Here is a 276,176-nt window from a genome sequence, read left to right on the forward strand (position 1 = left end):
CGGTTTAAAAATATTTTGGGTATTTGGTGCAACTTAGTTTATAAATAGGGGTATTCTGTGAATTATAAACACGACTTAACGGAGGCTTAACGGAAGGTCGGTTTAGGGGTATTTGGTGCAAACTTGGGAAAAAATAGGGGTATATTATGTGATTCAAAAGACGCGAGGGTATTTGGTGCGTTTTTGCAAACCTCAGGGGCATTTCATGAAAAAACCGTTTAATATATTCTCCAAATGGTAATTTAGGAAACCGTTTTATTTTTAAATATACGTTATATTCCAGCAGGAAACCGTTTTATTTCTTTAGTAATAGATTAGTAATTTAAGGAAACAAAGATATTAATAGATTATTGCTGAAATATATTAAAACAATCTTTGGAAAATATATTAAAACGAATTTAAGAACGAAAAAAAGAGAAAAAATCGCATCAGGAATTGACACGTGTCATTCCTGGTGTCTTTTTTAGTACTCCCTCCGTCTCTTTTTGTTTTTTACGTTTTCCTTTTTGGGTGTCTCAAAATGTTCTTTACATTTCCTTTTATATTATCACATAAATGATTTGATATTCTATCAAAATTTGTGTTCAACTATTATATTAACCAATTAAATTAATTGGGTCATTTAATCCCTCACACTTTTCCATAGGGACATTAATTTTTTCTCATTTTTCCAATATCAGAATTTTGATAAGAGTGAAAACATTATAAATAAACGTAATTTTTCTCGTTTACATGAAAACTTAGAATAATCTCAATGCACATTAATTGGTCGTTAAAACGCGTGCAAATTACCAAACGTAAAAAACAAAAAGAGACGGAGGGAGTATATAGTACTCCCTCCATTCCTTTTTGTTCTTCCCATTTCCTTTTTTAGCATTTCTTTTTGTTCTTCCCCTACTGAATCTTTACTATTTTTGGCCATAGTTTTTTTTACCAATTTACCCTAAGATTCCCCACTATTTACCAAAAAATCCTAAGATTCTACACTTTTTCTACCATCTTTTTCCCCACCACCCTTATTTAATTATTTTCCCATTTCCCATAACCCCACCCACTACCTGTCTCTTTCAATTCTCTCTCATTCACTTCACCCCCCTCTCCCACCTCTCTGATTTCTCTCTCTCTCTCTCTCTCTTCATTTTCTCTCTCCTTCATTTTCTCTCTCCCTCCCTCTATTCATTTCTTGCTCTGTTTCTCTCCTCTACGTTTTTCACTCTCTCTCCTCCAAAACATCTTTCCGTTCTTCATATTTGGATGTGAGGTCGCCGCCACCACCACAACCAAACCTCCGCCGCCGACACCACTCTCCGTTAAAGTCGTAAAATACGGAAACATGGCTTTAGATGGTGAAATTCGACTATAAAAACTCTAGATCTAGAGTTTTCATGGTCGAATTTGACCTCTAAATCCTTAAATTCGTGAGTGATAGTAAGGATCAAGTGGGTATTAATTTTTTTTGTATTTTTTTGTCGAATTTTCTGGGTGGTTTTTGTCGAGTTTTAGGTTGATTTTCGTCGAATTTTTCGGTTGATTTTCGATGATTTTTTGGCAGATTTTTTGGGTTGTGTTTGGTCGATTTTTGGGTTAAATTTGGTCGAATTTGGTGGTTGATTTTGGGTTGAATTTGGGTTGAAATTGTTCGCATTTCTGTGTTGAATTTGGGTTGAATTTGCTCGATATTTGGTTGCATTTATTCGATTTTCTGGGTTGAAATAGTTCGAATTGGGTTGAATTTGTTGTTCGATTTTCTCGGTTTAATTTGGGTTGAACTTGTTCGTATTTCTGGGTTTAATTTGGGTTAATTTTTGTTGAATTCTGGGTTGATGTTGCTCGATTTTTTATTCGATTTTGGTTGAAATCTGGGTTAATTTGTCGATTTTGTCGATTTCTGGGTTGATAAATCGATTTTCTTGGTTGATTGCTGTCGATGTAGATAGTTTGTCGATTTTGGTTGAATATTCTGGGTACAATTTGTTCGTCGATTTTGGTTGAATATTTTGGATACAATTTGTTCGTCGATTTTGGTTGAATATTCTGGGTATTCTGGCCTTCTGGGTTTAATTTCTTACAAATTCTGGGTTTAATTTCCATTTATCTTATTTCTTTAATATTTTCTCTCTCTTCACTTTATTTTAAATATATAATTTCTTACACCCAATCATTATTCTTACACCCAATCATTACTCATATACAAATACAAACCAAGATTCAGTTTTCTTAAACCACACCCAACATTCTTTAGGGGAAGAACAAAAGGGAATGGAGGGAGTAATAGATAGATATTCAATTTTCATCCTACAAATATGCGTATTACATATTATATATCCTTAACAGGTTAATTTAACCAAAATTTAGAGTAAAATATTTTTCCAATGTTAATATACCAATTTGACTGAAAATTACCAAAAAAATCATTTTGACAAATCATTATCACATGATATAGTATGTTATTCCCATAATTTAAAAACTAATACACACACAGTTATTTAAAAAGGATAGAAATTTAAAAGTAACTAAAGTTGAAATATTCTTTTAATGAAATGATTTTTGGGTGGGAAATTTTGCACTAGAAAGTGGCATGTGTCATATATTCCTGGTATATGTATTAGGTTTCTGTTTGGTAAAACTAGTGATATCTGGTAGCAGGTAGCAATTGATTAGCAATTAGCTGTTAGAGTAACGTTTAACTGTGACTAGTAGCGAGGAACAATTAACTGTTAAAGCATCGTGTAACTAAAAGTAGCAGATTGATATTGTAAAATACAATAAAAAAAACTGTATATATTGTTTAAAATTTACTGTAAATTTATAAAAGCTAACTTTGAATGTTACTAATTTTAACGGTCGACAAAAATTACCCAATCATTAACTGTTAAGATCTGACCCATGAAACACCTCCTACAGTTTTGTTAAGTGGACTCTCTCTCGATGACGGGTGCGACCCACACCCGTATTTAACATAATATCAGAGCCGGGCCCACAGCTGAGACCTTACGGTACTGTATTCTGGCCAACGGATCCATGTGAGGGGGAGTGATAAAGACACTCTGACCCATGAAATATCACATGTGACCCATATTGAAAAGGTATTTCACATGTTAAGATCTGACCCATGAAACATCACGTGTGAGAGTCTCACGTGATAAAAGAGGAGAAAGTTAATCACTTAATAAGGCCAAATTAAAGGACGACTCCCCTTATTGCCATATGGTTTAAGGTGGAACCTCCTACGTTTTTGTTAGTGGACTCTCTCTCGATGATGGGTGGGGCCCATACCCGTATTTAACATGGTATCAGTTCCAAGCCCATAGCTGGGACCTTACAAGAGAGAGTCCCAGCTGTGGGTCTGGCTCTGATACCGTGTTAAATACGGGTCTGGGCTACACCGGTCACCGAGAGAGAGTCCACTTAAAAAAAACGTAGGAGGTTCCACCTTAAAAACATATGGCAATAAGGGGAGTAGTCTCTTGACCTTATTAAGTGATTAGCTCTCTCCTTATTTATCATGTGGGACTCAGACACGTGATGTTTCATGGGCCAGATCTTAACATTAATCGCTACATAAACCGCTACCTTGTCAAACACTTACAAATTACACAAGTAACATTTTAATTATATCAAAAAGCTAGCGCCAAACACGCCCTCAGTAAGTAAAAAGTAATAGACATGTTGCGTTTTATACTTTAAGATCATGCGTTATAACAAAAATAACTTAAAAATCCGACACATAACCAAACACAAAAATCATCCACGTCTTTTAACCCAATGAAAGCTCTCTTTCACCTCCCATTCTAAAACACCCAACTCCCAGCTTTTGCCTTCTCTTTAGTACGGAGTACTTCTTTTTGTGGTGTGTATAACGTTGTCAATCATTATTCCATACAAATATCATGTGAATTTTCACCAACCATTCCATTTTTAGTCTAGTTGTAATTCACATTTCAGACAAATTTTCATTTAGAATCCAATTTCACTTTTAATTTGTTTGGATTAATGAAGTGCAAGTTGTTTCCAACTAAAATTTTTATCGTACTACATTTATATTATTGTGAAGTCATTTTCCATTGTAATCGAGATGAAACTATTAATTAAGGTTAGTTTGGCCTTATTATTATTAGCTTACCATAATGTTGATAACCTAAAACTATATATACGTACCTCTAGTCATACGTCAACAATAAGTTACACATACACAACATACCTCGTTTCTTTCTCTACACCTAATAAAGCTTAATACTACGTACGCACATTGTGTCGGTTCTGTGCCCTAGACCATATAAATATATACTTACTTCGTATATGATTAAGCTGCCGTACTATGTTTTCCATTCGCTTAATATAACACGACGCACATTCTAGTGCCAGATAATTTATCTTGCCAACTCACTATTAAATTAGAAAGTACATTTTTATTTCATTATCCGGAGTTGTCGCCAACCACTAAAATTATTGATTGGCCATATTATAGATCTATACCATTTACGGGACTCCTTCAAAAATCAAAACATATTACTAAAGGGATATTATCTTATGGTCCAAAAAATTTCTTTAGGTTGAGCTTCGCTAACTCTTGCAGAACTACTTGGAAAATACTACCGCCGTTTCTAAATGATGTGTAAATTTCATTTCAGTCTATTTTTAAAATATTTTAACAAGTACGTACGTAGTAGTAACATTTACTCGAGTCATTAGATGAAAATGTTTGTCATGTATTTGCTCAAGTAACCTTTGTCCTCTAAGTGGCAATTTACGTCCAAATTTTTGGTGCCATTGCAAAATATAAACGTAGTAGAAAACAAAAACAGGAAGAGCCAATTGAGAAGATCCTATTGCAAAGTGGGTAGATACAGTGTTTAATCAAGTACCATAAAAGCTTCCAAATTTTGCCAGCCAATCTAAAAATAACCATGGACCACTATTAATTAAGTTCAAATTCAAGTTAATAAAAATCTACTTATGCGGCTTTGTTATACAAGTACCGACTACTCCGTATTAGACCTGGTTATTGGGCGGGGCGGGTCAGGGTCAATGCGGGTCAAAAGATGGTCGGGTATTAAAAGGGTCATTTTTAGCGGGTCGATAATGGGCGGGTCAAAAGCGGATCGCGGGTCAATAGAGGGTCATTAGTGGGCGGGTTAATAAACGAGCAATGAAAAATGAAAAACAAAAGAGCCATGTGCAAGTACAAGTAAATACGAAGCTATACACTAATTTTTTATATCATTACTATTTTAATTTTCAAAATAATTGTAGTATAAGTTTGACCCTATAATGACCCTGTCCAATAAAGGCCCTGTCCAATAAGAGCCCTGCCCAATAAAAGACCTATTAACTTGACCCTAACCCTATATCCATTGGACTACCCTGTCCAATAACCATGTCTACTCCGTATGTGTTACTACTGCATTTCAAAATGATTTTTATACTTTACTCCGTATGTTTCAGTTTCATGATGTTTTGTAGTCTGTACATCATACTTTATATTATTTTCAGGTTTTTCATGAAATGTCCTCGAGGTTTCTGTCTCCTCATCCTTCTTCTCTCTCTTCTAAAACCCTCTCAAAATCCCACTTTTCTCTTATTCCTTCCCCCAATACCAACTTCAGAACCACCTCCATCAAATCATCTTCTTCTTCCAGCCTCAACCTCATATTTCTCCCCGAAAAACCAACATGCAGATTCCGACAACTTTGTCGAATTTTCAGATGACAAGCCTCCTGAGGAGTGCAGCGTTGTCGTAATTTATGGCAACGCGAAAGCCTCCCATCTATGTTATCTCGCGTTGCACGCTCTCCTACACCGCGGGCAAGATCATTTCAATCAAACTCCCTGCTATGCAATTTGTATTTAGGGAAATTTGGAGGATCGGTTTCTGGGATTTTTCAATCAAATCAAATTCTGGGGAAATGTAAAAGAAATTTCAACCTTAATTCCTCTTAGGTTATGAACAATCTAATGTCATGCGGAATAAACCATAAATGCCAGAATCCAAATTAAATGCACATAATCATTTAGCATAATTTAGTGAACACACTTTGTGATGCGTGTCTTCCATTGCTGCTCCCGAACCGAACAAGAACAAGTTAGAACGCCAAACGTCGTCTCTCTGTAAAAAGTCCACATTGCGTTCGGATCCGCCTTAGATCGTACCAACTAGGATATAAAATAAGGTTTATGATTTCGAGATGTCATATTTAAGTGATAGGCAAAGTGTATTGAATTGTGTGTTTTAATTCATAACCATAGGCCATGTATTTATAGGAAATAGGAAAAACGCTAGGAGCCGAAACCCTACAACGATTTAGGAAAGTTTTGAGAATATACAAAAAACCAAAACCATAAAACACTAGGGCTGGTCGTCTGATTGCAAGGCAAGCAAACCGACCAGCCTTGATGCACAAGCAAGGCTTCGAAGCCTGCTTTGTGCGCTGGCCCAAACAGTGCTGGGCTTGGCGTGTTGCCTTGCGCGCTGGGCCATGTGGCTTGGCATGCATTGCTATGTGCTAGGCCTTGTTACATGGCGTATTGCTACGCACTTGCGGGTTGGCTCGTCGAGCGATGGGTTGGCCCATGCGCTGGCCTGTCGCTCGTCGAGCTTCCGATTTGTTTTTCCGATTCCGGAATTTATTTCCTATTCGAACAATATTTACGTTTCCGATAATATTTTCGATTCCGACAATATTTCCGATTTCGACAATATTTGTGATTCCGGTAATATTTTCGCTTCTGGTTATATTTCCGATTCCGGCAATATTTCTATTTCCGATAAATTTTCCAATATGAACCATATTTCCGTTTTCGGCAATATCTTCGACTTTCATAGTATTTATATTTCCGTTATGTACCATATTTCCGTTTCCGGTAATATCTTCATTTCCGGCAAATATTCTTTCTTTGCCTTTTGACAGTTTGTTTAGCTCCCACTTAGACCAACATCCGTCATTTCCGAATGTCCATAATTAGAGTATTTACTGGATATAATATTCACCTAAATACTTGATCCGACTATTTGTGTGACCCTAAGGGTTAAGTCAAAAGTAAGTTATGATATTAATAACATTAATTAATTCCACTTGAATTGAAGCGGCCTCTAGCTAGAAATTCAGATAACTTGATCTCAGTGAATAATTAGCTTGCTTAATTAATACTGAACCGCATTTATTAGACTTAGCATTAAATACAAACTTGGATCAAGGGCATTATTTCCTTCAATTCCAGTTCATTTGATTAAGGTATGACGTTAATATTTTTTAATAGTAATAATTTGCAGAGAAAAGTCGACGATAATGATGATGCGCAAGCCCATAGGTTATTGCTACATTTCAATAAATGAGTTCGAATACCGGATCTAGCAAGAACATCCATGTCCAAGAAATGTGATGGAGGCTATTGCTACTCTTCTCACTCTTCTACACTTAGATCTAGGATCTTAATTAACAAATTTTCTTGCTTTGGTGTTTCAATTTTGGAGTTCTTGGCTTTGGTATTCTTAATTTCTGGGTTTATTGTGGTGGTTGGGCGTCGAAGTGAAAAAGGGATTAGGGACAACATTAGGCTCAGGCGAGGTGGGTGAGTTGGGAATTGGGGAGACCGCGAGTTAGGTGAGGTCGGTTTGGGCAACACCGGAGAAGTCTAGGCGAGGTAAGTGAGAAGGGGTCTGGGGTGATGTCGGGCTCAAGGATGTTTAGGTGGGTGCATGTTGTGGTGGTTATCTGAGGTTTAGGTTTAATTAGGATTATTTTAGGGTTGGTTAGGATTAAATAGGGTTTAATTATGTCAATTAGGGGGTTAATTAAGTTAATTAACGGTTAATCTCTAACGGCGTTAGACTTCTATTAGTTAACAGTTGTCCGACACTCTGACATATATATGCATCTACAACTAAACCACTACGGAGTAATAGTTACTCGTTGTGGCTATAACGCATGTGATTGTTTTACGTAGCTACATACATATGTAATCTGTAACATTTTACATTATCGATGATTGTGTTTGTCGCTTTTAAAATCCCATATTTCAGCATTGCTCATCATGTTATGGGGGTTCATAGCATGTTTTTCAAGTCACTTTTAGTGACGCATGCCGCTTGTGAGCAAATCACATGTTATTTTGCAACCGGCTCGTGTCATTACTACTTTTCTACTTCTTTCCTTGGATTTCAAGTGTTTCAGGTTTTTAAGGAAACCTTCAGGTTATTGTCGCAATATTTCAGTCTTCTACAAGGAAATCAACAAGAATGGCTTTGGCATGCTACTTGTAGTGTGACGATGTGAACAAAGTCAAGTCAACAACCGGGGGCCAACGGAGAAGAACTTGCTATCTATTTAGTGCTAAGGAGTTTACTTTTAGTATGTTATGTAAGCTCGTTGTTGTAATTTGCAAACCTTGTTGACATTATATTGCTCAATAATAAGGCTAAGCGTATACGATAAAGCCTATCTAAATGAAGGTATCATAGTACTTGATACACAGTTGAAATTACAGATATCAACATGACTATTAATTTTGGAACTTGTTAGTGCGCGACAAATAATATTAAAAAAATAACAACTGGAGGTGTTGTACAAAGGTAAGATTAGTGAAGTGGTCCAAAATAGAATTAAATCTGAAAGATGGTGATGTACGGTAAGAGCCTAAGAGAGGAGTGATAGCGTATCCAATTAAGTTTATCAGATCAAATTAAGAGGAGTAGCTTTCATAATAGTACTAACTATTGACGTATTAAGCTTTGTCAAGTAGTCGGATCATCAAATTGATGTATGTCGTTCTTTATTAAGTTGGTGGAGCTCTTCAATTTCTCTTTCCGTAACTCTTTTTTGGTTTCATTAATTACACTATCATTCATGCATCAACCATTTGGATCTATTTGTGAGCCACTATTCTAGTATTCTACTACACACTATAGTCTTCATTTTATATATGTGGGAGTTTTTTTCCCACATTTAAGAAATATATTTCGTTGAATGTTTTAAAATAAATCTATGTGCTACATGTATTGAATATGAGTCCGAATCCTCTAGAGTTTTAATAAAACTCTACAAGATAGAGTTGTATCTAAAGGGAATTTTGAAAAGATAATATATGAACCATTGATTTTTCATTCAATGGTTGATATGCTCAAATTCTACCTTGTAGAGTTATTTTAGAAATCTAGAGGATCCAAAACCATTGAATATGATATGTGCTTAAATTATTGGGCCAATTGTGGCATCGGGCATAGTATGCTAGACTGCTAGTATTAGGTTGATAATATGGCTATAATATTATTAATCAAGACTAACACTTAACACTTTACACGCTTTAATTAAAGATATAATTAACGCAAATATTATAATAAATTATTATTTTAATAGGATATTATCAAAAGACATGTTCATGAGAATGGTTGAGTTTGTTGTATTCCATTCATATGACTAGGGATCCTGGGGGTAGATTAACTTTGAATCCCATCAGCAATATAGTGAGGCTAATATTATTCTAACTGCATACATTTGGTTTTGGACAATATCGTTAGATAACAATGTTAGAAAGTAAGTGTGAGTATTGTCATATTGTGTCCACATCGGATGATGAAGCAAAAAACTTCTAATTTTGAGTACAACCTAAGTGTGCTACTCCTCCTATTGCCAATTGGTTTTAGGATGGAAACTCACTTGAGCCATGTTCATGGGCTTCTGTTTTCTCCTTGACTCTCCATTCCTTATAACAAATTGGTATCAGAGTTGGGCTTTCGATCAGATGGGCTATTGCACCATCTATTAAGCACCGTTGTCTGTGGGCTTGTCTCGGTTATGGTCCGTCTTTTGATGTCTCCTAAGTGGCTATGGTCTGAGTGCTTTAGCTAGTTCCGTTAAAGAAGCAAAAAGCTTCTAATCTATGACCTAAGTGGGCTACTCCTTCTATTAAAATGCATTTTTTCTGATATAACGTATAGTTTAAGGCAATTTATTCTTTAAAGATTTTGGATTTTATTGCCAAAATATATAAGTTAAATACATTAAGTAGTACAATCGCCACAGTACATAATTCATGTACTAAAAGGTTGGTACCAATGTACCATATTGTTATGCTATTATAAACTTGCCTACCTAACAGGCTAACAGGTTAGTTAACCGTGTGTATGAACACTTTAAATCCAAACCAGGCCAACAAGATGCATGCACCGCTTCAGCCTGCAGGTAATACCATCCTTAACTTGTTGTATATTAATTCCAGATCAGTCTGTGTTGTTATTAGAGATTAATTATTTGGGTTATAATGTTGTTAGCAGTACTTAATTACAATCTTGGCACATCCTCTCCAATTCTTACAGATGCATTAGCTCTCCGCAACAGTCTTTTGTTAACTATTGAGCATAATATTCGTCATGTTTTCGATAAAAGGGATAACTTGTCGGTTATTAATATTTTGAAGGGTAAAATACAATGTCCCTAAAAGATTCAACTGCTCATGGATGATGTTAAGCGTCTGCTTACTCATCATTTTGAAGAAGTTACATCTCGGCATGTATATCTATGCGGCAGATATTATAACCATAGGTCACCAAATTCAGTCTTATTGGTCAAGCTATTTACCTTTCCTAGATCGTAAATTTTCTTATTTTATTTCTTTAGATGAGTTATGATACAATCTTGAGAGAAAACTATCATAACTTTCGTGTATTTTTCTTTCTTAAAAAATAATTCTTTAATTTGTACATTTATTTTAATACCTAAAGTCTTATATTCGATCAACCACACCATCAACTTGATGGTGTGACATCTTCACACTTGTAATTAAGCTCGGCACGTTTAAAGTCCATTAACGGAGGTTAATGACAGTTTTTTTTAGGGCAATTACTTTTATAGGTATATATGTCAGTTACTTTTATAGTTTTATGCCAAGTACTTTTATAGTCTTAGTCAATATATTTCTATAGTTTTATATTTTCAGGGAAGATAGTTTTATAGTTTAAGGAAATATACTTTTATAGATGTAAGGGAGATATTTTTATAGTTTTTTGATCAAGTACTTCTATACATGAAACATCTAACGTGAAATTCAATAAATTGCAATAAAACAAGAAAAGTAATAATGAATACAATGTATAAGTAGCACCAGTATAGAAAGTCAAAGTAACATTAGTCAATAACCTTCTCCGTAATAGTTGCGTGCAAAAGAGTTACGCGCGCATCATACCCATCGAGTTGATGTTGTGGCCGATCAAACAGGAGACTGCGCTAATTTTAGTACTCTCAATAATTCAATTTACGAAGTATTTGGCTAACAAAATAGAAGGGAATGAAAGGGGAAATTAAGAAAGGGTTGTGACTCTTGTGAGGGAAAAGCGAGTTTCGTTTGTTTCCCTTTATTTCCCCCAATCTTTTATACTTCCTCCGTCTTTTAATACTCGCAACGTTTGTTAGTTTCACGCATGCCAATACACAACTTTGATCATTTATATCTTAAATTCTCTTTATGCAAAAATCATAAAAAGTTGATATTTTGAAAATACACATTGAGACGAATTTAACCAGATCCCACATGACTATGTTTTATCTTATATAAAAAACACTAAGAATAGTCAAAGTAGATTATATGAATAGTGGCAAAAGTCCAAACGTTGCGAGTATTAAAAAACGGAGGAAGTACAAACAAAGGAGTTTGCTTCCCACTATTTCTTTTCCCTCCCTTTCTCTTTATTTTTGCTTATCCAAACATATACAATGTTGTTAATTTTATTAGGATTTTCAATGTTATAACGTTGTAAATATTATATAATTATGATATTCATTACAACCGTACACTTACAAGCGTTACAAACTTACAACTGTTGTCATACTCGTGTAGTCGTGTTTACGGTGGAGTATTGTAACTTGTTAATTAAAGTCATTGATCGAACCTTCTTATGTCCAACCAATAGTGTACTAATCCTATCCCAGTCCTACCTTTTTTTTGTTTTTTTTTTATTTATACAGCTCCAGTGTTAATTTGTTATAAGTAAGTTTTAATCTAGGCTTTATTTGTCAAATTGTTCGGGGAAATAAAGTCGATCAATAATGGTGAAATCCTGTACGGGATAGTGTTCACGTTGGCAATTAGCACTTTAAAAGTTTAACGGGGAGCTATTTATACTAGTTCTAGGGAGTGTGCAAATATCGGTCCGGACCGGAGACAGTCGGTTATGTCTCCAGGCCGAGAAATATCATTTTCCGATCATCGGTCCGGTCCGGTTCAAAACGCTTTAAAATCGGATTTTGAACCGGAACACTACAAGAATTTGTACCTTTAATGACAATCTAATTACGACGGGTCAAAATCCCGTCGCAAAAAGGCTTTTGCGACGGAGCTAACAACCAACCAAAGACGGGAACTACCGTCGCAAATGTCTCGTCGCAAATGTCTAACGACGGGATTTCACATTAACGACGGCCCCCTTTTATGACGGGTTTGCGACAGGAAATCCCGTCATTAATCAACGATTATTGGCCTTTAGCGACGGGATTTCCCGTCGTTAATGGTACAATTTCTTGTAGTGGAACTATTTTTCCTTTAAAAAATTACTATAATATAAACTATTTAAAAAGTTAATTTTCTACTTTAATATGTTGTAAATATTATTATATTGTGACTTCTAAAAAAGCCCTTAAACAATTGATTTTTTTACATGTATATATTTTCTTTTTTACCATATTTTGTAGACAAAGTAAAAAACAATTAGAAATAAGTCTACAACTGGTCCAAACCGGGGTTTAGACCGATTTTTCAGTCGGCTCCCCGCGTCTTGAATTATCAAAATTCTGGTCTTTGATCTAGTCCGGGTTGGTCCATTACGGGTTTGGACTGATAAATACCCCTACGTAGTACAACGTACAACCTTCCTTTTAGCTATGAATCTTCGCCTCCTTCAAATTGTGATAAAATATTATTGAGGGGAGAAAATATAATGTTGTGTGTTAGTCATTCATCGCGGGCATACGCCTCTATTTATTATACAAACTAGATCTCCTATTTTTCATAGGTTTCCTAATTCATATAAACTTCTATTTTTATATCACTTAGCTTAGTTATAAGCTAACTCTATACGATATTCTATCATCTACGATTTAGATCGACTTGATATTTAATTTTCGAATAGTAACACCTCCTTAAAATGGACATGACGCCACAAATCTATAGCTTAGTTATACTACTTCAAATATATACATCTATTATTAATATCGTTCAATTTAACATTATTTTGTAGGACTACCCTAGAATGTATTAGAATATCTTAATCTGTTGGATCGAAATAGCTCAAACACGGACTACTACTCTCCCCGTTTCTTTTTGTTCTTTATGTTTGGTTTTTTATACGTTTATTAACGACTATTTAATGTACATTAAGATTCCTCTATTTTTTTTAATTTAAACAAGGAAGATTACGTTTATTTATAATGTTTTCACTTTGATCAAAATTCTGATATTGGAAAAATGAAAAAAATTTAATGTCTAAATGGAAAAGTGTGAAAGATTAAATGACCCAATGAATTTAATTGGTTAAAATGATCATTGGGCATAAATTTTGATAGAATATTGAACTATTTATGTGGATAATATAAAAAGAAATGTAAAGAACATTTTAAAACACACAAAAAGAAAAATGCAAGGAACAAAAAGAAACGGATGGAGTAGATTATTGATTAGCACATACATTATTCAATTCGGACCTAAAGACATATGAATTTCGATTGGCAGTATTTAGCACGGCATATATATCACAAATTCTTAAATGGACTTGGTCCACACTAAATTTATTGTGGACCATGTCTTAAAATAAAGTCAACAATTTGTTCCTAATTTATTTTGGATTTTATTAGGATTATTTATGGGAGAAAATATCAAAATAGTGTCGTCGATACATGTTGTGCTTAAATAATGTGATTTTAAGTCACAATTCGCTTTTAAAACATAGGGTTACTGTGTTCCAAAAAATGGTTACTATTCTTAGGATTTTGGTGTTTAATTGATTATAGTTACTATATGAACAATAAAGGTCACTATAATGATAAAAAGGGAGCTACAGACAACTATTGATTTAGGTCCACACTAATATTATTGTGGACCAAATCCACGTAAGAATAATCCCATATATATTGCCATTTACACTAATATAAACCTAGTCCACGCTAACTTAGCGTGGACCATGGCAACAGAGTAATTTGTATAGGCAACATGTGTAACTGTCACGTGACAGTTATTTTGTGATTTTAAATAGTAACTATATGCATATTACAGTAACTATGTGTTTTAAAGAGTTACTATGTGTTTTAAAGAGTTACTATGTATTTTGTAGAGTTTCAATGCGATTTGTTTTATATACGTTTTAAACTTTTTTATTTTTCAAATTTTCATATCTACATTCTGTTCATTTCTCTTTCTTCATTTTCTATCTCTTCATTTTCTCTCTATGCTTTTCAAAATTTAGCCCAAATTTCTAGGTTTTGTTCGATTTTCTTCGTAATTATCTTATAATTTTTATAATTAGATCTATTAGATGAGGAAAAATTGGAGGAAGTAGTAAAACAAGAAGGAGGTTCGTCGTTGCCGAAACCGAATCGAAGAATTTGTGCTCGTCTACAAAGCAAGAATTTTTAGAAATCACATCTTGGTTTGTTGTTTTTTAAAGAATTTTAAATCTATTTTTAATTAAAATTGAAAATATTTGTTGTTCTGGAGAAATTAATGTTTGTGTTTTACCGAAATATCGTTTTCACATCGCGAATTCGATAAGTGACTTCACGATTTCAAATAGTAACTATATCAGTAATACAGTAACTATATGGTTTAAAAAGGTACTATGCAATTTTAATGGTTACTATATGTGTACAATAGTTACTATATTATTTTAATGGTTACTATATGCGTACAATAGTTACTATATGTGTACAATAATTATTATTTTGTCGAGTGATTTGAAATGTTTGTTGTTTTGTTGAAATTAGGGATAGTGTTTCACATAGTTAGTATATAAATGATATAGTTACCTTTAATTTATGTTGCGAAATAGTATTTTTAATAGTCACTAGAATGTTCGTTGTGTTTATGTTAGTAGTAGTTTTTAGAGTAACTATATTTTTTAAAAAGTTACTATAACTTAAAAACAGTAACTATGTGTTTAAAATAGTTACTATATTTTTTAGAAAGTTATTATAAGTTTAAAACAGTAACTATGTGTTTAAGATAGTTATTATGTTATGAACAGTTTATAGTGACTTTTTGATAAATAACAGTTACTATACGATTACATTATGTACTATGTTATTTAGAGTATGTTTTTGTCCGCTTCTTAGATAGTGACTACTCCCTCCGTCCCAAAATTATCTTCCTGTTTGACCAATTTCACGGTTTTTAAGAAAAATATTTGGAGTGGATAAGTCTAATGATTGGATTGTATTTGTGTTGGAATAAACAAAATGGTCCCCTCCTCTTTTGCACATGGATCCTAATCAAAATAGTTTAACCAATAAGAATACAATAATATTTATTCTCAACCAATCAAAATGCTCAGATTTAAAGCACACATATTCAACACAAATAGGGGAATGGGGTCATTTTTTCCATCAAATGGTCCCCTCCTCTTTTTCTGATTTTTGTGTTATTAAATTAGTTTTCCTTATTTTTTTTTTAATTTTAGTGGTCCCAAACAAGGGTAAAGTGAAAAGTTAGTACATCTATAATTAGAAACAGGAAGATAATTTTGGGATGCTCGTTTAGGAAAGCAGGAAGATAATTTTGGGACGGAGGGAGTATATGATTATAATGGTTACTATATGTGTACGATAATTATTATATTATAATAATAGTCACTATATATTTTATATAGTTACTATATGGTTTATATAGTTACTATATATTGAAATATGTACTATGCTTATCTTATCATGATTTGTTACCATATGTTTATTTTCTTCAATAGTTACTATATTATTTATATAGTTACTATATGTTTGAAATAGATACTATGTTTATTTTATCATGATTTGTTACCATATGTTTATTTTCTTCAATAGTTACTATATTATTTATACAGTTACTATATGTTTGAAATAGGTACTATGTTAATTTATTATGTTATGTGCATGTGTTTATTCTATATTTTTAGTGATAAGATGTAGTTACTATATTGTGGATCGAGTTACTATATTATTATCACACCAACTATGACCATCAATAATATTTATATGTACTATATCTTGTATTATTGTAACTATATGTTTGGTATAGTTTTTTATGTATATTATAACGTTATTTTTATGTTCTCCCTCTTTGTTGTCCTCTATGTTATTAGTAATAAGAGTTACTATGTTATGATCAATTGATCACAATAACTATATGATCATAACAATAAGTATATCTGCAATCCTGCTCGTGTATGACTATCATTAATATTAAGAGATACTATATCATGTATAATAGTAACTATATGTTTTTAATAGTTACTATGTTATCATTATGTTTTTTTTATGTTCTTTATTTGTACTCTATGTTATTAGTAATAAAAGTGACTATATTATTATGACAGTAACTATATGACTATAACAATAACCTAATAACTATATCTGCAATTCTGCGAGTATCTTACCATCGTTAATTCTAAGAGTTACTATATGATGCATAATAGAAATTATATGGTTACGTAGTTACTATGTTATTTTTTCGATCATATTTAAATGTTAAATCATTAACTTAGTTTAAATATTATTGATTCAGAAATACAAAGATGGTGCACACAGAATTGAAGTCATGCAAAGAATAAGTTTTGCAAGGAAAACAAAAGCAAGAGAAGAAGAAAATCCTGACAACAATTGGAACCAAGGACGTGGTAGAGGAAGAAGATGACGTGATGGTGGAAAAAAGAGACGTGGACGTGTCGATTAGTATTTTTTAGTTCAAAAAATATTTGAGTTTAACCTGGTTTATTTAATAGATGTAAATAATTAGAATGTCGTAGCTAAAACAACTAACCAAGTAGTTAATGTTTTCTTTATTACTGTTCAAGAGTTGTAATTACTGTTACTTTTGATATAGTTACTCTTTTTTATTTCAGTAATTATGTGATATACAATAGTAACTATATAATAGCCAAAGTTACTATATGACCTCTAAAACATCTATATATCATATTGTTTATTTTATAATATAGTAATTGTTCTACAGCTAAAGTTACTTTTCTATATGATATAGTTACTCTTTGGATAGAATAATTATTCTTATCGAAATGACTATATTATTATTATTTTCATAGTTTGAAGATATAGTTACGTACTTTACAGAACCTATAGTTTCTATAATTTATTCTTTTTGTCTGCAAGAATGAATATATAATTATTCTTATTTTTATAGTAATTGTTTTACAGTTAAAATTACTTTTCTACATGATATAGTTACTCTTTGGATAGAATAATTATTCTTATCGAAATGACTAATATTATTATTATTATTATTATTTTATAGTTATTTTACAGAACCTATAGTTTCTATAATATACTCTTTTTGTCTGCAAGAATGAATATATAATTATTCTTATTTTTATAGTAATCGTTTTACAGTTAAAATTACATTTCTATATGATATAGTTACTCTCTAGATAGAATAATTATTCTTATCGAAATGACAATAAATATTATTATTTTTTCATAGTTACTATTATGAAGATATAGTTATTTTACAGAACCTATAGTTTCTATAATATAAGACGCCGATTACCCGATTCACGTTAATTTACAAAAACACCCTGGTCCACGCTAATTATAGCGTGAACCAGGTCCATGCAAGTGGGATTGATATATTGCACACTAAAAAGAGCGTATTGAAGCATCTTAATTAAAATGGATCGGAATAACTCAAACCCGAACGACGAAGTTATGAAGTTATTATTATTGAAGTAGAAACGGGTGACCCGGTAGACAAATGAATGAATGGAGTAAGCGATATGGATGGTCAAAACGTCCAAAAGGAAAGATTTGGCCGGCCAATCGCGGTCAGACCCGAGTTGTCATTCATTAGATAGCAGTAGCAGTAGCACACAACATTATTATAGTTTGGGGCGTTGGCGTAATAACCCGGCCCACCGTATTAAATCCGTTTAAAACTAGCGAAATTCCGGTCAAATTTTGTAGCTAGCTATCTCACTTTTCTGGCATTAAAGGATCGCCATTCCTCCCTCATTTGTCATTTCCAGTTCGCAGCTTATACCAACAATCACATTCATTGCTACTCACTGCGGAGTACTCCGTCTATTTCAATCAATGACCAACTCTGCTAACTAAGTGACTATTCATGTTCGTTATGGGTCATTTTATAAAAAAAAAATTGGAAATTAAATTATTGAAGATTGTGGAAAACGTGACATTTAACTGTGTTCCGGGTATGGAACTGGGAGGACGTTCCGAAGCACCTTGGTCCTGTCAAGCAGAGCAAACGTGAGCTAACCTCGGGGGTTTAACCGAGGAAACCCCTCCGATGCCTAAGTCAGCAAATAGATAAGAAGTCTTTAGAGAGGAAATATAGAGAGAAGGTGGAGCAAGTACCGCGTGTAAGAATGTGTCCCATCATGAGTGATGTGGGTGCTATTTATAGGCGTACTATTCTGTACTTTGGCCTATTTGGATGCCGCCACGTGTATGACGGCGATGTACTTTATTCTTTGTCGTTGTCGTTTAGCCTGCGGATCCTTTCTTGGACTGATGCAACTTTATCTGACTCTGCTCTATGTCCTACATGTGATCTGGGGAGGTTTGATCTGCCTGGGTTGCGTATGCTTGGCTTGGGGCTTAGAGTCTTTCTTTGACTTGGGTGTGTCCTGGGTGTCAGAGTTTGCTCTGTCATTTAATGTTATGTCCTCTCTGGATATTACCCCGTACAACTAGTCCCTTAAGAGTAGAGCTGACCTTTTAAGTCAGGTCTGCTCTTCTGTCCTTGATCTGGCCTCTTTGGGGCTGCAATGCTTGTTTTGTTGGCTTTTTGCTTTTGTCCTGGTTGTGTATTTTCTTGCTACCAGTCCCTCAAGAGTAGATCTAATTTTTCGAATTAGGTCTTTTTTTTTTTTTTTTTTTTTTTTTTTCCGCGCATCATCAGTCCACTTAGCCCGAACACCCAATTCCTCAAGATTCAAGAATCGACGACCTGGAAATTAAAAAAAAAAAAACGCAAGGAAGAGAAAAACAACTCGCACAAAGAGAAAATAAAACACGAAGTGAGAAAGTTGTTAGGTTATGATACATATGACATTTACATAGATCATGCGGAAACAACCATTAACCCAGGAAACATATTATTTACACATAATCATATAGCATAATTAGATGCATACTCTTTGTTGCGTGCCTTCCCTAGCTGCGCCCGAACCGAACAAGAACAAGTCTTTTAGGACTCCAAGTGTCGTCCCTCCGTAGAAAGTCCACAGCACGTCCGGATCCGCCTTAAGATTGACCAACTAGAATCGCCCTTAAGGTACTCAGAAAATTCGGCACTTTTGGGGCAAGATGGGTGTTTGAATTTTCTCTCAAAAACTCACTTTTGAATACTTTGAAACTTATGTATAAATTATGACCCCTAGGCCTTTATTTATAGAGTTATGGAAAAGGAATCGTAATCCTAGTAGGATGCGAATTAATTGGAATTAGAATTCTACATGAATTCTACTCAATCAATTTATCCAATAGGAATAGACATTTAATCATACACTGACTCTTGCAGATTCAGGAATCTCGCATGAGCTCAAACTCACACACACACGGCAGCCACAAGGGCTGCCCACGCATGCGAGCAGCAGCCCACGCAGCGCGGCCCACGCATGCGTGGCCTTGTGCGCGCTGGGCTGTGGCGTGCGTGCTTGCTGGGCGATGGCCTGGCTTCGTGCTGGGCCTTCGTCCGGCAGGCCTCGTCCGATGCTAATTCGTACGATACGCTTCCGATTAAAATTCCATTTCCGGAATCTATTTCCGATACGAACAATATTCAATATTTCCGATTCCGGAATTAATTTCCGTTTCGAACAAATATTTAATATTTCCGTTTCCGGAATTATTTTCCGATTCCGGTAATATTTCCGATTCTGACAATATTTCCGTTTCCGGCAATATTTCCGATTCTGGTAATATTTCCATTTCCAACAATATTTTCCGATACGTACCATGTTTCCGTTTCCGGCAACATCTACGACTTGGATAATATTCATATTTCCGATACGATCCATATTTCCGTTTCCGGCAATATCATCGTTTCCGGAGTATTCATTTCTTGCCTGTGACGATCTTAGCTCCCACTGAAACCAAGATCCGTCGGTTCCGAATATTCATAGATGGAGTATCTAATGCCATTAAATACTTGATCCGTTTACGTACTATTTGTGTGACCCTACGGGTTCAGTCAAGAGTAAGCTGTGGATTAATATCATTAATTCCACTTGAACTGAAGCGGCCTCTAGCTAGGCATTCAGCTCACTTGATCTCACTGAATTATTAACTTGTTAATTAATACTGAACCGCATTTATTAGACTTAACATAGAATGCATACTTGGACCAAGGGCATTATTTCCTTCAGTCTCCCACTTGTCCTTAGGGACAAGTGTGCATTTCCTAATTCCTTTGTCGCTCGATGCTTGCTCCTGAACATAAGGTAAGAGTTGTCATCCTTATTATGTCCAGAGGCGTTCCTCGGTTTCAGAGTTCAACTGATCAAATAAACAGATAATCATAGCCTATGATTCATCCGAGCACGGCCATGCATTTCACAGTTTCTAGCTCTCCGAGTGGCCTTGTACAACTTTTAAGCATCTCATCCCGATTTATGGGAGGACAATCCCAATCTTGCGATCTTGAGATTAGACTTCGTTTGATAGGTGATTACCTGAGCGTTGCCTTTATACCCTCCTTTTACGGTGCGACGGTTGGTCAACGTCAAAGCAACCAGTTCTCAAACAAGTAATCTCAAATCACTCAGGTATTGAGGATTTAGTGTCTAATAATTTAATGAAATTTACTTATGACAGACTTTCATCTCTTACAGTAAAGTTTCATAGGTCTTGTCCGATACTAGTCTTCCCAAAGTAAGTATCTATGCAAATGATTATGACATTGCCATGTCCACATAGTTCAAGAAACAGAACTACTAGTCATCTTGCATTCTAATCGTCTAACGTTTTCTATGCGTCCAATTTTATAGAAAACTCCGATTAGGGACCATTTTCAACCTTTGACATTCAAGTTCACTTGATAGACATTTCTTAGTCACAGGACTGGTCCTGACAGTCTATCTTGAATATATCGTCAAATTGAAGGGACTCATCATTTAATACTAAACCAAGATTAAATGGAATATGAAAATTCATTTCATATATGATAAATGTTCAACCCCAATGTTTTACAACCATGGGCCTCAAACCCATCTTCTAAAACAATTCATGGAATTCAAAGCTATGCTTGATTTCCAGTGCTACAACGTGAGTGTTGCTTCTCACTTGTTGCATAGGTTTAGTTATCATGCTTTGCCAATCTTAATATCCTTTTCATCGAATGTTCTTCGAGATATGATGATAAGATCTTTTCGAGTTTGTTTATTATGTGATCTAGTCTTTCTTACTTCGATGGTGGTTTTACTCATTTTGCAATGAAGAACCATCAAGTTAGCAGACGTTTTTCTTGCTTCAAGAGTGGTTCCACGCATTTTTCAATGAAGAACCATCAAGCCAGCAGATAGGTGATCTACCCAAGTTCAGTGAAGAACTTTAAACAACCCTGTTTTATTGCTTCTTAGGCAATAATTACTTTTACTTCAACTGTATAGGTTGCTAGTGATGCTTTGTTTGGATTTACCTATCCAAGCAGTTCATAGATATGTGGAAGACTCTCCAACTATATCTTAGAACATAGAAATTAATATTTTAATTTCCCACGCAACAACTCATGGTCTCCAATCCATGTTGCCATTTCAAAACACGATGCTCTATAGCTCGTCCTTATCAATGGTTAACTCCAAAGGGTCTTGCTTGATCCTTTGCCAGTGTTTATGCGTGTAGCATCAATATTTAGCATATCTTTATTTCCTTGAATCAAGAACTATTCCTATGTACCTTTTCAGGTACCATAAGTATTCTTGATCTCAATCTAGTTGATCTTCACTTAGATCAATAGAGATTGGTATATGTTCGTCATGCCTAAAGTCATACGATACGTTTTTGGCGATCCTCATATTATATCATACATGATAAATTCTTTTGCAGAATAATTCCCAATTGAATTCTATTCATGTAACTTTAGCTTATCTCATTTCAGTAGATACTAAATTCAGCTAAATTCTTTGACATATAATATAGGTTAAGAATCTCATTTAGACTCTTTGATGTTTAACTTAGTAAATGCTTATACATAGTTCAAACATCCTTTACTTAGATTTATTCACATGGGTCGAATATCTCCAATGGAGACTTTCGTGTTTGATCTAGTAAATGCCATTACTTAATCCAAAACAATATCATAAGATCTTTGTAAATAGATCTTAATACCCAGTATGTACTAAGTTTCGCCATGGTCCATCATTGATGAATAATTTCAAATCTAAGACATTAGCATTTGAATGTTATATTACAATAGAGAGATATGTGTGTGATACACATAGGACCAATTAAGTTTTAAGTACTCCCACTAAACTTCTTATATATCTATAAGAATTATGTACATTTTATGAAACTAAAATACTTATTAGCTTCATTAAAATATAATTCCAATCCCCAATTGCTTGCTTAAATCTGTACTTAGATTTTATAAGCTAGCTTTCTCTTTCAAGCATTTATTTGGATCCACAAATCCTATGACATACCATGTACATAGTTTCTTCCAACATTTGACTGAGGAAGATGTTTTGTCATCCAATTGCCATATGTACCAATATGCAATCATTGCTTGAATTATAGACTTAAGCATTATGATTTTGCATGAGGTTTCAACACAATCCACATCGTGAATTTGCTTGTAACCTTTAGCAACTAATCTAGCTTTGTGTGTGAACACAATTTCATGTTTGATGGTTTTTATCCTTAAAACAAACTTGCAACCAATAGGTGTGAACCTATTCTTGCAAATCAACAAAATTTCAATTTTGTCATCAAAACATTGAGTATGTTTTATGGCCTCTAACCATTTAAAACATTTGAGTCTATATGTGGCCTCTAACCATTTTAGGGAATCTGGGTTTCGTCATAGCTTTCTTACAAGTCACAAACTTATTAATCTATATGATAATAGTTTGACTGCAAGTTGTAGGTTTCTTCACTATTTAATAGAAGAATCTCATAGTTTCATTGACCTGATCTCTATGTTTCTTCACTATCTAATAGAAGAATCTCATAGTTTCAGTGACTTGAATTCTATGCCTACTTGGGTATAGAACATCAAACAATAGAATATCAATAGCCACTTGAAAGTCCTTTGAATATTCTGTTCTCCTTGAAGCACTTGTAAAGTCTTCTAAGAGATGTCTATTCTTTAAAGCCACTTCTAAAGTCCTTAAAGAATAAGTTCGGATTTTCTGAAGCGCTTCGAAAAGCCTCCGGAATGTCCGTTTATGTTTGTTGTTCGCCTCGAAAACTTTCGAGGTCTATTTTCTCCCACTTGTCATTTTGGAAACGAATCTCCAAAAGGACATTATTTCGAGCAAACAAACATTATGTTCTCAAAAATTCGTGGTAGAAACAATACCCTTGTGTCTCATTTGAATAAATCACAATGAAACATATATCTATGCTTGGGCCTTAGTTTGTTGAATAACAAACACTAAGCTCCCACTGAGTTTAGGAACTCTTTAGATATATTATGAAAAGATATTCTGAAATTACTTTTCAATAGCTTTGACGAGTTTGGTTTAGTTTGGTGGTAGTTGAGCATTTTGTTTTAGAAATTATAGGAAAAGTCTTTATGATTCATCATTGATCGAATCAAGTACTAATTGACTTCGATCATTCCAACGTAGATATGCCATATCTTATGGACCTAGATTGTGAACACACAATCATTGATGATCATATTTGGTCTCAAGTAATCATCAACATGATCTAGCCTAGATCTTTATGATTTCTTGCCAAGTGGATTTTATACTTCTGAATCTTTGAACTAGCCAAACAGATTCAACTTATATCACATTTGAGTAAATAAACCTATATTCACTCAAATCCATGTGAAATAATAAAGTCATAAAACCTTTTCTTAGCTTTGAACTCTATCGTCTAGGCGTTCTAACAATAGTTCATATTCTTTGTTACTTTCAACAAGTAAGACTAGCTTGTCTTAAGTTGATCTAGAAATCAACCAACTTTCAAAAGTCCATCAAAATAGAGCTTATGAATGTTAACTTGTTGATATGGTCTAAGAAACAATGCCAAAGATTAGTGGAACTCAAATCAAGGGTTTGATTTGAACCTAGTAAAGTTCTTTAAAGAGTTGTTTGTTTTAATCAAGCATATTGACTCAACCAGTAATTGACCATTTCATTCAAACAAACAAGCATTGTTCTTGTTCTTCTGAATGTGAGTCTTTCTGTGTTTGAAGCAGAAATTTAGGTATGCTGATTATGGAACAAAATAGCCATTAAGTTCCAGCCTTTGAAAGGACTTAAAACAAACTAGATGACCCTACAACTAATGTAGCATTGCCATGCTTCATTTCCCACTTGTAGGTCATTAGTGTATCCTAGCTTCCATTATTTGAGTTATTACCGAAGCAAGAACCTCAAGCGGTATATGATACCAAGGAAGTTTGATTGCTAGGTCACTTCTCTTTAAACATAAATTTATAGGTAGAAACGGAATCGTAAATTCCTTTCATTTGTTCCTCGTTTTCCTATTTCTTGTACCCTTTCTTATAGTCTTAAGAATTGAATTCTTTAGTGTTGACTTTTATACTTGTTAGACATGTCCAATGTCACCCCAACAAGGTTCTTAACATTTAATTTATGTTGAATATTAAGTTTCAACTAGATGATCTTACCAGAAGCTTCTAAAGTTCTCTAAGCATCGATCTATTCGAATGTCTAGGGACTAGACTCATTCGAGAATTAAATGGACAAAGATATTAGGTTGTTAACCATTGGTAAAGCTGAGCGTTTAAGCTCAATGCTTTATGATCTCAAAACTACAGTGTATTTTGAATTCACAAGCACCAATTGGTTTGCCATTCGAATTTGATATTCGAAAACAACCATAAAAGTCGATATAAGAAACGTACATTTTAAATTGCTCACTTTCTCTCTTTTCCGTGAATCGTTCTTGGATTCACTACCAATCGAGGAAATTTACTGTTACCTTTCTAAAAGGATTTATTGCAGTGCAAGATATTTAATTATAAACAATAATTAAAACATACATTGAAGCATGCAAAGTCTAAACATTTATCATGAATAATAACTTGAAATTAAAGCAACCATGCAATTCAAACAAGTTATTAGCATTTTATTCGATTTTATTGTTCCGGCAGGTGTGAATAAAATGATTCCAAGACCCTAAAACCATTGAAGAATTAAGCACAGTTTGTCGACTCAATTCTAGAACATCTTAGGTAAGCAAAAGCCTTTTGCTAATAGTCTAGAAACTATTCTTGGTTGATAGGTACGTCTAAGAACTTATTAGGTAAACCTATCGAATTTGCCACGACATAAAAGGACTCCTTACTTATATCGTTGAGTTTCACCAAAACTAACATGTACTCACAATTATTTGTGTACCTTGCCCCTTTAGGACCAATAAGTAACACCTCGCTGAGCGAAAACTATTACTAGATTGATGTAAAGGATATCCAAGCAAGTGTATATTTTGGCATGGCACCTTTTAACTCAATTTTTAAGTTTGGAACTTAAGGCTCTTACTATGTTGGTTAGATTTTAAGTGAACTAAAATCCTTAATCATGCAACATAATCAAGCTTTTGATCTCATGCATTTTAAGACATATTTAAAACAATAAATAACTTAAAACATGCATAAGATATTTGTGATCTAGTATGGCCCGACTTCATCTTGAAGCTTTGACTTCAAAGTCCGTCTTGAAAATCTCCGTGGGAGGCACCATTTTCTTCAAATAGGATAAGCTATAATTAATTACAACTATTTGATGGTACGCAGACCATATTTGAATTGAAAAATAACTTTGGTACTTTAGACCAATTACATTCAAATTAATGGTACGCAGACCATATTTTCTATCCTATTTGGGCCATACTAGTCACTTCATAACCTGCAAAACAGTACATATACAATATATACCATTCACCCATTCATTATCATGAATGGCCCACATAGCTGGTTAGTAAAACACATTATGCATCACGTAAACATTTGCAGCAATTAATCAAGGGCACCAATAATCTACCAATTATTCAGTCCTTATTAATTCTAATCGAGTTGTTTTAACCTTAAGGATTTGTAGACCTAATCAAGAGTTTATGACTAAAAGCACTCCCACTCAAACCAATAAATTCATATGCTTTACTAATTTTAAACATAAAATTGTATTTCTAGTCTAACCGGAAACATACAAATTTAATTAAAATTTAAAGCTCATATAAATTTATAATTGAATCCAAAAATTTAATTTTAATTTCAGTCACATTTAAATTAATTTATGATTTTAATTTTAGTAAAATAATTAGAATAAATGCCATTTATTATAATTATAATATTCAAAATTAAAATCCAAGAAATTAATTCAAATTATTAATTTTAAAATCAATTAAAAATTACGTGAACTGAAATTTTCAAATTAAACATTCAAAACGATCTAATCGTAACGCAAACACCTACGCGTTGCACGCCCATGGGCTGTACGCACACAGCCATTGCTGGCCATGTGCGCGCAGCCCATGCGCTCGTTGCATAGCTGCTGCTGTCCCATACGCAAGCCTCCGCACAGCGCCCACCGCACGCGAGCTATCGCTCGCAGCGCGCGCGCGTTACCGCGCTCGCTGGTGCGCGAGATCGCTCGCTGGTGCGCGCGAGCCATCGCTCGCTGGGGCGCTGCATCGCTCGCTGGCGCGCGAGATCGCGCGCTGGCGCGCGAGATCGCTCGCTGGTGCGCGCGAGCCATCGCTCGCTGGGGCGCTGCATCGCTCGCTGGCGCGCGAGATCGCGCGCTGGCGCGCGAGATCGCTCGCTGGTGCGCGCGAGTGATGCTGGGCGCAGCGCTCGTGGCACGCGAGCTTGCGCTCGCTGCGCACGAGGCTGCGCGCTGTTGTGCGAGGCAGCGCGCGCTGTGGCGCAGCTCGCTTGCTGCCCACACGCGACTGCCTTGGCTCGCCCCTCGCCCATGCCCATACGTTCATTGCTCGTGGCACACGACACAAGGCAGGGCTGCTGCCTTGTGCTCGTGCACTACGGCCTTGCTCATTGCATTCGTGCCGCACGGGCGACGAGCTCCCTTGCTCGTCGTCGCATGCCCGCATTATACAACACCCCTTAAGGGTAACACGAAGCGTCCATTGCTTCGTGCGTGCAAGTTATTTGAACGAATCGCATAAAAATTTAAAATTTATATTTAAAATTAATGACAAATTAATAAGTATTATTAATTTCATAATTTTAGGGCGAAAAAATCGAAAATTTATTATCCAATTGATTTCCGATTGATATGGATTCAAGGCTAGGTCATAAAAATTTAAAATTTATCGTAAATTTACAATTTTTATGGTGGTTTTTAATCATAGGTTTCTAATTAAATTACAATTAATTATGAAAATCAAATTAATTCTAAATTATTCTAATTTTCAACAAATTAATCATAATTACAAATTAGATTGCATAATTAACAAGACTAGGCATTCAAACTTGTTAAACATATGCAGTAGGTCAATCAAAAATTCAAGATTTATCAACAAGAATCGCAAATATTTAATTTAACATCTTAAATTTACGAAATTTTGCATTCGAAAAACTAAAACCTTCGAAAAGTCATAGTTAGGCTTCGAATTTGAGAATTCTGGGTTCGGCAGAAAAATACTATTTTTGTCAAAATTTTAGAATGCCTTTTACATGCGGAATTGACACAAAAATCACTCAATTCGGATGAGTAATGAAGAAACTGCCGAAAAACTGCGTACGTATAATTAAATAAACGCAATTTGCAACTAATTAACAATTACGAAAATTAATCACCCCTTTTAATTCTTGCAAATTTGTAATATTTAACCATGTTCATGCAATTTAGATTATGAAAATAATAAGGGGCTCGTGATACCACTGTTAGGTTATGATACATATGACATTTACATAGATCATGCGGAAACAACCATTAACCCAGGAAACATATTATTTACACATAATCATATAGCATAATTAGATGCATACTCTTTGTTGCGTGCCTTCCCTAGCTGCGCCCGAACCGAACAAGAACAAGTCTTTTAGGACTCCAAGTGTCGTCCCTCCGTAGAAAGTCCACAGCACGTCCGGATCCGCCTTAAGATTGACCAACTAGAATCGCCCTTAAGGTACTCAGAAAATTCGGCACTTTTGGGGCAAGATGGGTGTTTGAATTTTCTCTCAAAAACTCACTTTTGAATACTTTGAAACTTATGTATAAATTATGACCCCTAGGCCTTTATTTATAGAGTTATGGAAAAGGAATCGTAATCCTAGTAGGATGCGAATTAATTGGAATTAGAATTCTACATGAATTCTACTCAATCAATTTATCCAATAGGAATAGACATTTAATCATACACTGACTCTTGCAGATTCAGGAATCTCGCATGAGCTCAAACTCACACACACACGGCAGCCACAAGGGCTGCCCACGCATGCGAGCAGCAGCCCACGCAGCGCGGCCCACGCATGCGTGGCCTTGTGCGCGCTGGGCTGTGGCGTGCGTGCTTGCTGGGCGATGGCCTGGCTTCGTGCTGGGCCTTCGTCCGGCAGGCCTCGTCCGATGCTAATTCGTACGATACGCTTCCGATTAAAATTCCATTTCCGGAATCTATTTCCGATACGAACAATATTCAATATTTCCGATTCCGGAATTAATTTCCGTTTCGAACAAATATTTAATATTTCCGTTTCCGGAATTATTTTCCGATTCCGGTAATATTTCCGATTCTGACAATATTTCCGTTTCCGGCAATATTTCCGATTCTGGTAATATTTCCATTTCCAACAATATTTTCCGATACGTACCATGTTTCCGTTTCCGGCAACATCTACGACTTGGATAATATTCATATTTCTGATACGATCCATATTTCCGTTTCCGGCAATATCATCGTTTCCGGAGTATTCATTTCTTGCCTATGACGATCTTAGCTCCCACTGAAACCAAGATCCGTCGGTTCCGAATATTCATAGATGGAGTATCTAATGCCATTAAATACTTGATCCGTTTACGTACTATTTGTGTGACCCTACGGGTTCAGTCAAGAGTAAGCTGTGGATTAATATCATTAATTCCACTTGAACTGAAGCGGCCTCTAGCTAGGCATTCAGCTCACTTGATCTCACTGAATTATTAACTTGTTAATTAATACTGAACCGCATTTATTAGACTTAACATAGAATGCATACTTGGACCAAGGGCATTATTTCCTTCAAAAGTAACACAGAACTAACCTTGAGGGTGAGTAGAACAAAGAAACATAGCGGACAACACGTCATTCCGCAGAACATAACTCGAATGCGGAAGCCAAACACGAGGCAACCGCCCAACCTCTTTACCAGCAGCATTAAACTTTGGCTCAGATGAAAAATGCTCAAAAGCCCTCTCCTCCAGGACAGCACCATCTACAATCTCAACTCCCTCTAGCCGAGTCCGAGGTCGAACAAAACCCCGAGCAACAGGAAAGTCAGCAGGGACAGCGAGCCAGTAAAACCTATCCTTCTACTCCTTTTGACCGGTAGGCATCCCATGGCAGGTCAATCTTCCACGATTGCAATAGATGGAAAACCAACCAATCTTGTTCCCAGTACCACTGTTGCGCAGATGATGGACTCGCTTACAGAGAGAAAGGGTCTCAGGGAACTCCAAAAACCGACAGACCCAAATATAGCTGATCAAAGTACGAACAGCGAAGGGGTGGAGCTGAGCTAAGCAAACATTAAACGCACGAAGAATCTTCACCAAGGTAGGACCCAGAGGAAAGCGCAAACCAAAGTCCAGACTATAGGCATAAACGCCTATGCACCCCTCTGGTGGATGAGTGATCCGAGCATCGTCGTCTGGCACGATAAGTCGATAACCATCAGGCAGACCATAAAACTCTTTACCAACAACAGCGTGATTCTCTTTTCGCGCATCATCAGTCCACTTAGCATTCAGCTTCGCGTGTAAGGGACCAAAAGCAGAGGCCTCAGAAAGGAAGGGCGTCGAATCCCCAGGAACGACATTCTCTTCCACGTAGTTCGGAAAAGGCCTCATCTCATTTACCTCGGCCAAAATATCTTCCCCACCAGCTTGCCCACCCACAGAAATAGTGACATGGTTGGCCATCATAGAACGAAAAATAGATTCCCGGCGTCTGTAAACACGTAAAGACAGTTCAGACTCATTAGCTCCAGCAAGCTGCTCAAAATCATCTAACCAGGCATGTTCAGACAGAGGCTGAACATCAAGCCCTGGGGGGACATTGGACGGCGGATTTATCCTAACTATTCGCGACAGATAGTCATGGCGCATCTCCCTAAGAGTTTGACGTAAAGATGGGGACAGGTCGGCTGTAGAGTCAAGACACCCAGAATCACCCGCATCTGGGGGGGCGGCTCCTCCCCAGAGGATTCATCGTCAGAGGACAAAGGAATCACAGCAGGCACAGAGCGAGACAAAACATCATGCATTGATTTGGTTCTGTGCTCAGCAGAAGCTCGAGTCTCCTCATCAGAAGATAAAGAGACAGAGGAGGGAGAAGAGGTAACATAGGAAGCAGAGGAAACGCTTTTAGCGTCTGAGCTACTAAGGTTTTGGCTATCAGATGCATCAGACATTATGAACTGAAAGTCACAGGACAAGGGAAAAGGGCACAAAGGTAAATAACAAAAAAAAAAGAAAAGGAAAAGCTACTCAACAATGGCGGAAGTTCAAAAACGACTCAACAATGGCGAAAAATACCAGAAATTGAAACCCAAAAACCTCCAGAAACACTAAAATCAAGCAAACAAAAAACAAAAGTCGCACAAAAGAATCGGAAAAACAACAAAAGATAGAAACTTACCGGAAAAGGAAGATAGGGTTAGAATCAAAAGGAACACAGCAACGGAAACCTCCCTTCGCGAAATGGCAAACGAAAACACGAGGGGAAAATGACCACCACAAGCAACGAAAACACTAGCAATTGACCGGAAAAGTGACGACAAACAAAAAAATGAGCAAAAGATCGAATTTTGAGAAGACTTTTGCAAATAGCAAGCAACGGAGAATGAGAGCACTCGAGTATTTTTCTCAGAAACACCAAGGAGAGAGAAAGTAAGAAATGAAGATGAAGAAGGAAGGAAGTTACCTTTTCTTTTTAAAAGCCAAAGAAGAACGGCTAGGATGCGAGCAACGATACAGTTGCACAAGCAGGATGAAGGACACGTGTAGACCTCAGTTCAACTAAACTTAAGCATGATGAAGGACGGTCCAGATTGAGCGACGATTCCAATTGACTCTTCAGATGGGCAACGCGTGGCACAAGGAAAAGCCGGTTAAAATCCCCAAAGATTTCTTACCATTCACCCCAAAGAAAGCCCGCCCCAAAAAAAAAAAAAAAAAGACCTAATTCGAAAAATTAGATCTACTCTTGAGGGACTGGTAGCAAGAAAATACACAACCAGGACAAAAGCAAAAAGCCAACAAAACAAGCATTGCAGCCCCAAAGAGGCCAGATCAAGGACAGAAGAGCAGACCTGACTTAAAAGGTCAGCTCTACTCTTGAGGGACTAGTTGTACGGGGTCATATCCAGATCAAGGACAAAAGAGCAGACCTGACTTAAAAGGTCAGCTCTACTCTTAAGGGACTAGTTGTACGGGGTCATATCCAGAGAGGACAGAACATTAATGACAGAGCAAACTCTGACACCCAGGACACACCCAAGTCAAAGAAAGACTCTAAGCCCCAAGCCAAGCATATGCAACCCAGGCAGATCAAACCTCCCCAGATCACATGTAGGACATAGAGCAGAGTCAGATAAAGTTGCATCAGTCCAAGAAAGGACCCGCAGGCTAAACGACAACGACAAAGAATAAAGTACATCGCCGTCATACACGTGGCGGCATCCAAATAGGCCAAAGTACAGAATAGTACGCCTATAAATAGCACCTACATCACTCATGATGGGACACATTCTTACACGCGGTACTTGCTCCACCTTCTCTCTATATTTCCTCTCTAAAGACTTCTTATCTATTTGCTGACTTAGGCATCGGAGGGGGTTTCCTCGGTTAAACCCCCGAGGTTAGCTCACGTTTGCTCTGCTTGACAGGACCAAGGTGCTTCGGAATGTCCTCCCAGTTCCATACCCGGAACAAACTGTTTTATACTGTATTATTAATAATATAGGTGTTTTATTGCTCTCGTGAAATATATATATTTATACCCTGTTTTAAAATATTGCCCCATACTCCCTCCATCCCTTAATACTCGACCCGGTTTGACCGGCACAGAGTTTAAGAGACTTGAATTAACTTTATTAATTTAATAGATAGTGGGGTATTATTTTAATGTAGTTAGTGGGAAATGTGTAAAGGGGTAGGGTATGGGTTGAATTTTTTATTATTTTTTGTATGGAGTAGGGGGTAGGTGGGTTAATAAGGGCGGAGTGAGAAATAATATAATATTGTTAAGTATTTCCATTTTTAGAAACAGGTCAAGTATTAAGGGACGGCCCGATAAGGAAAACAGGTCAAGTATTAAGGGACGGAGGGAGTATATTATAATTGGGTAACATTGAGTTTCAACAGTACAAACAATTATCCATTTGTACCTTTATCTTTACATGTTAGTAATAATCGTGGTCAAAATTAGCAAATGAATAGTGCAAAAGTCAATATGATGCACTATTAAAAAAAAGATGGAGTAATTGGTAAAATCATCTGATGATAGTTTAAGTTTGCATAGTAATTTTGGGAAAATAAGCAAAGGCAAGTGAGAAAAGATGCTCGTATCCATTCTATGTTTCACGGTGACTGTTTCAAGGGAGTGGAATAGTGGATATAATAAAATGGTGTTGATGTTAAGTTGCACTGACTGGTCTAGCAAAAGTCATACTTCTATGGTTTAAGACTAAAACTTCCTCACTTAGGAAAAGAATCCAACAAAATGAAGTATTAATTCAATAATTAGGAAAAGTATTTAAAAATACTACTGTATGTTTGAAAGGGAATCGTTGTGTAATATAACGATGTAACTTAATTTTATTGGACGATGTAACTTTATGTTGCTAATGAGCCATTGTAGAAAATGGATAGAACAATCAGTCATTTCTTGTCGACCCAAACCAAATTAGCTCAACTTTAGATCTTCTATTTTCAATTACTTGTCGCCAAATTCTTAATGACACCACGTATACAGTAAATGTTTTAAGAGGCTACAAGTTATCCATGATGCTTTAAAGCTACACCGATGTGATGTAAAATTTATTTGTTTTTTAGTTATTTTTTTCTTTTTAATAAAAAGGACAAATTGTTTTTTTACTATCTAAATTTAAAACACTTTCAAGTGATTGGCAAAGTCACAATTCTCTCTCTTAATTTAGAGTCACACGTGCGGATTGGTGTGATAATGAATTGTACGTTGAAAAGTATGTTATAAATATTTCAACCTAGGTTCATATTTATAGTGCATGGAATATTTTAGAATTTCCATAACCCAATTGTATTAGGATTAGGATAGTAGAATAAGGATGGGATTAGGAAACTATTAGAAATCAAACACTTTAGAGTCCTAATCCTAACAAAAGCCAGCTAATTGTGGCCTAAGTAACTTGTACAAGTCTTAGCGCACAAGCAACCGTACTGGGCTGCAAGCCTTGGAGTTGCCCATGCGCGGGCATGCGCTGGCGCTTGCTGCCTTGGCGCTGAGTTGTTGCCTTGGCAGAGGCCCATGTACGCTGGCCTATCATTGGAGCTGGGATGGCTTGCGCTGGCCCATACGCTGGTGCCTTAGCTGGCACGCACGTTCTCCATGGGCCGAGTTGCATGCGGCCCTTGCCCCATGTTTCCGGCTCATGGATCAAGCTTTGTGTTTCCGATTCGATTTCCGACTCCGGAAATATTTCTGATTCCAAAAATATTTTCGATTCGTACAAAAAATTGTCCCGACAATATTTTCGATTCTGACAATATTTCCATTTTCGGCAATATTTCCGATTATGACAATATTTCCGTTTTCAGCAATATTTCTGATTGCGAAAATATTTTTCATTCCGATAATATTTCCATTTCGAACAATATTCCTGTTTCCGGTAATATTTCCGATTATGGTAATATTTTCATTTCCGATAATATTTTCAATAGGAACCATATTTTCGCTTCCGGCAATATCTTTGTTTCAGGCAAATATTCTCTACTTTGCTTTTTGGTGGTTTGTTTAGCTCCCCTGAAACCAACATCCATCATTTCTGATTATCCATTTTGAGTATTTACTGAATATTATATTCACCTAAATACTTGATCCGTTCACGCACTATTTGTGTGACCCTACGAGTTCAGTCAATAGTAAGTTGTGAATTAATATTATTAATTCAATTTGAATTGAAGCGACAAATAGCTAGGCATTGAGATCACTTGATCTCACTGAATAATTAATTTGTTTAATTAATATTGAATCGCATTTATTAGATTTTGCATTAAATGCATTGAATGCAAACTTGGACCTAGTGCATTATTTCCCTCATTTTTAACATGCAATAACATATGATTATTTTTGTTGCTTCTGCTTGCTCTTGTTGTTCTCTGACTGTAGTTGTGGTATCTGATGGCTATAGGAACTGCTGTTGCAGTCTGATTTGCAGACTTCAGTCGTGTGTAGTCTGGTTGCTCTGTGTAACTGTTGTATTTTTCTGCTTCTGCGCTCTCTGTTGTTCCCGGGCTTGTGTTGTTGTGCTCTTTGAAGGTTGCAACCTGGTTATATTCAGTTGCCGCTTCGTTCATGCTTGCTGCTAGTTGCAGACTTGCGGGCTGTTAAATCTTCTACTTCTGTGTTTTGCTGGTTCCAGATTGAGATCTGTTACTGCTTCTGGTTTTTTCTGGGTTAGGTTGATGTTGTCTGTTCTGTTGTGTGTAGGATGGGTATGTGCAAGTTCTACTTCTGGGTGCAGACGGGATTCTCTTGTTGCTTCTACTTCTGTGTTTGACTGTAGGCTGCTTCTGCTTCTTTTTGCAGTCTGGTTGCAGACCTCCTGCGTGCAGTTAAGGGTGCATGTTCGTTTCTGATGATATGCTTCTTTGGTGGATGCAAGCTGTTTTTACGAAACTATTGCATTTGTATGCAGGCTGGGTACTGTGTTTTGTGTGTGTGTGCGCGAGCGCGCGGGTGCATGTGTGTTAGTTAGGGTTGCGAGTTGTGCCCCCTTAACTAGTGTGTGTTGTTTCTGAGTTTGGTTTTTGCTAGTATTTTTTTACCTTTTGGTAATAAAGTTATCTATTTTAACAAAAAAAAATAAAAAATAAAAAACATATGATTGAAAAAATGTAGTAGAAAAGTCGTTTATTTTGTAAAAATTGTTATACAGACCAGAGTAGTAAATGACATATGAACATCATTTTCATCTATCTCTTTAGTTTCTACAAAAAAATATAATAGAAAAATAAAGAACTTAATTAGTTATCACGACTTAATAAATAATTTGAAAATATTAAGCAATAAAAGGATAGGCTGAAAACTTTAAAATGAAATGATAGATTGAGATCCACCAAGTGTGTGATAATGGTAAGATCGTAACTATAAAAGAAAGCAATATTGTATTTGTATAATTAGTAGCTATTCAACTACAACCAATAATAATTCTCTAACATGGTCATACATTAGAGATCACACAAAGGGTGAACGAAACATATACGGCGTATTGTGTTTTTGAGTGATTTAGTTTATATGGTAAACAAATATAATGCTACTTATTTTTGGCTTCTTGAGAGGTGATTAAAGCGAATTATGAGTTAATTGATGTTATCCCCAACTTTAACTTAATCTTAAAGTATAATTGCAATAATAATATGGTTGAATTTATTTAATCTATTCTAATATTTAATAGCAGGGAGGTTGGAGAGCCATGTGGCCCCCTCCTAAAATTTCAGAACTTTATTATATTTTTTTATAAAAAAAAACTAAATAACAAAGACATAAACGATAAACGACAAATCAGAAGAAGTCATTCTCTCCTCCAACCTTCAACCTTCCCCTTCAACCTTCACATCTGAAACAACAAAAAAACCAAATTGCATCGATTCATCCCATCAATTATCTCCAAGCTTGAATCCTATATCAAATTATTAGTTTAATTTCAAAAAGAAAACCCAAGAAGCCTCATCTTTTGGTTGTGTATGGGTGGGTTTTGCTGTTGAATTTTCCAATAAGAATCAGGTAACTTCCTTCCTCTTCTTTATGAAATTAATCGTGTTTTTAATAATGTTTTTGTCAAATTTTGTTTTAGTGATGAAAAGGTTGTTCTGGATCTCAATGACATAGAAATATCTAAAAACAAATGTTAAATCTCTGCCTACTTGGTCCTTCCGTCGGTGACACCGCGGCGGCGGCGGTCTTAGATGATGTTGGGGTTCAAAAGAATTAGTATAATTTCTGGGTGTGATTGATTTTCTGATTATTGGTTTAATTGATTTGTTGCCATTTAATTTTTAGCATGAAAAAAATTGATTGAAGGTGAAGAAAAATGGTGACGTTTCACTGTTTCAATATGGAAAATATTTGTCTCTAAATAACTGAAAAGGTTAACTACTAATCCAAATGTTCTAATAGAAATTGCGATTTATGCACAGTTTTTCATTTCAATTTTCCTATAATCTTTAGTATACCTTTCCCCCTTCCTTAATTGAATTTCAAGTCCCCCCTTCCCCAGAGGTTTGGAAAAAAAACTCTCCCGGGAACTTGAGGAAAATAGTTAAGTTTAAGATAATTTTAATGAGAACAGATTTGGGATTCGATCAATAGGACTTGTGAAATTTATGTTGTTCAAGAGGGTTTTACAGAATTTTATGGTCTAATGTCATGAGGAATTTTCTAATGTTTTGTATTTTGATTAACTTTTCAGATATACAAATCATTTTCCATGCTCAATTTGCAATTTTGGGTACATTTTTCTCTACGATTTGCATTATTATTTGTTCGATTACAAGAGAACATAGTAAACTTGGCCATATTTTAATGGGGAAAGACATAGGGTTTGGACCAGACTTGTGACATTTTGGTTGCTTTAGATTTTTAGAAATTTTTTTATAGAAATTTTTTGTCTAATTTTCAGGGGAACTTTTAATCCTTTGTTTTAACTTTTTCAGGGTAGAAGTTGTAGATAAATTGCTTAGTGCATTTGCTTTATAAGGGACAATGACGTATCACATATCTTGGCAAAATAACAAGGACTACGTATGTAATTTTAATTATCAAAATTAAGCTTTGTACCATGTTTTGTATAATTCAGAGATGTTGTTATGCTTCTTCATGTTTTCATACCTCATACCTCATACATTATACATTATTTTATTATAGTTTGGTTTGTTTGGAGAGAATCGTGATAATCATGTTTGGTGTTCTAGAATGGTTTCATAGGCTATGGTTTAAAGAATCCAGAGGAGTGTACAGGGAAGTTTAAGCATTCAGATTAGTTTTTTGTTGTTGTTTGATGGAGGAGTTTGTTCACTCTTCTATTATTTAATAACAGGGAAGTTCAAGAGAATTTGTTGTTGTTTGATGGAGGAATTTTTGATCGAAAGATATGTGTGTTGTAGGTTTTTTTTATATGCGAGACTCGAGTAACTTTAAATTGGTTATTTTGATGGGTTAGGATAGATTGAATCTCTATTTATTCATATTTTTTTCAATTTCTAATGGTTAATTTTCAGATTGGAAATTTGGAGTTTCAGAAAGATATCAAGCCTTGAAGGTAGGATTGTCTCAATCGGGTTGTTAATTTTGCTGCTATTATTCTTACCTTTTATTTTATTGAATTCTTGAAGCTTTTAGGGATTATCGTATTCACATTGTATTGGTCCTGATTTGATATTTTTTTATTCTTCTTCGTCTTTAAAAGAGATTCATGATTGAAATCTTAAATTAAACCCTAGCTAGCTATAGGTTAGGTTAAGAGTTCTCATTAGCCGGATTAGTATGGATAATGTCTTTACTTAGTCTAAATGTGAGGGAAGTTGTTCTTTTGGTTGAATTAGCTTATGAACGTTCTAGGCGTTTTCCAAAACATGGTTGATCCACAATTAGGAACATACTTGGGGATGTATGAAAGATAAGCCCCTTCAACAAACTGAAGGAAGTGGGAGACTATATTCCTATTATTCAGATTGTTGAATACCAAAAGCCAAAACAGTGAGACACGTTTATACTTTCAAGTTTCGAGGAACCTTCACTATATGAGTTTGATGTCATAGGAGTCATCTTAACAACATTTTGAACCGGTATAGGTTTTCACCTTTGACCTATGAATTGTTCTGTTTATATTTAGTCTGTCGGATACTATAAATTGATTAATTATAATGAGTGATTTGTTGTTGTCTATTGAGCTTATTTTCTTATCAGTCAAAATACTTAAATCATAAGATTTTTAATTTTTGTCTGAGTGTATCTCAATATGGTGAATGAGATGTTGGCGTTTGTCAACTCAACCATATTAACAACTGGTTTATCAACTCCAAGCACAAGCAATAAAAGGTCATGCCATGATCTGATTAATTTCTGCAAAATGATAAAATCATATGACACTGCTCATCAGTGTATTGTTTACGCTCATAAAGTTTTTTAATCAGTTTTTCTTCTCTGTATGCAGATTTCTATTTCTCAAGTTCATTTATTTCACATTTCAGTTTGTAATGGTCTCTATGTGTGTTTTCTCTTGTGGTTGAAGTGAAACTTGAGTCTGTTAGTATATTTGTTGGTTGGCTCCATGCTATGTGTTCCTCTTATCCTTTTATTTTTAAAACTTAGCTATTGTTTTTAGCTTGTGGTCTATCCTGCTTGCATAAGCATGCTATTTCTGTGTTTGTAAAGGTTTTGTTATTTTCCATTCACACTTTTTCTGTTCTGTTTAGAAATTTGAATACTTTATTCTTTAGACTTCTTGATACATTTGGTCCAATGATACTTGTGATGAATACATATGATGGTAGTTTAGTCTCATATGCAAAAGGTTAGCAGCTTGGTCAAGGTTGGACTTAATACCTACTGTTTTACAAACTTTGCAAAGTTGGCACATCAAAATTGTTTATTTGAGTTTTAACACTCTGAGTGGTTTAGGAAATCTACTTCTGAAGTACAAGACATGTAAAGGAACTAGTGAAGAAGTCCTTAATGATTATGTTACTATATTAATAGTTTTTAACTATAAAAAATATATAATTGGTAACTAATACAAATATCTTTTTGGTACAGGAAACTACCAGTTGGGATCTTCAAGTGGAACAAAAATTTACAGGAACTTGAATATTGCAGAAGTCGGGTATTTTAAAAAGGCGTAAGAAAATATTAATACATACAAAGTGCTGCAAATTTGTTAAACCATATCATCATCATTATCATTAAAATTAAAATTATTTTTTAATTACAATGTAGGGGAACTTATTCCTGAAGTTACACAATTTCAAATACCACAGTCAGAAAGCAAAAATGGAGATAATGAGCAAAAATAGCAAAAGCATAAAAGAACTCCAACAAATTTATTTGGAACAAGAAGATAACCAGGTAATTTTGAATTTATTAATTTTTAAAATCTCATTCCATGTCAGATATAAGTTGTCACTCAAAGGGAAATTATTTGATATTTTAATATTGCACATGACTCTAAAACACTTTATGTAACCCAGAAATAAGATATGTAATAGTTAAAATTTTGCACAAATTAAACTATATTCGTTCCACAGGATATACAAATAACACACACTTGCAAGGCACAAATCGAAATGCTTCGTGAGAGATTTTGGATGGAAATATGAATCATGTCGAGTTTGCAAGACAAAGCTTGATGTATGAAATGGAAAACTAATACCACTTTTTTGCAGATTAAAGGAAAAAGAATAAGAGTCATCAACGACATGGCAAAGGAATAGGCTCGTGGGTGTGGATGCAGGACATCAACACCACAAGGATAAAATATTTTTGTTTCTTATATATTAGGTGTTGTAAACACATTGGACGTATTACTTTTTAGATTGTAACTAATCTGTTTGATTTTATCTATTAGTTTGGGATAACTTCAAAACAATGTAATTCTAAAAATTTATTTATGTATTGTACAAAGGATTTAGCTTCCATGTAACTATTAGACATAATAAAGACTCCTGTAACTTATGCAAATTATTATTCAATCAAATGAAAAATTTCAAAACAAACCACTCACTTTTTATGAGTTATATTTTTATAATTTTCATCTCCCGCCTTCAAATACACCAACTTTTTTGTGATAAATTTAGTGTCACCTTTAGCAATTCAAATGCACTATTTAATATTTTTGGTTGTTCAAACTATAAAATAATAAGGAGTTCCGTGCATCGCACGAGCTTGAAACTAGTTTATTTTCAAAATGGCAATTATGATATAATTATTCTTAATTTAATTTAAGGCAAAATTTGTTATTAATTCAATTGTGAGCGAGGGTAAAATAGACTATTCTATAGGGGGACACAAAAATGCAATTACTAAATTGAGCTAAGGAGTTCCCTTATAGCATAGAGATGTGGGACAAAATATTTTCTTTGATTTTATGGTATAAATAAATCGAGATTTTTACGAGCTTTTCGAGTCGAGTATCGAGTTGCTCATCGACTCGACTCGTTAAATTTCTAAGTCGATCAAGAGCTCGAGTCAAGCTTAATCGAGTCGATTTTATCTGAACTTTAACCGATTCGGGTTCGAGTAGCTCGCTAGTTCTGTAAGCTCATACGAACCTCTTGCCTCTATTTTAAGAGTCAGATTAGCCAACGTAAGTGATCCAAAAATAGTAACGAATATTTAATTATTTATTCGAGGAATCCTTTCCGATACCTAATGAATGATGTTAACTTTAACTTTTACCTTTTATTTTTCAAGTAATTTCAACTTTTACGTCCAAACACCACATATTCATCTAATCATGCAAATTCTAATCTTAAACTACCCTTAATTAATAACAACCAATCATTAAGCAATAAGCATGGATAACTCTAGATATCAAAGAAAGTTGATGATAAAGTCTATAACTATTACTAAAAGAAATACCGCTGACATTATCTTTTCCTCCAAACTATACACATGTCACTCTCTCCTCCAATATTTTCCCGCCCAAACTGCCTACATCCCTCACTTCTCTTTTGCGTCATTTCTATTCTTCGTTTACGCTTTCCAATATTTTTTTAAAATCACGCTGGCCAGTTACCAATTTATGGCTGTGACCATTGCTATTTCCTAGGATTTTTAGATCTACTGTTTCAATTTCCCTTGCTTTAAAAGTTTTTTATGGAAAAACCATGGAAGAAAACCGAGAAGTTACTGATTCAATTTACTCCAATACTTGTAATTTTTTTGCTCAAATTCTTATTAGTTTTTCCTGTTTCTCGAACAAATTGCTATGATTGATTATGTATTTTTGATTTTCGGGTAGCTTAAACTTCGGATTGTTGCAGCTCTTGAACAACTCCAATGGCAGCTTTGGGTAATTAGAACTCCAAGTTTATTTCTCGAATGTGGGTAATCACGTTCTACCACTATGGAAACTGTACTGTTTTGAATCTATTTGAATTCTGATTTATGTTTTATCAACTTTTTTTTCATTTGAAATCTTTTTTGTTTTTGAGAGTGAATTGGAGGATGGGATAAAAGTTCTTTCTATTTTGACATGGGTAAGTTTTTTAATTGGTAATCTTAAATTATAAGCAATTTTAATTTTAATTTTTGTAATATTCCTTCGATCTGAATTTTTTTGATTGAGAACATTGTAGGTGAAGATGAATAGCAGAAGATTCTGGCAAAGATATGAGGACGACGTTCTGAATAGGAATAACGACGAGGGCGGCTAAGTCAGCGGTAGCAAGGTGTGTCCATGTCGTCTGTAACGGTGTTTCCGGAATAAATTTGAGTTTTGATTGGATTTATCAATATACTCAGTAGTTTGCAGTAATTGGAGGAATTTTGATTGGATTTATCAATATAGTTTGAAGTGGGTTTGGACGGAATACATATTTAATATTTTGTTTTGAAGATGTATGAAACTTGAGATTATTATACACTTATGTCGTTCCATTTAATTATTTAATACATCTATGCTTAATGAAGATAGGCTGGAGTATTTGTTTTCTATACTTCTCCAGATTTATGGTTGTCGTCTTCTGATGTATGGAGATTTTCTTGACTTCCTTCTCTTGGGTAATTCTTCTATGTCTCATTTGTCTCCCCTCCATAATTTTAATTTGTTGGATTTCAGAGTCCTTTTATCTCCTTCAATGGTTTAAGTACCCCTTTTTGTTTGTAATTTTCCTATGGTAGTCAGATATTCTAGATTAGATCCCAACCACCATAAAATGCACTGGAGCTATATTCTACTCCCTTTGATATATTTGTTTACTCTTCTTTGGAGAATATTGGCCTATATGTATATCAAAATTTTGATCCCATTGTGTTTCCTATTTTTTCTAAGGTAAGCATTTGAAGAACATCATACTAATAGTCTGATGTCTACGGGTAAACAAGTTCTTGCTTAGTAATGAGAAGATTTTTGAGTACTCTACTATATTTATTGATACTTTGACGAATAACCTAACTTATTGTGTGGAGCAAAACTAGGGAAGGAATATGTTTTTATAGTGCTATTGGACATTTGGACATATGCACGGGGTTGAGGTCCTTATTCAATTCAAGTCCATAATTGTGAGATTTTATCAAAGCTGGGTTGATGTTTTAACTGGTAGTAAGTTTGGCTTCAAGTTGTATAAAATAGCAAATCTAATGGGATTGCCCCACTTTTGTAAATAATTGTAAAGTGTATTATGCATTGTCAATTTGTTGCAATATAATTTTCTTCTTCATTTAAAGAATCGAATAATTACGAATATCTTTAAAAACTTAAAAATCGTGCATTGCACGGGCACTAACCTAGTTCATACTATAATCATTTCCTTAAGTAGACCCCCACCTTTCCCCATACAACCTTAACTATTCACAGCATAAGAAAGAGAGTTTTAGAACAGGACCAGTCAAAACCATACCCTATTTTTTTCCTTCTTTTGCATGATTTTTTTAAAAAATATTTATTAATTTATTATTTGAGCAATAAAATTAACCAAGAATAACGATGGTATTGTTTTTTTCCTCGTTCTCAGACTTTATATATACCTGATACCTTTCCTTTACTCAGAACCTCAAACTGAAAAACACTCACTTTTCTCTCTCCTCCATTTTTCAGAGAATCCAATTCAAAATCTTGTGCAATAATTTTCTTAAAGACTTCTATCTTCATTATCATTAATAACCCCAACAACAGCTTTTCTTCAATGGCAGCTTTTCAGCAATACCCTGCTTCATTTTTGGCTGACTCTGTTTTTCTGTCCAACTTTTCCGCCATTAAAACGCCTGGCGTTTTAGATGAATTTATTCCCAATTTGAACCAATTTTACTCTGCCTCTGAAAATTCCCAGATGTTTTATTATAAAGAGATCAATTCCTCCATTGACAACGAACTTTCTTCTGTAACTGAAAAACAGAGGACAGAGAGCTTATCAATGGCGGACAAGTCTGATAGTGATGAACAAGTGACTCAAAATTCAGTCCCTGTTGATAAAAAGAGGAAGTCTCGAAAAGGTTCTTCCCCAAATTCTGCTAATTCTAAGGTATTCCATTGGTTACATGAAGTTTTTATCTTATGTAAGTAAGGTGTTTGATAATATTTCTCAATGAGCTTTATGATTTTTTTTAGGAGGTTAAACAAGTGAAGTGTAAAAAACAGAAGGAAGATAAAGCAGCAATGAAAGTTGAAAAGAAAGACAGCAATTCAAACGAAGAACCTCCAAAGGGTTACATTCATGTTAGAGCAAGGAGGGGTCAAGCCACTGATAGTCACAGCCTTGCTGAAAGGGTATAATAGTCATTTACCTTCATTTTTAGTATTATGGCCAGTTCTCAGTTTTTTGTTTATCTCAAATTAAAAAGATTTTAACGTTATTTGCCCAAAAAAGATAAAAAAGAAAGTTACCGTTACCTTTTTATAGTTTTATATGATTAGTAATGAACTTTAAACTAAAAAAACTTACAACGATAATGAACAAGTCCTTAAATTAGCTTGCGAACAAATTAATTAACATGTTACGTTTGGTGGTGGGACAGGTGAGAAGAGAGAAAATTGGTGAGAGAATGAAGATGTTACAAGCTCTTGTTCCAGGTTGTGACAAGGTAGGCTTAATTAATATCATTTGTGCCATACTCTTGTTATTTTTATAATCTATTTGTGTAAGTTGTTTAATTGACATGTTCGTACGTCATTATGTCTTGGTTGATACATAGGTCACTGGGAAGGCCCTCATGTTGGATGAGATTATCAATTATGTCCAGTCCTTGCAAAATCAAGTTGAGGTATTTATATTTAATTTCCCTCTAATTATTTTTTATGTTAATCAATTAGCCAAGTTGATGATAATCATTACGGAGTATAATATAATGATTTCATTAAGATAACTATTTGTACATGCATACACACTATTAAACCTTGACTTCCAAGTTCCAAAACAAAACAAGTAATAGTATATGTCAAACACTAATGATTCTCAAATGATTATATTTTTCGGAAACGACTATTATAACAGATTAACCATAACGAGTTTCGTCAAGTTAGAAATTTCCTGCCGTTACACTGTTGGCCCTGTTCGGCAAAAGTAGCAGGTAGCGGGTAGCAGTTGAGTAGCGTGTAGCAGTTGGCGTAGCGGGTGGCGGTTAATAGTAGCGGGTAACGGTTAGCGATCAAAGTAGCTGGTAACTGATATGAGTGTTCGGTAAAAATAGCAGTTGATATTATAAAATAAAATAAAAGCTGAAATATTATTTAAAACTTTAATATAGAATTGTCAAACGCTACCCGCTACCTCAAAAGCTAACAAACTAACAATGATTATCTTTAAAATAAAATCATTGTGAATTTTTCTACATTAGTGGTCACTTTCAGTCACATATTCAAGTTGTATCGGGTCGGACTCTCTCGTTACCCTTCGCATTTTTGACAAATTGTGTACAAAAATTGTTAGAAAATGCAATCATTAAAACTTGTACCGTACAATTAAGTATAATTCATTGATTGAAACTGGAGAAGGTATGCTAGTTTTAGACCATCTAATAATTTGTGCAAAAAAGTTGGAAGTACAAATTATGATTTCAACGAATATTGTTTAAGTATCTTTCTTGGTGTTTGTATATAATAGCTGCATATAGTATATATCACTGTTCTTTCTTTCAATTAATTACTGTGGATTTTCCTTGGGAAATGTACCCGTAAATTACCAATGAGGACGTACTACTGTACTAGTACCCTGTGTTGACCTAGTGGTTAAGATTTAAAAACTGTATACGATAAATCACATTTTCGAATGTTTTTTCCCATAGTTTGTAATTTATATAGCGTTTGTGACTTGCACCTGAAACAAATGTAACCATAATTTAATCTTTGTTTCACTGTTTTTTCTCCAGTTTTTGTCACTAAAGCTTGCTTCTTTGGACCCCATGGCATATAATTTTGGATTAATAGATGATCCAATGATGTATGGAACTCAGGTACTGTAAACTTATTTACTATGAAATGTAAATGTAACATTTATTTTCTTCTTCTTATTGTGATAATTTTGAAATGTCATGAAAATTTAGGCTGTAAACAATGGGATGGCATTACAAGTGCCAATGATGCAACAAGCCACCAGCAACGGCATCGATCCATCTCAAGCATTTGCAACCACAAATCCAATGAGCTGCTCGGCCACGGCCACGAGCTCGGCTACGACGACACCCACCTTTCCTAGATCTATGGCTGATAGATCAGCCAGTTTAGTTCAACAAGAAGAGAAGCCAAGTTTGCTTCCTTTACAGGTACTGTTAAAAAATAACATTATTTTAACTACTTTGAAAACGATTTGCTCAAATCTTGAAACTAACATTTTACTATTTACAGTAAGAGACTAAGAGCCCAGGACCAAATTAATCATTTGGAACTTTTAGGAGGGACCATTTTAAATTTTAACTTACTATTGGAAAATTTTGACACATTTTAAATTAGTACCCAAGTGTTTCTTTAAGTTCGGCCCACTTGCGAAGTCTCTCGTAATAGGGATCCTCTTCATTTCCTAAAATAAAAAAGAAAATTGATGTTCCATTTCTTAGATCAATGGTTGTAAATGCAATAATGGGGTTAAAAAGCTTGTTTATGGATTTTTTTTTTACTAGTTTAGCTGTCATCATCTTAAGATACGGTATTTGCTATTCACTATACTCCGTACATTTCAAGTCTCTCAGGTTCATGCCATAAATCTAGGATATTTTACCAAACTGACTAATTTTAAAATTTTATTTACCAAAATGACTACTTTTGAATTCTATTTCCCAAACTAGCTACTCCGTACTATTTATTTACCAAAATGACTATTTTGACTTTGAGACAATAAAAAAACCATTAAACTGGTTTGTTTTTTTATTTTTATTTTTAATTAATATATATGTAGTAAACCGTTTTTTTTAGTGCGGTTTTCTAAGTGCGGTTTTATAAAATTTTTTTAACTTTTGACTAAAAAGAAATTAAGAAACATTAAAACCTTTAAACTTAAATTTAAGAACTTCGTAAACTTAAATATGAAAACTCCATAACTAACCATTGTCCCTAATATTCGTCCCAAGCAACCTGTATTCCCAGTAGAACTCGATACTCAAGAAAAAATAAATGACATAAATAGAGTAATGAACGAAAGAATGTACAAATTCAAATATTATCAAGTATGATCAAGTAGACAATTGAGGATTTGAGGCTATTTAAAACCCAAATCGGTTTTTATTTTTATTTTTAAATACTCAAACCAAACTGCTTCACTATTAAAAAAAAAAACTCAAACCGGTTCACTAGCTACTTAAAAAAAAAAAAAAAAAAAAAAATCAAACCGGTTCACTATTTTAAAAAAATATATCAAACCGGTTCACTATTAAAAAAAAATTCAAACCGGTTCACTATATTAAAAAAGCTCAAACCAGTTCAGTATAAAAAAAAAACTTAGACCGGTTCATTGGTTTTTCTTTAAAAACAAAATTAAAAGATAGCTAGTTAAAATCAAAATAATAACTAGTTTGGGAAATAAAATTTAAAATGGAGTATAGTAAATCGGGTTAAAACTAAATGGAGTATAGTAAATCGGGTTAAAACTAAAAGGGTCTTTTGCTCAATGTGTATTTGGTAGTTTGGGTAGTAGGCAGTTTAAACAGTAGCCAAGTAGGCCAAATTTTTGTTTTTGTTTTAGAAGGACCACAAATGTCTAACATAATATAGGTAGTAGGCCAAAATAATTTTGGAATTGTTTGATTTAATAATATTGAATAAATTTACATATCATTTTCAGGATGTTGGAAGTTTATATTGGGGAGGAGTAAATGAGCAGCAGCAACAACAAAGCATTATCAATCAACTTGGATTCCTTCCAGTAGAATATCATAATTCTTACTAGAAAGTAGAAACCTCTTTTACTATCTAGAACCAATGTAAGTTAATTACTATCATAAATTACATGCATGCATGCATGCATTTACCTTTCTAGAGACTAGAAAGTTATCACTTATATAGCCAGTACGTTAGAAAAAACCAGTGACGAGTCAAGAAGTTTTTTGATGATTGATTTCGGAACATGTATAGTCAAGTGTGGAGTAAAGGGTGGTCGAAAGGGGTTTTGATGCCGTGATTAATATTTTTCTGATTTCGCCATGGGACACTATGGTCTCTCGTTTCTTTTTAAGATTATATTATTTGATTCCGTCCCCTAATACTTGCACCGTTTTCCTTTCTGGACCGTCCCAGTACTTGCACCGCTTCTATAAATAGAACTTTTTACCAATATTATATTATTTTTCACACTTACATACTAACCCACCTACACCATTACTCCCTACAAAAAATCATTTAAAAATTCACATCCCCCACTCAGCACTCTCCACTTTTCACACATTTCCTATTAACTATATTAAAAAAAAAATACGCCACTATCAACTAACTCTCATTAAATTAATAAGTCAATTTAAGTGTCTTAAACTTCGCACCGGTCAAACCGGTGCGAGTATTATGGGACGGAGGAAGTAAAGTAATGTGATCAAGTTATGTTCCCATGCTAGGACTCATTATAATTGAGCACTAATAAGGGGTAGGGGTAGGGGTAGGGGTAGGTTAAGGGGGAGAGGGCATGTCTTCCTTGTTTGGAGTTAAGGCTAGCATCAAGCAATCAAGCCATGTTAGGGGCCCAAGCTTGCTCCTCCTAATACCAAACCTCCAACCAAAATATAAAAAATATATTTTATGGACATGTATGTTATCATGAAAATTTCCATTTGTTGCTTTCTTATTTTGTCATATTAATATTACCGTGTATCAAGTTGCAAAATATTTTATTTTGGGAATAAAACAATATAATATAAAAATATACCGAACTTATGATCAAATTTAAACACATTGTTGCCAAAATGTTTTGGAGACATGTTGGACAACGGACATGTATGGTCACAAAGAGACTTTGAGTCACTAGAAATTAAATGACTACTTAAGATTTTTGTTATATCACAAATTTGAAAAACTTAATATAGGAGCGTGTTGTATTTAGAGGTTTGAAAAAGAGGGGTTTGAGAAAAAGATTGGCCATTTTACATACTAATTGTCTATGGGCTGATAACTATTTGTCAAACACTTTTACACAAATTCGAGAACAAATGACTACTTATTTCCGACAGATCACAAATTTGAATCTTCCGTCATCCAATTGTAATTTGTATTGATCTTATGACTCATTCGCACTAAAAAGAAATTCTGATGTGAGTGGATATATAACACGTACAACATCCAGGTGCATTACGGACACCCTCGAAAAACTGATCGATCACTCAAACATAAAGCAAGTTGCATTATTAATGAATCTTTTTCGCCCTCTACTTTATATTGATCACATCCTCCTTTATTGTGATTCCAGTTAAGAAGAAGGAGATGCCAAGAATGCAAGCTAGCTACGGGAATTGAAGAGACATAATGTTCAGAAAACACAAAGAAGAATTCTGTTTCCTTTGTGTCAGCTCAGATAGAATTGAAGAAGAAGAAGATGAAATTCTTGTGCTCCAAATTAATTGGCTATGATTCTTGGTTTACAAAAACATTATTTAGGAAAATGTAAAAAGATTATTGTTGAAAAAATAGAGAGAACATAAAATAAAGGACAGACCATATCCAACCAAATAAGGACCCACCCATATCTTTTGGAGATCCTTGTTTATGTTCCAATTTAACTATCAAAATTCTGTCACCAAAAATAGTTTTAGAAACTTGTTTCACTTAGAACCTAACTACGATTGGACAAAATTTTAATTTTATTTTGTCTATTGTATTCAATGTACCTAGTTTCCCTTCAAAAAATAAAATGTACCTAGTTATTTGTTCTATATATTATGGATTACTTATCCAAATTACAACGACTTACTTTTTTAAATTGATTTCATCTCTTCTTTTTACTTTTAACCTTCATTCTACTTTTTTTAAAATAAATTGAGATATATAAGTTATGTCCAATATACTAAAACATAAAATCGATAACTTTTATAGACTAACTTCAAAATAAATTTTATACATATACGGCCATACATGTAATCCCACGTAATTATTTCTAACATGAGAACTATTCTTAAGATATTTCTTTAATTTAACCAGAAGTTCAACATATAGATATTATTGAGATTAGTATTATACTCTGTATTTTATTTGCTTAGAATCTATACAAATTTTAAAGAAGAACAACACAAAGAAACAAAGGAGTATAAGATCCTACAAACATTATGACCATACTTAAAAAATTTGGACTAGTGGCGTGTTTTTGAATTGTGGAATTGTAGGATCGAGATTAAAATACAGATTTTAACAACATGTAAAACGAGTTTCCTTTATGCGAATCCTTAGATTCAATCTTTGTAGCATCATCTGCATTAGCTAGTGGTCAGATTCAACTAGATTCGATTTGGTAGCTGCAAAATTTACTGGCTAATGGCAGAAGTTGTGTAGAAAATAGATAGTACACACTATCACATGTTATTCATGTGACCAGTGTACTTGTTGTTCCGTGGCAATGTTTCATTGACCTTATTGGTTGATGTGATGTCCTCTTTTAGTTGGTTGTTTACCTAGGTTAGAATATTTATAGGGATTGTAATGAGAAAATAAATATATGCTCGATTGGTGTACGCAGCCAACAAGAGAGTTGGTACACAAAATCAGTGTATTAACAAAACAAAAGGAATGAAATGAAAGCAACAAGTTTGCTGTAAAAGCTTTCTAAAACTTCTATTTTTACATGGTATCAGAGCAAAAAACACTCAATAATTACTAACAAAACCAATATTTTCTTAAAAGGTTAGATCTTTATGCAATCAAAATGCCAGATTCTAGTGAATCTGATGCAAACCAAAGTGGGAATGCATATGCAGACCCTTACTACTTGGCAAACTCTAACCATAGTAGCTCAAATCAGCAGCTTGGAATCATCATTTTCAATGGGAAAAACTATCTAAACTGGACGAGGAGCATCATAATGGCACTAGGTTCAAGGAACAAGCTTGGGTACATAGATGGAAAGACTAAGAGGCCAAATCTATACCTAGTATTTTAAAAAAAAACATACCCATTACAATGACACGTGTACCATCTCCTTGCTTTCTTTTCCACACCCATTACAATGACACGTGTACCATCTCCTTGCTTTCTTTTCCAAAAGAAAAAAAAAATCCTGGTCCTGGGCTTCTGGGAGCACCGGTTGAATACTCCTTCCCCATTTCCATTCCCATTCTGTTGCACTTCATATTCCTTTTCATTAATAATCACTCAATTCCACTTCATCCTCCTCATCAATAATCCTTCAAATTTACGATTCTTGAATATCAAAAGTCTTTCATTTCACCGTCAATTAGAATTGGAGAATCTAGATTGTGCATTAAACTAAAAGAAGCCTCACATTAACCACCAATTGAACCACGAACTAGAATCAAACTCCAATTTCCCCCTTCAAATCGATCCCAACATCTTCTTCCTATCTTTAATAGCCTCCATTAATAAATTAATTTCCAGTCCCAACTCTATTTAACACTCTTAAGGAGGACAAGATCTAGATGTTCAATTGAGTGTGAATTTATCATGCTATTATTTGTTTTGTTCTGCATAGTTTTCTCTGTTTTACGAAAAAATTGTCGTGATTAATTGAATTTGTATTTTTATAATTTTCAGGTACTTTTAAAGTTACGATTAATGCAGTTCTTGGAGAAACTTCAATAGTTCAATGGCGGCAGATTCGTCCAGTTCATTAACTCCTGTTCAAATCAGCACAGTTTGTTTCAAGATTTAAATTTTCTCTATGTTTCTGTATTTCTTTCCTTAATGTGGATTTGCTCATCTTAATTTTCCTAGGACTTTTGAGCTTCCTCAATTTGGTTTTGAAAACGCAAGTGTTTATTCAATTTGTTTTTTTGTTTTTTTTTGTGGGGTTTCTTTAATTAGTTGTCATAATAATGGTGTTGGTTAATATTGTCTGGGGAACTTTTATGAACAAGGGTCTTGGTTTCTTGGATGGATGTTCCACTTCTGTTTTAGAAGTATTGACCAAGCTATGTCTCATTATAGTTAAAATATAGATTCGGCTGAATTTGTTAGTAGAAATGCATATATTATTTGGCAGCCATCGTATGTTTGGAGTAGCTAAGGACTCTATTATAGTGGAGAAGAGCCAATAGGATAATGGAGATGGAACACATTTGCCATTTTGCCTCTTAGTGTCAACATCAGTATGGCAAATTCGTAGTTAATGTATTTCTTTTCAATTTGGTTAGTGTGTTTTTTATAATCTAACTTGTGCAATTCAGAGACTCTGCGTATAGGCTCCAATTTGCATTTGTAAAGTAATTTAATTTCAATTCTTAATATCTCAGCTTATTAATTGTGTTTGAGGTTGGCGAGAAAATGTTTAAATTATCATTGAATTACTTTCAGTTTCAGGGATATGATTTATTATAGAACTATCAAGACCCTCCTTCTAGCATGTTTTGTTGGCTGCCTTAGGACCCGAAGACTTGAACACAGCTTAGTAACTTTTTCAAGGTATTTGATGAGTACTTGCATCAACTAATCAACTATGCATGTGTTTAGTTAGTGTGTTATATACTATTGTATTTCATGTTCTTCTAAGCTAATAGGTGTTAATTCATTCATCCTTACAGTATCTTAAGGGGGCCTTTGGTTGGGGGTCTTCATCAAAGGGAAAGGGAATCAACTAGTATGATTCCCTTTGTTGTTGTTTGTTAAGCATGTTTTGTCATTCCCTTTACCCTTTTTTCTGATTCACTTACCCCATAAATCCTCTACATTGAAACCCCACCCCCCCCAGGTATTTCGATTCCCATTCCTTCCTCACCACCCAAAATCGTTGACCACCATTGACCAACATTATAACACAACCACCACCATCTGAACCACCTTTACCGGCGACCCATCCACCTTACCCCACCCACTCACCTTCTCCCTCGCCGCACCGCCGCCTCTCCATCCACCTCGCACCCACCTGATACCACCATGAAACCACCACGCAACCACCCCTCACCACGACGAAACCTCCACACAACCACCCCTCACCACCACGCAACCACCACCGTCATCGAAACTGCAACCCGACCACCAACCGCCACACATTGTCCACCCAAAAAAACTCCACCCACCGTCCAAAATACCCGAAAACCATGAAATATTACCTTTTTATCTTAATCATGGCTTCAATGGTCAAATTCGACCATGAAAACTCCAGATCCGGAGTTTTTATGGTCGAATTTTACCATTAAAACCTCAAATTAGTAGAGAGAAATGAAGGTGAAGGCGGTGGCGCGATGGTGAAGAAGGGGAGGCAACGCGATGGTGAAGAAGAGGAAGGCGGCGTGAAGGGGAAGGAGGCGGCGCTGCGACTCTGCGAGGGTGATGATGGGAAGGCGGCGGCGCTGCAAGGGTGATGATGGGAAGGCGGCGGCGCTGCATGGGTGAAGAAGGCAGCGAGAGAAGAAGAAGCCGGCGCTGCAAGGGTGAAGAACGCGGCGAAGAAAGCGGCGACGGCCTCATGGGGTGGAGCAGAAAGAAAGAGATGTAATAAGGAGTATAGAATGAAAATAACCCAAACAACTTTTTAAATCAAAGGGATTCATTCCCATTCTCTTTCTTTCCCTTTCTTGATTCCATTCCCTTTACCCCGTGTGAACCAAATGCCCCCTAAGTATGTTGGTAGCTTAGAATAAGTTTTTCCTTTAAGATATGCATGCAATCTAAAGCAAATGTGAGGGTACAACTTAAATCATTCATAATTAAATTTTATAATTTGTGTGTTCTTTCAGTCACTAAAAGTTGCTCCATGTCAAAGTTAGTTAACCGAGGATAGCAAGGAACTTGAATTAGATTTAATTAGTTTATATCGATTTTTTTTTTGCTGTACTGATAGATTAGTTTATATTGTGAGATTGTATGACAATTATAATGATTTTGAACAAATTTCAATTATCAACATAGTATATGATTTTGTACGAAGTATATGATTTTGAAAGCACCAAAATTTGTACGAAGTATATGATTTTGAAAACAACATAGTACTTATGAAGTAAAATGACCAAAATCATTAGTTAATGCATTGTGGACATTTAGTTATTTTCTTTTGAGCCGTAACTCTTGGATATTAAGAGTTTTTCTAACATTTCCTCGAGCTATTGTTGATGCTCGAGTAGGTTCCTTCCATTCCATTTCGGAGAAGAGCTTTGTGTGAATATCTCGGTTAGTGGGTCATTTTTACTTATAGTAGCGATGACAGGTGACATCTTTTTTGTTGTTCTATGCAACTCCACCTCTCTGACCCTATTCCAGAAAATAACCAAGAGCCTCTAGAGGATCATGGAGTTATACTAGAGGGGGAAGAGCTCCTACCCTCAACAACAAAATTAAAAATTATTGTTCTATAAAGATTTGCCCATAAGATGAGATAAGAATGTAACTATTTAAGATTTGTGTATAAGTTATTTTTTGTCTATAATAGGTTATCAATGGGGTGGTATTCTACTTTTCACATGAACTTTTACTTTATATAGCGTTGCATGAGTAAAAAATAGTGTTATTGCTTTTAGGAAAATTGTATTTAGGATTTCAGCAGTTAACTTCTTTTGAACTTCCTGTATTAAGAGGATGCGCTTAAATTTGTAATGTTCTGGTTGGTGTCATATGTTGATTAATAGTTATGTCTAACTTCGTCATCTTTTTTTAACTGTATAATGTGTCTTAAAGACCGGTAGGAAATTATTTTGTCTTAAGTAGATTGGATATTGGTTTGAACTTTAGATTGAAATAATTAAACGCTAAACTGATAAAGTTGATTAATGATTTAAATTACGATTTCAAACTTAAAAGGTCTCTATAAAAAAAAAGAGTTATTTACCAAAAACTGGAACTTTTATATAGGACTTTTTAATTATTATTACCATATTGATTGATTAACTATAAAAGTTCAATTAATTTATATGGACTGCATAACTAAGAGTAGAATTATTTTGCATCAAATAATTATTTTACAATCGTGCATCGCACGGGCAATAAACTAGTTCCTTTCAATATAATTGTACCTGGGGAATGAATTCGTTGAACACTTGGAATCACAAGACTCTTTTCTTCTTTACAGATTATTCTTTTTGATTGGACATTTTTGGTGTTTATATAGATTGTTTGGGCTCCCAATTGACTCTCAATTGGGCCACTAAGTCCAAAGCCCAATGGCTCTAAACAACAACATCGAACCTACCAGTGGCTATTCAGCCATCCATTAAGGCCCAAGGCCCAATAGCAATAAATGACCTATGGGCATTTATTATGCAAACACTATAAATAGGCCGCCAAGGCTCACACCTCAAGGTACGTCCAATTTACCGCCTTAAGACTACTCTTCTAGAGAACTTCTCTCTAGAATCCGAGCATCGTTCTTACTTAGGCATCGGAGGGGCTTTCCTCGGAAACACCCCCGAGGCTAGTGACTTTGCTCTTGTGCAGGTGAATTCGGACTCCACTCATTCAAACAAGCAAGATCTTCAACACATACAAAAGGGCCTTCATTCGAAGCCCATTGTTTCCATCTTTACAACACCGGAACAATTTGGCGCCGTCTGTGGGGAAGAACACTTCAAAGCCTTTGAAAGACATCAATCACCTCTTTCCGCGAAAATGGTGAATGATGTTGTTAACAACAATGACGACGATATGATGGTGCGGTCAGATTCAGAATCTGACCAAGAGGGGCACCCTCAATCGATGGCGAGGTCACAGCCAAGCAGAGCTACGACCGCCACAAATGCAGGACCTCCGATTCCAACTAGGGAAGAGCTCACTGCGGCCATGACCATCATGCAAAACTTCCTCTTCAATGAGAAGCAGCAAGGACTGGCAAATGACCGCAGAGAAGAGAGGAGGACCAGGCGAAGGCTGAACGAGCCACCCAGTGCGGAAGTGTCCAGACCCGAACGAGAACTCCTTCCCTTGACAGGTACACACTTGACGTCGAGGTGGATGGAAAGCACGTGGGACACCCAAAAAAGGGCACAACAGCAACCAGATTGGTTTGCGAGACCATCGCCTACTCCAACAGCTCTCCAAAGCGAATCGACTACTCGTAACACTCGGGTCCGAAGCTCGGTGCTCAGCAGGTTGAGGCCCTCGGTCCACTCAAGGTTAAGACCCTCGATCCATACGAGACTCGGGGTGGGCGAGCCAAGCAGATCTGGCGAACGACCCGAGGTCAGTAGCCGAGAGAGAAGAAGAGACAGGAGGCATGATCGAACCCCTAGCCCCCATCGTACGCCCGAACGTTCTAATCACGGAACCTCGGCAAACGAAGGCATCAGGGCTAGACTCGGGAAAAGAATCATGACCCCCACGTCATCCCCTTTCTCGGACGAGCTGATCATGGAAGAAATACCGAAGGTAAGACTGCCAGCGCACCTGACCTACAGCGGAATCACAGATCCGAGGGATCATGTCATCTCCTACGAGCAACAAATGTTCTTGAGTCCCTACTCCGAAGCATGTTGGTGTAAATATTTCCCAACCACGCTAACCGGAGTGGCGGGAGAGTGGTTTAGATCGCTGCCGAAGGGATCGATCAAGAGCTGGAAAAAGCTGAAAAAGAGATTCTGCACACAGTTCGTGAGCAACAATCGCCCCGAGCGAACCACAGCAGAACGGACCTCAATCCAACAAGAAAGAGACGAAAGTCTGAGAGAATTCATGGCCAGATTCATGAAGGAATCAACAAACATACCAAACTTGCAGCCAGACGTGGCCATCTTCGCCTTGAAGCACGCGCTCCAGGAAGGGAAGTTCCGTGACGAACTCTCAATGAAGAACCCCTCCAGAATAGCTGACGTGCTCCAAATGGCTGATGCGTTCATCAGAACCGAAGAGTTCAACAAGGCCGCTGCAAGATTGAAAGGATCGTCGGATCCGAGAGACACAAAGAATACCCAGAGCAAGCCCGAGGGCAGCTCAAGGAAGGGGAAAGAGAAAGTAGGAGCTAGAGAGATGAGCCCGAAGAAAGACGGGAGAAGAGGTGAACTTCAACCCAAGTACACCAACTACACTCCACTAGCTCTGCCCCGAAAAGAGATATTTAGCCTCAACAGAAATGACGAAAAGTGGAAACTACCTGGGAAGCTCAAGTCCAACCCAGCTCGGAGAAACAAGAACAAATGGTGCGAGTTTCATGATGACTTCGGTCACCACACCGAAGAATGCAACTCGCTGAAAGACAACATTGAGGACCTCGTTCGCCGAGGTTACCTGAAACAGTACTTGTTAGACCGAAGGGAGGAAAAAGAAAAAGCCGCAAGCGGCAAACAACACGAGCAACCCCAGAAAAGGATCTACGAAGCAACAGGGCACAAGAAGAATGACATCCTAGTGGTGTTCGGGGGACAGAAGTCTGGCCAGGCCAGCAAAAAACACCTAAGAGCCCTCTCCCATCGGGTCAACTTCAGCGCGGTGGGAGACAACCAGCCACACCCCCCGAACATGACCTTCACTGCTGATGATTGCTTCGGAGTCCAGTACAAACATGACGATCCTCTGGTCATTTCCATGGACCTCAATAACCACAACGTACATCGAGTGTTAGTCGACGGAGGAAGTGCCGTCAATATCATCTTCAGAAACTGCTTCGAGCAGCTGATCCTCGAAGAGCCAGAGGAAGCACTGACGAAAGTCAGTTATCCTCTGATCGGATTCAACGGATCCGCAGCTATCCCTCGAGGAAAGATCACCCTGCCAGTCACAGTGGGTGAAGGCCAGGCAGCAAAAACCCTTCGGGACGAATTTTTGGTGATGGACTGCGACTCCGTATACAACGTAATCATGGGGAGAACCATGATTCACAAGATGCAAGCAGTCCCCTCCACATACCACCAGCTGATGATATACGTCTCGGATGCAGGATTCGCCGAACGAATCAGAGGTGATCAAGAAGTGGCGAGAAGAACCTGCCACACTGCTGTCCGAAAGCCCAAACTAGGGGACGGCCCCGAAGAAGAAAAGGGAGCTACGGGAGAGGAAAGCGAGGCAAAAAGGAGAAGAGCAAGCACGAGCAGCTTGTCTCCCGCAGAAGTTGATGCCCGCCCCGAAACCCTATCTCCCGAACCAGATCAAGAAATGGAGGATATCTACCTCGAAGAGGATCCAGACAGGAGCGTCCGAATAGGCAAGGGCCTAAGCTCGGGGCTCCGAATCGATTTGATCCGATTACTCAGGGATCATAAAGACATCTTTGCATGGTCAGCAGCAGATATGCCAGGGATAAATCCGAAGCTGATTTGTCACAAGCTGGACGTCAACGCTGAAGCTCGGCCAGTCAAGCAAAAAAAGAGGAACTACTCCTCGGAGAAAAACAAAGCCATCGCCGAGGAGGTGAAAAAGTTGCAGGAGGCCGGATTCATTGAACCATGCATGTATCCGAAATGGCTGGCCAACGTGGTGATGGTCAAAAAAGCGAACGGCTCCTGGCGAATGTGCGTGGATTTCACAGACCTGAACCGAGCCTGCCCCAAAGACTGCTATCCCCTGCCAAGGATAGATCAATTGGTTGACTCCACCAGCGGCCATACACTGCTCAGCTTCATGGATGCCTTTTCAGGCTACCACCAAGTATTCATGCACCCCGATGACAGAGCAAAGACAGCGTTCATCACAAGCGCAGGAGTGTTCAACTACAAAATGATGCCTTTCGGCTTGAAAAATGCCGGAGCCACCTACCAGAGGCTAGTTGATCACGTCTTCGCCGACCAGAAAGGGAGGAATGTGGAGGTCTATGTGGATGACTCCATCGTAAAAAGCATCAAGGAGGAAGACCACGTCAAAGACTTGGCAGAGACCTTCGGAAATCTGAGGAAATACAGCATGAAGCTGAACCCAAAAAAATGCGTCTTCGGGGTGAAGTCAGGGAAATTCCTCGGATTCATGGTGAGCGAAAGAGGAATTGATGCGAACCCGGACAAAGTCCAAGCGGCATTGGATTTACCCGAGCCGAAGACCAAGAGAGATGTGCAGAGGCTAACCGGCAGGTTAGCCGCACTAACAAGGTTCATATCAAAAGCCTCGGACAAGGGAGCCCCCTTCTTCAAAGCACTGAAACCAAAGAACCTCCCCGGAGGAGAAGCAGAACCAGTCAAGAAAAAGGGGGTCCCGAGGAAAGTGGATCCCGAACTGATATGGGAACAGGAGCAAAAAGAAGCTTTTCAGCAACTCAGAGCCCACCTAGCTCAACTGCCGACACTGGCCAGACCAAAGGAGGGGGAAACCCTGTACCTATATGTCGCAGTTAGCCCTGGAACCGTCAGCGCAGTGCTTCTTCGGGAAGAAGAAAAGAAGCAACAGCCAATCTACTTCACCAGCCGAACACTTACAGGGGCCGAAACCCGGTACCCACTCATCGAGAAAGTCGCATATGCAGTAGTGGTAGCTGCACGAAAACTGAGGCCATACTTTGACTCCCACCAGATCACAGTGCTAACTGACCAACCGCTCGAAAAAGTACTCGACAAAATAGAGAGGTCAGGAAGATTGGCTGCCTGGGCCTTCGAACTATCAGAGTTCGGCATCAAATATCAGCCGAGGACAGCAATCAAAGCACAAGCATTGGCAGACTTCTTGGCCGAGTGCTCATACCAGGAAATGCTGAATGATACGAAAAGCACTTGGGAGGTCTTCACTGACGGATCTTCCACAATAAACGGCTCAGGAGCAGGAGTTGTACTAATCCCCCCGACGGGGAAAAGCATAGAGTATGCATTGAAGTTCGGCTTCAAAGCAACTAACAACGAGGCCGAATATGAGGCCGCAATCGCAGGGATAGAGCTTTGTTTATCCCTGGAGGCCGAGCATGTTTGCCTCAAAACTGATTCCCAGCTTGTAGCCAACCAGATCCGAGGGGAGTATGAGGCCAAATGGCCCAGCATGACAGCTTACTTAGCAAAAATCAAGTCCTTAACGTCAAAGTTAAGATCCTTTGAAGTCATTCTCATTCCCCGAGGACAAAACACGCAAGCAGATGCACTGTCAAAACTCGCAAGCTCAACACTCATCGACCTAAACAGGTCGGTCCACGTGGAAGTTCACCAAGAGAGAAGCATTGACTTGCTACCCACCACAGTATGCAGCTTACGTACCGAACCCAGCTGGATGGACGCAGTAGTTGCATACAAAGAAAGGGGAGAACTTCCCGAGGATAAGCTGCAGGCAAGAAAACTGAAAAGATTTAACAAGTGGTTCATCATCAGCGCCGAAGGAGAGCTCATGAGGAAATCATTCTCCGCTCCGCTGCTAAAATGTGTGGGTCCAACAGACGCTGACTACATCCTAAGGGAAATCCACCTCGGGATATGCGGAAACCACATCGGAGGCAGGACATTGGCACATAAAGCCCTTCGGGCTGGGTACTGGTGGCCCACTATGGTTTCCGAGGCAAAGCAGATGGCAAGGAAATGCGAGAAATGCCAAAAGTTCGCACCAGCCATCCATCAACCAGCTCAAACCCTACAATCAACACTGTATCCATTACCATTCGCACAGTGGGGGTTAGACATCATTGGTCCCTTCCCCTCAGCGACGAACCAGAAGAAGTGGTTGATTGTAGGAGTCGACTATTTTAGCAAATGGATCGAAGCCGAAGCTGTCTCCTCCATCACCGAACCTCAGGTCCGCAAGTTCATATGGCAGAACATCATCACAAGGTTCGGCATACCAAGACTGATGGTCTTCGACCACGGGAAACAGTTCGACAACACCCCGTTGCAAAAGTGGTGCAAACAGTTCGGCATACACCTAGCGTACTCGGCAGTCTGTCACCCACAAAGCAACGGGCAAGCCGAAGCTGCTAACAAACTCATCCTCAATGCACTCAAGAAAAGAGTCGAGGATGACAAAAACAAATGGTTAGAAGAGCTACCCGGAACGCTATGGTCCCTTCGGACCACTGAGAAAGAAGCTACCGGGCAAACACCGTTCCACCTTGTATACGGATCCGAAGCTGTAATTCCTGTGGAAATTGGAACAGAAAGCCTGAGGATCCAGGCATACAACAGGTATGATGGGCTCCAAGGAGAAAGCAACAACCAACTTCTATCCGAAGCTCTCGATCTACTGGACGAAGCTCGAAACGATGCAAGGACACTCAACGCAGCCTATTTGCAGAGGGTCAACAAGCATTACAACCGAAGAGTCAACGCCAGACCCCTAAAAGTCGGTGATCTAGTACTCAGAAACGCCGCCTCGGTTCAGAAAGGACGGATCCATGGCAAACTCTCAGCCACTTGGGAAGGACCATACATCATCCATTCCGAAAAAAGGCCAGGCACGTTTATGCTGAAACAGTTAGATGGAACAATTTTGAAGAACCATTGGAATACCGATGTTCTCAAGAAATATTTTGTATGATCTCTGTCTGTAAACCAAGTAAGTTGTTTAATGAGAAAAGGAAAGCCATTGGCACCATGAGTTTCATTAAACTTATCTCTATATTTATTGTCCCTTTATATATACATGCAGCCTCGGATCTGATCAATCCGAGACTAAAAACAGGATTGACTTTGCCCATTCCTTGATAAAATGCAAGAAATGACCAAATCATACACTTCAGGGAATCGTCCAGAATCCTCGGATTCGCGGTACCCTAATAAAATTTGTTCGCAACAAACAGTCGCTCGAATCAAGTTATAAAACTCCGGCTCAGATCCACGGATCGCCGAAGGCATAACTAAGAGGCAGACTAGCGATCTCTTGCCCAGGTTTCCGAACCACAAGAGATCGGAAGAACAATCCAAACCTCTGAGCAGATCGACGGATTTGAAGAGTCTGGAAACTAAAGAGTCTCTTAGCAGATCTACGGATTTGAAGAACTCGCAAAACTAAAGAGTCTCTTAGCAGATCTACGGATTTGAAGAACTCACAAAATCAAAGAGTCTCTTAGCAGATCTACGGATTTGAAGAACTCGCAAAAGTTAAAAAGTCTCTTAACAGATCTACGGATTTAAAGAGCTCGCAAGATCAAAAGGGTTTTAGCAAGTCTACAGAAAGAGTAGCTCGAGAAATCTACGGATTTAAAGACCTAAAATTGCGAAAGAACAAGTTGAAAAGAAGCAGCCAAGTAACAAACATTCATTTTTTATTCAATATTTGGGGGGAGTACAAATACATTGAAAACCTCAAAAATTGAAAACAAAATGAAACAGTTAAAATCGGCAGCCATCAACAGACAATACCGGCCTACCGAAGTACTAAAGAAAACAAAAAGAAATGAGTACAACGCAGCGCCGAGGCAAAAGGGGGAAAGGCAAGCACATGTTCGGAAGTCCTCAACTGGAACCGACCGACTCTGAAGAAGACGACTGCCCGAATCCCTAACTCTTGGGAGTCTCAGGAGCATCCCCCAGAGGAGCATCCTTTGAAGAACCCCCAGCAGTAGTATCACCTTCGGAAGCCGCCTTCTGGGCCCGAGCCTCTGCAAGAGCAGCTTGGCGTTCAGCTTCAGCTTCGTCTCGATCGGCCTGGCACTCCACCAAGTGATCCTGGGCCCTCATCCAGAGCGGAACCTTCTCATTCCAAGGGAAATGAGGCATATGCTTCGCGAACATCCGCCGAGCACCCAGGATGCCATTCCAGTATTGCTCCCTACACTGATCAGCAGTGTAGAGGTCAACTCTCTCTTGCTCCAACTTCCGAATGGCAGCATCCTTCTCTCGGATCTTCAGCTGGAGAACGGGCACCTTGTCAGCTTGATTCTGAACAATCTCCCGGTGCTTGATAAACTGCTGAAGCCTCGCCTCCGCTTCTTGGCTCTGCTTAATGGCCGCCTCAAATTTAGACGTCATCTCCTTGAGAAGACTGTCTTTTTCTTCAAGTTCGCTCGCAAACTTGGCAGCCATTTCTCTCCTCTCCCTGTCGAAGGAAGCTATCTTTTCAGCATCCTCTTCAACCTGGAAAGTGAGCTTCCCAACTTCGGCCTCGATCTGTTCCGCCGCTTCCCTAGCCTCACGACTGTACTGAAGGTACAGTTGCTTGATCTCCACCATCTCGGCCATGAGCTGCCCAGCCTTCTGGTCCAAGACAGGGATATCACGAGCATAAGCCTCCTGATACCTCCTCAGTTGCCTCTCCTCAACCGAGCTACACTCGGAAGCAAACGAGGACCAGAAAACAGCCTGGGAAAGAAGAAAAGACGAGAAAAGATGAGGAAAGAAGAAAACAACAAACCAAAAACGGAACTCAAAACAAAATTTCCAACACTTACCTCATTCAGATAATATTGGGCCATCATAGCTGGGTTCCTCTCCTCAGCTCCAGGAACCCTCCACTGCGGGTTGGCCCGAAGAAGATTCTCCCGTGCAGCTTCGGGACCCACCAAAGATCCCACGTGAGCCATGGGGTTCTCCCCCAAAACCGGAGCTCTAGCATAGCGAGCCATCGTCTCCCTTACCTCCTCGGGGATCCGTTTCAGCGGAACATCCGAGCAAGGGTCAGCGTGGATCAGTCTATCCAGGGCCGAGGTCGAAGTAGAGCCCAAGGTCGAGTGGCGCCTCTTCCTCGTCAGACCCTGCTCGGGTTGCTCCTCCTCAGCAGAAGGGACCTCCTTCTCAGCTTCGGGAACCTCTATGTGAGCTTCGGTGAGATCCACCATCTCCTTATCTGGACTTTTCTCCCTTTCGAGAGAAACGTCAGCAGATTCTTCCTTCTGCTCGGCCACAATAGGGACATCCGAGCCAGGAACAAGGTCGGCTTCAATTGCCACCATCACCTTGGTTATATCCTGGATCTCGATCCCTAAAGCAGCAGACGGCTTCAGCGGAGAGGGGATAGTATCTTCCTCAGCCAACGGTTGGTCCACGGGAGGCGGTTCCGCAACCACCACACTCTTCAACTTCTGCCCTGGCAAGGGCATGAAGTGAAGGAGATTTTTGGGAGGAGGCATGACTTCCGAAACCGCTTCCTACAGGGCAAACGCTCAAAGGTCAGTTTCAGAAAAAGAGAGAACGGACCACAAAAAGCTCTAAGTCAGAACAAATACCTTCTCCGAAGACTGAGAAGCTTTCGCCTTCTTCGGATGCGCAGAAGGCCTCAAAAGAGTGCTGCCCTTCCTTTTGCGCTGATCCTAAACAGAGGAAACCAAGGGTCAATAAATGTAAAAGAAGACAAAGGAAGGAATAAAGAAAAATCGCGAAGTACCCGGTTCCTAGATAAAGAGATATTTATCCGAGCCGGAGATGAAACCGAAGGAACGGCACGCGGCACAGCGTCAGTCCCAGGACCCTAAAAAGATGGTCCAGGACCAAGACGTTAGCCGACGGCCAACCAGAAAGAAAGACAAACAAAAGACTTCGAGATATAGAAACACTCACCGGATCCGAGGTTGTCCTCAAATCAGGGAGCACGACTTTCACTGGAACAGCTTCGGGAGAAGAGGCAGAATCCCACGGATCAGCTCGAACTTCAGATATCCGAGCGACACCTGACGGAGACAGCACGTAATCCTTCAAGCGAGGATTACGAGGATTCTCCTTCCCGAACTTGTAATCAGGGGCCGAGTCGTGAATGGTCTTCAGATCCAAAGAAATACCCAAGACCACAGTGTTAGGTTATGATTCATATGACAGTTCATAAATCATGCGGAAAAACCATAAAGCCAGGAAACATATTATTTACACATAATCATTTAGCATAGTTTAGATGCATACTCTTTGTTGCGTGCCTTCCCTAGCTGCGCCCGAACCGAACAAGAACAAGTCTTTAGGACTCCAAGTGTCGTCCCTCCGTAGATAGTCCACAGCACGTCCGGATCCGCCTTAAGATTGACCAACTAGAATCGCCCTTAAGGTTCTAATATTTTCGGTTAGGTAGGCAAGAATATTGGCTGATTTTTCTGCTTAAAAATCTTAGTTTTGAATACTTAAAACTTGTGTATAAATAATGACCCCTAGGCCTTTATTTATAGAGTTATGGAAAAGGAATCGTAATCCTAGTAGGATACGAATTAATTGAAATTAGAATCCTACATGAATTCTATTTAATTAATTTATCCAATTAGGAATAGGAATTTAATCATACACTAACTCTTGTAGATTTAGGAATCACGCATGAGCACAAACTCACACACACACGGCAGCCACAAGGGCTGCCCATGCGCGTGCGAGCAGCAGCCCACGCAGCGCGGCCCACGCATCCGTGGCCTTGGCGCGCGCTGGGCCTGCCTTGCGGTAGGCCTGGGCGCTGCCTTGGCTGGGCTTGTGGCGCGCGTGCTTGCTGGGCGATGGCCCGGCTTCGTGCTGGGCCTTCGTCCGGCAGGCCTCATCCGATGCTAATTCGTACGATACGCTTCCGATTAAAATTCCAGTTCCGGAATTTATTTCCGATACGAACAATATTTAATATTTCCGATTCCGGAATTAATTTCCGTTTCGAACAAATATTTAATATTTCCGTTTCCGGAATTATTTTCCGATTCCGGTAATATTTCCGATTCTGACAATATTTCCGTTTCCGGCAATATTTCCGATTCTGGTAATATTTCCATTTCCAATAATATTTTCCGATACGTACCATGTTTCCGTTTCCGGCAACATCTACGACTTGGATAATATTCATATTTCCGATACGATCCATATTTCCGTTTCCGGCAATATCATCGTTTCCGGAGTATTCATTTCTTGCCTGTGACGATCTTAGCTCCCACTGAAACCAAGATCCGTCGGTTCCGAATATTCATAGATGGAGTATTTAATGCCATTAAATACTTGATCCGTTTACGTACTATTTGTGTGACCCTACGGGTTCAGTCAAGAGTAAGCTGTGGATTAATATCATTAATTCCACTTGAACTGAAGCGGCCTCTAGCTAGGCATTCAGCTCACTTGATCTCACTGAATTATTAACTTGTTAATTAATACTGAACCGCATTTATTAGACTTAACATAGAATGCATACTTGGACCAAGGGCATTATTTCCTTCAGTCTCCCACTTGTCCTTAGGGACAAGTGTGCATTTCCTAATTCCTTTGTCGCTCGATGCTTGCTCCTGAACATAAGGTAAGAGTTGTCATCCTTATTATGTCCAGAGGCGTTCCTCGGTTTCAGAGTTCAACTGATCAAATAAACAGATAATCATAGCCTATGATTCATCCGAGCACGGCCATGCATTTCACAGTTTCTAGCTCTCCGAGTGGCCTTGTACAACTTTTAAGCATCTCATCCCGATTTATGGGAGGACAATCCCAATCTTGCGATCTTGAGATTAGACTTCGTTTGATAGGTGATTACCTGAGCGTTGCCTTTATAGCCTCCTTTTACGGTGCGACGGTTGGTCAACGTCAAAGCAACCAGTTCTCAAACAAGTAATCTCAAATCACTCAGGTATTGAGGATTTAGTGTCTAATAATTTAATGAAATTTACTTATGACAAACTTTCATCTCTTACAGTAAAGTTTCATAGGTCTTGTCCGATACTAGTCTTCCCAAAGTAAGTATCTATGCAAATGATTATGACATTGCCATGTCCACATAGTTCAAGAAACAGAACTACTAGTCATCTTGCATTCTAATCGTCTAACGTTTTCTATGCGTCCAATTTTATAGAAAACTCCGATTAGGGACCATTTTCAACCTTTGACATTCAAGTTCACTTGATAGACATTTCTTAGTCACAGGACTGGTCCTGACAGTCTATCTTGAATATATCGTCAAGTTGAAGGGACTCATCATTTAATAAACCACAAATTAAATGGAAAAATGAATTCCTTTCATTTATTGTGAATGATTAACCAATAATGTTTTACAAAGATTTAAACTCTAAAACTTTAAAACATTAAACAGAGACATCAAAGCCATTCTCCAATATGCTTGATTCCCATAGCTGCAGTGTGCGAGTTGTGCTTCGCTTGCGGCAGAGGTTTAGTTAATGGATCTGATATGTTGTCATCAGTTCCAATTTTGCTTATCTCGACTTCTTTTCTTTCAACGAACTCTCGTAGAAGGTGAAATCTACGAAGTACATGCTTGACTCTCTGGTGGTGTCTAGGCTCTTTTGCCTGTGCAATAGCTCCGTTATTATCACAATACAGGGCTATTGGTCCTTTAATGGAGGGGACTACACCTAGTTCTCCTATGAACTTCCTTAGCCATATAGCTTCCTTTGCTGCTTCATGTGCAGCAATGTACTCCGCTTCAGTTGTAGAATCCGCAATGGTGCTTTGCTTAGCACTTTTCCAGCTTACTGCTCCTCCGTTGAGGCAGAAGACAAACCCAGACTGTGATCTGAAATCATCTTTGTCGGTTTGGAAACTTGCGTCCGTATAGCCTTTAACAATTAATTCATCATGTCCACCATAGACCAGGAAGTCATCTTTGTGCCTTTTCAGGTACTTCAGAATATTCTTGGCAGCAGTCCAATGCGCCTCTCCTGGGTCTGACTGGTATCTGCTCGTAGCACTGAGTGCGTACGCAACATCCGGGCGTGTACATATCATAGCATACATTATTGAACCAATCAATGATGCATATGGAATCCCATTCATTCGTCTACGCTCATCAAGTGTTTTTGGGCACTGAGTCTTGCTTAGAGTCATTCCATGAGACATGGGTAGGTAGCCTCGCTTGGAGTCCGCCATCTTGAACCTATCAAGCACCTTATTGATATAAGTGCTTTGACTAAGTCCAATCATCTTTTTAGATCTATCTCTGTAAATCTTGATGCCCAATATGTACTGTGCTTCTCCTAGATCCTTCATCGAAAAACATTTCCCAAGCCAAATCTTGACAGAGTTCAACATAGGAATGTCATTTCCGATAAGCAATATGTCGTCGACATATAATACTAGGAAAGCAATTTTGCTCCCACTGACCTTCTTGTATACACAAGATTCGTCCGCGTTCTTGATGAAACCAAAGTCACTGACTGCTTCATCAAAACGTATATTCCAGCTCCTGGATGCCTGCTTCAATCCGTAGATTGACTTCTTTAGCTTGCATACCTTTTTAGCATTCTTTGGATCCTCAAAACCTTCAGGCTGTGTCATAAACACAGTTTCTGTTAAAACGCCGTTTAAGAAAGCAGTTTTGACATCCATCTGCCATATTTCGTAATCGTAATATGCAGCGATTGCTAACATTATTCGAATAGACTTTAGCATTGCAACTGGTGAAAAGGTTTCATCGTAATCCACACCGTGGACTTGCCTGTAACCTTTTGCAACCAATCTAGCTTTGAAAACTTCAAGTTTCCCATCCTTGTCCTTTTTCAGTTTGAAAACCCATTTGCTTCCAATGGCTTGGTAGCCATCTGGCAAATCGACCAAATCCCATACTTGGTTTTCAGACATGGAGTATAATTCAGATTGCATGGCTTCTTGCCATTGCTTGGAGCTAGGGCTCGTCATAGCTTGCTTGTAAGTCGCAGGTTCATCACTTTCAAGTAATAGAACGTCATAGCTCTCGTTCGTTAAAATACCTAAGTACCTTTCCGGTTGAGATCTATATCTTTGCGATCTACGCGGGGTAACATTTCTAGATTGACCATGATTCTCACCAGATTCTTCTAAAGATCTCTGAGTTTCATCCTGAATGTCATCTTGAGCATTCTCTAGAGTTTGTTGTTCGACTCGAATTTCTTCGAGGTCTACTTTTCTCCCACTTGTCATTTTGGAAATGTGATCCTTCTCCAAAAAGACACCATCTCGAGCAACAAACACTTTGTTCTCAGATGTATTGTAGAAGTAATACCCCTTTGTTTCCTTTGGATAGCCCACAAGGATACATTTGTCAGATTTTGGATGAAGTTTGTCTGAAATTAATCGTTTGACGTATACTTCACATCCCCAAATCTTAAGAAAAGACACATTTGGAGGCTTTCCAAACCATAATTCGTATGGAGTCTTTTCGACAGCTTTAGACGGAGCTCTATTTATAGTGAGTGCAGCTGTATTTAGTGCATGTCCCCAAAATTCTAATGGAAGTTCGGCCTGACCCATCATTGACCTGACCATGTCTAGCAAGGTTCTGTTCCTCCGTTCTGACACACCGTTCCATTGTGGTGTTCCAGGAGGAGTCAATTCTGATAGAATTCCACATTCTTTCAGATGGTCATCAAATTCATAGCTCAGATATTCACCGCCTCTATCAGACCGCAGTGCCTTGATCTTCTTGCCTAATTGATTCTCTACTTCACTCTGAAATTCCTTGAATTTGTCAAAGGATTCAGACTTATGCTTCATTAGGTAGACATAACCATACCTACTGAAGTCATCAGTGAAAGTGATAAAGTAGCTGAAACCACCTCTAGCATTTGTACTCATTGGTCCACATACATCTGTATGGATTAAACCCAATAGTTCATTTGCTCTTTCTCCAACTTTAGAGAAAGGTTGCTTTGTCATTTTGCCAAGTAAACATGATTCGCATTTACCATAATCCTCTAAGTCAAATGGTTCTAGAATTCCTTCCCTTTGAAGTCTTTCTAAGCGTTTCAAGTTTATATGGCCTAATCGACAATGCCACAGATAGGTGAGATCTGAATCATCCTTTTTGGCCTTTTTGGTATTTATGTTATATACTTGTTTGTCGTGATCTAATAAATAAAGTCCATTGACTAATCTAGCAGATCCATAAAACATCTCTTTAAAATAAAACGAACAACTATTGTCTTTTATTAAAAAGGAAAATCCCTTAGCATCTAAGCAAGAAACTGAAATGATGTTTTTAGTAAGACTTGGAACATGGAAACATTCTTCCAGTTCCAAAACTAGCCCGGAGGGCAACGACAAATAGTAAGTTCCTACAGCTAATGCAGCAATCCGTGCTCCATTTCCCACTCGTAGGTCGACTTCACCCTTGCTTAACTTTCTACTTCTTCTTAGTCCCTGTGGATTGGAACATAAGTGTGAGCCACAACCTGTATCTAATACCCAAGAAGTTGAATTAGCAAGTATACAGTCTATAACGAAAATACCTGAAGATGGAACGACTGTTCCGTTCTTCTGATCTTCCTTTAGCTTCAAGCAATCTCTCTTCCAATGCCCCTTCTTCTTGCAGTAGAAGCATTCGGATTCAGAAGTGGGTTGACTGACCTTCCTCTTTGCAGATTTGGCGCCAGTTTGCTTAGTTGGGCTGGCCTTGTTGCCACCTTTCTTAGCATTCCTCTTCTTTCCAGATTTCTTGAACTTGCCCCCACGCACCATAAGCACATCCTGCTTATCACTTTTGAGCGTCTTTTCAGCGGTTTTCAGCATACCGTGAAGCTCAGTGAGCGTTTTGTCCAGACTATTCATACTGTAGTTCAGTTTGAACTGATCATACCCGCTATGAAGAGAATGGAGGATGGTGTCTATAGCCATTTCCTGAGAAAATTGCTGATCCAGCCGACTCATATTCTCAATGAGTCCAATCATTTTGAGAACATGTGGACTTACGGGCTCGCCTTTCTTAAGCTTGGTCTCAAGAATTTGCCTATGAGTCTCGAATCTTTCGACTCGAGCCAGATCTTGGAACATGTTCTTCAACTCACTGATGATTGTGAAAGCATCTGAGTTGATGAACGTTTTCTGCAGATCCGCACTCATGGTGGCGAGCATTAGACATTTCACATCCTTGTTGGCATCAATCCAACGATTGAGGGCTGCCTGAGTGACCCCGTCGCCTGGAGCTTCGGGCATCGCCTCATCTAGGACATACTCCTTTTCTTCCTGCATAAGAACTATTTGCAAGTTCCTTTGCCAGTCAAGGAAGTTTTTCCCGTTCAACTTCTCCTTTTCGAGAATTGATCGAATGTTGAATGAATTGTTGTTTGCCATATTAAAAACTACAATTGAAAAGAATAAACAAATAAATAACCATTCACAGTTTCTCTTAATAAACTTAAATTCTAGCATACATGCATAATTCAATGTTTATTAAGCATTTTATTCAAATTATGTGTTCCGGCAGGTGTGAATAAAATGATTCCAAGATCCTAAAATCATTGAAGAACTAAGCACAGTTTGTCGACTTAATCCTAGAACATCTTAGGTAAGCAAAAGCCTTTTGCTAATAGTCTAGAAACTATTCTTGGTTGATAGGTACGTCTAAGAACTTATTAGGTAAACCTATCGAATTTGCCACGACATAAAAGGACTCCTTACTTATATCGTTGAGTTTCACCAAAACTAACATGTACTCACAATTATTTGTGTACCTTGCCCCTTTAGGACCAATAAGTAACACCTCGCTGAGCGAAAACTATTACTAGATTGATGTAAAGGATATCCAAGCAAGTGTATATTTTGGCATGGCACCTTTTAACTCAATTTTTAAGTTTGGAACTTAAGGCTCTTACTATGTTGGTTAGATTTTAAGTGAACTAAAATCCTTAATCATGCAACATAATCAAGCTTTTGATCTCATGCATTTTAAGACATATTTAAAACAATAAATAACTTAAAACATGCATAAGATATTTGTGATCTAGTATGGCCCGACTTCATCTTTAAGCTTTGACTTCAAAGTCCGTCTTGAAAATCTCCGTGGGAGGCACCATTTTCTTCAAATAGGATAAGCTATAACTAATTACAACTATTTGATGGTACGCAGACCATATTTGAATTGAAAAATAACTTTGGTACTTTAGACCAATTACATTCAAATTAATGGTACGCAGACCATATTTTCTATCCTATTTGGGCCATACTAGTCACTTCATAACCTGCAAAACAGTACATATACAATATATACCATTCACCCATTCATTATCATGAATGGCCCACATAGCTGGTTAGTAAAACACATTATGCATCACGTAAACATTTGCAGCAATTAATCAAGGGCACCAATAATCTACCAATTATTCAGTCCTTATTAATTCTAATCAAGTTGTTTTAACCTTAAGGATTTGTAGACCTAATCAAGAGTTTATGACTAAAAAGCGCTCCCACTTAAACCAATAAATTCATATGCTTTACCAATTTTAAACATAAAAATGTATTTCTAGTCCAACCGGAAACATACAAATTTAATTAAAATTTAAAGCTCATATCAATTTTATAATTGAATCCAAAAATTTAATTTAATTTCAGTCGTATTTAAATTAATTCATGATTTTAATTTTAGTAAAATAATTAGAATAAATAACATTTATTATAATTATAATATTCAAAATTAAAATCCAAGAAAATAATTCAAATTATTAATTTTAAAATTAATTAAAATTACGTGAACTGAAATTTTCAAATTAAACATTCAAAACGATCTAATCGTAACGCAAACACCCTACGCGTTGCACGCCCATGGGCCGTACGCACACAGCCTCCGCTCGCATAGCTGCTGCTTCCCTATCGCAAGCCTCCGCACGCATTGGTGCTCGCTGCGCGCGCCAGCGCTCATCGCACGCGAGCTATCGCTCGCAGTGCGCGCGCGCGACATCGCTCGTTGGGCGCGCGAGCCATCGCTCGCTGGGCGCGCGACATCGCTCGCTGGGCGCGCGACATCGCTCGCTGTGCGCGCGAGCCATCGCTCGCTGGGGCGCGACATCGCTCGCTGGGCGGGCGACATCACGCGCTGTGCGCGCGAGTAATGCTGGGCGCAGCGCTCGTGGCACGCGAGCTTGCGCTCGCTGCGCGCGAGGCTGCGCGCTCTTGTGCGAGGCAGCGCGCGTTGTGGCGCAGCTCGCTTGCTGCCCACACGCGACTGCCTTGGCTCGCCCTTCGCCCATGCCCATTCGTTCATTGCTCGTGGCACACGACACAAGGCAGGGCTGCTGCCTTGTGCTCGTGCACTACGCCCTTGCTCATTGCATTCGTGCCGCACGGGCGACGAGCTCCCTTGCTCGTCGTCGCATGCCCGCATTATACAACACCCCTTAAGGGTAACACGAAGCGTCCATTGCTTCGTGCGTGCAAGTTATATGAACGAATCGCATAAAATTTAAAATTTATATTTAAAATTAATGACAAATTAATAAATAATATTAATTTCATAATTTTAGGGCGAAAAATCGAAAATTTATTATCCAATTGATTTCCGATTGTTATGGATTCAAGTTTAGGTCATAAAAAATTTAAAATTTATCGTAAATTTACAATTTTTATGGTGGTTTTTAATCATAGGTTTCTAATTAAATTACAATTAATTATGAAAATCAAATTAATTCTAAATTATTCTAATTTTCAACAAATTAATCATAATTACAAATTAGATTGCATAATTAACAAGACTAGGCATTCAAACTTGTTAAACATATGCAGTAGGTCAATCAAAAATTCAAGATTTATCAACAAGAATCGCAAATATTTAATTTAACATCTTAAATTTACGAAATTTTGCATTCGAAAAACTAAAACCTTCGAAAAGTCATAGTTAGGCTTCTAATTTTAGAATGCCTTTTACATGCGGAATTGACACAAAAATCACTCGATTTGGATGAGTAACGAAGAAACTGCCGAAAAACTGCGTACGTATAATTAAATAAACGCAATTTGCAATTAATTAACAATTACGAAAATTAATCACCCCTTTTAATTCTTGCAAATTTGTAATATTTAACCATGTTCATGCAATTTAGATTATGAAAATAATAAGGGGCTCGTGATACCACTGTTAGGTTATGATTCATATGACAGTTCATAAATCATGCGGAAAAACCATAAAGCCAGGAAACATATTATTTACACATAATCATTTAGCATAGTTTAGATGCATACTCTTTGTTGCGTGCCTTCCCTAGCTGCGCCCGAACCGAACAAGAACAAGTCTTTAGGACTCCAAGTGTCGTCCCTCCGTAGATAGTCCACAGCACGTCCGGATCCGCCTTAAGATTGACCAACTAGAATCGCCCTTAAGGTTCTAATATTTTCGGTTAGGTAGGCAAGAATATTGGCTGATTTTTCTGCTTAAAAATCTTAGTTTTGAATACTTAAAACTTGTGTATAAATAATGACCCCTAGGCCTTTATTTATAGAGTTATGGAAAAGGAATCGTAATCCTAGTAGGATACGAATTAATTGAAATTAGAATCCTACATGAATTCTATTTAATTAATTTATCCAATTAGGAATAGGAATTTAATCATACACTAACTCTTGTAGATTTAGGAATCACGCATGAGCACAAACTCACACACACACGGCAGCCACAAGGGCTGCCCATGCGCGTGCGAGCAGCAGCCCACGCAGCGCGGCCCACGCATCCGTGGCCTTGGCGCGCGCTGGGCCTGCCTTGCGGTAGGCCTGGGCGCTGCCTTGGCTGGGCTTGTGGCGCGCGTGCTTGCTGGGCGATGGCCCGGCTTCGTGCTGGGCCTTCGTCCGGCAGGCCTCGTTCGATGCTAATTCGTACGATACGCTTCCGATTAAAATTCCAGTTCCGGAATTTATTTCCGATACGAACAATATTTAATATTTCCGATTCCGGAATTAATTTCCGTTTCGAACAAATATTTAATATTTCCGTTTCCGGAATTATTTTCCGATTCCGGTAATATTTCCGATTCTGACAATATTTCCGTTTCCGGCAATATTTCCGATTCTGGTAATATTTCCATTTCCAATAATATTTTCCGATACGTACCATGTTTCCGTTTCCGGCAACATCTACGACTTGGATAATATTCATATTTCCGATACGATCCATATTTCCGTTTCCGGCAATATCATCGTTTCCGGAGTATTCATTTCTTGCCTGTGACGATCTTAGCTCCCACTGAAACCAAGATCCGTCGGTTCCGAATATTCATAGATGGAGTATTTAATGCCATTAAATACTTGATCCGTTTACGTACTATTTGTGTGACCCTACGGGTTCAGTCAAGAGTAAGCTGTGGATTAATATCATTAATTCCACTTGAACTGAAGCGGCCTCTAGCTAGGCATTCAGCTCACTTGATCTCACTGAATTATTAACTTGTTAATTAATACTGAACCGCATTTATTAGACTTAACATAGAATGCATACTTGGACCAAGGGCATTATTTCCTTCACACAGGATCAACGCAGCTAAAGCCGTACTCTGCAGAAACAAAGCACAAAACAAAGTCAATAAAATGAGACAAAAAGGAGGAGGACAAACTTACTAAAGCACGGTCCCAGCCGAAAGACACCTACCCCTGTCAAAAATCCTGCTGAGACCGGCAACAGCAAGAATGTCCTCCCGCAAGATATAGTTGAGGTTCGGGAGCCAGTTGGACGGCAGTTTGTAGTTGTCCTCCCGAGCCAAAAACCACTGGAGGAGATCCACGTAGTGGTGATGGTTCCGATCCGGAGCAGCCACGCTTCGCATATCAGGATCAGGAGTCACAAACCACTTCGGAGGGCGGTAAAAATGTGGATGCTTCGGATCTGTCGGCACACGAACGAACAACCACTCCGTCTTCCAATTATGATCAGAGCTGAGGTAAGGGTAGGCCGTAATGTAGTTCGGCTCCCCCTTCCTTCGGGATCTTTTGTTGATGATGGTCCACCAACCATACCCATCCCCCTTTGAAGCGTGGTTGAAAGACAGATCGTGCAGATCCCGAAACACGGCAACAGAACATGGAAAGTTAATAAAATCGCACACCCATCTAAATCCGATGATGTGCCTCATAGATTTGGGGGTAAGCTGGGCCAAACTGATGTTGTACGACACCAGGAGCTCGGAAACGAAGGGATCCAAAGGAAAGCGGAGACCGTTCTCCAAATGATGAGTATACACAGAGATGAACCCCCTCGGCGGATGAGTCACCCGAGGACGCTCCTGGTCGGGAAGCTCGCACCAGTACCCCAAGGCGTGCTGGATTCCGTATAACTCTTCGGCCCTCCGATGGTAATGCCCCAGCTTCGCCTCCACCAACCAGTCACCACTGACCGATTTTTCCAAGGGACCATCGATCTTAGTGGTCTCATGCAGAATCGGGGCATACTTGCCCTGCGGATCAGCTTCAGTCCAATGAACTGGAAACTCAGGGTAAGAGCGGCGCACACCCGAAGAGCCAGCTTTCTTACCAGAAGTTGCGCGTTCAGACACGCTAGACCCGCCAACAACATCATCTTTTGAAGCATCCCAACCAGTCGAACGCCTCTCCACTGGCCTCTCCGAAGGCCGACCCCTCGAAGTTTTCGGTAACCTTCCCGAAGGCACGTTCTCCCTCTCACTAGAGGAGCCAACGACGAACTTGCTCTTGCCCCTATTCTTTGCCATGGCCGCGAATTCTCGGTCTAGGGTTGAGATTGAGGGGGAGAAGGAAAAACGAAGAAAAAAGGAGAATTCAGAAACAAATTACCTTTTTCCGAAGCGGAATTCGCCGATAAAACGAACAACACAAGTTCCCAAAGTCTAAAGTTGGCCGAATTTCGTAGATCTGAAGAAACAAATTGCACTGCGATCGCCGGAATTTAGAGAGAGAATGGGTTTGAAAGAAGGAGTAAAAAGTTCGAAAAGAGCAATGCACCCCGTATTTATAGAAAAGAAAAGGGGCGCATCAACTTCCTCAACCCACGATCTCCACGACACAATACAACTCCCAACACTTGTCATCAATGCAAATCATCCCTTTTCAAAAAAAAGAGGGAACTTTCGGACTTCTGACAGCTGGAAACCCACCCATTTAATTCTAAATGGACCGGGTCTGGGGGGCATGTTGTTTGGGCTCCCAATTGACTCTCAATTGGGCCACTAAGTCCAAAGCCCAATGGCTCTAAACAACAACATCGAACCTACTAGTGGCTATTCAGCCATCCATTAAGGCCCAAGGCCCAATAGCAATAAATGACCTATGGGCATTTATTATGCAAACACTATAAATAGGCCGCCAAGGCTCACACCTCAAGGTACGTCCAATTTACCGCCTTAAGACTACTCTTCTAGAGAACTTCTCTCTAGAATCCGAGCATCGTTCTTACTTAGGCATCGGAGGGGCTTTCCTCGGAAACACCCCCGAGGCTAGTGACTTTGCTCTTGTGCAGGTGAATTCGGACTCCACTCATTCAAACAAGCAAGATCTTCAACACATACAAAAGGGCCTTCATTCGAAGCCCATTGTTTCCATCTTTACAACACCGGAACATAGATGATTCTTAAAGTGTTTCGTAACCGAGGCGAATCAATATTATACTCAATACGTCACACATTTATTTTCGTTATACCCTATGAATTTATTTAATTTTTACACAACTGGTTGACACAATATTAAAAGTCGGGTAAATTCTTATCTATTACTATATACTAAAAGAGACACCAGGAATGACACGTGTCACTTCCTGGTGAAAAAATTTCCCGTCAAAAACTCTTTCCTAAAAATATTTTTTTAAAATTTATTTTCTCTCCTTTTGTATAAAGGTTTATATATGGAAAAAAAATATAGGACTATGGAATATGCCATTATTAAAATTTTGGTTAAATTTTAGTCAAACTGTCATATTAATAATAGAAAATATTCTTACTCGATATTTTGGTGAAATTAACATATTAAATATATCAAATATTTTAGTCAGATCATCATATTAAACATATAAAATATATAATACGTAGTAAGTTAAAATATGATAAAATGAGTATATTCGAGATTATTAATTACACAATAGATTTAAGAGATAAATAATTCAATTAAATTTTTTCTAAAAAAGATGGTCAAATAATAATTTTTAAGGGGCCGTTTGGTTCGCAAGGGGTAAACGGAATGGAATCAAGAATGGGATAGAAGGGTAATGGAAATCATTCCCTTTGATATAAAATGTTGTTTGGGAGCTTTTTATTAATTTCATTCACCTTCTTTCTCACCATTTTTTCTGACCACCTCCACCTCCCCCTCCCCTCCGGCGCCGCCCCCTTCGTCTCCTTCTCTCCTCTTCGCCGTCGCGCCCTTCCCTCTCCTTCTCCCTCTGTCGCCCCCCCCCCCCCCCCTCCGTCTCCTTCTCTCCTCTTCGTTGCCCCTCCCTTTCCTTCTCTCTGTCGCTGCCGCCCCTCCCCCGCCCCCTCCGTCTCCTTCTCTCCTCTTCGCCGCCCTTCCCTCTCCTTCTCCCTCTATCGCCGCCGTCTCTCCCCCACCCCCTCCGTCTCCTTATCTCCTCTTCGTTTCCCTTCCCTCTCCTTCTCCATTTTCGCCGCCGCCCCTCTCCGCCCCCTCCGTCTCCTTCTCTCCTTTTCGCCGCCGCCCCCTCCGTCTCCATCTCTCCTTTTCGCCGGTGGTTGATCTGGTGGCTGGGTGAGGTGGGGGTTCAGGTGACCTAGGTTGGTCAAGGTTGGTCAAGTGGTGGTCAACGTTTTTGAGAGGTGTTGGGGGAATGGGAATGGAAAAGTCTAGGGGGGGTGGGGAATCAAGGTAGAAGGTTTTGGGGGTAACCCAAAAATGAAATTGGGTAAAGGGAATGGTGAAACATGCCAAACAAACGACAACAAAGGGAATGATATCAGTCCATTCCCTTTCCCTTTCCTGAATACCCCCAACCAAACGCCCCCTAAATTTATCCGTGCGTGCACGGGACCTAATCTAGTTAAATATATTTAAATGTGTGTCAACGTTATTTTACCTGCACACCCTAAGCTAATAGGGAGTACACAAAATTGTATTGGGGTGTTCAAAAATACCCGACCCGTATTACCCGACCCGTTGACCCGCCGACCTGGTACATTTAAAGCGGGTAATATGCAGATTTTTTTATAAATAAATGGGCCGGATACCCGACCCGATAAAAATTCCGGGTACCGAGTGGGGGCATGGGCCACCCTTTTCGTTAAACGGGTACCCGAATATACCCGTTAAAAAAAAATTAAAAAAATTGCGTTTGTTTAGGAGTTTTGGGTACAGCAATCAGCAAAGATCAAAAGTCTTGAGTCAAAACTCAAAAGCCCAAACAAATAAGGAAAATTTGGTAATATTAATCCAACCTTTGGCCGGTTTTCTTTTATTAATCCCACCTACGACATATTTTTTAATAATCCCACCTTTACTACCCAACGACTTTTATTGGGCTTAAGTGACCGATAACTGGTGAAAAAATCATCGAGATGGTGATGAATTGATGATGATGACTGAATACATCTAGAGAGAGTACTTCCACGTAGGGATATATTACCGCCGACAATAGGTTTATGACGTGTTGGGCCCAATAAAAGACGTTGGGTGGTAAAGGTGGGATTATTAAAAAATATGTCGTAGGTGGGCTTAATAAAAGAAAATCGGCAAAAGGTTGGATTAATATTACCAAATTTTCCAACAAATAAAATAAGGTTTCATTTCTTCCGTTCTTTCTTCTTCCTCTAAAGTCTCAACTCTCAACCTCCCAGTTTCCCACCCTCCTCCGCCGCACTCCTCACTCCCTCAGTCAGTCCTCCTCGGCGTCATCACTCACGGCTCTCCTTACTCCCTCAGTTAGTCTCCCGGTTTCCCACCCGACCCGGTAGATGCTTTTTTTTTTAATGGTGAACCGCAGAGGTGATCTTAGTTTGAACTATGCTATATTGCTATGAATTGAATTTTAGTTTTTAATTATTTTGGTTTACTATTTTAGTTGTTAAGTATTCTGAATTTTAGTTTTTAAGTACGGCAGCATTGTGAAACAATGACAAAATCTTAAATTATGCTACATAATTATTTACAAAAAGTATGAGAATTTTTTTTAATAAATAAACCGGGTACCTATGACTCGACCCGGAATAACCGGGTACCCGTTTACGGGTCATGGGCCGAAAATTTTACTACCCGGAAGTCCGGGTACTCGCATTTTCTGGTACCCGTTTAGCCGGGTACCCGGTAATGAACACCCCTAGGTGGATCTAACCTTGGATCTCATGTATAAAAGTAACAATCACTCTTTTCTTAAACTAGTTTAGGGCCCGTGCAATGCATGGTTACTAATAAAATAATTTATTATTTTAATAGTAACGTCATTGAATAAATGACTTGTGAAAATAAAAAATTATAAAAAGTATAAATTCAAAGTTGTGTAAAATTTTATTCAAATGAACTAAATTTGCACATTACATTATAAAGTTATAGTTGTGTACTTGTATGTAGATCGATCTAATAAAGTTAACCAAACCCGAATGACTGACCCAAGACTAATTTTATAAAGACTCAGAACATAACCGAGTCAGTCAAAGCAACATAGTTTAAATTAAGTACTTTGATAAATGGACTTTTAATATTAGTCTGCGTGCCATGTATTATTAGTTTAATTAACATTTATACTTACCATGTATTATATTATCAACATTGGACTAACATTAGAATTCCATTGATCAATATTATTTAAATTTGTTAGCAGATTAAAAAGTTATAATAATACATAAATAAAATCATTTCATAAAGGAAAAAATAATATTGATTCAGATTTCCTCCAATAATATATTATGAAGTAACATTTATGGTAAATGAATTATATTTTTATTTCATACTTGTTCTTAGTTTTCCTAAAAAAGGTAATGTATTTTTTAAAAAAGGAAAACAAAAATAAAAAACTTTTGGCGGGAAAATATTACACCATGAAGTGACATGTGTCATTCATGGTGTCTGTTTTAGTATTATGTAATGTAGTCAAATGACATACTTCCTTCATACATATCGCACCATTTTATTTTTTTACACCATTTACACTAAACATTTGGCCATCTTTTATGATTCATACATACAAAAAATTATAGTCATGTGTGATATTTTTAAATTCGCATCGTTATATATTTTCTAACTATCAATTTTTATAATTTTTTTCTTATATATGCATAATCCGAGATATTAAAAGTCAAAGTATGTGTCGGAAAAAGTAAAGTCAATCATGGTGCAATATTTAAGGAACGAATGAAGTATTATTTTAAACAAAAGTTAAACAAATCTACCTTATAGTTAAAAATACATTTTTTGTGAAAAACAAACGTAGAAGAAAAAGAAAAAAAAACTACAACACTTTTAAAGAAAAAATGTTGTTAGAATCTATATTTGGCTAGATTTTGTTCATTGAGCCGTTCCACCATTAAGGCTCTATTTGATTTGGTGTAAAATATTTTCAGTGTAAAATGATTTTCCATGGAAAATAATTTCAAGAGAAAACGCAATTTCAAACTAGTTTTCCTTTTTTTGGTTCCTTTAAAGAAAATGAAAAAAGATGGTGAAGGAGGAAATGTGGAAAAGTGATTTTCCTTCCTTTTAAATGGAAAAAGTTTTCCACCTTGGATTATACACCCGGGTGCACGTTACTCATTGTGCATCTTGATGAACATTCATTGAGAATCTAATGAACATGCAGAATGATTTCAATGTACATGTACAACTGAAATATTTGAAGTATATGTTCTATGGATTTGAACTATATATTCATTTGTTATATCTTCTTTGAGCATGAACAATATGTTCTCTATCTGTATTTGAACAATATGTTCATTTAAAAATATGGTGCACAACCTAAAGCATATTTTGGAGGGAGTTATGGAAAATTATTTTTTATCCTTTGCCAAACCAAACAACGTAAAAGGAATGAAAAGAAAAAATCGTTTTCCATAAAAACGTTTTACACCCTACCAAACAGAGCCTTATGGTGTTGTAATTTTTTCCCTACGTCAAAATTTCAATTACTAATTATCACATACTACGTACAGTTTTATTGATTTTGGCAAACATGGAGCACACAAAATTGTACTGGCACATGTAGAGCATAAAAAATTAAGTTCCGGCAACGAATTTGCCAAAATCAGTTCTCGGAAAAACAGGATGAATCCAAAGAATTAGGGTACAAGTAGAAAGGCCGGGCCAGAGAGTTCAGAAATTAAAATAACTGCGACGATGATGTTTCATGGTCGTCGACTAGTCATTTCATACTGCTGCAAGTGCAACTCAGCCTTGCATTTAATTTATTATTCTGACCCATTTTATTATTGATTTTAATACATTTTGATTGGAGGTTAAAAAGTGAGATTTGTCTGTTTCTCATTGAGATTTAATTGCGATTCTATGATAAATAATTAACCCAGAAAATGGAATACGCATATGTCAAGTTCCTCGCAGAAACGTACAACGAACAAGGTGATCTAGGCTTTTCTTCTACTTATTGCGTTGTTTTTTATTGATGGTTACGTCGATAGAATTGAACTAATAACGTGATAACTAATTTCGAAAAGGAGAAAAACAAGATATATAGTGTTAATTGATTGCTTAATTATAGAGTTAGAACAGTATAATTTCAATCGAATGATACTTTGTATGTATATATACTAAGTTAACTTGGTGAATAATTGTTAAGTACTTTGTAGGATTAGCTAATTACTTTTTTGTTCTTACTAAACTTGTTGAATTATTTTTGCGTGGACCAGGTCCACATTAATATTAGTGTGGATCCAAAATCAATAGTTTTCTCTAACATCATTTTTACACACATAGAGACCTTTATTGTTCATATAGTGACTATAATAAATTAAACACCAAAAACCATTTTTTGAATCATAGTAACCCTATATGTTTAATAGTGAATTGTGACTTAAAATCACATTAGTCAAGCACAACATGTATCAACGACACTAATTTGATATTTTATTTCATAATAATCCTAATAAACATGCCAAAATAAATTAGAAATAAAATGTTAACCTTTTTTTAAGGCATGATCCACAATAAATTTAGTGTGGACGACCAAGTCCATTTAAAAATTGGGGAAACTTGTTTAATTTTTGCACTCTGCTGTTTGTTGGGAAATGTTATGTAGTAAAGATTTCCAAATCTCATTGATGCGTGACTAATAAGCGTAGTACCTTAAATTAAGAGTTTTGTTGTACGCATAGACGCATAGTTTACGAATTCATAATAAAATTATGTGTCGATCAATCAATATTACCCGTATCAATATTAGTTTAGTTATAATAGTGTTTGATGTCTCTGCTGTAAGCTTCTTATAGTTAACTCTAGCTTAAGGAAAGTTACAAATATTGATATTTTTTTTCTAATTAAGCATGCTAGCTACTTGTACTCGAATGTTAACTTAATTACTACCTAAACCTAACAAGATCAATAAGAACTTGTCCAAACCAAAAACTATAATTAATTATTGCATGATCCTGAACCAATGTTTTCCCTTCAATTCGATCCCATAAAATATGCGGTTCATTACCGATTGTATAGATTTTGTAGGGTGTTTATGGCAACGTTCCGAAACCATACAATCACCTTTTCAATTACAATACACACATAATACCAATTGCTTGTTGGTTCAGTGGTGATTGGGGCTGAGCTTGGTAGGGAGAACCTGTGTTCGATCCCCCGCAACAACAATTGGGAGGGGACTGGAACCTAACCACCCAGAACTCGCCCCAAATCCGGATTAGCCCTAAGGATGAACCGGATGCTAATACCAAAAAAACAATACACACATAATGTTCGGACCCATTCAGCACAATACCCACAGAAGTTGAATATTACACCACATAATACATTCTGAGCTTAGCTATGAAGGAACCACGTATCAGTAGTTATGCCCTTAAGTTTACATATTCATTTAACCTTAATAAACTAAACCCAAATTCCTATTGAATCAGTCTTCTACCTTAAGCAATTAGATCCTGACTAGACCTGTTCAACGGGCTGGGGGCTCATTAGCAGCCCGGATCCAGCCCATTTTTAAAAGGGCTGAGCCCTTTACTTTTATAAAAGGGGCGGGCCTGGCCCGGCCCGTTTAATTTTATTCATTGAAATACATACAAACTCAAATTAAGCTCAGTCCATTACAGCCCGTTTAATATCCAGCCCGACAATATTGTGAGCCCGACCCGGCCCTAACCCGGCCCGTTGAACAGGTCTAATCCTGACCATGTATTAAAAGTCTTAGGGCTATGTTTGTTTCAACGAGAAACATTTTTTATGGAAAATAATATTCTAAGGAAATAATTTTCAAGGAAGTTAACAATTGTAAAACATATAGTTTTATGTTACATTGCTCGTTTTCTTATAAGAAATGTTGTACAGAAAAAGAAAAAAATAATAGAAGTAGAAAAGAGAGGATGGATAAGAGTAAGGAAACAGAAATGGTAGGGAGTACATTAGAGAGGAAAATATGACATTTTTTCTTTTCAAGAGAAAAATGTTTTTCATCCCATACCAAACAAACAAACAAACAAAGAATGCGAAAATTATTTTTCGGAAAAGTATTTTCTGCCAACATAAACGGGGCTTAAGCTAGGTTTGTAATGTGCGTAATTTATGGCACATCAAAATCCATGAACAGCGAGAAAACTAAGTAGGCCATTGATCTAACTCTTCATATAGCCTCAGGTTACTACACGACATAAATAACACTAATCAAGCTAACTTAGCCTGTTTCATATGATCTCACCATAAAATAAGAAAGTAGGTAGGTGTCAACATTATAATCATTCACCTCAAAAAAGACTAGATTAATGGTATATTAGCATGAAAAATATTAAATTTCAAAATATAGTAGTGGTACATAAAAATTAAGGGTGTTGGTGAGTACTCCTTATGTTTCTTTTTGTTTGTTATGTATTCATTTTAGGGTGTTTCACAATGTTTGTTACGTGAGAAAATCTTTCTTTTTATAAATAATTATACTATCATTTTTTGTGTCATCTTTTAATTTTAATTGGTCCAATTTTTTCAACTCATTAAATTTCTTTACAATTTCCCAAGTATGTTAAGTTAGCAATCTTTGTGCTTTTCCATCATTGGTTCATTTTGATAAATAAAACAATCTTATTGGTTGTTGTAATGATTAGTGGATTGAAATTTTACGTACTTGGGTTATATTTTCAATAAAAAAGAAAAAAAATCTTTATCATACGTTAATAAACGTGCAAAAGTCCAAACGTAACAAACAAAATGAAACGGAGGGAGTAGTATTTTTCTGGCTTATCTAACACGGAAGTAAGATTGAATTAATTCGTTACTTTGTATCATCACACTACAAATTAAATTATGTATTGTCAGAGACGGATTTCGAAACCAGATTTATAAACATTTGAAATTCAAGACAAATTACTAAAATTTTATTTCTAAATAAAAATTGAGACGAAATTGTATCAGGTTCAAAAAATCTCGTCTTAAAATTTTTGAGACGACCTCTATGAGGACGTCCTATTCAATATCAAATATGTCTCTAATTATTATTTTGAGACGGATTTTGATTAATTAGAGATGAAATTCCTCATCTCTATAATATAATGGTTTTGTCGTGTCAGTAGCAAATCTTTGCCAAAAACATATATGTGAGGGGTCAAAGTTTGCAACTTTGACCTCTTGCAATACAATTGCACTCGATCACATAATATTTCACAATTATATACTACCTCCGTTTCAGAAAGTTCTTTACAGTTACTATTTGCACGAACTCCAATGCAATATTTAACTACTAATATATCCAATTTCGTATGTGGAAAAATTATAAAAAGTTGATATTCTGAAAATACGTACATAACGAGACCAATCTGACAAGATCTTACATCACTACAAGAAATTGTACTATTAACGACGGGAAATCCCGTCGCGAAAGGCCAATAATCGTTGATTAACGACGGGATTTTCTGTCGCGAAACCGTCATAAAAGGGGGCCGTCGTTAATAGAAATCATGTCGTAAATTCGTCGTAAACCCGTCGTAAAAGACATTTGCGACGGTTATTCTCGTCATTGTTTGGTTGTTAGCCCCGTCGCAAAAGCCTTTTGCGACGGGATTTTTGACCCGTCGTAATTAGGTTGTCGTTAAAGATACAAATTCTTGTAGTGCATGTAACGTTTTGATATATATAATAGTGAGAATTTAAGGTCAAACTGTCAAAGTTTTTATATTTTGGACACGTATTCCAAAGCGTAAAGAACTTTCAGAAACGGAGGAAGTATATCTTATCTTGTACTCGGTACTTCATTACTTATATCAGCGATCGATCTCTAGGCAGATATAAGTTCTTGTCCGTCCAGAAAAAATACGATGAGTTAATGTTTGAAACTTAATTTAACTTATACTAGCTTGTTTGATGGATGATTTTGCAATAGTATATTAAAATTGTAGGCATGGTAACCATCTCTAATCTATAGCGTTCATTTTAATACATTTAATCTTGACCATTCATAAAGTTGACCAACAATCAAACTGAATTCTTAGAAGGATTTTCGTTTAAAACGTACAATACACTAATTGTTCCAAAAGGTTGATATGTTGGAAAACCGATAACATTAAGTATGAATTTGAATGAGATGTAGAAATATTGAGATAGGAAATTGAATGGGGAAGAAAGATGGTTCATCGCTCACGCCATTATTGTCTGCATTCGCTGCAATTTTTCAGCAATTTCATTGTTGTTTGTCGTCAACAATAATAAGCGAATTCAGACACCAGTTACAATTTACAAATGAATACAATGAATTATCTTTACATCATCAAGTACTTAGTTATTGTTGACACCATTTACAAATGAATACGATGAATTATCTTTACATCGTCAAGTAATTTGTTATGATAATCGATCGATCAGATTCGTTTAGAGTTTTCTAGGTTCTTGATTCTCATCCATATTCTCATCCATTATTTTAGGGTTTCAATAATTGGGAAGGAGATTAGATTCATACAAGTTTAAGGGTTATCATCAACTCGTCAATCAGAACAATTCGTGCGCATATTGCGAAGGGCTCTACTTGAAAAGATGCGAAAACATCGAAAATCACTGCTCGCGTTAAGCTAGAAGCGGTGGAGTACGAGATGTGCTTTAGGATGCAGAATAGTAGTTGTTTTGATTACAACAATTATGTATTTTCTTTGAATCTGTGGTATGCAGATCTATTTTATTATTGTAGATGCCGTATGGCTAATTATTAATGAAATTGTTCTTCCCCGTCAAAAAAAAATAAAAAAAAAAGATTCATTTTACTTTTGACGAGGGAAGGTTAGTTATTTTTTTAATTTTTTTAAACAGGAGTCAAATCTAAGAACGGTTGAGATTGCTTATTGGAAATTGACGGTTAAGATTAAAATACTTGTTATGGCACAATTTTATGGTAGCTATTGAAAAGTCTTCCTTGTTTAATACTACGCGCCTACAAGTGCACTATCATTATTTTTATGTATATACACAATACATTTTTTATAATCGAGAAAGAGGTAGTCGGGGTTGATTCACATCGACCCTGGTAGAAGATCCTCCATGGCTGATATAGTGATATGCAACTTTCATAAAAAAGTTAACAGAAAATACACAAGTCATTCTCCATATAATGGCTCTCTCAATTCTCAAACCCTACTACCCAAACAGTACTTAAAGCCTCGATAGTTCTTATAACTTTTTAATATTTCTTGGCATAATTTGTAGTAGTACAAATTATACGACCCATCAAAATCTGCATGGAAACTTATGGAGTAATGAGTAGTATTAAATTATTAAGTTATGCATGCATGACACGTTACGTCTTTTTCATTATCATTTATCTTTTTTAAACGTGGAGGTTCTTATGACCATATGCCAAAAAGAAAAGAACTTGGTACTAGCTAGTGTAATTATGTTTGTGCCAGATAAGAATTGCATTTTCTGTGGTATTTTTTCATCATCTAAAATTTCACTACTTTCTTGATCATTCTATGAATTATATGGCTCGTAAATGATCCTAGTAATTGATCGATAATGTAATACAAAGTATGATCGATAAGATTCATTTTTTACCATGAAATTAAATTGACAGGATTAACTTGGTCAATAAATTAAGACACGTAATGACATGAACTCGTCACTAAAAGTAATCGATGATTTATGAACTTGATCATTAAAACCTCTTCCGATTGTTATTTGAGTGTGTAGAACGATTCTACATATATAGTGAATGACTGGCTCTGATACCATGTCAAATGACCAATTCAATCAAAAACTTAAGCTGATAATTGAAGTCCAAAGATTAGTTTTATACTCTATCAGAGACCTAAGATATTTTTTGTTATCATATTCGGATTATGGACAAAAAACATTTAAACGTCTAAACACTTGAATGTCAAACTTAGTTTGACATATCATGTTGATATGACACATTATTAATTAGCCATGAAAGGAAATTATAAAAATAAATGAAAATAAATAGACGACATATTCGATCATCGTTATGACCTATCATTAAGAATACACATTATGGTCGTTCTATCATACATTTTGACGTATATATTTCGAAAAAACCTATTTAACTAAAAAAAACAAAAATGTTTGAAATGAAAAAATTGAGATGAGCGTAGTTTTGCTTCAGAAACACGCAAAATGATGAAATAAGTATAGACATATGTACGTATCATACATAGAGTTATATAGATAATACGGAGTATACTTTAGTAAATTGAAATAAATCAATACGAAGTAAATATTGTTAGATAATACAAAGTGGTTTTCACTTTGTATATGTGGGAGTATTCTCCCATATGGAAGAAATATGATATTTTGTATATCTTTAAGTATATACATGTGCGTGCCGCGTATGTTGGATATGATGTAGGTTAAGTTATTGGTCCAAGTGGAGCAGTGAGCTTGGTGTACTATGGTTTAATTAAGGATATAATTAATATTTTAATTAATTAATATTTTTAACAGGATATTACCGAAAGGCATTTATATAGTAACTGTCAAATTAGTTTCGTATTTATTTCAAGGTAGAAGTTAACACTTAATTATGTATTCCATATTTCTCACAATTAATTTTTTTCCAAAAGACATGTTCATGGGAATGGTTGAGTTTTGTTGTATTCCATTCATAATTAGGGAATTATGGAGGTAGATTAGCTTTGAATCCCATCAGCAATATAGTGGGGCCTAATATTACCCAAAAGACAGAGATTAACTCGTCCTAATCTAATTTATGTATTTAGTTTTCATAATTCAAAGTATAGTTTCTAACAAGTATTATTTTTGAAATTTAAGCTAAGAACATTCATAATTGCTATCTATCTAGCTAGCTAGCTAGTCTCTCTTAGCTTAATTAGTACCTTTACTCCTTCATAATTCAGATCCTGAAGTACGTACATGCATGGATGGTTTCCAATCAATCATGTCATGAACATATATGCATTATGCCTTCTTTTCTATTTTTGTGTACGTCTAGCTTGATAGCTTCTGATGGCTTACCTCGTTTGTCTAAGAATCGAAGTCTTGTTTGTTTTGTTAGAAATAGAAGGTAAGATACACAAAATAGAAGTATCCTAACTTATCTAAAGAAATAAAATAAGAAAATTTACTATCTAGATAAGAGTCAATTTCTTAACGAGTGTGAATTTGGTGACATGTGGATACAACATAATATGTTGTACGATAGGCTTTCCGATATACACGTGTTATAACGGATGCAAATAAAGATTAAATAACGTAATTAAAGAACGCAGAGATTTAACGTGGTTCACTGACAATGTGTTAGCTACGTCCACATGCAGAGGGGAGGAAAGTTTTATTGATCTTTGAGGATTACAGATTACAGAATACGCCTAGGTTATGACCTAAAGAGTTTATATAATACTCTCTAGACAGATGCGGAAAAGCCCAAAAAATAGGCCTAAAACAGATAACCCGTGTCCAAAATAACAGTATTCGCTAAAATAACGGTAAAATAACACCCCGAACCCCTAAACCAGGGGCGTCGCCCCTGGACCCCGACTCGCTGACCGAGCAGGAGATCCCCGTGCTGGGGCGTTGCAGTAAGGGGCTTGACCGATTCAAAGCATTATCTAACAACACGCTTAGATGTAACTTCTTCAAAGTGAGTCAGCAGATGCTTAACATCACCCACTAGCCGCTGAATCTTCCAGAGAGGTATCAAAGTCTTGTTATTATCTAATCACAATTCATGTACAAATTTACGCTAGAGGAGAGTGTTCATATATATATGAGCTTAGCATGGTTTCATAATCAAATTATCAATTCGTAATAGAAGGAGGGGTTATTTTCCTAACACACAAAAATACTCAAGGTTTTGAACTGGAATTCATTTTCTTGAGTACTTTATAAGAGATTATTGAATTAAACACGAACATATAAGACTTTGTTTTCTTTAACTTGAGAGAACTATACAATGAACATTGAACTATATTCAACAAAATATAAGTAGATGGGTGAGTCTAAGATCCAGCTCAAGGAAAGGTAGGGAGGAAAAATTACTAAAAAGAAAAGGAAGAAATTAATTGAGTAAAATGAAACATCTCAAAAAGATAATGAGGTAAGTAAAATGGGTCTGGTGAAATAATCAAATCTGTTAGGATTTGGGGAAAACTTGTATTTAGAATTTTGTATTATTAGATTGATCAAATAAGATTACAGCAATACATTATTTATAGTACACTGACATTCTAGAATGTACTATAGTTTGTTACAATCTCTAACTAACTATTAGTAAAGCTGTTATGCTGACATGATGCTTAGTCAGCATCAGTTAGTTAGGCATAAGGAGCAGCTGTGCTTTACAATATTAGCAGCAATACTACGTTGCATTATATGCATTACAAGTAGCAACACTAGGATAGCAGTAAAGCATAATCTAACATCCCCCTCAAGATGGGAGTGGATGAGATTCAGAAACTCCTATCTTGGAAAGCAAGAATTGAAGTTGTGATGAAGGCAAAGTTTTAGTAAAAACATCAGCAGGCTGTTGTTGTGTTGGTAGATAGGTGAGATGCAGCAGTCCTTCAAGAACTTTATCCCTTGTGAAATGACAATCTATCTCTATATGTTGTGTTCGTTCATGGAACACAGGATTTCTGGCAATGTGCAATGCTGACTGATTATCACAGTGTATAGATATAGGTTTTAAATTATGCACCCCCATGTCAGATAGAAGATTGACCACCTAGGTGACTTCAGAAGCAGCTGCTGCCATGGCCCTATACTCAGCTTCTGCAGAAGATCTTGAAACTGTACTTTGTTTCTTGGACTTCCATGAAATAGGAGATCCCCCTAGCAACAACACATAGCCTGTAATTGACCTTCTAGAATCAGGACATGCAACCCAATCTGAGTCTGAAAAAGCCTGTAAAGATATACTGTCTGATGCCCTTAATAGAATTCTTTGCCCTTCAGTATGTGCAATGTACCTGAGAGTGTGATGCAAAGCTGCAACATGTGGATGTCTAGGTGAATGTAAGAATTGACTCAGAGACTGTACAGTGTAGGAGAGATCTGGCCTTGTATGAGTCAAAAAATTGAGCTTTCCCACCAATGATCTGTATCTTTCAATATCAGTGTAAAGCTCCCCATCAGAAGCAGTAAGTTTGATGTTCAAGGGTAAAGGAGTAATCGCTTTCTTGGAGAGATCAAAGCCACAACCAGAAAGAAGTTCTCTGGTGAACTTCTTTTGACTTAGAATGACTCCATCAGCTGTATATTCAACTTCTACCCCTAAGAAATAACTTAATTGTCCCAAATTCTTGATGCTGAATTCTGTATGTAAGTGAGATTTCAGCTTCTCAATTTTGTGTTCATCAGTGCCAGTGAGTATCACAGATTCACATCATCCACATATACTGCAGCAATGTTGATGTGATGGTCTTCCTTGTGTATAAACAAGCTGTAGTCATACTTTGACTGAATAAAACCTTGATGTTCCAAAGCTGACCTTAATTTCTCATGCCACTGCCTTGATGCTTGCTTTAGACCATAGATAGACTTGAGTAATCTGCAAACCTTATTTGTAGGATTAGAAACACCCTCTGGAACTTGCATGTAAACTTCTTCCTTCAAATCCCCATGAAGAAAGGCATTGTTTACATCAAGATGATAAAGTGGCCAATGATTGCTAGCTGCCACTGCAATTAAACACCTAATAGTGCTCATTTTCACCACAGGGCTGAAAGTTTCCTCATAATCTATGCCATACTTTTGATTGTATCCCTTAGCTACCAACCTTGCTTTACATCTTTCCAAAGCACCACTGGATTTTAATTTCACTTTAAACACCCACTTGCAGCCTATAGCTTTCTTTCCCTTTGGTAGTTCAACTAGTTCCCATGTAAGATTCTGTTCAAGAGCTTGTAATTCCTTTTGCATAGCTTCTACCCAAATCTGGTGTTTAGCTGCTTCAACGTATGTCACTGGCTCTTGAATATCACAAGTTTGTGATAGGAAAGCTTGAAAATCAGTAGGAAAAGTGATGTATGATACCAAATTGCACCAGTGGTGGGGAACTGATTCATGTGATGCAGAATTACAGATGTAATCCTGTAAGTAAGAAGGTGGTTTGGTGGTTCTAGAAGATTGCCTTGAAAGAAGTGGTGGTGAAATATTTGTGGAGATAGGATTTGAATGATGTGAAGTATTTGTGTCAGTAAGGTTTGAGGTGTCAAATTGATCATTAGTGTGATCATCTTGACTGGGATGAGAGGATTCAGAATTAAGAATGGAAGAATGGGATAAAGAAGGTGAGTTGAATGAAGAATCGTCAGGAGAGGAGATTGGTGAAGAAGGAAAAGAAGGGAAAATATTTTCTGGTGTGGAAAAATCTGGTGTATCAAAAGTTGGTGGGGAAACAAATGCTGGCAGGAATATGACATTTGTGTAATTTGAAGTAGGAACTTTGTGTTTATTGTAAAGATGATAGGGAAAATGTTTTTCATGAAACTGTATGTCTCTAGAAACAAACAACTTATTTGTATCAATATCAAGAACTCTGTAACCCTTTTGAGAACCAGAATATCCCATAAACACACATGGAGAAGCTCTACTGTCTAGTTTTGTTCTGACAACTTTAGTAGTAGATACATAACACAGGCACCCAAAGGTCCTAAGGTGAGAAATATTGGGATCAGTGCCAAACAATCTTAAGTAAGGTGTATCAAGGTTGATGGATTTCAATGGCATTCTATTTATCAAATATGCAGCACATAGAACACACTCTCCCCAAAATCTCTCAGGAACCCTTGACTGAATGTAAAGAGCTCTTGCTATTTCTAACAAGTGTTTGTGTTTTCTCTCAACAACTCCATTTTGTTGAGGTGTGTGACTACAACTGGTTTGGATTAGAATTCCAAGTTTGAGATAAAATTGCTTTAGATCACCCTCACACAGTTCCTTTGCATTATCTGATCTAACATTCTTAACTGATGTTCCAAATTGAGTGTTTACCATAGTCAAAAAATTGGTCATGACAGAAACAACCTCTTTTTTATTTCTCAACATATGAATCCAAGTAAAACGACTAAAATCATCCACTATGGTTAAGAACTGATTACAACCAGTAGGGGTATTTACATAGTGGGGTCCCCAAACATCAATATGTATCAACTCAAATGGAACTCTAGTCTTGATGCTACTGTGAGGAAAACTTAACCTAGTCTGTTTAGCCATAGGACACACTTGACATATGGTGTCTTTCATACAAGAACTAATCTCACAACTGGTGTTTAGATGTTTTAGTTGACTAAAAGGTAGGTGTCCCATCCTCAGATGCCACAATTTTGCATTGTCTATGACTGAAGTGCAAGCTGCATTACAAATATGTGACTGAACAGGAACTGCTTCTCTCAATTGTTGTTCTCCCACATTGTACAAACCAGAACTAACATCGCCAAGAGGAATCAACCTCCCTTGCTGACAACAAACAAAGCATTTGTCATGAGTAAAATGCATTCACTAGTAGAAAAAACCCTTGTTGCAGCCCCCTTGTTGCAGCGTACATGTATTAATACGCTTCAACAACCTGTAGGTCAACGCGGGTCAAACGTTGTTGCAGCGTACGAATTAATTGCCCCCTGCAAAAGAGTTTTTTGCAGCGTACAGAGTAAAAGCCCCCTGCAATAGCCCTTTTATTTTGCAGCGTACATGTAAAAGCCCCCTGCAATAACATGTACTCCGTAATTTTTTTCGCTGCAAAGTTAATGAAGACAAACATTTCTTCTCAAACCTCAGGACCAAATTCGAGCACTCAGTACTCCCTCTTCTTCCCTTAGCTTTCCCTGCGTGAAGCCATTTTCATCGCCCGTCGCCGATGGTACTTACAGAGTGAAGCCATTTTCATCTTCACTCTGAACGAAATGCAAATCCTCCCACTCTCTCTCCTCCCTAAAACCCCTCTTAAACCCCCAATTCCCATTTTCAATAACCCTAATTTCCACCCCAATTTCTCTCTCCTCTCTTCTTCCTCTCCCCTTCTCTCAATTCCCCCCAAATCCTACGCTTCTGATGAATTCCCCGTCAACGAGACATTCCTCGAGCAATTCGGCCCGAAAGACACCGAGACCTAAGAAGAAGCCCAAAAGCGGAACTGGGTCGAACGAGGTTGGGCGCCATGGGAGGAGATTTTCTCTCCTGAGGCGGATTTCGCCAGAAATTCGCTTAATGAGGGGGAGGAAGTAACATTGAAGAACCCGGACACGATTGAGGCATTCAAGATGCTGAAACCCAGTTACAAGAAGAAGAAGATGGAGGAGATGGGGTTGACTGAGGATGAGTATTATGCTAAACAGTTTGATATTAAGGGTGAGATTCTGGACAAAAACACCAAATTTCACTTTATGTTGATGCTCTTCTTCGATGGAATCAGGTCCTTTCTCTCTCTCTTATTCAACCGTTTAATTTGATGCTGAGATTTTTTTTTTGGTTTGTTGAATTTCATTGATTGAATTTTGTTTTTGTTGAATTTAATTGATTAAATTGTGTTTTTTTGGGGGTTACAGAAGATGAATTTGACTGCTGTTACGGATTGATTGAATTGCTGTTGAATTTAATTGATGAATTTTAGTAGCAATTAGTCAGTCTAATTCACATGATTTTGTCTCTCTATTGTGTTACTTTTGGTAATTAGAGCCCTAATATACATCCCTTCTTAATGCATTTGTAAGTGTCTTTAGTCGAAAGTTGATTGTTTTTTTAGAATTTTAGATTTTTGTGTTCTGATCATGGTAGAATTATGGTAGAATTGGGGAACATGAACACAGGATAAGGTTGCGGGAATCTAAACCACCAAACTGCATTTTGGATGAATTGTGGTGTAATGTTGGAATGTCTTAGTTTGTTGTGGCATATTTAAATGAAATTAGGTGGTGTACTTATTGAATTATGTGGTTTGGGCTCCAGGTTATGTTATCCAGTTGGTATAATTGTAATTGTCAATGCTATGTTTTGCTGTTGTTAGCAATTAATAAGTTTATTCATTCGTTCATACTGCTTAAGTTTTGGAATTATCAATGCTACATGTGGGCTGAAAGGTAGAAGGTATTTAAGGGGATCAACCGTTTAATATGTACTTGTGTAAACTGCAGTCTGGATTATAATTTTGACCCTATACAAAGCTTAAAGACTCCCTACCCTAAAATAATTGAAATGAATAATAACCAGACTTTTTGTTCTCTTCTTTTATGGTTGATTTAGAAATTTCCAGTACTGTTATTGTGTGCAATTTTTTATGTATACTAAATTGTGTATGTTGTGAGGATTAGGAACATAATGTCTGCTGTAATCAGTCAGCTGAAGCTAATGCATCTAGTGAATGTCATCAATGCAATCCTAGTTGTAGGTGATGGATATTGATAAAGGCATAAAGCTGGTCTTGGAGGTCTGGGTATTTTTAAATGTCTATGTTGTTTTGAATTTTATTTGTATAAATACAGGTATTGTGAATGTTAGAAGTTGGTTCATGTGGTTCTTTGTTGCAGAAGTTATTATGTGCTCTAAAGTTAGAGACTTGTTGTTTATATGTACTGCATAGTGATTAAGAGATGTTCTTGCAAGTTTTTTATTAGCCGAGGTAGTCCGTACCTTTAATTATCAAAGTTCTATTTTAGCTCTGTGTTGCCGATGTCCTTCATTGTTTATTATTATTCTATAAAATAAATGAAATTGGTCTTGGAGGTCTGTGTTTTTTTCCCATCAATTTGTGGCCAAATAATATAAATTCATGATGATAGCTCCTGAACTTTTATGACTTTGCGAATGTAACTGCAGTACTAAAGCTAACAGGTTGAGGAGGTAGAATATCCAATTGTATTTTGGTTCTTCACAAAATGTATAGCTCGAGCCCATTAGAGGTACCTGTTAGGTTATGATACATATGACATTACATAGATCATGCGGAAACAACCATTAACCCAGGACAACATATTATTTACACATAATCATATAGCATAATATAGATGCATACTCTTTGTTGCGTGCCCTCCCTAGCTGCGCCCGAACCGAACAAGAACAAGTCTTTAGGACTCCAAGTGTCGTCCCTCCGTAGATAGTCCACAGCACGTCCGGATCCGCCTTAAGATTGACCAACTAGAATCGCCCTTAAGGTACTAGAAAATTTCGGCACTTTATGAGCAAGATGTGTGTTTTAATTTTCTCTCAAAAAACTCACTTTTGAATACTTTGAAACTTGTGTATAAATTATGACCCCTAGGCCTTTATTTATAGAGTTATGGAAAAGGAATCGTAATCCTAGTAGGATACGAATTAATTGAAATTAGAATCCTACATGAATTCTATTTAATTAATTTATCCAATTAGGAATAGAAATTTAATCATACACTGACTCTTGTAGATTTAGGAATCACGCATGAGCACAAACTCACACACACACGGCAGCCACAAGGGCTGCCCATGCGCGTGCGAGCAGCAGCCCACGCAGCGCGGCCCACGCAACGGTGGCCTTGGCGCGCGCTGGGCCTGCCTTGTGGTAGGCCTGGGCGCTGCCTTGGCTGGGCTTGTGGCGCGCGCGTGCTTGCTGGGCGATGGCCCGGCTTCGTGCTGGGCCTTCGTCCGGCAGGCCTCGTCCGATGCTAATTCGTACGATACGCTTCCGATTAAATTCCCAGTTCCGGAATTTATTTCCGATACGAACAATATTTAATATTTCCGATTCCGGAATTAATTTCCGTTTCGAACAAATATTTAATATTTCCGTTTCCGGAATTATTTTCCGATTCCGGTAATATTTCCGATTCTGACAATATTTCCGTTTCCGGCAATATTTCCGATTCTGGTAATATTTCCATTTCCAATAATATTTTCCGATACGTACCATGTTTCCGTTTCCGGCAACATCTACGACTTGGATAATATTCATATTTCCGATACGATCCATATTTCCGTTTCCGGCAATATCATCGTTTCCGGAGTATTCGTTTCTTGCCTGTGACGATCTTAGCTCCCACTGAAACCAAGATCCGTCGGTTCCGAATATTCATAGATGGAGTATTTAATGCCATTAAATACTTGATCCGTTTACGTACTATTTGTGTGACCCTACGGGTTCAGTCAAGAGTAAGCTGTGGATTAATATCATTAATTCCACTTGAACTGAAGCGGCCTCTAGCTAGGCATTCAGCTCACTTGATCTCACTGAATTATTAACTTGTTAATTAATACTGAACCGCATTTATTAGACTTAACATAGAATGCATACTTGGACCAAGGGCATTATTTCCTTCAGTCTCCCACTTGTCCTTAGGGACAAGTGTGCATTTCCTAATTCCTTTGTCGCTCGATGCTTGCTCTTGAACATAAGGTAAGAGTTGTCATCCTTATTATGTCCAGAGGTGTTCCTCGGTTTCAGAGTTCAACTGATCAAATAAACAGATAATCATAGCCTATGATTCATCCGAGCACGGCCATGCATTTCACAGTTTCTAGCTCTCCGAGTGGCCTTGTACAACTTTTAAGCATCTCATCCCGATTTATGGGAGGACAATCCCAATCTTGCGATCTTGAGATTAGACTTCGTTTGATAGGTGATTACCTGAGCGTTACCTTTATAGCCTCCTTTTACGGTGCGACGGTTGGTCAACGTCAAAGCAACCAGTTCTCAAACAAGTAATCTCAAATCACTCAGGTATTGAGGATTTAGTGTCTAATAATTTAATGAAATTTACTTATGACAGACTTTCATCTCTTACAGTAAAGTTTCATAGGTCTTGTCCGATACTAGTCTTCCCAAAGTAAGTATCTATGCAAATGATTATGACATTGCCATGTCCACATAGTTCAAGAAACAGAACTACTAGTCATCTTGCATTCTAATCGTCTAACGTTTTCTATGCGTCCAATTTTATAGAAAACTCCGATTAGGGACCATTTTCAATCTTTGACATTCAAGTTCACTTGATAGACATTTCTTAGTCACAGGACTGGTCCTGACAGTCTATCTTGAATATATCGTCAAATTGAAGTGACTCATCATTTAATACTAAACCAAGATTAAATGGAATATGAAAATACATTTCATATATGATAAATGTTCAACCCCAATGTTTTACAAGCATGGGCCTCAAACCCATCTTCTAAAACAGTTCATGGAATTCAAAGCTATGCTTGATTTCCAGTGCTACAATGTGAGTGTTGCTTCTCACTTGTTGCATAGGTTTAGTTATCATGCTTTGCCAATCTTAACATCCTTTTCATCGAATGTTCTTTGAGATATGATGATAAGATCTTTTCGAGTTTGTTTATTATGTGATCTAGTCTTTCTTACTACATTAGTGGTTCTACGCATTTTGCAATGAAGAACCATTAAGTTAGCAGACGTTTTTCTTGCTTCAAGAGTGGTTCCACGCATTTTTCAATGAAGAACCATCAAGCCAGCAGATAGGTGATCTACCCAAGTTCAGTGAAGAACTTTAAACAACCCTGTTTTATTGCTTCTTAGGCAATAATTACTTTTACTTCAACTTTATAGGTTGCTAGTGATGCTTTGTTTGGAATTACTTATCCAAGCAGTTCACAGATATGTGGAATACTCTCAACTATATCTTAGAACATAGAAATCATTATTTTAATTTCCCACGCAACAACTCATGGTCTCCAACCCATGTTGCCATTTCAAAACACGATGCTCTATAGCTCGTCCTTGTCAATGGTTAACTCCAAAGGGTCTTGCTTGATCCTTTGCCAGTGTTTATGCGTGTAGCATCAATATTTAGCGTATCTTTATTTCCTTGAATCAAGAACTATTCCTATGTACCTTTTCAAGTACCATAAGTATTCTTGGTCTCAATCTAGTTGATCTTCACTTAGATCAATAGAGATTGGTATATGTTCGTCATGCCTAAAGTCATACGATACGTTTTTGGCGATCCTCATATTATATCATACATGATAAATTCTTTTGCAGAATAATTCCCAATTGAATTCTATTCATGTAACTTTAGCTCATTCAATTTTAGTAGATACTGAATCCAGCTAAATTCTTTGACATATAATATAGGTTAAGAATCTCATTTAGACTCTTTGATGTTTAACTTAGTAAATGCTTATACATAGTTCAAACATTCTTTACTTAGATTTATTCACATGGGTCGAATATCTCCAATGGAGACTTTCGTGTTTGATTTAGTAAATGCCATTACTTAATCTAAAACAATATTATAAGATCTTTGTAAATAGATCTTAATACCCAATATGTACTAAGTTTCGCCATGGTCCATCATTGATGAATAATTTCAAATCTAAGTCATTAGCATTTGAATGTTATTTCACAATAGAGAGATATGTGTGTGATACACATAGGACCAAATAAGTTTTTATGTACTCCCACTAAACTTCTTATACATCTATAAGAATCATGTACATTTTATGAAACTAAAATACTTATTAGCTTCACTAAAATACGGTTCCAACTCCCAATTGCTTGCTTAAATCTGTACTTAGATTTTATAAGCTAGCTTTCTCTTTCAAGCATTTATTTGGATCCACAAATCCTATGACATACCATGTACATAGTTTATTCCAACATTTGATTGAGGAATACGTTTTGTCATCCAATTGCTATATGTACCAATATGCAATCATTGCTTGAATTATAGACTTGAGCATTACGATTATGCATGAGGTTTCAACACAATTTACACCATGAATTTGCTTGTAACCTTTAGCAACTAATCTAGCTTTGTGTGTGAACACAATTCCATGTTTGATGGTTTTTATCCTTAAAACAAACTTGCAACCAATAGGTGTGAACCCATTCTTGCAAATCAACAAAATTTCAATTTTGTCATCAAAACATTGAGTATGTTTTATGGCCTCTAACCATTTAAAACATTTGAGTCTATATATGGCCTCTAACCATTTTAGGGAATCTAGGTTTCGTCATAGCTTTCTTACAAGTCACAAACTCATTAATCTACATGATAATAGTTTGACTGCAAGTTGTAGGTTTCTTCACTATTTAATAGAAGAATCTCATAGCTTCATTGACCTGATCTCTATGTTTCTTCACTATCTAATAGAAGAATCTCATAGTTTCAGTGACTTGAATTCTATGCCTACTTGGGTATAGAACATCAAACAATAGAATATCAATAGCCACTTGAAAGTCCTTTGAATATTCTGTTCTCCTTGAAGCACTTGTAAAGTCTTCTAAGAGATGTTTATTCTTTAAAGCCACTTGTAAAGTCTTTACAGAATAAGTTCGGATTTTCTGAAGCACTTCGAAAAGCCTCCGGAATGTCCGTTTATGTTTGTTGTTCGCCTCGAAGATTTTCGAGGTCTATTTTCTCCCACTTGTCATTTTGGAAACGAATCTCCAAAAGGACATTATTTCAAGCAAACAAACATTATGTTCTCAAAAATTCGTGGTAGAAACAATACCCTTGTGTCTCATTTGAATAAATCACAATGAAACATATATCTAGACTTGGGCCTTAGTTTGTTGAATAACAAACACTAAGCTCCCACTGAGTTTAGCAACTCTTAGATATATATAATTGAAAAGATATCCTGAAATTACTTTTCAATAGCTTTGACGAATTTGGTTTAGTTTGGTGGTAGTTGAGCATTTTGTTTTAGAAATTATAGGAAAAGTCTTTATGATTCATCATTGATCGAATCAAGTACTAATTGACTTCGATCATTCCAACGTAGATATGCCATATCTTATGGAGCTAGATTGTGAAATTACAACACACAATCATTGATGATCATATTTGGTCTTAAGTAATCATCAACATGATCTAACCTAGATCTTTATGATTTCTTGCCGAGTGGATTTTATACTTCTGAATCTTTGAACTAGCCAAACAGATTCAACTTATATCACATTTGAGTAAATAAACCTATATTCACTCAAATCCATGTGAAATAATAAAGTCATAAAACCTTTCTTTAGCTTTGAACTCTATCGTCTAGGCGTTCTAACAATAGTTCATATTCTTTGTTACTTTCAACAAGTAAGACTAGCTTGTCTTAAGTTGATCTAGAAATCAACCAACTTTCAAAAGTCCATCAAAATAGAGCTTATGAATGTTAACTTGTTGATATGGTCTAAGCAATAATGCCAAAGATTTAATGGAACTCAAATCAAGGGTTTGATTTGAACCTAGTAAAGTTCTTTAAAGAGTTGTTTGTTTTAATCAAGCATATTGACTCAACCAGTAATTGACCATTTCATTCAAATAAACAAACAAACAAGCATTGTTTTTGTTCTTCTGAATGTGAGTCTTTCTGTGTTTGAAGCAGAAATTTAGGTATGCTGATTATGGAACAAAATAGCCATTAAGTTCCAGCCTTTGAAAGGACTTAAAACAAACTAGATGACCCTACAACTAATGTAGCATTGCCATGCTTCATTTCCCACTTGTAGGTCATTAGTGTATCCTAGCTTCCATTATTTGAGTTATTACCGAAGTAAGAACCTCAAGCGGTATATGATACCAAGGAAGTTTGATTGCTAGGTCACTTCTCTTTAAACATAAATTTATAGGTAGAAACGGAATCGTAAATTCCTTTCATTTGTTCCTCGTTTTCCTATTTCTTGTACCCTTTCTTATATTCTTAAGAATTGAATTCTTTAGTGTTGACTTTTATACTTTGTTAGACATGTCCAATGTCACCAACAAGGTTCTTTACCATTTTAATTTATGTTGAATATTCTGTTTCAACTAGATGATCTTACCAGAAGCTTCTAAAGTTCTCTAAGCATCGATCTATTCGAATGTCTAGGAACTAGACTCATTCGAGAATTAAATGGAAAAAGGATTTTAGGTTGTTAACCATTGGTAAAGCTGAGCGTTTAAACTCAATGCTTTATGATCTCAAAACCACATTGTATTTTGAATTCACAAGCACCAATCGGTTTGCCATTCGACTTTGATACTCGAAAACAACCATAAAAGTCGATATAAGAAACGTACATTTTAAATTGCTCACTTTCTCTCTTTTCCGTGAATCGTTCTTGGATTCACTACCAATCGAGGAAATTTACTGTTACCTTTCTAAAAGGATTTACTGCAGTGCAAGATATTTAATTATAAACAATAATTAAAACATACATTGAAGCATGCAAAGTCTAAACATTTATCATGAATAATAACTTGAAATTAAAGCAACCATGCAATTCAAACAAGTTATTAGCATTTTATTCGAATTATGTGTTCCGGCAGGTGTGAATAAAATGATTCCAAGATCCTAAAATCATTGAAGAACTAAGCACAGTTTGTCGACTTAATCCTAGAACATCTTAGGTAAGCAAAAGCCTTTTGCTAATAGTCTAGAAACTATTCTTGGTTGATAGGTACGTCTAAGAACTTATTAGGTAAACCTATCGAATTTGCCACGACATAAAAGGACTCCTTACTTATATCGTTGAGTTTTACCAAAACTAACATGTACTTACAATTATTTGTGTACCTTGCCCCTTTAGGACCAATAAGTAACACCTCGCTGAGCGAAAACTATTACTAGATTGATGTAAAGGATATCCAAGCAAGTGTATATTTTGGCATGGCACCTTTTAACTCAATTTTTAAGTTTGGAACTTAAGGCTCTTACTATGTTGGTTAGATTTTAAGTGAACTAAAATCCTTAATCATGCAACATAATCAAGCTTTTGATCTCATGCATTTTAAGACATATTTAAAGCAATAAATAACTTAAAACATGCATAAGATATTTGTGATCTAGTATGGCCCGACTTCATCTTGAAGCTTTGACTTCAAAGTCCGTCTTGAAAATCTCCGTGGGAGGCACCATTTTCTTCAAATAGGATAAGCTATAACTAATTACAACTATTTGATGGTTCGCAGACCATATTTGAATTGAAAAATAACTTTGGTACTTTAGACCAATTACATTCAAATTAATGGTACGCAGACCATATTTTCTATCCTATTTGGGCCATACTAGTCACTTCATAACCTGCAAAACAGTACATATACAATATATACCATTCACCCATTCATTATCATGAATGGCCCACATAGCTGGTTAGTAAAACACATTATGCATCACGTAAACATTTGCAGCAATTAATCAAGGGCACCAATAATCTACCAATTATTCAGTCCTTACTAATTCTAATCAAGTTGTTTTAACCTTAAGGATTTGTAGACCTAATCAAGAGTTTATGACTAAAAAGCGCTCCCACTTAAACCAATAAATTCATATGCTTTACCAATTTTAAACATAAAAATGTATTTCTAGTCCAACCGGAAACATACAAATTTAATTAAAATTTAAAGCTCATATCAATTTATAATTGGATCCAAAAATTTAATTTAATTTCAGTCGTATTTAAATTAATTCATGATTTTAATTTTAGTAAAATAATTAGAATAAATAACATTTATTATAATTATAATATTCAAAATTAAAATCCAAGAAAATAATTCAAATTATTAATTTTAAAATTAATTAAAATTACGTGAACTGAAATTTTCAAATTAAACATTCAAAACGATCTAATCGTAACGCAAACACCCTACGCGTTGCACGCCCATGGACCGTACGCACACAGCCATTGCTGGCCATGTGCGCGCAGCCCATGCGCTCGTCGCATAGCTGCTGCTTCCCTATCGCAAGCCTCCGCACACATTGTGCTCGCTGCGCGCGCCAGCGCTCATCGCACGCGAGCTATCGCTCGCAGTGCGCGCGCGCGACATCGCTCGCTGGGCGCGCGACATCGCTCGCTGGGCGCGCGAGCCATCGCTCGCTGGCGCGAGCCATCGCTCGCTGGCGCGAGCCATCGCTCGCTGGCGCGCGACATCGCTCGCTGGGCGCGCGACATCGCTCGCTGTGCGCGCGAGCCATCGCTCGCTGGCGCGCGACATCGCGCGCTGTGCGCGCGAGTGATGCTGGGCGCAGCGCTCGTGGCACGCGAGCTTGCGCTCGCTGCGCGCGAGGCTGCGCGCTCTTGTGCGAGGCAGCGCGCGCTGTGGCGCAGCTCGCTTGCTGCCCACACGCGACTGCCTTGGCTCGCCCTTCGCCCATGCCCATTCGTTCATTGCTCGTGGCACACGACACAAGGCAGGGCTGCTGCCTTGTGCTCGTGCACTACGCCCTTGCTCATTGCATTCGTGCCGCACGGGCGACGAGCTCCCTTGCTCGTCGTCGCATGCCCGCATTATACAACACCCCTTAAGGGTAACACGAAGCGTCCATTGCTTCGTGCGTGCAAGTTATATGAACGAATCGCATAAAAATTTAAAATTTATATTTAAAATTAATGACAAATTAATAAATATTATTAATTTCATAATTTTAGGGCGAAAAATCGAAAATTTATTATCCAATTGATTTCCGATTGTTATGGATTCAAGTCTAGGTCATAAAAATTTAAAATTTATCGTAAATTTACAATTTTTATGGTGGTTTTTAATCATAGGTTTCTAATTAAATTACAATTAATTATGAAAATCAAATTAATTCTAAATTATTCTAATTTTCAACAAATTAATCATAATTACAAATTAGATTGCATAATTAACAAGACTAGGCATTCAAACTTGTTAAACATATGCAGTAGGTCAATCAAAAATTCAAGATTTATCAACAAGAATCGCAAATATTTAATTTAACATCTTAAATTTACGAAATTTTGCATTCGAAAAACTAAAACCTTCGAAAAGTCATAGTTAGGCTTCGAATTTGAGAATTCTGGGTTCGGCAGAAAAATACTATTTTTGTCAAAATTTTAGAATGCCTTTTACATGCGGAATTGACACAAAAATCACTCAATTCGGATGGGTAACGAAGAAACTGCCGAAAAACTGCGTACGTATAATTAAATAAACGCAATTTGCAATTAATTAACAATTACGAAAATTAATCACCCCTTTTAATTCTTGCAAATTTGTAATATTTAACCATGTTCATGCAATTTAGATTATGAAAATAATAAGGGGCTCGTGATACCACTGTTAGGTTATGATACATATGACATTACATAGATCATGCGGAAACAACCATTAACCCAGGACAACATATTATTTACACATAATCATATAGCATAATATAGATGCATACTCTTTGTTGCGTGCCCTCCCTAGCTGCGCCCGAACCGAACAAGAACAAGTCTTTAGGACTCCAAGTGTCGTCCCTCCGTAGATAGTCCACAGCACGTCCGGATCCGCCTTAAGATTGACCAACTAGAATCGCCCTTAAGGTACTAGAAAATTTCGGCACTTTATGAGCAAGATGTGTGTTTTAATTTTCTCTCAAAAAACTCACTTTTGAATACTTTGAAACTTGTGTATAAATTATGACCCCTAGGCCTTTATTTATAGAGTTATGGAAAAGGAATCGTAATCCTAGTAGGATACGAATTAATTGAAATTAGAATCCTACATGAATTCTATTTAATTAATTTATCCAATTAGGAATAGAAATTTAATCATACACTGACTCTTGTAGATTTAGGAATCACGCATGAGCACAAACTCACACACACACGGCAGCCACAAGGGCTGCCCATGCGCGTGCGAGCAGCAGCCCACGCAGCGCGGCCCACGCAACGGTGGCCTTGGCGCGCGCTGGGCCTGCCTTGTGGTAGGCCTGGGCGCTGCCTTGGCTGGGCTTGTGGCGCGCGCGTGCTTGCTGGGCGATGGCCCGGCTTCGTGCTGGGCCTTCGTCCGGCAGGCCTCGTCCGATGCTAATTCGTACGATACGCTTCCGATTAAATTTCCAGTTCCAGAATTTATTTCCGATACGAACAATATTTAATATTTCCGATTCCGGAATTAATTTCCGTTTCGAACAAATATTTAATATTTCCGTTTCCGGAATTATTTTCCGATTCCGGTAATATTTCCGATTCTGACAATATTTCCGTTTCCGGCAATATTTCCGATTCTGGTAATATTTCCATTTCCAATAATATTTTCCGATACGTACCATGTTTCCGTTTCCGGCAACATCTACGACTTGGATAATATTCATATTTCCGATACGATCCATATTTCCGTTTCCGGCAATATCATCGTTTCCGGAGTATTCATTTCTTGCCTGTGACGATCTTAGCTCCCACTGAAACCAAGATCCGTCGGTTCCGAATATTCATAGATGGAGTATTTAATGCCATTAAATACTTGATCCGTTTACGTACTATTTGTGTGACCCTACGGGTTCAGTCAAGAGTAAGCTGTGGATTAATATCATTAATTTCACTTGAACTGAAGCGGCCTCTAGCTAGGCATTCAGCTCACTTGATCTCACTGAATTATTAACTTGTTAATTAATACTGAACCGCATTTATTAGACTTAACATAGAATGCATACTTGGACCAAGGGCATTATTTCCTTCAGTACCTTACAACTCTCATGTTTCCATTTACATTTCTCTCATGGTAACATTCATTTAGCTTCTTCTTTGGAGATAATGCTTTAAAAGTATCAATGCTGGTGAGGTTACTGTGAGATTAGTGTTTGAGAAAATGATGATTACTTAGTTATTAGTATCTTCTGACTGAATTAGAAGAATTTTTCTGTAAGTCAGTTGTGCTAGTATTTGTAGATTGTTATTTCTGGCGGAATGTATATTCCCTATGTTTTAATTGGTTGGTGTATTTTTTTTCTTCTCCTTTAGGTCATTTTCTACTATATCTTTTTGGTGTGTATATACCGTGAGATTTCCTAAGAATTTTACGAACCCATAGAGGAAAAAGAACCAATAGATGTCAAAGAAAACCTCTGACCCAAATAACTTGAGATTTTCCTTACTCGCCATCAGTTATTCAAGATCTTGTTCAAGGTCTCAAAATCTTGTTCAAGATTCAATATTTTCAGGTTGGATTAATTTTTAACAGGTCTACTAATGGATTTTAGGGCGTATGTCGAGCCTTCCCCCACCATTTCTCCACTGACTGATCGAACACCTGCATTAAAAGAATTAAATGAAGCCAAAGTATAAAGTATCCTTTCAAGTACTTGGCCATATGAAGACGATCCTTGTTTTGATTCTCGGTTTTATCTTCTTTGGAAAAGAGGGTCTGAATATACACATGGTCGTGGGTATGATCATAGCTGTAGCAGAGACGGTGTGGTATGGCAATGCCTCCTCAAAACCTAGAGGCAAAGAGCGCCGCAGCCTGTCGTTGCCTAAGCAGCAAAAGAATGGAGCAGATTCTGCAGAACGAATCAGGTTATGAGGGTTTAACCAATATTTGAACATGAAAGCTCTGAAAATTATCTAAAAGACGCACACCCAAATAACGCGATTGTTGCTATGTTTAGATACCCTAAAAATGAACCTTAGAAATCTTAATTATGAATTCTAAACATATTAAACGTGGAAAGCAAAGCCCTAAGGGGCCAAATAAGAAACGGCTAATTGTAAAGTAAACAAAACTTTTCTCAACTAATTAAACCAAGTTAAATTGTGATTTCCACCAACTCTAATTTGCATCAACTATGGTCTAGCTTCCTAACGCATCACAAAATTACCGGTAAGGGTTAAGACATGAAATCATATTTAGTTCCTAACATACATGGATATGACAAGCTCTTTTTCATTACTTCTCCTTCAGGTTATGATTTGGTGTCTATTGTATGCTTACTCATTTTTCCTTCACTGCTTTTAATTTTAGTTTTCAGTTTGATTGATATATCTTTCTTATGATTATGTCTTTTCTGATCCTTGTAGGAACCATTTGCTCCCAAGAAATACTTCTCAATAGATCGTGTGTTCAGAAATGAAGCCGTCGATAGGACACATCTGGCAGAATTCCATCAGATAGAAGGTAAACGGAGTTATATAGTACTTCTTATTAACTAGTGGAGTGGGCACCTAGCATTGACTGCTTTGACATGGGTTATGATGAGCTTATTTCTTACTCCTATTTCTAAATAATTGGGCACCTGTGAGGCAAACTTTGGCTGCAATTTTCTTGTTGCATATAAATGACTTCATCGGCATACTGCATGATTTTTTTTCACGTTTAGGTAGGTTTGTCTTGTTTCTTCAAGTTTGTTACGGAGTATATAGACACTGGAATGGTCATATTACAAAACTATACCAAGTATAAATTATTCTAAGTATATATGACAGAGACTTTGGATAAAAATTACATTACTGATTTCAATATATTGTTGCAAACTTTATAGTTCATAGAATTCTTACATCAAACTTGCAAAAGAAACGACCACAGATAACTAGAAACAACATAAAAAGGTAGAAGTATGGTTCTTTTCGAACCCAAAAAATGGAATAAATTAATTATACATGACCACTGTCAAAAGAGGACGGTTTCCTTATTTAACTTCTATTTTTGCAGGCCTACGATGATCTTGTATGGAATAGAAAACATACGGGATCTGTTCGGACATAAGGTACTTCAACATTCTATTCTTATGAATATCTAAAACTCCGTAGTATATTAATACAACGTAGTAATCTGTGTGGCATTTCGTTAAACCAATCGAATTTTCTTGTAGGGGAATACAGTTAAAATGAGGCATTTTCGCTCCCAACTTTGAACTAACGAACCTAAGAACTCATTTCAAACTTACTACATGATTCATATGATTAGTTTTAACTTTCCAACACTCAATCCGATTTATTTATGCATATTTGAGACTTGTTTGGTCGTTATAGGTCATATTTAGGCTAAATGAGACATTTTCGCTCCTAACTTTGAAATAAAGAACCTAAAGACTCATTTTAAACACTTTACATGATTAATATGCTTATTTTTAAGTTTCCAAGACTATTTCCAATATATTTATGCACATTTGAAACTTGTTTGGCCATTATAGGTCATATTTAGGCGAAAATGACATTTTCGCTCCCAACTTTAAACTAACGAACCTAAAAACTCATTTCAAACTTACTACATGATTCATATGATTATTTTGAAATTTTCAAGACTCAATCCAATCTATTTATGCACATTTGAGACTTGTTTGGCCGTTATAGTTCATATTTAGGTTAAAATGACATTTTCGCTCACAACTTTGAACTAAGGAACTTAAGAACTGATTTCAAACTTATTACATGATTCATATGATTAGTTTTAAGTTTCCAAGACTCAATTCAATCTATTTATGCACATTTGAGACTTGTTTGGTCGTTATAGGTCATATTTAGGCTAAAATGAGACATTTTCGCTCCTAACCTTGAACTAAAGAACCTAAAGACTCATTTTAAACCCTTTACATGATTAATTTGCTTAGTTTTAAGTTTCCAAGACTCCTTCCAATCTATTTATGCACATTTAAGGCTCATTGGGTCGTTATAGATCATATTTAGACTAAAATGACATTTTCGTTCCCAACTTTGAACTAAAAAACCTAATGACTTATTTCAAACTTATTACATGATTAATATGCTTAGTTTCAAAGTTTTCAATACTCATTCTAATATATTTATGCACATTTAAGGCTCATTGGGTCGTTATAGGTCATATTTAAACTAAAATGACATTTAATCTAATGTTCCCTTCAAATTTTTGTTTTTGTAAGGTCTATACTCTGAGGACTGCGCCTTATGCTAGTGAGGAAATTGATGTAGTTCGTGAGCAATGGGCGAAGTTTTTTACCACCAAGTATTTATTATTGACCTGAGGGCGCTTGATCGAGTTGGTTTAGATGTTATAGAACAATCTTTTATGTTAAAATGTATGCGTACGTTGAAATTGGAACGTAAATATATTTAAATGTATCGGTATGTGCACTTTTGGTTTTGGGATATATACAAAACTCCAGTTGTTGTTTTTATATTTGTTATACAGGTTGCGTTATTCTATTATTGTTTTGACAGGTTTCTATATTTGGTGCAAGGCACTCTAGGTATCCCTGAACAAGATTAGAATTTTCCCACCAAAATTGCTTTTTTGCAGCGTACATATATATTGTACGCTGCAACAAGGGAAAAAAATTTCGCAAAATTCCAGACTTGTTGCAGCGTACAAATAAATGTACGCTGCAAAAAGTTGAGTCTTTTGCAGCGTTCATATATATGTACGCTGTAACAAGCCCAAATTTTTGCCAATTTTTTGGCACTTGTTGCAGCGTACATACATATGTACGCTGCAAAAAACCACTTTTTGCAGCGAACATTGTACGCTGCAACAAGTTCATACTTGTTGCAGGCCCCCCAGTTGCAGCATACGATGTACGCTGCAACAGGGGTCTAAAAGCCCGCTGCAATAAGGGTTTTTTCTACTAGTGATTTCACAGTTTCGGTCCTTGCACAACTTGTGTACAAAAGTCAGATTGTATTTAAATTCTGGAACATGCAGCACATTTTGCAGAGTAATTTCATCATTTAGAACAATTGATCCAGTGTGTGTTACTGGAACTCTGCTCCCATTAGGTATAGTGATGAAGGTGTTGTTGTCTTCTATTGTTTTATAAGCAGAAAATTGTGAAAGATCACAGCAAAAATGGTCTGATGCACCACTATCTAACAACCACTTGGACTTAGAATGAGATAACAAACAAATGTTACCTGCCATCATTGCTGAATTGTGATCCTGAGTAGTTGCTTGTGAAACTGGAACTTGTTGCTGTTTGCCTAACAATTCCATCAGCTGATGATATTGTTCCACAGTGATTGCAGTGTTGGACTCATTCTTAGAAAGTGTTGTATCAACATTAGTACCAAATGACAGTGCAGCTGACTTATTGTCTCTAGAATTCTTGAATCCATGTGGATATCCATGAATTTTGAAACATCTATCAATGTTGTGGCCAGGAATCTGACAATGTGTGCAAAAATAGCTAGAACTTGGTTTTCCTTGCTTGTTGTTGCCAATTGCTTGAGTTTTATAGTTCCTGTTATCCCAATGATCACCTCCAAATCTTCTTTTCTCTGCTGCAAAAGCTACAGATTCTGTAGGGCAAGCACTCTTTGAAACTTCTTGATGCCTCTCTTCTTGAGCAAACAACCTGTATGCCTCTGAAACCTTTGGTAGAGTAGGTGTCATTAGCACATTTCCCCTGATTGTTGCAAACTGTTCTGTCAGCTTCATCATAAATTGCATCACCTGTTTCTCTTGTTGCCTTTGAAAGAACTTCTTAGTGACATTACAGGTGCAATTATTGCAAGTGCAATAAGGCATTGGATGTGCTTCCTCAATTGCATCCCAAATCGACTTAATCTCAGTGAAGAACTCAAACACTGATTTATCTCCTTGATTCAACTCAGCTAATTTCTGCTCTAGTGAATAAACTTGTGTCATTGATGTGAAACCAAACCTATCTTCAAGATCCAGCCATACATCCCTTGCAGATTTCAGAAACATCACACTCTTAGCTAGAGTTTCACTCAGATTTCCTAGAATCATAGAACATACCAGATCATTACATCTCTCCCAAGCCTTGCATTCCAGTGTTCCAAAATCTGGTTTGATGATACTTCCATCAACAAATCCAACCTTATTTTTTGCTGATAATGCAAGCATCATTGATCTTTTCCAACCAGTAAAGCCTTCTCCATTAAATTTGAAGGAAACTAACTGAACAGAATTGGCATCTGATGGATGAATGTAGTATATGCTTGCTGGATTTTGATTTGGAGGAAGAACTGTGTTCCTCAAATCTTCACCAAATTCATTGTTATCAGGCATTTTTCCAGAATTTTGAATCAACAACTTCAAGATTCGAATCAATCAGAAAACAGAAAACAAACTGAAAATCAGAAGCAAAGAACAATTATCAGAACAGCTGATCAGAAGAATTATCAAAACTTTTGTATTTTGATCGAATTTCAGAAGCAATTTTGTGCGGAATTTTTCAGGAAAATGAATGCAGGTATCAAGCCTGCTCTGATACCATGTTAGGATTTGGGGAAAACTTGTATTTAGAATTTTGTATTATTAGATTGATCAAATAAGATTACAGCAATACATTATTTATAGTACACTGACATTCTAGAATGTATTATAGTTTGTTACAATCTCTAACTAACTATTAGTAAAGCTGTTATGCTGACATGATGCTTAGTCAGCAACAGTTAGTTAGGCATAAGGAGCAGCTGTGCTTTACAATATTAGCAGCAATACTACGTTGCATTATATGCATTACAAGCAGCAGCACTAGGATAGCAGTAAAGCATAATCTAACAAAATCTGGTATGATTTCAATTAAATTAAATTTTTATTTTTAATTTTGTCCCATTAAATATAATAATAAGGTCGTGAAATAAGATGAACTAAATTAAATATAACCTTATTGTATATGGTATGTGTAATATGACTGTATTGTATATCGTATGTGTAATCTATGAAGCACGGGTACTTCTTCAGAGTGCCGTTCCCGTACCGGGGACGGGTACGGGACGGGTACGGGACGGGTACGTCGGAAATACGTCCCCTTGACGACTCTTGAATGGTGGGGACGTTGGGTTCAGTAGGGGACGGCTAGGGAGGTTAATGGGGACGTTTTGGGGACGGATTTTAAGCTTTAAGACGTACCCTTCCCTCTCCTTCCTCTCTTTTTCTCAGATCTAAGCCTTACCCAGATAAAATTCAACTTACCCAGAAACGGAGACACTGGATTTTGAAGAATTCAAAGCCCTAGATCTAGAAATCGACGGTAGGGGAAGGCGGGAGAAGAACAACTATATTGGGGCTTTTGTTGTTGAAGAAAAAACGAGTTGATTGCACTCTTTAATTTGCGTTTTCACTGATAATTGACTAGCTAGATAATATGCCATGGCTATGTCTTTGTTCTTCCGGTGAGTTTCTTGATGGTGAATCGGTGAGTGGGAGATTGCATTTCTTTTATCTTTTGTTTAAATAACAGTAATTATCATAAAATGAAAAAGGTAGGAAGTGGGTACCCACGTGTTGTCTACCAGAGTACTATTACCAGTTAAAATATGGAGTAAATAAAAAAAGAAAAGGTGGGAAGTGGTACTGGTACCCACGTGGCCACATATTTTTTTACAAAGTCAACTTTTTTTTTCTACTCCTGTTTATTATTTTTTTTGGTGTTATTCTACTCCTGTTTATTACTCCTTTTAAATATACTTAAGGACGTTAAGGTAATATATGGAGATATAATTTTAACATAGTACTTCGTATTATATAATTTAAGGTAATTTTTTTTTTTTTTTTTTTTTTGCCGAATCCAAGCCGTACCCGTTTTAAAAAAATTTGATTTTGCCGTTTTCTGTCCCCGTATCCGTTCCCGTATCCGTTCCTGTATCCGTATCCGTGCTACCTAGTGTGTAATACAGTTTGATCCGTATATACTTGCCGACTACGGGTCAAATTGCGGGAATTGGAAACATAAGAAATCAACAGAAAACAGCCCATCTTCGAGTGTAAAACACTGTGCCAAATTGTCAATCAAGTTGGGTATTCGCTATATTTTCGGTATGGTTGCCGGATAAACAAAAATGAAAGTAGGGCCTCATGTCTCATGAATTGGATCGGGATACTCAAGTTAAAGGGATTGGCTTAGCCATTTTAGGACATGTATACATTAATAATCGTTGGGTTGTCTCTTTGGTAAGGCTGTGTATTCCAGCGATATGTGTAAGAGATGTGCCACATTGTATAATCTCCTCGACAATTGTAATTATGAGAAAAAACAATCACTTGATTCAATTTGCTATGTATTTGTTAAAGTTAGATTTTGTTGGTAAATGACGTATGACTTTTTATTAATAAATCAACTTTTAGCGTAATAAAGAGGGTTTATCATATACTCCCTCCGTCCCGAAATACTCGACCCGGTTTGACCGGCACAGAGTTTAAGAGACTTGGATTGACTTATTTAATTTAATAGGTAGTAGTTGATAGTGGGGTATTATTTTAATGTAGTTAGTGAGAGGTGGGTTAAGAGGTGGGGTTGGGGGAGAGTAGGGGTTGAATTTTTAATTATTTTTTGTATGGAGTAGGGGTAGGTGGGTTAATAGGGGTGGAGTGAGAAATAATATAATAGTGTTAGAATATATCCATTTTTAGAAACAGGTCAAGTATTAAGGGATGACCCGATAAGAAAAACAGGTCAAGTATTCCGGGACGATTGAGCAATAGAATTGTACTGTATGAACATTGTCCATCGATTATGAAGGGTATTTGAATGAATAAAAATTAAGCATATACGAAGCACTTAATTAATGAGTTGTTGGGCCAATCGGCGATTATCACGGGACAAGAAGGATCAATTAAGGAGGTAATATCGATATCCCTAAAAATCAGGGGAAGCCCAGCGAAATAGATGTGGGGAAGGATAGTAATTAGCAAATTGGGTGAAAAGGACTAAGCTAAAACAAAATTGGTAGTCATTATTAGTCAAGGCATGTCTAATTGTCTATTCTATTCAGTGTTCAGTGTTCACCCATTTCTTTCAATCCCCGTCCGGCCGCCCGAGTTTGTGGTGTTGCTATGTTTTCAAGTCCATAGCTACATGCCACCTACATTATGACGGCTCAACCCACAACTACAACTTATTTGACGACATTATTTGTTTGCTTATTTACCAGTTTTATTAAATGTTTATAAATGACATTTGACCTTACATAAAAGTCAGCAGTAATTGTTTTGTCTTCGAAATAGAATATCAGGTTCATATAACATTCGTCCAAACCAGACAAGTGTTGTAATTGGTTTAACAAAATCAACGAAAAATAGTACGGAATCACATTCTTCTATTGTTATTTCAATTCAAGGTTTCACCCTAGCTCATTAAATAGGTAGTTCAAGCTAGTAAGCTACATTATCTCAATCTCCGAGCACCTTTTCTCGGCACCAGGGTCCAGGGACGAAGAATAAACTTATTATTGTACTTGTTCCAATTATGGATGCGGAATAGTGTTGGGTCCGGTCCGGTCCGATCTTGTGATGATATATTAGCTGTGTCCTGCATATTAAAAGAGTTAACTAGCCTCGAGGATGATCAAGGAATTCCCCTCTGATGCTTAAGTGAGTTCATAGTCCTTACATTCGGGTCTGATGTACCCAACCTGATAGTATCAGGCGGACTGTACCATATCTTACCCTAATGCCGACTGGGACGTTATTTGCTTATCTTTTATTGGCATTGTTTATTTGGTCACGGCAAGGCATCCCATAGAGTACTTGTTGTCAGATTCTGAATGAAAAGCAACCAGGGTCAATGCTCGGTCTTATGGAAGCCAGCTTCGGCTAACCAAGTCGGGAAACAGAAACACCGAAACACACAAGAGATGCATCTTTCCCGGGGCCAAAAACCATTGGACAAGTGCAGGACGCCACACCTTAGAGGACTTTCGCCTGCGATATGAATGTGGTCCTGTCTACTGAAGAACAAACTACAGGCCTTACTCGGCAACTTATGCTTCTTTCACCCATTTCCCAATAAATTACTGCGTAGTACGTACTTCGTACTTGAAATAAGCAAACGGGAGTACTTTTTTTGTTCTTTATAATTGGTGTTGAATAAAACTTACTACTGTAGTTTAAAGGTTTTTGTTAAAACCATGTGTTGCAAATTCATGATCTCTCCCCTCATGGTTCAGGGTGCAGTGGTCCACCCATCATCAACCCTTGGTATTCTCTTGTTCATACTGCTCTGCTAAACCGTCAGCAACAAGGCTGTACGGCCAATCCATAAAGGGTAGGTCCAGAATCTTAATGTAGAATTAGAAAGTAAAGGTCAATGTATGTCTGAGAAATCAATGATGAATAACAGTTTATTTCAATTATCTATCAATCAGCAGGGAAAATTTCCCAAAGTCATGATCCCGTAGGAGCAGCATTTCTATCAAAGTTACAAGCAGGGGATCATACGCTGAACACAAGTCGGTCCAAGATCCAGGCAGACAAAAGTATACCAGACCATTACAAAAATCATCTGCTTCTAACAATAACAAACACTGAGCACAAGTCAACGAGACTTTGAATCAATAAGAGTAGAGAACCAAGGAGAAGAAGAGAAAACTGAAACATTTAAAAAGATGCAATTGAAAGCCCTCGTTTCCTAGTTCAGCCTATCATCATTTATACCAATAATCCATGACTAACCACAGCATGAACAGCATATAGCAATAAATAAAAAAAACCACTGGTAGGAAGTGCGCCTTTTTTCTTTCCACAGTTCCAAAAGTCAAGGAAACGATTTAAGCAAGATGCAAGATGCAAGACGCAAGTCATATCTAATAGAGTACATTACAGAATACCAGCAAGAAATGGGATCTAGGGACATGGGTAACACTAAGTATTGCCAGAGCTCAAGAGGTTTCAGCAGCAGGTTGAGTCAGCCCAGACTCGGTCAACAACCTGTTCAAGGATTCTGGAGAGTGTACCTGGTACTTGACTTTTCCAGAAGGCAGAAGGTAAACCTCAGCCAATTCTAGCTTCTCAGAAGTAAGACTTGTGCTGTCCATTGTCTTGCTGAGAACCTTCAAAGCAAGCTTAACAGCATCTTCCCGAGTAACATCATCCTTGTAGTCCTGCTTAAGCATTGACTGTGCAGCTTGGTTGTTTGCTCCGATAGCAGTAGCTTTCCAGCCACCATAATTCCCACTTGGGTCACTCATGTAAAGTTGGAACCCATAGTTCTTATCCCACCCAGCAAACAGAAATGAAACACCAAATGGTCGTAGCCCACCAAACTGAGTGTAACCCTGCTTGGTATCACAAAGAGACTGAACAAGCTGCTCAACAGGCATCGGTTCTTGGTAAGAAAATGTGTAACGCTGAGCTTGGACACGAGCTGTATTGATAAGAATGTTTGCATCAGACATTATACCAGCCACAGCACAAGCTACATGATCGTCGATCTTGTACATCTTTTCGGTTGAGGTGGAGGTCTGAAGAAGCTTAGAAGTCACCTTTTTCTCACCAATCAAAACAACACCATCTTTTGCCAAAATCCCTATGGCACTCCCAGCATTCCCAATCGCCTCCATTGCATACTCCACCTGGTAAAGTCGACCTTCAGGGGAGAAGATTGTTGTACGGCTATCATACCTCCGAGACATGATTCACTACCTTAAGAAGAGAAAGATACCACCAGTTTATCATCACAGATATTTCAAGTAATAATTCCTCTTAATTACTGTGACAAATATGTACTTCGTATATATATGACCATCAGCCATCAACCAACTCACGAAAAACATTTAGATAAGTTTCACATGAGCAACGACATGTGTAAGTTCAAGAACAACAACCAAAACTAAGTACCAGCATCCATCAAATAGAAACAAAGTTACAAGGTACCTACAAGGTGATATATAAAGCTTTATAATAATGTGTAGAGCAACGACAAACTTGCAATTGAGATTCTAAACATGCACAATACAGAAATTCCTTTTTCTTCATTTTGGGGGGGGGGGGGGGGGGGGGGGGGGGGGGGTATTTGTGCTACGGTACTATGATGCACATGCACATATCACATTTCATATCAATACAAGGAAATCCAAATATATTTTTCGGGTATTTTCAGTCAATTCAAAAAATAAAGGGTAAAATAAAATCCCAACTTCAAGCATTGTAGAAAACAGGCAAGTGATACACAACTATAGTGGAAACAAGCAATAAAATACGGAGTAGTTCATATGGCACATATGTTTGCATGGTATTAGATAAATGCAAACACAAGAGACCGTGAACCTGAATATCAGAGCAGAATTCAGATCCAATTTCCTAAAATTGATTCAAAATAAAGAGAAAGTCTATGCAGACGAAATAGTTCTCCATCCAAAATCGTGGTCAGTGACTACATTTTTTAAATACCCATGCTATTGACTAAAAGGCTAAACTAATCATCCTAATACATGCAAGTGACACAACCAGATAACAATATTGGTAACCAAACCATGATAATAATAACAATGAGATCAATCCATGTAATTTAGATTAAGAAATAAACAGGAGTAACTGCTCTCGCTAATATAAGTAAACTTTAGAAAAAGGAAATAACATTAATCACAGTACCACACAAATCCATTCATCATATCTACTTTCCAAGTTCCAACAATCTCTTCTCATTGAACTTTTGGGAGTCAACAAACCGAACCTGATAGAAGCTCAGTCTACCCAGATTTAACCTCAAATAAATAAGCTAAAGTTACCCTTGAGTGCTTTTGCAAAACTAGCCCCGGATTTTCTTTTTTCTAAACAGAAACTTTCCCAGAAGCTCTTGCAATTTCTAATGATGCGCCACCAACACCAACACTAAGTATTTCGAAATTAACATTTTCATCGATGTCACCATTTCTTAAATGATCGACTCCAAATATGTGAAACACTCTTTTTGGAATAAAACCAATCTAAGTTCAAGTAACAGATTCAAGGTACCCCACCCTTCCTAAACTTATACCTTAAATAGTTAAATCTACTCAATCAGAAACCTGTTGACTCTGAAGTTTCCCTCCAGTGTTCTATCTTGCCATTGACACGTTGCATCACTAAAAGGTCCAGAACTATGTTACAAGCAGCATGAACCAAGATACTTCTTCCCCATGCATTGTTTTAGTAAAGCTCATTTAAACTGTATAAAGAAATGCCTCAAAGTAGAACCCTAATGGTGGCTTACATAATTTTTCAACCACTTTGTGTCTCCTCCGGGTACTCTCAAGTTAGTCTTTAACTTTCCCAAAAGTGTATAAATTACAAAACATGTGCAATCGGAGTCCCCTTTGTGTACAGACAGTACAGACCTACATCAAAAGTTCATAGGCATTTAAGCCTCTATTTTGTATGCAACTCATTTTCCTGTCTCTAAAGTACTTCATTGAACATCTCAAGAGGCATATATCTTCCGCTGTAGTCTTTAAGTAGACCTGTCAAACGGGTCGGTCGAGTCGGGTTGTAAAAAAAATTATTTGCGGTTTCGGGTTTAATCGGGCCAGTCACTTTCGGGTTCGGGACGACCCAACAGGTGAAATTTTAAAACGCGGATTATATTTTTATTAATTTAGGTAATAAATATACAAAATACGGGCACAAATTAACAAATTTTCCTACACAAGTTTATATTTAGTCAAATTCAATCATACATATAATTCAAATTTAAATCATATTACACACAACAATGGTAAAAATAGCGTGTATACTATGCTTAAAGTTCCTCATAATCTCATTCATTACTATAAATACAATGATTTTCAATCGGTCGGGTCAAAACAGGTTTGGTCGGGTTTTGACCCATTACTTTTCGGGTTGCTCGGGTTCGGATAAAATCGGGTTGCGGGTCACAAAGTCTTGTTCAAGACCCAGTATTTTCGGGTCGGGTCGATGTTTGACAGGTCTATCTTTAAGGCATGGAACTAACCTGATTCTCCAGTATACTTCCCTCCTTCCTCACTCTACTCTCAATCACCCTTCGTCAACATTTGTACGGTTACATTCTCAGACCCCAGTACTGCAACATTGTTCATCACTTACAATGTTATAGACCTTTCATATCTCTCGTGATGTGAGCCTCATTCACAAGGACATTTCCTTTCTTCATCTTTAAAAGCATCTTACTTGGTCAAGGCCTCTAAATCTATGTTCCCTCATCTTCGCCAACCTGCATATGTCCCTTTCTCTGTCTCTATCATTCAATATCTAATATAAGTTCCCATACATTTTAATCTAGACTTATACCACCGCCGACTAGCTGAGTCTACCTCTCTCATAACCCTCTTACCCTCCGCCCCCCGCCAACCCCACACACAATAGGATCACCTAGTAAGATCACTACCGCCTATTAAAACCCATGTCTTCCATAAGTTTCAGTGTGCCAAAATGTTTCTTATGACTACATTCTAAAAATAATTTCTGTCCAAGAAACTCTTCTTAGCATACCTTAACCATTTTAGTGTCCATTCTCTTATCTAGCATTTATATTCTATTGAAGTAACTCCCACACAACTTCTTATCTTCTCCTATGGTTGCACATAGATAAAAGCATCCCCCTCTCTAGTCTCTACCATCTAAGTCCACTGTCCGCCACCATAACATGTGGTCTTTATCTTGCTTTACCAGCCACCAAACACTCTGAAGAGGCTAGCTGCCCTAATAATCACACATTAGAATATTGGTTTGAGTTCTGAAGGAGTGAAGGTATCTTCTGAACATAGAGAACTCCTGATGCACTTCTCGATCTAATTCAGCATGCAATGATGAATATATTTACATCAATGTCACCATTACCTTGAATAATTGACCACAAATATCCGTAACACTCTGCTTTTGGAATATCCTCCGCTCAAATACTAGTATCTGGTCAAAGGTATCCCATCCTTTCTTAAAGTTACACCTCGATTCTATTCAATCACAAACACATTGACAGAGTCTTTTTACGATGATTTGTCTAGTCATTGACGCCTTCTTGCATCACATAAACCAAATATTTACCAGAAGCCAATAGCATGAACCAGGGCACTTCTCCGTTTACAATGTTGGTAAGCCTATTCATAAACGTGGCAAAAAGATATGAACTCAAAATTAGACCATCAAGGATGTGGTACATTATTATTGATCCAGTTTGAGTCTCCACTAGGCAGTCTCACTTCAGACTATAAATCCCTCATAAATGTATTCAATCACTCAACAATACGCAATCAAAGTCCCCTTAGTCTCTACTCTCTAGACACCTCCAAAACAATTCCCTTAATATTCAATTGGAGGCCTTTGTATCAGTAAAAACTACTCCTTCTGTCGCTTAATATTCGCCCGGTTTGACTTTTTGCACTATTCACATAATTCACTTTGACTCTATTTTATTTCTAGTATAATAAAACAAATGTTAGTATATAATATATTATTGGCTTCATCTTAGTATATATTTTCAAAATATTAATATTATTTTAAGTTACTATAATATGTAGTAAAGATATTGGTGGTCAAAGTTGTGCATTGACAAGCTTCTTCAATCAAAATGGTGCGAGTATTAAGGGACAAAGGGAGTACATACAACTCACTTTTCCTATCTCTATAGTACTCTATTGAACATCTCCAACACGATTCTCAAGGAATGAAACCAAATATATTGGTATCTGAATTATCTCCCTCCTTACTCTATTCTCAATCACCCTCTTCCATAATCCAAACATTCGTATCATGGCTTAGTAACTGAATGTTGCCATTTTCCTTATTGGTATGCCTCATTTGACCACAGTATCCACATTTTTATGGATAACCTCTCAAAAGTCACTGATGTCCCACTGTTCATCACTTATAAACCTTTCCTGTCTCTCATTGATGCGAGCCTCACCCACAAGGGATTTTCCACTGACATTCTTTAAACACCTTACTAGGCTAAGGCTTCTAAATCCACACTTCCTTGTCTTTACCAAACTGCATACATGTCCCTTTCTACTTCTCTATCATCCAATCTCTAAATACAAGCCAATACATGTCTTGGCATATACTCCGTACTACCTAACATTTTTCACTACTAGCTTCATTTTCATCTCTCGAGACATCGTTACCCACACGTCAAAGCCTTATATGCTTCATTTTTTCCCCCTTACCTTGCCATAGTCCCGGTTTCTGCCACTTTTCTCTTCATCTCTCTCTATCTCTCTTAACCCACTTTCATTCTCCCTTGCTTTCATTTCTGATAGTCCAAAGAAATTTAACCCCAAAACACAATATTGTAGCCAACAAAACATGAACATATGTACTCAGATGAAATGAAGACTATTAATTTACATACCTCTCAAACAATATCTGAACTAAAAATCAACGAATAAGTTCTCAGTTTCCATTAAATTCAAGCAAAAACAAACAAGATAAATAAAAAATCAGAGTTCCAAGCTGATAAATCTGTCATCTAAAAGATACAATTTAAAAACCCTAATTTGGGTATTGTTTCGCTCAAAAATCAAAACCCCAACCCGCAAAAGCCACTCGATGTTGACCTTTAAACTCATAATTACTCAGCACTTGACCAACTTTACTCTTGGAAATTGAAGTCACCCATTTATAAAAATCCTTGAATCGTGAAATGAAGGATCAAACAATTCGACAAACTGAGCAAAACAATCGACGCAGCAAATCATAGAAATCGTTACATAGAATCGGAGATTCAACGAATTACTAAGCGAGAAGAACAAAAAGATGAATGATTAAAACTAACCTTGAGAAATGCAGAAAGATCGATCGAAAGAGGAGAGAGAAATAGATGAGAGTAAAGTGTGCTTCGCTTTGCACTTTGGGGTGGTGTACTCTGTATTTGGCTTCAATGTTTCGGAATGGGAAGTGCGAGTTGCGACTTGCGAGTCCCGACTTGCGAGTCCAACTACCGAGGAAAACAAAACAAGCCAACGATCGAGCCTAAGGTTTTCGAGGTCTCGAGTTCGAGCACAAGCTTGATTAGGTCTAAATAAACCTGATTGTAGGTCGTATTTTATAAATCGGAATAACTAGGTACAGAGTATGTTATATATTTTGAGTCTAAAACTATATTATACTAGTTTTATATGCACGTGATTCGTGCGATAATATATATAAACTGGAGTAAAAAAATGTAATAACAACTAATCACCACAAATAATAGGAAGAAAACTGGTTTGCAACGTTAGTCTAAATAAAAATTAGACAACATCTCTATTTGAAAACATCTAAATACTTAAATAATGTACGGAGTAATACTCATTCATGTACACATTGAAAAATCTAAATTGTAATACCAAAATAACTATATTAAATATAGGATTTTTTGTGATTTACCACCTAAAAAAATCTAAATTGTAATACCAAAATAACATACATTTCAACATAAATAACATCCATTGTAACAAAAATAACACAAACATTTTACTATAATACTCAGTAGTAAAATAACATGTTGACATGTATTATAATATAAATAACATAAACTTCTATATAAATAATATAAATTGCAACATAAATAACACAAACATTTTACTAGAATAACAAATATTAAGCATGAAGTGTAAAATAACATATTAACATGTATTATAATCTAAATAACACACATGTTCTACATTAATAACATAAAACGGTTATAGGAATAACATAAGCATTTTACTCGAATATCACAGATTAAGTATTAACCTAGTTAAGAAACAAATAACAAAAGTACTACTAAAATAACGTACACATTAACATAAATAACATACATTAAAATATAAATAACACAAGCATTTTGTGGGAATAGCACAGATTAAGCATGAATCGTAGAATATCATGTTAACATATATCTATACTAATATATTAAAAGGCGTTGGGAAAAATGTCTATGTGGCACGTAGTACTCTTCCTTTTGCGCCACATCATCCACTCAACAAATGATATGTCATATCATGGACAACCAAAAATCAATACGTACAATGAGGTTCGAACTCTAGACCTCAAGTGTGGAGGATATCTCTCATTACCATCTTAACCAACAACCATTTGTGGTTTATCTCTTCACATTAATTTATAAATGATGTTAACATGAAGTTTAAAACAACTAACCTTTTATGATTGACTATTTTGGAAAAAAATAATAATTAAAGAATTAGGACAACCATGGATAAACATGATGTCATAAGTCTCATAAGCATCAACTACAAAAATGCCTTGCATGACTGCATATGTCTAATTTGGTGTTTGTTAATTTTGAATCACTTATTTCCACTAGAAAATAAATTATACAAATTGTAAGATGATGCAATTGAAAAATTATTTCTCATGATAAATGACTTAGTGTGTTTGTGTAGTTGACGAACTTGATGAATGCTTTCACTTAATGTTATACATGTATCTTATCAAATATTTTGCTCAAGAAAAATCTAAAATTTTAAATATTCAATGTAGCAATCGGGGCATCGCCCGAGCCACACACTAGTTATAATCTAAATAACATAAATTTCTTCATAAATAACATAAACTGTAATAGAAATAACACAAGCATTTAAACATTCATTTCTACATAAATAACATAAATTGTAATAAAATATCACATATTAAGTATTAATCTAGCAAAGAAACAAATAAAATAAAGTGATACACAGTAACATAAACAACACAAGATTTTAATTAATTATTACTCTGGTTTAGGCATAGGGAAAAATTACATTTCTTTGTCTTCATTGTTCTTCATGCTTGAGTTTTCATCCCCGTTATCATCATTACACTCATTCATATTCTCTTCCTCTTCGTTAGTTTTTCTGTGTTACAAAATAGCAAGATTTTAAATAATGATTGCAAAAACCCTAGTTATCATCGAATATACAATAAATAACATAAGTACAAGATAAAGTAACTTATATTATATCAAAAATAACATACAAAATTATGAAAATAGACTAGCTTATAAATTGTCGGAAATTACGAACTGAATTTTAATTCAAGATGCAATTGTGTCATCGTGTTCAAGTTTTTCAGAAGTACAATTGTACAATTTTAAAGAAAGAAAACTCAAAAATTTAGGGTTTATAAGTAAAAAAATTCAAAATTATGGACAAAAACTAGGAAGAAGCTACATAATTATTCAGAAATTGGTGTTACTCACCTTGTATTCTTCAATTCCTTGCTTTGATGATGTTCTCCAAGCTTCATTTCTTCCATTTTTACTTCATAAGATCTTCAAAAATGGTGAGAGAACTTCAGCACAGATCTAAGGCGAAGCGTGCAATCATGTCGAGAATGTAGGTTAGAGAGGGAGCTCGAGGATTATATGCGTTTGCCCATCAGCCTACTTTGCCAAGAGGTGGCAGGAGGCTTTTTGTTTCAGGAATTTCTTCTTAGCTTTCGAGGGTTTTCGAGTTTCTACTTTCGAGAGATTGAAGAAATGTAAATGTAGAGTAGATACAAAACTCACAAACCTTCAAAAATGGCGGTTCGTGATAGTTGTGGAGTGAGAAAGTGGGGAGAGAAAGCGGAGAGGACCGGGAGAGAAAACTTCGAAATGGAAATGAAGCATTTGTTTAATTTTTCTTCATTTTTTAGTCTATTTATAGTTAATTTTGGCAGTTATGTTATGTTACTTTAATTTTATGTTATTTCTGGCGTTTCATATGTTATTTTATTTTAGCCAATTGTCTCAAACTTGGTGTTCTTGTTCGTAAATTTGCATTTTCACCTAATACCACTCCCAAATGATAATGAATGGTAATGAAAATATAAAGAAAAAAAGATAATTTTGAGTAAACTACCATTTACCATGGGAATAGATATTGGTTTCTTTACAAATTCATTCTCATTTACACCGTTTATAGTCGGCTACCAGACAGCCCGTAAAAGATATAGCGAACCGCCAAACACTATCACATTAATAAAAGCATACGATAAAGGGAAATCAAGTAACGATGAACACCATAAATATAACAAGAATACGAGATTCTAATTATAAGTGCATGATTTTAACAAAATAAAGTATACGATTCCAAGTCCTAAATCTTAAAATCACCATAAAGCCACTACCCCAATACACTAGTCTGTAAAACCAAAGAACAAGAATAAACTAAATGAATTCCCCCTAACAATGCATTAATTCCTACGACAACGAAATTAAGAATTCTTCACAAAAAAAATTAAAGAACGGATTAGTCGTGACGAAACAATCAGACAACTGATGGGCAGAAAGTAATCAAATAATCAGAACCGGTACAAGTGCAGGTGCTAGAGGCGTCATCGTAGGCGTAACTGTAAGCCGTTGGACACGCATTCTTAAACATCTCCGAGTATTGCGTAGGCGTACACGTCTGTGGGCTTCCATGATCACCAGTACAACAATATTCCGGACTGTTAAAAGCTGCGCACGCACTCTTACAAGCCACCACTACCCCTCCGTCGTTTGTGATTTGTAGTTCGGGTGGGCAGGATCCGTTAAGGTCAGCTACACAGCCTGCGTACTCACAGTTTCCAGTTCCAGACCCTGTAGGCTTGACTCCTATCCCTACATTGTACCCATCTACTAGGCTTACGTCGTAGAAGTCTTGACCACCGGCCCCGTTTAGGGTGAACTCAACTAGGGACACGGGTGGGGCACCTCCGCCAACGCATTCGAGTCCTCCGCAGTCACCGGTTGAGCAGGTTCCTGCACCTGTTGTGTCGAAGTTGCATCCTGTTCTGGCCCAGAAACGGCCTGACCAGCCTGCTGGGGGATTGACTTGTATTGTTGAGCCGGGGGTTAGTGTCAGGCTACCTTCTCCGAGGAGTGATGGACCGTTTCCGGTCAATGTGCCGGGCCAGACGGTGTAGGGGCATGTGTTGAGGAGTGTGAACACGGTTCCTGATGCCCTGTTTGTTGAAACACCTGCATTAACAAACATGGGCGGTGGTCACAACTTACAAACAGACACATTGTACTTTTGGTAAAAAATTAATTCTAGTACGTGGGTATAGTTTTTCAAATTTCAATTCTAGTAGTTTTTAAAGTATAAGCCATTAAGGCTACATACTTTTTCAATCGAATTAGGAATCTAACATATACATTATTCATTCATGTTTATACACTACACCAGAGTCCAGACAACTTCCACTCATGATTTCATTTTTAAAATAAGCAATTTGATTAGTTGCTAAAAAACATTACTACACGGGTTTAACACATACGGAATAGTATTGATGCAGGTGTTATTGATGCAGGTGTATAATAAGCCATGAAACCAATACAAATTTCAAATTCATAAACCTTAAATATATATTTCCGTTACACATTGTACTTTCAATGACAAATCTAACCACACTAATAAATTCATTAAACAGATATACAAGTTTCTACTCGAATAAGCAACAAACTAAATACCCAGTCACAAACAACATTACGTGATGGCTCGAGTTAATTAAAATTTAAAAGAAGACTGACTAGCAAATTCAGCCGGTTACATTACATACCTAAGAAGAGGAGAGAAACCAAGAGGAAAGCAAAGCTGCTGCAATTGATCGCCATTGTTGTGTAAAAAGAGAGAGAAAATAGGAGTAATGAGGATTATGGGTAGTTGATATGACGAACAATAATCTGTTATTTAAAGGGTGAAAGTAAGAAGAGTGGGTTAAGATTTGAGAGTGGGAGGTTGAAAGGCTAAAAGGGCGGATGCATTATATAGTTAAGCTTTAACCCCCCCAACGATCTTAATTTAGGAATTCATTCAAAGATTACCATACTTCTTCCTCTTTCCTTTTTTATTTTTCTTAATGGTTTCCTATGTTTCCACTTCATTTATTACGTGTGACTCTCTTTTTTGTGTTTATGGAGATTTGTGGATTTTATTGCAGATTCTCTTTCCATCCGACATTTTTTTTATTACTCCTTTTCATTTTTATTTTTATATTTCTGGTTAGATTCATCACTCTTTTATTTATGTCTATCTATCTTGCACGAATATTAAGGAATACAATTAGGAAAATTTGCTCCAAATAATTAATTCCCTTACATTTATCTAACTTAAGGTGATAATAAACTAATAATTGTATCTATTTGGATCAAAGTTTGTGTTAGATTACTTTGGGTCGGGTTGGTTTAAATCCGATTGATGAATCATCTGGTTAACTGGTTTATTTCGGGCATACTCGAGTCATATCAGATATTGATTAATTTATTACGGATTATGAATAAAATAATAAAATATTCATCAATTCTTAAATGAACCTGGTTCAGACTAAATTTATTGTGGATCGTGCCTAAAAAAGTTCAACAACTTGTTCCTAATATATTTTGGCATTTTTAAATATCAAATTTATGTCGTTGATACATACTGTGCTTAAATAATGTGATTTAAACGACAATGCAGTTTTAAAAACATAGAGTTACGTACTTTGATTCGAATGAGGGTTACTATATCTAAGAGATTTGGTGCTTAATTTATTATAGTCCATATATGAACAATAAAGATCCCTATGTACATAAAATGTGTGCTAGGGAAAATTATTGATTTTTTTGAAGGAGGGAAAATTATTGATTTTGGTTCTACACTAATATTATTGTGGACCAAGTCCATGCAAGAACAATCCTAAAATATTATGTTTAATAATTTTTAAGTCGGGGCGATTTAGGTCTTGTGAATTAAATCCTTAACCCTTAAAAAGTGGAAGCTTGCTTATTCTTATATGTTTACTATTAAAAAGTGGAACATCCTTAACCCTTAAAATGTTCCTCATGTTTACTATTCATATGGTCAAAGTTTAAAAACTTTGACCGTGATTAATGGTATGATATATTAAGAGTATAAATATTAACTTGTGGGATAATATTGGATTCGTTTCAATATAAATTTTCTAAATATCATTTTTTTTTATAATTTTTACTAATGCGAAATTAAAACTATTAACGGTCAAAGTAGTGCATTGGAAATCGCGCGTAATGGAAAAATGAGGAACATTATGAAACGGAGGGAGTATATAAAAAGTAGGCATATTTGTTGAATTATTAGAGCGCCACGTAGGAAATCTAATGGTTTCGGCCAATGAAAAATAAGATTTCTAATTTATTTTTGAATTAAAAAAAGCGAGTGTCATGTAGATAATTAATTAGGCGTCACGTAAATATTTTAATCAATTAATTACTAATACATATACTAGGGGTGTTCAATTTCGGATATTGTATCCGATCCGATCCGAAATTTCGGATATCCGAAAGTTTCGGATATCCGGATTATTCTGATGGCATATTTCGGATCGGATATCCGAAAATCCGAAAACTATCCGAATTTTAAAAAATTAAAAAATAATCACGTTTTAAGCTAAATTTTTTCGGATATCCGATCCGAAATATCCGAAACCTTAAAGTTGGATCGGATATCCGAAATTTTGGATCGGAATATCAGATCTTATTATTGTTTTTTTTAAAATATTGAAATATTTCGGATTTTTCGGATATCCGAAATGAAAAAAATATTAATCCGATCCGAAAATCCGAATTTTTTTCGGATATCCGATCCGAAATATCTGAATCCTAAAACCGGATCGGATATCCGAAATTTCGGATCGGATCGTTGGATTTTCGGATCGGATATTTTTGCACACCCCTAACATATACAACTTCATCTAAAATCAAACACTCTAATAATTAAAAAATAAATCTAAAATAAAATTCATCCAAAATGAAACACTAATGTAAAATAAAATTCAATCCAAAATCAAACATTAATCCATTAATAGAGCACCACGTAAAAATCTAATGGTTTATGAAATAAGATTTCAAAATTATTTTTGAATTAAAAAAGTCGGTGCCACGTAGATAAATAATTAGGTGCCAGGTAGATATTTTTATTAATTAATTACTAATATTACACATATACAACTTCATCAAAAAATAAACACTCTAATAATTAAAAAATAAATCTTAAATAAAATTCAATTCAAAATCAAAAACTAATCTAATATAATATATAAAATATTTTTTTTTGAGGGAATATAATATATAAAATATAGTAGTTGGTATATATAGAAGTTTTATTTTAACTTAACAATTTAATAAAATCCGTGCATCGCACGGGCTAAAATCTAGTCTATACTATTATTAAAACTCCAAGGCAAAAAATGTCATCTTGCCACATGTCGCATCGTCATCTTTGACATGTCATCTTATATAATTTGTGAGTCGTTAAGACATAGGTCTTCACCTTTACCTTCTTGATCATGAAAAATGTTAGTTATACGTTTCGAACCCGTGACCTCTCATTTGTTGGTCACATACTTAAATCACTATGCTACGATTCATTTGTTATTTTTTATACGTTCAAAATTATATTAAGTCGGTATAATTAGAAAAATGATTTGAATCACTTCTTAATAGTCTCACATCACTAATTAGTAATTACATTTATGAGTTACTAATCATTACATGATAAAATTTATTAAAGCATACTGAAAATTAGATATATTGTAATTACATAACAAGATAATTTGGATTTAAAACGAGTTATATAATAATCTAATTGATCCATCTTTCTACTATCCGGTGCATTGCCCGGGACACTAACTAGTTGAATTTTATATGTTTTAAATAATTAGTGTTAATTGAGATTCGATCGAATATAGGACTATGGTTTGGGTAGTTATATAATTATATTGACCGGATTTCTGTAAAGAATGAATCGCGCAAATAATTTACAGGGGTATTACTTAGGGTAAGCTTTCGACAAGTCCGTGTGTAACATAGTTTCCTTTTCATATTGGACTATCCCTACCAATAGGGTACGACCTCAAACCTACTTTACCATATTATATACAAAGTATATATATACTATATATAAATAAAAGATGGTTGTGGCCGACCCAGACCGTGTTTCGTGCCGATCTCAAGTGCCTTTGGACTGAATTAACTATTTTTGGTTATAGTAGGTCATGTTTGTTTGGTTTGAATGAAATTAAACTGCATTTAACTGAAATTCAGATAAAAGTTCAAAAGAACAGAGCGTCATATTATCCTCTCAATAAAGACTACTCGTAATTACTTACACTAAATCACAGTTTAAGAAGCAGTATGGACTATCGAGTCACTAAAATCTAGGGTTATCAAAAACTGACCTGAACCGACCAACATCCAACAAAAACTAAAGTGACCTGAAAAAAACTCATGCATTCAATCCGCACGAAAACAATGATCCTGCACAAAATATTATCCGATCATACCCAAACCAATTAATATTTGATCCGTAACCGACTGATAACCCGATTTAACAGCCTAGTCAAACCTCAACGACCCAACCAGAGTTCAGCCCAATCCTAAGAATCGATCCCAAAGAGTTAAATTTGGGCCCTTTAAATATCTGGAAACTCAAAAATTAAAGGAAAATTTGGTAATATTAATCCAACCTTTGGCCGATTTTCTTTTATTAATCCCACCTACGACATATTTTTTAATAATCCCACCTTTACTACCCGACGACTTTTATTGGGCTTAAGTGGCCGGTAATCGGTGAAAAAGTCAACGAGATGGTGATGAATTGATGATGATGACTGAATATATCGAGAGAGAGTACTGCCATGTAGAGAAATAATGCGGCTTACAACAGTTTTATGACCTGTTGGGCCCAATAAAAGTTGTTGGGTAATAAAGGTGGGATTATTAAAAAATATGTCGTAGGTGGGCTTAATAAAAGAAAATCGGTCAAAGGTTGGATTAATATTACCAAATTTTCCAAAATTAAATTACAAAAAAATATTATCCATTTCCGCCATGGGAGTAGCTTAGTACTCCGTAGTAACAGACTAGCAGCACTGCAGCAAGAGGCAGCAACATATCCATTTCTGCAAAAGGGAAAAAAAATGCTACTCTCCTTTCTCTCTCCTCTCCACCTCTCTTCCACCGCTCTCATTCCTCACCGCCGCTTCACTTCCGCCGCTCTGCGCACCCAGCCACCACCTCCTCCACCATCAGCACCGCCACAATCACCACCCAATTCTCTCTCCTTAAACCCTAACAACCTCAATTCTTCAGCTCCTCCTCCCTCTCTCTCTTGCGCTCTTCAATGTCCTCATTTTCAGTCGTACGTTTCACACTTCTTCAATTTATTATTCTGCAATTCGGTTAATTTAATAATTTTACTGAATTTATTGTTGTTGTTTTTGTTGTTAATTAGCTGTTCAGGTTGCACGCACGAGTATGACCTCCATCATCCAAGTGTAGTAGACGAGGCTGCTGAGTTTTTCAAGCGGCACGGTGTCTTCGATTTCACTTTCGACAGTTGTAGATTGGTATGCCAAATTTTGATGTTTATGCAATTCATATTTGAGTATTTTGCCAAGTTTATACAACCGTCCCATTTTTAGTAGGCCGCTGTAGAGGCCACTTCTAAGGAATTCGCTCCAAATACCATAACTATCGTTGATAATTTTTATACAATTGTTATGATGCTACAAAACAAATCCTAAAAAAAAAAGTAATAGTAGTATGGAAACTTCATCATTTAACTTGCTAGATATGAAATGCGGCCTCTAAAAGTATGACGGAGGGATTAATACGATAATTGTGGTTGAAACCATTATTGTACAATTTACAAGTTGTTGATTGTTGTTTGATTATTTTCTAGTTATTTGTAAATTTAGAAACGATTGGATAACCTAACTTTTCAATGAATTGCAAGAATTTAAGCTAGATTTCTAGGTGTGAAGTAGTGCATTGTGAATTCTGCGCATTATTTTGGATTCTATTATATTTATTCAACAATTATGTGAAAATTGGAATTCAGTATGGTTGGAGATGTCGGGCGAAGCTTGCTGTTCGTGGTTCATCAGCAAACCCTTTAATCGGTTTGTATGAGGAGGGTACCCATAATGTTGTGGACATTCCCGAATGCAGAGGTTTGAGTTCTATCCTAAACATTTAGCTGCAGTTCTTACCATGTTATATTTTATTTTAAGCTTTTTTAAGTTTTACAAATCAGTTCTGCAAAAAAACCTTGTTCTGTTAAGCAATATTAAGTTGAAAGGCTTCTAGCCTTCTTGTACATTCATCTTTTAATTACAATATTTGACCGAGTCTCTTATTTGGGTTACAGCTCTAGAATTAATCAGTTGGAAAAACCTTGTTCTGTTAAGCAATATTAAGTTGAAAGGCTTCTAGCCTTCTTGTACATTCATCTTTTAATTACAATATTTGACCGAGTCTGTTATTTGGGTTACAGCTCATCATCCCAACATTAATGCAGCTGTTGAGCTACTTCGAAAAGGTTTGTTTTTCAAGCTTGATGTAGATCATATTTTCTCGTTATTTAGAAGTATATTTAAGCTCTGTAATATAAATACCTCGAATTTCTATTTTCTATTGCGCGGTTTCTTAGGTATTGCTGAACTGGAAGTAGAGCCTTATGATGAAGACTTGGGGACGGGTGAACTACGATATGTGCAAGTTAGTTTTGATCTGCAAGTTTTGGGTTTATTTAGCTATGTCCATATTCATAATTTTCTCAAATGTTATTGATTTTGGGTGTGCGCAGATGGTCGTGACAACACATATGTCCTCCCTTCCATTTTCTGAAAGATATAGAAATGGTTTATCGTCTATACCCATGTATCTTAAATTTCAAGTGTTTTATTTGATAAGGATTGTTGATATCTTGATGATGTACCCTGTAAAATCTTTTGGATGCCTGACATATCTGATTATAGGTAAAGTGCAGGTGACGTTGGTTTGGAACTCAAGAAGTGAAACCACACCAAACTCTGAAAAACTAAATTCTTTGGCCAATGTAAGCTCTAGTTAGTTTTGAAAATCCAAAGCCAACACTATCCTACTATTGCATTACTTTTGAGAAACTGTTTGGAAGTATCATGTCATGGAAAATTAAATAACATAATGACCTTTTTTTTTTTTTTTTTTAACAAAACTCCTATTATGTTGTAGGAGTAATTAGGGTTGTAACATATGGTAGAGTGAACAGTGAGGAATCATTTTATACAATATAGCTTAACCTCAAATTGTTCAGTACTTTTGATCTTTATAAGAAAACGGGGAGATTCTTATATTTGGTTTGTGTTGTGTTATTTGTTAGAGAAATAGCTCTGCAAAATCAGTAGGTAGTTAGAAAGAAATGGTTAACAATGTGGGCCAAATAGTTTTATATACTGTATTTGTGAAGCTGTGACGTGTTATGAACACTGTCTTAGAAGCAAAATTCGCCTCGACTATGGTGCAATCGGAATGACGTTGCACCCCAAGATTTCACACAGCTATCTCCCCTAATGTGCACTCAAATAAGGGAAATTAGGAACCCATAATAATACTCGAAACTATAGAAGAAAACCAGTAAAGAAGAGAGGAAGAAGATGGTTTTTCAGTGTATATTTCTGGACAGCAAAAAAGCCAAAAGAAAAATGTAACTGAAATCTGTCAGATTAAAACCAAAGGAATAAAACATAAAAGCTCTCTGATTTTAAGGAGGAAAATCAGCTTTGGGGGCGTAAAATAAGTGAATGGTACAGCACATTAAAAACAAAGTGGAATAGACTTGTAACTGAAGAGTTTCATAGATTTGAACTCCCAGTTACAACATGGCCCTTTTAGCCTATACCACAGTCCATTTGCATTATATCCAACATTATTTTCGCTGTATCACACACGTGAATAAATTTAGAAGACAAACAGGAGCTTTGCAGAGGGTTCAATAATAGGGTAAGGCCTGCCCTTCAGATCAAGATAAAACTCAAGTTCTAAACCTTTAAAAAGTGTTGCATATAAGTTCTTCCATAAATTGAGAAGCGGCTATAAGCCCATAACATAAGGGTATTACTTTCATAATTTCACATGTCTCCTTGCAGTCTGGAGATCCATAGATACCACAAAAAGGGAGAGACTCCCTTACCCTTACTTAGTACTGCCACCTTACTACCTAAAGTAACATCAAATTGCCATGTTCAGAGGTTGTTATTCTTAAATGTGAAGACTGAAGACCCTCTGAGATTTGCATTTCCATGGCTTATCAATTAGTGATCCCCCTTCGTCTTCTGTTGGTGAAGTATAAGCATGCAACAAACAAAAAACCTTGTAATTTTGTCACATTTAATCCCAAATACAAGCCTAGTTCGTTTGGACAGAGAGACTACTTAGTACTCCAGAACCAAGATTCTAAAACTTGGAACTCATATATCATCTTTTTTGGGATAGTTGGATTGCAAAACAAAACCAAGAAGTTTTGATCTCATTAATGCCTGATAGCAAGTTGGTTGAGGACTATGACTAGCCAGATTTACTAAGGGGAGAGATGAAATTGAAGTATACACATTGTAAGGTCAGTGTTTTACTCACTTAGGGGTATAAATTTGACTATTTGGTGAGGATTTGTCCTAAGTTCAAATCTAAACAAATATTTACAGAGAGATAATAACAAATTTCAGTTGTACGAGCAATATTTTGTCATATAAAGTAGTTGAAATTCTACTAAATGATTGGATGCAATGTATGATTAGATACAAGTGATATGTTCTGAGACAGAATTATTGAAAGATCATACAGCTCTCCTACCATTATACAATTTATACTCTTTTCATCCTGACGTTTTTGTACCTTACGGATTACAACTTTATAAGAAGACATTAATTAATAAGTCTACTTTATAGTCACTACTCACTACTCACTACTCACTAGTTACTACTTCTTTTTATTATCCTTATATTAATGGCATTTTCATGATGATTAAAATTCTTTTTTCAAGTGTAAACTCTCATTTATAAATCAAGGGTAACATTAACCTTAGTATATAATGCTGTAAAAAAAGTTCGAAATACTTCAGACTTTCTGAATATTGTATTTATCAATCAGATTGGTATTTACTATAGGTACTTTATAATGTTATATGGGTCAAAGCTGGAATACCTAAGGTTATCATCTGTTGTTAAGGCTGGTAGCATCATTGAGTGATTTGTGTGGATTAAGATAGAAGCCCCAACATTGCCTAGGTGGTAGATTATATTTTTAGTGACGAAAATAAGGAGTGATTGTCTTGAATTAAATTGATTATTAGAAGAATATTCTTTGTTTTTTTCTTTGTTAGTTGTTGTTTTCTTATTGTTGTCTTTATGGGTGATAATCTTATGGTCAAAGTCTCAAAGGTGTACATTGGAGACTACACATCTCCTATGGGAAGCTATCTAGAAATGAAGGGAGTATACCTGAAATATGTTGTTATAAAAATACCCCTTTTCTTTGGGTGCAAGGGTCAATATATTGTGACTGTTGATTTATTAGAAATAAGCTGATAAGAGACTTTGGATTTCAGTTTCTATGGACAAATGGTGGCCAAAGGAACAAAATTAATCTAATTCACTCCATTTGGGCTAATTTTCAGACATCAAGCAGCAATGTAAGTGAACAGTTTTACATCTTACCTTCTCTGTCATTATTCGTCAAGATTTCAGATGATAGAAGTACTTGGGAAAAGTGGTGAAATGAGTTGTTTTGTTTCGGTGATGACTAGTAATTCTTTCTAGGCTTACCATTCTTGATTTCTTTCTGTTTTTTATTTTTATGTTTCTATCTGGATGATCCATATATTTTAGTTATCTGGGTTGTTTATGATGTAGAGCCTTGCAAAATGATAAACGAAAGACGAAAAGAGAAGCAGGAAAGACTGTGTGTGTGTGGGGAGGGGGGGGGGGGGGGGGGGAACGCATGCTGTTTGCAACAAATGAGAAAAATAAAATAGAAAACGAAGAATAGAGTCCAAATCACCAGAGTGCATGTGTTTCCTATACATTGAGAAGTTTGGGGCCAAGTAGTTTGTCACTGAGTAAAATTAAATGTAAAAGTGTAAAAACAATGAAAAAAAATCAATACATTGATTTCAGTTGGACACTGTACATGTTTCTCTCTGAATGAGGTATATGACTTTTCTTTCCCTGAATGACAATCATCAAATCCCACGTTGAATTAGAACAAAGGCCTTCTAGTTTGATAACCCATCTTCAATTTAACATTTCTATTTAGAAAACTAGGAAGAGATTATTTTACAGGAAGGTCCCAAATAAAACTGAAACAAACCTATTGTTTAAGAAATGTGGAATATTTTTTTTGATGCTCATGAAGACCCAAATCTTTTTATATACTCGTATTGGAAACCTATCGTTTTAAAAATGATCTCATTTGTTTTTCTGCATGCATTGGCACTATATGTTAATTTTCATGTGTAAAATTACTCGTAGATATTTGAGGAAGTGGAATTACAAATTTTTATTAGTTTCTGAATGCTGCTCCAAACATCGTCTTACTAAACTAGGCAATTTAGAAGCCATTAAACCTTATCGAGTCATGTCTTCTTCCTCTTCTTTTAATACTTCTCAGTTAGCACATGTTTAAAATGCCAAAAGAGCAAATGTCATTTCTCTGGTGGCGCAGATTATTTTTGGCAATAGATGGAGACATCTTGTTGGTGAAAGAGACTTTTGGGAGCATGTTGGCGGAATTGATATCTACCTGACTCCTTCGAGCTTTGGACAAGCAAATACGCGGGTATGATTCTCTAATCTTGATTGATAACTGGAGTGATATATGTACAATTCAGTTAGGGTTGACATCTACTAAACATTGTTCCCTACCATTTTGGTCTAATATGCATGGTCCTATACAAGTCATATAATTCAGTCTCATGCTTTCATTTTACATTTGATCAGTTTGGTATTATAAAACCTAAATATTCGAAGTCTTTGCTTCCATCAGGGAAGGACTTAAGTGCATCTTTCACACTTTTGAAGCTATTCACAGCTAACTTGTGTTGGTTTTCTTCACTGGTGTTTAGGCCTTTGATTCATTGCTCCGAAAGCTACATAAGTATGTTCCATATGGTTCATCAGTAACTGATTTGTATGGAGGAGCTGGTGTTATTGGATTATCGTTAGCTGTCACAAAAAAATGCAGGTAAGAACCTGTCTTTGCTTTTGAGGAACTTTAGACTTTTCATGACTTGTAGTGCAAATGGCACCCATTCTAGTCTATTGATGTTATTCTGTTGTCTTTTCTGCACCTCTTTCTTGTGAGGTTCTCAGAAGTGTCAGGTGTGTTGAGATTAATAAGGAGTCAAAGCACTGCTTTGAGAAGACAGTCAGCCGTTTACCAAATGTCGGTGATAGCAACATGAGCTGGCACAATGTAGATGCTTCTCTGGTAAGCTTTGTCATTCTAACCAGTTGATGTATACCTTTCCACTTATTGGCTCTTGAAATGCACGTTTATCGGCTCGCTCCCTTAGATGTTTGGGTTAGGAGATTCAATAAGACCACCCAGCGTGTCTATCTATCACGAGTTGATTCTCCATTGGGTTTGTATTCACACCATTATTATTTCTTGAATGCAAACAAAGTAGAATTCTTAATTCTCTACGACGCCTAGGCGATAAAAGATTTTCAGAGCAAGCAAATCAAAATTGTTTTTGTTTCTTTCACCTAATTTTTTTTATCAACATTTTCACTATATCGTGTTTGATTATTGGTGTTTACTCTTATGAACCAATGAAATACCTATGGTTTGATACAGAAGAAATTGTCCATCGCCGATCGTAGAAAGACGAACCGGTTCAATAATCAATACCCTTTTTTGTTTCCAGTTTGGACAATTAAAATCTTTCTGATCTAGCATTATATCCATACTAAGTTCTTTTCTTTTGATAGAGGATATAAGAGTTTCTATTGGATTGATCAATCAAAGCATGAGACAATATACTTGGATATTCTAGTTTTTCATTCAAAGAATCAGCCCATTTCGATTGAAAACAAATATCTTTTCAGGAATAAATTGAATTCTGGTTCTATAACACTCTTAGGTTGGTTTTGTTTTATAAGCTTTTTAACATCTATAAAAGTTATATAATCTTCTTCAATATCTTTTTCATAGTTTTCTTGAACATATGATTCAAGATCTTCTTTACTTACCAGTTCCTTTTCGTCTTGATTCCGATTCTTTAATTCAAGTTGCATTATAGCTAATATATGATTGGTGTTTAATGACAATTTCCTTTAAATATGTATGTGTGACGAATATTTCAATCACGTTGACTTATCAGCTATCTTTTTGCTTGTTTGAATTAGCCACTAACATGATGGTTTGTTTTCCCTCAAAAAAAAAAAAACATGATAGGTTGTTCCTAGTAAGGCAGGGCCTTAACCCTTAACTACAGGCATGGCAAATGTTTGGGTAGCTAGTGCTTATGGATCTTTAAATGTGTTTGATAGAACTGTTTGATATGTTGCATTGCCTATAAATCTCTTCTCTGATTTGTGGACAACAAAGATACTGCTAATAAGTCTATTCCATAAAGTTTTTCCCACTTTTTCTTTGTTCCTTATTTACTAAAGGGTTGTCCCCTTTCAACCCCCTCTTACTCAACTTGTTGAACCCACTTAATTCCACATTTTCTCATAACCACATTCTCTCACCTACTTAAAAAAGAAAAAAAGTACCCACCTTCACACACTCTCTCCTCAACTCCTTTGTACGTGTTGCTACAGTAAGTGGGAAAAACTTTATGAAACGGAGGAAGTAGATGATATTGCTTACTCTAAATCACCTCCACCCTGCCTTCCCTTTTCTATCTTTTTCTTTTCTATATCTCCTTTTGTTTGGTCAGGGGTGTGGATAGAGCTTGCAATTTATTAATGTCTGTTACCTGGTCAGGAACCTCTTTCATGGTTGATGGGATCTGATGTAGTTGTGGTTGATCCTCCCAGAAAAGGGCTGGATGATTCACTGATTAGTGCATTACAGAGCTTATCATCAGTAAAGCGTAAGGCGGTTACATCTACCAGGTAGTCTCATACTTCATTACAAACATAATCTTAGGATCACGAAATTTGGAGTCCTGTACTTGCTTATGATACTTACTTGAAATTGTTATCTTTTGTAGTTCTGCCTCAAATACGAAAGAGGAAAAAAGACCGTGGGTCTTGCGAGAAAGGGAAGGTTCTGTCAGCATACAAGGCTCAGCAAATAGGTCTGAAAGTGATCTGCTGCCTCAAACACTTGTTTATATAAGCTGTGGATGGGATAGCTTCAAAAAGGTGCATGTTAATTGTTTCATCATTGTAATTACTGTTGTTTTAGAATTTTACTTGGACTATGTTTGTGTTTTCAACAAAATATCCAAGCCAGTTTCTAACTTTGCAGTTAATTTACAGGATTGCAAACAGTTGTTATCACACAAGGCTTGGCATTTGGATAAAGCTCACGGCTTTAACTTCTTTCCTGGAACAGAGAGGTAATGCTAATTTGCATGCATATGTTAACCTTCTTGAGTTTTGTCAAATCACAAATCAGTTTTATTCCAAGAATTATCTCTGTGCTTGAGTATTACAGGGAACCATGCATTTGATATTTAGCATTTAGTGATTTACGTCATCAGTACGAAGAACTGGCTACTTCTCTTGTAAATAAGGTTAACCGGTTCTTCGTAAGGCTTAACTGCACTCACTACCTTTCGTCCTTCCGCAAACTTCTCTCCCTTTAGCATGTTTTTAACATCTTTGTGCTTCTTTTCCAAACTGACCTTGTTTCTTGTTCCCTGTTTTTCGTCTCATTACCGTCGCCTTCATTTTGTCAATTTTGCGTGTTCACTCTCTTTAACATAACCTTTTACTTTTCGTGTTTTATGTTTCGCTGACGGGATAACAGTTCATGTTAGCCGATCCCAAATCATTGTGGGACTAAGATGATGTTGTTGAATTCCTAGACTTATTTTTCTTGAACTTAACTTGCTGAAACTTATCTTTTCTGAAATAAGTGAAATTAAGGTGAATCGAACAAAATCTTATCATATATAAAAAAAAAGAACAAAGCCTTAAATGGAAAACCATTTGTAATTTTCTGTGTGGATTGCTCCCTTACAAGTTCATACCAATGATGCAGCATTAGAATTTCTCATTCCCAAAGATTTAGCTATCCTACATTGAAACGATGTTAAAATTTTAATGACGTTCATGTATTTCTGAAAGTTTCACGTCTTTTTCTTTATTGTCCTTCTTTCAGTTAGTGCTTGTTTGGTTCACGTCGGGATTAAATTCCATTGGGAAGTTTATTTTCATGGGAAGTTACTTCCCTTGTAAAGTTCCTAGGAAATGGTATACTCTTGTTTGGTTCGCACTAAGGCATTCACACTTAATAAGAATTGGCATGAGAATTGTAATTTACCAAGAGAAGGTTGAATAAGCCACTTTCTTTGTCCCATGGAAAATCCAAATTTCCAAGGAAATCCACTTCCCCCATTTCATCTATTTCATGCCAACCAAACAACATGGCATAAGTTCAATTTCTAGGAAGTTATGCTTCTCCCTCCGTTTGCTTGCAACCAAACAACACTTTGGTTTAGAGTTCACGCACTAGGTCAATTAGTAGAGTTCAGTATCAATATTCAAGTTGATAATTTAGTTACACTTAAAATTTATGGTGGAAATGCAAAATGGAAACAACTAGACAAGATCCTAATTTACTAATGTTTCCTTTTGAAACTTACTCATGCAATCCAGGGAACACTATTAACATAATGCTTTGGTCTTTGTTTTAATAGCTCTTGTCATAAGTAGGGGTGTTCAAACCACTGGAAAAATAGGTCGGAACTTAAAATTCTCTCCTCCCCTTGCATCACTAACGAGTAACGCCATGCCCTCTACCAACATTCTTCATCCACCAAACGACGCCCTCCTCTGCCGACTTTCCTCCTTCACTAAACCACACTTCCATCCAATCCCCCATGAATAGGAGATTTACCAAGTCATAAAAACTGTCACCAAATGCATCCCAAATAACCAATTCTTATCAAATTATGCTTTAAATTTCATCTTCTTTAATTTTTCTCTCGCCTCTTTGAAGCTGTTGCTGCCCCCACTCTGCGTGACCTTATGCGCATCCGTTGTGTCCTCTTGCCGGTGCTTCTGCACCCTTCTCTTCGCCGGAACCCTACAGCAAATTATGTTGTGTTGTTGGGTTGTCCTTGTTGATTGCTGCTGTCGTTGCTTCACTCTTTCCTTTCTTTTTCTCTCTCCACCTCTGCTTCCTATGCGCGGTTCCCGCTACCACCTCTAATCTCTCTCCTCCGTTCAACCTCGTCTTACTACGCCTCCTTGGTTGGGCGTTTGTTGATGAAGGCAGCGTGTGGTTTCCATGGTGAGGAGAGCAAAACAGACGGTGAAGAGAAGCATCGGCGATACACCGATGAGGGTGGAGGAGAAAGAAAGCGGCGTGGGAGAAGGGAAGGAGGTGGCTGGCAAGGGTACATGAGGAGAGTGCGATGGAGGAAAGAGAAGAGAAGGGGTAGAGATGAAAGGATAAGGAAATTTTTTATTTTTTTAAAAAAATTGTATAATTAGGGGATAATCGGGTTAGTTAGGGGTTAATTAGGGTAGTTAGAAATTAATGACTAACGGCGTTAACGCCCATTAGTCAATAAGGGTGTTTGGTGCATTTTTACAAACTTCAAGGGTATTTGGTGCGTTTTTACAAACCTTAAGGGTATTTTGTGCATTTTTACTAACCCCAGAGGTATTTCGTGCATTTCTGAAAGATGAGGGTCTTTCGTGCATTTTGTTAAACCTCGGGGTCATTGCATAAAATAACCTTAGTATATACTTTAGTATTATAGCTTTTCATTTAATGGTGATAATCATGTTGTGTGATGATGCTTTTTCTTAACTCACAGTTACTAACAGATGTATTGTCTTTTCGCTGCAGTATTGAAATTTTGGCCATATTTAAAAGGGATTCTGGGCTGACTCCTAAAAAAAAGGTATCCAAGATCAAGAAGCCTAAGAAATCATCACGAGGATAAACATGACACAAACATGACACTTACTATGCACTTGGCTCTGGTTTTTGCATCAAGGTCTTGGATATCTTCAACTGCGGTCCAAGATTGGACCTTGAGAATGATGTCATTGAAAAAGCCATTGAATCAAGGTTGGAATCATACTTGACTTATTCCTCTATATGAATCTGGGTATATATCTTCTGTGACATAGAAGAAGAGTAAAGCCAGAAAGAGGAGGAAACCATACAAGAAATGAAAAAGATGAGCAACGACAGCTTTTGTAGTAAATGCTTTCCTTTATAGGTAGTTAATATGTATTATTTGGGGAGCCTACACAAACTATACTCATGACAGTTCCTTGAAATTTACAACCTTGTACATGTTGTATTAGAAAAAAGAATGCAAAATTGAGAACTGTGGAAAGAATGCAATTGCAAATCTATTGATCTAAGGAGGCGAACTCTGCACATCTGAGCATTTGTAAGAACTCATTTTTGCTTTTCTCTGCCTTTGGATCTTGCTACTTGAGGGAACACAGTTTGAATATTGTGGGCTCTTAAATCTTGCCTTGTTAAGATTCCTATTACAGGATATATCTGCACACAAACGCAAAAACTGATTAGGAGCTGGATATTTTGGTGATTCGTCCAGTAAGTTGTTCTGAGATGTAACAGGCCAAAAGGTCGTATTGAGTCAGATTATTGCAGTCAGGCGGGTATTTTATGAGATATAACAGAATGTAACTTACCCCGTCACCTTGGTACTTTGGTACAATGAGCATATGGCGAAGTGCAACCTGCCTGAACAATACCATTGCCTTTGCAGCTGACATATCCTCTATCACGGTATAAGGAGTTTTGTTTGTGAAAGGGTGCAGATCGACATACATCCCCATTTCTTGCTTTGTTATGGCTACTTGTTCAAAGTCGAGGTCTCTTTCTGCTAATTCAACCCAGGTAAATTTCTCTCTCACTTCCCATTCCTCTGTTTTTCTTGGCTGCTCCAGAAACCACTTTTTCTTCAGCACAGCTACGAGGTGAGCTCTTAAAATTAGCCCATGCAGCTCTCTTGCCTTTATACCGTCACTTGTTGGGATTGTTGTATGATCATCTATGACTGGGAAACCATTGTGTGTAGTATTTTTCAGGACATCTACAATTCGTGATACCTTTTCAACTCCTCGAAGGGTAACTAATGGTGGCTTAACATCAGCAAGCTCTCCAACAGTGATATTCCTCATCCATGGTTCAGGGTTTGCATCTAAGAAAGGTAAGCCTTTTAGCTCTAGTATGATCTCATAGATGCTGAGGTTGAAGCAATCTCCCACTGATTTTGCAATGAGAAGCACGAGCATCGTTATGGGGAGTAACAAGAGGTTGTTGGTTAGTTCAAGGAAAATCACACAAAGTGACACAGTCATTCTCATCGAGCCAGCCATGAGAGATGCTGCACCTAGGACTGCATAAAGCCCTCTGTCAATCTTTGAGTAAGTTCCCATAGCAATGCCAAGCAAACGTCCGTATGCTGAACCTATGAGAATGATTGGTAGGAAGAGTCCAGAAGGTACAGCTATTCCAAAGGTAAAGAGTCCCAGGATACAGTACAACACAAAGTATATCAACAGAGAGACTGGGTGAAACTCTCCTGGGGTATTTGTAGAGAAGATATTTCGAACAGCATCATCGTTTGTGGAAAAGAGTAAGCTGGCAAGGTCATTGTAATAGCCTTTTGGGCAGTTGAATCTCTTGTAATTTCCTGTTCTTCCAGTTGTGGAGCAAACGGAATTTGATATGGAGGGATCACATTTTGTGCAACTCACAAGAAACGGCAGGCCATACATGCATACAGAGGTAAAAACTGAGACCGTAAGACTTAGAAGGATCTTTGCTAACTTTCCCCTCCTGCAACAGGACAGAGATTCGACGGATCAAAATCCACTTAACGTATAAGGTAATAAGTTGAACAACATCAATGAATAAATTTGTGTTCAATCAGTTCCATGTAAAGTGCAAAGTAATGCATTTTCATTAGTTTCTATATCAGTTTTATCACCAAGTTAAAGGTGGTTTAATCCCATTACTTCTGAAAACCTTGTTAGAATAGAGAGATAAAATCTATATGAGATAGGCTTCTACCCATGGCGGACTTCCCCCGTCCCCCATGCATGATTTGTGGTAGACCCATAGATATTTCAATTGAAGGTAAGGGTTTTGTAGATTTGACTTCAAAATTGAATTATGTGAAGTACTTGGAAGCCAGCATTATGGAAAAGGTGTTCTTTGCACTTTTCTACGCATAGAGTCACAGTATACATGTTAGAAGAAAAAGTCATTATGTAGCGTGATTTAGAAGTGAGATTGGAGAAGAAAACACACTGTTATATACTCTGTATTGCTGAAGTATATTACTTGATAGATTCTACCATTACTTAAATCTCCCCTAATAGAGTTTGTACTTTACTCCCTAACATTATTTTTTTGTATCTCAAACACTAGTTCCTTTTAACATATATTCTTCTTTCTATGACCATGAATGTAGAATCAGGATTTTATGAAACAGAGGAAAAGTTGAAGAAGTCGAAATTGGATTATATGTTGCTTACTCGTTGATGAGACTGTAAAGTCTGAGAACTTTGTGCAGGGCATAGTTGTAAAGACTTCCGAGAACACCACCGATGAGTCCTATGAGGGCGACAGGGAAGATATCCATTAGGTGGTAACTCACAGTAACATTGCTCACATCAAACAAGATGAGTCCTCCATTGCCGAAAAGTCCACATTTTCCAGAACTGCAGTACTCAATGAAAGCTCTGAGCACTACCACCACAACTGCTGTGCTAAAGAAGGTTCTCCAAAGGAGCGCACTCCTCCACCACGTTGCCACTTCTTCCAGAGCAAAGAGAACACCTCCCACTGGGGATCTAAAAGCTGCACACACTCCTGCAGAAGAACCGCAGGTGATTAAATCTCTCCGATCCCTGTCATTGTTCATGTAGCGATACCACCGCCATTTAACACGATGCTTTTCTGTTCCACCCTGGCCAAGCAAGGATGCAATGCATGTTCCAATGTGCACTAACGGCCCTTCTTTACCGAGGTCCAAGCCAGCAGAGACTGCTCCAATGCTCCCAATTATCTGCCATTGCAGCAAATAAGTAACCTCTTCAGCCATTATCCAGGTATTAGTTCACTCGGTGTTTAAAATTTCATATATGCAGTTTAGTGCTTTAAAATTTTCGTAATTAGATCTTTGTTATCTTAAGAGACAAATATGTGGCCATTATCTTCATCAAAATTCATTTATTTCTTTACTTCATTTTCTTAAAGAATCTGCAATATTATTCGCTTTCAGCTCGGTGTCTTTTGGATTTATATTTGCTACCTTTTTTTAAGTGGGGAGATAGGACACTTTTTGTATGATCATTACTTCTCATAACTTACCAAAAGCTCAACCAAATGAGGCCTTTTCCCCTACTATGTACAATCATTGTCAATTTGTCATAGATACTTTGATCTACATAGTACTCTATCCAGACTGAAATTTGCTACTTTCTTCCACAGACAACGGAAATTCATTATCATAAAATACAGAAAAAAGGACAGTTATAGAGATGGATTTCTACAAAATTGATCTTTTGGAATGATGATCATGTGTGAAAATTTACCACTCCGAATCAGATTCACTTTCTAATCTTATTGAATCGAACATGGGCAGAGGGATATGATAATTACAGGAAACAAACTAACCTTAACAAGCAAGGTTGGTAACCCATACATGTTGGGAGTATCAATACCATTAAGGTAAGCTTTGATTTCAGGTATACCAGGTCCAGCAGCAGTGGGAGCAAAGAAAACAACTAACACTGTAGCACTCAGAGTCAGTAGAAAGTTAGCCCCTGTCAAAATAATCAACCCCATCACATACCTGCATCAACAAAAGTTACCTTCAAAAATCTGTGTAAAAAAAGTTAATATTTTTTACAAAAAAAGAAGAAGAAGAAAAGACTAAAAACTAACAGAAATACAATACCTCTTCTGCTCAACATAGCCAGATACTAGGAGCAACTTGTATCCAGCAATATTCTCAACTGCAAGATTTATAAGTGTAGCAATAAGACCAGTTAACAGTCCCACCAGAAATGCAAGTTTCCATTTCAAGAATACATATTGTAATACTTGAATTTTAGATCGACTTCTCCAGTCTTGCCGGAACAGATCATTCTCATTGATCCTGCAATAACCACAAAACACACTCTGTTAACAACCCATTAAACTTGAAAAGAAACACTAGATTGAGTAAGTTGTAAGAGAAGAGAGAGTATATATACTCGTAATCAAGGCTTTCGATATAAGAAACCTTTGCTCCCACCATAGCTAAGTGACTAGCAGATAGTGTTCTGTTTCTCTTTAACAGAGGTTGATGTAATGAATTATTTTCCAGGTCTGCTTCTCCATTTGCATCAGCCTCATCGGCTTCCATACTTTGCTGAGTGACCGAACAACGAGTTGTCTCGTCGTCTATCACATTTGAGTTGGCGTTATTTGATGGTGGTTCTCCAGCTTCTTCCATGGCTTCCCCAGGTTCTGTTTTTCTGTTTGGCAATCTCAGTCTGTGCCTCTATCTCTTTTGTTCATATGTTACATGAATTAGGTGGCTTATATCCCACTTTCCATTGATTGCTTAGATAAAGTTGCGTATATTTTTTTTACTGTATAAACTATTATTGGATGGGTCCATTTTCCACTTGAATTATTATTATATTTCACAATGTCATTTTTGACAAGGAACCTAATTCCTTGGAACATCCTATCATATGCGGAGAAACTTAAAATAAACCAAGATATTTACGAGACCTCTATAATTGACAGTTTTCAATTCAATAAAATTGGAGGACAACATTTGACACTCGGGATTATTTTTCATCAATTTGTTCAAAAAAAAAATCTAGTTTTGCTTTTTGGATTCTTTTCTCTTTCAACTTTTCCAAGATTCCATTTTTTGGAAACAAAAATTGTTAATGCTTTATTGTATATCATATATCGATATATATCCTCTCAGTCTTAACGTTAGATCAAGACCTCATTGATTAATGTAAACATTTTTATCAACATATTGTCATAAATTTCTAAACTAATACTTCATTCGTCTCTTTTTGTTCTTTATGTTTTCCTTTTTGGGTGTACTAAAATGTTCTTTACATTTCATTTTATATTATCATATAAAAGACCTTAATTACTATCAAAATTTGTGTCCAATGATTATTTTAACCAATTAAATTCATTGGTCATTTTATCTCTCACACTTTCCATTGGGACATTAAATTTTTCTGAATTTTGATAAAAGTGAAAACATTATAAATAACCGTAATTTGACTCGTTTAAATAAAAAAATAGAGGAATCTCAATGCACATTAATTAGTCGTTAAAACGCGTGTAATATACCAAACGTAAAGAACAAAAAGATTTTAAAAAATATTACTTTAGCTAATTTTCAGGATTTCATATATTGCCATTATTATTACGGAGTATTATTATTGAAAAAACGGAGTTCCTATTTCTTGTTTGGAGGGTGGTTGTGCTGAGGTTTTGATGTCCATGTTATCTTTGTCACTAATCACTATGTGGGTTCAATGTCACTTTTTCTCTCCGAATCTCCTTTAATTGTGCTTTAAGGATGTTTTAAGTTTAATAATTAGATTAATTACCACTCCGTATTTATACCTACTTTTTTGTTTTGCTTTTATGATTTAATTGAATCTTGAGAATCTAACCATCAACCAATTAATCACATAGTTTCGGCCTCTAAAAAATGATTTAACAAAAATTTGCGGAAGGGATCTTTTATAATTCAAAATTTGCTGAAAATGAACTTATATAAAGTTTGGGTAAAGTCAAACGTTAAACTTAAAATTATTTGCGAGAGGCAACCTGAGACCACTTTTTTGGTGCGAATGAGCCACAAGGGCAATATAAATTACAAATGGGGACGGGGAGATTCGAACCTGAGACCTATTGTACACAGGCCCTCAGTCTTAACCACTAGGCCAAGACATCATTGGTAACCTGAGACCACTTTCCCGCATTGATTTCCGTTTTTTGGCGGTTGATTGTCATATGCAGGGCACAAGATCTCACTTTTGTTTATTCTCACCATTTCCTCCCAAAATTCCCAACTATAAAAGCTAAAAACAAAAAACAAAAATCGAAAGTCAATGCCGGATAGTGGATGAAAAAGCCGAACATAGCCAATTTCGACAACACGTGCCCTGCACGTGATGGTCAAAGGACGGAAAAGCAAAGTCAATGCCGAAAAGTGGGAACATGTAATCTCTCGCAAAATATTTTTATTTTAAGGTCTGACTTTATAAGGTCATTTCTTGCAAATTGAGCTATAAAAGGTTTTTTTGACAAAATTTTCTTAATATAATCACATAGTTTTGAACCAATGTTTAATGAATATTGTTGTTTGATAAGCAATGAGAGAAAACTTATAACGATAATAGTTTTATAATATATATTACGGAGTAATGAGATTATAGGATTTTAAAATATACATAGTGAATCTAACAATGTTTCGACCAACCAACCCGACCTAAAATTAAGATCATTTCCAGTTTTGTTTTCTTGTTATGCTTATATCTTAATCACTTCTCATATTCAATTTTACTTTTTTACGGAGTATTGAACTTTTACTTGAATGAGCTAATAGCCTAATAGGTAAAACCCGTAAAACATTGAGTCACCATCGACAACGTACACATTTTGGTCACCGTAGAGTTATATATTGGATCATGAAACACTCTACAAAATTGGTTGACGCCATTGTTGCAAGAAAAAAAAAGTGTACACACTACACAGCCACTCAGCTTTTGTGTCATTTTCAATGAACGTGTTCCTTCAAACCTTCACAAACCTTCACAATTTAACTAAAAGGAAAAAAATAAAAATAAAAAAATTAAAGAGAAATTTGACATAACATGTGTAATACTTGGAACTTTGGAAGATGTAGTGGGGACCAAATTGAAGTATGGTAAACAATTTGTAGTTGGTTTTACTTCATCTTCAATTAGCTAGAGCCTAGATAGCAAGAGTAATATATGTAAGAATCCTGATTCCTGCCATTCACACAAATATCACAGTGAATATCATACGTATGCCGCATGTTATCAAGGATGTCGAAATAACTGAGTGTCTGTGTATGATAGGTTAAAAATCCTATAACATTTTATATGCACCCTGGTACATCGTATACCCTCTCACATTTTCTTACAATTGAGGAAAAAATGTTATAGGCCTACCAATATTCTGTAACTTTGATGATATCAAAATAAAATATATCAACCAATAAGTTTTGCTTGTATAACTCAAATTCCTACAAAGATTGAACAATATCTTTGAAATAGTGCTTCATTATTAAGGCCCTGCTCGGCAATATTAGCGGTAGCGGGTAGCGGGTAGCGGTGGGTAGCGGTTAGCGGTTGAGTGGCGGGTAGCGGTTAAAGTAGCGAGTAGCGGTGAATAGTAGCGGGTAACGGTTAGCTGTCAAAGTAGCGGGTAACTAATATGAGTGTTCGGTAAAAGTAGCGGTTGATATTATAAAATAAAAATAAAAGCAAGAATATTATTTAAAACTTTATTATAAATTTGTCAAACACTACCCGCTACCTTAAACGCTACTAATTTTAACGTTTGACAAAAGCTACCTAAATCGCTACTTTACCAAGCACTTACAAATTTTACAAGTAGCGTATTGACTAGGTCAAAACGCTACCCGCTACCTCAAACGCTACCTCCGAACACGCCCTAAATTATTTTTAAGAATATAATCCTTATGTAAGAGTGGTGCGTAATTGTATGAAATATTTTTGTCGGAAATTTTGTACCCCCTCTGTATTTTATTAGGAGTCGACCGTCACACATATTAAGGAAAGATGGTTGAATCTAATAAAAATAACGTAAAAATAATAAAGCAAATGAGGAAAACAGTAACAAACAAATAGAAAAAAGATGATGGAAAAAAAAGAATTGGTAAAAGTAGAGAGGGAGTTTATTGTAGTGGTGGTCCCTAATAAATTAGATATATTAAATAATTAGAATGTGGGTAGAAAATTTACTAAAAATAAAAGTGTGACTCCTAATAAAATACGACCAAAAATATCAAGTGTAATTCCTAATAAAATAGGGTGGGAGAACTAACATCACTCATAAAATATTGACGGAATTTATTTAAATCATACAACTACTTCGTGTAAGATTTCAAGATATAACTACCGATATAGCGTTTAACCAACCAATCCGACCTAAAACTTGTGAGCATTCTTAACTTTATGTTTTGGGTCTCTTTCTTTCTACGGAGTGTCATTAATCCGTTATGTTAGGTGTAAAACATTATCAGTGCACAATGATTTTTCAAAATTTAACTGAAAATAATTCAAAATAAAAACAAAATTAGAAAGCAATTAGAGATTATATGGGTTGCGAAGATGATATTGGGGGAATGGGGACCAATAAACCAAGGTAAACAAATGGTACTCCAGTTGGCTTACTTCATTTTCAACTAGATAAATTAGTAGATCTCCTAAAAAAAAGATAAATTAGTTATATAATTATAAATAAACGTTTATGTGTTGTAATTGTGTTTTGATGTGTTGAAACTTCAATTAAAGAGGACATTTTTAGTAATTAAGAAACTAAATCCACATGCATGACACAGATGTTTTTAGCATGCACATGAAGTAGATGCCCATGTATATCCTTTTTTGGACAGATGATTATAGACACGTGTCAAGATATGAGTGGTTGGTAGTAAAAGACAATTGAGATATTGCTCTTGAGGTTAATCAATGGAACAACATCTTATCTACAATAATGAAAGGATCACAAGACTCACAGGATGAGTGACTATGTTTTGCTTATGATATTAGCTTAATAGTAACTTAATTAGTTTTGTGTTTGATTTTCATCTTACATTAGCCTTGACGAGCACCTAGACCTTCGAAGAATATAACCCGACTCACTTTAATTGTACCACTTTTCTTCAGAAGGGCTGAGAGTCTGAGACAACGAATACCAAAGATACATCTTTTATCATACACGTTCCTTGTATCAGATACTGTATAGTACTCTCCCCGTTTCTTCTTGTTCTTTATGTTTGGCTTTTTACTGTATATTGAGATTCCTCTATTTGTTTTATTTAAACAACACAAATTACGTTTATTTATAATGTTTTCATTTTTATTAAAAATTTTGATATTGGGAAAATGAGAAAAAAGTTTATGTCCCAGTGGAAAAGTGTGAAAGATTAAATGACTCAATGAATTTAATTGATTAAAATTATTATTAGACACAAATTTTGATAGAATATTAAAGCATTTTTGTGATGATATAAAATGAAGTGTAAAGAACATTTTAAAACATCTAAAAAGGAAAACGTAAAGAACAAAATGAAACGGAAGGAGTACAGGACTACAAGTGGTCTCTAATATTTGCCAACCAATGACTCAATCCTTCAGCTATTTGTTGATAAGATGGACAATGAAACCAACACCAAATAGTGACGGTCCTTTTCTATTTGTTGATACGGAGTAATATATTACGAAGTATAACAACTGAGTTAATATGAGTATCTCAATGGAAAACGTCCCTCCTAACTGAGGTTTTTCCATAACCATAACTCGAACCTGAGACCTTGGTTAAGGAGTAATAGACCCTTAACCACTCACGCTAACCCCAATTTGCTAGCTCCCTCCTAGATAATATGTAAAACATATTGTTTGATGTAATGAAGTGTTCCTAAACTAGGAGTCAACTATGTCCATCTTCATTCCACTTATTAGAGAAAAAATAAAGTACATTTAGATAATATAATCATGTGAAATAAAGGAAATTTAGATAAAAAAAAAATCAATTTATAAATAAAGTATGTTCATATAAGGTAGGATAAACTCATACAAGTCAAAATCATGTTAACAAAACACAACTCAGTGCTCCCTCCATTTCAAAAGAACAGAGACACATTAACTTTTGACACTATTCACAAATTTCAATTTGACTATCATTTGTGACTATTGGCCAGGAAGCAAAAATATAGTTATGTGTGATTTTATTTAATTCGTCTCGATATGTACTTTCAGAATATCAACATTTTATAAGTTTTACAAATGCAAATTAGAAATATTAATGTCCAACCATTTCCATTGGCAAGCATGAACAGATAAATTATCCCTATCATTTAGAAACAGATGAAGTATATGTTAAACTTGATTGATCTTTATTGAGTCGTCCTCTTGGATAAGGAAGAGAGGGAGAGAGAGAGAGAGAGAGGGAGAGAGGGGGAAGATGAAGCAAGAATTAAAAATGACTAGTTCCATCTCCGAATCATACTGTACGATTTACACGCTAGAGCAAGATGCGAATCTTTAACTACTCCGTAATACATAGTTCAAACTTCAAAGTAAGGAACATGAACATATCGTCATGTCATGAACTCCTTTTCTTTGTGTTATCTTTATGAGAACGATGTTTATACTTGTCAATCGAACAAGGGGTTATCTTCGTCCCTGGCCTTACTTGGTAGATACTACGTACTACGTACGACTTTATAAGAAAGAAAGATTAAAAAAGACAATCATCCTATTCGACATCACCTTATTCACACCAACATACTCCACTAGTTAATTATTGAATATGGTGTTTGGATCCTTTCCCTCAAAAAAGAAATCATTTGGGTTTCAAGTGTTATATTTGTATAACCTAAGAATCTAAAATGCCACTTAATAACTTTGTCCATACTTGTTCCACCCACATGGCAATACACAATTGCCCAATTCGGTGGATAACTTTGTCTTTTCCCTGATAATAATGTAACTTTGCCTTCCAGTTATGGAGTCATAGTCCATTACCACACCCATACAAGTTCTGCAGCAGGGCTCATTGGTCTCCTGACTACACTATATCTCTTGTTTGTGTAACAACACACCCAAACCCTATGTCTCTATTACTAGTAAGTCATCCCGACCACCATTAGCACTACCGTCATCATTTGTATCACCATCGACCAGCCACATTGCCACCATTATCATCACCCACCTATCAATTTTTGCAGCAAAATGGTCAAGCCTGAACAAGCTTATTGTATGTCGAACCGGTCAATTTTGTAACTATCATTACAGATAACATGCATGCATTTCAACACTGAATGACCAGAGCGGCTGCAAGTCTTCAACTGGTGAAATATTAAGCATAGGGTTATCAACAAACTGAGTACAAATCAGTTGTTTGGCTTTTTTCTGCCCAAAGAGCCGTAAAGCCTGCAACGGTTTACCTTGAAGGTTCTCCCTGGCAAATAACTAGACAGAAACTTCCTTCCCCAGGCTGTATTCATACAAGATTTACTAATAACAACTAAATTTAGTAGCTGCTGTTCAACCAATACCGGGACTACCCAGATTTCCTTTAATGCAATATGCTTAACGCCTATAATTCTACTAATAGCAAGATTCAACTGTTTTTCAACAGAAACTGAAATCTAAAACCTGGATTCCCAGATATTCATCTAATTTCTGCACTACAAATGTTGCAACACAGTGTAATTAATGACAACAACAAACTGGCAAGAACAAGAATGATAGAGATTAGTGATGGCAAACTTTAGAGTACAGATTAGGAAGATTAACTGTCATGACTCGTGAATCATAAAGCAATTTTAAAGTGTCCCGGAAGTACTTGAAGGGGATGTAGACAGTTCCATTGATATGCTGATAGAAAACATTATACACCAAAAAAATTAAGCAGATTCAAAAGGTTCTACCTTTGAGTGCTAAACTGAAGCTTGATAAATATTTGCTAAAACTTCATGACAAGATCCTGAAATTGAATAAAATCCAACTTCTTTCCAGGACTAATGCGGGCTTTTATCCCCACATGCTTATGATCCTGAGTGTCAGCAATGACAAAAGCTCTTATTTATCCATGAGTCCCAAACACAAAGGTGAATACTCTAACTCCAAGCTTCTAAATACAATCCTCTCTTATCTCCTCCGTATATACTCTAACTCTATGCATGCCATTGCCAGCAGCATTCACAGAAGATACATCAAATTCTAATTTTAGGTGATTACTGACTAACTTGTGTCATTGTGTGCATCTGTTATTACCACCACCGCAATAAATCATGCTCTACAACTCTACAAGACTACAAGGATACGTAAAAGGGAAGCTCTTCTCTTAATCTCTGCCTAACTTAAATTGATGCATGGCCTTCTCCAAATCCTTAATAACGCAGAAGACAACTATTATAACTTAGGACATGCTTCAATTGGGGATAATGTATTTAGGGGGTAATGCTAGATAAAAATAAAGAGAATGGAGGTATATGGATGTGGTCGGATATGAGATGAGAATGGAGCCCTTACCCGAACGATAAACCATGTAAGATACGAAATCTCTGCTGGCAATACCATCACATTACACTCACAAATAATTGTAGACATGAACTGGATATGATAGGATATGGATAATCAACAAATAACATGGATATAGTATCCAGCACTCCAGCAGTACCAACCAAATTATTTGATGTAGCACTCTCCTAATAACATAAGGTACAAGGTCACTCAATCTGACCAAAGGGATTCCAGCTAATTATGGCACAGTTTATTAGGGATACAATGCATTGGACAATCCCCCACAAAAACAAAAACAAAAATAAAGATAAAAAAAATAGTGCAAATCTTGAAGAGGTATGGAAGGTCAAACTTCTCCAAGGAATAAAGGCAAGTAGATTAAGCAGGAAAATAACATTGCTTAATGCCCTGTCTTCACTCTTTCTATAAGAAATTAGAAATAGAGGTAGATAACAGCTAAAACAATTATTGTGCCAAGAGAAAACAAATTCAAACAATCTCAAACTCCCCAAGTTGATACCTTATGTTCCATATACTACTACTACTACTCGTACGTGTATTTCTTCAAAGAACCTAACATTTCTGGAAATTTTAACTTCCAAATGCTTTTTTGAGTTCTTCTGTTTTGAATAGGGAAGAGGAAAGATGCAATAGAAAGCCTCAACAATCACAGAGTTGACGAGAACAAGGTTCAATCATTAATTTCACAAAGTAGAATTAATTATTGATAAGCACAAAGGTTAAAAGGCCTCCAGAAAAAGTTGCTCACAAAAATGCAAATGGAGAGAGAAAATCTCGTATATTCATGTTCATCGAAAACTTTGTTCTCCTTTTAAGCAAGTCCCTTTTATAGGTAGACCACTGTCACAAACACTAGAACCTAGTTAGGAAGTAAAATAAGCCATTTCAAATACAAATCAAAGGCTAAGATTAAATTGTAAAGAAAATTAGGACATACGGAGTAATAAGTTTGCACGTTACAGGATAGAACCACAGGAGTGCACATGCACGCAGCCACGCATTTACCCGTCCGGAAAAACGTGCTCGAGACATTCTGTTTCTCAGAGGACCTCTGGAACAGCAAGAATTGGGTGTTTACCTCCCCGTGAACAGTGATACAAACCCGAACAAACAACTTGAACCTGCCTCTATTTGACTCCAAACTCCCAATACTTTAATCTAAATCCCCCTGAATGTTTCTAAAGGTTTGTGAAAGCATAAAGGGAACTACTCAATACTTAGGTGGTTATAACTAAGAGTTGGCTTACTAAGTACCCCTAAAAAAACAAAGATGCCAATATGCATCTATGAGAAACAAAGATGTCAACATGCATACCATGTACCACTTCTATTATCTCAACATCCATTATACTAGAGGCACCCGAGACATGTATCATAAAATACAACCACAAACAATTAATGCAATCACAACAGCAACGCAGACATTGCCATCACTTTGTAACAATTTTCATGGAACAAATTTCACAGGAGCACAAAACTATAGACTTATAAAAACGTGCCTACCATCAAGTGTATAAGAAGAGGAAGAGTGCGTGAAACTTATTAGACCACAACTCATCTATTGAAAATTCTTCTTGACATTATTTCAAAAAAACACAAAGGTCGGAGAGTTAGTAATTTAACTATCAACAAGTAATCGAAAACTACATGACATTAGTACCTAACTAAACTAACAAGCACCAAAACACAGGCCAAAATTGAGCATCTTATTAAGAAATGATAAGATGTAAAGTCTGAATATACCAATAGTTGTAAGTTGAAACCAATTCAAAAAGCATGCCATCTTCAGCAGCCAAGTAGAGAGACCCTACAACCTTAATCTCGGAAAACCTGAAACCAATCAAGAAAACTCTTTATTAAGCTTCTGAATTGCACAAAACATCTTCCTCCTAGAACCTACAGCATGAATCCCCATATCTTTAAGATCCTCTAATGTTAACAATGGCAGAACCTCTTCATCCACCTCGTGAAACTCGAAAACAGGCCGATACCGGCTTAACCCTAATTCATTCAACCAAGCCCTAACCCCATCAACTTCTCCTCCCCATCCTCTTGCACTATGCCCTCCATTGTCATCAGAAGGACCATCTAAACCAACCCCATCTTCCCCAATTCTTTCCCTAACACTAGTTGTTGCCCTAAATTGAAGATTTTTCTCATTATCCTTAGAACTATGAACTGGGTTTTGCTCATTCAATGGACTTTCAGACCCCTCCATTTCAAAATCCCTAGAAAACTCATCTCCACCTACACCTAATTCGTTTAATTCCCAATTCGTCCGAGGTCGTTTCGATTGTCTCTTGGCATTTAAACCCTTAGTTCTCCAGCTTCCAATTGCAAGATTATCAAAATTAGCATCACCCTTTTCTCCTTTTCCTTCATTTAACCCACTCAAATTGGTTAATGGGCGACTCTTGGAAGATCTGTTGATAGGTTTCCATTGATTTGTTAGAGCTGCAGCTGGTTGGTCGCCGATTTCCACGAGTCGAACACTTGGTCGGCGTTGTCGTTTGGATGTAAAATTCATGTTTTCCGCCATTGAAGTTGAAGAAATTGGGGGTTGGGCACCTCCTCCGCCATTAAAATGGGGTTCTTGAGGTTGATGTTGTTGAGCCACCGCCATAATCAGTGCGCTTCTTTGGATTATTGGAAAGGTATAGTAATCAGATTGAAGTACGAGAGTTAGAAGATGACTGCCAATTCAAATTGAAGGGGCTTTAAAAAATAAAAACAATTATTGTTCGCTCTTCATTTTATTTTACTTTATTTTTAGAAATAAAGACACCCGACGGAAATAGGTTTTTCTTCTCTAGTGACTAGACCTGTCAAAAATCGGCCGGACTCGAAAATCGACCCAAACTCGACCCAAATTCGACCCAAAAATATTAGGTTTTGAACAATATTTTGTGACCCGTAATACAATTTTATCCGAATCCGAGAAATGCGAAAAGTAACGGGTCAAAATCCGACCGAACTCGATTTTTACCCGATCGATTAATAATCATTGTATGTATACGGAGTAGTAATAAATGAAATTATGACAAATTTTAAGCACAATAAAAACGTTGTTACAATTGTAAATCCAAGTTTATGAACAACGACAAATATCGCAAATTTGATATGAATAACAATAAATATCGTAAATCCAAGCTTCAATTTGTTTTTCAAGAAGGAGTAAAACTGTAGTAGAAGAAAATAGGAAGGAAATAGAAGATGGAGAAGGGGAAGAAGGAGAAGGGGAGAGATAAAGACATCACGTGTTGTTGGGTTTTGATAGGTACGTGGGATTGGGGAAAAGTAATTGGGTTTTTATATTTTGTTAATCTTGCTCTGTATTTGTTTTGAAGAAAGGGGTGAATCTTTTTAACCTTTTCTTGTGAACCAAAGTGCCCTAAAAAATCAAAATGTTGTAGCAGTACTTATTTTATATATAAAATTGTTTCGATGTTTACAGTATAAATTTTCAATTACGATTTAAATAGAAGTTAAATAAGATTCAATATTCCATTTATAACTGTTTTTCAACCTAAATATTTAAGAAATATATAAAATACTTCCTATATTTCTATATAGTAGTTGCAACACTTCCCTAAAATGGAAATATCACAATAGTTGCAACACACCTAAAATGAAAATATTTTTTACCCAAAGTTACAATTTTACATCTAAGATTAAGTAAGTAATATGACTAAAGTGGTTGTGGCCCCACTCAAATACAACTTTCTTAAATACCGTGTAGAGGGGTATTTGCAACAATAAAGAATTAGAGGAAGTAGTACTTACAAAACTTAAAATTTCAGGCACTTAAAAAAATAGTTTTACCAAACAGGTAATGCAAATAGCTTACTTATCAGTTTCAGCACCTTATTAATTTTAGGTGCTACCTTATCAATTTCAGCTACCTTATTAATTTCAGCTCAATTTCAGCTAGTATTGTCAAACAGAGCCAAAGACTCAAAGTAACGTTCTGATTTCAGCCCATTATAATGCCTAAAATTCTATTTCGATCCGCTCTCTACCAAACACTTTTAAAATGATAAGTTAATTAAAAAAAATCAGGTAACTGAAAAGTGTTGCCAAACAAAGTCTTGGTTTATACTTCGTAGCTCGATAATATACGAAACTAATTGGGCCTTTGCAAGAATTATATGTTAGAGGAATGCTAAGTGCAACTCCAAAGGTGAGCTAAAAGTTGTTGTAGCTAAGTTTGACACATCAAATTTCTAACTACAATTGATTAAAACTACAAATTTTAACATTGGTGGGCTACAATACTTTGTATCCCCTATAATATTTAATTTAAATAATTTATTTATTTGAGCTATATTTTGTTTGAGCTACGTAGCCCAAATTAGCTACAAGGTTTTAACAGTTGCTTATGTCATTGTTGTACCAATGGTGAGCTACCTATTCACATGCTTTTTTTTTTTCTTTTTTTTTGTGAGCAAGTCCTTTTTTTAACCATTGGAGTTGCTCTAACCAACCTAATTAATTAACCTTGGGGGAAAATGGAGTCGTATGTATTACCCCATTTCTAAAATTAACTTGGTCTGGATGTTTACAACATTAATACATAATCATTAACTAGATTAGATCCCGTACAGGCTCGGATATCTAAATTTTTTATTTAATCAATTTTTGTGTAAAATGTTTAACTGATATATTTCTACTCATAAAACAAATGCATAATAAAAAAAATCAGTTACATACTCATTTAATCATTTAATATGCAATTTTTACCTACTAATTTTTTTGAGCTACTACGTATTCTATATTTTATATGCTTAATATGCTAATTTGACCAAAATAGTAAGTAAATAATTTTTTCATTTGATATACTTATTTGACTAAAATATTACCAAAATCATTTAAAGAAAATTATTATTATGTGGTACGGAGTATCTATTAGTTGTCATATTCTATATTCTATTTTTTTTTCTATACGTAAACCATTTATAAAAAGAAAGATAGAAAATATAAAAGAAATAAAGTAGATATATATTTAGAAAAACGTTTTTGGCTGGAAAATTTTGCACCAAAAAGTGACACGTCATGTTACTCCTAGTATCTGTTAATGTAACAGATTAACTTTTTAATGAATTTTTTTTTCTTGCTTGATTGGTGCGTGATTGAAGATATGAATTAATTGATTGGTTTCTTTTTGAGAGATACGTATGACGTGGCGTAGCTGAAATGAGAGTATTGCGAGTTTGTCCATCTCTCATTACCTACCACTTTACTTTAATTATATGTAGTGAAAAAATATGAAAATTAAATGATAACCCGACCGTTAATTTTAGTCTCACAAACCTAACCGCACTCTTATAAAATACATAGTACTTTGCGGAATAGTACATCTTTGAGTGAAAATTGAAGTTATGATTAAGTACAACGTACCCAATAATGTAATATCGATCCTTTTGATAAAAATGACATAATCCACACCGATATGGAAAAGATATGCATTTCCTTATTTGTGTCACTTTACTAATTTATTTTTAATTATTATTTGTGATACTCTCGATCTTGTCCATTATTGTTTGTTTCATAAAAACGCAAACAACTACACTTGTACTCCCCCTTATCCCTTAGGCCTTAGCTAGTAAAAAGTAAGTATATATAAGCTCAACATCACTTTGAAACACATACATGAATTGATACACCTACCTACTCAAGGAAGGAAGCTAAGGAAGGAGACCGGCATTCTTCATCGATCGATCTCTAAGTCTCCCACCATGGAAACATACTTCTACAAAATTATGGTTTGCCCTTCAACTCAAACAAAAGAGCTAGTAAGTTCATTAATTTTTATTTTTATCTATTTCTTAATTATTTATCTTAAATCACGTGTTTCTATAATATATATATATATACACATTAATTTAGCGGCGGTGTTTTTTCATATGCGTAGAAAATACCAAAAGAGTATGTGACGAAATACGGCAAGCAATTTGCGAAAAGCGACGTAAAGTTACAAGTTAGTGACGGTAGTGTTTGGAGAGTGAAGGTTCTCAAAGAAAATGATAAAGTGCGTTTAACCAAAGGCTGGGAAAAGATCGTGGAAACGTATTCGCTAAAATATGGTAATTTCCTCCTGTTTAAGTTTGACAAACGCGATTCCATGTTTCATCTCACCATTTTCGACCCGCCTGGTTATGAAATCGAGTTCGATCAACAACTGGTTCAAATCTCATCCGAATCCGAACAGATGGAGATAGATCATATTACTGATTATGATGATGACATTGTTTCATCAGGTATTGTTTTTTTTCTCTCCAAAATTTACCCCAATTTATGACGTTATATATATATCTTTGGATTACACATATATAGAATAGATAATATAATGACAAACTACCCAATACGAAAAATCCAAAGAAGTATTTTAATCAATCTAGACCTTAAATAAATTCTTACCATTTTAATCAATTTGTTTCTATGCGTTCGGCTCTATCTAACTATATGTTTATTATATCCGCACACATCGCATTTTTATTATATTTTTAACGTGTTATTTCAGATTTAAATATAATAATGTATGTCTCCCGGTGTGTCCCCGAGTACGTAGTAGCTTAATTTTGTTCATTGGCTACGTTATTTTCTTTTACTATTTTGGGTAAATGATGAGAAAAGTTCAATAATGAGTGGTGACATATTATGAACAATTTCACCAAGGAACATTAGAAATATTAAACAATACGTTGTATAATATAAATTTATATGATTTTTAGGAGTGTCGGAAAAAAAAATTACAAAATTTTCCGCCCGATGGCCGGGATCCACCAGGACCCTAAGGAAAATCGACACTGATAATGAAGGTCGGCTATTCTAGTCAACTGCTATGAACTTGCTAAGGTCAAAATACAAAGGTTATGGAGATGGTATTCATACTAGTTTGGTTAAGTCTCCCTCCAAATCCTAAATTAATAATATATTGTAGCTAGTACATTAATGAATTAATTAAAGAAGAAGGGTAAGATTAATACGGAGTAGTAATTTATAGAGCTTACTTATGTCCGTGGAATGCTCGATCTATAAATGTTTTTAACAAGATCAAACTGCATGCCTAGATGTTCTAGTTGGCACTTGGCAGTAAATTTGGTAGGTCAGTCTAGACTCTTCTTCTTTATTAGTTGGTAGTACTCATTTAATTACTATGCAAGTGTAAATAGCTCGCACAGTTGCATTATATTGTTGAATTTTGGGATAGGTCATTTTTTTTTACAGCTGATACATATACTCCCTGGGTATGGAATAATGTCATACTTTGAGCTCCCATTGATTTATTTCACATAAGCAACTCCACATGGAATTTAAATTTAAATCCAAAATAGCAACCCCACATGAAATTTATAAATCTAAATCAGTTACAGCCCAGAGTATGGCACTATTCCATACCGAAGGAGTATATGTAGCCTTTTCGCATTTTTTTTAGCACACAAGAAGTCACTCACAAGACAAGACACATAGTGTGTGACGTGATTCACGTGAAGGAGTCAGGAGTATGTGCACAAAGAAGTGAGTGTGAGTAAGGGTGTATAGTCTGTATACCTATGTATTCATATGATTATCACTAATTTTTTCCTGAAATTATCGGTACTTATTTTATCAAAATTTATTGTAGTTATAAATTGTACTTTGATAATTCTTATTTTTTCTATTTTTATCTTATTTGAACTTTTCTAAACTTATTTTTTTTGAAATAAGTTAAAATAATGGGAACAGAACAGAGTATAAGTGGAAAATAAGGTAAACACAATAATAGTGTGAGGGATGTTTTAGGCTTAGTAAAAGGACCATTATTGTAACACCCCGACAATTCTCTCTTTTCTAAAATAATCTTTTAATATAAAACGTAGAAAATTATCAAGGCATTATCGCCCGTGTGAAAACGTAACGGCTTATTCAGAGTTTTGCAGCGGAAAACATAAAACTAATTTTAGGTTTATAAATAATCGATTACAGGTTTAATCCCAAAAACCAATAAACAAAAAAAATAAGGAAATATAAATAGTACGACCAGTTTAAAGTCCAATTAAACAAACCCAAGTCAACTTAGCAAATCAAAACTAAATACAAGCTCTCTATTCCCGATCCCAATGATGCAACATCTTCAAACCTGCAGATGGACAATGCTTATTGATCCTTAGAGACTGCTCACCAAAGATTGGGTCATCACAGGATCAATAAGGCATAGCCATGATCAACATGCACAAGCAAAAGCACGTAATCAGCAAAGCTGAGTACTACATACTAAATCAATAATAATCCTAACATGATTCTATTAAACGAGCAACCCTAACATGATACTAATGAACACAAACAAGGGCAGATAAAACATGATAGTTTGACGACCATACTTGACCAGACTAGACTAGGCTAGACTTTTAGCAATAATATTATTTTAGTTGAAATAGACAATGGACCGAGTTGACCATCCAGAAGTCTTCACTAAGGAAGACGAGGTACGGGCGCGACTCCGTAACCTCAGTGACCTGCGATATCGAGGAACGTTTAAATAAAAATAGGACACGGTGATCAATCCGGTCCCAGAAAAGGCCATGGGCTACCACCATGAACCCCAACTCCTGTTTGTCCGTCACTTCAGACGTGCACAGTCTAAAGCTATTGCTATTCAGTTTCACTTTACATGATTTACAAATTGAGATTCCGTTATGACTCAACCATTACATAAGACAGACAATTCACCTTTGTTCACAACTGTTTTTATCTTGGAATTAAGTAAGTGATCATAAAAGCATAAATCAAGACTCATTCCAACTTAACCAACCTTTCCTTTAACCATGAGCAACCCTGTATATGGGCATAGAGTTTCAACTTACTAAACAAGGTCCTCCGCCCTTATAAAGTAGTGAAAAGATAGAAAGGGAACAACAACCAATCGATCCAACCCAATCATATAGAATAATCTAGTGTTCCCAACCAACATGTTTGTATCAAACATCCATACTAACATGTTACAGTTCTTATAGTGCAAAATAAGTTCAATAAGTTTGTCCAACAGTATTAAACATGCACATTCCATATAACCAAGTTTGTCTATAATATCAACATCACCAAGTTCAACAATAATATCAACATGATTTCAACAATTAGCACACATTCCAAGCACGCAGGTATGTACGTACCTTGTGTAAACAAACTGCAAGACCACTTTAATAATTCAAAAGTCGCCTACGGAGAATTCTCCACCTAACAACAACCAATATAGACTCATATCAATTCATATTGAATTTTCAACAACATTAGGGAGCTTCAAACCCTTCCTAAACATAATTAGAACATTTTTCAATATCGAAACTTGAATATTTGGTTTCCTAGCATCATAATTATTATATTAATTATTGAAATTCGTTGAAAACTTTCAAAGCATCATACTTTAAATTTACAGCAATCTAAAATAATTAAAAGCTTACTCAAAATATATTCGACATCTTTAAAATCATAAAAATAATAACTTTAATAATATATAATCTTTCTATTATGATTTAAAGCCTTTAAAACCTCAAAAGTCACACTTTACTACTTAAAAGCACTAATTTAACCAATATAATATAATCTGAAAATTAGTAACTTTATTATATAATTCGTATAATCTGAAATCTATAATTTAAATCATAAAACTATAACTTTAATTCAAGAAAATATAATTCGAATTAATAAAACATGATTAAACCCTAACTTATATTTTAATCAAAAACTGAAAATTAATTCGTTTATAATCTCAACCCAAATCTGAAAATCATGTTCAAACCATAAAAATTATAAATTTAATATCAAGAACATAATTTAAATTAACAACTATATTTAATTAAAATAATTAGTTACTTAGGGTTTAAGAAATAACCAAGAATTAAAGAGGAGAGAGGAGGCTGGCCGGCGGAGCACAGGCGGCGCGGCACAGGGCGGTGGTCGCGGGGAACGGGCGACGCGGCTGGAGCCTGGTGGTGGTGACTACGGTGGTCGCACTTAGTCGTGCTTGGCTGCTGTCGTGAAAATGAAGAAACAAGAAAGAGGATGATGGAAAACGTTGGTTGGCGAGTTGGGCGGTGCAGCAACAGTGCACGGTGGCTGTGATGGTGCGGCGCAACCAGTTGCGCAGTGGTGGTGGCGGCAGAGAGCAACAAAAACAACCAAGAGGATAAGAATAAGAACGAAGGAGAAGCAAGAACAATGAAGCAAGAGATGGAGGAGTTACCGGCGTTTGAAGCTGCGGTGAGGGACAACGGTGGTCTCCGACGACTGGTTTGGCGGCGTGGCGGAAGCAACAATGAGGTTGAGGGTTGAGGGTCCTGGTTCACGTGAAAGTGAAGGAGAAGGGAAGGGGTTTTGGGTTTTGGGTTTTCACGTGAAATAGAAAGAGGAGGGAGTAAAGAATTTGAGTTTTTGTTATTTGGGCTTTATCATTTTGGGCTAGAACTAGGATTGAGTTTAAGTGTTTGAATCCAAAACCCATTAGGATTGTTTTCCAAATTCAAACGGTTTTTGTAATTCGATTTCTTTTCAACAAAAAGTTCTAAAATAATTTTAATTTCATAAATCGTTGAAATATTTAAAACGTATAAAAATAAATATTCGTTACTTAAATATTTATTTCAAAATTCGTAAATTCTATTTTAATATAATTACTTATACGTTAAAATATATTAATAAAATGTATAAAATTACGGGGGATTACAATCTACCCCTCTTAAAAGAAGTTTCGTCCCGAAACTTGACACGAAAATTCACATATTTTTCAAAAGTTTTCAACTTATTCTTACTGTAGAAGTACTTTGTGACACTCTTGTGCACTCATTTGCCAACTCAAAGATGTTTGTGTTACTCAAGAACACCTTTTTCTTATGCGGAGAATTTATTTACTTTGCACCAACATGTTTAAGTTGCTAAAAATGAGCATAAAATGCATAAAATACCATAAAAATAGGTAAAAAGCGCGAATTTATATCGCATTCTAACCCTCTTAAAGAAAACGAGTTACGCCCTCGTAACTCATCTCAGGGAATAACTTTGGGTATTTCTTCCTCAACGAATTATGTCCTCAATACAATATTCTCACTAAACTCATTCCAACAAGTAAGACTTCTATAATTCTTTCCATACAATGCCTCAACATGTGACATCGTAATGCTTGCATGGTAACTATTGATGCACGAAAATTCAATCGAACCTGGGTGGCTTTCCCAATTACCCTTAGAGTCAATAACACAGGTTTTCAACATAAATTCCGTTAGTAATCTCAATCTGTCTATCGGTTGCAGGGTGGAAAGAAATATTCATTTTCAATGTTGTCCCCAAGATTCAACTGGACCTTATTGCCAAAATTTCAGACTTTTGTTCTCGGTAAGGATCTTATATGTTGCCCTATAAAGGTAATGTCTCCAAATATTCGTAGATAACACCATAACAGCTAACTCTAGGTCATGGGTTTGGTAATTAGCCTTATAAGGTTTAAATTGACGCGACAACAGCTAAATCTAGAAAGCTTCCTCACATTTCTCACTTCACTTGAATTTCGATTCCTTTTTCAACAAGTTGGTCATTGGTTTTGCTTTCTTCCAAAAGTCTTTCACAACCTCCTATAATGGTCATCTAGGCCTATAAAACTTCAAGTATCGGACACGTTTTTTGGAGTAGGTCACTCACTCACAGCTTGAATCTTAGCATGATCTACAGAAACTCCTTCTGTTCAACTTTTCCTTGATACCGAACCTCATTACACTTTTCATGGGTGTATAACTTTTGGGCTTAACTCTTAGCTCTTGCACCAATTCATGTATTTCTTTTCATCTTTTCCAGCCAACAATGATTTCCAACGATCCTGGACCACTCAAATCTTCTCTTAAATTTATTCCCTTACGTAACATAGTTCTCAATCAATTTAGTCCTTCACTTTTCTGTCGGTGTCACTTATACACATATGACTTCAAGATTTGTATACTTCATTTAATAAAACTAGATTCTTCCTAAGCGTCTCCAAGTAATCCTCAAGTGTTTGTCATGCTCTTTCTCATTCCTTGCATAAATAGGGATATCATTAATAACATCATAACGAACTTAATTCGGAATTCGTAGAAAATCTCATTCATCAAATCTATAATTAATGCAGGTGCATTGGTTAACCCAAAAGACGTTACTCTAAAACCCATAATGACAATGACGAATCCTAATGAGGTCTTAGACCCTTATCAGCTATTCCCAATTGGTGGTACTTCAACGCAAATCAGTCTTCGAGAACACACTCGCCCAATTCAATTGATCCAATATGTCATCTATCCTAGGCAAGGGATACTTGTTATTGATGGTGTTTAGCTCCCTAAAATCGATGCATAGTTCCATACTCTTATCTTTCTCCTTAACAAACAACACAGGAGCTCCCCACGGTGATGCACTAGGCCTAATATATTCCTTGACCAAACAACTCTTACAACTGTGTCCTAATTAGTTCATTTCAGGAGGTGTCATGCTATAAGGTTCCTTGGATATAGGTGTCGTTTCAGGATTTAATTCTATAATGAACTCAAAGGCTTTAGCAGGTGACATACTCGCAATTTCACTCGGAAACACATCAATGAATCCATTCACAAAGGTAACATCCTCGATTTTCACTCCAACTTCTTTACTCCCATCTAGCACCCTACAGAAAAATAGTTCACGCTCCCTATTCATCAATTTCCTCACTCGCATTACAGAAATAACCAAAGGTTCTTGGACTACCCAAAACATCTATACGAGGTCAATCTTCCAATATGGTTCCTTACATTTACTTTCTGAATTTCACAGTACGTCTATCTTAGACTTGTACAAACTTAGTCAATTCCATCCTAAGGTTTATGAATTCTTGTGCCTTTTGCTTTCTCATAAAAGGTAGGGTAAAACTTTCCCTTAAGGCAGTAAAAAAAACGAATCCCAATTGAATCTCTCAACAGCGCTAAGTCTAACCCCATTTTCTCTCCACCATAAATCAGCTTCATCTTCCAAGTACAGTACAACTTGACCCACTCTCATGTTCTCAAGACAATTCAAATCCCCAAACAGTTTCTCGAACTCTCTAACCTAGTTCTCTAAAAAGTAAGATCAGTTTGCTTCTTAAAGTATGGTGGCTTAACTTTGGTTAGTCTCTCAAACATGTCCCCAGTAGAATCAGGACGCTCAGTTCTCTCTTCAGCCAGTCTTCCCGCCAAAAGGCGAATAGTAGCAACTAACTCACTATTGCTTGACATTCTAGTGTGCGACCTAAAATTAATTACTCTACGATACATAACTCATATGTCCCCTCTACGAAAGAAATTTAGATTTGATCATAGAGATCGCATCAACAAACACTTATTCAAGAATGTACACCAATAATAGAGCAATCATCGTCACTCATTCAAGAAAATATCCCTATCAAGGACATACAATTTGAAAACCAATGAATGGAAGTTCAATCACAACAAATAAGTAATAATATTCCCATTCGCGTGCCCAAAATAAACTTTTGATCATTGACCACTTGGATAATTAAATATTTAACTTTAATTCCACAAAAGAAACTTGTATTTCCTAAAAGAAACTTTTATTCCTCAAAACAATATTAATAACAATTTCTAAACCATAATAACGCACTTGTCCTCAAATTAACATAAAGGTTCTACGACACAAACATAAACTATTGTTGTTGAATAACGAAACTCTCAAACTGGAAATGAATACTTTAACTTCTATTGCTAACTCTATAAAGGCTTATTATATCCTTGAAGAGAATAAAGAATAACTCAAACTCTTATTGCTTTAACTTTAAACCGTTGCTGATATGCCACTTATTCTTTAAAACATAAAAGAACTAACTAACTATTACAACTTCAAATGTTTAAGGCATCTTGCCTACCTATTCTTTCCTTGGAAACTTGTGGAGTAAGATCTAGATCTTCAATATTCGTCGAATTCTTCTTCCGAGTATGAGTCTTCTTTCATGTCTTTATCTTGATGAGACTCACTTGCCACCTCACCATCACCTTTAGGTTCCACATCCGACTCACTAGGAATCTCAATGGTAGGCTCATGGGCCACTGGGTTAGGGTTATTTGCCTCAACCACTACATTCTCATTCTCCACGGTTACATCATTTCCCTCTAGATATTTACAACTCTAATAGGTTCATCTATAACTGCATCCCAAGCATGACTCCATGAGTTTCTACCCTCCTTGAACCCATTTTCTACGACCTCAATAATGGTGGTCAGGATCTCTACGTCATATCTCTACCTACCATCCCTAGTCCCATACTTAATCAACTTTGGTGTTCCATCATCAGAATGCATGTCTTTAAACCTATATTTGAGTTCTAGGTATGGCATTTTTGGTTAGGTAAACAATTAATGATAGTGGCTGCTATGATATCCTTTCTCATTAAGATAGGTTGCCCTTGAATTTTAGCATAATATTCACATCCAAACACAATTTTCTTCACGTAAATATCAGGGGTTTCTATATCAAGTTTCTCGAAGGATCCTATGTTGGTATACTTGGAAAGAAACATTTTATTCCTGAAATAAACAATTCAAGGTCTCACTAACGATTTTCCAGCCAAATCATAAACAAAGTTCAATAATGCAATAAGTTTGGTGGAAGCAAACAATTCTTTATGCACATTTAAATGTAACATTAAACAATTAGCATACGCACGTACATAACAATCAATTTCTTATGCTAGCATTGACTAGCTACTAATGCACATATAATTCTATCTTATATGCCCTTCTTATACTACCCATCTCTCATAAACTAAAGCATTCCTTGAACCCATTTTCTACGACCTCAATAATGGTGGTCAGGATCTCTACGTCATATCTCTACCTACCATCCCTAGTCCCATACTTAATCAACTTTGGTGTTCCATCATCAGAATGCATGTCTTTAAACCTATATTTGAGTTCTAGGTATGGCATTTTTGGTTAGGTAAACAATTAATGATAGTGGCTGCTATGATATCCTTTCTCATTAAGATAGGTTGCCCTTGAATTTTAGCATAATATTCACATCCAAACACAATTTTCTTCACGTAAATATCAGGGGTTTCTATATCAAGTTTCTCGAAGGATCCTATGTTGGTATACTTGGAAAGAAACATTTTATTCCTGAAATAAACAATTCAAGGTCTCACTAACGATTTTCCAGCCAAATCATAAACAAAGTTCAATAATGCAATAAGTTTGGTGGAAGCAAACAATTCTTTATGCACATTTAAATGTAACATTAAACAATTAGCATACGCACGTACATAACAATCAATTTCTTATGCTAGCATTGACTAGCTACTAATGCACATATAATTCTATCTTATATGCCCTTCTTATACTACCCATCTCTCATAAACTAAAGCATTGAAATAGTTTAAATAACAAATTAAAAGGACGATAATATAATAAAATTATAACATAGAATAAAAATATAAAATAAATAAAGTAAAATAAATTAAGGAAATGCGTAGCGAATAAATTCGAAAATAAAGTTATTAATTCGAAGAAGATTTATATATATATATTTTTTTTTAAATAACGAATTCTAACTCTTGAAACAATTTAAAAAAAAATTGAACTTCTAAAAAAAATTGTACTCCTTTTTTTTGAATAATAATTAATAAGAAAAAGAATAAAAATTTCGAAAGTCAATTTAATTCGAATAAATAATTTGATTTCGAACTTAAATAAGAAATATTATATACTTTCAAACAAGATAAAAGGAGACCTGCCCCCCCCAAAAAAAAGTACCAATTTTGAACACTATAATACGTAGAATCTCGATTTTTAAGAAATTTATTTTAAATAACTAGATAGTTAGGCGCCTAAAAATTTATTAAAGTAAAACCTGGCTCTGATACCACTTTGTAACACCCCGACAATTCTCTCTTTTCTAAAATAATCTTTTAATATAAAACGTAGAAAATTATCAAGGCATTATCGCCCGTGTGAAAACGTAACGGCTTATTCAGAGTTTTGCAGCGGAAAACATAAAACTAATTTTAGGTTTATAAATAATCGATTACAGGTTTAATCCCAAAAACCAATAAACAAAAAAAATAAGGAAATATAAATAGTACGACCAGTTTAAAGTCCAATTAAACAAACCCAAGTCAACTTAGCAAATCAAAACTAAATACAAGCTCTCTATTCCCGATCCCAATGATGCAACATCTTCAAACCTGCAGATGGACAATGCTTATTGATCCTTAGAGACTGCTCACCAAAGATTGGGTCATCACAGGATCAATAAGGCATAGCCATGATCAACATGCACAAGCAAAAGCACGTAATCAGCAAAGCTGAGTACTACATACTAAATCAATAATAATCCTAACATGATTCTATTAAACGAGCAACCCTAACATGATACTAATGAACACAAACAAGGGCAGATAAAACATGATAGTTTGACGACCATACTTGACCAGACTAGACTAGGCTAGACTTTTAGCAATAATATTATTTTAGTTGAAATAGACAATGGACCGAGTTGACCATCCAGAAGTCTTCACTAAGGAAGACGAGGTACGGGCGCGACTCCGTAACCTCAGTGACCTGCGATATCGAGGAACGTTTAAATAAAAATAGGACACGGTGATCAATCCGGTCCCAGAAAAGGCCATGGGCTACCACCATGAACCCCAACTCCTGTTTGTCCGTCACTTCAGACGTGCACAGTCTAAAGCTATTGCTATTCAGTTTCACTTTACATGATTTACAAATTGAGATTCCGTTATGACTCAACCATTACATAAGACAGACAATTCACCTTTGTTCACAACTGTTTTTATCTTGGAATTAAGTAAGTGATCATAAAAGCATAAATCAAGACTCATTCCAACTTAACCAACCTTTCCTTTAACCATGAGCAACCCTGTATATGGGCATAGAGTTTCAACTTACTAAACAAGGTCCTCCGCCCTTATAAAGTAGTGAAAAGATAGAAAGGGAACAACAACCAATCGATCCAACCCAATCATATAGAATAATCTAGTGTTCCCAACCAACATGTTTGTATCAAACATCCATACTAACATGTTACAGTTCTTATAGTGCAAAATAAGTTCAATAAGTTTGTCCAACAGTATTAAACATGCACATTCCATATAACCAAGTTTGTCTATAATATCAACATCACCAAGTTCAACAATAATATCAACATGATTTCAACAATTAGCACACATTCCAAGCACGCAGGTATGTACGTACCTTGTGTAAACAAACTGCAAGACCACTTTAATAATTCAAAAGTCGCCTACGGAGAATTCTCCACCTAACAACAACCAATATAGACTCATATCAATTCATATTGAATTTTCAACAACATTAGGGAGCTTCAAACCCTTCCTAAACATAATTAGAACATTTTTCAATATCGAAACTTGAATATTTGGTTTCCTAGCATCATAATTATTATATTAATTATTGAAATTCGTTGAAAACTTTCAAAGCATCATACTTTAAATTTACAGCAATCTAAAATAATTAAAAGCTTACTCAAAATATATTCGACATCTTTAAAATCATAAAAATAATAACTTTAATAATATATAATCTTTCTATTATGATTTAAAGCCTTTAAAACCTCAAAAGTCACACTTTACTACTTAAAAGCACTAATTTAACCAATATAATATAATCTGAAAATTAGTAACTTTATTATATAATTCGTATAATCTGAAATCTATAATTTAAATCATAAAACTATAACTTTAATTCAAGAAAATATAATTCGAATTAATAAAACATGATTAAACCCTAACTTATATTTTAATCAAAAACTGAAAATTAATTCGTTTATAATCTCAACCCAAATCTGAAAATCATGTTCAAACCATAAAAATTATAAATTTAATATCAAGAACATAATTTAAATTAACAACTATATTTAATTAAAATAATTAGTTACTTAGGGTTTAAGAAATAACCAAGAATTAAAGAGGAGAGAGGAGGCTGGCCGGCGGAGCACAGGCGGCGCGGCACAGGGCGGTGGTCGCGGGGAACGGGCGACGCGGCTGGAGCCTGGTGGTGGTGACTACGGTGGTCGCACTTAGTCGTGCTTGGCTGCTGTCGTGAAAATGAAGAAACAAGAAAGAGGATGATGGAAAACGTTGGTTGGCGAGTTGGGCGGTGCAGCAACAGTGCACGGTGGCTGTGATGGTGCGGCGCAACCAGTTGCGCAGTGGTGGTGGCGGCAGAGAGCAACAAAAACAACCAAGAGGATAAGAATAAGAACGAAGGAGAAGCAAGAACAATGAAGCAAGAGATGGAGGAGTTACCGGCGTTTGAAGCTGCGGTGAGGGACAACGGTGGTCTCCGACGACTGGTTTGGCGGCGTGGCGGAAGCAACAATGAGGTTGAGGGTTGAGGGTCCTGGTTCACGTGAAAGTGAAGGAGAAGGGAAGGGGTTTTGGGTTTTGGGTTTTCACGTGAAATAGAAAGAGGAGGGAGTAAAGAATTTGAGTTTTTGTTATTTGGGCTTTATCATTTTGGGCTAGAACTAGGATTGAGTTTAAGTGTTTGAATCCAAAACCCATTAGGATTGTTTTCCAAATTCAAACGGTTTTTGTAATTCGATTTCTTTTCAACAAAAAGTTCTAAAATAATTTTAATTTCATAAATCGTTGAAATATTTAAAACGTATAAAAATAAATATTCGTTACTTAAATATTTATTTCAAAATTCGTAAATTCTATTTTAATATAATTACTTATACGTTAAAATATATTAATAAAATGTATAAAATTACGGGGGATTACAATTATATTGTTGAGGTATATAAATTGTAGAGTATCCTAAAGTACACTGTTTCTAATATTGTAGTTGTGGTGTTCTCGTAGTATTACCAAATAATCATTATTAGTGAAGTTGAGATGAGTACTATTGTACATAAGGACCTAAACTTATATATATTTTTAATCGTTAAGGACAAATCAAAGTAAATGAAAACAAATTAAAACATGCGCCGTATTATCGGATTGAAAACATTGGCCATATTTGGTGAATGTTACTCCGTATTCACTTATTCCAATGTGGAGTACGTTCAAGTATTGAATACGTAGGAGCTAGTACAATTCTAGCTTAGCTTTTTATGCAACATTATTGTATGAGAGCATGCATTATTGTGTGAGTAAAATTGTGTATCGAAAAAGGAAAGAATTAAAAACATAGCAAGAGGCTAAAAGAAGTAGTACAAAAAATTCAAGTAAAACGGCAAAAAGTACAAACTTACTGGCCCAACTCCTAAGTACAAAGATTTCACAATTACCACCATAAAGTTCAAAGTTACACGTTTCATCATATCCTTGTCAAAATACATCTAGAGTTAGGTGTTGCGTAAATCTAATAAATGGCAAAGTATATTTTGTTCATCTAAATAATGTATTTAATTGGAAGTTCTACTTAACAACATTGCCATTTTTCTTCTTCTAATAATTGGTAGTAAGAAAGAAAAGTTATTATCACCATTACCAACAACAAGGCTTTATTCTTCATCATCTAATGATGAAGAATAAAACACTTTCAGGATATTATTGTATATTTTACGGAGCACAATTCTAGTGTCATTAGGATTCTTTAGGATTGTTATATTCTAACTCTTATAAATATGATCAATGAAATACAATATAAATGATCGGGTTAAGTTTCACATCTAACATTTAAACTATTTAATTGATGAGATGACATTTTTATGTATTCCTATGAAGACATCTATGAAGAGGGTGATAGTGTTGACCTTGATGAGATGAACGTTAGGAAACGGTACGAAGCCTTCGAGCCCAAGAATCCTCATTTCAAACTTGTCATGACACCTAACACCGTTTCCAAAGGATATCGAATCGTAAGTTCTAAATAAGTGAAAATCAGATGATATATATATATATATTTATAGTTGTTGTAATTAATAATGTTATATAATATGTAATTAAATTGCATTTAATTGTGTAGTCAGTGCCGATTAAACACGTGAGAGAACATTTGAAACCTTGGAATAGAGAGTTAATCTTAAAAGCAGGCGGTCGAGAGAAGAGGTTCCATGTAAAGTTATTGATGTACCCAAACAATAATCAAGCACCACTTGGTCGTGGATGGAAACTTTTTGTGTGGGAGAATGCCTTGCGTGTAGGTGATGGCTGTGTCTTCGAGCTCGTTTGCCCTCAAACCCATGAGTACATAGTTACCATCTTTCGTTTGCCCAGGGCCGTTGCCTAGTACGCGCGTCATCCAAGTAGTTGAAGAACCATAGCTTCCCAAAACAACACACCAGAGTATCTCAGCTCGTATTAGTAAAAGATGAGAGAGTTAATCATTTAATAAGGCTACGTACGGGACTATACTCCCCTTATCGCCATATGATTTTAAGGTGGAGCCTGTTTTGTCTGGTAAAGTGGAGTCTCGATCTCTCTAGCTAGGTCATTTCATTACAAGCCATGCAATTAAGTTTGTTTAATTATGTCATGTTTATGTCAAAGTTTGTGAGTTTGTTAGTTTTATTAAACTTGTAATATGGACTTAGTAGTATACTAGTATGTATGGATAATATTTATTTCAATTATTGGTATCTTCATTCACAGTTTGTTTATTTGAAAACGCCCCCATTTAATTGGCAAACACTCATAATTAAAGTAAAAGTTGAATTAAAAAACTTGACCCTCATAATAAGTCATTGATTAACAATATTGATAATGAAATGAAATGATCTAATTAAGCCAAGTCCACAAAAGAGCATCTGATGAGTTTGCCATGAGGAAGAGTGGACTTTGATTGCATTATTAACAAGTGACGTTGCTATAATAAATGTCATCAATTAATTTTGATCGAACCTTATAAAAGGAGGTTGAATTGAGCACCAAAAGAGAAACAAAAAAGAGTGTAATTAATTAATTAATTAATTAATTAATTATAACATCAGAAATTAAATAAAGATGAACACAAAGAAATGTTTTGAGGTTCTGTTGGTGGTTACCATTGCGATAATTCTGATGATGGCCATGGGTGGCACAGCGCAATTGGAAGCGTGCTCAGAAGTTGGGGAATCTTGTAATCCAGTACCAGGCTATTGGTGACATGTATTCATATATTCATATATTTATATGTACATGTACTACGTAGTATGTGACTTGTACCTTTCAAGGTCTTCTTCACATACTAGCTAGTAGCTACTATCAATTATATTCACGCATTTTTAATTTGTTGTGGCACATAACTGCATATTGTCTTGTACGTATCCTAATGTTGATGAGTTTTGCTGTATTTTGTATTTTTGTTTTCCTTTGTTTGTGCTAATTATAAAGCGTAATATGGTATATTAATTAATTACTACAAAATTAATTTCAGAAAAAGAGTTACGTTCATGGGCATTCGTTAGAATAGCTCTTTTTTTTTTTTTTTTTACATAGACTTAAATTTGCATAGAACTAAAAAACAGGATTACAACTTATAATTAAAAGCTTCAATTAAAAAAAAAATTAAAAAAATAAAAGCTACCAAAACATTACACTGGGATTTAGTAGCTATTATACAAAAACTAATTAAAACAAAATAATTAGTTGCTTCTCCTTGTATTCCCTGGTTGCTCAAAACCAGTGTTCATTTCCACTGTTGGTTGTCATTTGTTTCCCATTATTTTAACTAGGAATTACTTAATTCCCTGTTTTCTAATATCTCCTAGCTAGCTAGAGTCCTAGTATTAACTTAAAAACTCATTACGGAATATCAATTTAATTTAATACCAAAATTAAAATATAAGGAAGCATTTGAAAAAGATCTATATAGGGACTGATCTAGAACTTTTTTCTGTTGCTTCCAACAAATGCATACATACTTTCAAGGATCGTGTTATTGAATGAAGGTACGGCTTCACAAATAATTATTTTATTTCATGAGATAACCACAAAGGGTCTATATAGATCTATATATTATCATTTATAGATTTAAATAAATTGTTGCTAATTAATTAAATAGATGGCTTAATTTATGATTTGGCTTTAGTATTTTATATTTAATTTGGGTTTAAATTGTTATAATATTTTACATTTTTCACAAATGAGCTTGAACTATTTTATGATTTAGATTTTTTTTTTTCTGATGGATATGATTTAGATTTCTAATATTCTATAGCATATGTTTCCGCTTATGGTTCTTGATTTCGGGCACTCGATATTAAAATTGGTGTTTATATATAGGATACTCAAGAGGTTTCGACTTCAAAAAGTTGAGAACTGGAAATTTGTTGTCCATAATCGAAAGTTGCATGAGCAACAAGTTTTGATCCGCATACTGTGATTTCGATTCAAGATACCCTAATTTTGGGTTCATTGCTAATTAATATTAGGGAAGGTTGAAGTCACATATTACTATCAATTGTCACGCTTCAGTTTTGGGTGAAATTACAAAACACATACGGTGTCATGTTAATTTAACCATCTTTATTTTTTTATTTTTTTGGTGTTATCGTCCGGTGCACTTTTAAGGCTAATCCGTATTCGAGATGAGTTATGGGTGGATAGGTTACAATCCCTTCTCAATTGTTGCATGTTGCGGGGATCGAACACGCATGGAAAATATTTAACCATCTTTAAGTATATGGTAAAAGCATGGAAAAATCTAATATGTATATTCAGTATCCCCAAACATAAATAATTCAAAATACAAAATAGCATGGTCATATCAACAATAAAAGTATCCTATATTCAGCTAATTCGTTAAACAAGACAAGCATAATTGCTGGTAAAGGTTAGTTAAGGAACCTCCTAGTGTTAACTACTTAAGCTACTGGCCAATCTCCTGCAATGATATCACTACCATGAGTGATCTTGGCACAATAACACCTTGTTGGTGGTGTAAACAAGGTTTTGACAATCAAGGACCGCCACGGGAAGAGCCGGCTTCCCTTGCAGCTGTTAGGCATTTATTTTTAGTTTGTTTCGTAGTACTTGTAATGGTCTATAAAGGCCTTAGTTTAATTGTTTAGTTTGTAAAACTCTTTTATTTATGTTAAATTGAGCCTATGTCAAAAAAAAAAAAAAAAAAAAAAGACAAGCATAATATCTATGTACGTAAGTAGTACTTCGTATTTAATATTAGTCTAGCCACGGGGAAAAAAAAAAATCGACAACTTTTGTGTAAAACCGTCTTACTAAAAAGACTGTTTTGGTTGCTTAACTAATTGGCTATAGTTCTTAACTAATTAGTTTAAGTGCTTAACTAATTGGTTTAAGTGCTTAATTGATTGATTACATATATTGCTTAACTTATATAACACCAATGTGATCTTTTGTACAAGACCACCTTATATAAAGTTTGAAAAAAAAATATATACGTCAATCTCTTCTCTAACGTATAACGGCTATAAGGCATCTCTTAAGGACTTTGTCCACGTAGAAATCAGAATTGCCCTTAAATTATTTCTTTTAAGTATTAATATGAGATTAATTGATTACATATCTTATCATATTTATTGGTATGTAATTTAGGAGTAAATAAATAAAAGGAAAAGTTGAAAGATTAATATATTCAATTACAAAATTTAACTAGAAGCAACAATAAAGATAAATATATATATATATATATATATTCAATTTACCTAAGACATTTTAATTAGGCACGCAACAGTTTATATAGAGCTAGCTAGTACTACGTCTAATATAGTCATACAGAGAAAGGAGGTTCATTAGCAAAACAAGTAATAAGCTAACCAAGTATGAAAAAATTATTTACTCCGTAGTAAACTTGAGTTGACCCTGATAATAAAGTCATTAATTAAGGCAATATAATACGTAGTGTAGCAATCAAGTATGAATGGAGCCAATTCCAGAGAAGAATGACTTCACCAAGCAGATCATGTATGACACATTCACATGCAATGTGGAAGAGTTTACTTTACTTCAAGTCTTTTATTATTATTAGCGTGTTATTATATACTTGGTATTTATTATTACTCCGTATAAATTATTTTGTTTATTTATTATTATTATTATCATTATCATTATCATTATCATTATTACTCCGTATACTATATGCTACGTACTTACGTAGTGCATTTTATTTTGAAGGTTATAAAAACAGATACAATTGAGCACTAAAACACAAAGAGAAAAAACTGTTAATTATAAATTTATAACACCAAATTAAAGATGAATACAAAGAAATGTGTGGAGGTTCTATTGCTGCTCACCATTGCCATCATTCTGATGATGGCCACCGGTGCGGCTGCCCAGATTCCAAGTGTACCGTTGTCGTGCACACCGGCTGGGGAGTCTTGTAATATTTTACCGGGCAATTGGTGTTGCGCCGGTGGCAGCTGCAACCGTTTTTTTAGCGGTACATGTGTCGTGTCGTAGATCCACTACGAACTACTGCATGGCCGAACGAAGTCGTACATCTAAAATAAATAAATACGTTGCTCCTATATATGGTTGTTGTATTGTCTCATAGGAGAACGTACTTGTGGATATGCTATTGGTATTGAACTACTAATAGTCTAATACCTTTCATATATGATACTTTACATAAATTTTAATTGTATGATGAATTGCTTTTATCTTTCGTGATGATTTGTTGTTGTCCTTTATCACTGCAGAATCTGCATTGCACAAGTTTTGTACGGCCGGTAAAATACCATGCCTAACTCTTCTTCTTTCGATCTCCTCCCTAGACATAACATGACACCCGTTTATCTTTCCTCTCTCTAACCCTCTATCCTGATCTCCCATTGCCACCACCGCGTCTCCATTTCTCCTCTCTCAACAAATAAATCAGTTTCAACACTCAGCACGTGCTATAATCTCTAAAGCACGAGGAACACCCAAAATTTGATCTTTTGGGGTAGAACTTGATAAAGGTTTACGCTTTGTTTGGTAGAAAGGAATTGGAAGGAAAATAAGAGAGAAAGAAAAGAAAAATACTTCATCTGTTCTGTAAATATTGCACCATTTGATTTTTTCACTATTTACACAACGACTTTGGCCATTTTTTGTAATTCACACGTAAGAAAATTATACTCCCTCCGTCCCTTAATACTCGCACCGCTTTCCTTTTCGGGTCGTCCCTTAATACTTGCACCGCTTCTATAAATGGAAATTTTTATCAATATTATATTATTTCTCACACTTACCTACTACCCCACTTATACCCCTATTCTTTACAAAAAAATTATTTAAAAATTCACATCCTCCACTCACAACTCCCCACCTCTTACACATTTCCCACTAACAATATTAAAAAAATACCCCATTATCAACTAACACCATTAAATTAATAAGTTGAAGAAAAACGAAATAGAATGGAAAAGTATTGATTGAGAGAAGAAGAAGAAAGCAGAATCTTATTTCTGATTTTCTGTATTTGATGATCAAATAATTATTACAGCAATGAAGTATATATAGTACAGCTTAGGGATCTAGATTTTTCTAAAGTTTGTTATAACAAACTTATAACTAACTTGCTGACTGTGTGCTGACAAAGCAGCATCAGCAGTAAAACAACAGCATTAGGAAAGCAGCAACACTACAGCATTAGAAAAGCAGCATCACTAAACTACCAGTATGCATAGAATGATGATGCTATAATCAACATCCCCCCTCAAGATGGAGCATCACAAGCTCCAATCTTGGAAAGAAGTGTCTGAAATTGTGTAGAACACAATGGCTTAGTAAAGATATCTGCTAATTGTTGCTGAGTAGGCAAGTAATTTAGATGCAGTAGCCCTTCCAAAACCTTATCTCTTGTGAAGTGACAGTCAATCTCTATGTGTTTAGTGCGTTCATGGAACACTGGATTTTTAGCAATGTGGAGAGCTGACTGATTATCACAGTGTAAGGTAATTGGCTTCAAATGATGAACTCCCAAATCCTCTAACAGGTTGACAATCCAAGTAACTTCTGAGGCAGCTGCTGCCATTGCTCTATATTCAGCTTCTGCAGAAGATTTGGAAACTGTCCCTTGCTTCTTAGACTTCCATGAGACTGGTGATCCACCAAGCAATAAAATGTACCCTGTGATTGACCTTCTAGTATCTGGACAAGATGCCCAGTCTGAGTCAGAAAATGCTTGTAAACTAACAGCATCTGATGCTTTCAGCAATATCCCTTGACCTTCAGTGTGTGCTAGATATCTTAGAGTGTGGTGCAAAGCTGCCACATGGTGTTCTCTAGGATTCTGGAGAAACTGACTGAGAGTTTGGACAGCATAAGAAAGATCAGGTCTTGTGTGGGTTAGGAAATTGAGTTTTCCTACTAAAGACCTATATTTCTCAGTATCAGAATAAAACTCTCCTTCTGTGTTTGATAATTTAATATTCATGGGCAAAGGGGTGATTGCTCTCTTAGTGATATCAAAACCACAAGATTCAATAAGTTCTTAGTGAACTTCTTCTGACTCAGAATAATCCCATCTGTAGTATAGCCCACCTCCATACCAAGGAAATAGTTCAACCTGCCTAGATCCTTAATACTGAATTCTTGATGAAGATATGCTTTTAATGCTTTCAGTGTATCAACATCTGTTCCTGTCAAAAGATGTCATCTACATAAACTGCTGCAATGTTGATGTGACCATTTTGTTTGTTGATGAACAAACTGTAGTCATACTTGGATTGTATGAAACCTTGTGTCTCTAAAGCAGTCAACAGCTTCTCATGCCATTGTCTTGAGGCTTGTTTTAAACCATAGATGGATTTAACCAATCTGCAAACTTTGTTGGTTGGATTGTCTACCCCTTCAGGCATCTGCATATACACTTCTTCTTTGAGATCCCCATGTAAGAAAGCATTATTGACATCCAGCTGAAAAAGAGGCCATTTTCTACTAGCTGCAACTTCTAGCAAGCATCTTATAGTACTCATCTTCACAACAGGGCTAAAAGTTTCCTCATAATCAATACCATACTTCTGGTTGTACCCTTTTGCCACTAATCTTGCTTTGCACCTTTCTAGTGCACCTGTGGATTTCAATTTCACTTTGAACACCCACTTGCACCCTATAGCCTTTTTCCCTTTTGGTAATTCCACCAATTCCCAAGTGTAGTTTCTATCCAAGGCTTCCAGTTCTTTCTTCATTGCTTCAAGCCATAATGGATGTTTAGCAGCTTGAGTATAGGACACTGGTTCTATGATAGTACAAACTTGAGACAAAAAAGCTTGAAATTCCTCTGGAAATGTGACATATGAAACTAGATTACACCAATGCTGGTGACAGCAGGGGTGTCTGTGTTGGTGGATGATACTGCAAAACACTCATAAGCATCTAAGTAACCTGGTGGTTTATGTATTCTTGCAGATTGTCTGATAATAGGATAAGGGAGAGGTGAATTGGAGGAACTGGAAGTGGAATCTATGGAATGAGTGGTGTTTGTGTGGGGTTCAGAAGAAGAGGTAGAGTTATTAGGAGTTTGAGTGGTGTTTGAGAGAGTTGGTGTTGTTGGAGATGGAGAAGAATTGAACCGTGTATGCATAGAATCTGTAGATGTGGCTGATTCTGTGGGTGGTTGAGAATGTACAGGCAAAGAGTGAGGTGGAAATATGTTTGCAGAAGAAGTGAAATCAGGTGGATAAAAAATTGTAGGTGACATGAAGCTAGGTAAGTAGATGGCATTAGTATAAGGAGAAGGTGAAAGGCTGTGTTTTAGATAGAGATGAAAAGGGAAATGTTTCTCATGAAAGTGGATATCTCTGGTTACAAAGAATTTATTTGTGTCTATCTCCAGTACTTTGTATCCCTTCTGAGTAGTAGAGTATCCTATGAACACACAAGGAGTTGCTCTAGGATTCATCTTGTTTCTCCCAACCTTAGATGTGGATACATAACAAAGACAACCAAATGTTTTTAAATGTGAGAGGTTTGGAGTTTGTTTAAACAATCTGTAGTAAGGTGTTTCAAGATCTAAGGATTGTAGAGGCATCCTGTTGATCATATAAGCAGCACAAAGAACACACTCTCCCCAAAACCTCTCTGGCACCTTAGATTGAATGTACAATGCTCTTGCTGTTTCTAGTAAATGCTTGTGTTTCCTTTCTACAACCCCATTCTGTTGTGGAGTATGACTACAGCTAGTTTGAGTCAAAATACCAAGAGTCTGATATAATCTTTTCATGTCACCTTCACAAAACTCTTTAGCATTGTCTGATCTGATGCATTTCACTGTCATTCCAAACTGTGTTTTCACCATGTTTAAGAAATTGCTCATGACAGTAACACAATCACTTTTCTGTTTCAGAAAATGTAACCAAGTAAATCTGGTATAATCATCCACAATTGTCAGAAATTGATTACATCCAGTAGGAGTTTTTACAGAATGAGGTCCCCAAATATATATGTGTATAAGATCAAAAGGACTAGTTGACTTAATGCTACTAGAAGGAAAGCTAAGTCTAGTCTGTTTTGCAGCAGGACATACTTGACAGATAGTATCCTGTAAACAAGGTGTGATCACACAGCTAGGGTTTATTAGTTTCAACCTATTGAAAGGTAAATGACCAAGTCTTAAGTGCCACAACTTGGCATTGTCTACACTAGAAAGACAAGCTACACTACATGTGTGTGTCTGCACAGAATTAGCTTCTCCCAACTTCTTTTCTGCCAAATTGTATAAGCCTGACTTCACATCACCAAGAGGAATCAACTTCCCTTGCTGACAGCAAACAAAACACTTGTCATGAGTAAAGTGAATCTCACAATCCAAATCTTGACACAATTTGTGCACAGATATTAAGTTGTACTTAAAATCTGGTACATACAGCACATTGTTTAGGGTTATGTCATCATTAAGAGTTACTGAACCAATATGAGTGACAGTTATTTTACTCCCATCAGGTATAGTTATGTAGGTGTTTTGTTTCTTAACAGCTTCATAGCTAGTAAATTGTGACAGGTCATAGCAATAATGGTCTGAAGCACCACTGTCTAAAAGCCACTTAGAGTTTGTATGAGAAAGTAAATAGATATTACCTGCCATCATAGCTGAGTTTGTTCCCGTTCCTGCACTCTGCTGTTGCTTAGCCAGCATATCCATGAGCTGCTGATATTGTTCCATAGTAATCACTGGATTAGTTTCATATTGTGGCACTGTTGTTTCTCCTTCATTAGAATCACCTCCAAAAGAAATAGCAGCTGTTTTGTTGTCCCTAGTCTTAAAACCAGGTGGATAACCATGGATCTTGAAGCATCTCTCCACACTGTGACCCTGGATTTGGCAATGAGTGCAATAATAATTGGATCCTGGTTTACCATATCTTGTATTAGTTCCACTTTTCTGAAAACCAGATTGAAATCCTGTCTGCTGAATCTTGTAGCTCTTGTTGTTATTGTTCCAGTGATCTCCACTGAATCTTCTCTTTTCAGCTGCAAATGCCAATGTTTCCACTTGATTACTAGCCTGAGACACCTCTTTGTGTCTTTCTTCTTGAGCAAACAACCTGTAGGCTTCAGAAACTTTTGGCAAAGTAGGCACCATAAGTACATTGCCTCTAATTGTAGCAAACTGATCATTGAGCTTCATCATGAACTGCATGACCATTTTTTCCTGTTGTCTTTGGAAAAATTTCCTGGTCACATTGCAAGTGCAATTGTTGCAGGTGCAATAAGGCAAGGGATGAGCCTCTTCAATTGCATCCCATATAGACTTGATTTCAGTAAAGAATTCAGACACAGACTTGTTTGCCTGTGCTATCTCAGCTAATTTTTGTTCGAGTGAATAAATTTGAGCCAAATAAGCAAATCCAAATCTATCCTCTAAATCAAGCCAAACATCTCTTGCAGATTTGAGAAACATAACACTCTTAGCAATTACCTCATTCAGATTGCCTAGGATCAGAGAGCATACCAAATCATTGCACCTTTCCCAAGCTTTGCATTCTACTGTTCCAGCATCTGGCTTCATGTAGCTTCCATCAACAAATTCAATTTTGTTATTTGCTGATAAAGCTAATAGCATCGATCTTTTCCAGCTAGTGAATCCTTCTTCACCATTGAACTTGAATGAAACCAGTTGTACTGAATTAGCATCAGATGGATGTATGTAATATATGCTAGTTGGATCTTGATTAGGTGGAAGATCTTTGTGTGAATTGGTGTTAACATTCTCATCACCAGCAGCCATTTTCAGCAGTTTTAAACAAGATGATCAACACAAATTCAGAAACCAATGGAAACACAAATCCAGAATCAGAAAGAATACCACAAATTCCAGTGAACAATCACCAGAATCCATTGATTAATTTGACAACAAACAAAGACAGAACTGATAACAGTTTTGCGGAATTTTCAGAAAAATTGAGCCAAGGATCCTTGATCCTGCTATGATACCATGAAGAAAAACGAAACAGAATGGAAAAGTATTGATTGAGAGAAGAAGAAAGCAGAATCTTATTTCTGATTTTCTGTATTTGATGATCAAATAATTATTACAGCAATGAAGTATATATTGTACAGCTTAGGGATCTAGATTCTTCTAAAGTTTGTTATAACAAACTTATAACTCACTTGCTGACTGTGTGCTGACAAAGCAGCATCAGCAGTAAAACAACAGCATTAGGAAAGCAGCAACACTACAGCATTAGAAAAGCAGCATCACTAAACTACCAATATGCATAGAATGATGATGCTATAATCTACATAAGTCAATTCAAATGTCTTAAACACCGCACCGGTCAAACCGGTGCGAGTATTAAGGGACGGAGGGAGTAGTCATGTGGGGTCATGTTAGATTTGTATCGATATATATTTTCTAGGGGTGCTAAACGCAACCTTATTTTACTTGACGCAACCCTTTTTACTTTCATTTTTTCATTCTGAAAAAAACCCTAACACCCACTTTTATTATTTTCTCTCTACCTTTTTTCATACTTCCTCCGTTCTGGAAATATCGCACCATGATTGACTTTTACTCCTCTAACCATTATTTTGACTCTTAATATCTCAAATCATGTGCTAGTAAAAATTATAAAAAATTAATATTTAGAAAATATATGTCGATACGAATATAACATGACCCCACATGACTAAAATTTTCCTACGTACGAATCACAAAAAATGGCCAAAGTCATAGTGTGAATAGTGTAAAAAGCAAATGGTGCGATATTTTCGGAACAGATGAAGTATTATTTTGGTTCACGCAAACTTGAATTTTTTTAGTTTAACGTGTTCCTAATACAATTAGAATACATATTTGGATTGAAATGGGCGGTTTTTTTGACTTGGAAGACCTTGGAATTGAGGTAATATTCGTTTTTTTTTTCCCGAGTGATTTCTTGCAACTTGTATGAAATACACACTTCTGTTTTGTACAGATTGAACAGAATATATAGAATTTACTATTTCGTATATATTGAACATAATGGAACAAACTGTTTCGTATAGATTGAACATAGATTTTACTATTTCATACAGATTGAACATAACAGAACTAAATATTCCATACAATTCGAACAAAACCTAATTAATTATTTTGTATACGTTGGACGAAATGGTCTACCATATTTCACTCATAATACATGTAATAGTACACAAGATTTCATGTACAACGAACAATATATAACATGTCATTATGCACATATTGAACAAAATGGTATTATGAACAATGTACGATACGAATCTTACAAAATCACATATTTTCTTACATACATATTACAGAAGATGGTCAAAGGCAAATAGTGATCGAATAGTGTAAAAGTCAACATGTTGCGATATTCGTAGAACAGAGGAAGTAATTGATATTTGAAAATTGATTGAAACACGTTATATTCGTGAATTTTATTTTATTCCTTTGTTTTTGTCTTAATAAATCTTTTAAAAAAACTTGTTTTGTAGGATGGTGCATACATTGAAAAAGTTAGTGAGAATGCGGTTGATTATACAGAATTTTTTACAACCACTACAATGTTTGCTACTCGAAGGAAAATGCTTGATTGGGTGATTGAAGTGGGTAAAATGCATAATATTGTTATTATCATTGCTCGGACTGAAGGTGGAGATGGTCTTGGTTTTGGAACGGCGAAAACTACCCTTACTTGTGAGAGAGCTGGAAAATATAGGCTTAGTAAGTCAAAAGTTGCAATAGATGTGGAAAAATTTACTGGAACAAAAAAGATGTCGTGTCCCTTTAGACTTCAAGCAAAGGAGCATGTTGGTGGCGGATGGAGTGTAAATTTATCGTACACCAAAATAACTTTTACCTACTTTTTTTTGTAACTTTTACTATGTTTTGGTTAACTTTTATATTATGAAAAAAATTGATAGATTAACATTTTAAAAGGTTAAATGATTAATTTTTATACATTATTAATGATTTTGAATTTTTTTTTTATTAAAATGAAAAAAAATTATCAATAAAAAAATAGATAACTTTTACATATATAAGGATAACTTTTATGTATTTTGAGTCAACTTTTACTTCGGTGTACAATATTTATTGTACACCCCTTATAAATAAGAATTTCTGTTAAAATAAATTTCCAAATCAACCTACTGTACGCAATAATAATAAAAACAAAAGAAACCCAAAAAGAGTTAGGAATTTAGGATAGAATTAGGAGAGTTAGAGTTATATTTATGTTAGGTTTCCTATTATTTATTACGATTATTATAGGTTCGAGGTAATAGTTTCCTATTATATGTCGACTGTCGAGTAGGATTAGGAGATATGGAAATATGATACTATAAATACGTTATATGCTTGTGCTTTAATCTATTATCCATATTTTCTAGATATATCGATCAAACTTAGAGATAAATTAAATAAATAATGGCTGGTGGAATAATGGTTGACGGTGAAAAGGTGGGTAAAGACTATCCTTGTTGGTTCTTTAATCCTTCCTGAAACCCCCAACTCCCTCATTGAACAAGGCAAACCCGATGAAGCTAAGAAACAGTTGTTAAAAATTCGAGGGGTTGACAATGTTGACGCCGAATTCCAAGACCTAGTTACAGCTAGTGACGCCTCCAAGAAAGTGGAAGACCCTTGGAAAAGTCTCTTAAAAGACAGACAATATCGACCTCCTCTCATTTTTGCCTTTTTTATTCTAATGTTTCAACAACTTACCGGGATCAATGTGATCATGTTCTACGCACCGGTTTTGTTTAAAACAATTGGATTTGCAAATGACGCATCTCTCATGTCCGTTGTTATTACGGGTGGCGTTAACGTTGTTGCTACTTTGGTCTCCATTTACGGTGTTGATAAGTGGGGAAGGCGATCTCTTTTCCTTCAGGGTGGCATTCAAATGCTCATTCTCCAGGTAATCAAATCAATTTCTTATATCTTAATTTACTTAATTGATTAATTAATTAATTAATTGACTATTTATCTTAATTTGTTGTGTTGCATTGTCAGATCTTGGTAGCAATATTCATCGGATGGTAATTTGGGGTGACAGGGGATGCAACAAATTTGCCACAATGGTATGCTATTGTAGTTGTATTGTTTATATGCATCTACGTAGCTGGATTCGCATGGTCATGGGGACCTCTAGGGTGGCTGGTCCCTAGTGAAATCTTCCCTCTCGAAGTTCGATCTGCTGCACAGAGTATCAACGTATCAGTTAACATGATATTCACCTTTATAATAGCTCAAGCTTTCCTCCCAATGTTATGTGCCTTAAAGTTTGGACTCTTCATCTTCTTCGCCTTCTTCGTCGTGATTATGACTATATTCATCTACTTCTTGTTGCCTGAAACCAAGAATGTTCCTATTGAAGAGATGAATCTTGTCTGGAAGAACCACAAGTTTTGGGGCCATTTCATTCCTGAGGATGTTGTTACTCCTGAGATGCCCGTGCTTAAGGCATAATTCCATTATATATATTTTTTTTAGCTACAGTTATGTTTTTTTTAAGATTGTTAATTAGCCAAGTATTATGACAGATTTTAGTAGATATTTATGTTTAATTGATTCATTCATTAACCCTACGTTCTGAAGTTATACACATTTTATTCTCCATTAATTTTGTTTTGTGTGTTTAGAAATAATAATTTGTGCAATTGCAAAGATTAAAATATACAAAGTACTTGGCATATATTTTTCCCATAATTATGAACTACGGTCGTGTAATAATAGCTTTGATTCTTTTGCGGGAAATTAGCTAAGTCACTGAACTATTTATTTAAACGGAAGTGTAGCAAGTTTGACCTAAGAAATACTTTTGTGATATAAGGTGAAAGAACAAATAGGTAGCGATTAATGAATACGAAATTAAACATGATGTTGAAATTAGTTTAATGTTTGAGGAACACCTTTACAAAACTAAAAATCTCCATTCATACTTGGTAAAATTTTGTATTCTGGTGACTGAATCGAATGACCAATTATTGAGAATTATATATGATGAAATAAGGTATGTAGTAGAGTTATGTTATAACTGGGTTATGACTAATCAACTTTATATGTCTTAAATTGAAATTGACTAAAACCAAACAAGATTCATTTGCTAACTTTATGAATGATGTTACACTAGTTAGACATTGCTACAACGTTTAAAGTTAGCAATTACTCTTAGGTTTCCTGTAATAGAAACCCTACACATTAGACCCTGCAGCCACCCCATCGCTTTTCATACATATGGAATAGAGGTGATCAAAATTCGGGAGTGGTCAGGCCGGGTTTTTAACAAAAATTTTCATGCCCATACCCACAAATTTGGTGTGGGCTTTTCTGGTCGAAACGGGATTTTGTCTAAAAATGTGTATTTGAATCTGTCCAAACCGGCATTTTTTCGGATCCGGCGCGGGCTATAGTTGATCAAGTCTAATATGGAGTATACTGCATTGCTTCTTTGACTGTCCCTCTCTTCTCTTTGGATTCGCGGTAAATATTTTGCCGATTGTGATGTAGCCAAACCAAGCTAGCTCACTGAGTGAGGATGTTGATCTAGCCAGTAAATTGTGGGAATTTAGCTCAAATCTTGTCAAGTGAATTACCTACCTTGTACGGAGTAACGGAGAAAATTATCTATATATGTATTATACACTTTAGCACGTACATTTGACGTTACAAAATACAAAAGATAAGCATAATTAATTAAGTCATAGTCATCCATAATTAATATTACGGAGTTGTTCTCTTTACGTTATCCTTATTTCTTATTAAATCAATAAGAAACTTTGGACTCAACTAATCGACTTTCATCAATTTTTAATACATACCCCCTCAAAAGTAACTATCGGCTAGTAGATCAATTGATCAAAAGTCAACCGAATTCTGTTTCGATCTTTCAATTGATAAGATAATCAAGCTGACTCTATGGCTGTTGATGTATCAGAAGTAAACTACACGAAGTTCGAGTACGTTGTGGGAATAGGGGTAAAAAAATGAAGGAAAGATGGATGGAAAAATCAATAGTCCATGTGATGCGGATTGGATCATATCTATTACATTATACTAAAAATATCAGAAGTTCGGATCATATCTATTGTAAAAAAATTCCGCCAAAAAACATTTTCCTAAAAAACATATCTACTTTTTTAATATTTTATTTCTCTTCTTTTGTATAAATTGCTACGTATGGAAAAAAAAATATAATAAGTATAAGATTATAAAATATTACAGTATTAGACGATTTAGGTAAGTTTTAGTAAAATTGACCTATCAAACATAGTAAAATATATTTATTTAATATTTTGGTCAAATTAATATGATGGTGCAGGGGTGTGCACAGTGCTCTTGGTGCACTGGTGCCCAAACGACATGCAATAAATATAAAACACGGATATCTTGTTGAATCCGGAGAAGAAAAGAACAAACGTTGTTTTTTTGATAAAAAAAAGAACAAACGTTGTTCTTTTGTTAAAAAAAAAAACAAACGTTGTTCTTTTGTTAAAAAAAAGAACAATGACTGCTCTGTCCCTTTTTTTTCGTTCTTTTGTTTTTCACTCTATTTTTCTGGTATATATACCTTCTTTTTTATAATTTTCAAATCAGAATTTGTGAAGAGGAGAGAGAAAAACTATGGAAATGAGAGAGAAACTGTGAAGAGGAGAGAGAAAGTAATGGAAAATTCTCAGATATTGGTTGATTTTTCTACTTCAATATCAAATTCTATTGATTCTTCTTCTTCAAATTTGAATTCCTCTGCCGATAATCCGATTTGTGAAGGTAATTTTTCAATTTTTTAAAACGAATTACTTATTTATGATGATTTTGATTTCCATGTTCATTATTTTCATCATTTCAATTTATTTTGATTTTTTTGATCATTTCGATTTCTGCATTTCTCAATAACCTTGATTAATGTATTTTGATTCTATATTTTGATAATTTTGATGATTAATGTATCTTGATTATAAATTTCTGATGATTTTGATTTCTGTTCTTTTTTCGATTTTATATGTTCTTTTAGTCTTATCTTTTGTTCTTTTATATATTGGTTCTCATATATGTATTAAGAGATTGTAATAATACAGAAAGTAATTATTGAACATGTTGTTCTTTTTTGCTTTAGGTTGTTGTTCTTTGTTCTTTTTTGCTTTAACTTGTTGTTCTTTTGATATTACACACTTCAGATCAAATTGTTCTTTTACCATTTTTGTTGTTCTTTTATTTTTATTTTTTGTTCTTTTTTCACATGGTTAAAATAAGTGTTCTACATGATATGCTCTTTTCTGCTATTTTTAATGTTCTTTTTCTTTACTTTATTATGTTCTTTTATGCTATATTGTTGTTCGTTTTTTTTATTGGTAATGTTGTTTTACATGGTTAAAATAAGTGTTCTACATGATATGTTCTTTTCTGTATTTATAATGTTCTTTTTCTTTATTTATAATGTTCTTTTAGGTCCATCCTCTTTTTGTTCTTTTGAGGAATTGCTCTGTTTATTCAGCCTTTCTTCTTGTTCTTTCAGCTGTTTTTGAAGATTTAACATCATTTGTTGCGGGTCAAGTAAAAGCTTCCTTTGCTCTTCAATATTGTACTTTTGAAAAAAGAACAAACATAAAAGAACATTAAGATTTATATCTAATAAACATAAAAGAACAGAACAACAAAACCCAAAAAAATAAAAAACAAGTGCACCGTTCTTATCATGAACATGGCTTGTATTTCTTCTCCTTCCCCCTCTTTTTTTTATTTTTTTTATTTTTCATTTTCTATATATATAATATTTCTCCTATTGGATTCATAACTTCTCATTTTAGAAATACATTTTTGAGAGAGAAAGAGGAGTGCTTTTAGTTTCTCCCAACAAAAGAGAGATTTTATGAGAGAGAAAGTTCAAAACAAATTTTCTCCTCCTCCTTTCTCTGAAATGTGATTTTAATTGAATTACGTTTACAAAAACTAGTTTATTAAGCGAAATACTATTTCAATTTCGCTATTTTTTGAATTTTTTTATTCATTCAAAGAGGTTTATGCTGTTGATGAATGTGCATCGGGTGATTAAGGTAAATTTTCTCGTTCTTAATTCTATGTTCTTTTTAAATTTTAATGTTCTTTTCTTATAACTTTCTATTTCTGTGGCATCAAAACAGTATGTTCTTTTTTAGAATCAGCAATTGTTCTTTTTACATATTTATAGTGTTGTTTTCAGATATCTTTTGATAAATAAAATAACGGAATTAGAACATAAATTGGTTGAAAAAGAACATTTCCAGAACTTAAAAGAACAAGAAAAAATATAGATCTGGTTTTAAAGTTCATCAAAGGTTTGTCGTTTTATTTTTTAATTAGAACATAAATTGGTTGGAAAAGAACATTTCCAGAACTTAAAAGAACAAGAAAAATTATAAATCTGGTTTTAAAGTTCATCAAAGGTTCGTCGTTTTATTTTTTAATTAGAACATACTGTAAATTGGTTGGAAAAGAACATTTCCAGAACTTAAAAGAACAAGAAAAAATATAACTGCTTTTTATATTTGTACCTTTTGTCTGATTTGTCAATATTAGTGTTCTTTTTGTTAGTGTTCTTTTTGTTAATGTTCTTTTTGTTAATGTTCTTTTGTTAATGTTCTTTTTTTTTTGCGGTTTTTATTTTTGTTGCGTTTTATTGTTATTTATGTGCGTTTTGGGACAGGTGCACCAAGAGCACCATGCACACCCCTGCACAATCTGAGCGTTGATCAAATATTGGTAGTAGGTGAAAATTTCATAATAAATCATTAAATGAGTATATTCCGTATTAAATACGCATTAGATTGAAAGGATAAGTATTTCAGTTAAATATATTAAAAATATTGTCAAATATAATTTTTGATTATTCGTGCGTGCACAGGGCCTAATCAAGAAATATTATATAATTAATCCCCTCAAAAATACTATAATGAATATTATCCCGCTTGTACTAAATATTAGTAACCAACTAGATTAGATCCCGTACACGCACGGATTTTGATAACTTTTTTCACAAAATATTTAACTGATTATCTTCCAAACTATTGCATAGTTATAACATTTTTAATATATATTCGTTTAAATTTATTCATTTAATGTGCATATTTAAAATGCTAATATGGTAATTTTATCAAAATATTGAGTGATATATTTTCCATTATTAATATAACGATTTGACTAAAATATTACGAATGTAGAATAATTATTATTATGTCGTATCTATTATTGCCATAATTTATAAACTAAATTTTGTTTCCATACATAAATAGTTTATAAATAAAGGTAGAGAATAAAATAAAATAAAATAGATACACTTTTTTTGATAAAGTGGTTTTTGGCGGAAAAAAATCGCCACCAGGAATTGACATGTGTCATTCCTGGTATCTCTTTTAATATATAGTAATAGATTAATTAATAACTTAAAAAAATAACATTCCCCTTGAACAAATTCGGTTTTGCTTCTTCTTGTTAGGATAGAATTAGGAAACTTTTTAGAGTTATGTTTATGTTACGTTTCTTATTATAATATACTTCATATATAGAATTATAGGTTCGAGTTATTAGTTTCCAATTATATGTCAGAATAGAATTAGGAGAGTATAGGTACTATAAATACGTTGATACTTGTGTTTATATTATTCATCCATATTTTCTCAATCGATCAAACTTAGAAAAAAAATAAACAATGGCGAGTGGAATAATTGTTGATAGTGAAAAAGTCGGTAAAGATTATCCCGGAAAATTAACTGGCTACGTCTTTTTGAGTTGCCTTTTTGCGGCTGCGGGGGTTTGATCTTCGGCAGGTTTGATCTTGGAATTTCAGGTATATATTTGATTTATTGAATTATTATATGATAGAAATTTGAGGACGCACGCGGAAGTTTTGATGGAACCGAATAATATATCAAAATTGCACTTTTATCATTTCTTACCTTAATAAGAATTGTACAACAATATTTTGTGAGCTCTCTTGATTAGCCCACCCCTTGACTTATGCATACAACCTATTTATAGTGGTTGTATCCTAGTTTTTAGATTTTTCTACACTTGTCATTTATCTAGATTTTTCTTAGGATAATCCTAGACATTCTAGTTACTAGATTTTTCTAGGGGGAGTACTATACGCCGCCTGATTTTACTTGGCGCAACCTTTTTTACTTTCATTTTTTTCATTCTAAAAAAACTCTACCCTCACTTTTATTATTTTCTCTCAACCTTTTTTGATATTATTTTGGTTCAAATAAATTTGATTTTTTTTATTTAGTTTAATGTGTCACCAAATTAGAATAAATGTTTAGATTGCAATGAACGATATTTTTGACTTGGAATTGAGGTGATTTTTGTTCTTTTTTCCTGTTTTTTCGAGTATTTTCATACAACTTGTATGAAATTGAACAAAATATAGTTAACCATTTCGTACAGATTGAACAAAATATAATTAACCATTTCGTACATATTGAACATAAGAGAACTAAGTATTACGTATAAGTTGATCAAAACATAATTCCGTTCAAAATTGAACATAACTTAAATAAGTTCTATCATCACTACTAATGTATAACAAACAACCACAACATGACCTGCCTACAACTCTTTAAATATAGACAATTGAAAGAACTAGTATCATGATTTTGTTCAATTTGTACGGAATATTTAATTCTATTATGTTCAATCTGTATGAAATAGTTAGTTATATTTTGTTCAATTTGTAAGAAACAATTAATTATATTATGTTCAATCTATACAAAATATAAGTATTTATTTCATACCAATTGCGTGAAAAGACTCAAAAAATAGGGGGAAAATGAAAATTACCTCAATTCCAAGGTCTTTACGGTCAAAATGCAATCAAAATATATATTCTACTTTGATTAGGTACACGTGACACTAATAAAAAAAATCAAATGTGTTTGAACCAAAATAACATCAATAAAGGTTGAGAGAAAATAGTAAAAGTGAGGGTTAGAGTTTTTTTAGAATGAAAAAAATGAAAGTAAAAAGGGTTGCATCAGGTAAAAGCAGGCTGCGTTTAGCGATCGTGATTTTCTAAATATCAATTTTTTATAATTTTTACTTACACACGATTTGAGATATTAAGAGCCAAATTAATGTGTTAGATGAGTAAAAGTCAACCATTGTGTGATATTTATGGAACATATGAAGTATAATTTCTTGTGTTTGGTTTCAAAATCTTATAGGATTTGATGAAAAATGAAGGGAAATAAAAGGAAAACATCATTAATAAATCTTCATTTTTCTTTCCACCCAAAAGTGTAGGAATTCGGGTGTAAAGAGAAAATTAAAAGTTCAAAAATCATTTTCCCTTTTCTTTTTTCCTCACCTCCCTGCATCAAACCAAACACCACAAAATAAATTAAGTTCTCCCCTCCCCTCCCTTCTTTTCCCCTCTTCCCTTCCTTCTTTTCCTTTAACTTCTTTTCCTTTCTCTTCCCTTCTTTCCCCCTCCCCTCCCTTCTTTTCACCTCATCTAGAACTTGAAAATCAGATTGTAAACTTGGACATATCAACGTCGAATCACGAGGGACATCAAAGATCGGATCTTGAACGTTGTAACAAGATAAATTGCCTCAAAAGTTAGATGCTTCTGTGAATTCATTACTCGTCCAAAAGCTACGAAAGTTTGTAATCAGAAACTTTAATGTATTTTGAGTGCAATGCACAAAAATTTGCTAAAAAATCCCAAGCGAAACGTTCTTCATATCCAAAACCGAGGATCGAAAAGAACAACAAAATTTTGTGAAAATCTCACGACGAAAACATAATCTAGACTATAGGTGAAAGCCCTAAAGCTCTTGATAGCAATATTTTATGGCAAGTAGGTTATGCTTTTGAGCTCACATGTTTCTCCTTTTCAACCAAGTCAAGTGACATACTCCCTCGGTAATCTGAATAAATGCATCACTTTCTTACTATTCATATACTATTACTCCTATTAAGCTGCCCAAGTAAACAAAGTTTGGAGGGCAAGTAATCAAAATATATTTCTATTTGAGATTAGATTGTGTTCCAAATCTGAAAAATGTTAGCGACCTATGGCCTAAAGGGGACAATTATCAAAAGGAACTATTGCATAACTACTGTAGTACATAAATACAACAACAAAAAACTTACCCACCATCTAACCACCAGGCATCAGCAGTTCCCAGTTCCAAAATGGTGGTCCTAACTTCTGAATGCTCAATTGCTGATGGAATTCATATTTTCTCCTCCATTTGTCGCAAACTTCCATACGTTAATGTTGAATTAGCAAAAGAATCGATTAATTAGTGGGGTAGTGTGCAAAGCAAGCCATGCCCTGGATTATGCTCCAGAGGATACATTGTCGCCCCTTTGACATATCTTTTGTGCTCAACGGCTGCCTTCCGGAGCGTTGTTGGAGGCTTCTGATCACTTTTCTGCTTCTTTATTATGGAACATTGACCTAGTGGATCAGCGGAGCCAGCTCCAACCCTCCTGTATAGGATAGGAACACTTGTGTAAAGCTTCTCAACATAAGCACCAAGTAACCCAATATATCGATATATAACCAGCAAGTAGCAAATATTCAAATGCATTCATTTACTCTTAAACAATATTCACTTAATTTTCATTTATCTAAACTAATTTGAACTTCTTTTTTACTGATTTTTTCTTGTCTGAACTTATTGTTCCTAAACTGAACTTAACTTATTTTCCTGAATAAGTGGAATTACGTTGAACAGAATATGGCCTAAACTTCAAGGGTATAACGTCAAATAAATATGCAACCTATATGCAGGAAAGAACAGGTAAATGCCTTTGGGATCACTTACGCCAATATCTTCTCAGATGCAACCCTTGCAGCCGCGACAGTGCTGGGGCTGGGAAGCCACTTGACAACACGATTTGGGTCAGCACGCATGGGAGAATGGATTTTGATCAGCTACAAAAAAGAAAATTGTCAATCGTCGTTCTTTCTCTTTAAAAACGCATGAAGGATGGTTGTTTCTTCTTATCTTAGCTGGCGTAATTTATGCACACTAGTCAAATGAAGATTAAAAAAAAAATTTGAATAGCATAGTTCACATTCTTATAGCACAGAAACATAGCACAGTTTTTATTTCACATGAAGTAATAGGCTAACATCAAACTAGATGTTGACAATTGGGAACACTTCACTCTAGAGGAGATAAAAGTGGCTCATGCACTGTTGTTAATTAATAAACATATTCTTCTGAATGAAATTCAGGATTGTAGCTGGAAAAAAATATATGAGGAAATCACATGTGATACTTACACCCAAGCACTCCATCATCTGGTAGTATGCACGGCCATGTAAAGGAGTATGACCTCCACGAGATTCAGAGAAATATCTAGTCCTGCGATTGTTAAACAATTGTCATTCAGAATAGAGCTATACACTTTAATTCTTAGATAATAGAACAAAATGGAAGCTCATGATCATGAAAACTCAATAATCAGTGTTACCATTCTTCGTAACCAGGATCTACAGTGAAGCCGTAGATATCTACTGTGTCACATACAGAGAGTGCAGACTCCAGAGCTTTAAGTCCCGTTCCTTTAGCAGATGAACCAAAGGATGTCCCTAACATCAGATATACAGGATTAAGAATTGGAATTTCCTGCAAAAGGAAGGGAAAAGTCAGTATAATCTGGAACAGCTAGAAGACATCTTCATTTAGTAGTAAAAACAGATATCATGAACATTTTGATATCAAATCAAACTTGTTAAAAACAACCCCCGCGCTATAAAAGACACCCCTTTACCAAATTCACAATGTCCAAAAAAAACAATAAAAGACAAAAAAGAAAGGAAAGCTAGAGGACAAGTATGCACCTCCCAAATCTATGCGTATGCTAGAATGAGGGAGATGAACATTAGCTCATATTACGATAGACTACGCAAAGAAAAGTGCTGCTCCTAAACCAAGAGGCTGATAAAAGAAGAAGGATATGCATACAAACCCGAATCATTTTGCTCATTATGTCATGAATTGTTGTTTTAACTAGCAAGGCCTCCTTTCCAGCATCTGCAAGAAGTTACTATCAGAAACTCTAAAAAAGCATATAATTCAAACCTCAAAGAAGTGAAGTAGAGTTTGTACCATACAACTCAGCAACTTTATCTAGAGCTTTAGCGGACCCTCTATTCAGAAGACGGAATGTACTCTTTGAACCTACATACTCAGTATAGTTCTGTTGCACATCCAAGAAATCGGTAGTTAGAACTTAGAAGTGATTAATTGAAGATCAAGTAAAATTGTTAGCAGCTTCAGGACCTGAATAGGTGCACCATTCTGTCGGAAAACAGCATCGAAAGAGTCTATCTCCCGGCCAAACTTGGTTTTCAGAAGATCAGCAGAATTCCCTACCACAGCACATCGATGAAACTGTCTTGGGTAATAAGGTGCTGTAAGAGGAAGAACCAGAGAGAGCTTCTCCATGCAGAGGGACTTGTTTCGACAATTATTCCTGCATTAAAAGAAAATCATGTTAGACTGGCTAAATTGCAGGGAGGCAAGCAAGCATATCAGACACTACATGACACAAAGCTACTAAAGAATAAATAACTTTCTAGAAACTTCCTCCCATGCCCCAAATCCCAGGATAGACAATTTTTTCCTGCATAGACGCCCCGTATATGACAACGTATACTTACGACATTAATCAGTAAGGCAATGAAACCAAAAAAGGTTCTGCGTTACACTTTGCGATTATTTTGTCAATGAGAACTTACAGCTGAATTCCCTTGTTGATCCTTTTCCATGCATATTCCTCCCACCCACTAGGCAAAGCATCGATGTATTCCTTTGTCAAGACTGTTGTACTATTTCTAACCTGAGAAATTCAGCTCACTAAATAACAGATCAATGAAGAGCATTAAATTGTATCATGACTGGGAGTTCTCAACAAAATGGTAACTATAATGATGGATAAACAAAAGCATGCGCATGATTTTTTTTTTCCCCTTTTATAACAGAAATCTGAAGTAAAATTGGTGACTTTGAACAATAACTTCTAACTCAACATGGTGCACGTGTTTTTTCATGTCCTCCTTTTTGTTTGAACAATCAATTATAAAAAGAACAAGCTGGCTCACCTGTTCCCAAGTCGCCACAGCTTCACAAAGATTAAAATCATGGGACAAGCCTTCAGCCGCTCCTGTTTTAGGGTCATTCTGCACAAAATATAAGCATTTTAGGAGCAGAAGTCTTAATAACATAAAATATCATGAGGGAAATGACGTGGATATAAAACCAAATTACAGCTCAGTAAAGAAACTAAATAGACATACCCATTTGGAGACGGTTTCATCAGGAAATTTCATCGTAACTTGGCAATTATCTTTTCCATATACAGCCCTCAAACCCAACCCATTTGCACTCTGCAACGATAAAGAGCACATAGAAGGATGTATTATTAAGAATAAAAGTTTGAAGGAATCAACTCTTTCATAGTCTAAAACATAGTAAATCATGCCATGATGAACCCAATTGAACAAGGTTTCCTAGCATTAAAACAACTTCAACATGCTTTACATGTTCGGAGAATCCAAAGATGACAGTGACTTGTAAGAAGTGCTCACAAGATATCAAAACTCTTAGAAAACCACATCTTCCGGCCAACAAGGCAAACTCACATAAGGGGAAGTGTACAGCAATGAGGAAAAGTAATAAACCTTGTCCGACGGAGTTTATGATGTCCACGATATTGTAACTTTTAGCTTAATTTATTTGTACCAACCTTTAGCCACCCATCATCCCCAAAAGACAAAAAAATACAAGTACACTAACTGGAGAGTGAAGAGCAGATCCAACTTCTTTCTCATCAAAACAAAATACTTAAAGAATTTTCTGATACCATGGGAAAGGAACTATCTGCAACAGGAATCAAACAGAAACTAAGCAAAATGGCTTGAACATCAACCCAAGAAAGATAAGACAATTGGCAAAATAATAAGGCATTATGCAGAATCATATATAAGTATAGCCAGGGGTCATTATCCTCGTGGACAAGTTGTTGAAGCAAGATAGTCCATTAGTCCATCTTGGTTTTGATGGAAGGAAACAGAAATGAGCCTAATTGGACAAGTTTTAAGTAATAATAGCAGTTAAGTTCACCACAAACACCATAGCTAAGACTCAAACTTCCAACATGAAAATGGATACTCCAAACACATTCAGAAATTATACATTATACCAAGTTAGACAATCATATCCGAGCCAAACGATATCCACATAATGTTATACTACCTCAGTTCGGATTTTAAAAGTTGAAATAACACTGTCGGCGTGACAATTAATTCCGAACAGATGGTGTCGTTAAATAACACAACAAATTCACTTGGAGAAGCAAAACCATCTATGAAGAATTCTGAATAACAATAGAAAGCAAATACCAAAACGGAAAAATGCAATACTTCGTATACATATATATATTCCTCAAACATATTTATTGTAGTTGGAATTGAATTAACATAACATATATCAAAAAGTTTAAAGAATTAACAAACTAAACAAAAAGAAGGTTATACCACACACTGTTGAAAACTACTCTGAAGAGATTGCAATGCCGCCAAATCCTGATCAGAAAGCCGTGATTTTGGATCTGAAAAATGCCCAGAATTCATACATCAAATTCACAGCTTATAATTGTTAGTTAAAGGAGAGAGAAGACAGAAAAGGGTGTACCAATATTGGAGATTCCAGTGATGTAAATGAGAATAATTGACAACCCAGAAGCTAAAACTAGCAGTAACCCAAAGGGCAGAACCCTCATCTTTAGTTAACTTTATATTTTTCTGGGAATGTAATTGGTAATTGAAGTTTGGGTTATGATTTTCTGGAATTTCGAGGAGAGTGAACGAGGAAGAAAGGTTTCCAATAGTAGATCGGCCAGTCTTTCACTTTCTTGTTTCGTGAAGTTCGAATGAAATTTTAACAAATTATGGAGTTCAAATTTTCACTCTCTTGCAGTTATATGTAGCTTTGGTTTTCGTCTTTTGACCCTTCCCTCTCCCTCATACCCAAAAGGATGCTGTAGATTGTTCTTTTTAGAGAGGCTAACCTGGTTTTTTCTTTCCTTAAACAAAAAAAAAAAAAAACCAAACACAGTAGAGAGACCGATTTGGGTAGGAGTGGTTAGCGGTGAGCTTGTTAGCCAGTAGATGAGCTGGCTAACGGTTAGCTATTTATGGTTTAAATAACTGGTTGAATTAACTGCTTGGGTAAAGTAATAGATTCATTAGCTGTTGGCGGTTTAATATGTCAAATGACCTGTAAGGACAATGCCTTTATTTTTTATAATCAAATTAATTCATTGATAAAAAGTCACACGACATCTACATAAAGATTTGGATCTAGCAAATACATAACAATCGAATTAAATAAAAACTTCTTTTCACCATAATTACGATTATAGTATATTGAACATTCTGTATACCCTCTTTTATATCGTGATTTACAGCTTTCTTCGATGAGGGGGTCTATAAATATGTTGTAGCAGTAACAAATATGATTTCTGTCTGATTCGTCTGATTGTAGTTGAAAAATTGACCTCCTCTTCGATCCCGCACAAAGCTTTACGAAAGAAACAACGTGAACTAAACTAAACACACAAAATTTAACTAGAATCAAACCCACCATATGGATACTTACTACACTGAAAATATGTAGTTTTATTGAGATATAACGCAAAAAAAACAAAACAAAATTAAAAAGAACGTATCGGAAATAACTAAATTTCCGAAGAAATTTGGCTATGTCCATTTCCACCCTGAAAACCTTAATTTTTGGAAACCCTGAAAAAAAAGAGAAGAGGGAGAGCGGGAGGAAGCGGCTACATATGTGACATACTTTGTTGTTAGCTTAGGTACTTTCTTTCTTAATTATTATTAATATTAGACAAATAGTTTAGTACGGAGTATGTTAACTATTTTCTGTATAACTCAAACCATTTTTTCAAAATATATAATTATTCTTAATTTAACGATGTTACAAGCATTATTACAATAGGTTTCAAGTGCTTAAAAATACTAATACTTCCTCCGTTCCTTACATATTGCACTATGGTTGACTTAACGTTTTTCTAAACATACTTTGACTCTTAATATCTCGAATTATGTATAAGTAAAAATTATAAAAAGTTGATATTTAGAAAATATATATCGATATGAATTAACAAGATCCCACATGATACAATTTTTCTGATATGTGAATCACAAAAGATGACCAAAGTCTAGTGTGAATAAGGTAAAAAATAAGATGATGCGATATTTATGGAACGGATGAGGTATAAATTTATTACAACAAGAAACAAGTATGAAAATGAGTAAAATGAAGCTAGAGTCGTGACCAATGTTTTTTATGAGGGAAATAATGTACTCCTTCCGTCTTTAAATGTTCTTCCTGTTTTGACTTTATTTGCCTCACAAAAATATTACAAACTGGCAAAATAAAAAGAGACGGAGGGAGTAGGTGTTAGCTTGGTAAGTGATGTAATTTTAGGCAATATTATGATAAAACAGTCATTTTAAATTCACTTTCTCAAACATCTGATTGCAAAAGGCTCTTATATTCATATTTTTGAGAATTAACTTTTTTCACCCCAAAACTCTCTTTCAGACTTGTCCTAATTAACCAATTAGTTTTATCAAAAAGTCACTCTAATTCGCATCAAAAAGCTCATTTTTCATCAAACCTCTCCTTAACCAAACACCCTCGAACTCTTTTGAAATTGAACAAAGCTGATTAAAAAGAATAAAGTTTTTCTATGTGTGTAAGCTTTGAAATGCTTGGATGCAATGTAGAAATCAAAGAAACACGGGGTAAAATATAGAAAAACCCATTTTTTTTATTATTGAAGTTGAAATAATAATAGAAGCAATTAAATGATGTTATTAGGTCTATAAAGATTTGTTTGCTTATTTACCAAAAAAAAATATACTCCATCTGTTCTTGAATATTAGTCCTTTTTGAAATCTTGACACTATTCACAATTGAATAGTGTGTAAGCTTTGAAATGCATCTATAAGTTTTTCTCATTTAACAATGAACAAAGCTGATTAAAAAGAAAAAAGTTTTTCTATGTGTGTAAGCTTTGAAATGCTTGGATGCAATGTAGAAATCAAAGAAACACAGGGTAAAATATAGAAAAGCCCTTTTTTTTTATTGAAGTTGAAATAATAATAGAAGCAATTAAATGATGTTATTAGGTCTATAAAGATCTGTTTGCTTATTTACCAAAAAAGAAATATACTCCATCTGTTCTTGAATATTAGTCCTTTTTGAAATCTTGACACTATTTACAATTAAAGAGAATCTTCTAATTTCTTTTCAATACGTAATTCAAAACATATTCATGTGAGATCTTATTTTGTTCGTTTAACAATATCAAAATTTTATATTTTCCTAACATACGTATTTGAAGATATTTACGTTTAAATATTGAGTTGAAACGATGTGAAAAGTCAAAACAGAACTAATATTTAAGATTTGTTTTAATTTATTTTAACTTTTTTCTTTTTTTTAAAAACTTATTTCATACAAGACAAGTTCAACTAAATTGAGATAAAATGTGAAAAAAATTGCAGAGTAGAAAAAACTGTTTTTTAAAAAAATGAACTAGCCCCTAGATTTTATTAGTAGGAAGAAAATGATATTAAAATATACGCGGGAATATTCTAAAAAGGAAGCGAAAAAATTACCAGAAATAGATGAAGAAGAAAAGTGAGTTAAGATAATGTTTGGGGTCTCACCTTTTCACTTTTTCATCGTTTAGGACCTACATTTTTTTTTCATCCTTTAGGACCTCAATTGTACTTTCCGGCAAGTTAACTCACCTTTAACTCACCTTTAACCACAACATGAATATAAAATAAAATAAAAAATCATTAATTGATTTATGAAAATTTAACACATGTAAAATCCCAAATGTTCACGTACAATAGAGTTGTTAAAGGCCTGCTGACTAAATAATTCGGTTTAATCATCAAATACCAAAAAAAAAATTAAAAAATCAATGAAGCTCTTAAGTCAACTTAAATATGGAATTAGATGTTTCTGATCAAAATATTAAAATAGCCTCAGAAATCTCAAGCCACACACCACAAATTGTAATATACCCGTAAAAGAAATGGAAAACAGGATAATTTATATCTTCAACTTAAAGATTAACTAATAGAACGCCATCGGAAAATGACCATTGACCAATATGTTACAGAAAGGCAACTTAATTTAATGATGGCTTTACCCAAACTATTCAAAAAAAAGTTGATACGAGTTGACAAGCATACCACCAAACTCAGACTATTGAATGATAAGTTCAAATATTCGAGTTCAAAACGATCTTCATTTCCCTCTTCTTATGTACTAGAACCTCCAATATCATCAATGTATTCATTAAAACCACTTCAATACTCTAGGAGAAAAAATAAAGTCATTAAGGTTCTGTTTTATGGAATGTAAAATTTTTGAGAGTGATTAGCCAAATTTTTAGGTTTTTGAATTCAGGTTTTGCGATTAATTAAATAAGGAAAAAATCGACTTAATGAGGAAAATGAAGTTTCCTTTGAAGAGTCTAAACTTTTAACTAAGGGTCACGTGTAGAATTAACTAAGGGTCTAAACTTTTAACTAAAGGGACTAACCTTTTATATTGTTGGGTTAATTATGGCCGGAAAATGCTTTATAGGTCCTAAGAGGTGAAAATAAAAGGTTCGAGTTCCAAACGGTGAAAAAACAGAAAGGTGAGACCCCATAATTGTCCTTAACTCGAAGAAAAGTTCAACAATACAGAGTATTATGTGTTGACATTAAATATAAATTGAAAGGTAAGTGTGCAGTCTCGTGAATCTGGTTGAAACTTTTTTTTTTTTTTGAGGGAATCTGGTTGAAACTTAGCTTTATATATTAGTGATTAAATCCTCGATACATCTAGTACTTAAGTTAAGTCCTACTTAAAAATCTAATTATGTATTCAGTATTCACTATTGTACGGAGTAGAAGTAACCTAGCAGATCATCCATGTCACAGCAGACCATCGGACATCTGATAAGACAGATCAAGCAAAGCAACCGCAGGAAGTACCTATTGAAAGTACCACAAGTCCTCAAGAACCTCACAGACCCTCAGGTTTGCGGGGGAACGACCTGCTAGACGACAACATAGATACGTCGTTAAGCAAAAGGACAAACAACAAGTACATCACTAGCGTACACGCGGCAACATCTGAATAGGCCAAAGTACTGAATAGTACGCCTATAAATACTGCCGTCCCCATTCATTTGCGGACACGTTCAAATGTTCAATACAAGTACAATTCTTAACCCTCTCTACTTTCTCTCTCTAGAGCATTATCTCATTTGCTGACTTAGGCATCGGAGGGGGTTTCCTCGGTTGAACCCCCGAGGTTAGCTTACGTTCGTTCTGTCTGACAGGGCAACATCACCAGGCAGGGCTCCCCCAGTTCCATGCTCGGAACAAGTGGCGCTAGAAGGAGGGGGACTTCCCATACCTTGCTTCTAAAAGACCTACCCTCTCACACAATGACTGAGTCAAGCGAACCGATAATCCAGCAGATAGAACCACCCACCTCAAAAAACAACCAGAGAACCACAAATGTACCCTTGTTCAGCATGCCTCAGAGTCTTGGTCCGCCAAGAGAGACACCACAACCCAGAGCTATGGCAACCCCTAGCCAGGGCCAGGGTATCCCAATTCCAACCAGTGCCTCACTAGCACGATTGGGGGCACAGTTCTCACCCGACCAGATGCGCACAGCAATAGAATTCCTGACATTCCTTACTCAAACAACCCCACAAGCCCAGGTCATGAGAACAGCCCCAGAGGTTGAGGTTGAGGTTGAGCAGAGGAGAAAACGTCCCAGACCCCAACATAGTCCGAATGTTTGGAGGAGGAATCTGCAGTAAGACATGGAAGGGGCTGATAATCAAGAGTATGAAGCAGAGAGTATCACACCAAGCAGAGCTCAACCCCGGGCAAGGACTGAACAAGCACCCAGTCATAGACACCACTCCGTGTCAGGTACGCCCAATCCCATCCGAGCAGTAGTTAAGCCTGATAATTCTCCCTTCTGCGATGAAATACTCTCTGAAAGAATGGAAAATATAAAAATGCCCACCTGCAAATACTCCGGAAAGACAGACCCAACTAATCACCTCTCTGCCTTTGGGGGACACATGATGCTATATACCAACACAGACTCTATGTGGTGTAAGGTCTTTCCTTCCACTCTAGAGGGGATGGCACAGAGCTGGTTTGGTAAAATACCCAAAGGCACCATAACATCTTTCCGGCAGCTAGCTATCTTGTTTCGCACCCAATACGTGGCAAACATTGCCAGAGAAAGGATGACAGGGGAGCTGATGTCAGTCATCCAGGGGCCTCAGGAATCTCTGAGGGAATACATATCCAGATTCAATATGGAGGCGTCGAATATACCCAAGTTGCAGCAAGAGGTAGCAGTCCTGGCCATGATGACTGGTCTGCGGGATGGAGAGTTCAAGAGTTATCTGGGCAGAAAATCATTCACAACCCTGGCAGAGGTACTGGGAAAGGCAAATGAATTTATAAAGAGTGAAGAAATTGGCAGAGCAACCTCACGTCGATATGTGGCAAGTGAGAACAATTACGGTAGTCAGAGCAAGAAAGAGCCATACAAAAAAGAATACCCAGACAGAAGAGAAAACCCACAGCCAAGAAGAGACTGGCAGGGACTAGGCAGAGGCAAAGGTAACGAATTCAAAACTGAAAAAAGGGGGAAGTTTAGTGAGTATACCCCCTTAGTGGCATCCAGAACTCAAATTTTTGCCATCAGCAAAGAAGACGAGAAGTGGCAGAGACCTCACAAAATGTACAACAAGTACAGGGACCCAAAAAAGTACTGTGACTTTCACAGAGATCATGGCCACCTCACAGAATAATGCACTCATTTGAAGGATAATATTGAAGATCTGATCCGGAGGGGATACTTGACTCAATTCAAAGCAAAAAGCTCGTATAGCAGGACCTATGAGAACAGAGATAATGATAATAGGTCCGACAATAAGAAGGCGGAACCCAAGCAAAGCTATCCAGCAGACCAAAAGAGAATGGGCGACATTTTGGTCATAACAGGAGGGCCGGTTTACGCAGGAACCACTGTTAGCGGGGCCAAGGCCAGTGTGAGCGAATTCAAACCCCAGGTTAATTACCATAATTCTGGCAGGTGGCCCGCCCCTCCAAAAATCCCACAGTGCACTTTCACAGAGGAGGACTGTAAAGGCATAATATACCCCCATGACGACCCTATGGTATTAGCCCTGAACGTAGCAAACAGAAAAATCCACCGTATTCTGATAGACGGAGGTAGCTCTGCGAACATCTTGTTCTGGCCTGCTTTCCAAGAGTTGCAAATTGATGAGAAATACGTAAAGCCAGTCAATTACCCAGTAATCGGATTCACAGGAGCCACAGTGATACCAGAAGGGATAGTCAGTTTGCCAGTGCAGATTGGCCAAGGGAAGGATATCAAGGACATCATGGTAGACTTCATGATTGTGAAAGTCCCCGCAGCCTACAACGTCATTCTTGGCAGACCATTCATCCATGACGCAGGGGCTGTAGTCTCCACTTATCACCTCACCATGATGTATACGACAAATGATGGCCGCTCAGCCAAGGTCAAAGGCAGTCAGGAGCAGGCTAAGAAGTGCTACCACACTGCGCTAAAACAACCACCCAGACCCCCACCACTGGCAGAAGAAGAACTTCCCCAATCTCGAAAAAGAAAGAGAGCAGAGCGCAAAAAAGACAAGTTGTTAAGCATGGAAAACTTCGAGCATCGGGAGGAAGGTCTGTTGGAACCCACGTCAACTGACGAAACTGAGGAGATAGAATTAGAGGAAGGGTTGACAGACCGGACGGTTCGAATTGGCACAGACGTAGATCTATCCCTCAGAGTGAACCTCATTGGTCTGCTGAGAGAGCACGCAGACATATTTGCTTTCTCAGCGGACGAAATGCCAGGGATTGACCCCAGTGTCATGGTCCATAGACTGAATGTCAGCAGAGAAGTTAGGCCAGTGAAACAGAAGAAGAGAAATTTTTCGGTAGAGAAGAATGTAGCCATCCAAGAAGAAATCAACATATTGCTAGCAGCCAAGTTCATAGAAGAGTGCGATTACCCAGAATGGCTGGCTAACGTTGTGATGGTAAAGAAAGCAAATGGTCAATGGAGGATGTGTGTAGACTTCACGGACCTAAACAAGGCCTGTCCGAAGGACTGTTACCCATTGCCCAGAATAGACCAGCTGGTTGATTCCACCAGTGGACACGCTCTCTTGAGTTTCATGGATGCATTTTCCGGCTACCATCAGATCAGTTTACTCGAATCAGATCGTAAGAAAGCTGCTTTCATCACAGACGCTGGAGTTTATAACTACAAAGCTATGCCATTCGGCCTGAAAAATGCGGGTGCAACCTACCAGAAGCTTGTAGATAAGATATTCGCACAGCAAAAGGGCCGGAATGTGGAAGTATATGTGGATGATTCCATAGTCAAGAGCAAAAAAGAGGCTGATCACATCGCAGACCTGCGAGAAACATTTGCTACGTTGAGACAGTACGGCATGAAACTAAACCCAAAGAAATGTGTGTTCGGTGTTAAGTCAGGAAAATTCTTGGGATTTCTGGTCAGTGAAAGGGGAATAGATGCCAACCCAGAGAAGGGGGAGGCCATACTCAACTTGCCAGAGCCAAAAAACATACGAGATATACAGAGATTAACTGGAAAGATGGCAGCACTCACTCGTTTTATCAGTAAATCTGCAGATAGATCCCTCCCATTTTTTCAGGTACTGAAAGGCAACAAAACATTCAAGTGGGAAGCAGAGCAAGAAAAGGCATTCGCAGAGGTAAAGAATCACCTGAAGAGCCTCCCAACAATAGCCAGACCAGAAGTAGGAGATGTTTTGCAGTTGTACATCTCGGCCTCCAAAAAGACTGTAGCAGCAGCCTTAATAGTGGAAAAGGACAAGGCCCAACAACCAGTATATTTCGTCAGTCACATTCTCAACCTCGCAGAGCAGAGGTACCCCCTGATCGAAAAAATGGCCTTCGCAATTATGATAGCTGCCAGGAAGCTGAAACCATACTTCGACGCTCACAAGGTACAAGTATTAACAAATCAGCCTTTGGAGAAATCATTGCGAAGGCTGGATACCTCAGGCAGACTGCTGAAATGGGCGGTAGAACTCTCAGAGTACGATATTGAATACAGGCCAAGAACGGCCATAAAGGCACAGGCATTAGCAGACTTCATAGCTGAGGCATCTTACGAGGAAGAGGAGGAGCCTCTGGGGACCTGACAGATATATGTAGATGGCTCAGCCGCAGTTACGGGGTCAGGAGCAGGCATTATAATGACTTCACCAGAAGGTAATGTCTTTGAATATGCCATAAAGTTCAAGTTCAAAGCCTCAAATAATGAAGCAGAGTACGAAGCAGCGATCGCAGGCATTCAAATGTGCAAGGCAGCGGATGCTAAGAAAATCGTGTTGAAAACAGATTCCCAGTTAGTGGCCAGTCAGTATAGAGGCGAGTATGAAGTTCGAGAACCGTCCATGCAGAGGTATCTGGCACTGATGAAAGAAGCAGTAGCCCAGTTGGAAAGCTTCGAGATCCAGTTGGTCCCCAAGGCAGAGAATAGCCAAGCAGATGCTCTCTCAAAATTAGCAAGCTCTTCGCTGCAAGACCTGGAAAGAACAGTGATGGTGGAAGTACAGGAAGAGAAGAGTATCGATAAGAGGCCTATGGTAAATGCCATCAGCACAGAGCCTCAGTGGTACGACAGTATAGTATCATACAAGCTTGGCAGGGGTCTCCCTACAGCAGAGCCAGAACAGAAGAAGATAAAGCGAAACGAACACTGGTTTGTGATCTACCAGGGCAGATTGTACAAGAAATCCTTCTCCCTACCCCTGCTGAGATGCGTCTCAACAGAGGAATCACAGAGAATCATTGAAGAAATTCATGAGGGAATATGCGGTAATCATATTGGGGGTAGAACACTAGCCTGAAAAGCTCTCAGAGCAGGGTACTATTGGCCAACCATGGTGAGTGACTCGCAGTCATACGTGAAGAAATGCGACAAATGCCAAAAGTTCGCTCCAGTAATCAATCAGCCCTCAAATGATCTGCAACCAATCATCAATCCCATACCATTCGCTCAGTGGGGAATGGACATCCTGGGTCCGTTTACAGCCGCGAGTGGAGGAAGAAGATACTTGATCGTGGCAGTGGATTATTTCACCAAGTGGATAGAAGCAGAGCCCACAAAAAGCATAACAGCGAAACGAATGAAAGACTTCATCTGGAGAAACATCATCACAAGATTTGGCATCCCAGAAAGTTTGGTCTTTGATCACGGGACACAATTCGATTGCACACCGGTAAAGGATTATTGCGCAGAGCTAAGAATCAAGTTTGCTTACGCATCAGTATGCCACCCACAGAGCAATGGACAGGCCGAGGCGGCGAACAAGCAGATCCTTGGAGCTCTGCGAAAGAAAATCGAGGATTTTAAGGGTGCATGGGCAGACCTCATACCAGAAATTTTGTGGTCCAATAGAACAACTGAGAAAGAGGCGACAGGAGAAAGTCCCTACAAGTTAGCCTTTGGAGCAGAAGCAGTATTACCGGTAGAGGTTGGCCTGCCCAGTTTCAGAGTGCAGTACTATGATGAAGGCACCAATGAACAACTCATGAGGGAATCATTAGACCTTCTGCCAGAGGTAAGGTTGCTAGCAGAGCTGAAACTCACAGCAAACAAAGAGAGAATGAGCAGAGCTTACAACAAAAGAGTCAAGCACAGGCCTATGCATGTGGGAGACCTGGTGCTTAGACGAACAGCAGCCACAGGAAAGGGCAAGGCAGAGGGGAAATTCACTGCAAATTGGGAAGGACCATACCAGATCACAAGGGAGATAGCCCCTGGCTCATATCATCTCATGACAATGGATGGAAAAGAGTTAAAGAATAGTTGGAACGCCAACATGCTCAAAAAATACTATGTTTAGTACAAGTGACCTATACAATGATAAGGCAAGATAAGCCAAAATTATCCCTTTTTGTACTCCTTTTTACAGAATACATATAATAAAATGAGCTTGGCGGTTCCAAGAAAAGATAAGGTGATAAGCAAAGCACGATGTAACTTAGAAATACACCATGATACACACATTCAACAGATGACTTGACTTGATCACTCAAGTTAGCTGAAGAACAGTGTCATGATGAATTTCTAAGTTAGAATATCGCAAAGCAATTTCCGAGTTTTGCCTTGGCTAAAACCAAGGCAATTCAAAATTGGAAGCAGCCCAAAAGGCTAGTTAGAATATCGCAAAGCAATTTCCGAGTTTTGCCTTGGCTAAAACCAAGGCAATTCAAAATTGGAAGCAGCCCAAAAGGCTAGTTAGACTATCGCAGAGCAATTTCTGAGTTTTGTCTTGGCCAAAGCCAAGGCAATTCAAAATTGGAAGCAGCCCAAAAGGCTAGTTAGACTATCGCAGAGCAATTTCTGGGTTTTGTCTTGGCCAAAGCCAAGGCAATTCAAAATTGGAAGCAGCCCAAAAAGCTAGTTAGAATATCGCAAAGCAATTTCCGAGTTTTGCCTTGACCAAAGCCAAGGCAATTCAAGGTTGAAGGTAGCTCAAAAGGCTAGCCAGAATACCGCAGAAATGTCACAGAGCAGTCCCTAAGTTTGCCTTGGCAAAAGCCAAGACAGTCCAAAAGGGGAGGTAGTCATAAGACATGCTATAAAGTTTGACTCTGATCAAGGCTAGAACTTTCCAAAGGCAAACAAGATATCAAAAATTGGCTAAGTACCTAGCAAAATATGCATATCAAATGCCGGCGGCTATACCTTCATTAAAAACCAAGGAAAATAGATAAAGTTCATCCCTACAAAATGGCTCTGGGCAGTAAACACACCAGCCCAGCTCAAAAATATCTAAGAAGAAAAGCAGAAATAAACTAACTGTAAATTGTTCCAAAAACAGAGTGGCACAAACTCCACCACCCAACAGGGCAAACTCTAAATAATATTGTTTAAAAACTAAACTATTACATAACAGGCCCAGTCACACAAGAAGAACTGGGGGATAGCCGCCACACCCATTATTCGTCATTGCCTGCAACATCATCTTCATCTGAGAAAGGCAAATCTCCTGGGTGAATGTTCTCGACGCAAAAGTCGGGCACATCACTAGGCTCTATGGCATGACCCTCAGCAGCTTCAGCCTCCCGCAGTTCCTTAAGAATGGTAAGGTGCAGGCCAGCGAGCCAATCCTCTTCGATCAAGCTCCAATCAAACTGCGGATATTTGCGCTTGATTATAAGAGAGGCCGCTTTCCACCCACCATCATACCTCTGCGTCAAAAGGGCATATTGAGCGTCAGAGCGATAAAATTCTCGCACAGCAGCAGCCACCTCCTTCTGCACAGAAAGGCGAAGGTCTGCCAGCTCATCAGCATGCCTCTGCTCAACAAAGCTTAGCTGCTCCGCCAAATCCTCAGTACGCTTCCTCTCCGCCTCTACCTCCGCCTGAGCCTTAGCTAAATTCTCCCCAGTTAGGCACAGAGCTACAACCTCACTAGCCAAGTTGTCTCTCTCGACAGATATCGCTTGAACATTGGCATTGGCAATAGTAAGGGAGGAGGATGCTCTTTCGTTTTCCAGGGTCAGGTCTCGGATCTGCCTGTCCCTTTCTTCAAGAAGAGCAAGATGTTCATCATGCTTCCTCTGATAGAAGAAAAAGAAGTCGCAGAGCTCCTTCACAGCAACCCCAGCCTACAAAAAAAAAAAAAAAAAATGGCTAAGTACAAAAACACGCAAAAAATGGCTAAGTACAAAAACACGCAAAAAATGGCTAAGTACAAAAACAGCATAGATTCAAAAGCTTCTTACCTCTAGCACCTTCTGGCAGGCGTTAGCCCCAGGGGTATAAACACGCTCAAGAGGGCGGTCAGCTGGCAGTGTTAACCCCTTCAACATCCGGTATGCCAACGTTCCGCCTTTCTCTGGGAAGCTGGCATACAAAGACTCGTTAGCTCTAACATCCCAGTGAGGAACAAAGATGTCATCGCTAATCGGCGCAGGGGAGAAGCAGGCAGCCAACTCAGGGTTCACCGCAGGCGAACATCAATGGTCTCCTTCTCCAGAAATTCCCTGTTCCTAATGTTCACAAAAGAAGGAACAGAAGACTCAGGCAACCTCAGTTGCTCCTCCAAGTAAGCAGCAAGAGCAGCAGATGAAGTAGGAAGAGAAGCGGTGCTTTGATTAGCAGGGGCAGAAGCTTGGGCCTGCTCCTGCGAGCGAGAACCCTCCCCAGTGCAAATGCGCTTACCTGGGCGCTGCACAAAAGGGACGTCCCGCTCTTCGGTCACGATCTCCACCTGCTCGGAGATAGAGGAATTCACGACTTGGTCAGGTTGAGCAGACCGCAATTGATCTGCAGCAGTTCGCGTAGCGTCAACATAAACTCTTTCTGTCTCAGGGCGAGGCCGACGTTGGCCCGCAATATTACCCCCTCCACGAGTGGTCTGACCACGCCGAGCAGAGGCAGATATAGAAGGTGTAGCCCGAGAAACAGCAGCAGAACGCGGCGTCGAGGTGCTCGCCCCAGCAATTATTCCTGCAGAGCCTCCCCCTCTGCTAGTGCGGTTAGCTACAGAACCCCCACCTCTAGCAGTACGGCTAGCAGCAGAACTTCCCCCTCGAACAGTCCGTCGAGAGCTTGCTCTGCGTCCGCCAACAACATCAGCTATAGTACGATAAGCATTGGCGGGGTCTTCAGCTGGCTCGTTAGTCTGGGGGGTTCCATCAGCAGTTAAACCCAGGGAGCTCATATCAAGGTGTTGACGACCTAGCAGGACAAGGAAACACAAGAAAATGTTATTTAAAAAAAAAAAAAAAAAAAAAAAAGAGCTAAGTACAAAAAAGAGCAAAAAAGAAAGAAAAATGTACCATGAGGATGAGTGTTGCACAAGTGCATAGCGGAAAGAACATCATTCCGCAGAATATACATCGACTGAGGCAGCCAGTTCTTGGGGGCGCGGCCGACGTCCTTTCCGTTCGCGTCGCGCTTAATTACTGAGTCAAACCACTCATAAGCAGCGTCCTCCAAGTTATGACCAACCAAAACCTCCACACCCTCCATCTTGCCATTTGGAGAAACAAAGGTGCGAGGCAGAGGAAAGTCAGCGGGAACTCGAAGCCAGAAGAATCGACCCTTCCAATCCCTCTGCCCAGTGGGATTGCCCAAGCAGGTCATTTTGCCCCGAGCAGTGTAGGTGGTAAACCAACCAATGCTTCCCTCCTTGTTATCGCTGCTTCGGACACAATGCAGCCGTTTACACAAAGAAAGGGTCTCAGGGAAACCCTTGAAGCGCACCACCCAGAGATAGCAAATTAGAGTCCTCACAGCGAAAGGATGCAGCTGCGCCAAGCAGACATTGAATGCCTTCAGAAACTTGGTTAAGGTTGGATCAAGGGGAAAACGCAGACCGAAGTCCAAATGATATGAGTACAGCCCAATATGACCAGGAGGAGGAGCAGTAATACGAGCATCATCTGCGGGAACAACCAACTTATACCCAGGAGGAAAGGCATAAAGCTCCCTACCAACGCCGGGATAGTCATGCTGGCGAGCTGCCTTAAGCCAGTCTGTATCCGGCGCAGCGTTTAAAGGACCAAAAGAAACCTCAGGGCTCAAATACTCATCGGTCGGACCAACGGGCACATCCTCCTCAACATACAGGGGAAAGGGACGCAGGTTCTCCACCTCCTCGAGGATGGGGTTTTCTACATAACGCTCTGCGTCACCAGAAGCACTGCCGGAACCAGTTGCCATCGAAGAACGTCTGCGGTAAACATGCAACGACCCATCAGTACTCCCAATAAAAGGCCCGTCTAGTTGATCAAAACTGTCCAACCAAGCTACTTCTGCCAGGGGTTGGATGTCTAGCCCAATAGGGGCATTAGGGGGAGGGTTCAATCGAACCGCACTGGCCAAATGCTCATGGCGCAGTTCTCTAAGACGTTGACGAAGGGCAGGAGTAGGCCCTGACACAACAGGCGTAGCCCTGCCAGCAACGGGGGACACACCCCCAGAGGAAGAACCACTGGAGATAGATATCACCGCAGGCTCAGAACGAGAAATGGCATCATGCATAGACTTAGTCCTATTCTCTGCTATTGTCCTAGCCTCTTCATCAGAGGGTAAAGAGACAGAGGAAGGGGAAGAAGGAGAGTATGGCTCGGAGGAATCACTCATACACCCAGGGCTACTAGGGTTGGCACTATCAGAGGTATCAGACATGTTGACTGAAAGAAAAAAAGAAGAAAGAAAGAAGAATAAACAAAGGGTAGAAGGAGAAAAGTCAAGACAAAACGACAGAGAAAAAAGAGCAAAACGACATAAAAACATACATGTAATATTAAAAAAAAAAAAAAAAGAGAAAAGGAAGAAGAAGACGAAAAGCTCCAAGAAGCGCAGAAATGGCGAAGCCAAAAAAAACACAAACACTCCCACATTTCATTCAAAGAACACATACCACAAAAAACTCACAAAAACTACTAAAACAGTTGAAGGTACATGCAAAACCAAAGAAAACAACAAGAAAAAAGCAAAAGAATTACCTGGAAAAGAAAAGGGCGAAGAGAAAAGTTCAACAATGGCGGACTAGAAACCCTCGAAGAAAAACGCGAACCCAAAAAACCTCGACAATTTCAGAAGAAAACACCACCACCAACGGATGCGCAATCACCGGAATAACGAGAAAACACAAGAAAGCAAAGAGCTTGGAGTTAGAGCGCTCGGAAAATGGCGAAATTGAGTTCGCAGCAAAGTGAAGTTAGAGGAGAGTAAGAAAATGAAGAAGGTAAGAAAGAGGAGAGAGAAGAAGAAAGTGACTGAGACCCGTATTTAAAAGAAGAAATAAACGGCCAAGATTTGAAGACCCTTCGAGTCACCTACCTGGATGAAGGACACGTGGGGCGCAATAAACCATGACGGTTTATTTTCCTTTCAAATGCTAACTACAGTAAAACCACGACGGTTTAAAAAAAAAAAAAAAAAAAAAAAAAAGAAAAAAAAGGCCAAAGATACGTACAGCCAATCGCGCAAGTTATGACCTGAAAGAGCAGGTCTAACTCCAAGTAGTCAGCCCTACTCTTGGGGACTAGTTGTACAGGATGCAGCCAAAAAACACTGAAAGAGCAGGTCTAACTCCAAGTAGTCAGCCCTACTCTTGGGGACTAGTTGTACAGGATGCAGCCAAAAAACACTGAAAGAGCAGGTCTAACTCCAAGTAGTCAGCCCTACTCTTGGGGACTAGTTGTACGGAGTAGAAGTAACCTAGCAGATCATCCATGTCACAGCAGACCGTCAGACATCTGATAAGACAGATCAAGCAAAGCAACCGCAGGAAGTACCTATTGAAAGTACCACAAGTCCTCAAGAACCTCACAGACCCTCAGGTCTGCGGGGAAACGACCTGCTAGACGACAACATAGATACGTCGTTAAGCAAAAGGACAAACAACAAGTACATCACTAGCGTACACGCGGCAACATCTGAATAGGCCAAAGTACTGAATAGTACGCCTATAAATACTGCCGTCCCCATTCATTTGCGGACACGTTCAAATGTTCAATACAAGTACAATTCTTAACCCTCTCTACTTTCTCTCTCTAGAGCATTATCTCATTTGCTGACTTAGGCATCGGAGGGGGTTTCCTCGATTAAACCCCCGAGGTTAGCTTACGTTCGTTCTGTCTGACAGGGCAACATCACCAGGCAGGGCTCCCCCAGTTCCATACTCGGAACAACTATATATTAAAAATCTAATTATGTATTCAGTATTCACTATATATTAACTATTAAGAAAGATGATTGACATATTATTCCAACTATCGTGACATATTATTGACATCTTCCAACCAGTGGTAGTAAAAGTTTAAAAACAACAAATAACATGGACGGTCAATAATTTGCTTGTTGACATTTACTCTATTAAGAGATGGGGATGGGGTACACGGACTTACGGAGTATATATCAGAAGAAAGGGGCCGAACGGCATTTCCCAAGGAAAAACAAGATCGGAAGAATAGTAACCCAAGTAATTTCGAGACAGACGACAGAATTCTATATTTACAGAAGAAGCCTCCAACATTACAGGCATACAAAAAAAAAAGAGGAAGAAGAATAAGAATACAAATCAAGCCTAACTTTCAGAACATGTAGATCACATAACAAACTCCTTTGGAGACACTAAAAAATTACTACTACTACTACGTAATATTTTGCACATTAACTTCCAGCCTAAACTCCCCCCGACCTTTTATACTACTACAACAAAATTGGGATATTCTTAGTCCTGCTCCAATGCACCATCCTCTTGATGCTCCTTCTGCTCAGCAGGGAAGTATTTTATTCCAACCAGATCCCCAACATTGCTGATAACCTGAAATTTTGACAAGAGTGACTAAGAAAAGGAATGTTCAAAAAGCATAATTGTAGGCTGGTCACACGCGTGGAGCGTTTTCAGCAAAATGTAATGAGCCCTAGTAACAAGCACACTAAAAGTTGTAGTTTGTCGTTCTCACTCGCCTCCATGACCATGATTTTTCAACAGAAACAACTCATGTTATTTGTCAAATATATATGTATAGCGTATCTAGATGTATTTCTTGTTATTACTTTCAGCCAATCTAAGTTTGTTATACTATCTTAAGCGCTCTGAATTCTCATGATTAGAAACTTGAAAAGGTATTTTTAGGGTATTTACAAAAGGGACAAATTATTTAGGATTAAAGAAGTATTATGAAATCGACAACAAACTGAACGAAGACAAAATACATCCTGAAATCACTGACCTTAAGAGCCCTAATAAGGTCCTCCCTTGAATGAGAAGCAGAAATGCATATACGTGCCCTTGCCAACAATAGTGGTGTTGCTGGAAATCCAACCACAACAACAGCCACCTGTGATTTTATGCACCATAACACAAATTAATAACAAAACCCAACCAATCAATCTTAAATAAGACAAATAATGACATGGTAACTATGCTCACATTTTGCTTGAGGCATTGCCTAGAAAATGCAGGAATTTTAGACGGATTGTAAAGCATTATGGGCATCACCGGGGAATCATTATCCCCGAGGACCTCAAAACCCATCTTCTGTAGTTCTGACCGGAAGAAATTACTGTTTTCACGTATTCTGGCCAGCTTTTGAGCACCTGACATCCATGAATGGTACCGTAAGTCAGCATAGAACTATGAAATACAAAGTTACTTCAAACAATATAAACATGCATAGCCAAAGGACCGGTTTATTATATACACCTCTATTGGAACCGTCCTCTCCAAGAAGAACCTTAATTGCACACACAATTTGTTGTGCAGCTGGTGGCGAAATTGATGTCCCATAAAGATGAGCGGGACATGCGTACTTGAGATATTGAATAAGCTCCTGCATCACAAGGGATTACATGCAAATTAGAGTGAGCTGACAATGGTCTAATCAACTACAATAAACCCGCATGTAGAGGTAAATCAAACCTTTGAGCCAGCAATATAACCACCACATGATCCAAATGATTTTGTGAAAGTTCCCATCATGACATCGACATCAGCTGTATCAACGTCTAAGAGCTCACAGACACCTCTACCGGTTTTCCCTACAGCTCCAATGCTGTGTGCCTCGTCCAGATAAATATATGCCTAAAATAAAGAGGGAAAAGCTGAAGTTGAATAAAACCAAGAAATGCATAGGATAACAAGCTTCAAGGAGGTCTCTAACTTTGTCAGTTCAGGAATTGACTTTGCAAACCAGAAAAGAGAAGCAACCAATTGTTAGGCACACATCATTAGAAGTTGCAAACTCATCCCACAAGGCTTACAGCAGAACACATTGGAGAAGGAATCAATTGTTAGGTACACATCATTAGAAGTTGCAAACCCATCCCACAAGGCTTACAGCAGAACACATTATTACAAACACTTCATCTTGCATACAACCACATTAGCAAATGACCAACACAGTTTACCCCAACCTAACAGCGGAAAGAAAATCAGGAAGTCACCTCCTGCCTTAATTTCAAAAGTGTCAAAAGTCCATTGAAGATTAAACAGAGAATGTGACAGTTTATTTTCATCCAAGGTATGACCGGCTTTAAATCAACAGAGAAATGCCGTTCAGGTTAACTATTACGTAAGGATCCCTTTAACTCAAGAAAACAGGATCTATGCTGTGCAGTTGGTTCATGATGAGCTGCTAAAATCTTGACATGACATTTTGACCAACATTTTCACAAATTCTAGTAACATTCATCCTAGATGTGATTCGAAAAATTCTGAATGGAATTATAATTTGGAAATTGGATTATTGAAGGAGAAAGAAAGAAATTGTACTCGGTAAATAGACACTCCAAAGAAAATTGATGGTGGAAATGGAATGGGGAGGAGAGAGAGACATGGGGATGTACATTCAACTTATACCTAAAATAGTCAAAGCTTCTACAAGTGTCATAAGGGGTTGACGACATATTAAAAATTCCTGATGAACAGTAATGTCAACAGTAATGCAACAACAGTAATGTCATCCGGAATTCATTTTCATTTTTGCATCCAAGCAATGTTTCTATATAACTTAGTCCTAATTTGTCATTTGAACCTCAGGATATGTGCATTTGCAATTTTTTCTAGTCCTAATTTGTCATCTGAACCTCAAGATATGTGCATTTGTAACATTTTCTCTTAGACCATTTATCCCTTAATACAGGTGAAGAAACAACTGCACACCAGTAACCATTAACGTAGCAAATTCGGCTTTCATCTGCCAGATCTACTGTCGTGTTCATGTCAATTTCAGGATATGGAAACGCAACAAATATTGCATGATACATCAGGTAATGGCTTAAAAACAGTGGTCAAATCATATCCCAGCCCAGTTTCATGTGTTTAACCGTGTCATGTGGTTAACATGCTTTATGAGTAACTTTACCAAGTTCGTGTTACAAAAATTACCAGATTTAGTTATCATATTGTGACAGTCAAATACAGCACAAAACTTTTTGAAAGAATTCCAACTTTCCCTAAAAGTTACAAAAACAAAAAGATATACAACCAAAATAGACATGAGAAAGTACGAAAATCACCCAAAAGAAATTCAAATCATGCAAAGTTCATCCTCCATACCTTGTATTTTTTGCATATAGCAACTATCTCGGGAAGTTTGCAGAGCTCTCCTTCCATACTGTATATGCCCTCCACAAGAACAATGATTTTCTTCCATGGTCTGTGTGTCCTGGGTTGACCCCCGGCAATTTGTTCTCTCAAAACTTTCTCCAACTCAGATGGAGCTGAATGGGATCGAAAATAGAGCAAGTCAGAAAGGAGAGAGCCACTAAATTAAATATAAAAAACAGAGATTCTTAAAAATCTACTTCTGGAGAGGGGGGGAGGGGGGGAATGAAGTTCTCTACATAACAACATAAGCAGGTTGCCTAAAACAACTCACTGTTGTGTTGGAAAACGCAAACAGTTGCCCCTGATCCACGAGCGCCGTTAATAATGGAGCAGTGATTCAAAGAATCACTAATAATCAACCCACCCTGTTGTCGAACATCGAGAGAGAAAAAAATGTTAAGATCCCTTAATTTCCCTAATCCAAATTATTTAATGCATTTCATGAAGGACTTGTTTCTCAAAATTAGCCCCAATACCTTCCCAATCAGGACAGGGATAATAGCAGAATTTGTAGCATATCCCATTCCAGTCACTAAAGCGGCCGGTTTTCCAACAAATTTAGCCACACACTCCTCTAGTTCACTGTGCAGTGTAGTAGTGCCTGCATGCATAATATGCTGAATCTTAGCCAATATATACAACAAGGACCTGTTTCCCAAAAAGTAAGGTATATCATATAAAAAATATGGCCACCTCCATCAACACAAGGGCTACAGGTGCTGGCAGAAAACCTCTGTAGTGATTCAATCGCACGAGGCGTGCAATACTCATCTGCTGCAGCAAATCCAAGGTAATTGTACGACCCCAAGTTAAGACAACGCTTAACTTTGTCAGTTCGTCTGCAGGAGCAAGGCTTGAATTGGTTGGTAACATAGCATTAAAACTTTTGAAACCTCCAAAGAATGAAAAGCTATTAAGGCTGATAGAATACAAGAAATCAAAAGAACAAACATAAAGCTAAAGGTTAAGTTTTGAGCATGTAAATGAAACATACTTTAAAGTCTTGTTATTATCATTGGAATAACGCACCACCACATCGAACCAAGCATCCGGAGCACTTGAAATTGGACGTCCAAAGCAGTCCTACGGATGGTATTGGGTGGAATAATAATATTAGAACTGCATATTACATTCACAAATAAATATTCTAGCTTACTTAAAATGGAGGATTTACTTATCAACATGTTTGTATTCCATTTAGAGAAATGTAAGAAGACCGAGATAGCACAAAACTACATAACCATCACAATATATTTTGTTTTTCGTCCAAGATAAGTGGGAAATCTCTGGAAACCATGGAATATGTTTACTTCTTTAGTAAGTAATAACTGATGGGAACCAATAAGACTTGGAAAGTTTCTCTTACAGGCCAAACAGAATATTGCTTCACAAAATATAACCTTGCTCTTCATCAACTTTTAAGTTTATGCGAATCCCACCAACCACAGAACAACAAAATCACAGAATCAGTAAGAAACAAGGTTTTCCAATACCAAAGTGACTTAGTTACCTAGTTCATTTTAATCCCTAATCAGAAATAAGACATGCCATTATTCCCAACTATCTTCGTACAGCCAGCCATGCTTAGATCAAATGAATGCCTCAAAAAGTTGTTCAAAGTCAGTACCCCCATCCCAAAAAAAAAAGACCAAGAGAAGATTGAATCCTTTTTCTTTCGAAAAGTATCGTTTCTATTACTAGTTGCATACGTGTCTTTGATCTGTACCCTAAAACAATAGATCAATTTAGACATCTAGTCATTCCTGTACGAAATAAAATATCATTGATAATTTGATTAATGAGAAGCTGATCATCTCATCATAGCCAAATCATGAGTGATAGCTTCAGCACCCCATTTCCGGTTAATTTTTTAAAGCACCCCACGACCCATTGCAAAGTTCTCAGTCACTAATAAACTAAAATGAAAAGCATCTGACTCGAATTCAATTGAAGAACGAAACTTGATCCTTCTGCGTCTGATCGTTGTGATTCTTGTGAATAATTTCACTATTCTCAAAATCAACTAATTCAATAAAATGTCCCCACTTTGACTACCTAACTGTACATCAACGAAGAGAAATGATTGCAATTATAAGCATCAAATTACCTGAATGCGATTATAAAGACGACGAATATAGAAATCGTCATTAACCAAACTCATCGGCGCAGAACCCTAATTTTCATAAAAAATAACACAATTAGAAATAGAATTCAAAAATTAATAGCTCAATATTCAAAATTTGAAAAGGTAAAGAGAAATCAACCTTAACACTGCTAGGAAACAACCTATCGATTATACTACGGGAAAAATCACGAATTTTTCCATAAGCGAATAATAACCCATAGCTGAAGTAGGTTGTTAATGCAGTCAAATATGGAATCGTAATCATCTTTTTTTGGGAATATTTGTAATTGATCGAAAATTCACCAGATCTCTCAAGATTAGGATGAAATCGAGGAGAATTGAGATCTGGGAAATTAAAGGTTTCAAAAATGGGGTCGGAGATACGGAAAGGAGAGAGAAAGTGGAAGGCGGGCGGGACTGCGGGAGGAAGGAGAAGCCAATCCTCTCGTAATTTGATTTTGATTTTGATTTCGGGGATTTTTGGCGTTGATTTTTCGTGAAATTTTGGCTGACCCCAAAAATTCTAAAAAGTACATTTTTCACATTAGGATTAGCAATTGACAAGGTGGAATGGGTTGGAAACAGAAAACTTGGTATGGCATATGTGGGCTGTTTTGTACTCCTTAATTGCTTAGTTGGGGGCCAGGGAGCTGGGGGGTCCATAGAACCGTCAAATGAGGAGTCCGGGTCGAGTCACGACGAATGTGGGTTGCATGTAGGGCTGTAAAATCGGGTCATTAGTTATTTACGTGTCGGGTATAATAGGATAATGTAGTTATGCGGGGTTATTGTGCTTATGCAAATTAAATGTGTGCATTATTTTCGATTTTTATCAGAAATCGGTTGGATCGGGTCAGTTTTGACAACACTAGTTACGTGGGGTCAGTTTATTAATGCAGATCGTATGGTTGATCCCATTTTAGATTTTTGTCATATTGTTTGCTTGTCGGATTGATTTTTGACGGCAAAAGGTCTTGCGCGCACAAGGTGTACAATAAATTTATTGTACACCAAAATAACTTTTATGCAGTTTTTTGTAACTTTAACCTATTTTTCTGTAACTTTTATATTATAAAAATAAAAAGTTGATAGATAAACATTTTAAAGGGTTAAATGATTAATTTATACATTATTAGGGATTTTGAAGAAATCATTTTGATTCAAATGAAAAAATTTATCATTAAAAAAATAGATAACTTTTACATATATAAATGTAACTTTTAATCTTTTGAGTTAACTTTTACTCCGGTATATAATATTTACTAGATTTTAGCCCGTGCGATGCACGGTTTCTATTAAATTGTTACGTTAAAATAAAACTCCTACATATATTAACTGTTATATTTTATATATTAGATTAAATTGATTTTTTTATTTACCACTACAAAAAATTGTACTATTAACGACGGAAAATCCCGTCGCTAATTGATTTTTTTTTATTTTGGATTGAATTTCATTTTAGATTTTTTTTTATAATTATTATAGTGTTTGATTTTGGATGAAATTGTATATAAGAAATATTAATAATTATTTAATAAAAATATTTACGTGGTACCTAATTATTTATCTACGTGGCATTCGACTTTTTAATTCAAAAATAATTTTGAAGTCTTATTTTTCATTGGCTGAAACCATTAGATTTCCTACGTGGCGCTCTAATATTGGATTAATATTTGATTTTGAATTGAATTTTATTTTAGATTAGTGTTTGATTTTGGATGAATTTTATTTTAGATTTATTTTTTAATTATTAGAGCGTTTGATTTTGGATGGAATTGTATATATTAGTAATTAATTAATTAATTTAAATATCTACGTAGCACCTAATTAATTATCTACGTGGCACTCGATTTTTTTAATTCAAAAATAAATTAGAAATTTTATTTTTCATTGGCCGAAACCATTAGTAATCCTAGGTGGCGCTTTAATAGTTCAGCAAATATGCCTCCTTTATATATGCATATTAGATTGTACACCCATTATAAATAAGAATTTGTGTTTTGACCGTTGTAAGTTTAATTTATTCAAAGCAGTGGTGAAACTTATTTTGTAAAGCGGTTAATAATTGTTGTAGTCGAGAATGAACCGACTAAATTCAATGGGGGAATTAGCAATGGTTTCGCTAAACCAAATTAGGTTGAGATGAGAAGCTGGGGCAGGTATAACTATAAGCAACGATTCGTTAGTCGAAATTGGGGTAAGCAATTACGCATGAGTCGTGGTGGGGGAATTTAAACGGAGATAAATGCAAGAATTTTAACTCAAAGTATCTTTTCTTTTGGAAACAATGAGCAATTACAAAATGATAGTCATCGAGGGTTATTAATGATTAATACTTTATACTTTTTCCGTTCCGAAAATATCGCACCATGGTTGATTTTTACTGCTCTAATCATTACTTTGACTCTTAATCTCTCAAATTGTGTGCATGTAAAAATCATACTCCGTAAAATATTAATATTTAGAAAATATATATCGATACGAATTTAACATGACCAAACTAAAATTCCCTTATGTATGGATCACAAAAAATGGCCAAAGTCATTGTGTGAATAGTGTAAAAAATAAATGATGCGATATTTCCGGAACGGAGGAAGTATTTGACTTTCAACTAAGGGTGCGTTTTATCGGTCATATGTTTTTACTTATTTATTCCGAACTTATCTTCTATGAATTTAATCGAACTTATCAAAATTATTTTAATTTTAAATTATAGTCAACTTTGTTTTTTTTATCAAAAATTATTCTCAACTTTTCTTATCTTAATTGTTTTTCTTAAATTAAGTGGGAAAATAAGTGTCATGAATTTATGATGAATAGAAAAGGCACAAATTCTTATTTACAAGTGGTGTACAATAAATATTGTACACCGAAGTAAAAGTTAACTCAAAACGTTTAAAAGTTAAGCTTATATATATAAAAGTTATCTATTTTGTTAGTGATAATTTTTTTTATTTTAATAAAACTTATTTCTTCAAAATCACTAATAATGTATAAAAATAATTATTTAACCCTTTAAAATGTTTATCTATCAATTTTTTTTACTAATATTAAAGTTAATCAAAATTAGGTTAAAGTTACAAAAAAATGGGTAAAAGTTATCTTGGTGTACAATAAAATTATTGTACACCTTGTACGCGCAAGACCTTTTGTAGAAATGGAGGATGTTGAGGGGTTTTTTTTATCCCCAACAAGAGTAATGAATTGTTTCAGTAATTTTCCTTTTATGTTTAGGATAGACTATATCTATCTCATGATAAACATCAACTGAATATTATTTTTTTGCCGTATTTAGTTAGCTAGACTCACAATTTATGTAAAAGGGTGTAGGGAATCCATATGTTAGCCTAACATAACTAGTGTAACTAAGTAACAAGACCGTCTTGAACATTTCGGAGGCCATGTTCTAATCTTCTCCAAATCTAAAAATAGAGCCCCTAATAATAAAAAAAAAGTGCGATAATCAAAATACGTATTAGTTACTCTACGAGCGTTACAATTTTATTCTACAAAATGAAACCAAAAAATAAACAAACAATGTATAAACAGGTTGAACCTTTCTATCTTAAAGTTCATATTATTCAACAATCAATATGACAACATCCCATTGTGCTTGAGGAATTTTACACTGAGCAAAAACTCGAAGAAAAGAAAATCCCATACTTATCAAAATGGAATTTGAGCAAAACAAAATTTGAGCAAAACAGAATTCAATCAAATAATGGGTTGAAACAATAGCATACAAATTAACCGGCCACTTGATTGAGATAAACAAAAAATCTAATCATCAACTCATCAAGCCTTTAAATTTTGCTAAAACCCCAAACCTCCAATCCAAAATTTAACAATAAAACTTGAAAAAGAATAACCACCAATACAACAATACATAGAGATTCAATCTATAAGAAATTTCATCAATTGATAATTAATTGATAAGCACGAAGTTACTTTTGCCTCTGTGATTCTTGTTCTTATCTTCAACAATTTATCAATCGAAAATTGAAATTGGCGAATTGCAATATAATGAGAAATAAAATCCTCAATCTGATTTTTTTTTTTCTTCAAATGAATTTGATGGTTTGTTTGAGAATGATAGAAATATTTAAAATTTAAGGGTATTTAATGGAAAGTTTTTTAGAATAGGAAAGGATTGAAAATAAGATTATTGGGAATCTATACCTAGTCTTTTAAAAGGAACACCATAGATTATTAGAAGCCATGTGGCATCTCATTACTAGAAGCCATGTGGCATCTCTTTTTTCATCCATCATTTTGTTTTGTTTTTTTTTTCAATTTTTCTTTATTGTTTCTATGATTTACAACTTCTAATGCCTCTTCCACTACATTTTCCTTATTCAACATAAAATTATGATTAGTCTAATATACTCATTAGTCTCTTCCACTCCACCCCTTTAACATCCAATATTTATTCAACATATAATTTTTATATTTTTTCAACCTTCAAATTACACCTCTATTTAATTCATATATTACCAAAAGTCAGAAGTACTCACTAATTAAAACTTCAAAAAACATCTGAACAACCACTATACAACCGCCCGTTCTATGAACGGGCTCAAAAGCTAGTTGGGATAATATTGGAACCAAAGAGTAATTTAGAGGAGATGAATGGAATGGAGCATTCAATTTTTTCGAGAAAGAAAAGCGTCATTTGGGGAACTGAATCAGCAGCAACATTCAATTTTTTTTTTTTAATATGTGTATTGGGCTTTAAAAAAATGGACCCTTTATTTTTTGGTGGTCCTGTGTTGTTGACCAAGATGCACAGGACCACCACCGGGCCTGCTAAGTAAATACTCAATTTTCATCCTAACTTATGATATTTTATATATGGAATGTAATGGTAAACGATGGTGAAACTAATGGCCTAGAAAAATCCGAGAGATAAAAAAAAAAGGTTGGAAATCAATAAAATTTCAAACCCTATTTCAAATCCAAGACACACTTAGACTTATTGAATTTTGGAAGGATCTGAATAATTTCCAGACCTAGTGGATTTGGGCTTCGATCCACATGAAAATTAATATTGGTCGCGATGTGGGTCTCACACTCTCACTAGACCCACCCCATGGTCCCGGCCATGCAAATCCCGACCCGCACAACCTTTTTCCAAGCTTTACTTTCAGCATATATTCTCTATGTACATGCTGCAATTTATCTTCGGTAACAACATATATTTCGTACTTCAAGAGTGGGGGAAATGGTAAGAGAAACCCTTTCCTCAAAGCGCCCATAGTAGATTGAACGATTGAACCCAAACCTTGTGGTTATAAGCTGAAATCCTTTCCTCTGGCCAAGACATTGCCTGAAATATTTCGTACTTTAATGTGTAATAGGTTTAAAATTTGCAAATTAAAAACCGAAATTGATAATGAACGGGATTGATCCTTATTCTCTCAAAATCATAATCATATTATTTCACTAGTACAATCGTTTTTTGTTCATAAAATGAACCATACCACTTATTTCAATAGAAATAAAGTAGATGCAACAACAATTAAGTTTGTTCAATACTTGCGCCTACAAAGTGTAAGACCATCACCAACTGAAAGAAGGGTGGACTCAATTCGAGGGTCATTCGCAAGGAAGCCATTCAAGTGCCTGATTTCCTCATATCCAATTTGTTTAATAAGTTTCATCGCAGGGTCATTCTTAAATATCTCATCATTTGGATCAAACGCAACGGAACCGAACCAAAGAGTGTTGTCATAGGCTATCACTCCTCCTACCTTAACCAATTTCAGCAATGGCTCGTGGTACTTGATGTAGTTTTCCTTGTCAGCATCAACAAATGCGAAATCAAATATCCCTTCCTTACCCTGCATTATTATTATTTAATACTACTTACAAATTATATTAACATTAACTACAAATAAAAAAAAAAATTATTTAATCAGATTTAATTACAACAGATAAAAAATTAAAAACAAAAAACAAGTCAAATACTTAATCACAGACAAATATACTCTTTATTAATTACATAATTTAATTTTGTCTATTTTATTATGCCACGTTTTTATATTGTCAAAAGAAAACAAATTTAATTTAATTTTTTAAATAAAATTCAACTAAACAAATATAATCCGTAATAAAAATAAAAATAAAAATACACTACCCCAATAATTTTGTGTTTACTTTTTCTTTGCGAATAATTTTTTCTACACAAACATAACTTTTCTTTTTTATATATTTTTGTAATATTTTTTTCTACACAAACAAAAATGAACATAACCTGGTTGTTTTGGAATTAAGTGAACTAGACTGGAAGTTTAAAAGAACAGGGCTCACATTGGTAATCATGTCATTCAAAAATGGCATGGCTGGTCCTTGAACAAAGTCGATTTTATGCTCAACTCCGGCCTTTTTAATGTATGGAAGCCCAACTTCATAAGCCTCTCTATCTGGATCAAATGCTATAACCTACGTACATTCACCATGAAATTAATCAGCAAGTTCAAATATGTCTTAACGTTTTTTTTTTGGTTCTACTACGAGGAGGTAATCTCCTGTGGAGTTTGCATGGGTACCTCGATGGGCAACATCCCTAGCTCCCAGTTGAGATTTTTTCCATTCCTAAGGCTCGAACCCGAGACCTTGGTTAAGGAGCAAGAGGCCCTTAACCACTCATGCCAACCTCAATTTATAAATATGTCTAACGTTGAGATTTGAACATTTGATGTCGAAAAACGTAACCTAGCTTTGTTGGAGTAAGCTTGAAGTAACTTGGAGGTCTAAGACAAGTATATTTAGGAGTCATCTAAATATGCTTAGGAGTTCTATTATGCTTAGGAGTGTTCTAATAAACATATCTAGTATTTAGGAGATTATCTAAATATATAATGTTTCCTAAAAGGATTAGGAAATCTCTCTCTATATAAGAAGATGTCAAGGTGTGACATAACTTACGTGAATTAAGAGATTAAGCAACTTAGAGTTTTGAGTTATTTTCTTTAAGTTAATAAGAGAGTTATTCTTGTTAATCTTGTGTCCACTATATTGATATTCTACATTTGGTATCAGAGCCGACAATCAAGTCGTCATGGGTGACAACAAAGATGATTCTGGTGAAACCAAAAACAGAGAAGCCGAACCGTCGTCGATCAAGTATCCTATGCTAACAAGCTCAAACTACACTGTCTGGGCCTTACGAATGAAGATTGCTCTCAAGGTGAACAAAGTGTGGGAAACCATAGATCCCGAAAGCAAACACGAAGACAAGAACAACTTGGCAATTGCTCTGTTATTTCAATCCATACCAGAAGCTTTAACCTTGCAAGTCGGAGAGCTCGACACCTCGAAAGCTATTTGGGAAGCAATTAGGGCAAGACATGTTGGTGCCGACAGAGTAAAGGAGGCCCGATTGCAAACCTTAATGGCAGAATTTGATAGACTCGAGATGAAGGAGGAAGATACAATCGACACATTCGTTGGTAGAATCTCTGAAATTTCCTCCAAATCAGCATCTCTTGGAGAAGTCATTGAAGAATCAAAACTTGTGAAGAAGTTTCTGAAAAGTTTACCACGAAAAAGATACATACACATTGTAGCAGCTCTTGAACAAGTTCTTGATTTGAAAACAACCAGCTTTGAAGACATTGTTGGAAGATTAAAAGCTTATGAGGAGAGGATCAACGAAGAGGAGGAGAATCACCATGATGATCAAAACAAACTCATGTATGCAAACATGGACACATCCCAGAACTATCAACAAAGTTACGACAGTAATAGAGGAAGAGGACGAGGAGGTCGTTTTCCATGGAGAGGAAGAGGTCGCGGTCGAGGCCGAGATCCAGAAAGGACGAAGAATGTAACATGTTATCGATGTGACCAACAAGGTCACTATGCATCCGATTATCCCGATAGGCTATTAAAACTTCAAGAAGCAATGGAAGAGAAGGGTGAAGAGACTCATGAGGCCGATAGATTGATGAAACATGAGATGATTTATCTGAATGAAGGAAAAGTGAAGCCCATACTGTTTGAGACACATCTAGACACGAGTAATGTGTGGTATCTAGATAATGGAGCTAGCAACCATATGAGTGGAAATCGGCAGTTCTTCATGGAGATTGATGAAACAATCTCAGGAAAGGTACGATTTGGTGACGACTCACGCGTAGACATTAAAGGAAAGGGATCGATATGCTTTGTACTCAAGTCAGGCGAGAAGAAAATACTGGAGAATGTGTATTTTATTCCTGACTTAAGAAGCAACATCATAAGCCTTGGCCAAGCAACAGAAGCAGGATGTGAGGTGCGAATGAAAGACGAGGTCTTTCGACTACTTGATCGAAGTGGCAAATTACTTATGGAGACTACTAGGTCCAAGAATCGCCTGTACAAAGTAGTGTTAGAGGTTGACAACATCAAGTGCTTACAGATGATAGGAATAAGTGAGTCAAGCAAATGGCATGCAAGATTGGGGCATGTAAATTTGGATACCATAAAACTAATGATTACCAAAGAACTTGTGAGTGGTATACCGAAGATAGCAATCGAGAAGGAAACTTGTGTCTCTTGTCTTCTCGGCAAGCAAACAAGACAAAGCTTTCCTCAAACAACATCGTACAGAGCATCGCAAGTTCTTGAACTCATCCACGGGGATCTCTGCGGACCAATCTCTCCACCCACTCCAGCAAGAAAACGGTATGTATTCGTACTTATCGATGATTATACTCGCTATATGTGGACAATTCTATTACAGGAGAAAAGTGAAGCATTCGAGAAGTTCAAAATCTTCAAGAACGTAGTAGAACAGGAGACGAAAAACACGATTAAAATGTTCCGTACAGACAGAGGTGGAGAATTTACATTGCATGAGTTCATGACTTCTTGCGAGAAACATGGTATTCAAAGACACTTAACAACACCATACTCACCTCAGCAAAACGGAGTAGTTGAGAGGAGGAATAGGACCCTGCTTGGTATGACAAGAAGTATCCTAAAACATATGAACTTATCAAAATACTTGTGGGGAGAAGCTATAAGACACTCCACCTATCTTATAAACCGAGTAGCAACGAGATCACTAGAGGGAAACCAAACACCGTACGAAGTGCTTAAAGGCAAGAAACCCAATCTCAATCACCTTCGCGTTTTTGGATGTATAAGCTATGCAAGAACAGAAACCGTGGGTAGGAAGAAGTTGGATGACCGATCAAGAGTGTTAGTGTACCTCGGAACGGAACCCGGATCAAAAGCCTATCGTTTGTTTGATCCGGCAAATCGAAGAATTGTTGTCAGCAGAGATGTGGTATTTGACGAGACCAAGAGCTGGAAGTGGGATGAACTAAGAGAAGAAGAAACGGGAACATTTGAGATAGACTTTGGAAGGGATGGAGTTATCATCCAAAACGACGAGACAACAAATAACAATACTATAGAGAACAGAGAAAGAAACGAAGAAGTCGACGATGATGGAACTGATACAGACAATGAGGGATCGGAGCAAACTCAGCAACCACTGCGACAATCAAATCGAGTACGTCGCAGGCCAGATTACTTGACTGATTATATTTGTCTGGCTGAAGTTGAAAGTGAACAATTGTTGATGCTATTGGATGAGGAACCATGGGAGTTTAGTGAAGCCAAAGGATCAAAAAATTGGATAAACGCGTGTGAAGATGAAATTTGTTCAATAAACAAGAACAAAACATGGGATTTGTGTGACTTACCGATTGGAGCTAAAGCAATCGGACTGAAGTGGATTTTCAAGATCAAGCGCAACTCCGATGAAAGCATTAATAAGTACAAAGCTAGACTTGTAGCAAAGGGATATGTACAAAAGATAGGTATAGACTTTGATGAAGTGTTTGCACCAGTAGCTCGGATTGAGACAATTCGGTTCATCATCGCCTTGGCAGCCTCAAACGGGTGGAAGATACACCATCTTGATGTAAAGACCGCGTTTCTTCACGGGGAGCTGAAGGAAGTCGTTTATGTTACACAACCAGAAGGGTTTGAGATCAAGGGGAGTGAAGAGAAAGTATACAAGTTAAACAAAGCACTTTACGGATTAAGACAAGCCCCAAGGGCATGGAATACCAAGCTAAATAAAATTTTGATGGATCTCAAGTTCGTAAAATGCTCAAAAGAACCCTCGCTTTATCGAAAACAAGAAAGGGAGAAACTTCTTCTTGTAGCAGTCTACGTAGATGACCTGCTTGTCACAGGGTCATGCTTAGAGATAATTTTGGATTTTAAGCGAGAGATGGCAACTAAGTTTGAAATGAGTGATCTTGGTGAGTTAACTTATTATCTCGGGATTGAAGTAATCCAACATGATGACGGTATCTCGTTGAAGCAAGAAAGATATGCGAGGAAGATTTTGAAAGAGACTAAAATGGAAGAGTGCAATGCAGCCCACATACCAATGGAATCAGGTCTGAAACTGTCCAAAGCTCGAGAGGAACAAGGCGTTGACGAGAAAGAATATAGGAGAAACATTGGATGCCTCCGATACCTGCTTCACACGCGACCAGATCTTTCGTTCAGTGTTGGGGTGTTGAGTAGGTACATGCATGAACCAAAGGGGTCACATAAAGCAGCATTGAAGCAAGTCTTAAGGTATTTACAAGGAACCCTCTCCCATGGTCTTATGTTTAAACGAGTAAACAAGTGTGAGCTCGTAGGGTACAACGATAGTAGTCACAATGTGGATGTAGATGACGGCAAAAGCACCGCTGGCCATGTTTTCTATCTCAATGATTGTCCAATCACTTGGTGCTCGCAAAAACAAGAGGCCGTGGCTATGTCTTCTTGTGAGGCCGAGTTCATGGCTGCCACAGAGGCAGCAAAACAAGCCATTTGGCTCCAAGATCTACTCAGCGAAGTCACGGGAAAGACAAGTGAGAAGGTGTTGGTTCGTGTCGACAATAAATCCGCCATTGCACTTACGAAAAATCCAGTATTTCATGGACGAAGTAAGCATATACACAGAAGGTATCATTTCATAAGAGAGTGTGTGGAGAATGAGCAAGTGAAAGTCGAACATGTTCCAGGTAATGAGCAAAAGGCTGATATTCTGACAAAGGCACTAGGAAGGTTAAAGTTCAAAGAGATGAGAGATCTCATTGGGGTTCAAGACTTGTCGAAAAACGACTTCAAGCTTAAAGGGGAGATTGTTGGAGTAAGCTTGAAGTAACTTGGAGGTCTAAGACAAGTATATTTAGGAGTTCTATTATGCTTAGGAGTGTTCTAATAAACATATCTAGTATTTAGGAGATTATCTAAATATATAATGTTTCCTAAAAGGATTAGGAAATCTCTCTCTATATAAGAAGATGTCAAGGTGTGACATAACTTACGTGAATTAAGAGATTAAGCAACTTAGAGTTTTGAGTTATTTTCTTTAAGTTAATAAGAGAGTTATTCTTGTTAATCTTGTGTCCACTATATTGATATTCTACAAGCTTACCTTGCCGTCATCTGGGAGAGCGAGTGCAGTGGTAAGAAGTGAATAGCCAGTGAAAACACCAATCTCTAAGGTGTTTTTAGCGTTGATGAGTTTCAACAATAATGAAAGGAATTGTGCTTCATCCGCAGATGCATTCATTATGCTCCTGAAAAGTGAAAACCACACACCCATATATATTAATTGCTAATTACTACGTAAAATTTTATTAATTATACACAATTAACCCCAAATGAATTTAATACAATTTTGTAGAAATAGGTAGTGATCGAGGAAAAGAGTAATTAAGTACATGTGTTTGTATTTGTCGACAGTGGCATCTCTAATTTCCTTCAACTGTTGATGCTCATTAGGGTATGCACTGGTTTCCAAGATGTACTGCATGTCAACAAATTCATACCAACTCATACACTCGTTATTACACTATGCAAATCCGTATTAGACGTACTATTACTCGTTGAAACTAAAAAGTAGATGTTAACTAGCTTAATTGTTTAAAATCTTAAAACACTGACTCCACAATATCCAAAACTTGGCTAATGTGGAGTATGTATTTAATTAGTTACGTATTAAGAGCTAGTAATGATAAGAAAAACTGACCTCCCGAAGAGCTGGGCTGCTGAGAATCATCTTATCTTTCAAGTCAATTGCCATTTTTTTTTTTTTTTTTTGTAATTTGCTAAATGCAGTATGAACTATTCTTGTGAGTTATTTACTAATTTGGATTATGTTTAGGGCAGAAAGCTACATCTGTAGTCCGTATTTATTGACGTTCAAGTTTTGACATTAATTTCCAATAGTACGTGACGTACCATTCATTACTTATAGAATGTAAGGTGGTTGTAACTTGTAAGTTCTAACGAGCGGATGAGAATCATTTGGAATCCGTTTGTCAACATCTAGCAGCGTGCAGCGTCCACGTTTCAATCTTCTAATTACGTCCATCTATACTACTCCCTCCGTTTCTAAATAAGCGTCCACTTTGAACATTTATCGGGATTTAATAAAACTGAATTGTGTATAAGAGATAATAATTGATAATGTTTTTTTTTATGAAAGGAAAAAGTAGATAATTGTTTATTGATAAAGTACAAATAAAAGTTGATGTGGTGATTGAAAAGTGAAAAAGTGTAGAATGTGTAAGAAAAAGTAATAATGATTTATGAAAAAGTGGGAAAAGTATGTGGAAAAGTGGGAAAAGCATGTGGAAAAGTGGGAAAATGCATGTTCAAAAATGGAAAGTGGACACTTATAAGGGAATGCTATTTTTAGAAAGTGAACACTTACTTAGGAACGGAGGGAGTATCATTTCTCTTATTTGCCCACTCTAGTCTTCAACCTTTTTATTCTAGACCTTTTTACTTTTTTGAATTTCAGTTTAGTTCAATTCAGTTTAGGTTTAATGTTTTTTACTTTGTATGGAGTACCATTTATCATTTCTTTTCTAGATAAGAAAAATAACATTAGAAAGTCATCGTTTCGAGGATAACACCTATGTAGTCAGGGTCGTCTCCGATAATTTAGAGGTCTTGTGCTAAATACAAATATTAGACCCTATAAATTTTGAAGGACAATTATTTAATGTAAAATTCCTAATTATTATATTAATATTATTTTGTTTGTATAAATTATAGAGTCAGATTAATAATATGGTTTAACGTTTTATGTGGTTTGCTTTTCAAAAATGAATGAAATGATAAACATCTACTACGTATGAAAAAGTGGGAAAAAAAAGTGCAGGGATCAATCATTGTGGAGAATTGAGAGAAGTTGCAGACTATTACAACCGTGAAGCATCGTTATACGTTGAATCTAAAACTAAATTCCAATCGGCCGCTCACTTTTCTTCTATATGCACGCGTTTTATTTCCCAAGACAATAACTGTTGGAGCAAGATCTTGATGTCTCTTGCTACGTGTCTGCATGTAATATTGTACTCCCTCCGTTCCTAAATACGTGTCCACTTTGGACATATACACGGTAATTAATAATTGAATGGTGTGTAAGAGATAATGATTAGGAATGTTGGTTTTTGGGAAAGGAAAAAATAGATAATTGTTTATTGATAAAGTATAAATAAAAGTGGAGGTGGTGATTGAAAAGTGGAAAAAGTGTAGGATGTGTAAGAAAAGGTAATAATGATGTATAGAAAAGTGGGAAAAGTGTATAGAAAAGTGGAAAAAGTGTATGAAAAAGTGGAAAAAGTGTATGTCCAAAAACGGAAAGTGGACACATAAAAGGAAACGCCATAAATGAAAACTGGACACGTATTTAGGAACGGGAGTAAAATTTTAAAGGGTGGGGGGAATTCCTTTACTACATTTATGACTAACAAATTACTATCTTCAATGAATAAATTGTTTATATATCCATGTTTAATCTTTGCGTAGTGTTGATGCTTCCGCTATATAGACTTGAGTATACCCTACCTGGGTTATGGGAACTAGAGGATATGTCATATGCAGTGGCGGTGTCAGGATTTTCTCATTAAGGATTCGAAATCCTCGGACGCATATAATAAAATCTTAATCCAAAATCCAAAATTCAAATTACAACTAATAATTCATGGTTTTCATATTCTATTACAATAACATTAAAAAAAAAGTTTTGCCATTTTGGGGTTGTTACGGTTACAGTGTTAAGATGAAGGAAATAATGCCCTTGGTCCAAGTATGCATATAATATTAAAGTCTAATAAATGCGGTTCAGTATTAATTAACAAGTTAATAATTCAGTGAGATCAAGTGAGCTGAATGCCTAGCTAGAGTCCGCTTCAGTTCAAGTGGAATTAATGACATTAATCCACAGCTTACTCTTGACTGAACCCGTAGGGTCACACAAATAGTACGTAAACGGATCAAGTATTTAATGGCATTAAATACTCCATCTATGGATATTCGGAATCGACGGATCTTGGTTTCAGTGGGAGCTGAGATCGTCACAAGCAAGAAATGAATACTCCGGAAACGATGATATTGCCGGAAACGGAAATATGGATCGTATCGGAAATATAAATATTATCCAAGTCGTAGATGTTGCCGGAAACGGAAACATGGTACGTATCGGAAAATATTGATGGAAATGGAAATATTGTCGAAATCGGAAATATTGCCGGAAACGGAAATATTGTCTGAATCGGAAACATTATCGGAATCGGAAAATAATTCCGGAAACAGAAATATTAAATATTTGTTCGAAACGGAAATTCATTCCGGAATCGGAAATATTAAATATTGTTCGTATCGGAAATGAATTCCGGAATCGGGAAATTAATCGGAAGCGTATCGTACGAATTAGCATCGGACGAGGCCTGCCAGACGAAGGCCCAGCACGAAGCCGGGCCATCGCCCAGCAAGCCAGCACGCCACAACGCACCAACCAAGGCTGCGCCAGGCCCACCGCAAGGCAGGCCCAGCGCGCGCCAAGGCTGCGGCAGCGTGTGGGCCTCGTGGCATGGGCTGCGATCTCGCAGGCTGCGCGCGCGCGCATGGCGCCTGTAACACCCCGACAATTCTCTCTTTTCTAAAATAACTTTTAAATATAAAACGTAGAGAATTATCAAGGCATTATCGCCCGTGTGAAAACGTAACGGCTTATTCAGAATTTTGCAGCGGAAAACATAAAACTAACTGTAGGTTTATAAATAATCATTTTCAGAATAAATCCCGAAAACCAATCAACGAAAAACAAAGTTAATGTTACTAATTCAATAAGTTTTAGAGTCCACTTAAACAAACCAAATCCAACTTAAAAAATCAAATGAACCACAAGCTCTATAATCCCGATCCCAATGATGCATCATCTTCAACCTGTAGATGGGCAACGCTTATTGATCCTTAGAGACTGCTCACCAAAGATGGGTCATCACAGGATCAATAAGGCATAGCCATGATCAACACACACATACAAAGCACGTAATCAGCAAAGCTGAGTACTACATACTAAAACAATAATAATCCTAACATGATACTATTAAACGATCAATCCTAACATGATACTACTGAACATAAGTAAGGACAGACAAATCATGATAATTTGACGCCCATACTTAACTAGACTAGGCTAGACTGGACTAGACTTTTATAACAATAATATTATTTTATTTGAAATAGGCAATGGACCGAGTTTTCTAGCTAGAGGTCTTCACTAAGGAAGACGAGGTACGGGCGCGACTCCGTAACCTCAGTGACCTGCGATATCGAGGAACGTTTGACTAAAAATAGGACACGGTGATCAATCCGGTCCGAATGAAAGGCCATGGGCTACCACCATGAACCCCAACTCCTGTTTGTCCGTCACTTTAGACGTGCACAGTCTAAAGCTATTGCTACTCAGTTTCACTTTACATGATTTACAAATTAACACCCTGTTATGACTCAACAATCACATAAGGCATACAACTCACATTTATTTACAACTGCTTTTGTCTTGGAATTGAGTAAGTGATCACAAAGGCATCAAACAAGACTCATTCCAATTAACTCCAATCTTTCCTTTAATACTGATCAACCCCTGTATATGGGTATATGGTTTCAACTTACTAAATGAGGTCCTCCGCCCTCATAAAGTAGTGAAAAGCTAAAAGGGAACAACAATCCACTGATCTGAATTATATACAAAGTAATATAGTGTTCCCAATCAAACATGTTTGTATCAACCATCCATACTAACATGCTATAATCCTCAAAATGCAATATAGGTTCAATATGTCCAACCAACAGTATTAAACATGCAATATTCAACCTGACTAAATTCATCAACGATATCAACATAACCAAGTTCATCAACAATGCAACATGGTTTCAACAATTAGCACACATTCCAAGCACACAGGTATGTACGTACCTTGTGTAAACAAATTGATATGCCACTAACAATCTCAAAAGTCGTCTACAGAGAATTATTCGCCTAACACAACCAACAAATATTCCCAATCAATTTTCGCAACCATAATAAAGCATTCTAAATACATCCTAAACATATTCAGAACCTTCCCTAACGTTAAACTTGAACATCTGATTTCCTAGCATCATAATTATTGAATTAGTGATTGAAATTCGTTGAAAACTCTTTACAAACATCATACTTTAATTTCCAGCAATATAAACTAATTTCAAACTACTCTAAAACATAATTCATGTTTAAAATCATAAAAATCATAACTTTAATAAATTCATAAACATCATACCATGGTTTTCTAACTATTAAAACCTTAAAAATTCATGCTTTAACAATTTAAAATCCTTATTTAACATGATTAATAAATCTGAAAATTAAATAATTTATTATGCAAAATATAAAATCTGATTTCTATATTTACTTGATTAAAACCGTAAATTTAAGCATGAAAACATTAATTAGATTACTAATACAAAATTAAAGCATTAAATAGTTTTAGGGTTAAAGAAATAAACCAAAACAAGAGGAAGAGAAGGGTGCTGGCCGGCGGTCAGTGATGGCGGCAGCAGGGCAGGTGGTTGGCTGACGCAAGGTGGCCGGCGGCTGGTGTCTGCGACGATGGCCGCTTGTGTTGGTGGTAGTAGTTTGCGAGTGAAGAAACAAGGAGAGAGGATGAAGAACGATGGCCGGTAGGGCTACAGCGACGGTCGACGGGAGGTGCAGCAAGGTGGCGCGGCAAGGGCGGCGCAGCACCAGTGATTAGGTGGTGACGACGGTTGTGGTGGCTGTGCGAAACAGAACCCGCGATTAAGGGGGAATAAAAACGAAAGAAAGAGAAACGAAAGAGAAGAGGAAGGAGGAAGGAATTACCGTGCACAGGAGGAGGAGGAACGACGGTGGTCGGGTGGCGGTTGGTCGACGGCGGCGGCTGAGACAAGAGACCTGAGTGTTTTTTCGTTTGCAGTTTCACGTGAAATTGAAGAGCAGGGTTTGGAAATTTTGTTCACGTGAAGTGAAATATGGGTAAGGGATTATGGGTTTACTTATCTTGGGCTTTGTCAACTTGGGCTAGGATAGAATTGAGTTTTAGGATTTCAATCCAAAATCAATTAGGATCGTCTTCTAAATTCAATCGGTTTTCGTAATTCGATTTCTTTTCAACATAAAATTCTAAAATTATTTTAATTTCATAAATCGTTGAAACATTTAAAACGTATAAAATAAATATTCATTAATTACATTTTTATTTCTAAAATTCGTAAATTCCATTTAAATATAATTAACTATACGTTAAAATATATTAATAAAAATTATAAATTTACGGGGGATTACAATCTACCCCTCTTAAAAGAAGTTTCGTCCCGTAACTTGACACGAAATTTCCCACATTTTCCCCAAAAGCTTTTAACTTATTCTTACTAGAGAAGTACTTGTGCCACCTATGTGCACTCTTTTGTCAACTCAAAGCTGTTTGTGTTACTCATGAACACCTTTTTTTTTTTTTTTTTTTTTTTTTTTTTTTTTTTTTTTTTTGGCGGAGAGTCTATTTGCTTTGCCTAAACTTGTAAAATGTGCTAAAATAAGCATAAAAATGCATAAAAGTGCCATAAAATAGGTAAAAAGCGCGAATTTATATCGCATTCTACCCCTCTTAAAGAAAACGAGTTACGCCCTCGTAACTCATCTCAGGGAATAACTTTGGGTATTTCTCCTTAACGAATTATGTCCTCAATACAATATTCTCCCTAAACTCATTCCAACAAGTAAGACTTCTACAATTCTTTCCATACAATGCCTCAACAGGTTCCATCTTAAAGCTCGCATAGTAACTATTATTGCAAGAAATTCAATCGACTCTAGGTGGTTTTCCCAATTACCCTTAAAGTCAATAACACAGGTTTTCAACATATATTCATTAGTAATCTCAATCTTTCTATCGGTTGCAGGGTGGGAAGCAATATTCATTTTCAATGTTGTCCCCAAGATTCAACTGGACCTTATTGCCAAAATTTCAGACTTTTGTTCTCGGTAAGGATCTTACATGTTGCCCTATAAAGGTAATGTCTCCAAATATTCGTAGATAACACCATCACAGTTAACTCTAGGTCATGGGTTTGGTAATTAGCCTTATAAGGTTTCAATTGACGCGACATCAGCTAAATCTAGAAAGCTTCCTCCATTTCTCACTTCACTTGAATTTCGATTCCTTTTTCAACAAGTTGGTCATTGGTTTTGCTTACTTCGAAAAGTCTTTCACAACTTCCTATAATAGTCGTCTAGGCTTAGAGAACTTTAAATATCGGACACGTTCTTTGGAGTAGGTCACTCACTCACATTTTGAATCTTAGCAGGATCTACAGAGACTCTTTCTGGTCAACTTTTCCTTTTTACCAAACCTCCTTATGTCATAACTCTTGGTCTTAACTCTTAGCACTTCCACCAATTCATACATTCCCATCTTTTCAAGACAACAAATGATTTCTAACGATCCTGGACCACTCGAATCTTCTCTTAATTTTATTCCCTTAAGTAACGTAGTTTTCAATCAATTTAGTCTTCACTTTTCCGTCGGTGTCACTTATACACACATGACTTCAAGATTTGTATACTTCATTTAATAAAACTAGATTCTTTCTAAGCGTCTCCAAAACAATCCTCAAGTGTTTGTCATGCTCTTTCTCATTCCTTGGATAAATCAGGATATCATCAATATAATAACGAACTTAATTCGGAATTCGTGGAAAATCTTATTCATCAAATCCATAATTATGGTAGGTGCATTGTTTAACCCAAAAGACATTATTCTAAACCCATAATGACAATAACGAGTCCTAATGAGGTCTTAGGCCCTTATCAGCTATCCTTAATTGGTGATACTTCAAACACAACTCAGTCTTCGAGAATACACTCGCCCAATTCAATTGATCCAATATGTCCTCTATTCTAGGCAAATGATACTTGTTCTTGATGGTGTTTAGCTCCCTAAAATCGATGCATGATTCCATACTCTTGTCTTTTCCTTAACAAACAACACAAGAGCTCCCCACTGTGATGCACTAGGCCTAATATACCCCTTAACAAAACAACTCTTGCAACTGCGTCTTAATTCGCTCATTTCGAGAGGTGCCATGCTATAAGGTGCCTTGGATATAGGTGTCGTTCCAGGAATTAATTCTATAATGAACTCAAGGGCTCTAACATGTAACATACTTGCAATTTCACTTGGAAACACATCAATGAATCCACTCACAATGACAAACATCCTCGATTTTGACTCCAAGTTCTTTATTCACCTCAAACACACTACAGAAAAATAGTTCACGCTCCCTATTCATCAATTTCCTCACTCGCATTACAGAAATAACCAAAGGTTCTTGGACTACCCAAAACATCTATACTAGGTCAATCTTCCAATATGGTTCCTTACATTTACTTTCTGAATTTCACAGTACGTCTATCTTAGCCTTGTACAAACTTAGTTAATTCCATCCTAAGGTTTATGAATTCTTGTGCCTTTTGATTTCTCATAAAAGGAGTTTCCTTAAAGCAGTAACAAACGAATCCCAATTGAATCTCTCAACAATGCTAAGTCTAACCCCATTTTCTCTCCACCACAAATCAGCTTCATCTTCCAAGTACAGTACAACTTGACCCACTCTCATGTTCTCAAGACAGTTCACATCCCCAAACAGTTTCTCAAACTCCCTAACCTAGTTCTCTAAAAAGGTAGGATCAGCTTGCCCCTTAAAGTATGGTGGCTTAACTTTGGTTAGTCTCTCAAACATGTCCCCAGTAGAATCAGGACGCTCAGTTCTCTCTACAGCCAGTCTTCCCGCCAAAAGGCGAATATCAGCAACTAACTCACTATTGCTTGACATTCTAGTATGCGACCTAAAATTAATTATTCTACGATACATAACTCATATGTCCCCTCTACGAGAGAAATTTAGATTTGATCATAGAGATCGCATCAACAAACACTTATTCGAGAATGTACACCAATAATAAAGCAATCATCGTCACTCACTCAAGAAAATATCCCCATCAAGGACATACAATTTGAAAACAATTGAATGGAAGTTCAATCACAACAAATAAGTAATAATATTCCCATTCGCGTGCCCAAAATAAACTCTTGATCATTTGGATTATCAATAATCTAACTCTATTCCTCAAAAGAATGTTAATAACAATTCCTAAACCATAATAACGCACTTGTCCTCAAATTAACATAAAGGTTCTACGACACAAACATAAACTATTGTTGGCGAATAATGGAATTCTCAAACTGGAAATGAATACTTTAACTTCTATTGCTAACTCTATAAAGGTTTATTACATCCTTGAAATTAATAAAGAACATTTCAAACTTCAATAAACTTTAACTTTAAACTGTTGTAGCTTTGCTACTTATTCTTTAAAACATAAAAGAGCTAATTAACTATTTATGACTTCAAAATATTTGTGGCCTCTTGCCTATCCATTGCTCCTGAAACTTGCGGAGTGAAATTTAGATCTCAAGATCATCAAACTCTTCCCCAGGGTCTTCATCTTCTTCCATATTTTCATCTTGATTAGGCTCATTTGCCACCTCATGTTCACTTTCGAGCTCTGCATCTGAATCACTAGAAATTTCAATGGTTGGCTCATGGGCCACTAGGTTAGGATTCTCTGCCTCAACACCTACATTCTCATTTTCCACAGCTACATCATTTTCCTCTAGGTCATTATTTACACTTACTCCCATAGGTTCTTTTGTAACTGCATCTCCAACATGACTCCCTACTATTTTACCGTCTCTAAACCCACTTTCTGCCGCCTCAATAATGGTGGTTAGAATTTCTGAAACATATTTCCATCTACTATCCCAAGTCTCATACTTAGCCAAGTTTGGAGTTCCATTATCAGAATGCATGTCTTTAAACTTTTCCTTGAGTTCTAGGTATGGAAATTTGTTAGGTAAGCAATTAATAATAGTGGCTGCTATCGTATCCTTTCTCATTAAGATAGGTTGCCCTAGAACTTTAGTATGATATTCGCATCCAAACACAATTTTCTTCACGTAAATATCAGGGGTTTCTATATCAAGTTTCTCGAAAGATCCTATGTTGGTGTACTTGGAAAGAAATATTTTATTCATGAAATAAACAATTCCATGTCTCACTAACGATTTTCCAACCAAATCATAAACAAAGTTCAATAACGCAATAAGTTTGGTGGAAGCAAACAATTCTTTATGCACATTTAAATGTAACACTTAAACAATTAGTACACGCACGTTCATAACAATCAACTTCTTATCATTGACTAGCTACTAATGCACATATAATTCTATCTTATATGCCCTTTTTATACTACCCATCTCTCATAAACTAAAGCATTGAAATAATTTAATTAACAAAGTAAAATGACGATAATATAAGAAAATTATAACATAGAATAATAACATGAATAAAATATAAAATAAATAAAGTAAAATAAATTAAGGAAATGCGTAGCGAATAAATTAGAAAATAAAGTTATTAATTCGAAAAAGATTTATATTTTCTAATAACGAATTCTAACTCTTGAAACAACTAAAAAAAAAATTGAACTTCTTTAAAAAAAAACGTACTCATTTTTTTTTTTTTGTTTTTTTGTTTTTTTTTTTTTTTGAATAATAAATAATAAGAAAAATATAAATGTCGAAAGTATCACTTTAATTTTAATAATAATTTGATTTCGAACTTAAATAAGAAATATTATGTTCTTTCAAACAAGATAAAAGGAAATCGGCCCCCGAAAAAAAAGTACCAATTTTAAACACTATAATATGTAGGAGCTCGATTGTAAGAAATTTATTTTAAATAACTAGATAGTTAGGCGCCTAAAATTTATTAAAGTAAAATCTTAGCTTCTAGATACCACTTTGTAACACCCCGACAATTCTCTCTTTTCTAAAATAACTTTTAAATATAAAACGTAGAGAATTATCAAGGCATTATCGCCCGTGTGAAAACGTAACGGCTTATTCAGAATTTTGCAGCGGAAAACATAAAACTAACTGTAGGTTTATAAATAATCATTTTCAGAATAAATCCCAAAAACCAATCAACGAAAAACAAAGTTAATGTTACTAATTCAATAAGTTTTAGAGTCCACTTAAACAAACCAAATCCAACTTAGAAAATCAAATGAACTACAAGCTCTATAATCCCGATCCCAATGATGCATCATCTTCAACCTGTAGATGGGCAACGCTTATTGATCCTTAGAGACTGCTCACCAAAGATGGGTCATCACAGGATCAATAAGGCATAGCCATGATCAACACACACATACAAAGCACGTAATCAGCAAAGCTGAGTACTACATACTAAAACAATAATAATCCTAACATGATACTATTAAACGATCAATCCTAACATGATACTACTGAACATAAGTAAGGACAGACAAAGCATGATAATTTGACGCCCATACTTAACTAGACTAGGCTAGACTGGACTAGACTTTTATAACAATAATATTATTTTATTTGAAATAGGCAATGGACCGAGTTTTCTAGCTAGAGGTCTTCACTAAGGAAGACGAGGTACGGGCGCGACTCCGTAACCTCAGTGACCTGCGATATCGAGGAACGTTTGACTAAAAATAGGACACGGTGATCAATCCGGTCCGAATGAAAGGCCATGGGCTACCACCATGAACCCCAACTCCTGTTTGTCCGTCACTTTAGACGTGCACAGTCTAAAGCTATTGCTACTCAGTTTCACTTTACATGATTTACAAATTAACACCCTGTTATGACTCAACAATCACATAAGGCATACAACTCACATTTATTTACAACTGCTTTTATCTTGGAATTGAGTAAGTGATCACAAAGGCATCAAACAAGACTCATTCCAATTAACTCCAATCTTTCCTTTAATACTGATCAACCCCTGTATATGGGTATATGGTTTCAACTTACTAAATGAGGTCCTCCGCCCTCATAAAGTAGTGAAAAGCTAAAAGGGAACAACAATCCACTGATCTGAATTATATACAAAGTAATCTAGTGTTCCCAATCAAACATGTTTGTATCAACCATCCATACTAACATGCTATAATCCTCAAAATGCAATATAGGTTCAATATGTCCAACCAACAGTATTAAACATGCAATATTCAACCTGACTAAATTCATCAACGATATCAACATAACCAAGTTCATCAACAATGCAACATGGTTTCAACAATTAGCACACATTCCAAGCACACAGGTATGTACGTACCTTGTGTAAACAAATTGATATGCCACTAACAATCTCAAAAGTCGTCTACAGAGAATTATTCGCCTAACACAACCAACAAATATTCCCAATCAATTTTCGCAACCATAATAAAGCATTCTAAATACATCCTAAACATATTCAGAACCTTCCCTAACGTTAAACTTGAACATCTAATTTCCTAGCATCATAATTATTGAATTAGTGATTGAAATTCGTTGAAAACTCTTTACAAACATCATACTTTAATTTCCAGCAATATAAACTAATTTCAAACTACTCTAAAACATAATTCATGTTTAAAATCATAAAAATCATAACTTTAATAAATTCATAAACATCATACCATGGTTTTCTAACTATTAAAACCTTAAAAATTCATGCTTTAACAATTTAAAATCCTTATTTAACATGATTAATAAATCTGAAAATTAAATAATTTATTATGCAAAATATAAAATCTGATTTCTATATTTACTTGATTAAAACCGTAAATTTAAGCATGAAAACATTAATTAGATTACTAATACAAAATTAAAGCATTAAATAGTTTTAGGGTTAAAGAAATAAACCAAAACAAGAGGAAGAGAAGGGTGCTGGCCGGCGGTCAGTGATGGCGGCAGCAGGGCAGGTGGTTGGCTGACGCAAGGTGGCCGGCGGCTGGTGTCTGCGACGATGGCCGCTTGTGTTGGTGGTAGTAGTTTGCGAGTGAAGAAACAAGGAGAGAGGATGAAGAACGATGGCCGGTAGGGCTACAGCGACGGTCGACGGGAGGTGCAGCAAGGTGGCGCGGCAAGGGCGGCGCAGCACCAGTGATTAGGTGGTGACGACGGTTGTGGTGGCTGTGCGAAACAGAACCCGCGATTAAGGGGGAATAAAAACGAAAGAAAGAGAAACGAAAGAGAAGAGGAAGGAGGAAGGAATCACCGTGCACAGGAGGAGGAGGAACGACGGTGGTCGGGTGGCGGTTGGTCGACGGCGGCGGCTGAGACAAGAGACCTGAGTGTTTTTTCGTTTGCAGTTTCACATGAAATTGAAGAGCAGGGTTTGGAAATTTTGTTCACGTGAAGTGAAATATGGGTAAGGGATTATGGGTTTACTTATCTTGGGCTTTGTCAACTTGGGCTAGGATAGAATTGAGTTTTAGGATTTCAATCCAAAATCAATTAGGATCGTCTTCTAAATTCAATCGGTTTTCGTAATTCGATTTCTTTTCAACATAAAATTCTAAAATTATTTTAATTTCATAAATCGTTGAAACATTTAAAACGTATAAAATAAATATTCATTAATTACATTTTTATTTCTAAAATTCGTAAATTCCATTTAAATATAATTAACTATACGTTAAAATATATTAATAAAAATTATAAATTTACGGGGGATTACAGCGCCCCTCGTGGGCTGTTGTGCGTGCGTGTGTGTGTTTGTGTGCTATACGAATCCTAAAGCTATCAGGTTTCGATATATGATTAAATTACTAATTCTAAAAGGATAAATTAATTAAATAAGAGTTCTATTAGGATTCTAGTTTAATTAATTCGTATCCTAATAGGATTCCAGTTCCTTTTCCATACCTCTATAAATAGGTGCCTAGGGTCATAATTTATAGACACAATTGAAGTATTCTAAAGGTAAGATTTTGAAGAAAAATCAGCCATACACTTGCACCATATTAGCCGAAATTCCTAAGCAACCTTAAGGGCGATTCTAGTTGGTCAAGCTTAAGGCGGATCCGGACGTGCTGTGGACTATCTACGGAGGGACGACACTTGGAGTCCTAAAGACTTGTTCTTGTTCGGTTCGGGCGCAGCTAGGGAGGGCACGCAACAAAGTATATGCATCTAAACTATGCTAAATGATTATGTGTAAATAATATGCTTTCCTGGCTTTATGGTTTTTCCGCATGATTTATGTTTATTCATATGTATCATAACCTATCAGTGGTATCACGAGCCTCTTATTATTTTCATAATCTAAATTGCATAAACATGGTTAAATATTACAAATTTGCAAGGAATTAAAAGGGGTGATTAATTTTCGTAATTGTTAATTAATTGCAAATTGCGTTTATTTAATTATATCTACGCAGTTTTTCGGCAGTTTCTTCGTTAATCATCCAAATCGAGTGATTTTTGTGTCAATTCCGCATGTAAAAGGCATTCTAAAATTTTGACAAAAATAGTCATTTTCGCCTAGCCTAACTATGACTTTTCGGAGGTTTTAGTTTTTCGAACGCAAAAGTTTGTAAATTTAAGATGTTAAATTAAGTATTTGCGATTCTTGTTGATAAATCTTGAGTTTTTGATTGACCTACTGTATATGTTTAACAATTATGAATGCCTAGACTTGTTAATTATACAACCTAATTTGTAATTATGATTAATTTGTTGAAATTCGAATAATTTAGAATTGATTTGATTTTCATGATTAATTAATAATTTAATTAGGTACCAATGATTAAAATCCACCATAAAAATTGTTAATTTATGTTAAAATTTTAATTTTTATGACCTAGATTTGAATCCATGTTAATCGGAAATTAATTGATTAATAAATTTTCGATTTTTCGCCCTAAAATTATGAAATTAATATGTTTTATTAATTTGTCATTAATTTTGAATTAAAAATTTTAATTTTTTATGCAATTCGCTCATAAAACTTGCATGCACAAAGCAATGGACGCTACGTGTTACCCTTAAGGGGTGTTGTATAGTGCGGGCATGCGACGACGAGCAAGGGAGCTCGTCGCCCATGCGGTACGAATGCAGCGAGCAAGGCGAGTGGCGCGCGAGCACAAGGCAGCAGCCCTGCCTTGTGTCGAGTGCTGCGCGCATGTGGGCGATGGGCGAACAACGATGGCATGGCACGAGCAGAGGCACTCGCGCGCGAGGGCGAGAGCTGGTCGCCCAGCGATCGCTGCTCAGCGCACCAACACGCGTGGCCTCGAGCGCTTGCTTGCACGAGCGAGCGAGCACCATCGTAGCTGTTGCGATGCTATGGGCAGGCAGGCTGCGCGCAAGCGTAGCTTGGCTTGCTGCGTTTGCGCGTGGCTGCTGCTACGATGTGCCATGGGCCAGCGACAGGCCGAGCAATCGACGGGGCTTGGGCGTAAGCCCAAGTGCTCGTCATGTTACGATTGTCGAGTTTTAAATTTTAATTTGAGATTTTCAGTTCATGTAATTTTAATTAATTTTAAAATTAATAATTTAAATTGTTTTCTTGGATTTTAATTTTGAATATTATAATTATTATAAATTTTATTTATTCTAATTATTTTACTAAAATTAAAAAACTTGAATTAATTTAAATTCGACTGAAAATAAATTAAATAAGTGGATTCAATTATAAATTTATATGAGCTTTAAATTTTAATTAAATTTGTATGTTTCCGGTTAGACTAGAAATACATTTTTATGTTTAAAATTAGTAAAGCATATGAATTTATTGGTTTAAGTGGGAGCCCTTTTTAGTCATAAACTCTTGATTAGTTTTACAAATCCTTTAAGGTTAAACAACTTGATAAGAATTATTAAGGACTGAATAATTGGTAGATTATTGGTGCCCTTGATTAATTGCTGCAAATATTTATGTGATGCATAACGTGTTTTACTAACCAGCTATGTGGGCCATTCATGATAATGAATGGATGAATGGTATATATTGTATATGTACTGTTTTGCAGGTTATGAAGTGACTAGTATGGCCCAAATAGGATAGAAAATATGGTCTGCGTACCATTAATTTGAATGTAATTGGTCTAATGCACCAAATTTGTTTTTCAATTCAAATATGGTCTGCGTACCATCAAATAGTTGTAATTAGTTTAATTATAGCTTATCCTATTTGAAGAAAATGGTGCCTCCCACGGAGATTTTCAAGACGGACTTTGAAGTTGAAGCTTCAAGATGAAGTCGGGTCATACTAGATCACATTTATCTTATGCATGTTTTAAGTTATTTATTGCTTTTAAATATGTCTTAAATATGAATGAGATCAAAGCTTGATTATGTTACATGATTAAGGATTTTAGTTCACTAAAAATCTAACCAACATAGTAAGAGCCTTAAGTTCCAAACTTAAAAATTGAGTTAAAAGGTGCCATGCCAAAATAACACTTACTTGGATATCCTTTTTTCATCGATCTTAGTAATAGTTTTCCGCCATAGCGAGGTGTTACTTATCGATACTAAAGGGGTAAGGTACACAAATAATTGTGAGTACATGTTAGTTTTGGTGAAACTCAACGATATAAGTAAGGAGTCCTTTTATGTCGTGGCAAAATCGATAGGTTTACCTAATAAGTTCTTAGACGTACCTATCAACCAAGAGTAGTTTCTAGACTATTAGCAAAAGGCTTTTGCTTACCTAAAAGATTTTAGAATTGAGTCTAAATACATAATGTGCTTAATTCTTCAATGGTTTTTAGGATCTTGGAATCATTTTATTCACACCTGCCGGAACACATAAATTGAATAAAATGCTTAATGAACATTGAATTATGCATGCATGCTAGAATTTAAGTTTATTAAGAGAAACTGTAAATGATTATTTATTTGTTTATTCTTTTTCAATTGTAGTTTTAATTATGGCAAACAACAATTCATTCAACATTCGATCAATTCTCGAAAAGGAGAAGTTGAGCGGGAAAAACTTCCTTGACCTGGCAAAGGAACTTGCAAATAGTTCTTATGCAGGAAGAAAAGGAGTATGTCCTGGGAGAGGCGATGCCCGAAGCCGCAGGCGAAGGGGTCACTCAGGCAGCCCTCAATCGTTGGATTGATGCCAACAAGGATGTGAAATGTCTAATCCTTGCAACCATGAGTGCAGATCTACAGAAAACGTTCATAAACTCAGATGCTTTCACGATCATCAGTGAGTTAAAGAACATGTTCCAAGATCTGGCTCGAGTCGAAAGATTCGAGACTCATAGGCAAATTCTTGAGACCAAGCTTAAGAAAGGCGAGCCCGTAAGTCCACATGTTCTCAAACTGATTGGACTCATTGAGAATATGAGTCGGCTGGATCAACAATTCTCTCAGGAAATGGCTGTAGACACCATCCTCCATTCTCTTCATAACGGGTATGATCAGTTCAAACTGAACTACAGTATGAATAGTCTGGACAAAACACTCACTGAGCTTCACGGTATGCTGAAGACCGCTGAAAAGACGCTCAAAAGTGATAAGCAAGATGTGCTTATGGTGCGTGGGGGCAAGTTCAAGAAATCTGGAAAGAAGAGGAATGCTAAGAAAGGTGGCAACAAGGCCAGCCCAACTAAGCAAACTGGCGCCAAGTCTGAAAAGAGGAAGGTCAATCAACCCACTTCTCAATCCGAATGCTTCTACTGCAAAAAGAAGGGGCATTGGAAGAGAGATTGCTTGAAGCTAAAGGAAGATCAGAAGAACGGAACAGTCGTTCCATCTTCAGGTATTTTCGTTATAGACTGTACACTTGTTAATTCAACTTCTTGGGTATTGGATATTGGTTGTGGCTCACACTTATGTTCCAATTCTCAGGGACTAAGAAGAAGTAGAAAGTTAAGCAAGGGTGAAGTCGACCTACGAGTGGGAAATGGAGCACGGATTGCTGCATTAGCTGTAGGAACTTATTATTTGTCGTTGCCCTCTGGGCTGGTTTTGGAACTGGAAGAATGTTTCCATGTTCCAAGTCTTACTAAAAACATCATTTCTGTTTCTTGCTTAGATGCTGAGGGATTTTCCTTTTTAATAAAAGACAATAGTTGTTCGTTTTATTTTAAAGAGATGTTTTATGGATCTGCTAGATTAGTCAATGGACTTTATTTATTAGATCACGACAAACAAGTTTATAACATAAATACCAAAAATGCCAAAAATGATGATTCAGATCTCACCTATCTGTGGCATTGTCGATTAGGCCATATTAACTTGAAACGCATGGAAAGACTTCAAAAAGAAGGAATTCTAGAACCATTTGACTTAGAGGATTATGGTAAGTGCGAATCATGTTTACTTGGCAAAATGACAAAGCAACCTTTCTCTAAAGTTGGAGAAAGAGCAACTGAACTATTGGGTTTAATCCATATAGATGTATGTGGACCAATGAGTACAAATGCTAGGGGTGGTTTCAGCTACTTTATCACTTTCACTGATGACTTCAGTAGATATGGTTATGTCTACCTAATGAAGCATAAGTCTGAATCCTTTGACAAATTCAAGGAATTTCAGAGTGAAGTAGAGAATCAATTAGGCAAGAAGGTTAAGGCACTGCGGTCTGATAGAGGCGGTGAATATCTGAGCTATGAATTTGATGACCATCTGAAAGAATGTGGAATTTTGTCAGAATTGACTCCTCCTGGAACACCACAATGGAATGGTGTGTCGAAACGGAGGAACAGAACCTTGCTAGACATGGTCAGGTCAATGATGGGTCAGGCCAAACTTCCAATAGAATTTTGGGGACATGCACTAAATACAGCTGCACTCACTATAAATAGAGCTCCGTCTAAAGCTGTCGAAAAGACTCCATATGAGTTATGGTTTGGAAAGCCTCCAAATGTGTCTTTTCTTAAGATTTGGGGATGTGAAGTATACGTCAAACGATTAATTTCAGACAAACTTCATCCAAAATCTGACAAATGTATCCTTGTGGGCTATCCAAAGGAAACAAAGGGGTATTACTTCTACAATACATCTGAGAACAAGGTGTTTGTTGCTCGAGATGGTGTCTTTTTGGAGAAAGATCACATTTCCAAAATGACAAGTGGGAGAAAAGTAGACCTCGAAGAAATTCGAGTCGAACAACAAACTCTAGAGAATGCTCAAGATGACATTCAGGATGAAACTCGGAGATCTTTAGAAGAATCTGGTGAGAATCATGGTCAATCTAGAAATGTTACCCCGCGTAGATCGCAAAGATATAGATCTCAACCGGAAAGGTACTTAGGTATTTTGACGAACGAGAGCTATGACGTTCTATTACTTGAAAGTGATGAACCTGCGACTTACAAACAAGCTATGACGAGCCCTAGCTCCAAGCAATGGCAAGAAGCCATGCAATCTGAATTAGACTCCATGTCTGAAAACCAATTATGGGATTTGGTCGATTTGCCAGATGGCTACCAAGCCATTGGAAGCAAATGGGTTTTCAAACTGAAAAAGGACAAGGATGGGAAACTTGAAGTTTTCAAAGCTAGATTGGTTGCAAAAGGTTACAGGCAAGTCCACGGTGTGGATTACGATGAAACCTTTTCACCAGTTGCAATGCTAAAGTCTATTCGGATAATGTTAGCAATCGCTGCATATTACGATTACGAAATATGGCAGATGGATGTCAAAACCGCTTTCTTAAACGGCGTTTTAACATAAACTGTGTTTATGACACATCCTGAAGGTTTTGAGGAACCAAAGAATGCTAAAAAGGTATGCAAGCTAAAGAAATCAATCTACGGATTGAAGCAGGCATCCAGGAGCTGGAATATACGTTTTGATGAAGCAGTCAGTGACTTTGGTTTCATCAAGAACGCAGATGAATCTTGTGTATACAAGAAGGTCAGTGGGAGCAAAATTGCTTTTCTAGTATTATATGTCGACGACATATTACTTATCGGAAATGACATTCCTATGTTGTACTCTGTCAAGATTTGGCTTGGGAAATGTTTTTCGATGAAGGATCTAGGAGAAGCACAGTACATATTGGGCATCAAGATTTACAGAGATAGATCTAAAAAGATGATTGAACTTAGTCAAAACACTTATATCAATAAAGTACTTGATAGGTTCAAGATGGCAGACTCCAAGCGAGGCTACCTACCCATGTCTCATGGAATGACTCTAAGCAAGACTCAGTGCCCAAAAACACTTGATGAGCGTAGACGAATGAATGGGATTCCGTATGCATCATTGATTGGTTCAATAATGTATGCTATGATATGTACACGCCCGGATGTTGCGTACGCACTCAGTGCTACGAGTAGATACCAGTCAGACCCAGGAGAGGCACATTGGACTGCTGCCAAGAATATTCTGAAGTACCTGAAAAGTGTTAGGTTATGATACATAAATCATGCGGAAAAACTATAAAGCCAGGAAAGCATATTATTTACACATAATCATTTAGCATAATTTAGGAGCATACACTTTGTAGCGTGCCCTCCCTAGCTGCGCCCGAACCGAACAAGAACAAGTCTTTAGGACTCCAAATGTCGTCCCTCCGTAGATAGTCCACAGTACGTCCGGATCCGCATCATCATTGACCAACTAGAATCGCCCTTAAAGTGCTAGGAATTTTCGGCTATTGTTGTGCAAGTGTATGGCTGAATTTTCTTTCAAAAACTTACCCTTTGAATACTTCAATCATATTTATAAATTATGACCCTAGGCCCTTATTTATAGAGGTTTGGAAAGGGAATTGGAATCCTAGTAGGATACGATTTAATTAAACTTAGAATCCTACAAGGACTCTAATTAATTAAATAATCCTAATAGGAATAGGAATTTAATCATACACCAAATCCTAATAGATTTAGGAATTATGCATGGACACAAACACACACACGCACGGAGCCACGAGGGCGCCCGCACGCGTGCGCTCGGCCCACGCAGCCCACGCTGGGCAGCCTTGCCTTGGCGCGCTGGGCCTGCCTTGCGGTGGGCCTGGCGCTGCCTTGGGCTGGGCGTTGGCGCGCGTCTTTGCTTGCTGGGCGATGGCCTGGCTTCGTGCTGGGCCTTCGTCCGGCAGGCCTCGTCCGATGCTTATTCGTACGATACGCTTCCGATTAATTTCACGGTTCCGGAATTCATTTCCGATACGAACAATATTTAATATTTCCGATTCCAGAATTAATTTCCGTTTCGAACAAATATTTAATATTTCCGTTTCCGGAACTATTTTCCGATTCCGATAATATTTTCGATTCTGACAATATTTCCGTTTCCGGCAATATTTCCGATTCCGACAATATTTCCATTTCCGATAATATTTTCCGATACGTACCATGTTTCCGTTTCCGACAACATCTACGACTTAGATATATTTACATTTCCGATACGATCCATATTTCCGTTTCCGGCAATATCATCGTTTCTTGCTTGTGACGATCTCAGCTCCCACTGAAATCAAGATCCGTCGATTCCGAATATCCATAGATAGAGTATTTAATGCCATTAAATACTTGATCCGTTTACGTACTATTTGTGTGACCCTACGGGTTCAGTCAAGAGTAAGCTGTGGATTAATATCATTAATTCCACTTGAATTGAAGCGGCCTCTAGCTAGGCATTCAGCTCACTTGATCTCACTGAATTATTAACTTGTTAATTAATACTGAACCGCATTTATTAGACTTAATATTGAATGCATACTTGGACCAAGGGCATTATTTCCTTCAAAAAGGCACAAAGATGACTTCCTGGTCTATGGTGGAGATGATGAATTAATTGTTAAAGGCTATACGGACGCAAGTTTCCAAACTGACAAAGATGATGTCAGATCACAGTATGGGTTTGTCTTCTGCCTCAACGGAGGTGCAGTAAGCTGGAAAAGTGCTAAGCAAAGCACCATTGCGTATTCTACAACTGAAGCGGAGTACATTGCTGCACATGAAGCAGCAAAGGAAGCTATATGGCTAAGGAAGTTCATAGGTGAACTTGGTGTAGTCCCCTCCATTAAAGGACCAATAGCCCTGTATTGTGATAATAACGTAGCTATTGCACGGGCAAAGGAGCCTAGACACCACCAAAGAGTCAAGCATGTACTTCGTAGATTTCACCTTCTACGAGAGTTCGTTGAAAGAAAAGAAGTAGAGATAAGCAAGATTGGAACTGATGACAACATATCAGATCCATTGACTAAACCTCTGCCGCAGGCGAAGCACAACTCGCACACTGCAGCTATGGGAATCAAGCATATTGGAGAATGGCCGGCTTTGATGTCCTTGTTTGATGTTTTAAAGTTTTAGAGTTTAATACTTTGTAAAACATTATTGGTTAATCATTCACAATAAATGAATAGAATTCATTTTTCCATTTAATTTGTGGTTTATTAAATGATGAGTCCCTTCAATTTGACGAAATATTCAAGATAGACTGTCAGGACCAGTCATGTGACTAAGAAATGTTTATCAAGTGAACTTGAATGTCAAAAGTTGAAAATGGTCCCTGGTCGGAGTTTTCTATAAAATTGGACGCATAGAAAACATTAGACGACTAGAATGCAAGATGACTAGTAGTTCTGTTTCTTGAACTATGTGGACATGGCAATGTCATAATCATTTGCATAGATACTTACTTTGGGAAGACTAGTATCGGACAGACCTATGAAACTTTACTGTAAGAGATGAAAATCTGTCATAAGTAAATTTCATTCAAATTATTAGACACTAAATCCTCAATACTTGAGTGATTTGAGATTACTTGTTTGAGAACTGGTTACTTTGACGTTGACCAACCGTCGCACCGTAAAAGGAGGCTATAAAGGCAATGCTCAGGTAATCACCTATCAAACGAAGTCTAATCTCAAGATCGCAAGATTGGGATTGTCCTCCCATAAATCGGGATGAGATGCTTAAAAGTTGTACAAGGCCACTCGGAGAGCTAGAAACTGTAAAATGCATGGCCGTGCTCGGATGAATCATAGGTTATGATTATCTGTTTATCTGATCAGTTGAACTCTGAAACCGAGAAACACCTCTGTACATAATAAGGATGACAACTCTTACCTTATGTTCAAAAGCAAGCATCGAGCGACAAAGGAATTAGGTAATGCACACTTGTCCCTAAGGACAAGTGGGAGACTGAAGGAAATAATTCCCTTGGTCCAAGTATGCATATAATATTAAAGTCTAATAAATGCGGTTCAGTATTAATTAACAAGTTAATAATTCAGTGAGATCAAGTGAGCTGAATGCCTAGCTAGAGGCCGCTTCAGTTCAAGTGGAATTAATGACATTAATCCACAACTTACTCTTGACTGAACCCGTAGGGTCACAAATAGTACGTAAACGGATCAAGTATTTAATGGAATTAAATACTCCATCTATGGATATTCGAAATCGACGAATCTTGGTTTCAGTGGGAGCTGAGATCGTCACAAGCAAGAAATGAATACTCCGGAAACGATGATATTGCCGGAAACGGAAATATGGATCGTATCGGAAATATAAATATTATCCAAGTCGTAGATGTTGCCGGAAACGGAAACATGGTACGTATCGGAAAATATTGATGGAAATGGAAATATTGCCGGAATCGGAAATATTGCCGGAAACGGAAATATTGTCTGAATCGGAAATATTATCGGAATCGGAAAATAATTCTGGAAACGGAAATATTAAATATTTGTTCGAAACGGAAATTCATTCCGGAATCGGAAATATTAAATATTGTTCGTATCGGAAATGAATTCCCGAATCGGGAAATTAATCGGAAGCGTATCGTACGAATTAGCATCGGACGAGGCCTGCCAGACGAAGGCCCAGCACGAAGCCGGGCCATCGCCCAGCAAGCCACCGCGCCACAACGCACCAGCCAAGGCTGCGCCAGGCCCACCGCAAGGCAGGCCTAGCGCGCGCCAAGGCTGCGGCAGCGTGTGGGCCTCATGGCATGGGCTGCGAGCTCGCGGGCTGCGCGCGCGCGCATGGCGCCCCTCGTGGGCTGCTGTGCGTGCGTGTGTGTGTTTGTGTGCTATACGAATCCTAAAGCTATCAGGTTTCGATATATGATTAAATTCCTAATCCTAAAAGGATAAATTAATTAAATAAGAGTTTTATTAGGATTCTAGTTTAATTAATTCGTATCCTAATAGGATTCCAGTTCCTTTTTCATACCTCTATAAATAGGTGCCTAGTGTCATAATTTATAGACACAATTGAAGTATTCTAAAGGTAAGATTTTGAAGAAAAATCAGCCATACACTTGCACCATATTAGCCGAAATTCCTAAGCAACCTTAAGGGCGATTCTAGTTGGTCAAGCTTAAGGCGGATCCGGACGTGCTGTGGACTATCTACGGAGGGACGACACTTGGAGTCCTAAAGACTTGTTCTTGTTCGGTTCGGGCGCAGCTAGGGAGGGCACGCAACAAAGTATATGCATCAAAACTATGCTAAATGATTATGTGTAAATAATATGATTTCCTGGCTTTATGGTTTTTCCGCATGATTTATGTTTTGTCATATGAATCATAACCTATCATAAGAGTCGTGGGCTGCTTTAGAAACCCAAAAAAAAAAAAAAAAAACCCAGGAGAGGCCGAAAAAAAGGGAGTTGAAACCCTGACCTTTGCTTAGATAACTAAAGCAAAAACTGCGGCAGCGCCTATGTTGTTTGTGTCATATTGCGCTTTTTCTATTACTTAACCTATTTTTTTGTTTTTATAAAATATGCGTGACTTTTTTTCCCGCTAGTAAGGGTTCAGTTGAACCCACTGAACCCTTACTAGCACCGCCACTGGTCATATGTCATATGAGCTTTCTTTTACACTGTGTTTGGGAACTCTAGTTTAATGAGGAAAAATGTGTAAAATTGTGGAAACATGAGAATTCCTTAATTTTAGCTTGTTTGGTAATTTAAATGGAAAAGTGCGGAAAATGAAATGTGTGAAAATCTGTGGAAATCAACTAGTTATATTTTGCCTTTTTTATTTTCCACACTTTCCCCCTCAAAAGTGATGGAAAAACTGTGGAAATATGAGGAAAACAAAATTAAAGAAGTGAAATATATGAGATATTTCAATTTTCTTGTTTTCCATAATAATTAGCCAAACAAATTAAAATTTATGATTTCTACATATTTCTCCAGATTTACTTTTCTACAGATTTCTATAGTTTTACTTTTCCTCACATTTCCAAGTTTACTTGGTTCCCAAACACAGTGTTAGAGTCTAAGATGATAAAGTCTGTTTTTTTTTTTGACATAGCTAGGCTTAATCATTCATAAACACTACTACATTTCTAATCAGATGCGACCCCTGAAATCATTGCTTTAGGCATCAAAATCCGTCGCATTAGACCTAATGTGATGACAAATAACCCTTGCATCCGATGGCGTTGCATTAGGCCTAATGCAACGATCATTAACTTAATGCAACGGAAAATTAACACCATCGCATTAGATGAACATATAATGCGACGGTCCTTAGATGGGGTGTCGCATTAGTTATTTAGCTATACGACGGGTATTTTAGCTAATGCAACTGGTATTTTAACTAATGCAACGGAAGTTTTAGCTAATGCGACGGATATCTACGATGGCTGAATGAAATAATGCAATGCCTTTTCCCCTAATGCAACAATAATTTATTGTCTAAAAAATATGTTGGACATCTAATGCAACGGGTTCATTTCTTCGTAATAATAATAATAATAATAATAATAATAATAATAATAATAATAATAATAATAATAAAAATAAAAATAATAATAATAATAATAATAATAATAATTAAAATTATTAATAATAATAATAATTAAAATTATTATTATTATAATTTAAAAAAGGATGTCAATAACAAAAGATTTTCATTGACTTAAATAGTAATATTACAATATTGGTGCCCATAGGACACATGCATTACAAAATAGTTGTTCACAAATTAATTTAGTGTTTTTAATGAAAAAAATACATAAAATCCATAGAAACAAATTCAACATTACTAGAAATCACAAAATGACCGAAAAACAAACAAGAGCCTCCACCATCTCATTTGCTAGATCTACATTTCTTCTCCATTTAGCTCACCCTGCTCCTGCAAGTTCAAATCACGAATGGACACAAGTAAAGATGGCACGCTAGCTAAAACACGATAAATAACATAATAACATTCATGTTTACTCAAATAAAAACATGAAATTTCACAAAAAAGTAAGCAATAACTAGATACAACTATTTTTAAATGAAAATCTCAATTCCTTAAAAGTTGCATCTTTTTTTGACAACCATACAATTTAGATAAGAAAAGGCAGCAATATAGTTATTGAAATCACATATATCATCACTGTTTCTCCTTAAAAATGCAAGGTATCTGTTCTTTAATTATGAGAGAAATTCAGTGGAAATATGCTAATAAATCCAAAATGTATAACACATTAACACCCAACTAGCCCAGAGACAAATTTACCAATCAGTATGTAGAAGAAATCAAATTGATACAAAATAAGAGCAGAAATTTTATGAGAAAGAAAGGAAAGTATATGGACATAATGAATATACTTATACTTTGAATATTAACCCTTACTTGTAGACCTGTCAAACGGGTCGGTCGGGTCGGGTTGTAAAAAATTATTTACGGGTTCGGGTTAGATCGGGTCGGTCACTTTCGGGTTCGGGTTAACAAATGCTTGTTCAAGACCCAGAATTTTCGGGTTCGGGTCGACCCAACGGGTTGAGAGATTTTAAAACGCACATTATATTTTCATTATTTTAGGTGATAAATATACAAAATATGGGCACAAATTAACAAATTTTCCTACACAAGTTTATATTTAGTCAAATTCAACCATAAAATGACGTATAATTCAAATTAAAATCATATTAAACACAATAATAGTAAAAACAGCGTGTTTATTATGGTTAAATTTTCTCATAATCGCATTTATTACTATAAATACAACGATTTTCAAACGGTCGGGTCCAAAACGGGTTCGGTCGGTTTTGACCCATTACTTTTCGGGTTGCTCGGGTTCGGATAAAATCGGATTACGGGTCACAAAATCTTGTTCAGGACCTAGTATTTTCGGGTCGGGTTCGGGTCGGGTCGATTTTTGACAGGTCTACTTACTTGGGTTTTCCTATCTCAGGCACTAGACCAACTAAGTCTTCCGTTCATGAGTTCATTATGAATAAGATCATTGGGAAGCTTTTTTCTTGGAAATCAAAATTTCTTTCTAAAGCGGGTAGATTGTATCTCATTTCCTCTACTTTAAACAGGGTGCCTAACTATTATATGCAATATTTGTTACTCCCTCAATCTACGCTTAAAATGATCAATAGGTGCATGGCCAAGTTCCTTTGGGGGAAATAGGATGATAAGAGAAGGATCCACCTTCTTAGTTGGGAGAAGATTGCTAAACCGAAAGAGGAAAGGGGGCTTGGGATTCGTTGTGTGAGTGCTCTTAACAAATCTTATATCAAATTGTGGTGGATAATGGTCTACCAAGAGAAGAACATGGCTTTCAATTTCTTAAAGATATATAAATACTAGAAATCCAATAATTTTACTCGAAATCCAATAATATTTTTAGAGCTAGTTCTTCGGGTTCTCGTCTTTGGAAGGCAATGGGTAAGTTGTGGAGCATTTTTAATGAGAATATTTGTTGGGGGATTGTGGATGGTTTTGTTGTTAACTTGTGGGATGATCACTGGTGTGGGGATACCAAGCTCATAAATCTTATTGATGGCCCTCTTAATAAGGGGGAGAGTAATCTTACAGTGAGCTCTTTGATCAATAATGGTGTTTGGTATTGGTCTTATGTATCTTTTATTCTTCCTGATTCGGTGAAAAGAAATTTCTTTCGATTCCCCTCCCAAATAGTGGTGATAACCAAGAATATTTTATGTTCTCCAATTTCACTTTTAATGGAAAATTCGATTTCGAAAAGGCCTAGCAGCGATCCAAGTTCCACTTTCCCCTCAAGTTCCTTCATGGAAGTGGATTTGGAACACTGACACGACTCCCAAAATTCATTTTTTCATATGGCTTGCTTTTCATGTCAGGATTCCTCATAAAAGTCTTCTCTTTGTCACGAATCTTAGCCCTTCGAATATTTTTCTTGGTGCCATACTGTAGACACCTACTTTTGTCCCCGTTCCCGCAAGGGAAAAGTTCGATGATGAAAGCATAAAAACTCCACTTGACAACGCGTCTCCTATAAAATAAACGAATCTCGATTCCCCATTTCATTTCACCCGTAACCTGCTATTTATGGAAACCTGCTAAAAATAGTAACTGCCGTAAAAGGTAGCTTCTAAAAGTGGCAAATCATAAAAGATAGAAACCTGTCAGAATTAGGTGTTGCATTCCAACATAAATCCTAAATGAGATAGAAAACTGCGAGAATCCTATTCCTAATATGATTCAGAAATAAGAGTTACGTATTAATTAAAATCCTAACGAGCCTAGAGTTCGTAACGGGCCCAGACGCATTCCGTCATAAAATTGATACGCGCTAAAAGACTCGAATTAATCTCAAACTCTACGGATTTTAGGAATCCGAATCCGACTAAAGAAAACTGCCCAGACCCTATTTTCAACGCCTGGCTCTGGGCGCTGAAAATACATGGGTGCGTGTTTTTTCCTAATTCTTTGTGGATTAGAACTCTGCAATTCTATCTTTCCACAAACTCTTCCCTATAAATAGGCCCCTAATTTCGACGTGAAAGAACACACAACAACACATAATTATATTCTGAGTATTGACTCCAACCCTTAGCCTAAGCCTCTCGCTGCGAAACTGTTCACGCATTCTGTCGCAATCGATCCATAAATCGAACAGAACGTATCCTGTCCCATAATTGAGATTCGTTAAATAAAAAGGAGAAATAGCAAAGTCAAAGTGGTTAGTTTTCTGAGAACCGTGACGCACCTCTCAAGGGTGCGTCGTAATGTGTCCCTTTTCGATGATTTAACTGCTTTCCTCGCCCTTTTTATGAACTGTTAAACTAACCTAATCTGATTGTTCTACCACGCCTAACAAATATGATATTTTTGGGAAATCGGATTATCATGCTAGGTCCCTTAATGCTATTTAAATCAGATAATCACGATCGAATTAGTATTATATGTTGCATATTGTTAAAATCAACTCAGATTAGTTTAATAGTTAACGCATGTCCCTTCAATTATTTATGCTGAGCTGTTATTCCAGTAGGAACACGCACAAGAGGGGGGGGGGGTGAATTGTAATTAGAACTTTGATAGAGTTTCTTGCGGAACTTAAGAAACAATCAAGGAACTGAGAATAGAGAAGACAATAACAACAATTGTGAAAACTTCTTGATACTAATCAAGAAGAGAATTCTTTTATTATGGTAATGCCTCGATTACAATAATCTCTCCAACACAAGTTCCTCTCAAACTCGTGTTCCTCACAGTAATCTACTTCGATTACAACTCCTTAACTTCTCTCTCTCAGACTTAAACTCTAAGTCTGAACAGGATAACTCTATCCTTACTAATACAAAATATAATTCGTGTTTGGATAACTCTAGATATTAATAATGCTTTTGTGTGGATATAAGGAACTTAGGAACTTTGATTTAACTAGGACACAAACTGTTTTAGAAAATCTTAGACAAAACGTTTTTAGGAAAGCAAGAACTCTCAGAATGTTTGTGTACCTTAAACCAAAAACGATTTCCCTTTTATAGTGTTTATCCTTAGGGTTAGTTCCCTTCAAAACCTCAACTGCTAACTGCCAGCACTTTGGTCTCCACGTCCCTTGACTTGAGGAACAAGGGGAAGACCACTTCCCACGTTCAGCCATAAAGCAGTTAGTGGTTTGACTCAATCAAACCCTAAAATATTTCTTTAAAACAGATTTTATTTATCTACAAAAACTTAGGAGAATTTTTAGGAAAATAAGTTTTGTTTAAATAAAATAAAACGTAAATCTATTTTATATTAAATATGTAAAACTTGTTTTTATTTATGTAAATGTTTTCCATAAAAATTGCTTCCAATAAAATAAATGGCCTAATTAAATCATAAGTTCCTTGAGTACTCTATATACCATTAGCATAATTAATATTTACATAAAATTCTAAGTACAGTAGACTACCTAGACTTTATGTCTTCCCTTTGTCTGCAACTTGCAACTCAGAAGCTTCAGACGTTCCAGCTAAGGAACATTGATGAGTTCCTCTCTTGCTAACACAGGAACTCTTGGCTATGAGTCTGTAATAGTTCTTGTGGATATTCGGAACTCTTGATATGTAACTGTGTTGCTCCTCTTGTGACTTCAAACTGGAACAGATACAACTTCCAGCTCTGGAACTCCAGTGACTGTTCCAAGTGTACATCAGGAACTTCACCAGCTTATTCAAGTTCCTATCCTAATAGAAACTTGGGCATTTGCCTGTTCAAAGTCATTTAGCAACCATAATCAGGAAGTTTGCAATATGTGTGTGTCATCAACCAAAACTTAGGAACAACAATATTCCCCCTTTTTGGTGATGACAACACTTGCAAACTTTTTACAAAGAGAGTAAGTACAAACAAGAACTTATACAGACTATTGTGAAACAGAACATAAAAATTGAAAAACAAAAGAGAAAGATTAAAGAGAAGAAAGAAAGAAAAATAACCTTACAGAGAGATTCAGAGAGATTGATGCAGGAACTGGGATTGAGTGTGCCTTGGAAGTTTGCACCCTTGACTTCCCCCTGTTGACATCAACAAAAAGCATAGCACGAAATATAGCCATTCCAAACACAGTGCCCCACGATCAACGTTTGGCAAGTTAAGCTAGCCTCAAAGTATTAAACCAACTCATACAGTAAATTGAAAGCAAGCAGTAATGATCAAAACTAGAAAGCACAGATATGTGTAACCAAGCAAGTCAAAATAAGATGGAACAAATACCCAAGTTTGAAAATTATACAAACCGAAAGCAAAATTAAAAAGATTGTTCCATGGCAAAAGATAAAAGAAACATGGGATAGGGTGATTTAGGCTTGGGATAGGGTGATTTAGGCTTGGGATGGGGAACCAGAACCAGCAGTTTCTTCTATCACAGTCTCCTCAAAAGATTCCAGATTGTTGATCTTGGTGAGGATTGTGGCACGAGTTGCATTGGCTTGTTCTGAGTAGTGGTGAAGATTGTTTTGGAGAGTCTTGACACTTGTAACCAATGCACCTATGTGGGCCTGCATTGAGCTAATCCTGTGATCTGTTCCCTCCTGTAGTTCCACCAGACGAGCAACTGTTGCCTTTAGCTCCAATATCTGATCATCCTTTGTGTTCCAGGCACCCCCATGATCTTGAACATGTTCCTGTTCAGATGGAACACGACGAGCTTTGGACTTTTTGGAGGATCTGGGTGTCCTTTTTCTTGGCCCAACAGTTTCAGGCAGTTCCTCTTGATTCAGTGGAACAGCATCCTCCTCTATGGGCATCTCCTTGACATCCCCTTCCTCATTTATTTCCATGAAGACAGGCCCTCTTTTCTTGTTCTCCTTCATTGCCACCCTCAAGCTCTTTCTTTTTCCTACACTCTTCTTGTTCCCTCGAGATAAAGGGACCTCTATTTGTTCGAGTTCCTCCTCCTCCTCCACTTCTTCTTTAACTACAGTTCTTTCCTGATCTTCCTCATCTTGTTTCTCTTCCTTTCCAGCCCTAATGACTTTACCCTGAACCACTTTAAGATTTAATAGATGGAGCATTTCAAGTTGAAGGATTTGGGTGGATTTTAAGGGAATCACAAAGTATGGGCTAAGGTCAACTGAGAAGCTTTTGAAGATTTCTGTAAGAAGGGAGGAGTATGGAATTTTGAATTTGGGGATACAGGTGGATAAGTGTTTGATCATGATTGCAGGAAAGTTTATGGGAATTTTCCTTTCAAGACAATACATGAGACATGCATCAAACAGACTTGCTATGTTCCTTTTCTGAGTTCGAGGAACTACACCTCTCCACACAATATTAAACAGTAATTTTTGAAGAGGTGAAAAGCAGTTGTGTGAGGTGGAGGTGGATACTTTAGAATCTCCTCCAATGGAACCAACTATATCTTTCTCATCTACATTATCTATGGTCACTGTGATTTGACCTTTGAGCCACATATCAAAACCCCTATTGGGTGTACCAAACAGCTGTTCCAGATAAGAGGCATCAAATTCGATGCGAGTTCCATTCACTTTACTTGAACATACATTATCAACACATGCAAAGTTCTTGCAGAATTCTTTCATAGCTTCAGGAATTAAGGGGGATTTGGCATAGGTACTCAACAGACTTACCCACTTTTGTTGTTCAAGGATTTCCATCAACTCTTTAAATTTCGTGGCTTCACACCATGTTGAGTTGATTGCGAACCCCTCGACCAGATTGTTTTCCTTTGCAGTGAGTTTCTTGGACCCTTTTGCTTCCCCCTTAGTTTGAGCAATCTCCTCTGTTTCCTCGATGTTTTCACCAGAAGCTTCCACTCGTCGTTTTTTGGATTTTCTTGTGGAGGATCTAGGGTTTGAGATTGGGGATTTCATTTCGATGTCAGTGTCGGTTTGTTCCCCCTGAGTGATTGCGAGCATTGGATTGTGGGATCGAAGAGGAATTGGCGATTGAATGGGTGAGGTATCCATGGGAACTGGAGATGAAGGGTTTCTCTTTCGTTTGAGGGATGTGAGATCAGTGTTGTTGCTTGTGAGAACCATGGTGGAGGTTTTTTTTTTTATAGGTGGAAGGAGAGGTGATGTCAGTGGAGAAGGCGTGTGAGAGAGAGAAAGGGGGTTGCATGGATTGATTGTGGAAAGGGAAGAGTTTCTCCTATTTATTGCCAATGGAACCGTTCCAAACATTCTTTGAATATGGGTATTCGGTTTTTAATTTAAAAAATAAATAGATAAAAATAAAAGGAAAATGTAGAAAGAAAAAAATTGTGTTTGACTTTGACTTGCTTAATTTCGTATCTCTGACTTAACTAGTTTGAAAGGAACTGCTTACCTTGCTCATTTGAAGTGTGAGTGAATTTGCCACGATGGTAAGCTTCAACTATGTTTGCACACAAGATTTTGTGTTTGTAATAGTCTATATGTACCATGATTTTTGCTTTTGCCTTAGAGGAACTTCAATTTGGCAATTACCTTAGCTTGATCATTCCGAGTTCCATTCTCATTTTCTCATGTTTCTCTCTGTTCAAAGGCTTAGTTAAAATATCAGCAATTTGGTGATCAGTTTGGCAAAAATCTAATTTGATCAAACCTTTCTCAACATTATCTTTAAGGAAATGGTGTCTGATGTGGATGTGTTTGACTCGGGAGTGATGAACCGGATCTTTTGAAATACAAATAGCACTAGTGTTATCACAATAGATAGGAACACAATCATAGATAATACCAAAATCTCTTAGCTGTTGTTTTATCCATAGAATTTGTGAGCAACAAGCTGCAGCAGCTACATACTCAGCTTCAGCTGTGGATAGAGCAACAGTGTTCTGTTTCTTGGAACCCCAAGAAACCATGCATGGACCTAGGAACTGTACCATACCTGATGTGCTTTTTCTATTCACTAAGTCACCTGCATAATCAGCATCCGCATATCCTCTTAGCTCGAAGGATCCACTTCTTGGATAGTATAGGCATAGGTCATCAGTTCCTTTGAGATATCTTAGTATTCTTTTCACCGCAGTTAGATGGGACTCCTTTGGATTTGATTAAAATCTTGCACATAGTCCTACACTAAAAGAAATGTCAGGTCTACTGGCTGTTAAATATAATAGAGATCCAATCATACCTCTGTATTTCGTTTGATTCACACTTTTCCCATTTGGATCAGTGTCTAATCTGGTAGCAGTTCCCATGGGAGTGTGATTTACTTTGGCTGATTCTAGCTCATATTTCTTTAGGATTTCCTTCACATACTTTTGTTGGTGTATCATGATTCCCTCCTCGGTTTGTTTGATTTGTAAACCAAGGAAGAAGTTGAGTTCCCCCATCATACTCATTTCAAATTCACTGCTCATCAAGCTTGCAAAATCCTTGCACAAATTTTCATTAGTTGCTCCAAATAATATATCATCAACATAAATTTGAACTACTAACAAGTCAGTTCCTCTAGATTTTAAGAATAAGGTTTTGTCTATTCTACCTCTTTTAAAATCATTTTGAAGGAGGAACTTTGATAATCTCTCGTACCAAGATCTAGGGGCTTGTTTTAGTCCATAGAGAGCCTTATCTAATTTGTAAATATGATTTGGAAATTCGGGATTTTCAAATCCAGGGGGCTGTTCCACATAAACATCTTCCTCTAAGAAACCGTTTAAGAAAGCACATTTAACATCCATTTGATAAAGTTTAAAACCCATGAAAGCAGCAAAAGCAATTAAGATTCTAATGGCTTCTAATCTAGCAACAGGTGCAAATGTTTCTTCAAAGTCAATGCCTTCCTGTTGGTTATAACCTTTGACCACTAACCTTGCTTTATTCCTTATGATTGTTGCATGTTCATCTTTCTTGTTCCGGAACACCCATTTCAGCCCTATCACCTTCTGGTGTTTTGGTTTGGGTTCCAAGTGCCATACCTTGTTTCTTTTGAATTCATTTAATTCTTCTTGCATGGCAATGATCCAGTCAGCGTCTTCCAGAGCCTCAGTGTGATTTCTTGGCTCAAATATGGAGAGGAACGCGTGGAATGCGCAAAAGTTCCTTAGTTGTGACCTTGTCTGAGTTCCTTTTCTGATGTCACTCACAATGAGTTCCATTGGGTGGGACTTTAGATGCTTCCAAGGTTTAGGTTGAAATTGAGCTACTGGTGTTGTGGCATTTTCGTCAGTTCCTTCTATGACCTGAGTTCCCTGTTGGTCATTGTGGGGTTCCTCTGGTGTTGTTTCTGGATCTTCTTGGTTTTCTGCTTGTTCCTCTAGTACGGGAACTTCTTGATTTTGTTGAGCAGTTCCTCTGGCTGTGTGTTTGCTTAGTTGGAACTCCTCATCATTTTCTGCAGCACGAGATAAACCAATCTCGAAAAATTCTTGTTCCTGTACTATGTCAGTTTTGTTAGATTCATCAAATATTATATGTACACTTTCCTCAACACACATAGATCTTTTGTTATAAACTCTATAAGCCTTGCTATTTAAGGCATATCCTAGGAACACTGCCTCATCGCTTCTTTCATCAAACTTCCCCAAGTTCCTTTTTCCATTGTTGTGGACAAAACATTTGTTGCCAAAGGCTCTAAAGTAAGAGATGTTGGGTTTTATACCTTTTAGTAGCTCATAGGGGGTTTTGTTTAGGATTGCTCGAATCATAACTCTATTTATAATGTAACAAGCAGTATTGACTGCTTCAGCCCAGAAGTTCCTAGGCAGGGAACTGGCTATTAGCATGGTTCTTGCCATGTCCTCTAGGGTTCTATTTTTCCTCTCAACAACTCCATTTTGTTGTGGAGTTCTGGGAGCTGAGAAATTGTGGTCCATACCTTGTTCCTTGCAGTATTCATCGAATTTGTAATTTTCAAATTCTGTTCCATGATCTGATCTTATATGGATCAGTTGGTGACCTGTGGTTTTCTGGATTTTCTTTGAAAATGTAACAAACTCATCAAACGTTTCATCCTTGCTTGTTAGAAATATGACCCAAGTAAAGCGAGAGTAATCATCAACAATAACTAATACATATTTTTTCCCACTTCTGCTTTGAATTCTCATTGGTCCACATAAGTCCATATGGATGAGTTCCAATGGTTTTGTGGTGCTTACCAATTTCTTAGATTTAAAGGAACTTCGGACATGCTTGCCTTTTGCACATGCATCACACACTTTATCAGTTAGGAACTTGATTGAGGGGAGTCCTCGAACCAGTTCCTTTGATCTTAGTTTGTCAAGCAGAGAGAAACTAGCATGTCCAAACCTCCTGTGCCATAGTAGGGAATTTTCTTCAAGGGCACTGAGGCAGGTTAGATTGTTCCTGGGAACTGTATTGAGATCCACAGAATATGTGTTCCCTTTACGAGTTCCTTCCAAAATAACCTTCCCAGTGTTATTGTTTATGATTTGACAGTTTTCAGAAGTAAAACTTACAGAGTTTCCTTTGTCACAGAATTGAGAGATGCTTAGTAGACTGTGCATCAAACCCTCGACTAAAAATACATTTTCAATGGCGTAGGAACTTGACCTTCCAACCTTTCCAATTCCAACAATTTCTCCTTTCATGTTGTCTCCAAAGGTCACAGTTCCTCCATTGTAGGCTTCTAGTGAGAGGAATTTAGATTTGTCTCCTGTCATGTGTTTGGAACACCCGCTGTCGAGATACCACGAGCTGTTCCCCTTCACTAGAGTCTGTAAAGAGATCAAAGGTTAGTTACAGGAACTCGGGTTTCCTCGAGTTCCTTTTCAACTATAACTTCAGACTTCTTAACCCATTTTTGCTTTACATAATTTATGTTTCTTTGATCCTGTTCCTTCATCTTGGAACACTCAGTACTTATGTGACTTCCACTTCCACATGAGAAGCAGACTTTTACACTAGGAAGATCCACATACTTCTTCTTATGACTGGTTTTATGGGTAAAGCCCAATCCTTCTGTTCTCTTAGATTGAGCATTCTCAATCCATTTGGGAGGAACTTTAGGTGGTTGTCTCTGTGCCCTGGCCATGGATAGTTCCCTTTCCAGTTTTTCTTTTTGTTCCTTTGTGGTGATCAGATCTTTGTTTAAGTTTTCTAAGTCGATGTTAAAAACTCCCATGTTGATTTCCAAGGATTTTGTAGGATCTAAACTTAGATTAAAAATCTTATATTGACTGAGTTGAACTTGTAGAAGGATGTTTTCATTTCTAATTTTTTCGAATGACTCATTAATAGAGGTATTTCTATCTAGTAATTCAAAGAACCTGCCTTGGACATCAGATCTAATATTGTTCAGATAATTTATGTGGTCTTTACTGAGTTCCAAGGCTCTATCACTTTGTGCTTTTAATATACTTAGCTTTTTGTAATCATCTAGAGTTTCTAGCAATAGTTCAATTAGTTTTGACTTTGAGAGACACTGAAGAGTGGAGGGACTTACTTCTTCTGATGGAACTTGATCAGTTCCTTCTGTTCTAGCCATAAGACAGAGATTTGCAGTTTCTTCATTTGGTTGTTCCTCATCGTCTTCTGAGTCTGTTGCTTCGCCCCATGCAGCTATCATGGCCTTCTTGAAGTTTGGTCTGTTGAAGGTAGACTTGTTAAAGCGATCTTTGACCTGTTCCTTCCCTTTTCCTCTGGTCTTGTCGTTCTCCCACAGAGGGCATTCACGAATTTGATGATCCGTTTCTCCACATTTGAAGCAACCTTGCTCAGTTTTGGAACTAGTGATTTTCTTGGCAAAGTTCCTTCCTTTCTGGTTTCCTGGTTTGAAGTTCCTATAGAGCTTTCTCATTCTTCTGACCAGCATGGCAGCCTCTTCTTCATCTGGTTCAGATTCATCGAGTTCCTCAGCCTTTAGAGCAAGTCCTCGACTTCTTGAGCTCTCGGGAACAGCAGCTCCAAGATGTAATTCGTGTGTCATCAAGGAACCAGCAAGTTGTTCAATGTTGAACTTGGTGAAGTCCTTGGTCTCAAACAGTGCAGTGACCTTTGTTCTCCAACGATCATCTTGTGGCATGCTTCTTAGTATTTTTCTTACCTGTTCATCTGTGGGAATGATTCTACCAAGAGAAACTAATTCATTGGTTATGTTAGTAAATCTAGTGAACATTTCTTGAATAGTTTCTTTTGGAAGCATTTCAAATCTTTCATATTTAGACATCAAAAGGTCAATTTTGGAACGCTTAACTTCATTAGTTCCTTCGTGGGTTACTTGAAGTAGTTCCCAAATCTGTTTTGCGTTCTTGCACCCCATGACTCTGTTGTGTTCATGAGGTCCAAGCCCACAATGTAAGATTTTGACAGCCATGGCATTCATCTCATATTTATCAAAGTCTTCTTTAGAAAATTCAGACATTGGTTTAGGAACTACCTCGTTTTCAGCATTGGTCTTTGTTACCTCGAAGTCTCCAACTTCAATTACACGCCAAACTTGGTAATTTTCAGCTTTGATGAATATCTCCATTCTATTCTTCCAGTATGAGTAGAACTTGCCATTGAACATAGGTGGCCTTTGTGTCGAGTAACCTTCTTCCAGTTTCTCTTGTGAGTTCATACTTTCAGGAACTTGACTCAAACAGGGTTTCCTGTGTTTTAGTGAGTACTGGCTCTGATACCAACTGTTATTCCAGTAGGAACACGCACAAGAGGGGGGGGGGGTGAATTGTAATTAGAACTTTGATAGAGTTTCTTGCGGAACTTAAGAAACAATCAAGGAACTGAGAATAGAGAAGACAATAACAACAATTGTGAAAACTTCTTGATACTAATCAAGAAGAGAATTCTTTTATTATGGTAATGCCTCGATTACAATAATCTCTCCAACACAAGTTCCTCTCAAACTCGTGTTCCTCACAGTAATCTACTTCGATTACAACTCCTTAACTTCTCTCTCTCAGACTTAAACTCTAAGTCTGAACAGGATAACTCTATCCTTACTAATACAAAATATAATTCGTGTTTGGATAACTCTAGATATTAATAATGCTTTTGTGTGGATATAAGGAACTTAGGAACTTTGATTTAACTAGGACACAAACTGTTTTAGAAAATCTTAGACAAAACGTTTTTAGGAAAGCAAGAACTCTCAGAATGTTTGTGTACCTTAAACCAAAAACGATTTCCCTTTTATAGTGTTTATCCTTAGGGTTAGTTCCCTTCAAAACCTCAACTGCTAACTGCCAGCACTTTGGTCTCCACGTCCCTTGACTTGAGGAACAAGGGGAAGACCACTTCCCACGTTCAGCCATAAAGCAGTTAGTGGTTTGACTCAATCAAACCCTAAAATATTTCTTTAAAACAGATTTTATTTATCTACAAAAACTTAGGAGAATTTTTAGGAAAATAAGTTTTGTTTAAATAAAATAAAACGTAAATCTATTTTATATTAAATATGTAAAACTTGTTTTTATTTATGTAAATGTTTTCCATAAAAATTGCTTCCAATAAAATAAATGGCCTAATTAAATCATAAGTTCCTTGAGTACTCTATATACCATTAGCATAATTAATATTTACATAAAATTCTAAGTACAGTAGACTACCTAGACTTTATGTCTTCCCTTTGTCTGCAACTTGCAACTCAGAAGCTTCAGACGTTCCAGCTAAGGAACATTGATGAGTTCCTCTCTTGCTAACACAGGAACTCTTGGCTATGAGTCTGTAATAGTTCTTGTGGATATTCGGAACTCTTGATATGTAACTGTGTTGCTCCTCTTGTGACTTCAAACTGGAACAGATACAACTTCCAGCTCTGGAACTCCAGTGACTGTTCCAAGTGTACATCAGGAACTTCACCAGCTTATTCAAGTTCCTATCCTAATAGAAACTTGGGCATTTGCCTGTTCAAAGTCATTTAGCAACCATAATCAGGAAGTTTGCAATATGTGTGTGTCATCAACCAAAACTTAGGAACAACATGAGCTAGTAAGGATATCCTGCCCCTGGAGTTATCGACGAGCGAAGTACTCCTCTCGGTAGTTACAGTCCCCCGAACCCTCAATCTCTACCTTGAGGGTGTATATTGAGAGATCCCCACACCAGGGATCACAAGGGAACCTACGGCCGTCGTGGTCAAACATAATTGGACTCCCTTTATGTCACGATAACCGGGTTTTGTCAGTTTTTCTCATTGTCGTTAAAAACTGAATGGCGACTCCTATATTACTAGTCAATTGGGTGTATACTCACAGGAAATCCAATTACACTTGATTGAATAAAAAGAATCGTCACACCCACGAGGGACAAGGTCATGCATTAGCCTCGCGCTTTTTCGACCCCCTCACAGTGGCGACTCTGCTGGGGATAGTGAAGGAAATACTCGTGCTTGTAGGTAATCAAAATAGCCGAAGGGTGAAATGATCCTACCCCGCGTTTATTTCCCCATCAAGTTGGGACGACCTGAAAATCAGCATATTAATGTGAACGGGCAGAACATCATAACGAATCTCGGCTCCCTCGGGAGTTGGGACTAAGGATACCTTTTTTCGCCAATAGGGGGGTGCATACGCCGCGCATGTTTCCCACTCGGTACTTGTGCAGGTAGTACACCTATCCCGAACCCAATCGCTCGCTCATTAGGTCCCTCTCGCCTGCATGCCCCCTTGGCTTGCACTTGCGGGTTGGCCTCTTGAGCGAAATTCGTCTGTTGAAGACACTACCTCGACCGGGGCATGTGTTGGATCTACGATAGAAGCGGTACCAAGCCAGGCGCAAATACTACCCATAGAAGCCTATCATAAACTACGTGACATATTCAATTTTCAAATCCATGTTTGTAATGTAGTTATGTGTAGCGAACTCTGTGACTATGTCATGATTGTGCATACAAATAATGCTAGACGAATAATCCTAGAAAACCAATGACCTTAAAAATTGCCCAAACATTCATAGACTAATTTGCCAAAAAGTTATACCGAAGCACGTGTTCCGCAAACCCGTCTGATCGCCACAAAAATAAGCGACGCTCGGGATGGCCTGTAACGAATCCCACAAACGCTGTTACGCGTAAAGGACGTTATTAGGCAAGCACGCAAATCGAAGTCGCATAAACAGAAGACAGAAAACGAGAACCAGCCAGGGACGAATTTTCAACGCCCCTGGCTGGGCGCCAGAATTTCTCACGCCCCTCGCTGGGCGCTGAAGTTGCTGCCTGACCTGTTGGTCAGGCATAGCAGCCTCGGTGCCCACGCACGAAGAAAATACGTAACAAAAAAAAACTTTTCGTGAAAAAAAAATTGCTACGAGGGCGTATGAAATAGCACTCGATTCTAGAAGCGACTTATTAAAAAAAAAATAACTCTTTGTGTCGTTGTTAGGCCTCCTACGACGACAATGCTCGGCATCAAAACCGAACATGCTAATAATTATGAATGTCACATGGGCAAAGTATTCAAAAATAATGTTCAAATGAAGTTTTTAAAGAAAATTAATGTTCGAATAAAAAGTAAATCCGAGTCTAGACTAGGCTATGCCAAAGTACAATCCAAATCCTAAGTCTTAGTTGTCTTATCCATAGAATCGGTCCTAATACTTGGTGTCGTTCTGCAAGTTAAAAGGTTAAACCATATTGAGTCTCTCTTCCTAACATTTAAATCAATAAGCACCCACATGTAATTGTCATCCCTTGCTAAGAGTCTACGGCCTCAATACTCTCTCTCACCCATAAAAAGAATATGTTATGTATTTGCAAAATGGAAACGGTCACATTCTGAAAATCATTCCCCATAGTCGCACAACCCCCAAAGTGAACCTAAGGTATCAATACCATTGGCAAAAAAAAATTAATGGCCTCAAGGCTTATAATCACATTGGTCACGACCATCGTAGTCTTCTCGAGCCACTCGCTCCTTTAAATACTATTAAGTACGGACTAAAAGATTTTCCATGAATACAACATGACCAACCATGAAAATACCCAAATCGGCATACCAATAGGGCTACCATTGGGATAAAGCAATACACACTAAGAGAGAAGCCGCACTAATGATTCTAGCCTTGCAAAAATAAAAATTCGATCTCCCCAATTAACTACCTTGCCAACATTAAGCAAAATGGCGCATGACAAATGAACACCCAAGGGTTAAAATCTGAAGTGTCAACCAACGAAAGTTATGGTCCAATTAGTCTAAGTCTGAGAGTCTCTTGGTCAAGTGTTATAGGCTTACGCCACGTCATTATGTTGAGTCTAGGCCACCTCCTTGTATTCATACACGGGTTATAATCAGAAAGATTAATGAAAGTTTGAGTCTAAATCACAACTTCCAATTAAATCCCAGAAACTGGAATCTCAAAGAAACTAAAAATTACTTTCGATGTAATTCTTTCGTTAAAATTCAATAAGGTAAAAACAACATTTTGAATCTACGCTATTTGCATATTTTAAGAAACGACTAAATACGCTTGCAAAGTAAAGACAATTAAAAGGTCCACCCTAGGCCTACTAAAATTAAAGGTCCACCTTAGGCCTACTAAAATTAAAGGTCCACTATAGGCCTACCAAACGAGGCTCATTCAGTCTCGCCTCGTGACTCAAAGACCACAACCACCTACCTTTCAGCCCAAATAAAAAAAAAATTATTTATGTTGAGGGGGGAAATCCCGAGCAAAAAAGAAAAAAATAGAAAGAGAAAAGGGAGAGCGAAAAGAGCAAGCCATGAAATACTTAGCCCGTACTCCCCAAAGTGCGAAATTTACACAAACGAAGGAAGAGAATTGAGTCAACCAATCCAAATCATAAAGTTCTACGATGTCTACCCTTTCCAATCCTTATGTTCTTAGACGCCTTCGCTTTGGGGTCCCTGTTCAGCTCATTTAACCCATCCATGTTCTCATTTCCATAAACCAAGAAACCATTACCTCGACTCTTGTTCCTGAACTTGTTGTCAACCGCAAACCACGCACGGCCATTGACACGTGCGTCATACCCATTATTTCCAAAGACCAAACCTGTTCTTACACCACCATTAGCATAATGACCATATAACTTGTGTGGATACATCCTGTTGATATACCCTTGAGCCGTCCTCATGC

The 276,176-nt window shown here is 36.5% G+C and overlaps 12 protein-coding genes and 4 long non-coding RNA genes across 25 annotated transcripts; 7 read left to right on the plus strand and 9 right to left on the minus strand.

The window, feature by feature from the left end:
• The first annotated feature begins 36,120 nt into the window (after positions 1-36,120).
• Positions 36,121-40,684, plus strand: LOC130460844 (uncharacterized). The gene is made up of 7 exons (XR_008921008.1): positions 36,121-36,539; positions 37,225-37,263; positions 37,469-37,556; positions 38,033-38,073; positions 39,570-39,651; positions 39,750-39,878; positions 40,196-40,684. It is a non-coding gene; the product is annotated as an uncharacterized lncRNA (long non-coding RNA).
• A 2,818-nt stretch (positions 40,685-43,502) lies between these two features.
• Positions 43,503-49,813, plus strand: LOC110784638 (transcription factor BC1). 2 transcript variants are annotated; one of them, XM_021989095.2, is made up of 8 exons: positions 43,504-43,993; positions 44,080-44,238; positions 44,487-44,552; positions 44,664-44,732; positions 45,837-45,920; positions 46,011-46,229; positions 47,741-47,879; positions 49,349-49,813. In XM_021989095.2, the coding sequence occupies exons 1-7, from the start codon at positions 43,658-43,660 to the stop codon at positions 47,843-47,845; spliced, it is 1,038 nt and encodes a 345-aa protein (XP_021844787.1). In that variant the 5' UTR covers positions 43,504-43,657; the 3' UTR covers positions 47,846-47,879; positions 49,349-49,813. The 2 variants fall into 2 exon arrangements, with proteins under 2 accessions (XP_021844788.1, XP_021844787.1); XM_021989096.2 differs by lacking the exon at positions 47,741-47,879 and having other exon boundaries at positions 43,503-43,993.
• A 65,841-nt stretch (positions 49,814-115,654) lies between these two features.
• Positions 115,655-122,291, minus strand: LOC110784639 (proteasome subunit alpha type-4-like). Of its 2 annotated transcripts, none has more exons than NM_001426358.1 (2): positions 122,064-122,291; positions 115,655-116,980 (listed from the first exon to the last, which is right to left on the minus strand). In NM_001426358.1, the coding sequence occupies exon 2, from the start codon at positions 116,968-116,970 to the stop codon at positions 116,218-116,220; it is 753 nt and encodes a 250-aa protein (NP_001413287.1). In that variant the 5' UTR covers positions 116,971-116,980; positions 122,064-122,291; the 3' UTR covers positions 115,655-116,217. The 2 variants fall into 2 exon arrangements, with proteins under 2 accessions (NP_001413287.1, XP_021844791.1); XM_021989099.2 differs by having other exon boundaries at positions 115,946-116,976; positions 122,064-122,214.
• A 2,967-nt stretch (positions 122,292-125,258) lies between these two features.
• Positions 125,259-126,962, minus strand: LOC110784593 (pathogenesis-related thaumatin-like protein 3.5). Its single transcript, XM_021989042.2, has 2 exons — positions 126,776-126,962; positions 125,259-126,194 (listed from the first exon to the last, which is right to left on the minus strand). Exons 1-2 carry the CDS (start codon positions 126,828-126,830, stop codon positions 125,500-125,502), a joined length of 750 nt encoding a protein of 249 aa, XP_021844734.1. The 5' UTR covers positions 126,831-126,962; the 3' UTR covers positions 125,259-125,499.
• A 4,083-nt stretch (positions 126,963-131,045) lies between these two features.
• LOC110784641 (uncharacterized) lies at positions 131,046-142,612 on the plus strand. The gene is made up of 15 exons (XM_021989101.2): positions 131,046-131,370; positions 131,464-131,578; positions 132,073-132,184; positions 132,508-132,552; positions 132,664-132,731; positions 132,820-132,874; positions 132,992-133,071; positions 135,598-135,681; positions 136,713-136,826; positions 137,113-137,231; positions 137,360-137,477; positions 138,984-139,114; positions 139,213-139,366; positions 139,484-139,563; positions 142,029-142,612. Exons 1-15 carry the CDS (start codon positions 131,150-131,152, stop codon positions 142,123-142,125), a joined length of 1,593 nt encoding a protein of 530 aa, XP_021844793.1. The 5' UTR covers positions 131,046-131,149; the 3' UTR covers positions 142,126-142,612.
• Positions 142,381-146,673, minus strand: LOC110784640 (chloride channel protein CLC-b). The gene is made up of 6 exons (XM_021989100.2): positions 146,432-146,673; positions 146,134-146,334; positions 145,851-146,028; positions 144,707-145,239; positions 142,853-144,005; positions 142,381-142,700 (listed from the first exon to the last, which is right to left on the minus strand). The coding sequence occupies exons 1-6, from the start codon at positions 146,671-146,673 to the stop codon at positions 142,593-142,595; spliced, it is 2,415 nt and encodes an 804-aa protein (XP_021844792.1). The 3' UTR covers positions 142,381-142,592.
• LOC130461856 (uncharacterized) lies at positions 145,143-146,916 on the plus strand. The gene is made up of 2 exons (XR_008921806.1): positions 145,143-145,282; positions 146,545-146,916. It is a non-coding gene; the product is annotated as an uncharacterized lncRNA (long non-coding RNA).
• Positions 146,917-152,442: 5,526 nt separating this feature from the next.
• LOC110784642 (uncharacterized) lies at positions 152,443-157,706 on the minus strand. Of its 5 annotated transcripts, none has more exons than XM_056828851.1 (3): positions 156,272-157,706; positions 155,466-155,579; positions 154,882-155,368 (listed from the first exon to the last, which is right to left on the minus strand). In XM_056828851.1, the coding sequence occupies exon 1, from the start codon at positions 157,149-157,151 to the stop codon at positions 156,369-156,371; it is 783 nt and encodes a 260-aa protein (XP_056684829.1). In that variant the 5' UTR covers positions 157,152-157,706; the 3' UTR covers positions 154,882-155,368; positions 155,466-155,579; positions 156,272-156,368. The 5 variants fall into 5 exon arrangements, with proteins under 5 accessions (XP_021844796.1, XP_056684829.1, XP_056684828.1 ...); XM_056828850.1 differs by having other exon boundaries at positions 154,882-155,380; XM_056828849.1 differs by having other exon boundaries at positions 154,882-155,387.
• A 2,415-nt stretch (positions 157,707-160,121) lies between these two features.
• On the plus strand, positions 160,122-175,108 carry LOC110784594 (B3 domain-containing transcription factor VRN1). Its single transcript, XM_021989043.2, has 4 exons — positions 160,122-160,320; positions 160,440-160,785; positions 174,261-174,394; positions 174,502-175,108. The coding sequence occupies exons 1-4, from the start codon at positions 160,264-160,266 to the stop codon at positions 174,763-174,765; spliced, it is 801 nt and encodes a 266-aa protein (XP_021844735.1). The 5' UTR covers positions 160,122-160,263; the 3' UTR covers positions 174,766-175,108.
• On the minus strand, positions 162,392-164,892 carry LOC130461151 (uncharacterized). Of its 2 annotated transcripts, XR_008921538.1 has the most exons (4): positions 164,748-164,892; positions 164,397-164,620; positions 163,678-163,741; positions 162,392-162,681 (listed from the first exon to the last, which is right to left on the minus strand). It is a non-coding gene; the product is annotated as an uncharacterized lncRNA (long non-coding RNA). The 2 variants fall into 2 exon arrangements; XR_008921537.1 differs by having other exon boundaries at positions 164,397-164,878.
• Positions 170,477-172,977, minus strand: LOC110783039 (uncharacterized). Of its 2 annotated transcripts, XR_008921536.1 has the most exons (4): positions 172,833-172,977; positions 172,482-172,705; positions 171,763-171,826; positions 170,477-170,766 (listed from the first exon to the last, which is right to left on the minus strand). It is a non-coding gene; the product is annotated as an uncharacterized lncRNA (long non-coding RNA). The 2 variants fall into 2 exon arrangements; XR_008921535.1 differs by having other exon boundaries at positions 172,482-172,963.
• Positions 175,109-185,725: 10,617 nt separating the features above from the next.
• LOC110784577 (sugar carrier protein C-like) lies at positions 185,726-188,334 on the plus strand. Its single transcript, XM_056829381.1, has 5 exons — positions 185,726-185,764; positions 186,357-186,700; positions 187,324-187,783; positions 187,922-187,946; positions 187,988-188,334. The coding sequence occupies exons 1-5, from the start codon at positions 185,726-185,728 to the stop codon at positions 188,332-188,334; spliced, it is 1,215 nt and encodes a 404-aa protein (XP_056685359.1).
• Positions 188,335-195,853: 7,519 nt separating this feature from the next.
• On the minus strand, positions 195,854-200,885 carry LOC110784643 (sialyltransferase-like protein 2). Its single transcript, XM_021989105.2, has 12 exons — positions 200,556-200,885; positions 200,399-200,472; positions 199,160-199,249; positions 198,965-199,042; positions 198,602-198,702; positions 198,144-198,336; positions 197,970-198,060; positions 197,830-197,894; positions 197,332-197,486; positions 197,141-197,222; positions 196,677-196,786; positions 195,854-196,338 (listed from the first exon to the last, which is right to left on the minus strand). The coding sequence occupies exons 1-12, from the start codon at positions 200,641-200,643 to the stop codon at positions 196,149-196,151; spliced, it is 1,317 nt and encodes a 438-aa protein (XP_021844797.1). The 5' UTR covers positions 200,644-200,885; the 3' UTR covers positions 195,854-196,148.
• A 4,909-nt stretch (positions 200,886-205,794) lies between these two features.
• On the plus strand, positions 205,795-206,805 carry LOC130461327 (uncharacterized). Its single transcript, XM_056829382.1, has one exon. The coding sequence runs from the start codon at positions 205,795-205,797 to the stop codon at positions 206,803-206,805; it is 1,011 nt and encodes a 336-aa protein (XP_056685360.1).
• A 10,170-nt stretch (positions 206,806-216,975) lies between these two features.
• LOC110800101 (long chain base biosynthesis protein 2a) lies at positions 216,976-222,873 on the minus strand. The gene is made up of 12 exons (XM_022005392.2): positions 222,441-222,873; positions 222,284-222,349; positions 221,171-221,259; positions 220,870-221,015; positions 220,653-220,777; positions 220,448-220,541; positions 220,126-220,289; positions 218,488-218,649; positions 218,272-218,398; positions 217,999-218,165; positions 217,799-217,906; positions 216,976-217,386 (listed from the first exon to the last, which is right to left on the minus strand). The coding sequence occupies exons 1-12, from the start codon at positions 222,564-222,566 to the stop codon at positions 217,294-217,296; spliced, it is 1,467 nt and encodes a 488-aa protein (XP_021861084.1). The 5' UTR covers positions 222,567-222,873; the 3' UTR covers positions 216,976-217,293.
• Positions 222,874-227,703: 4,830 nt separating this feature from the next.
• LOC110800103 (flavonoid 3',5'-methyltransferase-like) lies at positions 227,704-234,505 on the minus strand. 2 transcript variants are annotated; one of them, XM_022005394.2, is made up of 5 exons: positions 234,336-234,499; positions 234,028-234,113; positions 233,739-233,883; positions 228,611-228,742; positions 227,704-228,141 (listed from the first exon to the last, which is right to left on the minus strand). In XM_022005394.2, exons 1-5 carry the CDS (start codon positions 234,387-234,389, stop codon positions 227,830-227,832), a joined length of 729 nt encoding a protein of 242 aa, XP_021861086.1. In that variant the 5' UTR covers positions 234,390-234,499; the 3' UTR covers positions 227,704-227,829. The 2 variants fall into 2 exon arrangements, with proteins under 2 accessions (XP_021861086.1, XP_021861087.1); XM_022005395.2 differs by lacking the exon at positions 228,611-228,742 and having other exon boundaries at positions 234,336-234,505.
• Positions 234,506-276,176: the final 41,671 nt, after the last annotated feature.

This window comes from Spinacia oleracea, chromosome 5, assembly GCF_020520425.1.
Source record: "Spinacia oleracea cultivar Varoflay chromosome 5, BTI_SOV_V1, whole genome shotgun sequence".
Lineage (NCBI taxonomy): Eukaryota > Viridiplantae > Streptophyta > Magnoliopsida > Caryophyllales > Amaranthaceae > Spinacia > Spinacia oleracea.

Coding starts and splice junctions, on each gene's coding strand:
- LOC110800101 (XM_022005392.2), bottom strand. CDS start 222,566: ATGATTACGATTCCATATTTGACTGCATTAACAACCTACTTCAGCTAT. Junction 220,290..220,447: donor TTGCGTTTTCCAACACAACA/GTGAGTTGTTTT, acceptor GATCCCATTCAG/CTCCATCTGAGTTGGAGAAA. Junction 217,387..217,798: donor ACCTTATTAGGGCTCTTAAG/GTCAGTGATTTC, acceptor TCAAAATTTCAG/GTTATCAGCAATGTTGGGGA.
- LOC130461327 (XM_056829382.1), top strand. CDS start 205,795: ATGGAAGGGGCTGATAATCAAGAGTATGAAGCAGAGAGTATCACACCA.
- LOC110800103 (XM_022005394.2), bottom strand. CDS start 234,389: ATGGCAATTGACTTGAAAGATAAGATGATTCTCAGCAGCCCAGCTCTT. Junction 233,884..234,027: donor GTCGACAAATACAAACACAT/GTACTTAATTAC, acceptor TTCACTTTTCAG/GAGCATAATGAATGCATCTG. Junction 228,142..228,610: donor TGAATGACATGATTACCAAT/GTGAGCCCTGTT, acceptor ATAATAATGCAG/GGTAAGGAAGGGATATTTGA.
- LOC110784577 (XM_056829381.1), top strand. CDS start 185,726: ATGGGCGGTTTTTTTGACTTGGAAGACCTTGGAATTGAG. Junction 185,765..186,356: donor TGGAAGACCTTGGAATTGAG/GTAATATTCGTT, acceptor CTTGTTTTGTAG/GATGGTGCATACATTGAAAA. Junction 187,947..187,987: donor GCAACAAATTTGCCACAATG/GTATGCTATTGT, acceptor GCATCTACGTAG/CTGGATTCGCATGGTCATGG.
- LOC110784638 (XM_021989095.2), top strand. CDS start 43,658: ATGGCAGCTTTTCAGCAATACCCTGCTTCATTTTTGGCTGACTCTGTT. Junction 43,994..44,079: donor CAAATTCTGCTAATTCTAAG/GTATTCCATTGG, acceptor GATTTTTTTTAG/GAGGTTAAACAAGTGAAGTG. Junction 46,230..47,740: donor CAAGTTTGCTTCCTTTACAG/GTACTGTTAAAA, acceptor TATCATTTTCAG/GATGTTGGAAGTTTATATTG.
- LOC110784641 (XM_021989101.2), top strand. CDS start 131,150: ATGCTACTCTCCTTTCTCTCTCCTCTCCACCTCTCTTCCACCGCTCTC. Junction 133,072..135,597: donor AACTAAATTCTTTGGCCAAT/GTAAGCTCTAGT, acceptor TTTGGATTTCAG/TTTCTATGGACAAATGGTGG. Junction 137,232..137,359: donor GCTGTCACAAAAAAATGCAG/GTAAGAACCTGT, acceptor TGAGGTTCTCAG/AAGTGTCAGGTGTGTTGAGA.
- LOC110784594 (XM_021989043.2), top strand. CDS start 160,264: ATGGAAACATACTTCTACAAAATTATGGTTTGCCCTTCAACTCAAACA. Junction 160,321..160,439: donor CAACTCAAACAAAAGAGCTA/GTAAGTTCATTA, acceptor TCATATGCGTAG/AAAATACCAAAAGAGTATGT. Junction 160,786..174,260: donor TGATGACATTGTTTCATCAG/GTATTGTTTTTT, acceptor ATTCCTATGAAG/ACATCTATGAAGAGGGTGAT.
- LOC110784640 (XM_021989100.2), bottom strand. CDS start 146,673: ATGGAAGAAGCTGGAGAACCACCATCAAATAACGCCAACTCAAATGTG. Junction 146,029..146,133: donor GGCTATGTTGAGCAGAAGAG/GTATTGTATTTC, acceptor TTGTTGATGCAG/GTATGTGATGGGGTTGATTA. Junction 142,701..142,852: donor CAAAGTACCAAGGTGACGGG/GTAAGTTACATT, acceptor GTTTGTGTGCAG/ATATATCCTGTAATAGGAAT.
- LOC110784639 (NM_001426358.1), bottom strand. CDS start 116,970: ATGTCTCGGAGGTATGATAGCCGTACAACAATCTTCTCCCCTGAAGGT.
- LOC110784643 (XM_021989105.2), bottom strand. CDS start 200,643: ATGAGGGTTCTGCCCTTTGGGTTACTGCTAGTTTTAGCTTCTGGGTTG. Junction 199,250..200,398: donor GTAGTTTTCAACAGTGTGTG/GTATAACCTTCT, acceptor TTATCGTTGCAG/AGTGCAAATGGGTTGGGTTT. Junction 198,703..198,964: donor CTGTGGCGACTTGGGAACAG/GTGAGCCAGCTT, acceptor TGAATTTCTCAG/GTTAGAAATAGTACAACAGT.
- LOC110784593 (XM_021989042.2), bottom strand. CDS start 126,830: ATGGCGATCAATTGCAGCAGCTTTGCTTTCCTCTTGGTTTCTCTCCTC. Junction 126,195..126,775: donor GGTTTCTCTCCTCTTCTTAG/GTATGTAATGTA, acceptor TTGTTAATGCAG/GTGTTTCAACAAACAGGGCA.
- LOC110784642 (XM_021989104.2), bottom strand. CDS start 157,151: ATGGCGGTGGCTCAACAACATCAACCTCAAGAACCCCATTTTAATGGC.